The following is a 288,358-nucleotide window of genomic DNA, read 5'->3' as shown; positions in this document are numbered from 1 at the left end:
GAACTTCTTAGATCTGTGGCTTTATAACCTGCATCTATAATTTTTCAGCAATTTTCTTCAAATATTTTTTCTGTTCTTCCTTCAGAGATTCTACTCACATGTATATTAGGCTCCTCGAGGTTGTCTCACAGCTGATGTTATATATTTAATCCTTTTTTCTGTGTGTGTCCTTTTGTAGAGTTTCTGCAGCAATATCTTCAAATTCATTAATATTTTCCTCTGCAGTGTTTCATCTGCTGCTTATCCCATTCAGTGAATTTTCTACTTCACACATTTTAATTTTAATTCCTAAAAGTTTGACTTAGTCTTTTTATTATAGCATCTGTTTCTACTTAACCTTTTGAACATATGGTAGTTTTTAATAACTGCTTTGATGTCCTTGTCTGGAAATTTTATCATCTGTGTCAGTTCTCGTTTGGTTTCCATTGATTGGTTATGGATCATACTCTCCTGCTTCTTTGCATGCCTGGTAACTTTGATTGATGCCAAGTAGTCAATTTTATCTTATTATGTACTGGATGTGTTAGCAGTCCCCTGATTATTGTTGAGTTTTGTTCTGGAATGCAGTTATTCATGAACACTTTGATTATCTCAGGTCTTGCTTTTAAAGTTTATTAGTCAGGACTGAGGCAGTGTTTATTCTAGGGCTAATTATTGCCCACTATTGAGGCAAACCCTCCTGGCTGGTGTGGCTCAGTGGATTGAGCGCCAGCCTGCAAACCAAAGGTTCGCTGGTTCAGTTTCCAATCAGGGCACAAGCCTTGGGTTGTGGGCCAGGTCCCCAGTATGGGACACAAGAGAGGCAACCACACATTGAGGCAAACCTTTTTGACTACTTTACCCAATGTCCTGTAAACCATGAGGTTTCCTAGACTACATGGTGGGAATAGACACTGTTCCTGGCCCTATATGAGTAAAAGGCACAATTTCCTCTAATTCTTTCCAATGGTTCTTTCCCTGGTCTCACACATATCCACTGATTGGGACTTTGCTGAATTGTCAAGGGTAACCTCCACAGACATTCAGGATTCTGTTTCTGTGTCATTTGCCCCTTTCTAGAGAACCTGCCATGCAAACTCAAGCCACCTTGGCCTCTCCAGATTCTCAGTTCCATCTCTTCAACTCATGGAGTCTTCCAGGAGCCACCTACATTTCCCCGTTGCTGCATCATGACCCATAAATTCAAGGTAAGTCATAGGAATCACCTCATTTGTCTCCCATCTCTCAGGGATCACTCTTTTTTGTTGTCTGATATCCAGTGCCTTGAAAACCATTGGCTAAAATTTTCATCTGGTTTTTTTTCTGTCTTGTTTTGCTTGCTTAAGGATGTTATTCTGGTTACTCCATCTTAGCCTAGAGTAAAAAATTATTTACATAAAATTTAAAAGCATAAAAATACTACATAGTTTCAAAACACAAAAATAAATAAATGTATTACTAATGCATGGAAGATTATACATTTAAGTACATAGGAGCAGATGTCAGAGCAGGAAGAGAAATTGGGGATGGCAGAGGATGAGAACAGCAAAACGAGAAAATGAGCGAAGTTCTTGTCTAGTGATGATCATTTGCCCTGATCCCAGGAATATGATCAACTCTATGATGAGCACCTGAGGTCCAATCATTTAATGATTCAGCTCAAGAACCTAGATAAACAACAGAAACAACCACAATCAAACAGAAGTGAAAGAAAAAATGAAATGATATAAATACAGTGAAAGGAATATCTCCCACCACAAGGACCCAAAAAAGAGGATATCTAAGGCAAGTTTTATTGTACTTACAAAGGAACAAAGCTCTTTACCCAAAATTATTCTCAAGAAAGAAAAGCAGAGGGGAGCTACCCTATTTGTTTTATGATGCCCAAGTTATTTCAACACAGATGCTGGTGAAAAAAACTAGAAAATAAATAAAATGTCAATTTCATTTTTTAAATAGATGTGAAAAATCTTAAAGCATAAATTGAATCTAATAATGTTTAGGAAGTGATAATATATCATATCTAAGGAGGATTTAATCTTAGAAATACAATAAGATTCAACATTAAAAAAATCTCAAGAAGTATAAGAAAGAAAAAGACATCTGATTTGTAGTAATAATTGTACTTCAAAATCTACCCAAAGTAAACAACAGAGAATTCAAAAGCTTTATTCAAACAATGTTCATAGTGATATTATATATAACAGTGAAAATTAGAACTAATCTAAATGTTCAACCCTGGTTCTAATTAAGCAAATTATGATACAACCACTCAACTGAATATAATATAGCCATGCAATGTTTACAAATAATTACACAGAAAATGCTATAATAAAGAGGTTCTTAACACCTTGACATTGTCAGATTTTAAAACTTGGTCCTCACTGAGATTTACTCTCACCGCTCTATTTAATCTCACCACCTACCTCTGTCCCCAAACACACTCCTGGATCTCCGAATTTGCTCACCCAGTCCTATTTTTTTTTAATTTTTATGTAAGACCTATCAACTTCTAACAAGCTGGATATTTACATGTTTATATGTACTACTTATTAAAATATAATCTCCTATTTTTCTCCTTTAGCAATATGATCTCAACAAGAGAAGAGCTCTTTGTTTAGTTCACTGATATATCTCAAGTACTTAGAAGTGCCTAGCAGATTTATATATATGAAATTAATAAATGAACCAATGAGTGAATTTAACATTAGGGATTTTGATTATTTGTAAGTGACCTCAAATTCTGTGATTTATGAGGCAATGTCATTATGTTGAGGCATGAATTGAATTTACAGACACTCTGAATCAAAGGTACGTGAGGCATCTGACACCTGAATCTGTGCAGTTTTGTTGTACATACTATACAACAGCATACTAGTCAGTGATAAAAAGAAACTACTGGTGCACATAACAACATGGACGAGTCTCAAATGTATTAGGCTAAATAAAGAAGTGAGACCAAAAAAAAGAGTATATATTGTAGGATTCCTTTCACATAAATTCCAAAATGCACACAGTGGTATGAAATAGATCAGTGGTTGCCTAGGGAGGGATGATTGTAACAGGGCAAGATAAAACCTTTGGAGGGGATGGAAATGTCCAACATCTTGGTTGTGATGGTAGTTTCGTGTGTATACAAGTCTGTCATATCTCGTTAAATTGTCTATTTATGTATGAGAAGTTTATTGTACAGTTATACCTTAATAACCTTATAAAAAAGAAAGGTAAAAATACATACAATGAATTTAAACATGATCAAATATTTTGTTATGAATCTTGTAAATTTCAAATATATTCAACAATGTTAAATTAAAAACATCAGGAAAAAACATATATATACCATGATTACTACTACTATGTAACCATCAGAGAAAAAATTAGATGAAAATAAAATAGGCCAAATGCTGACATTATTAGCAATTCAATGATGACAACTTACGATGCTTCATTTCCTTCCTTTTTCTCATCTGAGATTTTCAAATTTCACTTAGAGTGCATTCATATTACTTTTCCCACAGAAAAAAATATTTTAAAATATATTTAATTACTGTTGTACCCATGCATTAGTTCTGATCCGTCTTTCACATCTCCACAGGATTAATCATCCTGAAGTATGCCCCTCAATTCCCTGCTTAGGAATATACAGTGTTAATTGTATAGATTTTAATGTTCTCAATACACACACATGCACACACACACAAGGTAATTATGTGAGGTGATGGGTGTGTTAACTAACCTTATTGTGGTCATCTTTTTGTACCATAAGTGTATTGAACTCACACAGTGTTATATGTCAATTATATCTCAATAAAGCTCAATTTTATCTTCCAGGGAAAGAATATACAGTAGCTTCCCATTGCCCAACATTTTAAATCCAATGGACACAGCCCTGTCATAATTTGTTTCCATTAGGTCTACTAAGTTTCAAGTGTTGGAGTAAATAGAACCATGTAGTATTTGTACACTATAAGTTAAACTTAATTTTGAAAAATTTTTAAACCTCAGATACATAAAATGGGAAACATAAAATGGGTTATTTTCCAGTATAGCAGTTGCAGCCAGGCATTAGAAAATATTTTCTCTTTTCAGATGTATCATTCAGAACAGAATTGTCTTTTTACTAGCTTTTACTTTTTTTCCCCTCACTGTAAACTTTAAGGTAAGAAATGATTGGCAGGTACTTTTAAAAGGTTGTTTATTATATATTGAAATATATTTTAAAACAATATTTAGGTTTGAAATTCCTTGTGAACAAAAGAAAAAAGATATGTTTATGGTCAGAATTTTCCACTTATGTATAAAAAATCCTATTTTTGGATTAAATGGTGAATACTGTGAAAAACAAGAGGAAGGGGGAAGGAAGGAAGGAAAGGAGAGAAGAGAAAGAAGAGAAAAGGAGGGAAGGGGAAGGGAGGGGATGGGAGGGGAGGGGTGGGGAGGGGAGGGACGGATGAAGTAGTTTAAAAAAAAGGCTCACCAGCCAATAAGGTCTCTGAACCAGGCAGTTTTCTGTACAATGGGGTATGAGCAAGGCAGGCCTTGGAAGTTTAATCCATCTAGGAGTTTAGTAACAGCTTGCCAAAGATAAGTGGAAGTGATCTCATTATGATGAATTCCCTACATTAAATTCTCCTGACATTAACAATATCAAATGAAGTGTACATAGAGTCAGATTTTTAAAAGTCAGAATCTATGAAAGTGCATTGAAAGGTACTAATTACCACACAAGCGTTATCATCAGCATTATCAAGCTATCAAAAGTTTGAATGAAATTCAAAGTTTGAATTTCATTCAAACTTTTCATTCATTCACTTAATAGGTGGTGCCTACTATGTGCCAGGCACTGCTCCATTTGCAGGGGAAAATCAGTCATCACTTTTCCAATTCCAATTACCTCAACACTTTGAATGTACATGTCTTTTTAACGCAATTAAATGATTTCACTTCTTTTCCGATGGAATCTGAATGGCTAATCACAGTTACTTATCAGCTACTAAAACCTAAATAGCAGGCATGGCCAGTCCCTGAGTGAGACTTCCAGGGAAAACACAGGGTGCTACAGGAAGTCTATTGCTAATTCAGCGGACTGGCAGACACTGCTCCGCATCAGTGCCGAGCGAATGCTCCCATGCCCGCAGACAGCATCAGGAAACCTGCTGCTGACAGCACCATATTTCAAAGACCCTCAAAACCCAACTTCGCAATTCCCTCCTGGTACCCAGATAATTCATGGCTCATATATTTGAAGTGGGAATAGGTAGGTGCTGAGAAAATCCTGTGGTGTATGTACACATTTCTGCCTTCCAGATTCTTCCTAGAGTATTAACATTGGATTTTAACTTTTGGGTTTTTTTTTTTTTTTAATCTATAGCCCTTAAATGCTGTGTAGCTATGCTGGGTAATACTGAACAGCTGCAGCAGGCTACCCAGTGGGATTGCTGAAATTTTTGGCAATCGCTGAAATGTCTCTGTGTAGACACATATTCACACACGTGGAGAGAGAAAAATTGTTTAAAAACCAGGGGACCCATCGAAATGAAAGATGCCAGCTAAGTGTTAAACATTATTATTTCATCTGAAAGAAGAACGAGGCAGAGAAAAATAATTTCTGGTAAGGCTGAAAATGCCCCAGAAGTATTATGTTATTATTATCACCAAAGTTCATCAGGAGCCTCCGAGCTCAGCACACTTGACCAGAAATCCATTTCCCTCTGACAGCCTCTCACCCTCTACTAGCATTCTCACTGCTAATTATTTCAATTAAACATGTTTTAAAATAAAATGTTGTCATTTCTCTTCCTCGGACCTTAGAACTCTGGAGATGATTTCCAAATTCTTCTTTTATACTCCCAGATGAGATTTTCTTCCCAGTACAGTGAACTGTTTCATCCTGTTTTCTACTTATAAGGACTCAAAAAAATTAGTAGCCTTTCTGAAACACCGTTTAGGGAAGGTATGCGTTTTCATGTGTTTCCTTGTTAAATAGAATGAAGACTGAGCAGAAACAGTTAATGCACAGATAAATTCTCCTTTTGCATATAGTTCTTCTATTGCCAGGGGCTGTCAAGCACACGCAAACTCACGTATCCAGCACCAGTCATCAGCATGCAGAAATCAGTTCATCAGCAGAACCAGTTTCCCCATCTCTGAGATGGACTACTTCGTCATTTCCATCACATCTGTAACATGAGTTAATGTTCAGCAGCAGGAAAACATTTGTTCTCTCAGAGAGGAACTCCGATAACAGACTTGAGTCTCAGATTCCTTGCAGAGGACATGGAATAAACTGGTAATGACAAGCACTGACTGTGGAGAAGTTGACTTGGCCAATTACCCCCTGCTACACTGAAGCCTGTATGATGCATTTTGCACACAGAGATTGCCTGGGAGTGACAGGAAAAGAGATGGACTTGTGCGTGCCAGTTTAATAGGACCTCATTCTCATTGGAGCACATTGAGATGTCACCCTATTCGCCGTCATTTCCTCCCATTAAAACAATAACACTAGCCATTTAGATGTGTTTACAAAACAACAGTTTCCACTGGAGTTACAGGTCTCTATCCCTTTTCTCTTTTCATATCAAAACAATTCTGTTCGGTGTAAAATCTCCTCCCCACAGTTCATAAGAAATAAATCACTGAACAACAGCGATGATGAATTCACCTAGAGGCTGATTACCTGTAACTTACTGAAATGATCCAGTATTATATAATCTCAGATATTGGATAGTTGAACTTTTCAATTTTTCTCCCTACATATGTTTGTAATCTTGCAGGAGTAGAGAGGTATGGTATACGGAAATTAGCATTAAATAATAAGGAAACTCACAACAGACAGAAACATCTAGTAAATCCCGTCCTCAGATTCAAGTGACTCTACTTCTGTGCGGGACTTTGGAAAGAACTGTGGGGCAATGGAGACAAAGTGGACGTAGACATCCGGCCTGGGTGTGTTCCAATCCCCGCACGTCATTTAACCTCTCGGTACCTTGTCTCCTTGTTTGTAAAGACGGTCTTACCTCACCTGAATGTTACAAGGGCTAATTACCCCTGAGATACAGTGCTCTATGGATAACAGATGCTCGAAAAATATGACTTCTTTTGGACAAAGTAATCGAATTTTACACAGACTGGTAAAATTATTCTATAGGGAAAATGCATTCTCGGCACTCTCAATCTCACATTCCTAAACGGTTTTCAGAGCCAACCTCACCTTAAATTTGGAGATACCCAGTGATTGCATGGTGTCCCCTCTCTCCTATTAAGGCTTATCCAACAGACAGGCATGAGGGACTTGATGTGCTACCATTTCCAGAGGCATTTGCATTTTTATAGAGATATTTGAAAGATTATCTGACCCAGAGGGGAAAATTAGAAATGGGCATGTGCAGGGAAAGTATCTGTGGCATTTCACGACCTCTGACTCCACACAGACACCCGGGCAACCAAGCCGTTTTCCCTCCTCCTTGCCTCTCACGGAAGCCTGATGTTGATGGAATGGGGACATACCCAGCCATAGACAATGAGTAACAATTTATAAGCCAGTCATGCCAATACTGTCACCATTTGCCAATTAAAGTTCTAAGAGTAAGGCATGTGACCCAGTTTTCACCAATGAGACATAAGGGCAGTTTCCTAGTAGTTTCTGGTGAGGGGTGAGGCGTGTGGGGAATCTCCCCTAGGAACAATTTCTTTCCTTAAAGGGACAAGTATTTTAGTTCCTGCCTCCTTTCTTCTTGCTTAGAGCTTTATCATGTAAGGACATTAGCTTACAGCTTTCGTGGCCTTTTTATTATGGTGAAGGAGACGTTGCCAACATAGACAATGGTGGAGCAGGAGGAAGAGAAGCCTGGATTGCCAGTGATACACTGACCTGCAGTCTAAATCCGGAAGTTTCTACGTATTACATGAGATTAGTAAACCATACATTTATACTTTCAACAGGTATCTGGTTATTTGCAGTCAAGCAAATCTTAATTTATAAGCTCTCTATTATTGCACTATCCTTAGAGACCTCAGGAGAAGTTAGCAAAACAGAAACGAAGTCCAAGGGATGGAGAGCTAAAATAGCATTTTTAATCCTTCTGGGATGAAGAAAGCCAGTACAGCTCCGGATCTAACAGAATCTTTCCCTGTCTTTAAGGTGGAGCCAAATAGGTCTCAATTTCACACTCGACTGGAAAATCTCTGTGAGGAAAGGAACCTTGTCCTATTTATATCGTTAGCAGCTGGCTTATAGTAGGTAGTCAATAAACAGTCGTTGAATAAGTGCGTGAACATCGTGGGATTCATCAGATTCGCTGTAGCTTCCTAATGCACAGTATGGTAGAGGCCTGCTCGCTCTCCACCCCTGGACTCGGAAAGGAAGCCAGGAAACAGGACCGGCTCAGTGCTTCATCTTGCCCTCGCACAGAGCTTTGTACCGCAGGTCCGCAACATAAACGCCGAGTCTCCCCAGTGCCCCATACAAAGCTGTGATTTTATCCTGATTCCCCATTTTTGAAAAGCCCAGGACCCTCAGTGCGATTGTTGCTTTGTGTTGACTGGAAGTTTTGATGTTGTCGCCAATCTCCTTCTCACACTGTCAGGTTTTTGTTTTATGTCCCCTTATTCTTTGAGCCATTTCAGGGGGGGAATGCTAATTACCATGGGTTTAATAGCAGCCTGAGCTGCAGCGGAACACTGGGGTTTCACAAATACCTGTCACTGCAGAAGTTTTCAATTACCATAATTCCATTCCTAATTCAAATTACCATAATTGCCCTCCATTAATGCAACTTTCTTAAAACTGAAACATCAAAGAAAAAGCTGACACATTAGCTTAGTAGACTACTTGCAAAAATAAAGTGTCTGTCCATTTTGCAAATAGGATGATATTAGTCTGAAAAAACATGTTAGTGTTGTAAGTTCCTAAGACCTATCATATTCTATCTTTACTGTTCTGTTCATGTAAAAATCTGAAAACCATATATATCTTCCTCTCTCCTCTATTCTGGATGAAGGGTAATACCGAACTGCTCTTCTGACTGTTTAAGCTTTTACCACAGTGAGAAAATTCAGCCTGTCAGCTCCGTAACTGACTTTGCTCTTACAAATCCATCTATTTGGATAGAAAGCACCCTACCGTCATCAGTTCTGCTGTTAATGAACCATCCTTGTTTTGTTCAGTAAGTCAAGCTTTGCTTTGCTCACTTCCTGGTTTGGGGTTAGACCACTTTGCAAAGATAGCTGGGTTGGAGATTAGTGCTACGCCATCACTGGTCTATCTGGCATTTATCAAGAGCCATGAGTTTGTAACTTGAAATACAGGCTATTCTTCATTCTTAAACTCAGAGAAACTGCCCAATGAGAGTAGGCAGAGCAAAAGGTCACGTTATAAGCTGGACTCTTAGATTATCTAGTTCAAAGGAAGCAAGTCCTTCAAGTCAACAAGTTAACCAGTGAAGCATTCTTCGATAAGTTTACCTAAATCAATTCATTAAATGATGCATTTCAAAAACATGTCTAAACAGGCACTATAATAATTTCATTTCAATTTTTTGGCAAATTATCCAAGCCATTGATCATTCTCAGTCCTGCAGTCTCTCTGGGTATCCGGCAGTCTAGTCAGCCATTCAAGGACCACAGTAGCTTTGCAGACTAAAAATTCTGCCTCTCCAAATGTCCCAGGAGCCTTTTTAAAGGATTCATCTCCGGGCTGCACCACCGTGGGACTCTCTGTCGGAGACAGGAAAGCAGAAGATAGTTCCACTGGAAGTTCTGAAGGGTCCACAAAGAGTGAGTTCACCTAGTTACCTGCATCCGATCAACAAAACAATTCAGTGGATGGAGTCACAGGCTTACAACTCTAACCTGGGGGTTTCTCTCACTCCCTGTGCTCCCAAGGATTCTGGCATTTATTTAGGTTATTATTGTGTTTTGTTCCTCAGAGTTGGATAGAAAATAAATAGCACTGGTATCAAAAACTTCATAATAGCAGATAAGTTTCTAGTCACAAGACACAGTTGCAGAATAATTGAAAATTATTTCTAGACAGGAAAAAACACGTTTCAAGGAAATGTGTGGGGTAGTATATGGTTGGACCATCTCATTTTTGAAAGATGGTACCAAATTTACTGTTGTACTTTCTTAAGTTTCAGAATATTTTTCTGACTAAAAAGCAATGCAGTTCAAGAATGCCTTGAAACATGACAGGATGAATTATAATAGCCACATCCCTATTTTTAGCCAGAATTTACAACGTGAGTAGCGAATATGCAAATAGGAGGTCAGTTCCAGCACCTCACTTGATTCTTTAGAGCATCAGAGTGATAGGTCCCTGAGTACATCTTTAGATCTTTAGATGTTCAAGTCCCAATTCATAGGCCTGAATCTCAGATTCCTCATCTGTCACTCAGAGAAGATGGCACCCTATGGACTGATGACATAAAAGATCAGGAAGTATTTTGTATAGGACTATACACCTGAAGTTTTCTCCCTGCTAAACTGAGAGTTCACTGAGGACCAGGACCACCTAGGGTAGTGTATGGCAAATGGGAGAGGTCTGTTGAATGAATTAATTAATCAGAGAATGAATGAAATGAGTAAATTATCAATGTTTGTACAATGTGCAAATGTCTACTATATTGGCTCCTTCTGCCTAACATATTAAGAGTAGGACTTGTAAATACTCAGGATTCAAATAAGCAAACATCTCTGAAGAATCAATATTACAAAAGCCATTTTCTTTTCATTTTCCAGGCCAAAAAAATCTTTAAATGTACTGAGCTTCCAGACAGACAGATGGATAGGGCACCAGGGTCTGTGCTAGTTTCTCTCACATACAGAATCTCATTCATCCTGCTTTCCTCCAATGGCTTTCTGTTATTCTCTCAACGTGTATTCCCTTTTGACTTGCCTCTTTTTCTTTACTTTTAATTTCTTCTTTCGCTTGCTTCTAAAACTAAAATTAATTAAAAATTGAACAATATTTTTTAGTATTTTTCACACTTATTGAATTAAATCTTAGGTTTGCAATGTTTAACTTTTTCCTGTAGGCAATGTTAACATCTTAAATGGCCTTTCCTCAGTAAAAATCTGCATTTGGTTACTCTTGCTTTTTCAAGGAATCAGAAGACATTGAGTTTAATTTTTCATAATTTTTATTGAAATATAAACATGGAGTTTAATTTTCCAAATTACAAGATTCCTACTTTCTGATTTGGAAAGTAAACAGAATTACTGTAACCCAGACTCTCGCCACGTCACTTGTGGATGTCCCCGGCCGCCTCCTGAATTATCTGCACACCCAGGGTTCTCCCATCCCGGCATTACAATGTCACCTGCCCACAGCGCATTAATGCTCGAACAATGAGGCAAAAACCCCAGTCAGACTCAGGAGCTCCGAACTCTAAACTGAGTCCAACTGCTTTGCAGTCATGTGAACTTAGAGAAACTTCATGGGATGAAAGAGGTGCATTTCAGTGGTCTCAAAAATAAAACAGGTAGAAATAAATACCCGTTTTACCGCATTACTCACAGGATTGTTATGAAACTCAAGTGAATTAATGTAGATAATAGTGCTTTGTAGTGTGTAAGAAACTATACAAATATCAGATGTTATTAAGTGTTCGGCCTAAGATGTATTATTACCTTTAAATAGTACAGCACAGCAGTGAAAGCATAGGCTTTGGAGCCAGGGTGTCACTCATTAGCTATATGACCTTGACCATCTAAGACCTGTGCCTCATTTTCCCTGCCTTCAAAAAGAAAATAATTGTGCTTCTAGGGTTATTGTGAGGATGAAACATCATAATATTATAGAAAGCACTTAAAATATTCTTTGATCCAGACAGAGTAAGTGCTATAGAAGTATTACTATTATTACCATTATTATTATCGTATTACTCTCTAGCTCAAAATTTTATTGTGATTTTCCTGCCAAGCATTCATAGCTATCTTCTGTAATACATTCTACCTTCTACTCCCAAGTGCAGACTGGTATCACTTATCTAAAATGCCCTTTTCTCTCCTATTTACCCATTCATCCAATTCAGTTCAAGCCCCCCTTCTCCAATCATTTGAACCATCCTCTTCTCCTTCTCTGAATTACAATGGCAGTTTTAATACAGAATGTTTACCTGGAATTATACTGCTACTTTTACTTAATGATCTGTAATCTTGTTCATCCACCAGGCACCTGTCCTGGGAAGGCTGGAAAGACTGGGGTCCACTTCCCTGGCCACATGAGTCTCATGGCCAGTTAGCCCTCCCTTGAAACAGTTTAAGTTTGTGAGGAGAAGAAGGGCCCTCTCCTTTCTGGCACAGAGGTGTTAGCTGTGAGCCCGAAGCTACCAAGAACCATGGCCCCAAACCCACATAAAAGGTAGTGGAAGAGAATGAAGGAAGCACAGAGAGAGGAACAGGTGAGAGGCAGAGAGTGGGATTCTGGGTGGTGTTCTACTCCCTGGTCCCAAATACCCCTGAAGCTAACTCCACCTGTCCTCTGCACCTTGGTTATCATATTATATGTATCAGTAAAGTTCCCTCTTTTGCTATTTACTCGCATAACTGTTATGAGCCTGGTGTGGATACTGGCAAATAGAATGTCTTTTCTCCTATTGATGGGCCTTTGCCCCACACCAGGCTATTTTCAGCTTTAATTACATAACTTGTCCTTGTTCATTATCCATACCATTGAAGAGCAACAAAAGTAAATGATTCATTGCTGACACATGGCATTTCTTGAGCAGCCATTAATTAGCAAAATAGCACTTGAACATAAATTGTTAAGGAGTGTCAGCAAATAAAACCATAATCGAAATTTTTCTCTCCCTCCTTGTGTGGGCACCTTTGTGAATTGCACTAGGCAATTTCCAACTTTAATTTAAAGCTTATCAGAGAATCCAAGTATTACATTAATCTTTAAGAACTGGGTCTTAGTGTGCTTCACCCTCTTCAGTCTCTCTTCCAGAAGCAAGAACTGAACTGAGCTATGGCATATTCATCTTCTCCAGCCTGCCAGGAGCCTCGGACCCTGGCATGCAAGGACTGCAGAGCTGAGCTTGGCCTCATCTTCACAGAACTCAAAACACAACAACTGAGCGCACAAGGCAGGCAGGTCAGGGGAAATACAAGAGTGAATAATATAACTCATGCTCAAGCAGCCATTGTCAGCTTCTCCCCAACACCAGTACATTTTGGACTTCACCAGTTTGGTGTGCTCCACCTTCCTTATGCTGCTATCTATGTGTATACTATAAGCCTGGAATTCTTCTAGAAAGTGGCTCTTCCAGAGCACAACAGACTAGATGTGCCAGGGAATTACCACCTCCTGTGTGTCCTCAGCTTCCCATAGCTCTGTCCCCCACACCCCTCAGCCAGTGAGTATCAGCAGAAGGTACATAGGTACCCAGCTCCTTTGATACTTAAGGAGCATACTATTGGGACACACGAGTGGCCCACTGTAACCAACTGCATGATAGACACTTTATTGGCTTCTCTTTGCTCTATCATGTTTCCACTTCCTGTCAGTGTTCTCTACCTCTTCCAAGGCAGGGGGAAGACTACTTGCATTCAAATCTTTATTCACTTCTCTGTTTCCAGGGCAACCCAAACTAAAACAGTGCCCTTAAAGAACTTACACTCTAGTGGGAAGGACCAGCCTGCAAATGATATTCCTTTAATAGAGAAGAGACTGTGGACACAGAAAAATAGCTGCTTCTCTTGTTATGACTGTAAGAACTTCCTCTCCAACCACAGGATTCACAGTAAAGGGAAATCATATAACAGGGCTTCAGGCAGGGGACGCTGTAGGCCTTGTCCTTTATTCCTGCTGCTGTTGACGCCTAGCTCCCTTCTGCCTTACTGGGCTCTTTTCCCAGTGAGCAGGTTAGGGCCTTCTCACCTAAAAAATGGGATTCTTGTAAGTGGTAGGCTTCCCCGTGAATTTATTGAAAAAGACAATTCTTTATTTTTTCAATTCTTTATTGATATTTAAGTACGATACTTCTTTAAAATAAGATATTAAAAACTAGCCCAGACATCGGTATGGTGACCAAAGACCTGTGAGCAAAGGATTTCATCTCTGCCTCCCTTACCTTTCTAATCAGGGCACTTTCTTGTTTCCTCATTAAACTTGAACTGTATTTTCAACTGGACCCTAGTGTCCACATAGTGCCTCAGACTGGGCTCTCTGGGAAGCTGACTCTGAGATAAAATTTAGTGGGTAAGTAGAGCATTTGCAAAGAGGGAAAAGGAAGAACTTGGCAGAGAAGGAAGACTCATGGAAAAGCAGGTCAATGTCAAAGAGAGATCTGAAGCTAGAGTTGTTCTGTGTTGGGCCAAAAGTCCAAGTCCTTATACCCTGCCTGGATCAGTCATTAGATAGGGCTTCCCAAGAAGGCATCCTGGGGCAAAGCCATTGGTTCTGCTGCTAAGACAATGCCTGCCGGCTGCCTGCTGGGAGTACTCTCACCAGCTAAGGCAACAAGCCCTTCCTTGAAGAGGGATCCAGACAATGCATCCCACAATTCACCACACCCTGGGCTTTGCCTGATTTCTCAGCCTTTTCTAAACATTGAAGTGTTTTCCAAACATTGTAGGTTGGAGAGTTCCACAGTGGCAGTGAGTCCCCATGGTATTCCCTTCTCTTCCACATAAACCCCCAAAGCTTTTGCCAATACATTCACTCTCTAAGTAATTTTCTTGTATCCCATGAGCTGCCTATTATCAGCTGAACTAGTTAAAGTGCAAGATTGGAATTTAACGACCTAAATAATTGGCTTCAGATTAGGGTGATGCAGGTGGCCCAGCAGGCTCAGAACCAACAATCAGGTTCAGTTCTCAAAGACAGTCTAAGTATTTGAGTATTCAATAGACCCATCAAATTAACGGCATTTCTCCGTTACCCTTCTGCCAGGTTTGGGGAAGTCCCTGGATGGCTGAGCCAGTCTGCTCTAGAGAAAGCTCCTTTGAGATGACTGAGCTCAAGCACATCACTCTCTCTCTCCTTATGCCTTACTAAAGCCCTCTATTATCTGAGGGGAGATGGGGAACCCAAACTTCCTAGCACCCGGGGTGTGGGTTAAGCATGTCCATCTACCAAAATATACCTGAGGGCTGTGAAGAGCACACTTCATACCAAGTCTCTGAGCTCTCAGTTGTGTTCATGATGCTTGAGCACCACTTCACACAGATTCCCTCTGTTTCATCATGGAGGTCCTTGCTTTAAGTGAAAATTCACAGAGGAAAAGAAATAAAAAGAAAGAGTCTGTGCATTTAGCCACACATTTTGAAATTTTAAATGATGTAAACCAAATAGTCTGTCATTATAGCTAATTATGTTTTTAGTTTGAAAATGAACTTTGACTCTAATTCAATGTAAAAAAAATGTGTGCATTTCTCATTTTCTAGGGTACTCACCCTGTACCATTTCAAATTTCACATTTTTCTCAGTCTGTTATCTCTTCATGCAAACAGTCAGACAAAGCAAATATAAAGATAATAGCATGATAACAAAGGGACATGAATAACTGGAATGTCTCTTTAGTCAAAAGTATTTTTGCTTCTAATAAGAAAATACACTATGGTAAATATCATTACCCTTAAGATCAATGGAATGAAGGAGCTGCCAAATCTAACTCAATGCCAGGAAGATCAATATTATATTTACAAATTTCAGATGGAAAGACCTAGCATTCATAGCACAAAGCATTTGTATTTTCTTTTCTCCACTCTCCTCTCAATTCCCTCACACAATAAGAACTATTTGCAATACTTATTGGCAGAAAGTTCCTCATTTATAAAGAAGATGCTGTAATCACCAAACAGAGTGTTTTAAGAATTGTTCATCCACCATTCTTAAAACCTGGACTCAAATCAGACACACTCATTTCATATCTCCTGCTTCATTCTCTTTATGTCACTCTCCCTGAAAGAGCTAAGTATTTATTGAAATATAATCATCCCACCTATATTGTGAGCAGGCAAACTGAGTAGATCAAATGGATTTGTAAACATTTATTGGCTGTTTCAGTAAAGCTGTGCGGTATAATCATGGACACTAAACTCTGCCTTCATTAGCCATGCAAAATTCCCCAGGTCAGTATTTACATGTCAGCAGCTTATTAGACTTCTAGATACTGTGATTTGATCAGCTTCACAGAACCCACTTTGGTAAGGCTATGCTGACACGGAAATGATGGAGGGCAAATAGATTCAAATTAGTCAAACTGCAGTCACACTGGCATACCATTTTACCCTTCATTTGCTTTTGAATTTGGATACATCTCATGCAGTTTTATTTGCATGCAGGAGACCCAGAATGTCTGTACCTTGAGATGAATTTAGCAGCCAGAATGAATCATGGCTATTCAGAAGAAAAAATGTGGAATCTTGTTAATAACCAAGCTGTCATCAATTCCCAGACTGATACATCCCTGCCATGTACGTGAGGGGGTTAGTGACCCAACCAACAATTCAATAAGTGGAACAAGACTTGAACTTTGGTAGAATGACTGGGTCATGATTGCAATATGTTTTGGAGAGGTAAGTACAGCCAAGAGGTAATTTTCATTTCAAAGGGATTATTCTTCACCTGATCCCAAAGGGACTAGGAGGCAGCAATTTTTAGAAATCTCTATTTATCTGCTCCCTCGGGGGCAGTAGAAAAGATAACCAGGAAAAATAAATAATGGGGACAGGAACAAACACACCACGGTGATCCAGTGCTGGACCCTTGGAGTTTCTCTCACACAGCACATTGCAGACCTCATTGTAAACATCTGCTAACTGTAACAATCAAAAGCTTGAACCAGGCACCAAGTCGTTAGCTTTGTGGTAAAAGTTCAGAGTCCCAGCAGTAGGAGAAGCTGGGAATAAGACAGTCCATATTAGTGGTTAACCAAGGAGAGGATGAAGAGTTATTATGGCAGCAATCAGAGGAGAAGATGTAAAAAGGAGCTGTAGAATTAAGTGTAATTTGAGTAACTAGTGTCTGTAGGCATTGTGCATTTTCCCATTTAATTCTCACAACAAACCTCTGATATGTATTATTATCATCCCTGTTTCCCAGACATAGGAACTGAGGCACAAGGAGATTAAGCAGCCTGCCTAAGGTCCTACAGTCTGTACCTGACACAATTATATTTTAAACCTGGGGTGAAAACAGTACAAAGACTGATTTCTTCATCACTGTGAAAAGACAGATCTACTCACTGGATTATCTGATTAATCTTTAATATATTCTAAGAAAGTAATGCTGTAAAGAACCAGTAAATATAAACACATTTATATTTTCACTATCTATAGAGAAATTCGTATGTCCAGACACTTTCCTGGGATTTCTGAAATAGTGTATCATTTCAGACCATATCTAGTGGAAAATTTATCATTGGTATTAACATTAGGATCAACATAAAAATGAGAGTGATAGGAACTGAATGTTTTTCAGAAACATTAACAGTCTTTGAATTGTTTTGAGGCTGAACTCTTAAAATATGGTAATGTAGACTTTTCTTCTGAAACAATTGTTTGGCTAGATTTAAGTCTACATAAATACTAACCTAGAAAATCAGATTTGGGTCTATATCTGCATGGAACAATTAAATTGCTTTGTCAGCCACTAAAAATTCTGCATGCTAACAGAAAAGGGAGATGCAGTAAGGCTGGCAATGATCAGATTTCCTTAGCATGTAACTGAGTAGAAACATGAAATGGTCAAAGCAACTGACAGGGAATGTGCAGAAGGGGGGAAGCTCACACCACACGTAGTTGATCCTCACCTGCTAGTTACCACATCTCAGTTCAAGAATAGAATTGGGGTGTTCCTACCTCAAGATGCTCAGTGTGAGACACTGCCATCTCAGTCACCCTCTAATATGTAACAAATATCCGAAAAATTAAAGCAGAAATAATTACTTCTCACAATTCTTTTTTTTTTTTTTTTTTTTTTTTTTACTTCTCACAATTCTGTGGGTTCCGACCAGCAGGCCCTGTGCTGGTCTCACCCGCGCTCACTCGTGCGTTCAGAGAGACTGGACTCAAACGTCTGATAGTTGGTTCTAACCGTTGGCTTGGATGCCTCAATTTGCTTTCTCATTGTTTCCCATCCTCTAGTAGACTAGACCATCTTCTTTTAATGAAGTCTCAGGAAAATGTAGAAAGAAAGAGAAGGTAAAATATGCAAAGCCATTGGAGGCCAAAGCACGAGGACTCACACAACATGACTTCTGCCAGCCGGGCCCGGATACAAGGGGGTGGAGTAAGACACTACCTCTCAATCTAGGAACTGCAAAGTCACACTGCAAAGGGGTACGTATATTGGATGGGAAGGGAAATTGTGCCATGAAGCCATTTAGTGTGCATGCGCGCACACACACACACACACACACACAAACACTCTTATCGCCCAGACTGACTGCATCAATGCCAATATCTCAGTATCCCCAGCTGTGATATCACACTATTGCTTTGCCAGAGGGTACCTTAAAAGAAACAAAGTAAAGGACACATGATATTTCTATATTATTTCTGACAAGTACTTGTGAATCTACAATTAGGTCAAAATTTAAAGATTAATGTAAAAAAGTTCAGGTGGAAAAGTCATTAGGAAGAGCATAGCAAACAAAACAGAATTCATCACTATGACATTTTACCAATCCATGGTGAGGACAGCTATAAAATAATATGTAATTTATCAAATCATTTATCTACCAAATACTCCTGAGTGCCCAGCATGGGCCTGGTGCTCATCGAGGCCCTGGATGTGTAACAATGTGCAAAGATGCTGCACCCCTCTCCTCATGGAGAGCGCTTCCTGGCATCTAACTGTGAACACCACAACAAACACAGAAAAACCCCAGGAGCTGACGGGAAAACAGTCAATGAGAAAGTGGCCCCACAAGGAAAGACTAAATATATTTCAATCCTCCTTTCTAGAACTTTAAAACTTACCAGGGAATGTGATTTGTTCCTAAAATAGTGAGGAGGCTCTCTAGCTTAGTTTTCTTTCATTACTTCCCAGACCCAATTATGCAGAACCACAAAATATTCCACTCTGTGTGTGTGTGTATGTATGTGTTTATATATCTCAACTTATCACATTGTACACTTTACACTTTTTTAAATCCTCACCCGAGGATATGTTTATTGATTTCAAAGAAAGAGGAAGGAAGAGGAAGCTAGACACCGATGTGAAAGACAAACACAGATTGGTTGCCTTCTGAACTCACTCCGACGAGGATCAAACTCGTGACATTTTGCTGTACAGGACAATGTTCCGACCAACTGAGCCACCCAACCAGGGCTGTGCACTGTAAATACATTTCAATTCTATCTGTCAATTATACCTCAGTGAAGCTGAAAAATACATTAAATTTTTTAAAGATTAAAAAGTATTGAACTGTGCAAGACAGAGCTCTTTAGTTCTCTCCACAGCTCTTTGCCCACCTGCAAACACGATCTGACCACTTAAACTTGATGAAGATGATGTAGTATTTTTTTTTAAGATTTTATATATTTATCTTTAGAGAGGGAAGGGAAGGAGAGAGAGAGAGAAATATCAAATGTATGGTTGCCTCTCCTGTGTCCACTGCTGGGAACTGGCCTGCAACCCAGGCATGTGCCCTGACTGGGAATTGAACCTCAATCGTCTGGTTCACAGGCCCGTGCTCAATCCACTGAGCTACACCAGCCAGGGCAGATGATGTAGTACATTCTATTACTTTTGTTACCTGGCATCCATTCTCTCCTTCTCTTTGAGAAAATGCCTCTTCCTGTTCTTTGTATATTGCAGGTTGATTGAGGCCAGCACTCATTTAAGTATAACATGGGAATAGGATCTGAGAGTCAGCTAATCAGCACACTCAGGGACAGACATATGACCTGAAGGGCCAATGCGAGTGAGGACCAGGGCTTTTGTTACAGCTCTTGGGAAGCACTCTTATTTCTCCCGTGGTGAAAGTGAGTAGGATGAGAGCTAGGAGCTACTGATGGCATCTTGCCAATTCCAAGGGTGAGTTAGCCTGAAAGTGGCACAAACACCTGCCAAGCCAAGCAAGAAGATGGGGAGAAACTCAGTCCTGATGACCACGTTTGAGGCGCTGAATTCACTTACTGCAAAACTCCCCTCAGACTGCATTACATAAGCAAACAAAATTTTCTTTGGGCTTACCAGCTGAAGCTGGGTTACTGCCACTCATAACTGAAAGTGTCCAATACAAGGAAAGAGGGCCTGGGGCTGTCTTAGGAAAGCAGGATGGAGGACTTGACAGCAGAGTAATTACCAGTTTTCCAGAGAAAGAGTGAAAATTGAGCTGCTCTGTGCTTGCTTTTTTGCTTTCTCTGGCGTGTAAGCCAAAAACTGGCCTCACCCTGCAACAGGCAGAGCCAGTGGCACTGGTCTCAGAGTATGACACAGAAACATCAAGATTCTATTATGAAAGGATCTCCATTACTGAGGAAGAAGCAAGAATATGAGTTTTATGGGTTTTCTTTTAGTATCAAAATAAAAGAGAAGTATCTTTGTGTTCGCAGAGCATTAGAGAGATATATAACAGTGAATGATGATGCAAAACCTCAGACAACATGCTCTGGGTACAAATATTTAAGGTCCAAATACTGGGTTAAAGAAACAAATATTTCACTAAGCATAAGTCATACTTCTCCAGAAAAACAGGAGGATGCATGAGTATTTATATGAAGAAATGTATTCCAAGGAATTGGCTCACTTAGTTATGGAGACTCAGGAGAAGCCAATATTGCAGTTCAAGCATGAAGAATTCCTTACTGCTCAGGAGGAGGAGGGTGGTTGTCAGTCTTTTGTTCTATATGGGCTACAACTGGTTGGATGAGGCCCGACCACATTATAAAAGGCACTCTGCTTCAGTCAAAGTCCACCAATGTGAATGTTACTCGCATCCAAAACGCCCTCACAGAAACATCGAGAATAATGTTTGACCATGCATCTGGCACCATGCCCAGCCAAGTTAACACATAAAATTAACCACCACGCTAAGTATAGAAACAAATCTTAGCAAATTTCTCCATGTCATCAACCAGATTTTTTCTGGCTTATAAACCCCAGATTTGTAGAAAAATAGCATACCAGCACACCATCACTGACTGAACCACGCAGGAAGCAGAGCTGGAAATACTAAGAGGACCACCATCCTAGGAGTAAGAAGGCCCTAGTTGTGGCTGCAGGTCTGGTGCTCATTTAACCAGGTCATTTCACTGACCTGAATCTCACTTTCCTTATCTCTGAGGTAAGGAGAGTAAAACTAATAACCTCCATGTTACCTTCTAACATCCCATCATGGCATGGTTCTAATTTCCTCTACCATATCATGGGGACCAACAACCTCATTCCTTCCGAGAATCTCTTCAGTCTAGGTTTATAATACTTATTTCAAATGCCAAACTGGATATTGTTCTTTTTTCCAAATCAATCGTTTTGCTATGTAAATAGCAGCAGAATGTGTGCTACCAAAAATAGCAATGAGAAGGGTCCATGGGTATTGGCAGTAGCCTCGCTGAGGAGACACTGAACTGCTATTGGCAGCCACACTAACAGGTTTTCTCAGTTCTATCGGGTGAAAGTTTTGCCTTTTCAACAAAAAATACATTGGATCCAAAAGACAGAGTTGATGACGAAAACATTTAGCCCTTCCCCAGGAGCTGATGTGTTTTTGAGAAACTTCTGTTTAGCAGAAAAAGATATTTCAAGATGATCAAACACAGGCTTGAAAGGACACTTGAGGAAAGAGGCTTTAAGTTAAAACCAAAGAGTAACTCACTTCAAATAGCATTTTCAGTGCTCCTGTCAACCCAGGAATGCTCTTTTGTCCTCTGTAATTCCTATAACAGCACATTTCTGTCTAGCAACTCAGATGTGATTTTTTTTTAAATCAAGTAAGAAAGTTATATACTATTGGTGGGAATGCAAAATGGTACAGCTGGTATGCAGAACTGTATGGAGGTTCCTTGATATATTAAAACTAGAACTACCATTTCATCCAGTTATCTTATTTCTAGGTATTTATCCAAAATAACTGAAATGAGCTCTGGCTGATGTAGCTCAGTGGATCAAATGCAGGCCTGGGAACCAAAGCATTGCTGGTTTGATTCCCAGTCAGGGCACATGCCTGGGTTGCAGGCCATATCCCCAGTATGGGGTGTGCTAGAGGCAACCATACACTGATGTTTCACTCCCTCTCTTTCTCCCTCCCTCCCCCATCTCTCTAAAATAAATAAATAAAATCTTTAAAAAAAAACTGAAATGAGGGTCACAGATTATCAACACCCTGAGGTTCATTGCAACGCTATTCACAACAGTCAAAACATGGAAACTAATTAAATTTCAATTGATGAATAAACAGATAATGAAAGTGTAGCTAATACATACAATGAAACATGTTCAGCAAAAAAAGGAAATTCTATAATATGGAACAACATGGATGAACCTGGAAAATATTACGCTAAGCAAAACAAGCCAGTCACAGAAAACAAATACTGCTTTATTCCACTTATATGAGGTTTCTAAGTAATCAAATTCATGTAATCAAAGAGTAGAATAGTGGTTACCTGGCCTAGATGGAGGGGAAAAATGGGAAATTTCTAATCAATAGACACCTTTCAATTACACAAGATGAATAACTTATAGAAATATGCTGTATAATATGCCTATAGTTAACAATATTGTATTAAAACTTAAGAAATTTTTCAAGGAGGAGTAGATCTTATCTTGTGTTTTTGCCACAAATGAAGAATTTTTTAAAAGTAAGCATTTAAGAGACATACAGGCTAAGGAACATACATTCTAAGGGAACCAAAACAATGTGTAAAATGTCAACCAGGAGTTACAGAGATGTGCCAACAGAGTACCAAGGAGGAAGTGTGGACTAGCAGAGGCTGCTCCACATTACAACTGTTTTGTGGCTGTTCTAGTGATCTCACTAAATGCAAACTCCCTATGGACCAGGGTCACATCCTCTGTTTGTCACTTCACTCAGTACATTGCCTCACACAAGACAGGTGTGTGACATGTTCCTGAGGGCCATGAGGTGTGGGAAGTAAGGGTGTATGTATGCATGTTGCCTTGAAAAGTACAGATTTTTTAAGGCACTGAAAACTTAGGACAGATAAACAGCTGAATCAACAATTGTAAGTGAGGATTTTAACATAATCATCTCAGAAAGTGCTACACCAAAGGACAAAAAAGCCAAGTAGAAAATGTGCAAATTCCAAAATAAATACGCTTGATTACATAGAACACTTTAACCAGTAACACAGATTGCATATAATTTTTGAGACCACAGGAACACTCAAACAATTCATAGTTTAGAACATTTTTCAAAACAATATATTTACTAGGTTGACATTTTGTCTGTAATTCAATATTGTAGACACCCCCTGACAATTTCATAACCTCTTTTTAAGATAGGGTCTTTTAAAATGCAGGCTAAAAGTCTATACTTGTTTACATGCAATTTTATGATTTGTCTCATTTCTTCTATCATACTTAAATTAGAGGATAACTCCTCTGAGTACACTATTTTTTTCCTGGATATGACAACTGTCTCCTTTGGAGTAGATATTACAGTTGAAAACACATTTTTTCCAATACCTCTGATAAGAGTAAATCATTTTATTTATTGTTATTGTAAGTTATTTAGGGTCATGTCTAGTAAAAAAGGCAGGTATTTTGAATCACAAATAAGTTGTGACTTTAAAAGAATTACATTGATGCCATAGCAATCAAATAAGAAAAAGGGAAAAAAATGTATCCAAAGTGTAAAGGAAGAAGTAAAACTGTCACTATTTGCAAATGACATGATATTGCACATTGGAAAACCCAAAGATTCCATAGAAATAATAAATGAATTCAATAAAGCTGCATGATACAAGATTAATATACAGAAATCTGTTGCATTTCTATATACTAGTAGTGAATTGTCAGAAAGAGAACTTAGGTAATAAATATTATATAAATAATTCCATTTATAATTGCATAAAAAAAGAATAAAATACATAGAAATAAATTTAACCAAGGAGGTAAAAGACCTATAAGACATTGATGTAATCTGATAGAACACAAGTAAATAAAAGTATATACTATGCTCATAAATTGGAACAATAAATATCATTAAAATGTCTATACTATCCAGCACAATCTACATTTTCAATGCAATCCCTGTCAAAATGCCAGTGACATTTTTCACAGAACTACAGCAAATAATCCTGAAAGTTATATGGTGCCACAGAAGAGCCTTAATGGTCAAAGTAACCTCAGAAAGAAGAACGAAGTTGAAGATATCATGTTACTTGACTTCAAACTATACTACAAATCTATAATAAGCCAAACAGTATGGTAGTGGCACAAAAATAGACACATAGATCAACAGAACAAAGCAGAGAAATCAGAAATAAACCCTTGTTAATATGGACATTAATTTATGACACAAAAGGTAAGAATATACAATGAGGAAATGAGAGTCTCTTCAATAAATGGTGTTGAAAAAACTGGTCTAATACATGAATAAAAAGTAAAATTGGACCACTTTCTTATGCAACACCCAGAAATAATTCAAAATAGATGAAAGACTAAAATGCAAGAAGTGAAACCATAAAACTTCCAGAAAAAAAAAACATAGGTAATGAACTTTTTGGCATCAATTTTAGCAATATATTCTTGAGATATATCTTCTTGGGTTGGGACTAAAAAGCAGAAATAAACATGGAACTACATCAAACCAAGAGGCTTTTGCACAGCAAAAAAAATTTTAGCAGGAAAAAAAAGGTAATATACTAAATGAGAGAAGATATTTGCAAATGATATATTTGATAAAGGGTTAATATCTAAGTTATATAAAGAACTTATACAACTCAATATTTTTAAAATATGATTTAAAAATGGACAGAGGACCTGAACAGAGATTTCTCCAAAGACACATAAACAACCAGCAAACACTCAAAAAAAATGCTCAAAATCACCAATTATAAGGGAAATGAAAACCAAAACCTCAATGAGGTATTGACTTGCATCTCTCAGAATAACTAATATGCAAAAGACAACAATAAAAAACATGTGTTGGTGAGGATATGGAGAGAAAAAGAAAACCTCATGCACTGTTGGTGAAATTGTAGATTGGTGCAGCCACAATGGAAAATACTATGGCAGTTCCTCAAAAAATTAAAAATAGAATTACTGTATGACCGAACAATTCCACTCCTGGGTATTTATCCAGAGAAAATGAAAACACTAATCTGAAAAGATGTAAGCACCCCTATGTTCACTACAGCATTACTTACAATAGCCAAGATATGGAAACAGCCTAGCTGTGCATACACACACACACACACACACACACACATTGGACTATTAGTCAAACATAAAAGAGAATGAAATCTTGCCATTTGTAGCAGCATGGATGGACCTAGAAGGTATTATGCTAAGTGAAATAACTCAAACAGAGAAAGACAAATACTGTATTATTTCAGTCATAGTAGAATCTGGAAAAACAAACTAAAAACACAGTAAATAAGCCGAAAAGTTAAAAAAACAGACTTACAGACAGAGAACAAATTGATGTTGCCAAGAAGGAAAGGTGGTAGGGGAATGGGCAAAAAAGATGGAGATTAAGAGGTGCAAACTTCCAGCTAGAAAATTGATAAGTCACAGGTATGTAATGCATGGCATGAGGAACACAGTCAATCATATCGCAGTAACTTTGTACAGTGACAGATGGTTACTAGACTTGTCATGGTAATCACTTTGTAAGGTATATAAATGTACTATATTGTATACATAAAACTAATATTATATGTCAACTATACTTAAATTTTTAAAAAATATTATTGACTGCAGAATGAGTATTCTCAGCATCCTTTTGCCGTTCTTCCAACAATAGCCTCCTATTTTCACTCTTAACCTCCTCTCTCATTCTTAATTAGTCCATGTACATTAGGGAAAACTAAGACTCCACAGTGAAACATATACCCCAGAACTAAACCAAAAACCACAGTGCACTTTCTTGGCCTAAGTGTGGTTTCACCTTGGCATACAGTCTAAGTCATGGGATTTCTCTAGGAGATACCAGAAATGATGCCCCTGCTTCTAATGGATTATGAGCCATCCTTCTAATGAGTCTGGAAGGATGCTACGGTCCTTTTGCTACCACATAGGAAAAGCCTGACTGAGAATAGAACCAACACAAAGGAAGCAGAGCTCAGGAACAAGGAGACAAACAAGGTCCTGAAGAACCTATTTTGCTTAAATCATTTAAGTGGTGTTTTCTGTAACTTTCGGCCAAAAGTTTGATCATGTAACATGCTTATATAGGTCATAAATTTGTTTAGAGGCAATTCCAGAAGTTACACAAACATATATTTTTTCAACCACAATAGTATAATTGAAATAAAACCTCCCAAAGTGATTACAATAGAAAAAATATATTCAGATGCATAGGTTCTTGCACTTGATAAAATGTCAGTCCCTGTTTCATTTTAACTCACCTTTAGCTCTTCTAGGGGCAGATATTCTTCTGGCTGCATTGTATCCCCGTCCTTATAACAGGTGATGGGACAGTTCTACCAGGAGAGAGAAAGCAACAGATATTAACTATCGTTACCTTAGCACAAGTTTAAGCAGTATGAGAAAACATTCTAATCTCTATTATTTATCAGATTAAGAAATTTTAAGAGTGCCTTGTGCCTTATGTCAAGGATGTTAATATAAAGTGCATAGAATATTGCGGAGCTCAGGTTGTGCATAAAACCCCTTACAATAAACCCAAAATTCACGTGCATGACAATATGGAGGCTTGGGGAAAGGGAATCTATGGCATTTATTAGGTTCTCAGAAGAGTTCATAATGCAAGAAAGGGTGAGAAATCACTGCCTTGTAGACTACAAGGTTCATTGAACAAATTCTAAAAGAAACATGCCCAACTTTTGAAATGATTCAAGGTAGAACATGCACAACACACCAATAGGCTAACAATGGATATCTTTGGTGATGAGAAAAGGCCTAATTTTTTTCTTTGTACCTTGTCTGCATTACCTTGATAAATATAAATTATGTCAGTGGTATAAAAGATTAAGTTAAGAAAAAAATAACTATATCCCTGGGTTACCCATAAAACTCCCAATTCCAACATAGCAATTAAGCCACTTCAATATTTAAATCAATAGACAGTACAAGCAAGAAGCATCAAAATTCAAAAGGCATAAAAACTCGTTCAGAGTAATCAGAAAACCTCATATTCTCTGAACTAAAATTTTGCAATTTTCTCTCCAACTCACTAATTGTGCAAACATTCAAAATATGAAAAAGGAAAGTAAGAAAAATATGAACAATCACTCCTAAATCAATCCCCCTGCTCTTAAATTCTGTTCTCATTCAGATGCTCCTCCAAGAGCTTTAAAACCTCAATGGTTGAGTAGTGTCCTCCAATAAAAGTGCACTACTGTGCCCCGTGCCTGAAGATTAATAAAACTTAACCAAGGTAATTACTTCCAAGTAGTCTCCATCGGGTGAGACAGAGTGGGAAAAGACTCATTCCTGCTAGTAATAATTATCCCTGGGAAAATTCTTTCCTAACTATGCTCTCCCAAAGGTACTTCTTCCAGAGAGCTCTTACAGAGAAACCAATAGTCTGCTACGATTTATTTCAAAGTCATAATCCAGTTTCTGGTCTATGTCAACTTAACAGCCTTCCTCTTCTGCCTCCTTTCTCTTTTGCAAAGCTTTCTAGAATGTATTCTTCATTCATCACCCCCAACTAAAACACAGCAACAATAACAGGTAGCACTAATGGGGTGCTTGGCATAACGTCCAGCATACAGAAAGTGCTTTATAGCCATCCATTCATTTATTTATTGTTTTATTCATTCGATAAATATTTAGAGCACCCACCACTTACCAAGCACCATACTAGGTTCTTAGTATACATCAGTGATAACTCACATGGAGTTTTTATTGCACAGGGAGAGGGTAAATAGAGAGTAAACATAATATGTGAATTATACGGTAGTAAGGAGGTGATGATGAAAAGTAAAGCAGGGTTAGGAGACTGGGAGTGCCACAGGGGGCTGGTACATGGTGCATTTCTTAATGGGGTGGGCAGCACAGGCTTCGTTGGAAAGGTATATTTGAACACAGGTTTGAAGGCAAGGAAGTCAGCCACAAAAACAACAGAAAAAAGAGCATTCTAGAAAGATAAAATTGTCAGCACAAAGGCTATAGAATGAGAGCATGTATGACCTGTTCAAGGAACAAGGAGGCTGTAGAGGCCTTTGTAAAGACTTCCATTTTCCGAGAGAAATGGAATCCACTGGACAGTGTGAGAAGAGCGATATGATCTGACTTACATTTCTAAAGCTCTCTCTAGCATTCTCAAGCTGCACTGAGGTAAGACTGCAGAGGGCAATGCTGGAAACTGTAAGAGGAGAACTCCGATCAGGATGGTGGCAGCAGATGTGAGAAGTGGCTGGGTTCCGGATCTGTGCTGTAGACAGAGACATGTGAACGTGCGCCTTGGCAGCTGGATGGAGTTGCCATCAGTGAGGTGGAAAAGCGGCAGGTAGAGCAGGTTTAAGGGATAGTTCAGGATTTCAGTTTTGAACATGTTCAGTTGAGGATACGTATTAGCCATCCAAATGGAGATGTCTAATAAGCAGGTGGATATTTGGGTCTGAAGTTTGGGAGAAAGGCCTGTATTAGATGTAAAAGTGTATGAGGCATCAGCATATGAGTGGTATTTAAAACACTGAGGCTGGCTGATAGGAAGGGAAGGGGAGGACAGGAGAAGAGTTCAAATAAAGCAGAGCAAAATCTGAGCCCTAAGACACTTAAAAAACCCAGGGAGATAAAAAAGGAAGTAAGAATGAGAGATTATGAAGTAGGAGGAAAACACCATAGCATCTGATCCATACAGCAACCAGGTAGTATTATTGTTCCCATTTTACAGATGAGAAAACCAAGGCATAGCAAAGTTATGCTGTCCAGGGTCAAACAGTTCTAGAGCCTGGATTTGACTCATTTGTCCAATTATGGAGTCCATACTCTAATTCAGAATGCTAAACTTTTATAGGCATAATATTCAAGGCATGTCTTTCCCCTAAAATTATTGCTGTCCACATACACCTCTCAAACGTTTGTTCTCCTATAACACACATACTTTAAGGCTAAAGTATTTGGATATGACTCTCCATTCCCCCACTGTTTCTTGCAGATCTTTGCTCTTTCCACCCCCACCTTTGAAAATATGCCTACACTTCTTCAAGGCACATTTGATTACTGTGTAACTCCTTGCAGCTGTCCTTATTCTAATCATCTGTTGACTTCCGAATTCTGTTTCAAGATCCACTGAGGACTTTGAAAGTTGAGTTAATTCAGTATCAGTGTGGATGACTATCCTGCAGCTCCTCTTCCACTACAGAACCAGCCTCAGCCTAAGAACTCAAGATTCTTATACTCTGTTCTACATAACTACCTCATGGACTTCCACATAGCCCACTCTCTCCTTCCCACCAAAATTAATGATCAACTTCTTGACGTCTGCCAATTCCTGGCCCTACATTTCCCCTCTTCCTTTTGGACACATTCTTAACTTCATTTTCTTCCCTCTGGAGCTGCCGCTTCCAAGGCAACGCAACCTTGCAGAGACACTGCATTCCTCCTTCTCTCCCGCTTTTACACCTCAGCCACTAAGGACTGCTACAGGAATCAACTCCAACTAATTCATCTGCATTCATACCTACTCCTCCTTGCTTTCTCCAGGCCTCGGCAGAATAAATGTAGTTTTTCTTACCTAACAGTGATCTCTCTGCCTGTCTAAATCCCACCACCTCTTACCTCTTCCCAAGTCACACTCAATTATTAACCTCTCTGGCTCCTACATCTTTGGCTTCTCTCTTCCCCATGGCTCCTACCTGTAGCAAATGAACATGCTCTAGAGTAAACAGTCAGCTTTCCTCTGACACTCTAGATCCAGAGTGCTTTCTCTCCTCTCTCCACTGGAATCCTACTGTTCCTTACAGGCTTGGCTCAAAAATTCCCTTGAGTCTGCGATCACCCCCAGCTGGAACATATCACTCTCTTTGAATCTCCATAATATTTGTTGGTACTAGATCCCATACCATGCCACACTATAGATTGTCCTTCCTTTGTTTGCGTATTTATTTTAAGAAACACTTTCACGTAGCACTTACCATGTTCTAGACACTGTGTGAAACACATCTTAAAATATTAACTCATTTACTGATATCAACAATTACAATAGTTTCTCATTTAAATATTTGTATACTATTTGCTATGTTATATTACAAAGTACTTAAAGGCAAAATCCATAGTGATCTCTCTTGGCCTCTTGCTAATATACTGTCTCAGGCTGGGTGGGCACCTTGCACATACAGGCTTTCAATATGCTTTCCAAATACACGAATTCACTGAAATAATTTGGATGTCGTCCAACCTTCATGCCAATGCCAAAAATGCCATATCCTGTCTTGTTGTATAAAGTTAAGACACACTTTACATAGTCCTTTAGTTATAATGGGAAAAATATCATATATAGTCAGATTTACCTTTGAAACTCTCTTAGGTGCCACATTGTTAAAGTCTTTCATCTTATCTTTCAATAAATCTAGAAAACCCAATGTTCCCTCCAGGGTCATGAGAGGTATCTGTTTACTCTACTGAGTGCCAAATGAGGCCATTGGTTTGCATCTTGTAAGACAATGATGTATCTTTAAATCCTAGACTCACTTTCAGCTGGTGCAATGCTCACACAATAAAAGGCAGATGGAAACTGAAAACCGAAATCAACCAACAGAACTACAGATTCCTATTTCCTAAGCCACAATCACTCACAGCATGTGTTTATCAAGTGGAATGGCAGGTGACTTGCCCTAACTTCTCATGCTACCATCTCACTGAATCTGAAGACATTAACTCTGAGACATGTACGGTAATTTTATTTACCATCCAAAGTTTTAAATGCCGCCAATTAAAGTAGGTCATGTCATCAACTCTAAGAATCCTAAATTTAGGGATGTTAAAATGTTTATCTTAGAATCAGTAAGTACAGTACTAACAATTTTTAACCAAACTGCAAGATCCTGAAGAGCAGAGAAATTCATGTGTATGCCCTACAGAGCTTGGTTTATAGTAGGCAATAATCTTTTGTTACATTTAATCAAATATATGCAAAGGACAGTTAAAACTTTCCTTATGGCTTAGGGACCCTCTCATAGTCTAGGGAGAGTCATAATGAATCCGTGTCTTATTATGCCACTGGAATAAAAAGGGTTTACAGGAAATGTCAGTCAAACACATAACAGATTCCTTTTTCATAGATATGTAAAACCCAAAGACATAAAACATCGTGACCCCCGATACCCATTTGTATAGCAGTTTGGGGGAGTAAGCAACCAGTGCCCTGAGAGTTGCATGTAAGACCAAGGAGGTGAGCAATCAATCCGATTTGTCACATTTGCTATTTACATATGATCCGCTTGGATTGGGGGCATTTCTGCCTCTCTCCTGCCCACAAGGGTAACTTCTGCCTATGCTCCCACCACTCCCTTACTAGCTAACACCCCCCACACCATTTCCAGGGCCCCAACAAAGGAGTAAGATGCTACCAGAGATTAGTCAGAGCCTGAAACAGACCCTGAATCCATTTCACAAGCAGACAGGATCACTACCGCGAACCCAGACACAGTGAGTTTCAGCTGGTGGCTGGAGGAGTCGGACTGAGTCTGCCCTGCAGTCCAGCCATCTGGTGAGAGGGAATTGGGAATAAGCCCTTAGGTTTCTGTGACTGTTACATGGGCCAGCATTTGTCAGGCAGGACCATCAGGTAACTACTCAGATATTACTTTCTGTTTAAATAGTTTTTAGTGTCTGTGTCCCTCTTTGGGAAATCCCAAAGAAAGAGAAAGAGAAGGATTCCAGCAACAACACCCTACCAAGGCCTTTAAAATGAACCTCCCCTCCCCACCCGCACAGCCACCCCTACTGCTTTGGCACTGACATACATATAGTTCTCACCATCTGGGTCCACATCCATTTGATCTCAGTCCCCAGCCCACTTCTTTTCCTCTCACACCCATTGCAATACAAAGGAAGAATGGGAACAATTCTCTGGGCTTGTTATAACATGGACCAGCCTTGAGCACCACTCAGAAAGTGAGAAACAAGCCTCATGCATGTAAGCCATCCAATGACATCAAAAGAAACTTCTGACAGATAGACAGAAAAAATAGATAGATAAATAGATGATAGATAGATATGCATTTGTGGTGAAACATGAAATAAGATTTTAAAAAACAAAGAAAAATTAGAAAGCTATTCAGAAAGTATCCACAACTTCTGTGGGTACAAATTTATGTTAAACATTGTTCTAAGTCCTCGATTTTTTTGGCAGTTTTGGTGTATATCACTAACTCTATATCATCTGATGAGATAAAATTTAAATACAGCATGTTATATCACTTCATAGCTATTCAGAAGACTTTTTTTTCACCAGGACCCTGCACTTCCAAAGGCAGAAAGGACATTACTGATTAACAAATACACTCCAAGATTTTAACAGGCGAGGAAACTAAGATTGAAGGGTTGTATGTGACTTTCCAGTGCATTTCACCACGAGTTAGGAGCTGATGCATCTGGCATATGCTTTTACTAACCAGCCTGAGCCACAGAGCCTGAGCAGAGTCAAGAAACAGAATGAGAAAGTGAATCTTTACTCTTCTGTTATCTATGCGAGGGGAGAGTGGATCAGAGGAGAATGGGGAAAAAGCATAGAATACAGACAAAGGGGATCTTGGCAGGGACACTTGAAATACTACCCCAAAAAACATTCTAGAAGACTGGCAGGCCCACGTAATCATTGTTTAATAAAACCAGCTTGTTGTTTCTTTTTTAAAAATATATTTTATTGATTATGCCATTACAGTTGTCCCATTCCCCTCCTTAGTACATGTCCATGTGTCATAAGTTCTTTAGCTTCTACATTTCCCACACTACTCTTACCCTTCCCCTGTCTATTTTCTCCCCACCATCTATGCTACTTATTCTCTGTACCTTCTCCCCCCTTCTCCTCCTCCCACTCCCCTGTTGCTAACCCTCCATGTGATCTTCATTTCTGTGGCTCCACTCCTGTTCTAGCTGTCCACTTAATTTGCTTTTGTTTTAGGTGTGGTTGTTAATAACTGTGAGTCTGCTGTCCTTTCACTGTTCATATTTTTTATCTTCCTTTTCTTAGATAAGTTCCTTTAACATTTTATATAATGAGAACTTGAGAAGCCCTTTACCTGCCCTTCCACTCTAAATGAAAGCTTTGCTGGATAGAGCAATCCTGGATGTAGGTCTTTGGATTTCATGACTTGGAATACTTCTTTCCAGCCCCTTCTTGCCTGTAAGGTCTCTTTTGAGAAATCTGCTGACAGTCTGATGGGAACTCCTTTGTAGGTGACTGTCCCCTTATCTCTTGCTGCTTCTAGAATTCTCTCCTTCATTTTAATCTTGGCTAATGTAATTATGATGTGCCTTGGTGTGTTTCTTCTTGGGTCCACCTTCTTTGGGACTCTCTGAGCTTCCTGGATTTCCTGGAAGTCTATTTCCTTTGCCAGATTGGGGAAGTTCTTTTTTATTATTTGTTCAACTAAGTTTTCCACTTGTTGCTCTTCCTCTTCCCCTTCTGGTACCCCTATAATTCAGATGTTGGAATGTTTAAAGATGCCCTGGAAATTTCTAAGCCTCTCCTCATTTTTTTGAATTCTTGTTTCTTCATTCTTTTCTGTTTGGTCATTTTTTTCTTCCTTCTAGTCCACTCCCTTGATTTGAATCCCAGTTTCCTTTCATCACTATTGGATCCCTGTGCATTTCCCTTCATTTCAATTAGTTTAGCCTTCATTTTTTCATCTAATTTGTGACCAAAATCAACCAGTTCTGTGAGCATCATGATCACCAGTGTTTTGAACTGAGCATCTGGTAGGTCGGCTATCTCTTGGTCACTTAAAAGTACTGGCTCTGGGGCTTTGATTTGTTCTTCTGTTTGAGCCATAATTTTTTTGTCTGGTCATGCCTGTTATGTATGAGTGGCAAAGCCTTAGGTGTTCGCCAGGGCAGGGAAACCCAGTGGCTGGGTTGTAATGCTGTATGTGGGGGCGGGGTCAGAGAGGGAACAATGGCACTTGCTTTGCTCTCTCACTGATTTCAGTTCCTTCTGCAGCTTTCCACAAGCAAATTGGGCCTTTCTGGTGCCGCTTTCCAGGTGGGTGGGCTTGTGTACATTCTAGGACCCTGTGAGTCTCTCTAATGAACTCTCCTGTTTGCTGCCGGTCTCCCGGTTTCCTGCCGGGACCCCTCTCTGCTGGCCGTAGACTTTACCCCTTACTGGTCTGGATGAATGGTTCGTTGTTGTCGGACTTCTGTACAGTTCAATTTTCTGTCTGTTCTGGTTGTGTTTTTGTTTCTAAATCTTTGTTGTTTTTAAATTTGGTTGTGTGAGGAGAACAATATTTCCACCTATGCCTTCATCTTGGCCAGAAGCTCTGATATTTTAATACAAAAGCAAGAATGGCTAAAAAGTGAGCAAGCATTTTATTAAAAACCACTTGTAAATTCCACTTTTCAGGCCTCATCAGAATATCAAAGGAAACAGCACACGTTTTTCATTTACAAACTAATTCTTTATATTCTTTTACATTCTTTTACAGTCATCTTTTATTTATTCTGAAAGCCCCTAAGTATTCTAAGTGGCAACTATATTGGGTCTGTAGCCATGTTTTACATCTCTTCATGCATACATTCAAACATGTAAATATACAAATGATTGTTGCAATTTTGTATTTTAAAAATGGAATAGTGTCATGATGTGAATTTTGGTGCTTTTTTATAAAAGGCTGCTGTGTTTGTATGCACATCTTTACAAATAAAATGGGCTTATCTTTCTGAAAAATAAACTTCATCTCTCAGGTACATTCTTCTTAACAGAATCAACTTAATTTCATTTGACACTGTCCTTTTCGGTACTTCAAATTCAATGAACGTAGCAGGTCCTGATCTTGGTTTTTAACAGATGGCCTCAACAATATGACAGTAATAGCATCTGACATGTGTTGTTGCAGTGATCTTTCGCTCTTGGAAAAGTACGGAGCATTAGATCCCGCGTGCTCCTTCAGATTGTTATTTCTGGCACGCGCTTCTTGGCATATGTTATGATGAACCATTCATAACAAATTAAATTTTCATTAAGGTAAAAAAAATCTTTATAATCCATAAGCCTACAATTTGTCTCAGTTCCCAAGGTAACATATTCTGTATAAAGGAGCCATTTCTACACACGATAGAGAGTGGGGCTGTTTAGACTTATTTTTTAAGTAGGTGTTTTGTTAAAAGGGGAGTGGGGAGGACGGCGGGTGGAGAAAGCCTAGCATCCCAGGAAGGGGAAAGAAAGAATGTGTCTGAAAAATGTGTGGCCTTGCTCACACAGCATTTTGCAGAGACACAAAAATCACAGGAGCTCAGGCAACACATCAACAGAGGCGAAACCACATGATACCACTTGAATGGCACCACATGGGCTGGATATGAAGACAGCTGGAGCAGGCAGAATTCCTGTACCTTTAAGGTGGATCTGAGTGTAGCCGCAATTAACAGCTTCCTCTCACTGTGCAATGGAATTATCCTGAAGGACTCAGTGGTTTGACTCACTGGCGGGTTTAGTAAAATGGGATTGCAGGCAGCACGGTGCTTTCAGCTCAAAGTAGCTAAATCTAGTTAAAGCAGAAACATCAATGATTTTCAGGGAGCATGCATCAGGAAGATGTCTGAGCCTCATAAACCACTGCTGATTGCTTCTTTCAGAAGCAAGCAGCAACTAAATGGAGACCAGAGGAGGCAAGAAAGCTCGCCTCAGCCTCGCTCTTCCCAAGCTGGCACTTCAATCCCATATCATTTTCTTCCTATAATAATATATTCATGCCTACTTGGTAACTGGTAGACTACTTTATTTTCAATATACACTAGAAATATTGGCTACCATTTCAGGGGATTTAAATTTGACTCTTTACCTTGCCTCACTTTTAACACAGCCTCCACATTGGCAATATTTCAGAAACTGCGTTCAGAGAGGCTCTCTTCTTACCTGAGCTCTTGGCTCTGATGCACTTCATTAGCCTCTATTTCCCTGTTTTCCCTCTACTGAAAGTCGAGCTCAGTGATTCATAAAGAGAATATACCCATGTGTACACAGAAGTCCAAAACAGGGTAGAACAGGCAAGCAGGCTTACTACTGAGTATGTTACTATAATAACAAGTATAAAAATATTACCTATGCTTGTGAAACAAACACTATACACTTCCCCAAGCAGTTTCAGGGAGGGACCTAAGGAGAAAGAGAAACTGAAAAACAAACAAATAAATAAATAAATAAATAAATAAATAAAACAGGTGACTACATTGTGAAATAGGACTTTGCCAAGGTGTTTCTCTGCGTGACCCCTTGTTAAAAAGGAGAGAAACGAGGCTAAACGAGCCTGTAAAAAGTGGCAGGCACAAGACTGGCCCTCCGTTGTAGAGCAGCCCCACAGTGGTCCAATGGAAAGGGAATGTCCTAAGAAATATACGTGTGTGGGATGCAGCCCTTGAGAGATGCTATCAAAGAACTCACAGAAACGAAGGTTGGGAAAGAAAAGAGGAAAGGAGAGCCTCTAAGGTAATGCTTCCGTTTCACAAGCAAGGGCAAAGCGTCTGTGATGGAAGGCGCAGCACGTCCCTGGAACCAGCAGGTTGTGCCAGGGCTGGGAGCAGGGCTGTGTTATGAGAGTGTCCCCGAGACCCTCTTAATTTGCTTGCCTTCAGGAGCTTAAATCCTTGGAAGAGGTCAAACTTCTTTAGACAAGGTCCCAAATGAAATTGCCTTTTGGCACAGTCAGATCTAAAGTAAATGGTTCTGTAGCAAATGTTTGCTGTATCTGACTGACAATGCATATGTAAAAAATGGTACGACATTACCTTCTCATGAGATTGATTTTGTATGCGGTATTTTCACTGATGGAGCAAAACAACCATTAGTTTAAATAGGACGGTAATTCTTCGTTCTTGAAGTACTCTGAATAAAAAACTCCGATTGGCCTTCCGAGGTGTTAAAACCTTAGTAAAATGCAATTGAGATAAAATAGGTACTTTTCCCAAAAGAACCAATTTTACACTAGATGTTAATACAAAGAAAATCTCAATTTAGAAAAGCAGAATTTGGACAGGCCCCACTTTCTAAAGACAATATGGAAAAAAATAAGTCAATAACAAAGCCAGACCACTTAGATATTTTTAAATATTATCCTAAACAAATTTAGATCAAAAAGGAAATTTAAAATATGATAAACTGATGCAGGGAAACCACCAAAACATAAAAGCTTGACAGGGTCAAACAGACATGCTATCAAGTTTTAAAGAAATGAGAAGGGAACAAACAGTCAATGTAAGAAATTAGAAAAAGAACTTTTCCAAAATTCAATTCTGATTCTCCTGGAACTGAATTGTTTTTTCTTGTCACCATCTCAGTAGATGGCACCACCCTCCAGCCCCTGTGTCAGCCCCATTTCTGTGTGACATCCTAGATTCTGCCCTTTCCAAGTTCTTCTTCCATGAGCACTTCACGTACCAAGGGCCACCATCTTTCCCTTGGGCCACAGCCGTAACCCCCTCCAGCTCTTGCCCCGCTAGCAGTCAACCTCCACAGTCGGGAGGTTCTTTTGGAATGTAAATTACATCACATCATGGCTACTAAAACTATTCAGTGACGTCCCATGGCATGCATATTAAAATCTCAATTTCTCAGCAAGATCTTACCTCCAAGGCTATAGACCAGGACCTGTAAACCAGAATTCGATCCACAAACACATTTTATTCGCCCTACAGAGTATGTCAAAAGATTTTAAATGCCAATATTTGAAAAGGAGGATATTGCCATTAAAAATGGACATTTCTGAATTTTCTTGAAAATGTGTAAACTGTATCTAAACCGGACCATGTGTCCACGTGGGGAGTAAGAACCACACCTTCAGACCCCAGTTTGCGCACCAGCATTTCTTATCAGCAAGTGTGTGCAGCCTCTCCTGCAGGGCAGCCAGGGGCGTCCTTCTATGAGTATCTTTGACTCCATGAGAAAATGGCATCTGGACTGAGAGCACCACGTGTTTCTGACCCCTGGGGTGTTTTGTTTGTTTATGAGACCTGCTTCAAAACTGAGCTCAGATAGAATGTCCACCTGTTTTCAGCAACACACCAAACACATCCTTTCAAGTCACAGACATTTAAGAATATTTGGATATCTGGCATCTCATAGGAAAAGAAATTATTTATGATTTTCACTTCTCATCTCAGTCAATAAATGCCTAAAGGGGAGAAATAAGAAAGAGAGGGAGGGAAGGAGAGCGGGGGAAGGAGCATAGACAGGGAGGGGGAAGGGGCAAAACATACAGCGTGACGTGCAGAACAAAAAATCTCATATGATTATTGCAAAGGTGCTTAACACAATATGCCAATATAGTGCCACCTCAGGATGTTATATGCATATTGATATGAATTCATTTTCATTTACATGTGTAGGTGCTGGGGAGAACATCATTGGCCATCTACAGATTTTACCCTCCTGGAAGATGGGGACTATATTATCACTAACCCACCTAGTCCACCTGTAGCATCTTACAAAAATCTCCCTAGACGCAAAGCAGAAAGAAACGAGGATAACAATACATTGTCTTTAGATAGGATTCTTTGTGAAATAGTTGAAAGAATCTTACAACAAAAATTACATGTATTTTTATGTCTCCATAAGGTAGGTAGATTAAAAAAGCTTTTATCTGCAATTCAGACGCAATGAATAAAGGTGTTAGGTGACTTGTCCATGCTCTGTTTCTGGCTGAATTTCAGGTGACTCTCTATAATTATTTTGCTTTTCAGGTGGCTTTGGAAATTTCTGCTCCTCTACCCCAGCAGAGCGCTTCCATTGTCTACCCCGCTCTTGCAGCAGGGCTAATAGGTCTGTGATAGTAGGCTGCAGGGGTGTCATTAGCCTCTCCCCAGGCCATCAGCTCACCTCTCATCCAAAAAGAACTTCAGAACAGTTGACTAGAAGTTTCCTATTTGATTTTTTTTTAACTTTACGTACTCTGGTTTTCCTGAACTAAGGCTATACATAGGAAAATTCATCTGGAAACTGAAAATGTAGTTTGTTCCATTTAAGCATCCCTCTGTATTTGAGGCCATTTCAAGCACAAATCAGATTTTCAACAGCCCTCAAATACAGGAAACCAGTACTTCCAGTGTAAATTATCAGTCAACCCATGTTTTCAGCTCAAGTGAGATAGGAGAGGTACTGAAATTTTAGATCCTTTCCTCTTCCGCCAATCCCTGTAAATAAAATTACAGTCATTTCTGTGATATTGGAAATAGAATAAACCTAGAAGTCAAAAAAGCTGAATTCTAGACCCAACTCTGCCACAACTTGCTATTTGATGAAGTGGAAATAGCATGTCAGCACTGCCTGACACACAGGAAATCACTTAACTTCTCTGACCCAGCTATAAAACAAAGATAATATTACTATTTAATTCATAGGATGGTTACAAGGATCAAATGGATTCACTTACAAAAAGCAATTAACAGGGAGTGTTTAATAATATTTGTCTCCTCGGTAAAAGGAAGGAATTTAATTAGGTGAGCCTCGAGATCCCTTCTGGTGCTAATTTTTTATATTTCTATTATTTTTTCCTAGGTACTATAAATTGTTTACCGGTCCGATTTCCTCTTTCTAGCCCCCAGGGTGCATATCTGCAAATATTAAACTTCTACCCATAGACTCAAAACAGCTCCAGGCTCTGAGATTCTTAGGACCAATCCTCAACATTATACCCCGCTTTCATGAACTGAGTGGCCACCTTGTGCCTTATTTCTCCAGGACTCGAATTCCTCCCGTTCCTCTCAGGCTATGGATGCCAGCCCGAGCCCTATTCCATCACATAGTCAGTACTACCTGCTATACGTCCTCCCGGCACCAAGCACTTGACCACTTGGACACTCACTGCCTGCCCGCTGCCAGCTTCAGAACCCCGACCCACCAGCCAGGACATCTGTCTGCAGACCACGGCCAGGCCTGCCAGACACCAGCTCCCCACCTGCCAGCCGGCCTCACAGTGTGTGCCGCATGGCCGCCAGCCCTCTTCTCTCCTGCCCAGCGGAGCTAACCCACTTCAGGGTCCTGCACCATCAGCCAAAGCCTGGAACTAACATCAACATGGATACTAACACGAATTCAAAGACAGAATGTTTCTTGTTGTTTTGGAAAAGAATGCATGTTCCTTACTCATTTAAGATGAACTGTCTTCACCTCTATACCTAATCTCTATTTTGCAGCCTAGTTTTTATCATCTGCTTTGTTCTTTTCATCGATTTGCATTTGTCTAGAGGTAAAACACACTCATGTAAGTGATTATGTCAATATGTCATCACAAAGCAAACATACCCATGTGACCAAAAACCAGGTCAAGAATCAAAACACCAGAACCCCAAAGGCTCTCTCACATGCCACCTCTTTTTTTTCTTTTTCCATTGAGGCTTATAGCTGTCGTTTTTATTATTTTTCTTGAGGGGGGGGAGAGGACATTTTTTTGGACCTGAAAAACATTATACTAACTGAAATAAGCCCGTCAGAAACAAAAATATCATATGATTTCACTCATATCTGGCAACGAATGAACAAATGGAACTAACAAAGGAAACAGAGATAGACTCAGAGAGAGCCGGCTGACAACTGGAAGGGAGGCGTAGTGGGGGTGGAGGGATCGGACATTGACAAAGTGTGGCAACTGTGGGGGTTGCGGTTTAGGGGGATAGATGGTAATGGGGAAGAAAACACTGTGCAAAGAAAAAGGAGTGAAGTCTGTGCTCTCGTCTAAGGAGATGCTTGGAGGAGGGGACCCAAGCACTGACCTCACTACACTGAGCTACACTGAACAGTGACCTCTCTTCTTCCCGAAGAACTTGCAATCCTGCTAACCAGGCAGCCACATTCTAAATCTGCCCCTCCCTGGCTCATGTGGATAGAGATATCTGTATACAACGAGTTGTTTTCTGGTTGTCTCCCCATGTCTCAAGGCCACGGCCTCAAAAGAGGCAGCGGTAACATGTTCTGCCATGGCTGACACTGGGTCCACACCCATCCCAAATGCCTGTGTCTCTTTTCATGGATGGACCCAGAGGTAACACAGGGTGGCCGAGAGTGGTTTTGCTCAGGCCAGGCCACCACTCCCATCCCAACTCAGCAGGCCTGTGTCCCCTATGTGCATGTGTAAAGGGGTTCAGGTGGGGAGGGTCTGCCCCAGCAGGAACAGGTTGATCGGGGTGGTCAGCAGCCTGGTAGGCTGGTCATGTTCACACCTCAGGTCAAGGCTGACTGGATGGACATGGAGTGTGGGTGGTGCCCTCTGCCTGAGGTTTATCTTGAGTCCTCAAGATGAATCTCATTCCCCCTGGGTGGAGGTCTGTGCAGACACAGTTCTGGGTGAGATCCAGGAGCAGAAGGTCCAGTGGGCTGAGGCACTAGAACCGGGCAGAGCTTGAGGCCACTGGATCAGCTGCCAGTCACTGTCATTGCAGAGCTCCACCCAGGTCATGGAGAAATGGCAGCTGGTCGACAAAGATTCCCTGCCCTGTGTCTACCAGAGAGGGGCAAGGGAGCCTCATCACTGAGGGCCAGAGCAGACCCAATGTGACTGTGGACACCTGGGGGTCTGGGGAACCAGGCCTGATGGACGGCCGAGAAGAACAGCATCCTCGAAGCTGCCCTGGCTCCACAGCCAGCTCACCACTTCCGAATGCAGCCTGGAGTGCAGTGCCCACATTAAACACACAGGACCAGATGACAGGGAGCCCAAGGAGGCAGAGCCCAAGAGTGAGAAGGTGGGGCTGGTGGGGGTGTCATGGGGGTGGAGGCACATGTGAGCTTATGGGGAGGGGTCGGGGACAGACACACAGGGAGCAGCTGCAGCGGCTGTCAGGAGCAAAGACCGGCCTCAGACCACCTGTGTGCTGGACTGCCTACAGGAAAGGATGGCTGGGGTAGGGCCTGGGCTCTGGCTGTGTTCTGTCTTTGGGGGGCATATGGAAATGTAGGTCTGTGGATGATCTTTCCTCCTCTCCTGAACCCAGCACCAGCCTGGGAGGCAGAGCTGGCTCTTGCTTCAATGTCTGTCGTACATTCCAAGGAGCCCAATGCAGAGGCAGACCAGCAGGCCGCTCCAGACCTGGAGGGCTGTCCGCCTCCAGTGGTCATGCCGCCTCCTGTGGCTGCTCCAGCTGCAGCTCTGGAGCTGGCCAGGCTGGCCTGTGCAGCACCTCCCGACCCAGCTGAGGCCCCGTCAACCCCTGCCTGAAGAGTTTGCCCTCAAACCTGTCCTGGATCCCACCACGGAGGAGGAGCTGCCTCTAGAAAATGCATCAGGACCAGATAGATCTAGAGCCAACTGTTGAACCTGCTGAATTCGTTTTACCTTCATTCTTTGACCTGTTTCTTTTATTTGCTTTCATTGTTATGTTTTTCTTTTCTAGGGCATGATTCAGTTCTCCATTTTTTAAATTTTCTTACTTGGGGTTCCTTTAGGGTTTTTTTCTTGTATTCTGTTCTTTTTTTTCTTTATCCATTGCTTTTCCATAGTGTGATTCATTTTAAATAAGTAAGAGTAATTGTTTGTGTTTTAAATTTGTGCTGTTCATGAGCATGATGTACATTCGCGATACTGTGCAAGCGTCACCACCACTATCCGGTTGCAGGAGGCTCCATCACCCCAGAGGGACACCCTGCACCAGAAGCGCTCAGTCCCCACTCCTCCTGCCCCTGGCAACCCCTGATCGGCTTCCCTTCTCTGCTCCTTTACCTATTCTGGAAGTTTCTTATCAATGGAATCTTATAATAGGTACATTTTTGTGTCCACTCACATATTTTGTTGGCTTTTATCTGAAATTGCATTTTGGTTATTTCAAAGGGAAATTCCAAATGGATTAGTGATCATAGGTTAAGGGGAAAAAAAGTCCTTTTTATGAGTATTTTGATAATCTTCGGGTAGAGACCACTGTGCTAAGTGTGACCCCAGGGCCAGAAGCCACTCAGGACTATTCCAAAAAATCCAAGAGGGAAGTCTCCCAAGCTCATTTTACCAGGCCAGCACTATCCTAATACCAAGAGCAAAAAAAGACACTAACAAAGAAAGAAAATTATAAGCAAATATTTCTCATAAGCACAGATGCAAAATCCTCAACCAAATAGGAGCAAACTGAATCTGGCAATATGTTAAAAAGGTCATACACCATGACCAAGTTGGATTTATTCCTGGGATGCAAGGTTGGTACAATATCTGCAAATCAATTAACATGATACACCACTTAAACAAAACTAAGGATAAAAATCAAATGGTCATATCAATAGATGCAGAAAAAGCATTTGACAAAATCAAGCCCCATTTATGATAAACACTCCCATCAAAGTGGGACTAGAGGGAACATACCTGCACACAATTAAGGTCATATATGATAAACTTACAGCGGACATCATACTTAATGAGCACAACCTACAAAATTTCCCTCTAGATAGGGAACAAGACAGGGATGTCCATTTTCACCACTCTTACCCAACATGGCAGTAGAAGTCCTAGCCACAGCAATCAGACAAGAAGAAGATATTAAAGACATACAAATTGGAAAAGAAAAAGTAAAACTGTCATTATTCACAGATGACATAATACTATACCGAGAGAACCCTAAACATCCCACCCAGAAACTGCTGACACTGATAAATGGATTCAGCAAAGTAGCATGATGCAAAAATAATATACAAAATTCTGTTGCATTTTACACACCAATACTGAACTACCAGAAAGGGAAACTGAGAAAACCATCCCATTTACAAATGAATCAAAAAACAAATAAAATAAAATACCTAGGAACAAAGTTAACCAAGGGTGTAAAATACCAGTTCTTAGAAAATTATAAGATATTAAAGAAAGAAATTGGGGGAAATTACAAATAAGTGAAAACATATACCACGTTTATAGATAGGAAGAATCAACATTATTGAAATGTGCATTCTACCCAAAGCAATTTACAGAGTCAATTTCCATCGAGATTCCAATGACGTATTTCACAGAACTAGAATAAATACTTCAAAAGTTTAAATGGGATTACAAAAGGCCCCACATGGCAACAGCAATCTTAAGAAAGAAGAACAAAGTTGGAGGAATCACACTACCTAGTATCAAACTATACTCTAAGGCCATAATAATCAAACAGCATGTTACTGACATGAAAACAGACACATAGATCCATGGTACACAATAGAGAGCCCAGAAATAAACCCACACCTTTATAGTCAATTAAGATTCAATATAGGAAGCAAGCACATACAATGGGCTAAAGATGGTTTATTCAATAAATGGTTTTGAGAAAATTAGACAGATACTTTCAGAAATAAGAAACTAGATCATCTTTATAGGAGTTCTTTATATATTTTGAAAAAGAGTATAAATTTTTTTGTACTGAAAATTCTCTCTGTAGCTTAACTTTTCATCTTCTTTAAGGTGTCTTTTAGTGAACAAAAATTATTAACTTTAATGTAATCTAATTTATTTTCCTTTTCAGTTGGTAATTTTGCTCTCCTGTTAATTTGAAATAAGGAAATCTTTCCTTATCTCAAGGTTATAAAGTTAGTCTCCTATAATATGCTTAGGAACCACACTGTGCATTAGTGTAGCCAGTAGCTAGCTACATGTGGCTATTTAAATTTAAATATATATCAATTAAAAATTTTAAGAAATAAAAATTCAGTTTCTCATTCACACTAGAAACATTTCAAGGGCTCCATAGGCACATGGTCTAGTGGCTACTGTAATTCACAGTACGATTGTATAATATTTCTACCATCACAGAAAGTTTCATTGAATAGCGTGCTTCTAGAAGTTTTGTTGTTTATTATTTTGCTTTTGTACATTCATGCCTGTATCTCATGTAGAATGTATTTTTATGAGATACAGGGTATTGTTTTCCTTATGGATGAATAACTGACTCAGCTTGATGCTTTTCACTCAAAAAAAATCAAATTCTAATTGATATTCCACTGAATCTATAAATCAATTGAGAAAGTTTTCATATTTTTATTATATTGAATTTTCTAATCCATAAATATGGCACATATATCAAAATATTTAGGGCCTCCTTAATTCTCTCAATAATATTTTATATTTTCGTGAAGAGATTTTACTGATTTATTAGATTTACTCTAAGGTCTTTAGAACTATTTGATGCTACTACCTTCTGTACTCTGTTTCTGTTATATAGAAACATAGTCAGTTTGAAAATATTTGATGATGTACCTAGTAACCTTGCTAAACTTACTTTTTAATTCCATACACATAACCATGTCATATGCAAATAATTTTTATACCTTTCCAATGACTTATGTTCCAATGACTTTATTGAACTGGTTAATACCTACAGTGCATGCATCTGTTGGAGATGCCCAGGAGTACCTCCACGTTTTATGACTCACAGGACTCAGCGTGTAGTCATACTGAATTACTACAGCAAAAGGATACAAAGCAAATTCAGCAAAGGGAAAAGGCACAAGGAGTAAAATGTGGAGGAAACTAGGAGCGAGTTTCCAAGAGTCCTCTCGCACTGCAGTCAGACAGGGCCTGCTCGATTCCTCCAGCACTGATTCGTGACACGCATGCGCAGTGCTGTCTCCCAGGGACGCTCCTGAGAGACTCAGCGCCCCTGGTTCTTGTTGGGAGGTGGTCACACAGGCAGTCTGCCTAGCAGTACAATTCTATATTTCTAGAAGGAAAGCAAGTGTTCAGCATAAACCATGCTGTTTGTATGAACAGCTTAGGCCCAGTGAGTCAGTCTTATCAGTTAGAAGTGGTGGAAATGATCCTGAAATCAAGTTTCCCGAGGCCAGCCAAGGACAAACCTTGCAAGCAGGCCTTTCTAAGAATAGCAATCTCAGGCTGCTGCATTAACCCTTTTGCATAATGACTGAGGATGACCAGTAATATCTCTCATTTTGTAATATTTTTGGCAGGATTTGATATTGTCATGCTAGCTTCATAAAACAACAGAAAGTATTCTCTTCCTTTCTTTTATATGAGAGAGTTTGTATAAGATTGACATTATTTGTCATTATTTTCTAGGATAAACTAATGAAGTCACCTGAGCTGGAGTTTTTTGTGTGTGAGAGTTTTATTTTTTTTAAAGATTTTATTTTTAGAGAGAGGGGAAGAAAAAGAAGAAGAGAGGGAGAGAAACATCAATGCGAAGTTGCCTCTCATGCACCTGCTATGGGGGGGGGGGGACCTGGCCCACAACCCAGGCATGTGCCCTGACTGGGAATGGAACCTGTGACCCTCTGGCTCACAGGCCAGCAATCAATACACTGAGTGACACCAGCCAGGGCTCTTTGTGGGAAAGTTTTTAATATGGATTCAATTTATTTAATAGTTGTAGGAATAATCAAAATTTTCACTTCATTTTATATTGCTTTTAGTAAGATTTGTACTAGGATTTGGGTCATTATCCCATTTATAGATGAATAAAATGAGGCAAATACTTTGCTTAAAACTGCATAGCTAGTAAGTAGTATCATTGGGATTTCAGTCTATAAAGTCTTAAGTTTAGAGGACATGTACAGAATCATCACACTGCATAGCTTCTTAAAAGCATATGGAGAAACTTCATAGAAAACCCATAACTCTAAATTTAAATAATCAGGATCTCCCAGGGTCTGGTGTTCTCTGGGCAAAAATCTGATATGTTTGAATACATATAATGATATCATTTTATGTCACTAGAAAGTGTTTTCAAACCAGTACATTCCAAATGTGGCAGAGAGTTTTAGGCATTTTGTCAAAAATACCGATCACAGGGCTCCATCACTGAAACACTAAATCAAAATTACTGGAGGTAGAATCCAGAAATCTATGCATTTTAAACTTCTCCCCATTATTATCACATGCAGCCAGACTTGTACAGCGTGAGTCCAGAACTAGAAACCTAGAAGGTCATGATCGCTTACGTCATACACCCAGAGCATTGGCCAAAATAAACATTGTTCCTGCTTCATGTCAATGGCACTACCTCAAGCCTCGGCCAATGTGTCTCCCCAAATGCTTGCTGCTCCTCACATAGAAAACCAAGTAGGAGTAGACATTACTCCATCCAAACTCATCACCCATGGAGGGCTGTCTCCAACCATTCTTACAGGGGTATCATCCCTATCCAATCTCATAACCTCATTTAACCTTAGTTACCTCCTAAAGGTCTTATCTCTAATACAATCACAGTGGGGGGGTCAGAGCTTCGACATATGAGTGTGGGTGAAAGGGGAGGACATGATTCAGTCCAAAGCAATGATAATACAGTAACAACACCACCAATTATACAAAATAACAATAGCTAATCTTTATTTTGTGCTTATGTATGCTAGTTACAGTGTTTTGTTTGCAATATCTCATCTAACCATCTGGCATTCTACCAAGTAACTACCATTATTATCCACTTTTTACATGCAAAAAAAAGACCCTGTAAAAGATTAAATAATAAAAACCAAGAAATGTCTTCTCCTGATTAAACTTTTCCAATATCTTCCTATCTTCCTTAAAATTGTACACAAACCTGGTACCACAGTGTACAAGGCCTTCCTCAATGGGCCCCTGCTCATCTCCCTTAGCTCACTGTGCTTCAGCCACACCAGGTGACCTTCTGTCCCTTAGCCGCTCTGAGAGTGTCCCCTTCAAGGCTTTCACATTTACTGTCCTCACTAACCTGATCACTTCTCACAGATGCCTGTGTGTTTGGCTGCTTTGTGATCTAATCTGAAGTGAAATAGATCTTCTCAGACCTGGTCATACTTCTTAGTGATGCCCCTCCCAATTACTCCCCAACACTGCGGCCTGCAACACCATTGTAAACTATTACTTTTTCATTTTTTGCTATACTTTTGGTGGCCTAATATCTCTTATGAAAATGTAACCATCCTATGGATAACCACCTTCTCTTTCCTCCTCATCTCTTAATCCCCAATGCCTAGACCCTCGCACATAATGGCACCAAATTACACTGAATAAATGCACAAGGAGATGAATGTGTAAGTGAATGAATGACTTGTCCATGATCATACAGTCAAGTAAATGGAGAAAACCTAGATTCTAAACTATTCATTTGCATTTTAACCCCTACAAAGTAGTATCTCAGAGAATTTATTCCAAAATTACACGTCAAACTTACAAACAAGGAATGGATTCATTTCTAGAAGAATTTGTTTCAATAATAATTATAACTACTATTTATCAAGGCCAAATCCTGTGCCATGTACTCCTCCAAGTGCTTTGTAAATACTGTATGTGTGATCTTTAAAAACACCTTACAAAGCTGCTGTTATTATCCTGATTTTGCACTGAAGAAACTGAGACTCATACAGGCTGAGTGATTATCAAAGTCACGCCTACTAGATGACCCCGGGCCTACAGTTTCAAGAATTTAAACTATCACATTCCATACCATAAAATTTGGGTTGTTTTAAAATAATGTGTCACATTGTATGTATTTCCTTATCTAAATATGTACTTGCTTGATACTTTACAGATAAACTTAAAAAGGAAAATATGTAAATTTTATCATCACTCCTACCATTGCTCTCATCCTCAATTCTTTCCCCTCTCCTAGAAAAATAAGATGTTCCTTGATGAAATTTTCTCAGCACTAAAATCTAATATGCTATATAGAAGGGAAGCAAAATAACATGCTGTTAAACAATGAGTGGGTCAACAACAAGCTCAAAGAAGAAATCAAAGATTCCTTGAAGCAAATGAGAATGAGGACACAACAATCCAAAACTTGTGTTACACTAGAAAGCAATCCTAGGAGGGAAATTCATAGCACTACAGGCCTGTCTCAAAATTTTTTTAAAAGCTCAAATAAACTATCTAACTTCACTTAAAGGATCTTGAAAAAGAACAAACAAGCCCCAGTGAGCAGAAGGAAGGAAATAATAAAGATCAGAGCAAAAATAAATGAAATAGAGTGTTAAAAAAGATACAAATGATTAATGAATCCAAGAGCTAGTTCTTTGAAAAGATAAACAAGATTGACAAACCTTTAGCCAGACTCATCAAGAAAAAAAGAGAGAGGACCCAAATAAATAAAATCAGAAATGAAAAAGGAAAAATAACAACAGACACCAAAGAAATAAAAAAGGATTGTAAGAAAATATTATGAACAACTATATGCCAACCAACTGGACAACCTGGATGAAGTGAATAACTTCCTAGAAACATGCAATCTTTCAAAACTAAATCTGGAGGAACCAAAGAATCTGAACAGACATATTACACCTAGTGAAACTGAAGCAGTAATTAAAACACTCCCAACAAACAAAAGCCCTGGACCAATGGCTTCACAGGGGAATTTTACAAAACACTTGGAGAAGAACTAACAACTCTGCTTCTCAAACTATTTCATAAAATTTAAGAGGAGGATAGGCTCTCAAATTCATTTCAAGAGGCCAGCATTGTCCTAATTCCAAAACCAGATAACTACACTACTACAAAGAAATAAAATTATAAGCCAATATCCCTGATGAACATAGATGCTAAAATCCTCAACAAAATATTAGTAAACCAAATACAGCAATGCATCAAAAAGATCATACACCATGAGCAAGCGGGATTTATTCTGGGAATACAAGGTTGGTACAATGTTCGCAAATCAATAAATGTGATTCACTGCATAAACAGAATGAAGGATAAAAACAACACTATCATATCAATAGATGCAGAGAAAGCCTTTGATAAGATCCAGGACCATTTATGATCAAAACTCTCAGCAATGTAGGATCAGAGGGAACATACTTAAACAAAATGAAGGTCACATAGGACAAACCCACTGCCAACATCATACTCAATGGGCAAAAACTACAAGTGCTCCCCTTAAGACTGGGAACAAGACACAGATGTCCACTTTCCCTTTTCTTGTTCAACATAGTACTGGAAGTCCTAGCCACAGCAATTAGACAAGAAGAAGAAATAAAAGGCATCCAACTGGAAAGGAAGAAGTAAAACTGTCATTATTTGCAGATGACATGATACTGTACAGAGAAAACCCCAAAGATTTCACCAAGAAACATAGAACTGATAAATGAATTAAGCAAAGCAGCAGGATACAAAATTAATATCCAGAAATCAGTAGCATTTTTATATTCCAATAACGAACTAACAGAAAGGGAAATTCAGAAAACAATCCAATTCACAATTGCTACAAAAAGAATAAAATACCTACGAATAGACCTAACCAAGATGTAAAAGACCTGTACTCAGAAAATTATGGTATTGAAGAAAATACAAATAAGTGAAAGTATATACCATGTTTATGGATAGGAACAATTAACATCGTTGAAATGTGCATATTACCCAAAGCAATCTACACATTCAGTGCAATTCCCATCAAGATGCCAATGATGTATTCTCAGAACTAGAACACACAGTTCAAAAAGGTATAGGGAACCACAAAAGGCCCTGCATAGCAACAACAATCCTGAGAAAGAAGAACAGAGTTGGAAGAATCACACTACCTAGTATCAAACTATACTCTCAGGCAGTAGTAATCAAAACATCAGTACTGGCAAAACACATACATGTAGATCAATGGAACAAAATAGAGAGCCCAAAAGTAAACCCACACCTCAATAGTCAATTAATATTTGACAGAAGAAGCAAGCACATACAGTGGAGTAAAGATGGTTTATTTAATAAATGGTGTTGGGAAAATTGGACAGATATGTGCAGAAAATTAAACTAATCACCTTCTTATGCCATCCACAAGAATAAATTCAAAATGTATCAAAGACTTAAATATTAGACCTAAAACCATCAAAATCGCAGAAGAAAACAGGCAGCAAAATCTCAGACATTGATTGTAGCAATATTTTATCAGATATATTTCCCCAGGCAAAGGAAACAAAAGAAAAAATAGACAAATGAGACTACATCAAACTAAAAAGATTTTGCACAACAAAGGATATCTTCAACAATATAAAAAATAACCCACAGAATGAGAGAACATATTTGCTGATACATCTGATAAGGGGTTAATATCCAAGATTTATAAAAAACTTACAAAACTCAACACACACAAAAAAGAACAAACAACCCAATCAAAATATGGGCAAAGGACTTGAATCAACACTTTCCCAAAGAGGACATACAGATGCCAAAAGATATGCAAAAACATGCTCAATGTCACTAATCATCAGAGATAATGCAAATTAAAACCACAATGAGATGTCACCTCACACTGGTCAAAATAGCTATCATCAGTAAATTAACAAGTAACAAATGCTGGTGAGGATGGAGAAAAAAGGGAATACTTTTGCACTGTTGGTGGGAATACAGTCTGGTGCAGCCACTGCAGAAAGCAGTATGGAGATACCTCAAAAAATTAAAAATGGATCTGCTGTTTGATCCAGTGATCCCACTTTTGGGAACATATATGAAGGAACCCCAACCCCAATTTGAAAGAACATAAACACCCCTATGTTCGTTGCAGCATTATTTATAATCACCCAGATATGGAAGCAGCCCAAGTGTCTATCAGTAGATGAGTGGATAAAACAACTATGGGATGCTTATACAATGGAATACTGCTTGACTGTAAAAAAAAAAAAAAAAAAAAGAAAGAAAGAAAATTTTACCCTTTTCAACAGTATGGATAGACCTGGAGAACATTATGCTAAGTGAAATAAGGCAGTCAGAGAAAGACAAATACCATATGATCTCACTCATATGTGGAATCTAATGAACAAACTGAATTCCCACAAAAAAAAAAAAAACAGAGACACACTCATAGGTGGAGAACAGATGACAGCAAGTGGGTTAGGAGGTAATGGGGTGGAAGGATTGAGCAAGAAGGAAAAAGGGACTCAAGGACATGGACAACAATGTGATTGCTGGTGGGAAGAGTATATGGGGACTAAATTGTAATGGAAAAAATACAATAAAGATTTTAACAAATAAACTAAAACATGAGATAGCATGGAGACTTGAGGTAGTGAGCACACAGTACAGTGTACAGATGATGTGTTGTGGAATTGTGCACCTGAAACCTGTATAATTTTGCTAAATAGTGCCATCCCAATAAGTTAAAACAAAAATATGTAAATTTTATCACTCCTGACATTGCTCTCATTCCCAATTCTTTCCTCCGCTAGAGAAACAAGATGTTACCTGATGAAATCGCCTCAGCACTAAAATCTATTATGCTATACAGAAGGGCAGCTCCACTGGTAGAAATTATAGATGGCAGATGTCCAGGGCTAATTCATTGTCTTTTAAATGAAATAGCAAGGATGTCTTTGAAGGGAGATTTATACAACCTAATAAGTAATCTTCCAAAGTTCAGTGTGTGGGCTATTATTAACCAGTACACACTGCTGGGGTTAATGAATAATGTTAATCTGATTCCATCTGCATAAACTCCTTCTACTCAAGATTTTCTCCTCTCGTTTTCTCTTGAGATGGCTATTCACAAACTAAAGTAGAAATTAAGACTTGCAAAAAAATATTAGACACAAACGATCTTGGAGCATCTCTGGATGCAGAATGCTGACCTAAACATGGGAAACATAGATCAGAGGGACAGTCTCTTGATTGTTTGTTATCCAAGAGTCTGTCTCCTGCAGGCTTGGAAAACCAGCTTCCAATAAAAACAGAGAAGTTATGATCTGTTAAAGGATTCTACAGGGGAAAGAAAAAAACTAAAACATATGTAACTAAAGCCACCTACCTAAGCAACTCAGAAGTAATAATAATAAAACAACTCAGTTTGAGTTTCTAAACTAGATAATATTCTGAAGCAAGTGAATAAAGATATCCACTATTTCCACTAAACAGGGGGCAAGGGGAATTTAGGAGCTTCCATCCATGGCCCAGAATAGCCTGCCATTGCATAGTCAGTGCGTAAACCCAGCGCATCCAAGTTCAAGAACATCAGAACATCAGGTGCTTCCATCAAAATGGATTTTTCTCCACATAGTTAAATTTTTCCTAAATAAAAACTAATGTTTATCATTCTATCCAGAGCTTTCACTTCTCTCCTCTAAATGGATAGTGATGGAAGGATCAAATTCAGTGATGAAGAGTCCTTTGGGTTCTTCAGAAGATATCTGCAGCTGAGATCCAAATACCACATTATTTTTCTTTAATAAATAAGCAACATGAAAATGCAGCTTTATCAAAAACAAGAGGAAGATTATGGAATACTTCTCCCAACCGTACCCTTCATTTGCACAGGTTGGGTATTTTCCTAGATGAATGAACTGGCTTCCCAGCCTCTGGTTAGTTTCCCAAAGTTCCCCATCATGCCTGCCATGGTTAAAGACGTTTATTTCCTCCTTACACTTGAAAATAAGCTATTCTTGCTACCCAAAACCTCCAGTGACACCCATTTCCTACAAAATACAGCTCAAAGTCTCCAGCATGGCCTTTCAAAACCCTCTCCCATTTGGCAGATTCCTTCCCCTTCAAGTATGTTTCAGTTACACAGTTATATTTAGTTCCCTAAATGAACACTAGAACCTTCTATTTCTAGGCCGGTGTTTCGCAAACAGCAGTGCTCCAGTGGGCTTCCTAGAAACAGATTAAGAAATGATGCTTTGCAACAGCCCAGGCTGTTCCCACTGCCCAGGACGCCCTCCTCTGCACCTCCAAAGCCCCAGCCTTCTGAGAAGCTTCCCAGGAAAGTCTCTCTGCCAACGAAACAAAATCTCTCTTGTCTCAGTACTCAGGGAATACTGAAGCTCTTTTTTTTATAAATGAACATCTACACCATGCATTATGGTTTGCAAAAAAGCTCTCGCAGATATTATTTCTAAATTTTCACAAAAGTCCTGTATTTTCAGTACTATTTTCTTGCAGAAAAAAAAAGAGCTTTCCAGAATCTCAGATAAGTTATTTCTATCTGAACCTCATTTCTATCTGTAAAATGTGAATAATAATATAATTAAAGAATCATTGAGAACATTGCTATTCCTACTAAAGCAAGGTACTTATTCCCAAGGACCTTACCCAGTTTTCACACAGAGAACGCAAACTGGTGGACTGTAAACAGAATTCAACTAGTATATATATTGAGTTGAGGCTGCAAGGAAGTTTTTTAGTTCAGCCAACATTTAAAGATTAGGAGTTCACAGAAAATCCAGATCAGCTTATCCATCTTATCTTTCAAAAGTCTGAAGGAGAAGGAGGAGGAAAGATTGAGTATTCCTGTATGACAATGTCCTGGAGTTGGGTAGCTGGTGTTTCCTTTGAAGGAGGTATTCAAATCAGTGTGCCACAGTCCCCACCAGACCCTACTGCTTCTCTGATACTAAAGCCAAGTGTTAGTCCCCATTTATCATCATGTACTGTTGTTTTTCTTAAAGTAGAGAAATAGATCTCAAATGCATCTGTATCAAAATTAGAAAAGTAAAGGATAACCCAGGAAGAAGTTATGTTTCAAGAAAACCAGAAAATAGCACACACAGTTAAAAGTGAAAACTATTTTTACATATCTACTAGTCAAAGAAAGTGAATCTGTGTCTGACACTTACGGTTACAGCATGAATGCTTGTGTACTCCCCAAATTTATATGTTAAAATCATACCCCAAAGGCAATGATACCTGAAAATGGGGCCTTTGGCCATGATTAGGTTATGAAGGTGGGGCCCTCATGAATAGGATTAATGCCCTTAGAAGAAGCCCCAGAGTCCTGGCTGGTGTGGCTTTGTGGACTGAGCACTGGCCTGAGGACCAAAAGGTTGCCAATTCAATTTCCAGTCAGGACACATGCCTGGGTTACGGGCCAGGTCCCCAACTGGGGGTGTGAAAGAGACAACCAATCACTGTTTCTGTCACACATCATGTTTCTCTCCTTCTGTTTTTCCCTCCTTTCCCCTCTCTCTAAAAATAAATAAATAAAATATGTTTTTAAAGTTCACGTTTAAAAAAGGCTCGGACAGCTTACTTGCCCCTTCTACAAGTGAGGTGATGGTGATAAGCTGTCTGTCAATGAGGAGGCTGGTTCCCACCAGACACTGAATCTGCCAGCACTGTGATCTTGGACCTTCTAGCCTCTAGAACAGTGAGAAATAAATATTTATTGTTTAGAAGCCACCTGTTCAGAGTATTTTGTTATAGCTACCTGCACAAACTAAGAAACTTGGGCTGCCTTCCTCATTTACATTACCAGCCTGGTCTCTGAAGTTATTTGGGTTTACGAACCTACATTAGACTGTGAACTCCATGGAGAAGGGAAATGAGGGAAAATATTTTGTTATTTTTTGTTGTCCTATCTTCCATGGCTGGAACAATGCCTGGCAAAAAGCAGAACTTGAACGTGTTTGTTGAGCAAACACAGTCAAAGAGTAAGGCAGACAGCTATTTAAAAATAAGAACTGCATTAACGCAGTGACAACTGCTGTTTTTAAAGAGTATACCCAGGACACAGAGGGGACACAACTGGCTTTGCCTCCTCAGCCACAAAACACATAATAAAGCTGCGCCCAAAGGTGCGGGTATCTCCTTGCCCACTCTCCCCACCGCTCCGCACACCAAACGTTAGCTTTGATAGCAGGGGTCAGTTTTCTGCAAAGGGCCAGATAGTAGATATTTCAGGCTTTTCAAACCATACTGTGTCTGTCACAACCGTGAAATCCTGTCACTGTAGCCCAAAAGCAGCCATAGTGGATATGGAGGCAAAGGAGCAGGGCTGCCTCCCAGTAAAACATCATTTACAGGCCGTGATCCACAGTCGGTCAGCCCACGGGACTCAGTCAGCCCACCCACCATCAGCTGAATCTCGGCGTAGAGAACGGAAACCATTTTAATCATCTTTGCAATTTGTTGAATTAAACTGAACTATTCGGAGAACTTTATTCTTTTGATTTTGAACTCTGATCTTTGCTGATGTATATATATGTGTGTGTGTGCATGTATATATACATATATACACATATCTAGATGTATATACATGAATACCTATATGTACATATATACACACATAAAAGAATGTCCAGAAAGTATCCAGCTGTGTAATAGGAAAAATAGAGACATTTATTGAAAAGTATACAACATGCAAGAAACACCGTACATAGGAAAATGACGCCTCAGTCCCCTTCAAAGTAGATACCCTGAGTCTGTCAAGGTAGACTCCCAGTTGCCATCAGCATACCCGTTGTATTTTCCTGAATCTCATCAACAGTCTGAAATCTCTTTCCTTTCAAAGGTGATTTTAGTTTTGGGAAAAGCCAGCAGTCATAGGGCTCCAAATCCAGTTCATTGCTAGCTATTTCAATCAAGTCATTAGCAACTGCAGCACAATGTTCCTTCTGCTCTGGTAGCAGAAGCCATAGAACAAATTTTGCCATGATATGCTTCATGCCAAGATCCTGCATGAAAATCTTAGACACAGTAGTTTTGGGAATCCCCGGATCAGTTTCCAGTTCTCACGCTGTCAGTCGCTGATCTTTGTTGATGCAGCCTGTACATGTTCAGTATTCTCAGGTGTTTTCCTTGTTGGAAGCCTTCCAAAATGTGGATCACTTCCAACAGACTTTTGACCATCTTTGAAGCATTTGTGCCATGCTTTTTATTTGCACTACACTTTTGCATCATTCCCAGAAGCCTTCTGAATCATCCAAATTGTTTCCGTGGAGAAATGTTCAAACTTAACACAAAATTTGATGCAGATTTGTTGCTCTACTCAGTCAGTCATCTTGAATGCAATAGCCACACAGTACACATGCTCACTCAATGGCATCTAGCGCCCCCACTGACTCATATAGTGAAGTCATCACTGATTATGCATGTGCATTCCAGTCCACTCTCCTTGGCTGCCAGGTTACATTGATGTCGCTCAAACTGTTCTTGATATAGTAACAATGGCTGGAATTTTTCTGGACAGACCTTGCATATGTCTGTGGTGACATGGCTAAACATGCCAAGAAGGTCAGAAACATCAGTAAATATGGGAAACACACACCCACATACATATATATATTCTTTTTTTAAATTTTATTTAGTTATTTTTCAAGTACAGTTTTTTGTCTATTTCTCCCATCCCAGCCCCCCCATCGTGTGCTCCCCACTTCCCTCCCATTTCCACCCCCCTTAGTTCTTGTCCCTGTGTCCTTCCTATTTGTTCTTTTAAATCCCTCTCCTTTTTTCCCCTTAAATTCCTTTCCCTCTCCCCTCTGGTCACTGTCCCCTTGTCCTGTATTTCAGTGTCTTTGTTTTTATTCTGCTTGCTTGTTTGTTTTGTTGTTTAGCTTCTTGTTAAAGGTGAGATAATATGGTATTTGTCTTTCAACACCTGGCCTATTTCACTCAGCATAATGCTTTCCAGTTCCATCCATGTTGTTGCAAAGGGTAGTAGCTCCTTCTTTCTCTCTGCTGCACAGAATTCCATTGTGTATATGCACCACAATTTTTTGATCCATTCATTTACTGATGGGCACCTAGGTTGCTTCCAACTCTTGGCTATTGTAAATTGTGCTGCTATGAACATTGTGGTGCATAGGTTCTTTGAAATTGATGTTTTAGGATTCTTAGGATATAATCCTAGCAGTGGAACTGCTGGGTCAAAAGGCAGGTCCATTTTTATTTTTCTGAGAAAATTCCATACTGTTTTCCACAATGGTTGTACCAGTCTACAATCCCACCAACAGTGAACTAAGGACCCTTTTTCCCCACAACCTCTCCAACATTTGCTGTTGGTTGCTTTGTTTATGATAGCCATCCTGACTGGTGTAAAGTGGTATCTCATTGTGGTTTTAATTTGCATCTCTCTGATAACTAGCGATATTGAGCATCTCTTCATGTGTCTCTGGATCCTCTGTATGTCCTCCTTGGAGAAGTGTCTGTTCAAGTCCTTTGCCCATTTTTTAATTGGGTTGGTTGTCTTCTTAGTGTGGAGTCGTGTAAGTTCTCTGTATATTTTGGAGATTAAACCTTTGTCTGAGGTATCATTGGCAAATATGTTTTCCCATACAGTTGGTTTTCTTTTTAATTTAATACTGTTACATATATATATTCACCTCAAGCAATGGTAACTGACACAGAGCACCCCCAGAAAAGGTTGCTGCAGAACTGAAAACAGAATGGGACATCAATACTACTGCTTGGTCTTAAAAAGATCTAAAGGAGTACAAGTCCAGAGAACAAAATGCTTGTTCTGGTGTAGAGAAAACTGGCCTTACTTTTCCTGATGAGAACTCGAGGAATGATATTTACTGAGATTACACTGTTTCCCTAAATTATAGTTTAGATACCACGGGACAGAAAAAAGAAGATAACAAAAGTATACCATCCTATACACATGTAATGTTCTTTTAGGGGGAAAAAAAGCAGCCCTGGCTGGTGTGGCTCAGTGAATTGAGTACTGACCTACAAATCAAGGGGTCACCAGTTCAATTCCCAATCGGGGCACATGTCTGGACTGTGGGCCATGTTCCCCTTTGGGGGTGTACAAGAGGCAACTACACATAGACGTTTCTCTCCCTTTCTTTCTCCTTCCCTTCCCCTCTCTCTAAAGACAATTTTTTTAAGGTTAAAGAATACTGCTTTAAAAAAAAGAGAAGAAAACAGTTCTTCAGATTAAAGGGGGAAAAATCCTCCATGTAGAAATTAAGTCTCTTAGTCCCGATTGTCCCCAATGAGGTGAAGGCTTAGATTAGATCAAATAGCTGGAAATAACTATTCTATAATAGAAAATTAGGGAAAGTGCAGAGAAATGGGACAGGGAAAACAGAGAGGTAAAAAAGTAATGAGAAAGTAATAGAAATAGAAATAGGAGAGGAAGAAATAATAAGGGAAAGAGAAAAGACAAACATCAATGAGCCTATAGCAGGAGTTGGCAGATTGTCAAGGATTCCTTCAAGGTCATATAAATAGTCCAGAGTCATGGATGACCAAGGCCTAGTTAACAGTAGTTTTCAAAAATCTAGTACGTAGTATTTTACAGAAATAAAGATAATTGTCCACTGGTGCGGAATCCAGCGCACGGGCCCTCCAAACCCAGGATTGGACCTAGTGAGCAGCCCACCGGGTGAGTGACTACGGAGGAGTCAGTGGGGAGGCGGTGGCAGCGAGTTGACTGTGGGTGCCCGGTTACGCGCGGGTGAGGAAGTGAGCGGGGGGACCGGGCGGCGGCGCCATTTTCCCCCGCTCTGACCACGCCCCCACATACAGCGTCACAACCCAGCGACCTGGGACTCCAAGGCACCGCTTCTCTCACTTAAAGGGCCAGAACAGACCAAAAATGTCTCAGGGGGACCTCAAAGTCCCGGAGATAAATCTAAGTGACGAAGAAATAGCAAATCTCTCAGACGCACAATTTAAAACACTGGTCGTCAGCTTCCTCACAGATCTGGTGGACTATAGCCACAAATTAGAGAAACATATGAAGGCTAAATTAAGGGAAATGAATGGAATTCCACAGGAAACCCATAGAGATGAAAAAAAAACTGGGACTCAACTCAATGGAGTAAACCAGAAGGAAGAAAAAAATGATCAATCAGAAAGGAATGAAGAAATAAGAATTCAGAAAAATGAGGAGAAGCTTAGGAACTTCCAGGACATCTATAAACGCTCCAATATCCGAATTATAGGGGTACCAGAAGGGGGAAAGACACAACCACCAGTGGAAAAACTATTTGAACAAATAATAAAAGAAAATTTCCCCAATCTGGCAAAGGAAACAGACTTCCAAGAAATCCAAGAAGCCCAGAGAGTACCAAAAAAGTTGGACTCAAGAAGGAACACACCAAGGCATATCATCATTACATTAGCCAAAATTAAAACGAAGGAGAGAATCCTGGAAGCAGCAAGAGCTAAGGGGACAATCACCTACAAAGGAGTCCCCATCAGGCTGTCAGCAGATTTCTCAAAAGAGACCTTACAGGCAAAGAAGGGGCTGGAAAGAAATATTCCAAGTCATGAAAACTAAAGACCTACAACCAAGATTGTCTACCCAGCAAAACTTTCATTTAGAACGGAAGGACAGATAAGCTGAAAGAAGTCACAGACCAAAAGGAGTAAAACAGGGAAGAAATATAAAGGAAGCAAGAAGAGGTAGCAAGAGGGGGGGGAAGGGAAAGAAAAGACCAAAAAGAGAGCAGAAAGGGGGGAGGGGAGGAGAATGAGACAAAACAAATGATGCAGGAGGGGAGGGGGTGGGGGGGGGGGGGGGGGGGGGGGAAAGGTTACAAAAAAAAAAATAAAAATAAAAAAAAAAAAAAAAAAGAAAGAAGGATAATTGCTTTAATTCTCTTCTATATGTTGGCTCACACTGTCCAAATACATGGAGGGCAAAAATAAGCCAAAGGAAAGAGCAAACTACTCATAATTGGTAGGTGACGGTTTTAATAAGCAAGGGAACACTGACGAGGTCTTTTGGGAGCATCCACAAGACATGAAGGTCTTCACATACACCCAGAATCTTAAATGTTTATGTAGAGGCCTTAACTGGGTTCAGTCATGTACACAGTCCACCTGTTCTCAACAACACTTTATTCTCTCTACATGTATCTTTTGAATGGCCCCAACTACTTGTATGGTGGGCAGAATGTACATTCCAAGGACAGGAGAAGGAGTAAGAAGCATCCAGTTGCCCAGGTCCAATGTATGGGTCAACTAGTGGTTACTTCCTCTCGATGACCTCCTCCAACTCTGTGAAACAAAATATCTAATATAACAGATTCAACATTACTTAGGTGCATTTGAATCCCTCTGATCTTCTCTGGTGTTCATTATACTTCCACCATTTGAGATCTCTCTTGTGGGAAGAATCATACTGCATTTTCCAATGGAAGAAAATGCACAGGCCATACAACAAGCCAGGAATTATTAACACTATATTGACTGCCATTTAACATCACTTGTTGATTTCAATTAGTGACTGAGAAGATGACTCTCAAAGTGTCAAAGGCATATATGAGTAACTCTAGAGAAAAATAACCCCCATGTTTCACACTCTGAAACCAACACGGTGAGATTCCTATGTCTTCTTTTTCTTATATTTTCTCTTCCCTGTTACAAATGACCAATTGGCCACAAGGTCTCCGTGTTTTCTTCTAAGGGGAATTCGTGTTGACAACCCCAAGTAGAAGTTGCCTAAAGATGATGCAAAGTTCTGGATTTTTTTTTTGTCCTTAAAAGTCTAAGCTCATTTAGGACATTATAGTAGGTCTGTCAGGGAAGAAGGGAAGGAAATAAGGTAAATGCTTGGAGGGAGAGCTTCTCCCAAAACTAGGAAAGGGGTTGAAATCTGTGGATTCTACAACAAGGAGTTTCCACAAAGTGAGGAGAGGGCAGGACCTCAAAAAGAACAACTGCTCTATGTATGTAGGAAGTCTCCACAGTAGGTACCTAGGCCTCACAAAGACCCCCACTCCAGCTTATGACTAAAGCAGCAGACAGAGAAAAGCATACCATGTGGTGGTATAACTTATTTGTGGACTCTGAATTAAAGAGTTGAACTTGCAGAAATGGAGAGTAGAATGGTGGTTGCCAGGCTGAGGGTGGGGGAGATAGGAAGATGCTCAAAGGGTACAGAGCTCCAGGTACAAGATGAATGAGCTCTGAGGAGCTAAATATATAGCCTGATGACTGTAGCTAAGAATACTGTATCATATGCTTGGAATTTGCTAAGATAGTAGTTTTTAAGGCTTCTTACCACCCTCCACCCAAAAAAGTGACTTCCTGTCAAGAGGGCAGGTTAGGCAGATATGACTTGCCCCTTCACACAACCACAACGAAATTACAACTAAACTACACAACGACCATCACTCAGAACTGACAGAAATCGAGTTAAATGGAAGTCTGAAAACTACGGAATTAAAGAAATCACATCCACCCGGACTGGTAGAAGGGGCAAAGATGCAGAACAGGCTGGTCCCATATCCATGTGTGGTGGATAAAAATTCAGGAGGAATATCTCAGGAGTAAGGAGTCCCAGCCCCTTACCAGGTCCCCCAACCCAGGGTTCCAGCACCAGGAAGATAAGTCCCCACAACTTCTGGCTGAGAAAACCAGAAGGGATTGAGTCAGTAGAAAAAAACTTCTGAAGCCCCAAGCAGTTCCTCTTAAAGAACTCACACATGGACTCACCTACTCAGACTTGCTCCTTCTAGGCTCCGGTGATGGGGTGGCAACTTGAGAGGCACCACTGTGTGCAGGGGGAGGCTGAGATGTCTAGAATCAAGGTGAGCAGAGGCCATTGTCCCTTTACTGGGCCCTCCCCCAACAGAGCTGGCAGAGAGGTTGCCAATTTTGAAGATTCCATTAACCTGGCTAACACTATTTGACCACCCTTGGAGCTTCCCACAGGCTACGACTTACAGGCCTACCCAAGCTGCTTTCCCATATGAATGGTCTTGGTTCCTGCTCCACAACTTCCTAAATCCTCTCAAACAAGCAGCAGCTGGTCTCAGTGAGCCCCAGGCCTAAAACTAGCAGCCTAGAAATCTCGAAGCCCTGCCCAAGTAGCAGCCATCTCAGAGTGCTTTATAACTCAGACAGGGTGGCCCCAGGCAACACACAGGTTGGGGCTGATCTTGGCCTGCACCACCCAGAAAACCCCAGGGGCCAACACCCGGTGGACAGCTACAAACTGTGTTGAAGCACCACCACCCTGTCCCTGTATGACTGATCCTCCACAAAGGGTGGAGGTTTGTGGTAAGGGGTCACAACAAGTTCTTGTAGCTGACTGGCCTGGATAAATCTCTCCCATTGATCCGCCAATAGCAACCAAGGCTCAACTATAAGAGGAGGGTGTACTCAGCCCACAAGAAGGGTGCACCTTAAGTACCCAGCTTGGGTGATATGTGCCACTGACCCTACAGGACACCTACTACATTAGGCCACACTACCAAGACATGGCGTCAAAGCAGCTGGACCTAAGACATAGAAACGAACATAGAAATAAAACTCATTTGCATAAATGAGGAGACACATGGCCCAAATGAAAGGACAAATCAAAACTCCAGAAAAAGAACTAAACAAAAAGGACATAAGCAATTTATCAGATGCACAGTTCAAAATACTGGTTATAAGGATGCTCAAGGGACTCAGTGAGGACTTCAACAGCATAAAACAAATCCAGTCAGAAATAAAAAATACACTAATTTAAATAAAGAACAAGTTACAGGGAAAAAACAATAGAGTGGATGAAGCTGAGAATGAAATCACTGATTTGGAACATAAGGAAGCAAAAAAACAACCAATCAGAACAAGAAGAAGAGAGAATCCAAAAAACAATGAGGATAGTGTAAGTAGCTTGTGGGACAACTTTAAGCAATCCAAAATTCACGTCATAGAAGTGCCAGTGGGGGAAGAGAAAGAGCAAGAAATTGAAAATCTATTTGAAAAACTAATGAAGTCCAGGAAGCACAGAGTTCCAAACAAGATGGATGCAAAGAGGCCCACTCCAGGACACATAATTAAAATGCAGCAAGAAGGGGCTGGAAAGAAATATTCCAAGTCATGAAATCCATAGACCTACATCCAAGATTGATCTATCCAGCAAAACTTTCATTTAGAATGGAAGGGCAGATAAAGTGCTTCTCAGATAAGATCAAATTCAAGAAGTTCATCATCACCAAGCCCTTATTATATGAAATGTTACAGGGACTTACCTAAGAAAAAGAAGATTAAAAAGATGAACAGTGAAAGGACAGCAAACTCACAGTTATTAAGAACCACACCTAAAACAAAAGCAAACTAAGAGGACAGCTAGATCAGGAACAGAACCATAGAAATGAAGATCACATGGAGGGTTAGCAACAGGAGAGTGGGAGAAGGAGAAGGGGGGAGAAGGTACAGAGAATAAGTAGTATAGGTGGTAGGTAGAAAATAGATAGGGGGAGGGCAAGAATAGTATGGGAAATAAAGAATCTAAAGAACTTGAGACACGTGGTCATAAACTAAAGGGGGGAATGGTGGGGGAGGGGTGTGCAGGGTGGAGGGGAATGAAGGGGGGAAATAGAACAACTGTAATGGCATAATTAATAAAATATATTAAAAAATAAAAACAAAAATAAATAAATAAAAATAAAAATAATAAAATGCAGAAGATTAAAGATAAAGAGATAGGAGGGTGGGTGTAGAAAAAAGGGTGAAGAGGTGACAGAATTAAGAAGTACAAATAGGTAGTTACAGAATAGCCATGGGGGTGTAGTATAGGAAAGGGAGGAGCCAAAGAACTTATATGCATGACCCATGGACACGAAAAATGGTGAGAGTATTACCTGAGGGAGTGGGAGTTGCTGAGTGGAGGGGGGCAAAGGGGAAAGAAATCAGGATGACTGTAGTAACACAATCAATAAAATATAATTTTTTTAAAAAGGTAACTATGGGAGGTGATGTGTGTATTAATTTACTTGATTGCGGCAATCATTTCACAATGTGTATGTGTGTGTATACACACACGTACATTAAATCATCACATTGTATACACTTCGTACATATATGATTTTATTTGTCGATTATACTTCAATAAAGCCTGGTTGGGCAGCAGAGCCTCTCCACAACCAGGATAGATGTGAGTTTCAGCAAAGATTCATTTGAACCAAAGACACAAGAATTACCCCCAAATATTCTCACCACAGGATTTATATCATCCCCCACCCCATTCTACCCTCACCTTTGCCCAATCTGGAAAGATAAAAAACTCCAATAATTACTGAAATGTAATTGTCAGCCAACATAATGAGATGAAAGCTTGAATAAGATCAAATTTGATTTAGAGAAGTCGAAGAAATGTTTTACACCTGAATGTTGACTGGGGCATAATAAAATTCATTGGTGCTGTCTCACTTCTTAATGAGGCACTTTCATTTTGCAGAATTCAGTCACATCTCACATTAAATGCAAAGCAGAATCATTCTTATTGTCAGCCTCCTCCAACTCCCAGCTTGTGAGCTACAATACGTCAGAACGTTGTATTCTCAGCATTCTACAGCAACTCTATGAGGGAAATACCTTTATTGCCCCCATATTACAAATGAGAAAACTGAGGCACAGAGAGGTTAGATAACTTTCTAAGGTCCCACAGCTTGTGAGCTTGAGAACCAGAACTCAAAGCCAAGTAATCGGACTACCAAGGTCAAGGTCTTCACCAGCCAGAGGCCCCTTCAGACTGGGGAAGGTGCAGGCAGGGGCAGGCTCTCCCTGTCAGGTAAGAACAGTCTAAATCATGCACAACAAGAAGTTCCATGAGTCCTTCATGTCCTGGCATAGCCATATGACAGCAGATGTGAGAACTCCGAACACTAGAACAAAATAAGCTTTAGTGAATAGCTGTTGATGAACTGAATGTTTTCCTCGACAATCTCCAAAAGCAGAAACTTAAAGTCTTTTTCTACAATAATGACTATCCCAGTGCTTTCGACTTTTAAAAACAGTGTCCCAAGTTCCAACCAGTCCCTTTCTTGAGTTTTTCATAGAAATAGAGAAAGCCTTACCAGGACCTCTCTCAGTAAATGCTTGTGTGCCTTCACACGAGGAAAACGCCATTTCTGCCCACAGCACACGGACCTGGACCCAGCAAGGAGTAAGTCCTGCAGGCTGGTGGGCCAGGAGACTGTCACAAGAAGAGAAGGGGGAAGGGGGGACGGGCAGTCACTACCTTGTCTCTGAAGTGTCACCTTCCCAGCCCTCCAGACCCAGCAAGAAGACCAGAGCTTGACTGATACTTGGGGTGGCAGGGTGAGGGGAGTGTATGAGAAGGAGCCAAGATCTGATTGAAATCTCACAGTATATCTTCAGTCCCATCTTACTTTTTCTTTCCAACACCTTTCAGCAATTATGTTTACCACTTACATGCATCCTCTTGTTCATAACTTTGATGATTCTCACGTGAGCTGTAGATAGTTTACTCTAATTGTGTTCTTATTAACATTACCATTTTTAATGGCTGAAAGTAAGACTTTGACCTTTCAAAGTGAATGCCTGTTTATTGCCCTCCCTTGGGGAGAAATTATCTTTGGAAATATCTGCAAAGTATTTGTTTCTTTAAGATAGAGTTTCCTATTTTTTCCCCAGAAAAGACATAGGTCTAGGATCACTGAGTCCCAAAGAAAATATTGCAAGTTCCTACAGGCAGGGCAGGTTTCTGCAGGAGAAACCTACAGTGACTACTGCTTCCCATCTACTGCCTTTGATTTTAGAAAGGAGATCAAATCATGAATATAACATACTTTTCTTAATATATGCCAGCCATTAAAAATAATAACGTTTCTATGCAGCAGAAATAAAAAAGAGCTCCTACCTTTTGCAACAGCATGGATGGAACTGGAAAGCATTTTGCTGAGTGAAATAAGCCAGGTGTTGAAAGACAAATACCATATGATCTCACCTTTAACAGGAAGCTAAACAACAAAACAAATAAGCAAGCAAAATATAACCAAAGACCCTGTAATAGAGAACAAGGGAACAGTGACCAGAGGGGAGAGAATTTCAGGGGAAAAAGGGGGAGGATTTACAGGAACTAGTATAAGGGACATGTAGACAACAACTAAGGGGGGTGGAAATGGGAGGGAGGTGGGGAGCATGGTGGGGGAGGGCTGGGATGGGAGTAAAAGGCAGAAAACTGTACTTGAAAAATAATTTAAAAAAATAATAATACTGTTTAAGTTCAGTTTTTTCCACATTAAGAAAAACTAGTATGTGATTATTGCTGGGGATGGAAGGGATAAGATTACGCACTACTGTGGGGGCCCTGGGGGGTCCTCCTTTGAAATGCAGAACACGGAGGAGCCAATAGTGAGGACTTTTTTCCTATTAAAAACTGAAGATTCACATTTGAGTTAAAAATTAAATATGAATTAAAACAATAAAAGATCAAAAGATTTCTTCATAAAGACTTGGAAAACCTAAGCCAACATACTCCCTTGCATTAATGAATGTGTGTGATAGGTGGTGAGTGTTCAGTGCCAAATTATAGTTCCACACATTTTATTGATAATTGTCTTCAGCCTGACATATGGAAGGAAATAATAGTTGTGGGGAATTGCAGCAATATATTTAGTTCCTTTAAACCTCTGCTTCAATCACCTTTCATACAGTACAAGAAATGAAAGGAACTTTGTAAGATATACAAAGGAAACTAAACTTATTGATATATGCTGGGAAACCCAAACCAATTTCTTTCATCCAGTCACACATAATTCTTACTGAAGGCCAAGTTCTATTTTTTGGATGAGCAGTCACCCCCTACCCCATTAGAGCTGGGGAAGAATGACTATCTCTGATCATGTATCACTATCGTTAAAACTAAGGAAATACACCCACCCAACTCCCCTGCATATGAAAGGGAAGAAAAGTAAAAAATAATCATCATCAACTCCCAAGCACTGACTTTTTATGTCTTTTATAGGGATTCATGAATCTTCCAAAATTAATGACAAAGAATCATCTTCCTCAAAGATTTTGCGGGATGCTGCTGGCACATTTCTGCAAGGTAAAGCGATTTACTTTGCCCTCTGAGAAGGGAAAATAAGGGAAGGCTTAGGAAAATAAACTAGCTTGAATGTAAAATTATAAAGCTAAAGAAATAATACATGAAAGAAACATCTCACCTATTCTCAATTTTAATCATCTCAAAATCTAGAAGAGAATTAAGTGTACTTATTTCCCCAGCTGAGGCCATTGTGCTGAAATTGCAAAGCAAGTCATTTTTGCAAAAGAAAGGGAAGAAATGATAAAGATCTTGTGCTGTCCAGAGTAAGTACTATGAATTAAACAAGGAGAAAGATGAAAATAAAGCTCAGTTAAGAAGTAATTTCAATTAATATGTACTTTACTATGTAGTTTAATAATAATCAACATTCAAATTATAAAAGTGTTCTGATGAAACAATTCCTAAATCCATAGCCAACTTCAGAGGACTAGATTAATCAACAGTATTTCAAAAGTTAAACATTTCTAAGGTAATTTTTTCTGCTCATTATGAAATAAATACTGATAAAACAGTAAAATTCACTCAATTATTCTTTGATTCAAAAAGTATTTATTTAAGGCCTACTATTTATTGAAAACTTACCGAAGGTCTAGGCTGTTTTTCTAGACATTGGAGGTCAACAAGTGAACAAGAAGGGGGAAATCTCAGCTGGAAGAGTAAGAATCGAGCTTTCATTCTAGTAAAGAAAGACAAAAAGATTGATATATATACAAATAAATTTTATACACACAAAAACATACATATGCTGGATGGTTATAAGCACTCTGGAAAACAAAGCAAAAAATGACAATGGGAAGTATGGGGGGTGGCAAGATTTGGAGGACAAAGATGGAATAATAAAGGCCTTTCTGAGAAGGTAGCATCTGTGCATCCACTGGAAGGGAGACATGTTGCTCTCTGGGACAAAAGCATTTCAGACAAAGGGAACAGCACGGGCAAGGGCCCTGGGCAGAGATACGATTGACGTTTTCAAGGGACATCAAGAAATAAAGTATCTCTGGTGCATTGGGAGGCGGGAGAAAGTAAAGATAGTATCATAGAAGTAGAGGGATGGATTCAGGGCAGCACCAGAGAGACGGGATAGAAAAGGCCTAATAAGACATAATGTGGGCTGGGACCTGATCAGTGGCAAGTAAAGTGAAGAGAAGTGATCAGATTTGACATGTATTTTGATGTAGAGTTCACTAGTTAGGTGTACAGGGCTAGTATGAGAAAGGGGAGTCTAGTATGACCAGGGATTTTGGCTGAGCGTGGTCATTTAAATTATCTATCGTGTGGACTTCCGCCAAGATGGAGGTATAGGTGGATGTGCCGTGCCTTCTCACACAACCAAGTTTAGGGACAACTAAATATTAGCAACACAAAACACAGCCAGAACACGGAAAATTGAACTTTTCGGAAGTCCGTTAACAACAAATTCTGCAGCCTGACCGGTAAGGGGCGAAACCAGTGGCTGGTGGAGCGGGATTGCACAGGAGGACTCGGCCAGAGGGGCTCAGGCGCGGAATCCAGAAGCGGAATCCAGAAGCGGAATCCAGGCGCAGGGTTGGACCTAGTGAGCGACCCAGCGAGTGACCAGGCAAGCGACCGCAGAGGAGACAGCGGGGAAGCGGTGCTGCGTGTTGACTGGGGTCGCCTATTTGTGCGCGAGCGGACAGGCGAGGAAGTGGGCGGTTTGACCGGGGCCGGCGTCCCCGCCGGCTAGCGGCAGTAGAGGGCGCCGCCATTTCCCGCTCTGACCACGCCCCCACATACAGCATCACAACCCAACGACCTGGGAGTCCAAGGCGCCGCTTCTCACACTTAAAGGGCCAGAACAGACCAAAAATGTCGCAAATTCTCAAAATCCCTGAGCCCATAGACCTAAGCGATGAAGAAATAGCAAAACTCTCAGACCCACAGTTTAAAACACTGGTCATCAGGATCCTCACAGAACTGGTTGATTATAGCCACAAATTAGAGAAACATATGAAGGCGAAACTAATTGAAATGAACGGAATTGCACAGGAAACCAATAGCGATGAAAAGGAAACTGGGACTCAAATCAATGGAGTGGACCAGAAGAAAGCAAATAATGGCCAAACAGAAAAGAGTCAGGAAGCAAGAATTCAAAGAAATGAGGAGAGTCTTAGGAACCTCCAGGACATCTTTAAACACTCCAACATCCGAATTATAGGGGTTCCAGAAGGGGGAAAGGAACAGCCACCAGTGGAAACCTTATTTGAACAAATAATAAAAGAGAACTTCCCCATTCTGGCAAAGGAAATAGACTTCCAGAAAATCCAGGAAGCTCAGAGAGTCCCAAAGAAGTTGGACCCAAGAAGGAACACACCAAGGCACATCATCATTACATTAGCCAGGATTAAAATGAAGGAGAGAATCTTAGAAGCAGCAAGAGCTAAGGGGACAGTCACCTACAAAGGAGTCCCCATCAGACTGTCAGCAGATTTCTCAAAAGAGACCTTACAGGCAAGAAGGGGCTGGAAAGAGGTATTCCAAGTCATGAAATCCAAAGACCTACAACCAAGATTGCTCTATCCAGCAAAACTTTCATTTAGAATGGAAGGACAGATAAGGTGCTTCTCAGATAAGATCAAATTCAAGGAGTTCATCATCACCAAGCCCTTATTATATGAAATGTTAAAGGGACTTATCTAAGAAAAAGTTAAAGAAACATGAACAGTGAAAGGACAACAAACTCACAGTTATTAACAACCACACCTAAAACGAAAGCAAACTAAAAGGACAGCTAGATCAGGAGTGGAAACATAGAAATGAAGATCTCAAGGAGGGTTAGCAACAGGGGAGTGGGAGGAGGAGAAGAGGGGAGAAGGTACAGAAAATAAGTAGCATAGACAGTAGAAAGAAAATAGATGGGGGGGGCAAGAATAGCATGGGAAATATAGAATCTAAAGGACTTGAGACACATGGTCATAAACTAAAGGGGGGTAATGGTGGGGATGGGGGGTAGGGTGGAGGGGAATGAAGGGGGGAATAGAACAATTGTAACAGCATAATCAATTTAAAAAATAAATAAATAAATTATCTATCGTAATTCTTCATGTTTCCCAGCATCAGTGTCCTTGTCCTGACCTCAGTGTGGGTATTATCTGTCTCCCACCCCTTGACCATGGGCTCAACCCCAGACTTAACTTTGGCCAAAGACGTGTGTGAAAGTTATTGCCAGTGGGTTCTTTAGATGCTATTTAAAGCCACAAGATTAGTTAAGATCTCCAAGGAAGTGAGTACAGGTAAAGAAGAGATGAAGTCTTATCTTTGAGACACCTCACTGTGAAGAGTGTGGGGAAATGAAGAAGAACAAACAAAGGAGATTGAGTAGGAGCAGCCAGAAGTGTAGGGGAAGGGCCTGAAAGAGGATGGTGTCCGGAAGGCTAGTGAATAAAGTAACGTACAGAGGAAGTGATCCACTGGCCCAAGTGTTTCACTGATAGGTGAAGTAAGGATGAAGATGGATACTTTACTATTGGGTCTTCAGTGTAAAGATCTGGCGACTTTACTAAGTTCTGAGAGAGCAGTAGGGGTAAAAGATGGACTGGGCCCTGGCCGGTGGGGTTCCATTGGCTAGAGCATCATCTCATAACCAAGAGGTTGTGGTTCCGTTCCTGGTCAGGGCACATACCTAGTTTGTGGTTCAGTAAGCAAGCAGACCAGAGCAACCTGGAAGCAGCATATAAACAGAACTATTATCCACAATCCATTATTCCAAATCAGTGCTAAGAAACAAATTTTCAGCCAAACCATCTCACTTCTCCAATCCCTTCCCAAACCCATTCCCTTTTTACCTTTCAGGTGTGTTTAGGCAGCCAATACCCTCACGAGAGGTGCAGAGAAATTCTCAGACTAGGAAATTCCAGTCTCACTCTCCCACACCTGAGGGGGTCCCTCTGCCAGGGGCAATTATCAGCCATGCATTAGGCACCAGGTACTGTTACAGAAAACCCCCCTGCCCCTGGGGGTCTTGCTACTGTATGGTTCTTTTTGCCCGCTGCCGATTAAGAACTGTGGCTCTGAATTCCAGAGTTTGGTGGGAAAAAAAAAAAGAACTATTTATTCAAAACTCATACAGGTTTTAGTAAAGGCAGAACATCACTGTAAAATCCCAAAGTCCCTTTAACACACTCACAAACACACACACACACACACACACACACACACACACTGCTGCCTTCCCTTGCCAAACCAGGCCAGTCAGGGGTACCTCAAGAAAAGAAAATAGCAGTTCATAACTTGGCTAGACTCCCATTCTTAAGCCCAAACCACATCCTCATCATGTGCCAAAGAACCCTTCTCCATCCTTTCACACCACGTGTCCGAGACCCCAGACTGCCGCTGCATGATCAGGAGGCTTCTTCCCCAGCCATGTGGTCAGGAGTCCGCACAGTTGCTACGTCCTGCTTATCTGCCTCTCTCTAAGCTGTGGGGTCAACAGTGCCCTCTCCATTCCCAAACCACAAGGTAAAAAAGCCCCAGCGTAGCTGTTTCTCCTGGGTTTAAATCCCAATGTGGATCTTCCTCCATAACCACCTTTCCAACTCTTCCTACACTGGGTCACACCTGCCAGTAGTCTGGCTTCTTCTGCCTTTCTCGGATGCCATTATTAGTCTAGGCAAGCATGGCACCTGACACAGAAGCTGCCTCCAAGCTGCTCTCGCGGGCTCAGGAAGCCCCTCTGGCTACATCACACCACGAGGCAGAGGCATGCCATCTCCCTGCTCTGAGCATGGGCGCAGCTTTAAACACTATTAAAACACTGGCCAAGTTCTTCAGACATGCAAAGTGTTCTCACTGGCCCTGCTCCACTTCCCTCGCCCCCCAGGCGACAGCTATGGGGGTTTTCTCCATTTGGGGGGACCTCCAGGTCAGCACCTGTTACAATTCAATCCCCAGTCTGGGTGTGTAGGATCTCCGGTCTGGGTGCGTATGGGAGGCAACCAGTCAATGTTTCTCTCTCTCCCTTCCTCTCTCTATAAAAGGACAGAGGAAAATCTTCCTCAGGTGAGAATTTTAAAAAATGTAATGCTTGATTGGAATGCATGTGAGAGAACGGGAGCAGAGGGAAAGGATCAGTATGTACAGATTATTTTTAACAAGTTTCGCTACACTGTAGAGAGGGGCAGAGAAGTGAGGAAGTAGCTAGAGGGAGAAATGGGATTTTAAAAGGAGGTTTGAGTGGATATTTACACAATAAATACTAGTTGGCCGTAAAAAAAGAAGGAAATCTCACCTTTTGTGAGAGGACAGATGAACCTGGAGATTATTATGCTAATTGAAACAAGCCAATCAGAAAAAGAAAATACTATATCTTACTTATATAGAGAATCTAATGAAGAAAATAAACTAATGGACAAAATAGAAACAGAGGCATAGACTCACTAACTGACAGATTAACTGACAACTGGCAAGGGGGAGGGCATGCGGGCTGGAAGAAAGAAGGTGAAAGGATTAAGCACAAACATGTATATGTCACACATAGACACAGAGAACACTGTGGTGATAATCAGAGGGAAACGGGGTGGGGAAGGTGGAGGTGGGCAAAGCGGGGCTAAGTGGAGACGGAAGGAGACTTTGCTTTGGGCCCTGGGTGCGCAATGCAGTGTGCAGATGACGTTTTCTTCAGTGGAACACTTGAAACCTGTGTGGGTTTGTGAACCAATGTCTCCCCAACAAATTCAATCAACCAATAAAAATTAAAGTTTGGTTTTTAATGGGGGGAGAATGGCATTTTCTTTTCATGTACCGATGAGAAAATCCAGCAGAAGAGGAAAGCTTGGTAAAAGAGAGGTGGACAGTTGGTAAACAGGAAGGAAGATGGAGTATATGGGAACTAACGTAGGAAGATGAGTAGTTGTGGATGGGAGCTTATGAAAAGTCTCTTCTGCTTGTTTATATTGTCTTAATGGACTAGGAAGCATGGTCAGCTAAGAGAGCATGGGGCAAGAGATATGGGAGCTTAAAGAGAGAGGAGAAAGTGTGAAATAATCATCTAGGAGAAAGGGAAAGCCAGTGGAATACACAAGGCCAGGCTGCATGAGGTTCACCTACCGTGAGTGACCATGAATTTGAAGTGAGACCAATCACACAGTTGTATGTTTGTTTACAACCACATTCTGTTACACCCATAGAGTAGGAAGATAGTTAGATGTAGCCAAGGTTGGGATTTTCCCAAAGAAAACTTAGAAAGCAACAGAGTGCATCAAGGGAGCTGAGGGTGTGTGCAGGGGAACAATGATGTTTGACCAGGGAACTTAAGTTGGAAAAGTAGAGCAATGCACACAAGCAGGGCTGAGGGAGAGCGAAGTGGGCACAAGGGCTTGTAGATCTGAGGTTACTGAATGTAGCTGCGAAGTTGGAGTGGTAGTTACAGAAGGCGGTTTTGGGAACAGAAGGTATGGACCGGTTGCAGTTATGGACGAAAACAACGTTAAGATGTGAGAATGAAGAGCGTGAAGTGTTGCAGGCAGGTGGGAGACAAGACGTGTGGGAGAGGGGAGGTGACGGAACTGGAACGTCCTTGTCTCACGAGATTCATCGAGGCTCAGATACTGAAGCTGCCAAGAATTACGTCAAAACAAGCGTTAGAGTGAATGAAAGGATAAAATCTTTCAGGATCTCAAATTAAAAGGTTTTGACCTTCGCAAAACACTCATTACACACATTAATAGAAATCGTAATAAATAGCATTCACATTTTCTATAAAACATTTCATAATGGGAACAATGGGACTCTTTTAACCAACCCCACTTCTCCAACTTGCCGCATTCCCAAGTGCTCCCATCTCCATACAAAGCTTTTCTGTGCACGCCTAGAGCGTGATAAAGCCTCTGGCTCCCACCAGCTGAGTTGGGGGCTTGCCAAGAGTCAGCTACGTTTGTTCTCAGCCCTGTTATGCCTCTTAAACGTGTTTTGTAATTGCATGATTTAATAAAATAACTTGTAAGACAACTGAACATGAATGCAAATGAAGAGTTGAAAACTGTATTGAATGCATTAGAAAGATTTTGAAAAGGTGAATCACTAAAAATTATGTTGTCAGATTAGATGTGAGTGAGACAAAGTATTTTTAAAGAGTCATGAACATGTAGGAGGCGTCAGCACTCAGGTGGCTGTGCCCATGTCCTTAAATTGTCATTGATCCATGGGATGAAAGCCACGCCAGGGCTCAGAGACAATGACTTGTGGCTGCGGTCGATGAAAGAAAGATGACGGCCAACTCCAGTCAGGGCACCCACACCCAGAATGAGGACAACAGGTCTACAGCAAAATACAGGTGAATGAATACAAAGTTATATGTTCTTTTTTTATTGGTTTGAGAGATAGAAAGAGAGAGAAACATCTATTTGTTGTCCCACTTACATTCACTGGTTGATTCTTGTATGTGGCCTGACAGGGGATCGAACCCATGACCGTGGCGAATTGGGACAATGCTCTAACCAACTGAGCTGCCCAGCCAAGGCTGCATATTCTTAAAGTAAATAAAATCTTTAAGGTGTCTTTTAAAAATAATTTCTGCTTTAACCAACTTCTTCAATTAAACCTTTTAACAATGGCCCCAACTGCCTTAGATTAAAGGGGTGCTGATGTGACTTTAAACAAGACTGGAATTTAAATTTAGAAAAGAAAACCACAAAGATCAAATGGTTCGTTTCTGAGGTCAGTCCTTTATAAACATGGAAAAAACGTGACCCAGTTCAACTGAGCAATGACTTTGATTTTCCTTGTTATTTGTGAAAATTTTTACCGTTACTGCAAGGGAAACAACGTTACAAGTGCATCAAGGCTGCACACTTGTCCGGAAGGCAGGCGGCTCCTGTGCTGCTAAATGAATGAGAATCTCTGCCTGGACGGTTCCCTTTGATTCCTCTTATATTGGAATGAGTTTTGATGTAGTGAGTTATGTTGTAACTTTGTATCATCTTTCACTAATGTAGGCTGCATGACTGTGGTTGTGAAGTAGGTTGAATAATTAAACTGACCTGCACATATCACAGCATGACATAGGAAATATAACAGTGATTATACTACTGTACAATTTAATCCAGTATTTCTGCCCAACTCCAGACCATTAGATGAAGCCACCACAACCAGGGAGTCCATGAACAGAGTGACGGCAGAGGACCCTAAAAACAGTGAGCGTTGCTAGGGTAGTATAATAAAGAACAGATGAGGAGGATTTAACAGCATCGTAGAAGGGGGTAGCGGTCTTTTTTTGAACACTGAGATAGGCTCTGTATTCTAAGAAGCAGAAGGAAACTAAAAATTTGCTGCAAATAGTAAGAAATGTCCTGTTCAAAGGAAATAACCTCCTAAAGTGGAACAAGAACACCAGGAGACGCACAGAAAAGGATCAAAAATCGTGGCTGGTACAAAAGAGAAAACGGGAACCAGACACTTGGCCACATTTAGCTGGGGTTTGTACTCAGTGAGGGTGAATTGAAATTCTGGTCTCATTGTCATTGAAGTTTATCGTATATGAGTATACCCAGATTCACCAAAAACTAAACTTTATATATTTTCATCTCATGGTGTGGATTCACTCAGAATTGAAGCTCCAAGTTAGAGACCCCGTCCAGGTGTTATAGGAGCCATGATTCGAGACTGAGCGGTAAAGCTTTTAACTACCGCAGGCAGAATTCTGGTGCTGGTATCATCTCTTTCAGAAAAATGTTTGTGATGTGTATCAGGTACTATGAATTCTTCAAAGCTATTCACGGACCAAAGTTACATGATTGAATTTAGTCTGAAGAAACGAAGAGAGTATGGACATGGCTACACAAAGATTCAGGAACGACCCATACTAACCACTTTAGTGGTTACCAAATTAACCACTTTAATGTGTCAATTACAGCACATTTCTATGTTACCATTGGGAGCAAAGAAGTAGCAAAACGGGCAATGGGTGTGCACGTGTATGGGTGTGCGTGAGTGTGTACAGGGAAGAATATTCATTATTTGGAAAGTTGGGCACTGAGTTCTTACCAAGACAGGGACCGTGTCCATCTACCTAGAGCGATCTCCACACACTAGAAGGCTGAGCACAGGAAGGTTATGTAACTTGTCAGAAGCCACTCTTCTCTCCCGGGTGGCGAAACTAGAATCCGACCCCAGAAGGTCTGATGGCAGAGCTGGGCGGTGGCCCGACTCGGACTTAGCTCCGCTCAGACAGCGGACCATGCGGGCAAGCGCGGGTGCTACCCGTGCATCTCCAGCGCCCGCGGACTTTCCGCGCACACAGGGCTGCACGCAGGGCGTTCGGAGACCGGGTGCTGGGGTCAGGCAGTGTATGTTTTTAAAAAATGACACCAGGTTTCTGCATGTCCTTGGGTGAATTACTTACTTTCTCTGAATTTCAGGTTATTTTATCCGGAAAAAATAGTATGATAAAGATAGCTAGGTCACAAAGTAGTTGTGAAGACTGATGAGATAAACACATTTAAAGGGCTTAGTCCAGCACCTGCATTTGATAAATAATAAACAGTGTACAATGGGGAGTTATTTTTATCTTTCTTTGCCTTTCAAAATTATTTTTTAAATGTTTCGAGACCCTGAATGTCTTCCAAATCCTTTCTCAAGTATGGTGAAAGTTTATTTAAAAAAGAATTTTTTAAAAAAATTTTTGTTACTTAAAAGTCAAAAAATATCACTGAAAGAAGTTTGACTTCCTTAAAACTCATGTAAGAAGCCGGGCTGCAATCTGGTGAGACTGGAAGTGGCAGTGGCAGCGGAAAGGAACCCAGGAAACACAGGCTTTGTGAATGTATATAGGAGTGTATTGAGGTCAGCAACCTAGAGATAACAGCCCGATGGCTGAAGGCAGTTCCACTCCCACCAGGAGATTATTATTTTTTTTGTAAATCTCCTTTCCCTTCGGGGGCAGCTCATATGACGCTAGTTCCCAGAAGCTGCTTTACCCTGACCTTCCATCAAAAAACAGTATTGAGCTCTAAGTTGTGTTTGCTTGGAACTTTGCATAAAATGAAAAGACAGAAAGCTCCACTATCAAAATGTGGTGTGGGAAGACAGGTGAGGACGACGAGAGGGCCCAAATCTCCCCAAACCGAAGGTGGACAGCTGTCCTGTTTGTGAGGGGCAGTGGCGTGGGTGCGGAACAGAGGGAAACGTTCTTGTTTGATTCCCCCTCTTTTGCATCCTTGACTCTTTTCCAATTAAAAACAAATGCACTGATGTATCAATTGTATAATAAAAAGTAAGTTCCGATGAGCAGAGACATGTGGTTAACAAAGAACAACGGACAGAATAATAATGGCCCTGATTCACTGCGTATTTACAAACGCCATGTGGCAGGCGCTGGGCCAAAGGCTTGTCACGTGTTTTCCTGCTCACAAGAACTCTGCAACACAGGTGATAGACGCTATTTTACATGCTTTAGATATATCTCCACATTGCATGTCCACAGCCGTGCTGTGAGACCACCATTATTAGTTCCCACTTTACAGGTGAGACACAGGGATTCAGCTGGCTTATCCTGGTGAGCAGCAGAACGGGGTGTGTGGCCAGGCTGTCTGACCACAGCAGCCACTGCCCTCGTGGCCACTATGACGTGGAGAAAGAAAATCTACATCTCTACTAGGCCAGAGCAAACCCCTTTCCTGGTCTACGCTTGAAGAATAGTGACTGCATGATAAGCTTTAAACCTGATTCAGGAAAAAGAACCAAAAAGAATATAAGATAAAAGGGAGACATTTTTAACTTTTTGGGTGCGTGCCTCTAAAACAGAGCAATGTGAAGCTGTGTTCAGAAAAATCCGCCATCGTGTTTCTTTGATTTCATTTTATGTGTAGCAATCATAGCAAAAACAATGGATTTAAACTAATCCTGACCAAAGAAGCTAATTAATACTAGTGCACAGTTATCTACCTTTCCCTGGATTGAGGTACAAATAAGCTATGATTAGCCAGTGAAACACTTTCATTTTAAGAAATAGTATACATCTCAAATAAGAGAGAGGAAAACTATAACTATATTAAAATATATTTAAAATTGAGTGCGCACATTTGATGATGACTTTTTTGGTGTAGGCAGAGGTTGCTACTCTCCAGCTTTAGTGAAGCTAATGAGCAGCTTCTTTCTCAGATTAAAGGAGGCATTTGACACTATATAGACCTCTTAAGCTTGAACCTCTGTCCTTATTTTTCTAGGTTATACAACCCAAATGATCACAGCCACAAGGTCATAGCACACCAAGGGGAAAAATAATCCTGGAAAAATTGGGGCCACAAAAAAAGTCGGGGCCAAATTTCCCCATAGCAGGTACCACACACCTCTCGCTTATATAGTATCTCAGTAGGCAAGTGGAAGTCGATCCATTATGTAACCCACCTTTCAGGTAGGGTCTTGATAAAAACTAAGCCACAATAAAACAAACCTCGCTTTCCAAAGAAGGGAAAACACAACCCCCAGAGCCACACAGGAATGCCAGGAGGACCCCAGAGTCCACATGCCCAGAACTTGTCTGGCAGGCTCATGATCACGTCAAGTGTACAAGCACCCCATCCGCATCCCTAGCAGCTGGAGGCTCTGTTCTTTGGAGTCCGTGGCTCCTTGACCCTTAAAGCTCTTCTCTTTTGGCTTCTGGGACCACACATTCCTGAGCCCCTGCCTTTCTTGATGCTCCTCTTGTCTGCACCATCCCTCCTCTCTGTCTGCCACTGGAAGACCCCCCGCATCACCTTTCCAGCCCACATGTGAGATGACGTCAGACACAACGGAGGGAGTGGAGAGAGGCACGAATGGACTGGCCAAAGGTGAGCTCACTTCAACCACTCCAAAAACTGGGACATTTGAATGAGAAGCTAGCAAGTCTGAGAGTGAGTGCTGAAAATGAGAAATGACAACTGTAATAGAACAATTTTTAAAAAATGAGAAACAAGGGGTAAAAGTCCACCTCAATACTGGTCATTTGGGATCTAAAGGCAAACGCCTTAAGCATTATGATTTTTTAAACTGGGACAATAGTAATAGTCTGGACTACCAAAACCTCTTTGGATCTCTGCCCAGCCCACACTCTCCTGTAAGTGCCTCCCCAGTGCTAAAAGGTCAAATGTCAACCCCACTCCTGCCACAGTCGCCCGGGCCAGGAACGGACAGCTGACCCACACTGGATCGATCAGACTCCATTTCCCCAGGACTGGAAACTTGAATTCAGAGGCAGTGCCACTTCTTTGGCTAAAATTATTGTATAAAATGTAAAAGTCAGCAATTTTCGAGTGACCGCATTCCACCATGAAGATGAGTAAGGAGAAAAATCTCCTGTGCAGAGGGGAAAAAAGGAAGATGAAAGGGAGTCCGGGTAAGGAGAATGAAACAGACGCGCAGAGAAGGCAGAGGTGAAGGCAGGGAGGGAATTCTGGGGGCTTTCCAGTTTCCACCTCCCGTCCCTTCTGGGGGCCACGTCTCTGCTCTAGGGTCCCAGTGAGTCACAGGTCACAAAGCTCCCCCTTGTCTGCCTAACTAACCCGAATAATAAAATACTATGAAAATGAAAGTCAACAAAGTAAGGAATGGAACATAAAGCTAATAATAGTTGATTGATCCCTGATTATACACTGAAATGAGCACTATTTTCAGACCACAGGTAAAATGTCAGTTCTCCGCATGCCTAACCCAGGTCCCCAGGGAAAGACAAAGCCACAGGGTAATTGCTCTGTGTCTGGGCTGGTGCTTAGAACACGGATTCGACTCCGGTTGTTTAATTGACAACCCAGATGCAAAGGGTGCAAGAATAAAGCCCAAAGTAGAACTGAATCTAGCTTCTGTTTCCCTTCCCACATTAGAATATTTTTCTCCAAGTGAATTCTTCAAAGGAGAGGACGTCACAAAGGAAACAGATGGTTATTTTAGTAGGAGCAAGTAGGAGACACTCCATGCTGCCTCTCCTCACTCCTTCCTTTAACAGGAAGGATTTAAGCAGTTATGGTTATTCCTCACATACATTTCAGCTGCCCTGTTTGTGCTGTGCCATAGATAGACAGATAAGTGTGCTATTGCACAGCAAACAAGCAGCTGACTGTGGGAGGAGATTCAGAAATGGAAACCTTGTCAGTTAGCGTTAGTGAATCATCACATGAAACAAATTGTTCACTTTTTGTTCAGTCCATTAGCTGCGGGGATGAAGAGAATTGCTCTTCCAACACATAATATTCCAATTTCCTATTTTCACTTAGCACTTCCTTTTTCTGCTCCGCGCATATAATGCATTTCTATTCTGCCCTGAATTTACTCCCTTTGACCAGGACTTCACTTTCATCAGCGACAACCCTAAGCAGCTGCTCTCTGAAACACATTCTCTCTGACATAACAGAGGCTGCTGGGGCCTGCCTTTCTATATGGCCTGCACCACTCTGCCTTCTCTTTGAGTTTTCTGAGGTACACAGTGTGGAATGGCTCAGAGCCTTCTTGGCACAATTCAATGAACTATGAATAATAGTTTGATTTGCTTAGTGTCCTTCTTCCAGAAAGTTCTAACCTTTATATTGTTTCATTAATTTAAATAGGTCTTTATTCCCACTTCATAGATATAAATTTTGATGTCCAGAGAGAAATGCAAAACATCTCTGAGGTCACTGAATCGGTTAGTATCCATTGCTTTTGAATTTCCAGGTAGCAATTTAAGGCCATCACGCAAATGGCCACAAGCTACAGATTTACATCTGAATGAGATCCAGTCAGTTCTGCGAAATCATCCAGTGAGAGTATGAAAGGTCACAGAAATAAAAACAATGACCCATAACACTGATATAGTACTTCTTTGGGCCATTAAGTTACAATGATTTCATCATCTAGGAGTGTGGGAAAAGCTGGTGATATTTAAGAGCTAACAGATTTAAAAATGAGAGAAGGAAATTAACATTTTTAAGTAATTTTATGGTTAGGCGTATATAATATTTAATTTTCATCATAATCCTGTAAACGAGGCATTCTCATACATTTACAGAAAACAAAACTGAAGCTCAGAAACAATCAGTAAGTCTATAAAGATCACTGACCTAGTAAGCAAAAAAAATGAGAATTTGTACTCCTGTTTTCCTGATTCCAAAGCCAATGTTATCTTTATTATGAGAGAGTTTTTCTTTAAAGGTACCCAATCCTAATGAAAACCAGATCCTCTTAAAAAAAAAAAAGAACAGAAAAAGCTTTATCCAGTTATCTTAAGTTTAATTTCTCTTCATTTTCTGTTTTCACAAAACTAATTGGTGGCCTCCAGGTTGAATCTCAGGTAGTCACCTAGAACCCAATTAAGCACTTCTGTGGAACACTTTTGCTGGCCCCATCTCACTGGAAGAAGTCCCACAGTTCCCAGCATGAGAGGAAGATTTACATGTCAGGGTCAGGCATCCCCTATTTCTATGGCGCAAACTAAGTCAAAAAAAGAAAGAAAGAAAGGGAGCCATCAATAGTACTCCTTTCAGGAAGCTGTGATTTCCACAACCAAGAGGAAAAATGTGAAGAAAGCAAATGTAAAATCCGCTCTCTTCTAGGGCTGTCTTCCGGGGTGTGGGCGGTCTTCAGGTGTCAGTGATAGCGGCTTGAAAATGAGAACCGGGGAGGAGGGGCTGTTTATTAGCTGCCAGATTTGGAAATCCAGAGGTGCATTCATTCGCAGCTAAATCCGTGAACTTGACAATGTCATTAAGACATTGCCCTGATCTCTTACTCTTGTCTTTGCATTCCCTACATGGTGGCCCCCAGAAATTCCAGATTCCCATATGACCACCTTCCCATCACAGAAAAAAGCAGCGTACCTCTTTCCCAAAGGTTTCAGAAAAGTCCAAAGTTTGACCAACACTGGCCACCTCACAGCGTGCCCCTGCCATAGCAATCAGTGTAGGCAGGGGCATATATCTCATTGATCAAGCTTTGCTCATCAGCCCGCTCCTGCAACTGAGAGGTGCAGTCTGCCTAGAGCAAGGCATGAACAAAAAATAGGGCGGGGGAGATCACGAAAGGAAAAGGGCAGTGTGGTTACCAGACAAAGGGTATGGATGCTGGGCAAACAGCTACCTGGGTAAGCAGAGTGCCAACCACCCTCAAAGGGGAGAAAACCTCTGCCCAGCCTAGGTAAGAGTCAGGATGACTTTTCCCTCTGTTCCCAGGCAGAAGCTCAAGAGGCAGACTCAATCTGGCAATTAGCTGTCAGCTGATCACCAATTCAAATGTGCTGGAGTGGCCCAGCTGATGAGATCTGTCCTCCACGGTATTCATTTGGCTGGGTGAACCAAATTGCACTTTCCAATGCCACTTCAAATCAGGATTGCTAGGTCTGTATTCATGTTCAGCGGTAAGTATTACCCTGCAAGTTATTTTCTTTGATATTGACTATATGTGGGCAAGGGAGAAATTTAGGCTTCTTTTTATTTTTTTATAGGTTTCTTTTAAGTTCTGCTTAACAGGAAAGACCAAAAAAGTTTGAGAGATTTGTGAGGAGGCTAATTAGGATCCATTCCAACTTAATGGCTAGGCTTTCACACTGAAATGGATACAGGAACAGAATATGTTTCGCCCTTGCAAGGTGGAGATTTTCTTCCAAGTAACCGTCTGATTTGGGAAACTCAGTCTCTCATAATGCCATGTGCCATGGTCAATCAGATGTAATGATCAAAAGAGCTTTGCCTCAATCAATCCCAATAAACAAATAACTGCTATAGTGACAAACCTTAATGTGTCCTTCACTTCAAATTCACTTGCCAATAACTGGCCTCATTAACGTCTCTGAAGTTAACTGTTCACTAAAATTGGGCAAGCTGTACATTAGATATGTTCAGTGGTTTGCAAACCTTTGGGAATAATAGACCTACTGAATCAGCATCTTACTAGTTCCACGGAAATTAACAAGCTAAAAAGTAAGGAGATTGCAAGAGATCTGGAAGGATTAAGGAGGGACCGGGAAACTCCTACCACCTTCCTATAATTAGTACTATCTTTCTTTACCTGAAAAGTGAGAACTAGTTTTGCATCTTTTTTAAAGATTTGATTATGACAGAAAATGAACTTGATTTCTTTGTGCCATCTAGCTTTCAAATTACCCTCCCACATCTGTCAGATGCTTTTTGTTGTTCAATTATAAAAACTGTATCCAGACTGGATTATGAGAATGCTGTTTGCAGGCACCATAACCACAGATGCCCTTGGGTTGAACATAAGGCTCACTACGATCTTCCCAGCGAAGGATGTGAACTTCCAGCTGCTGCACCAGACCCATCCTTCTTGGAGAGAAGGAATCACAGAGAGTGAACTGTTCGAGGGTATCTGAAATGTACATTTGGCCAGATGAGAGGCAGTGAGAAGAGTGACAAGAGACTTTAATTCACTTATATTTATGTGGCCTATTCCCACGGAAATGGCCAGGGTGAATACAACTCTTTAGTTTGCCTAGAGGTGAGGAAGCTTCTTTCTGACCTGAATTACTGTCCGAGTCTGAGCATCACCAACTCTTACCAAGGACGCCCTATTTTCTACTTCATTTTTCTTAAGGGGTCAATATCTGTGAGTCACAAAAAAAAAATGCATTTGCTTTCCAGTCTGGCTGTGTGTCCTTCACAGATGGCCAGGACAAGCATGATGTTGCTTTGTCAGAAGGAGCTTTAAGTATTTGCAAAAGACACAGGATATCATTGGATGTGCGCTTCTCCAGCGAAAACGATAACCAACCCAGCGTTCCACCTGACAGTGCTGACCCACCCATTTCACTTTGTAACCTACTGAATTACAACCATATCAGTAATGTGCACCATGAGCCGCCAGGATATGGACTTGGCAGATCCCCAGTATCACAACGGCCTCCTGCTTGGTTCTACCACTCACTCTTGTCCACACACCCTCCCTCAGGGCCCCCTACAATTCATTTCCACCCAGCACCCTGACTAACCTCATAAAAATGTAAATCAGATCAGGCTACTGCCTTGCCTACAGCCCTCTAGGACTTCCCACTAGACTTGGAGTATACATGACCCCGGTAGATCCCTGTGTCCTTCATCCTTGCCCCATGCTGCCCTCCGTTCCTGCCTCTCCAGCCCACTGGCAATCTATCACTTCCCCGAATGTATCAACCTCATTTCTGCCTTCAAGCTTCAAGCTTGCTGTCCCCTCTTCCAGGAACACTCTCTCCATAGCCCCCTTCATACCTGGCTTCTTCTCATCCTGTGGTTCTTCATCCAATACCATCTGTTCAGGAAGTTCTTTCCTCCTCATCTTACCCCCTCCCCCTTTTTCTTTATCACATTACCCTGATTATTTTCTTCATAAAATTTGCCAGGATCTCAACCTAATAATCTAGTTTTTTTGCCTGTATCTATCCCCTAGAATGTAAGTTCAAAATGGGCATAAATCTCCTCTGTCTTATGCATCACCATTTCCTCAGTATCTACTACAGTGCCTGATACAGTCCCTGACACAGTCTAAACCACTGAATGAATGTCATGACCCAAGTCACGTTATAAAGAATTCCATGCTCCAGAACTGGTTTATTCTGGACACGTGCAAATCTAATATTAGAAGGAGCTGTATCCCATCACTCCCTCCCTTGATTCTTCCCAGATCATGGCAATTGGCATAAGAATCATTTCCCCAAATAAGAGAATGTCTTTGGAAACTGAAGAAGACAAAAAAATCAGACACACTGGAAAACTCTGGGCTGCCTTCTTTTTCATTATAAGTAAGACAAGGTTCCTGAGAGTGAGCATCGGCGCTGGATTCCTTAGATGTTGAAAATTAGAGCAAATGAATTGGAGGACAACCACATCTTGTGTTAATGTTTTCCTCCTCGAAGGAAGAAAATGAGGTGATGTGAGCCATGACTACGTTTGAAAATGAAACTTTGTATTTCTATTTGCTTCCACGTTAAAGCACACTGTTTTTCATTTTAGACTTTTCATGTTGGTAAATGTTGCAATGCTTTGCATTCATTAGGCTCGGGTCCATTTACTATGCGCAAGTGAGACAAGCACAGATATGTCATCCCTATAAAGCATCATTTCTAAATTACACCGTAAATAAATACTAAGCCACAAACCCAAGTTTCACAACCCTTACCGTTAAAGTTTTAAAAAAATAACTAATTTCTTAAACTATCTTGGATCAAAGTTCCCTACTTGTAAAAGATGCAACTTATAATCAATCTATCAATATTATGTTGATCATTCAAGAATATACCAGATGCCTGCACCTACCTCACAACATACAAAAATGGTTCAAAAAGGAAGCTGGGTTGATCAGGTCTGGCTGTCTTTTGCAAAGTGTGATGGGCAAGAAAACGGGTCTTGCTAGGAACCTTGGGTTGATTTCTGATTAGCTGATGACTGAAGTCAGCAGTAAACCAAAATAAAGTGGCAATTCACAGTGAGATGACAGTGAGCAAGTATCTTTAAATTTATAATTGCCCTTGGATCTATTTAATTTAGCTTTAAGTCATGAGGCATAATTGAGATAAATGGTTACACTGAGCAGATATCAGAGATGACAAGAAACTGGCTGTGACTCCTTTCTTGTACTGTTTTCATTTGGGGACTTTTTCTGCCAACATTTTTCCTATGATGGCTATTAAATTTTATAGGATTATTCCCACCATTAGTTGTAATGGCATTTGCAAGTTAAATGCTCACAACAAATGGAAACCAGGACCCCATTGTTTCACATGGTGAAAACCATGGTAACTGCTATTCCAAATAGAGAACAAATCTAAAAAGAATGAAGCACAGTAATTCCTCCTGTTTGTGTGATACCTATATAAGCTCTGTGGGGAAGCCTGTTTGCCTCACAACCCTTCTATTTTTGAAACAACATAGATTTTGCGCATGTAAGAAAACGGAAGATGCCGCTATAAGCCAATCAGAAGACCGCTCCAATGTAATTTTTGTTGAGGGAATTTGTTTACAATTAAATATAATTCTGCCTTCAGACCATTTAACTAAGAGGCTCCCCTCTTACAGGGCTAGAAGGGAAAATCTTCTGGGCTACTTAACGGGTTTGTTTGTTTGTTTACTGGTGTCTAATGCAACACCAAATTATGGGAAAACCACAATGGGTAGACATCAAGAGTTTCTTCACCAATTTCCTCCTCTGAGAAAATTCAGCAACTAGTTCTGGAAATTTCTGGATTATTTTTCTGGATTAGTATTTATAAGTAAATAATTATTCGGAATCATCTAGATCTAGTAAAGCAAGATCTAGGAAACTATGCACTTATGGACCTGTAAAACTACTGAAAATACAGTTACTTGATCTTTCTAGATCCTTTTCATTTGATTCAGCTTGCTCATAATTTCTCTACCACCAATAATTTTTCAAGGCACTATCTCTTTCACTTAGAACAGCATTTAAGTGGCATGACTCTCACCTGCTAGCCACCAAATCCTTTCTCAAAAACTCAGTTGTTCTTAGAATCCTGCAGAAAAGAAAGATCCTCAATAGTTAAGATAACTAATATTCAAAACTCTGACTTTTCATTTTAATTTTCCCTTTCTCTGAGGTATGTTTTAACGCTTCCTCGTGTTCTTCCTGAACATGTTCAGTCTGAATATGTCTGCCTCATCATGGGCCCAGATAAGAGTAAGAAGTAGTTTGAAATCATATGTAATTTATTATTAAAGGAATAGCCTTGGAAACTGTTCTAGCAATTATTTTAGAACTGCTAACTTAAAAGTGATTTCATCATCTTTTCCTTCTGTACTTTTCCCGTCTCCCCCTGGGATTCTGCACGACCAAAGCAGAATGAGGGGAAGAGAGCTGCGTTTGTTGAAGAAATCAGAGGGTGAAATTCATTCACTTATTCTGCAGGGGGTTTTTTTATTTTTCCACTCAATCACCTGATTATGCCTCTTATGGCAAGCATGACCAGAGATCTGTGGTATTATCACTGTATCTTGCCAAAACGTGCCCCAACTTTAGACAAGTAGACAGACACCCAGTGATTTGGCTCCATGAGAGGAATCGTCTGTAGTGTTGGCAAATCTTAATCACGAACGAGGTCCCATTCAGTGATAAACATTAGTTTTGATAAGCATTAGTTTCCTTCTCTGACTATATATAAATACATGCATATATCAAGTTAAGCTTCTTAGCAACCCAAAAAGCAACATGCAATGGACTGTAAAGGTTGGAACTAACTGTGCTACTTCAACCAAATCGCTCAACCTCTCTGAGACTCAATTTCCACATCATTGAAAGCAAAGTTCTATGATTGTATTGCCCTCTAAAAGAAATAGGTTGAACACCTGCGCATGATAATTTACTTTATTCCAGCATAAAATTGATAGTCTCAAGATTTATTCCCCACTGTTTAGTCTTTCAAACAGTGCCCTTTATGGAAGTATTTCCTTCCAAAGTGCCGTGGGCAACATGCCACAGCTCAGTTTCTACAAGGTCAGTACAACCTGTATATCCCATTTCTTAAAAGCTTTCTTTTCTTCCATTGTATAAATATACAACCTAGAAGTCATTCCAACGCGTGTGTTACCTCAACAATTTTTTAACAGAATCCTGAATATTGTTAACACGATGGAAAGTTTCCTACGGTTCTGGGTTTCTCTCCAATAATGCTGTAAAAGTACTGATGCTACCGAAAGCAGAGACGGTTCCACTGCTATTTTCATTTTATCTAATGAACACAGAGAAAAGGCTCAGATCTGAGAAGGAAAAGGTCACCAGCCAGAATCGTAAGAGGGCTATTTGTTACAAATTTTAAATAGATGCAGTTTGGTGAAAGACACTAAGCAGGAATGTCAAATCAATTTAAGACACTTAAACATATTAAAATCTTTCCTACAATGAGTGGTTACCTGTCACTGGGTTCTTAATGGTGTTTCACACATCAGCACAGTAAGTTACAAGCAGGTAGAGATATACATAATTGCATGCCTGCTAGCCAAGCCATGACACAGACACAGGTATTGGTGTTATATGACATTGACTGCTAAGCCCTCAAAAAGATCACGCTGGTGACAATACTGTTCCCGGGCATCAAATCCCCAGATACTGGTTCATTTTGTTCAAGGCATCACACACTGTGTTCAGATCACTGCGGAGATCCTGCACCACGTTCTCAATACTCCTGGTGTCCTTCAGAATTTCGATACTCTGTGTGTAGGGATTGAAGTACACTGAGAAGGGACGGGTAATTGACTTTGCAAAGTCCCTGCAAAATACACAGAAACAGAAAGATATGCAATCAACCCTCATTGGTGTAAGAGATAGAACAAAGAAACAGAGCCAGAAAAATAAGTCATTTTCTCTAGATGGCCAAAAAACAAGCTTACCTCATTTTTTCTTTAGCTTCTTCAAAACTTTCTGAAACAAAGTAGGCCTCCTGGAAGGTGGTGATAAGGCATTCCTGCAAGCAAGTTGTCTTCGGGTCAAAGGCTTTCACACATGCCTTGTCAGAAAGAGCATGCTGCAAAACACACCGCAAACCCCGTTAAACTCCACAGTGAGGTTTCCAAAGTGCCATGATGGCCCATTTCTACAACATGGCTCAATAATTTCACAGAACTGTTCAGTTATTAGTCTGCCATGAACTATAGAATTCTCCCATATGTGGGGTAAATGGAGTGTTAGGGCATTTTGTTGTTATTGTTGTTGTTTTTAAGTCTGTTCGGTGCTGAAAGAAAAAAAATGAGATTATGGTATTATTTTATTTATTATCAGCCAAATTCATCCTGAAGAACCATTCAGAGCTATAACCCGACAGAAATGGAATTTTCAGTCTATGCTATGAATAGAAGCAGGGATAGCATAAATACGGTCCTATATTTATTTCTATAAGCAATGTACCGAAATTTCACTTAAATGGCAGAAGTAATAATTACCTGCGTGGAGAGGTAATTGGGACTCTGACTAAACTACGTGCAGACTCATTGAGAGACATTTTGAGGCCAGGTAACTGTTTATCAACAGTGTCTGGAGTGGACCTGCATATTTGAGGATATTTGTAAAGCATTCATTTACCTTCCACCAAGTACAGTAGAGCAATATACAGAAGACAAATATTTCCAGGTGGGGAAAAAAAAGAGCTAATATTAATAGTTACAGCTATGCCCAGAGCAGGCGTTAGGAAAACAGGAAAGCCAACCTAATTGCTCTTTGAACCATCATTAGCTCCATTCAGCTCACTGCGTGACTGGCCTGAGGAGCAGCAGGACCAATGAAGGATCGGATTCTCAAGGTAAGTTCAGCGATGCTATAAGTTAGTCCGGCATTTCCTGCCACATGCCACCTGCCTGTTTATAGACCCCGAATTGGTGATTCTCACATGGAATGTGCATTTTATCACTAAGGAGCTTGTGAAAATGCAGATACCCAGGCTTTGACTTTATTTGGTAGGTCTGGAGAAATCCCAGAAATCTGCATTTTAAGGGCATCCATGGTGACTCAGACATACGTGATTGTGAACTGTATTTTGATAAATACACTACTAGATTCTGTGTCTTTCTTAAGTTCAAGGGTGAATTAGTCAGGAGAGAAAGGAAAAGGGAAGCAGAAACTGCCTTGAAGCGGGGGTTTGGAAACGTGGCTCTGGTCCAGGGTGGCTGCTGCCTGACTGGGCTGCTCTGGCAAAGCACCCCACCTGTCTGTGCCTCCACTCCCTCAGCTGCAGCGAGAGGTTTGGGCTACGTGATTTGTATCCCAGCCTCCGGATCCCACCGAAAGCACGCTTCTACCTTCTCAATCTTTAACTGCTGAGGTTTCCTAGAGAAATGCTGACAAAACTTTCCTGTTCAGTATTCTTGGTGCATTCCTCCCACAGTGTAAAAACACATGGAATGATCTGTGGCCTCCCATGAAGAAGGCTGTGGTTCCCTACATCTGAAAATATAATCGTAAACCCAAGAACTGACATGAAATAGAAAGGGCACAAGCCCGCGCCCTGTGACGTGCTTTCTCACAAGTTCATTGTCCAGATCACTGCACGTATGAATCAGGGATGCAGAGGGCCTCTCACGGCAAACTCATTTTTTCAGCCCACAAACAGCTCCATTACAAGCAAAGGTCACTGCATCTGGGAATGCATTTGTGCTGGAGTCCATGCCGTGCAGTGGATGTCGGGGGATTTGGGTTCCACGTGACTAATAATTCTGTCCACATTCTTAAAACGACTTCAGTTTCAAGAAACGAAATGTCCTTTTATGAGAGCTGCCGTTCTTTTTCAAAGAACAGCCCTCCTGCTGGCTTGTCACTGGTTTCAGAACTAGAAAGTTGCTTTCTTTGCAGCCGTACACTCTGGAAGCATTTTACTTTAGTATGTTTCTCTTGTTGCCCATTCATCAATCAGCACATATTAGAGGAAGGAACAGACTGACAGTGCCCTTGATCTTTCTCTCAGCTCCACATTCAGGAGCACGGGCAGAGCAAAAGCAGAGCAGGCTACAGGAACATTTAAGGCACGGCTCCCCTGGGCTACCCCTGTTGAGCCACAGACCGTTCACTGGGTCTAGGCCCAGCACAAGAAGGGGTGAAACCCCTCTGCTAGGATCTGCAATGTCTTGATAGGAAATCAGCAACTGTAACTGTCACCACGTATAGAGGATGCCCCCAGAATGTGTGTATGCAGTAACAGAGACTGGAGTCAGTGTGGTTTTAGAAAAACCTGTCGTGGGAAGACTCCACTGCAGACTCAGATGAGCTTGTTTAGTCATTTTCACTGCTAAAGGGGATGAGACTAGACCAAAGAAAATCCCAGAGGCCAGGCTACTCTGCCCCAGATGTCAAGAAAAGTCAGTGGACTCGCAGCATATAATTTCAGGCAAAGACCTTTAGGCAATACATATCACACTTGCCTTGCATGATAGTCAAAGGAAAAACTGGAAGCTGATTGTTCAAAACTCTAAAAAATACAGTCTCTCCTCAGGAGCCTGCAGAGTCAATATGCTGGTTACAAATACAGGGATGATAATGGTACCCAAGGATTAGCCTGGCGAATGACAAGAGCCTGGCATTGGGGAAGCAGCCAGTGAGAAAGGCCGACCAATGAAGTTGTGATCACACCTGTCGATGATCTCATTTACCTGATGGGTATCTTCCCTGTGTGATGACTGCCAGCAACATCCATGCAGCCGGTGAGATCCCCTGTCTCTGAATACTAGGGCATGGCCCAAGTGATATAAAAAGCATGCACATTTCCATTGATTCCAAAGCCCACTGCCCACTCCAGTGAAGTCCTACTGAGTTTGCTCTTCAACTACTATCCATGTCTCCCTCTAAGCTGCTGAGTTTGGGAGAATAGCTATCATCCCCACTCCCCTGTGTCCAGAGTAGCTTTGTTGTAAGTATCCAGCCAAACGGCTAGCTGTCCCGGGGACACCGTAGTGAGTCCTTCCTGCCGTGCTCTTCAGGTATGCTGAAGTCTGCAAGAAGTAATCCAACCTTCTATAAAAAGGGGGGGCTTCGTAATGCTGAGAGGATCTGGCTGGCAGTCTTTTACTCCCAAGCCATTTTAAAAATGCAGGAAAGCTTGAGAATCACCTCCTCTCACCTAAAAGGACTGCTTTGGAGTTACCCACAATGCAACAGACTAGGGCACAGGACTGGGGAAATGCAGGCCCTGCATACTAAACGAAGCTGTCCCTGCAGCCTGCTATCATGTGGGTGAAAAACCCCCAGGTTGGAGCACAGTTTCTTCTTCAATAAACTGAAAAGATCGACCTCCGTGAATTCTCAAGTTCTTCTCACAGTACAATTTTTACAGCGCCTGCAAATACACGGCGCCCACACCACCATGCCCTCCTACCACCCCAGCCAGCAAGGACAGGCCGGAGCAGCCTTGCCCAGCCTTCCCAACCGAGATGGCCATTCCTGATTAATTGTCTATAGAGTACAAATTAAGATTCATTTGCCATTCCAGCCCTTTAAATTAAAAAGTATCTTTTCAACATCCACAATTTCCCAGAACCCAATTGTCACCTAAAGTTCCTACGTGACTTTGGACAAGTTCTTCCACTTTTGTAAGCCTGTCCCAGTGCCCATCTGGAAAACGGAAATACAAATAGTAACTGCAGCCCCGGGTTGCAGTGAGAATTAAACGAGGTAATGAATGTGAAGTACGGGCACGCAAGAAGTGCTCAATATATTTATCACTGCTAATTTAGCCTCAAGATGATATGAATTCGGCTACCACGAGGGCCGCTCCTCTCCCCCAGGGGTCTAGAACTCACAGGTAAGAAAGCATGGGCCTCGTTCTGAGGCTTCCAGGTGCTACCTGGCAACAGGGCCTGCCCTGAGTTCATCGATGTAAAATCCCCCTTCCTCCCAGCCACCCGCCTTTGCAATGACTGGGCGTTATTATCTCAACTATTCCAGATGTAAAACTCCCGTGACCCTCACCCTCTATATTAGAACTGGTTAAAGTTGGGGGAAAACTCAAGTGTGAAGACAGGTTTATACGTAGGTTTGGGCCCACGATTCTGAATAAAATAAATCTATGAGCACCTTTACACTCACGCTACAATCATTTTTCCCACATCAGAATAATAAATACATATATTTGAATATGCACATACGTATATTATATTTTTAACCTCCCTCAAACATTCCTCCTGCTCACCAAGCACGACTTGGCACCGACATCCCTATTGCCAAATTGGGGGATGACGGCGTCACTCCTGTTTATTTTTTTTTGTATCACTGACGTTGAAAGTTTCATGAGTTTGAATAAGCTACAGGGGTGAGGGAACCAACTCTCTCTTCATGCAATCCTTTCACAAAGACCAAAGACCTGCGTCCAGCTCCCAGTGTGCAGGCATTCTCTGTCCTTATCTCAAGTCATTATTTCCTTCACTGAAGGAAAGGAAAGGGGAGGAGGAAGATGGGAGGCAAGAGCCAGCAGAGCAGGGTAGAGACGTGGGGGCTGAGCAGCAGCGAGCCCTACCCCGAGTCCTCACTCCAGCCACGCCGCCGCTAAAGCAGACGACCTCAGAGGACCCCCTTCCCAGCAGCCTGGCAGCAATCCTGACTCTCACAGAGCTGCTGTAAGTGGTGGTAAATACAAATGACGGGTATAAATATAAACCTGTCCTGTGACTGCTGATTAACAGCTATTTTTTCTAAAAAGTAGCACAATAAATTCCCTGTACAAGGTAAAACCAAAGCCACAATTTTCTAAACCATCAGCTTCATCAAAACCTGCAAAGCAGAACATATATATTTATATGTAATATTCCAGCAACTGCTATGGGGTCAGTGCTAAGCCCATTTGAAAAACAAAAACAAAAAATAAAACCCTAATCTCTGCCCTTCAGGAAATAAAGTACTAGACTTTATTACCATTACCTATGGGGGGAAAAGAAGAAATGTGTCTTTCTCTTGAGACGAATTAACTTATTGAGCTAAGACTCACCAATTCATCGATTAGCAGTCATTTTCTTAATATCTAATATGAAGAGACTTCATTGTTGTTTCTACAAAAGAACCGCATTCAACAAAGACCCCTAGGAAGTGATTTCTTAGATCTGCCCTACAAGAGATCCCAACTTCCTTGAAATCTGTGACCTTTAATTTTGGGGTTTGAATAAAAGAATGAATGGGTGAATAAATAATAAAGTTTTTAAATGAAAGACATATTCCAGGTCAACTCTGCGATAGAGAGAAAAGGGCCTGAAGCAAAGATACCAGCTAGACTGTGGGTGATGGCAGCCAGTCATGCTATTTTCAACTTTTTTTCTTTCTTTTGTCTTTTATTTTTTATCTTAATTGTTGTTCAAGTACAGTTTTCTGTTTTTTCCCCCATCCCAGCCCACCACTCAGCCCTCCTCATCTCTCTCCCATTTCCATCCCTCCCTTGTTTTTGTCCATGTGTCCTTTATACTTGTTCCTGTAAATCCTTCACCCTTTTCCCCTGAAATCCCCTCCCCTCTCGCCTCTGGTCCCTGGCAGCCTGTTCTCTATGTCAGTGCCTTTGGTTATATTTTGCTTGTTTGTTTGTTTTGTTGATTAGATCCCTGTCCAAGGAGGACATACAGATGATCTAGAGACACATGAAAAAGATGCTCAGTACCACTAGCTATCAGAGAGATGCAAATTAAAACCACAATGAGATACCACTTCTCACCAGTCAGAATGTCTATCATAAATAAAGCAACAAACAAGTGTTGGAGAAGTTGTAGGGGAAAGGGAACCCTAGTGCGCTGTTGGTGGGATTGCAGACTGGTGCAGCCACTGTGGAAAACAGTATGGAATTTCCTCAGAAAACTAAAAATGGAGCTGCCTTTTGACTCATCCTTTTTTTTAAAGTCAGTTTTCCAAGTAACTTAGCTCATTATTAGCTGCTTGCCATAGTGATGAAGGGAAGGGAAGGACCTACCCAAACACACTTTTAGAATGTCTGAAAGATATTTGGAAGAAAAGAGAGATTAACCATTGCTGAAATTTTTTTTTAAAAATAGTCTTTATGGTTATCAGATTTATGTTAGCCTTTACAAGCTCTTCCATATATTTTGTTTCTGTCTTTTTAAATATAAAAATAATCATTGTCAAAATTATTTTTAAAAAGTGAAAACAATGTTCTTACTTTTACAAAATGAAAGTTTTCCTCCCAACCCTAGGTAAACTACGTGGAAATACTTGGTCAGCTCTGAAGTGAAACATCTATGCCCCCAAAAATCTAGCCTCTTAAAGCATAAATTTTAAAATATGTTCTGCTCAAGGTGAGAAGGTGATTGTGGGTGTTTATGTAAAATTTATAAAGACTACACCAAACCCTCCAACAACTTCGCTGGGACCTACATTAGGCTGCAGCTGGAACAGCAAAAAATAATTTACCACATAAGGTAACTAGATTCAAAATTGTAAGCATGTCTACACTAGAATTATTATAATGCTGTTAATAAAGTTGTCTCTGCCTAGATCAAGAACAGTCATTTGTTCATTTAAATAAAAGTTGGACGGAAGTATTCAGAAGCGCTGGGAAGGCTCAGGGTGCTGCGGCAGCTGGTCAGGGGAGGGGCTGTGGACATCACCTGCGTTGCGTTCTGCATCCTCTGTGAACAATCAGAAGATATTTGCCATAGAAAGAATTCCTGAATTGTAAAAATGGTCCAAAGCAGCAATCATAGGGATGTTAGAGTGTTGGAATTTGAGAATGGAAGAATGCTAATGACCAGAGGTGATGGACCAGAACCAGAAGATTCATGGCAGACAGTGCCCTTCGGTGTGCATATTTCTGGCTGATTTCCATCTCCAGACGATTCCACCCGCACCAACAGAAATGAAAACAACAGATTCACGCCAGTGCTGCCTACACATGCCTCATTAACCGGATCAGAGGACCCTGTCGAAAGTTGGGGCAATGAGAGAGATTTGTGTCTTTTGTTTCTGGTGTAATTTATAAACCCTCTGAGGAGAATGTAAATAGGTGTAGCTCAAGAGCTACATCATTTTCTGGCTCATTCTTTTCTCGGGGAAATGAGAAAGCACTCGCTCCAAGACTTGGGTCTTTCAGGGATATAACACCTGCCCCGTTGCTGTGGGCTCTTGCTGCCGAGCCAAGGGTCACCCCAGATGGCTCTTTGTGTTAACAGTTTAGTAAAAAACATGTCACCACACTGTATCAGTCAGGCCTTGGATACGCAGCACGGTCCAGTGGCTGGTCTGCATCACCGCATCCTCTCCCGCAGCTTGGGCGGCTGGGCCCTTGTCGGGAAGTCCTCCCACACATGGCCCCATCTGTCCGGGCACATTTGCCACATTGTATTATCTGATTGTCGTCTCTTGAACTGGAATGTAAACCCCTTAATAACAAGAATCCCAGGCAACGTGGCTCCTGGTTAAAGGCTCAGGTTCTAGAGCCCAGACTTGTTAGGGTCCAGCCCCAACCAACACTTACTAAGCTGTGGGACCTCGTGCAAGTTTCTTAACATCTTCATGCCTCCGCTTTCTCATCTGTGATGACAGTAATGCTTATCTCTTTGTGGTTTTGTGAGAATTCAATGGGTTTATATGGCGAAATCACCAAAAATAGTAAGGTCTATTTAAGTGTCCATTGAGGTAGTTGTCATTTTCTTTTAATTCTTATTCTTCATTATGATTATTTGTATTCCCAAGTGAATGGCACAGTCCATGGCACATACTAGGTGCTCAACCAAATGTTTGGGGAATGAATGAATGGGGTCACAATTGAGAGGACTTGATAAAATTATAAATTACATCTTCCAAGAACAGAAAAAAAACAAAAAGTTTCAATTACCATATATTTCCTAATTATATTATGTAACAATCAATACTCTAAGGAAACTCAAACCCTAACATAGTCCATAATCCTGATCTTAGTCTGAATAATCAAAAAAAGATAAAATTGTTTTAGTACCATTTCCAGGTTATATTTCACATTGCATTCTAAATTCATCAAAACTTGCTATCCCCAATGGTATAGATAGTAATTGCTCAGTAACCAGAATACTTAAATTATCAGAAGCCTCAGGCCCCAGCACTTCTGAATAAATGGAAACATTACCATATGTCAAGGCACCAAAATAGCATCCTTTAGGCATCGCTACTCATAGGAGGTACCTCTCAGACCATAGGTTTATTTAGATTTTTACTAAATTGTATATGTCCACATATGCTTTAATACACATTAATTTTGAAGAAGCTCAAATAATCTCAAATTCCCCTTTGGGAATTAAATGCTAGATTAGTCCCTGGGAGCCAGGGAGTGACAGAAATGAGACTAGTCAAGGCAACCTTACGAGGACATTTTAATCAGTAGAATACTGCGAGCTCATTGCCTACTGTCAGCACTGAATGTGGGACAGTCATTAGTTAGCCAACATCTGAGCATGCATTTGTCATTCCCATTGACTGCACGTACATGCTCATCCATTTGAGTCTCACCACAAACCTGAAAAGGTGTGACCCATTTTCAGAAGAGCAGAAAGTTAGGTCAGCCCCCACAGCTGAGGTGCCAACTCCTCTGTGTTAAATATTTATGGAGCATCTGCAAGTAGAAATGGGCAGACACACAAATCAATATTGCCCATGACCTTGAACCAGTTTGCTTGGGAAGGATACTTTCATTCACAGCTTCCTACCTTTAACTCTCCAATGGAAGAAAGCAGTCCTGCTCCATACGCCCGCAGTTGCCCTTCTTGCTTGCACAGGCCAAACTCAATTGTAAAGAAATAGCACTAAAAAAAAAAGCAACACGCATTCAGTAAACTGGTCAACAAGTGCTTCTATAGAATAAAACAGCACCCAAAATAAAATGGCGCACTGCCCGTAATTTCTTCAACAATGTCAATTCACATATATTTGAATCAAAATCATTTATTGACATCTATTTTCTTGCTTACTAATCCTTTCCTAGGTCAAAGGTATACAGAAAAGGTATCTAAGCACTACAAGTCTTACACTTACCACATTCAGAAACCCATGAATCAAATCAGATCCTATGCAATCATTTTAAACATAAAAAAACACAGATTTAGAAATAAATTAATATGTCACAGTAATAATGCTGTAAGAACATGCTATTATATAATATTTATTATGTTGTATTTTGGCGATATGTGAGTTCATGTATATGTGAAAAAATTAATTAGAACCTAGTAATCGCAAACTGATATTTGCAATTTGTTCATTAATTCAACAGACATTTGCTGAGTATCTCCAGGGTGCCAACCTTGGTAAAGAAATAAGAGAGAGACCAATAAAGTAAGTACATACTTACCAAATGACCAAAACCAAAAATTTAGTATGTTTTTCAGTGAGATCTTAAATGTAATCAGTGTATATACACACACACATACATATACAATGTATGTGTCTGTGTAAATACATATATAAATATATAAGTATATATATAATCATAAGAACCATTTCATTGACCTGAGTTTTATCAGCTTCAACTATTAGCTACTACAGCCCTCCCAAGATATTAAAATCTACAATTATTTCTGTTGAGTTGAGGAAATTAACCTAGACAGACAGAAACCTCTGCACAACTGAAAACTCACAATGCCCTTGAGAGAGGCTGAAATCACACCATTTTTGTTTTGAGAGAAAAGTGAGAAGCAGACAATGAGCAATAAAACTTGCATCAAATTAGCACTGTCCTGCATTAGCGATCATAGTGTGCTGAAGTGTTGAGAAAGAGGAAAATTTAAACACTGCTTAAAAGGGACAGAAATTAATAATCCTTGCCCATGGCAGTTTGCTCTATTTTTATGTGGAGGTTAACAGGCCCCTCGGTTCGGGAGGGCTTCACGTTTTTCCAGAGTGAGGGTGATCTGAGTGGAGTGGGCTGATGTCCTGCAGCAACAGGCTGGACCCGAAGGACCAATTAGTCCAGGTCACGGAGCTAAAACCCCAGAGGCAGGTTCTCTTTTGCTGGTTCACCTCTCAAGGAAGCTCAGAGTATAGCCCTTCCCACCCCCAGCACCTGCGGTGCCCGCCAGACTCCTCTGTTCTGACTTTTCTTTCTTTTCTATCACACCACTTTTGGACATGGTCTTCCACTTATTTTTGTATGGTGTAGACTATTTGTCACCTGTCTCCCCACCATAGATGATAAAATCCATGGGAACAGGTAGCAGTCTGTTCATCTTGAACAAGGTTTCCCGAGCTCAGCATTATTGACAGTGTGGGCTGAATAAGTCTCCACTGGAACGGGGTGGGGGGTCCAGCATACCATGGAATGTTTACTGGCCTCTGCTCACCAGATGCCAGTGGCACCCACTCCCCAGCCCCAACAACCACAAATGACACTACGCATTGAAAAATGTCCCCAGGGGAGCGACATCACGCCTGGTTGAGAACCACGGATACAAAACAGTGTCTGAAACATAGTGAGGGCTCCATAAACAACCGGTGAATAAATAAACAAACAAGTAGTGAATGAAAGAATGATCTCTAAGTTAGGCCTGTTGTGTGGCTGTGCAACCTGGAGGAAAGAAGCGTGAGGAGCCCTGGGCTTCATCTGGGCCCGACTCTTAATCAGCTGCATGAGCACAGCCTCTCTAGCATGCAGTTGTCCCGCCTACGATGACATTCCTTTATTTATTCTACGAGTACTCCTTGAGCACCTATTATATGCTAGACTGCTTTAGCTGCTAAGGACATGCAACAAAGAAGGCAACAAAGCCCCATTCCCGAGAAGTATATAGGCAATACTGAGATGAGACAGACAACGATAACAACATCAAAAATCAATATGCAGGATAATGTCAGGTAGAATATGCCATATAAATAAAACCATGTAACGTGTCAGACATTAAGCAAAAGACATAGCTATTTTAGTTGGAGAGGCCAGGGAAGGCCTCTCTGAAGGAGTAATATTTAAGCCGCTTGAAAAACAGCCTTTTGTGCAAAGATCTAGGGCAGTGGTTTCAACCTTCTTCATCTGTGGCACTCGCAAACTAATTACTAAAAATTTGTGGCACACCAAAAAATATATTTGTCAGTCTAACAAAATATGTTATATTTTTATCAATCTGACAAAAAATAGGTATAATTTTGATTCATTCTCACCAGACTGCTATTGTTGTGTTGGCTGTTGTCACTGTTTTATTTCACAATCTAAGGGAAAAGAGGTCAGTGCCTCTAATAGTCACTTGTTGCATGTTTTAAAAATTCTTGCAGCACAAAGGTTGAAAATTGCTGATCTAGGGGAAGGAGTGTTACCAGCAGAGGAAGTGCAAAAGCCCTGAGGCAGGAATAGATTTGCATTTCCAAGGACACTGGGAGATCACTGAAAGGTTTTAGGTGTGAAGAGACATGTGCCGATTTAGTATTCAAAAGATCATGCTGATGATGGATAAAGAATAGATTGTAGAGGCACAGGAGTGAGATCAAAGAAACCTGTCAGAAGGAGGTGGCAGCCTAGAGACAAGAGAGTTGAATGACTCAAGCAGACTTGGGCCAAAGGTAGCAGGGGATTAGGAGAAGGAATATCATAGTGGCCTCTCATAAGAAGAACCACGAGAGGGGTGAATATGTTTTGAAAAGTTCAAATATTGCCCTCAAGTCCTGCAAAAAAAAAAAAAAACTCACACAATGCTGGGCACAATGAAGAGGAGTGATTATACACTTGCAAAACAAGAAGACAAAGTCCAGCCTCCTCTTTAATCAAAAGGAAAACTCAGGTTTAAGGAGGTAAAGCAATTTACTCAGGACCAGTCTAGATGGTGACGTTGAAGAGATCTAGAGCTCAGTATTTTAAAGTTTGGAGGTAAAAGATTAATGATGCATGATTTTTCCCTTACAAACAAAAAATGGAGAAGTTAAAGTCAAACAGGAAAATTAGAACCTCATAGCATCTTCTTTGTGTGTCTTCAGCTGATTTGCCTAATTTACATCACATCTATAGCACATGTATTGAATCCTTGGAGCCTGAACATTGCATACAGAAGTGTTGGGGGAGGGGAAATGCCGTCGTGTTCTAAAGCCTGCAAAATACACACACGGAGCCGTTTACAGGAGCACTCGGATCAGCCTACTAAGAGCATTTTCCTTATGCTACACCAGTGCATACATAATGCGTAGTCACGATCATGACCCAAATCAAAACTGGCTGGGGGAGCCCTGAGAAAATTTGGTGTGCCACATAGATCTTCACAGAGATCTTCACATAGATCTGGCATCCCAACCAATTTCAGGCAGAATTAAAAGGTCTGCATCAACTGAACTCAAGGTTCAAAGCTAAGTCTATCAGTGTGTCTTTAGTCCACATGCTTCTAGAACCAGGGCAACCTCAGAGGAAAGAGTCACTGCCTTCTGCTCCTCATCCCTGGGAATATGCTTGGCCCATACCTCGCCTGAGAGTCCTTCCTGAAACTCTGACCTCACACAGCTCCATCTGCTCATTCCCTTTATTCTCATTTACCTTTCCCTTTGGTTTGTTATTATCCCCAACCACAGAAAGTGCCTAGAAGCTACTTCTGCAGCCCACACTCCCCAGGGAGTTAAGACCCGTTGTCCTGAGACTGTTTTCCATTTGCAGCTCCACACGTGAGTAACAAATAGAGAGAAAATGGTAAAATACACCTGAGTCTCAGGTGTTGGCAAAATCTGAATAACGGACTGGCTCAGAATAATTTTCCTTTTTCTGTTTTCATTGGTGGTAGAGACCTTGGAAACGCATGCTGGTCACGGTTGCTAATGGGGAGGAGAGGGCAACACACACGTCCTCTGTCTGGGGGTAACTGCAGAGCCTGCTTAAAGCTGACCTGGGTGACCCCCTGATGACCTTTCAGAATTCAGTGGTAACTGTTTCTGAATTTTTAAGAAAAATGTCATTTGTTTTCCTTAGAGGATTCTCCAGATGTTGGGGATCTATAATTCCCTAATGATTTACTAAATAAATATCCTGCTTATTATTTAAAAAGCAGACAAACAAACAAAAAACCCTGAATCTTATAAAAAACACCAGTGAAAGACAATTGCAGATTTTTGGCCACTAATATCTTTTAAATAGAAACAGATAATAATAGTAAGACTAACACCTCCCAAATTGAAGGGTACCTTTTATTAGAGCTGACGTTCATGAATTCCAAGGTTTACATACCACTAATTATATGTAATTATTTATAAATATTTTATTTGAATTATAATTACATATAATCATTAACTGAAAACCAAAACAAGAATGACAGATTGGACCTCTTCCACAGAAAAGAGCAAAGTCATTTGCATACATGCAGTCATTAAGCAGAAGAAAGTCTGAGTGACAATCTGAAATCCAAACACCACTGTGGAACAGGCTGCAGGACGTGCTCACACCGCGGTGCGGAGGAAAGTGAGATAGGTCGCCCAATGCTGCCATCGTCAGATCACTAGTGGTACTGCACCACCCGTGCATCAGTTCTGGCCCAGCCAAACCAGCGGCAGTCACAGCTTGAGCTAACACGGTCCACAGAAACTGAACAGTCCCATAAAATACACACTGGTCCCACGTGGTGATTTATAGGAGCACACGATGCAACATCTTTCTAATGTTTGGCGTTGGGCACCTGAAGCTCTTGCTAAGACACTTAATCCAATTAAAGAGATGAACAATGTTTTTTTTCAGAGCTCTTGAAGGAAAGAAAATTTTCCTCTTAAAGGGTCCTTTTGGCTCCCACTTTCCCCACTCCCTGAATCCATGAAAAACTATGTAACCTCTTCCTGAGAGTCATGCTATATTCTTAAACTGTATTAAAATGGTACACAAACTTCTAGGAGGAATCCCAGGAATCCTACTTCTTTCACCTTCTCTAAGAGAGTGGCTTCCCATGTCATTTAATAAATGCCTAAGTAAGCCCTGGCCGGTGTGGCTCAGTGGAGTGAGTGCTGGCCTGCAAACTGAATGGTCACTGGTTCGATTCCCAGTCAGGGCACGTGCCTGGGTTGCAGGCCAGGTCCCGCGGTTGGGAACATGCAAGAGGCAACTGATCCATGTCTCTCTCACACACTGATGTTTCTCTCCCTCTCTGTCTTCCTCCCTTCCCATCTCTCTAAAAACAAAAGTAAGTGCCTGAGTGAGTGATGAATTTTCTCTATCACTTTCAGTAAAAATTTGATCTTTACATACTGATAGTATATATTTTTAAATAATCGACATATCACACTACATTTAGAATTTCATTCTCCACATATCTTGAAAGCAAGGAGCTAGAAAAGAGAGTTTTGAAAAGCCCTGAGTTGCGCTAAATTTCATTTACTTTCCATATAAAAGAATCACTCAGGCCCTTACTCAGATCCGATTTATCCTTGTCTTGCACATAATTCAAAGTTTACTTATTTACCTTCCAAGTCCATACCCTAACGTAGGAGGGGAACAGGAAAAACACACAAAACGTATACTCAAAATGTACAGAAATATAATATTTGGGTAAACAGCTCTAAGCACTTCTATACTTGAAGTTATCGCCAAACAACAGACCTCAACAATGATGCTAAAACATCAAGACAATAAACTTAGCCAGAAGACTTCCAGTTTAATAAAGTGTTCTCATATATGTAGTCTTACTACTAACTTGAGATAGAGCAGTAATTATTATTTCTATTTTATAGATGGGAAAACTGAGGCTCGATGGTCAAGTAATTTGCTCAAAAATTCACAACACACAGCTGGCAGAGCTAGGATTCAAGCTCCAGTTTCCTAATTTCAAACCAAATTTTCTTTCCTCACCAGCAGGTGCGTGTATGGATACAGGCCACCAGCCGTCACCCAGGCACAGCAGTTCCTGTCACTGAAATATTGAAACACTTCCATGATTGGGGATAAATAGCTATTGCCCAGACCCACATGTGCCCCCAGCCACTCACACTAGCCCCGCCCACTTCTGGGCTCCATACCCACGCCCACCCGCACCACCACCGCCACGTCATGATGTAGCAAATAAAGTCTCGAGACCTGTAAAGCAGGGAGAACCCTGCCCCATAAAGTCTAACAAGTATCTGATGCCTTTCCCCCACTCCCCGTCACAACCAAAGGGCTGATCCCATAAGAAAAGGATGACACTCAAAGACGTTCTAACATCAGATGTCTGTACCGCTGATAAGTGCAGATAAAAACACACAAAAGGGGACTTCCGCCAAGATGGAGGCATAGGTGGAAACACTTCTCATCCTCGCACAACCAAATCTAAAATCAACAAAGTTTTAACAACAATAAATGCAACCAAACCACACAGAAAATCGACAATACGGAGTCCGAAAACAACGAAATGCTCAGCTAAACTGGTGAGACGGGTGAAGCCAGCAGCGGAACAGGTCGGGCAAAAAAGATCCCTGACCAGGGTAGTGCACAGGCAGCCAAGGGCGCGGATCCCAGGTGCGGGCTAGCTACGGGCAGAACCCAGGGAAGAGGTGTGGCTGGCTGTCTATGGGCGGTCGAGCATTTGTGCGCAGATAAACCAGTGAAGAGGCGAGCATTGAGACCGCGCGGTACAGGGCGGCGGGCTCGCACATTTGTGCTCAGATAAACAGGTGGGGGCCAGCAGTGAGGTAGAGTGGGGAGCAGAGAGGACTGCCAGTGCTCCCTCTCTGACCCCGCCACCACATAGAGCATCACGAACCAGTGACCTGGGTGGCCCCGCTCTGGTAAACAACTGGTAAGGCTCCACTCCTCATACACAGATACACAGGCACAAACAGATAAAAACATGGCTCAAGAACAACTCAGAGCCCCAGAGCCAATAAATCTAAACGATGAAGAAATAGCCAAACTTTCAGATGCACAGTTCAAAACACTGGTGACCAGGATGCTCACAGAACTGGTTGATTTTTGTCACAAATTAGAGGAACATATGAAGGCTAAACTAATTGAAATGAATGGAAATGCACAGGAAACCAATAGTAATGGAAAGGAAACTGGAACTCAAATCAAGGGAGTAGACCAGAAGGAAGGAAAAATGACCAAACAGAAAAATATGAAGAATCAAGAATTCAAAAAAAATGAGGAGAGAATTAGGAACCTTCAGGACATCTTTAAATGCTCCAACATCTGAATTATAGGGGTACCAGAAGGGGAAGAGGAACAGTCATGAGTGGAAACCTTTTATTATTTTAACAAATAATAAAAGAGAACTTCCCCATTCTGGCAAAGGAAATAGACTTCCAGGAAATCCAGGAAGCTCAGAGGGTCCCAAAGAACTTGGACTCAAGAAGGAACACACCAAGGTACATCATAATTACATTAGCCAGGATTAAAATGAAGGAGAGAATCCTAGAAGCAGCAAGAGATAAGGGGACAGTCACCTACAAAGGAGTTCCCATCAGACTGTCAGCAGATTTCTCAAAAGACACCTTACAGGCAAGAAGGGGCTGGAAAGAGGTATTCCAAGTCATGAAATCCAAAGACCTACAACCAAGATTGCTGTATCCAGCAAAGTTTTCATTTAGAATGGAAGAACAGATAAAGTGCTTCTCGGATAAGACCAAATTCAAGGAGTTCATCATCACCAAGCCCTTATTATATGAAATGTTAAAGGGAATTACCTAAGAAAACAAAGATAAAAAAAGATGAACAGTGAAAGGACAGCAAACTCACAGTTATTAACAACCACACCTAAAACAAAAGCAAACTAAGAGGACAGCTAGATCAGGAGCAGAACCATAGAAATGAAGATCACATGGAGGGTTAGCAACAGGGGAGTGGGAGAAGGAGAAGGAAATACAGAAAATAAGTAGCATAGACAGTAGATAGAAAAGAGGGGGAGGGCGAATAGTAGGGGAAATACAGAATCTAAAAGAAATTGAGACACATGGACATAAACTAAAGGGGGGAATGGTGGGGGAGGGGTGTGCACGGTGGAGGGGAATGAAGGGGGGAATAGAACAAATGTAATGGCATAATCAATAAAAAATTAATTTAAAAAATCTAAAAACACACAGAAGGAGTTCCATGCTGGAATAACCAGTAATGTCAGAGAATACAGAGAAACCACTGTTTACAAGATGGAGGCCATTCAAAGTCCCCTCCTTGCTCACCCTTCTATCAGTCAGCCCCAGACACTAGAGTTTGAATTTTAACTACATTGCAATTCAGTTTACAAGCAGCAAGTATCTTCTACCTTTGGCCAAAATTCCCTTAATCCTGATTAAATTACAAATGATACAGGGTTGGAAGAGTAAGGCTGTCGAGCTGAGCAGGAAGCTGTAGGACAGAAATATTAGGGTGATACAAATCAACAAACATTGGGAAACAAAAGTGAAAATGGAAGCTGCCTTGCTTAAGCCATCACTCAAACAGCATAAGACAGGAAACTTCCCACTAGACCTCAATTTTTGTTATTTCTTTAACTATTTAAACTGCAGATGCTCCCAAGACTCTCACACAGAGCCAGATCACATTAGGTGCAATGGCAATGACAACCTGGTGCTTTGTTTGCAGAGTGAGGACACTGACGGGGAAAGCTCCTGGGACTGGGCTTGGGCAGACAGCAGACAAGAAGATTTGCAGGCTTCGTTATTTTGCCCTGAGCTAGTCCTGTGTGATATGAGCAAAGGCAATGCTAGAAACTTACCACTGAATGACACTGGTCATCCACAGTCCCAGGGCTACAGCTGACCTGTAACCACAGACCACCCACACCACTCTTGAAGCCTCCCCTTGGCCAAAGGAAGTCACTCCTCCTGTGTTCATAAGTATGGGGGCCAGGGGCTGCGCAGATTCCAAGTCCCATTGGCTGAATGCTTCAAGCTATTGCGGCTGCCCCTAGAGGTCTAGGCTCATTTCACCATGAGCCTCTCAGTGAAAATCACCACAGCTCTTGCCAGGTCACACCATAATCAAAATCTTTTAATTTATATGTATTAAATTCCATGCTGAGCTCTAGTTGAGATTACAAAAGTACCAAAAGATATGGTTCTATACTCAAGAGAGGTGTGCCATATGGATAGGAAGACCAGACTAATAAAAAAATAATAATTAACCTCTGCTGTTTTTACCCCACCACAAACTTCTTTGTCTTGAAATTACAGTGTGCTTGTCAATCTGAGAACTCGAAGAGTATGAAGCTTGTGTTGGACTTTGAAAGGTAAATGGAATCTTGGGAGGGCTTTGGCAAGAGGGAAAGAATAACATCAGTGGGTTGGGGGAGGGGTGACTTAAGAGATCCCAGAATGTACATCATGGGAAGACAGAGTTAAGTCAAACTATGAGGTGCGCCAGGTCACAGGCTCCCCTTGAACAGGCAGAGACCGCCTCTTTGGCCAGTGACTCTGCTCAAAGCAAGACAGACAAGAACAGGCAGAGAAAAGAGGAGGGTTAAGATTTGAGTAACTTGTCTTGTCAGCCAGAAAACAATGACCTCGGTTGTGCAAACAGCATATATTGTCTTAGGTTAAGAATAGCCATAGTATGAATTAAAATGTAAAAACTTAAGCTCTGAGGAAACATTATGACGAACCTGGTGGAAAATTGATCATCAGATATAAGGGGAGCATCACAGGAGAAAAGAAGTGTCAGCAGAAAACAACTTTTATTGAAAAATGCACCGACGTGGGCGATTCCCAGCTGCACTGTTGTAGTCAGAGTTTCTCTGTGTGGTTCTTAACCCTGTTTCCTATATCTTTCAGGTTGCTTTCCAGAACAAGTGTATTTTTTAAACGCCCTCTGGCCATTTCAGTTTTATTGCCCCTTCTTCAGCTTATCTCTTATCTAAGAGCATTTTCAATTTCAAAAAAGACCACCTAACTTATCATCTAATATTTACTAGTTTTTACATCAGGCTTTATGGTATTTTTTTATTTAAAGAGAAAAAAATACCCCTCCTTTTCCTCCTCCCATTCATGCACTGGCAGCAGCGACCAGCATTCACTTACCATCGGTGCCACCCAAGCAGCAGATCCACCCCTGGAACCCTGAGAAGACCCACTGCAAGGCACTCTACGCTCAAGGCTCCATGGCATGTCACAAGGACCATATGGTAGCCCAATCACAAAACTTCCCTGTCCCCGCCGCCGTAAAGTAAAGGTCCGAACTTCTGTGGAAGGCAGAAAAGACCCCCAGGACCCAGCTCCTGCATTCCGGCCCTCCCCGTCCCTATCGCCCACCCCTCAGGGAAAGGCTTGCCCCTGTGCAGACTGACCGTACTCCCTTCAGCTTCCCATCTAGGGCCTCGCACACACCTGGCTTCTGTCTATAATGTTCCTGTCACTGCCCATCACCCACTGCTGCCCACGTGCCAGGTCAGGTGGTCCTCTTCTCACCCTCCGTCTAGCTCGTATGGAGCCACCCTGAAGTTGCCAGTCTTCTTGCCTCTCCCTCTGTCGGACTCTGAACTCCCCGAGGCCAGGGACAGGGTATAACTTGTTTGTTATTGTTTAATGCCTGGTCTATAGCACCCTGCCTGACATGTGGCCAGTACTCTACAAATATTGAAGGAAGAGAGGGAATGGTTAAACAAGAAGGTTTCCCAGTGGGCCAAGCCAACAAGGTCAGTGCCAACCTTCCGGACCAGTAACTACTACCATCAGCAAATTTTCTAATAGTACAGGCTTTGAAAAGATGAAAATCTTTCTACCATGCCCATCAAATCAGTTTTCACTTATGGCTGCTGAAATAGATGTGTTCATTGATCTTTCTCTCTGTCTCTCTGTCTCTCTCTGTCTCTCTCTCTCTCTGGCTGCCTCGACAAGAGCCAATAACCTCGAAGCCAGAGCAAGAGAGGAGCGGGCCTCCTAGCAGGCGCCAGGATGAAGGTTGATTGGCAGGTGTCTCCTGCGGAAGCTCAGCCCCCTGGTGGTTAAGTGGCTTCCGGCCTCCTTCATTACTACAAGCAGCAATTCTGAAAACCCACTGATTCTGACATCTGGATCCTCATCAGAAAATGTCAGGAGGAAAGTTTTTCAGTTTGCTGTTTCTGAAAGTTGGAGCCAACTGGAGAGTAGCCAGGGAAAATGCTAACTGTGCTTGGTCGGGGTACAGAGGAGTCTGACTGTGATAGATACAGGCCCTGAGGTGCCTCATGGCCCAGGCTGCCCAGAATTAGCAACTACGAAGAGTTTCTCTCGGCACCACTGCCCAGACCTTCATTTAGCAGATGATGACACATGAGATCAGACAGACGCTATTTCACCTGGACATGAATCTGTGAGATGACCATTTGTCCAATTCTGTTTGCCACATAGTTCCTTGGCTCTTTAAAAATGGTGTTAGGAATACAACCAGGCTTCTTTTTAACGCCTTCTGGACCTGCAGGCATTTTGAGTTGTATAAATTGAAAGCTGGTTTTATATTCATCAGTACTATTCCTTGGCTCCTAGATGTAGTACATGGACCTCAATGCAAGATCTCTGTAACAAAGTGACTCACATAGTGTGTCTCCCCTTTTAAAGCTATTCCACCCTCTTCCAAAGGACCTTTGCTGAACATATTACATAACTAGCTATCTTGAAATGGCTAGACGTCACTCTGAGGACACACATACACACACGCCCGTCATCTTTATACCAGGTGCGTAGATTAGCATCCCATTTATACATGTGCTTAATCTACTTTGCACAGAAGACCTACTTAAGCAAATGCTTAAGATTCAGAAGTGCCCAAGAACTGATTTTTATAACCTAAGCAATTCTGAGCTCCTTGAAGGAGAAGGAAACTGATGAGCACACTCCTGGCCATTCATTTTTCGGCATGCCCTAAAATGTTCTGCATCAAATCACACACTCTCCCCAGATGTGGTGATTGTAAAGGTCAGCTCTTGAATGCTGGTATGAAACATGAGGTTTTTACTGACTTCCAAGTAAGCTGTGGGTAGTCACCACTTCTTTTAGAGGGTTGTTTCATTTTTATCTCTGCATTACAAAAAGCAACACCCTCCTAGGCATTGGGACTACAGAGCTTGCACTTCCTCCCCTATTTCTTTCCAGGCAAGACCAGGAATCCTGGAGGACGCTCATATGTCTCAAAACTGACGAAAAAGGTATGTTCGGCTGAGAGAGCCATTCTCGCTACTCCACTGCACTGAGGCACCTTCTATTTTAAGTTTTTATTAATGAAGTCATGTTTCTTCTCTAGTCACTAACCATCACCACTGCCACCATCATCTCTTACACTCAGAGTTGACACTGCCATCTATATGTGTAAATGGTGCTGAAAATAGTTACCTGTGAACTGGGGTCCCTGTCACAGTGAGGGTCCGTGGGTAACTGAACCTCTAGACAGCATTTTGGCTCTGTGGAGCTCCCCTGTCTCTAACAATAATCACAGCCACTTACGGAAACCTGCACCCCAGCACAGTGCTAAGCACTTCACATCATGCTCAGACCTCGAGAGGCAGGTACCGCAAAGGTAACAGCACGTGGTACTTTGCACGCGCTGCCCTTGGAGTGAGAGAACCAGGTGCAAGGGCAGACTCTGCCTTTTACTTCACCTGAGGAAAGTTACTTAGCCAGGCTTAGGTCCCTTGTGTACCAAATAGAGAAAATAAAATGAATAACTAACATTAATGATGTTCTTACTATGTGCTGGTGCTAAATCCCCCCTTCTGCAGATGGGGTATGAGATTAGGTTGAAGAACTTGGGCAAGTTTAGGGCTGCTGGAGCCACATGGGAATTGGTTGTGCCTGACCCCCGATGTCTATGTTGTTTGTTCTCTACCACACTGTCCACCCTCTGTCCTCAGTGACTGAACACTGCAGACCCTAGAATTCATGCCATGTTCTTGACAGCTGTACCTGGTGTATACTAGGCTGGGGTCTGCCTAGCTTGCCTGCAGCTGCCCTCTGTCTCCTGCACTGGGGTGGGTGCCCTCATCTCCTTTGTGGCCTTTGGATCATCCGAGTAACACAGCACAGCCCTGTCGGTGGCCAGTAAGGACCTCACACTGAAGCCAGTCACTAAGGGAAGCCAAGCCTTCTGAGTCTTACTGGGAGGAAAACACTGCAATTAGTATAGCTTGGAAGAGCTGAGACTATGATGAATGAGCTGGGCTAGAAATCAAATACATCATGTTTATGTTAAAAAGTCATATGACAAAGCACAAAACTAAATACTACATAGCATTGCTTTATACTATAGCAATCTTCTTAACATTGATGTAAATGCATTATTTGATGGGCACAAAATAAATTTGATAGGGATTAGTGAGAATACATGAGACAGCAAAAAATGGTACAGCACGAAACATTTCTGGTATCTCATGACAAGCTGTTTTGCCAAACTTACCCTCTGGCTCTGGCATCCAAGTGGACTGGTATGTTTGCTGCTGCCTAAAACCCAATCCTTCTGTCCTCCCTCCCTTGCCCTGGTCAGAAGAGTCCCCTACTCAGTGAAGGGAAGACAGGCAGGTGACTGAAGATAAAATTTCACTTCCCAATTCAGGATCAGGCACCCCAGTGAGTGGGGACAGCAGCTCAGCGCGGCCGACTGTCTCCTTGGGTGAAGGCCCTCTGACCGCCAGAGAGGCTGATCTTCAGGGAAGCTGGAAATTTGGACGTTTATGTGATAAGCTCTGATATGTAAATGCAGCCCGTTTTTTAAATGTAAGCAAGGCGTAGGCTAAATATATCATTTTCTTGCCCACCATAGACATTAACCAGAACAGAGGGTGCTGACTTGTAACCCCTGTAGAGGGCAGCGTGACTTACAGAGTCTGAATCCCACTTCCGGATTAATAACCAGCCTCCCGGACCCCAAGCCCTTGGCCACACCTTGCCCTGGCATCCTCAACTCCTAAGAAGTGGTTTGGTGCAGCAGATCAGGGCTTAGAAAATCTAACAGCTCAGTCTCTGTCATTATTTCACTGTAGGGTCTTGGGAAAGTCTTTTCACTCATCCAAGCCTCCTTGATTCATTTATAAAATGAGGATTGCCTTCCTCGCCAAATTTTTATTGAGCACCAGCTGTGTGTACAGCACCCTACAGATACCAGGGACTGCGTTAGGGGACAATACCCTGAGTCCTGAGGGTCTCCAAGTGCCATAGTGAGACTCAAATGCTAATTCAGTATGAGAGCTATGACTTAGGAGAAGGTTCCCTGCTCTGAGGCGATTAAACCCATAGTTACCTTCATGGCTGACTCAACCCATCTCGGGGCTCAGTTTCTACAGAAAAATCCCTTCCAGGTGGGAGATTATGGGCTTATTTCCAGCTCAACAGCTCCTGAAACCCAATCTAGGGAGATTTCTGATGTGCAGACAATTCATTGAGATGCAAAATTTCCCCAAAGTATTAACATCTGCTCTATCAGTGAGCATATATAACAGCAAATTAAAAATTACCAACTCGACGGCTGAGAAAGTCTTCCTCCGGGAAACCACCTTTGGTCATTCATCCCACTCCCTGGAACTGACCTTGTAAGCTCCCTCCTCCCCCTGTCTTTGCACTTATCAAGTTATATTTAAAACCCGATTTACTTATCAGTATCCTTCACCAGACTCTAAGTCCCCAGGAAGCAGGACCATGTCTACCTGCTTCACAGCGTAATGACCAGTGCCTAAGACATAGTAGAGGCTCAGTAAATATTACTGAATCAGTGAATGAATGGGCTATAATTGATTCTATCAGACTTGTGGAAATGATATTTAGTGGGAATCCAGCAAGGTCATGCATGCATTTGCTGGATCACCATGGCAAAGAAGTAGAATCCAGTGCCCCTTTTCTTGCTGATTATAGCCTTGACTTTCACCTGGGGAGAACTAAGGCTTCTCAGTTATATTTGAGGTAAACATCCAAAACAAAGTTTTTGTCAAAGCTAAACATTTAAATGTGTCTAAAGTATGCCATTTAAAGGTATCTTTCCTTGTTTCGTCACAAGGAACTTTCAAACCTTGCTAATTAGACACCAACATAGGACTCCTGTTACCAACATGGAGACACATCCAAAAATGCATCGAAACTAGAACAAGCAACATCTTTTGGAAGTCTTCCAACAGCTTCTTTGCATACCGTTATGTTAACGCAGCCGTCTTACAGCCAAACTGCAAACACCTGGCTTGAATTCTCAGAAACTTGAACTCACAAGGAGGAGCAGCCAAGATTTGAAACCCCGAATTTCTTGCTTTCTTTAGTTATTAAGGGAGGGTTGCATGTATCAATGAACAGCATCACTCCTAATCTGCCTGAAGACTTTAGTCAGGGTTTCATATTTCATGTGCTCTCACTGGCACAAACGATATTTATTCATTTGTTTTCCCAAGCTGCTTCCTGCCACTCGCCTTTCTCTATGTTCGCTGAAGGGAGGTGTGCTAATTAACTCAGGGGGAGGCCTCCTCCACCTCCAGAGAGAAGCTTGACATCTTTTAGAGAAGGCCTTCCCTCTATTATTTATGGTTAAAACACTTCATATTGCCAGGTAGTATGCTGTCTCCATCTAAAACCCCTTTGTAATATAAACTGCATAGCCTGCATTTCAGAAGAGACAACCCCAGTTGCTGAAAGTTAGAAAACTACCCAAGGTCACACGGAAGACAGAAATTCTCTACAGGGGCCTTTCCTGTCCTTGAGTCTTACAGTGTGGCCACCTGGATATATGAGAGTACAGTCAAGTCCAATACACGAGCCAGCACTATCGGGCACTTAGCCCTGTGCTAAGCAACTTCACATTGCATCATCTCAGTGATCCTCAACAGTTCTGCAAGACTTGAGAGGATCGTTGTTCTAGTTTTGAAGATGAAAAACTAAGACGCAGAAAGGTTCATTAACTTATCCAAGGTTACCCAGCCAGGAAGTGATGGAGCCCAGATGCAAACCTAGGTCATTTGACCACAAAACCTGCGCTCTGAATCACCCACCACACTGCTGCCTCACAAGCAGGCCCTGAAGATGTATGTACATGCTCGAGGAAACCAATAGTGTTCTACACAGTAGGGTTCACTTTATCTTATTCCAGCTTTCCCCTTCACTCCCTGCAAGGATGATTATCTGAGGTCAAGTGTTATGAGGAAAGATGTTTATGATCTTACTCAAAAGGAGAACAGGAGGGTGAACACTGATTAGATAAAAGTAGTACTTGCTAATGGGAAAAAGACTAATGCAACACCTAAAGGCTGACAATTAAAATATGTATGGAAACAAATTTCTAATTTAAAAAAAGTTGTGTTGGCTAACTTCTCAAAAGAAAAAGCAAACAAAACTCATTAGCTACCTAAGACGTTCACTAAAACACTCCACAATTTATATGAACAAAAAAATCATAAATTCCTCATTTCTAGAGCACTTCCAGTTTATTCTTTCTCCTATTGATGTACAAGACAAAGCCTCTCCTGACAGCCTAAGTCTTTGATAAATGGATGAACACCTCATTGCTCCTTTCCCCAAAACCAGGGCTCCCTTTTACTTAGTTCTTACTTGACTCGGCAAAATGACTTTTCAGGAAAATTAGAAGGCCATATACCAAATGTTAACAGTATTACCACTGCCATGATGTTGCAAATGATCTTTATATTCTTTTCCTTACTGCATCCATTTTTAAAAGTTTTTTCTACAATGAATATGTGTCACTTTTGTAATAGGAAAAGACACAAAGGTTTTTGTGAAGACGTTTTAGTAAAGGACCCCCCTCAAATCTCCCTATTTCAGCCCCCAGTACTCCAGTACTCCACAAGTGATTTTTTATGGAACCTACAGAGGCAGACTGGCAGACTCTGGGAAGAAGGAGGATGCCCCCGGGGTGATTCAATGCTCCCAACCCTCCCAGCCGTCTTACTCACACCCACTTCGGATTTGAGTCCTCAAGTGACAGCATTTCATTTTCTGGGAAACCTTCCCCACTATGAAGTCCACCCATCAGAAATATCCTAGAAATGCCCATCATTACTGTGACAAGCATATAAAACTCTAAGCAACTTACAATATTTCTAAGAGGGGAGCAAAGAGATTTTTAATCACCGTGTGTTCCATCTCCTGCCGTGTTTCTTTTTTAGCTGCCATTCATTGCGGTGGCTCCCCGTGTACAGTGCTACATTTCACATTCACTAAATGCATTCTGGGTTTTTCTATCGCTGTCCAGAAGAATAGCTTTGGAAATCCTTTTGAATCCTTTATATGAAAACAACATTTGTGTAATGGGGCAATTAAATTCCTATAGTTCGATATAATATTACCTCTGCTATTCTACCTCATAAAAAAAAAAACCTCCCAGCCATCTTCTGTCTGCTTTTGTTAGAAATGGAATTACACCACAGATATTTCTGTTAATACAAGTCTACGATTTGGAGAGCCTACCCCATTTTCATTAAACCAGAAAACTCCTTCTGTACATCTTTGTGCAAATTAAAATGACTTCAGAAGTCCTCTGTGCTTGATGAATGCATGGCGGCTCACTCTGAGAAGAAAAAGTAAGACAGGCTCAGTGTCAGGGCTTTCGAACCACAGGAAGAAGTTAGCTTTGGGTGAGGAGCTAGAGAACTCCAGATCTTGAAATGACTTCAAAATTCTTTAAATCATAACACAGCTCTTTTGGGGCAGTTAGGATTTCTTACAGCACCTGGGTGTGACGTAGATAAAGGCAAACATCATGGAGGCGGCTCGCCCTATGTGCTCCCCAGTCAGCACTGGGTAGGAAAACATCACCATTCTAAGAAGACACTCGAGGCACAAGGAGATCATTTAACTTGTCCCTGAGTACAAGGTTGGGAAGTAACAAAGCTGGAACTTTTACCATCTAAAAGACAAGAGGTGGACTTCTGCCAAGATAAAGGCGTAGGTGGAAACACCTTGCATCCTCACACAACCAAACCTAAAAACAACAAAGTTTTAACAACAATAAACGCAACCAAACCACACAGAAAATCGACAATACGGAGTCCGAAAACAACAAAATGCTCAGCTAAACCAGTAAGAGGGGTGAAGACAGCAGTGGAACAGGTTGGCCAAAAACATCCCCTACTGGGGGTGGAGCGCTGGCAGCCAAGGGCGCAGATCCCAGGTGCAGGCTAGCTATGGGCAGACACAGGGAAGAGGCGCGGCTGGCTGTCTGCAGTCGGTCAAGCATTTGCATGCAGATAAACCAGTGAAGAGGCGAGCATTGAGACCGCTCGGCAAAGGGCGGCGGGCTTGCACATTTCTGCTCAGATAAACAGGTGGGGGCAAGCGGTGCGACAGACTGGGCGAGTGGAGAGGACCGCCATTGCTCCCTCTCTGACCCCGCTCCCACATACAATGTCACAAACCAGCGACCTGGGTGGCCCCGCCCTGGTGAACAACTAAGGCTCTACTCCTCATATGTAACAGGCACAAACAGATAAAAACATGGCTCAAGAACAACTCAGAGCCCCAGAGCCAATAAATCTAAGCCATGAAGAAATAGCCAAACTTTCAGATGCACAGTTCAAAACACTGCTGATCAGGATGCTCACAGAACTGGTTGATTTTAGTCAAAAATTAGAGGAACATATGAAGGCTAAACTAATTGAAATGAATGGAAATGCACAGGAAACCAATAGTAATGGAAAGGAAACTGGGACTCAAATTAAGGGAGTAGACCAGAAGGAAGGAAAAAATGACCAAACAGAAAAGAATGAAGAAACAAGAATTCAAAAAAATGAGGAGAGAATTAGGAACCTCCAGGACATATTTAAACGTTCCAACATTCGAATTATAGGGATACCGGAAGGGGAAGAGGAACAGTCACGAGCGGAAACCTTATTTGAACAAATAATAAAGGAGAACTTCCCCAATCTGGCAAAGGAAATAGACTTCCAGAAAATCCAGGAAGCTCAGAGAGTCCCAAAGAAGTTGGACCCAAGAAGGAACACACCAAGGCACATCATCATTACATTAGCCAAGATTAAAATAAAGGAGAGAATTCTAGAAGCAGCAAGAGATGAGGAGACTGTCACCTACAAAGGAGTTCCCATCAGACTGTCAGCAGATTTCTCAAAAGAGACCCTACAGGCAAGAAGGGGCTGGAAAGAGGTTTTCCAAGTCATGAAATCCAAAGACCTACACCCAAGATCGCTCTATCCAGCAGTTCTCATTTAGAATGGAAGGACAGATAAAGTGCTTCTCAGATAAGATCAAATTCAAGGAGTTCATCATCACCAAGCCCTTAATATATGAAATGTTAAAGGGACTTACCTAAGAAAAAGAAGATAAAAAAGATGAACAGTGAAAGGAAAGCAAACTCACAGTTATCAACAACCATACCTAAAACAAAAGCAAACTAAGAGGACAGCTAGATCAGGAGTGAACCATAGAAGTGAAGATCACATGGAGGGTTAGCAACAGGGGAGTGGGAGAAGGAGAAGGGGGGAGAAGGTACAGATAATAAGTAGCATAGACAGTAGATAGAAAATAGATAGGGGGAATAGTAGGGGAAATACAGAATCTAAAGAACTTGAGACACGTTTTCATGAACTAAAGGTGGGGAATGGTGGGGGAGGGATGTGCAGGGTGGAGGGGAATGAAGGGGGGAAATAGAACAAATATATTGGCATAATCAATAAAAATAAAATAAAATAAAATAAAAGACAAGAGGTAACAAATACTGACCAGGAAATGGAGAAGAGGGAACCCTTTTGCACTGTTGCTAGGAATGTAAATTGGTATGGCCACTATAGAAAACAAAATGAAGATTTCTAAAAAAAAAAAAATAGAAGTACCATATGACCCACTAATTCACTTCTGAGTATACATCCAGAAAAAATAAAAATGGGATCTCTAAGACATGACTGCACTCCCTTGTGTGTTTAGCTTTATTCAAATAGTCAAGATATGGAAACAAGCTAAGTGTCCATCAATAAATAAAGATATATGTATACATACATATATGTGTGTATACACATATATATGTATGTGTGTGTATATATGTAAATATGTACACTTTTTCCCCTATTGGAACATTATTCAGACATTATTCAGTCATGAGAAAGAAGGAAATTCTGCCAATTGTGGTAACACGAATGGACCTGGAGGGCATTATGCTGAGTGAAATAAGTCAGACAGAGAAAGACGAGTACTGTATGATATTATTGATACGTAGAATCTAGAGTGGTAATTGCACGAAAGTGAAGACTGAAACGGTGGTACCAAGGGCTAGAGGGCGGGGGTTGGGGGTGGGGACAAAGAACTGGTCAAAGTGCACAACCCTCCAGTTATAAGATGAATACGTTCTGGGGGTCTAATCCACAGCATGGCAATTATAATTAATAATATCATAGTATATACATAAAAGTACCTAAGGGAGTAGATTTTAAATGTCTCAGCGCCCCCCCAGAAAAAATAAATGGTAATTATGTGGTGTGATGCAGGTGTTAGCTAACCAATCATTTTGCCATATAGAAGTATTATATCAAGTTGTACACATTAAACTTATACATTGTCACATGTCCATTGTATCTCAACAAAGCTGGGGGTAGAAAAGCTGGCACTCCAGCCCTATCGGGCTGGCTTCAGATTCAGACTTTGTCCTCATTGCACCACTGCGTACAATGCCCACAGAAGATCCTGAACGGCAGCTGCATTGAGTGCTGAGAGATGCCCAACTGCTGACCTGTGGCATCCACGTGGGTAAAATTAGGTGGGTACAGAGTCCACTCAGCACACAGAGAATGAACAGTTACCAAAGCAGCTGTATTTTTGTGAGTTTCCCAATATCTAAAGTAGGTTTGGGGTTTGTTTTTCTTTTATCTGCAGTTGTATAAAGACTCTTGGAAGCCCCCAGGACATAGTTATAAATGATGAAGAAAGATCTGAGCTGCAAAAATATACAACTATTCCGGACTACAAATGGTTTTCTTTCTAAACATAGTGGACAATCTAGAACTTTCTTTTTAAATAAATTATTGATTGATTTTAGACAGAAGAAATGACAGGGAGAGAGAGAAACATTAATTTGTCATTTTACTTATTTATGCAGTCATTGGTTGATTCTTCTATGCACCCTGACTGGGGATAGAACCCACAATCTTGACATATGGGGATGATGCTCTAACCAAATTAGCTCCATGGCGAGGGTGAGAGCTCACTTTTCATTTCCAGACAATGGAGGTGTTCTGTTCTTATCATGATGTGAATAGATGCCAGACACCTCATAATGGCAGTGATAAACATCATACATGAAACAAAACAAACCAAGCAAAACAGCCTTAGTTTCTATATCAAAACTCTCAGAAAGGAGCCATAGCAGAAGTAGGTCTGGCCTTGAAGCACCCCAGTAGAAAAGGACCAAGGGAAGGTAATGGTGAAAACAATGAAGAAGGATGGAATGAGCTCTATGTGGCTAAAGAAAGATAGTGCTCTTTGCCAGGAATTACTACTCTTCTGTATTCATGGAAGACACAAGAGTGAAAATGAGTTGGAGTAGATATTATTGACTTTTCGTTAGATTACTCTCAGAAAAACACACAAACTCATCATCTACCCAAATACCTCAATTAAAAATATATGAAAGTGCATTCCTTTCGTTGCAGCCTTTCATCAGCTGTGTATCAGATGGTCCAAATAGTTGTACTTCAAAGGTGCTGCACAGACTAAATTAGCCTGAGGTTTATTAATTCAAGCTTTCTGTAGAGACACTAAAATGTATGTTTAATGTCATCCATCTTCAGAGAGAACTAGAGTTTTCTTTTAAAAGCATCCAAAACTTCCCAACCCCAGCCAGCTGGGCGAAGATAGGAGAGATCTGGAAACAAGCTCATGTCCCTCCACGGACAGAAAAACATGAATTGCCAATTCATAAACTAGCTTGCCTTTCGATTATACCTCTAATATGAATTCAGGTAGAGTACTAAGATGGAATGTATATTTTATTACCACTCTCAGCATGGGAAAGTACTGGTAATACCTGAAAATTCAAACACACTTGATTCATGGCCATCGAAAGCCTCGATCAATGCAAACTCTTTCACTTGGAATAAGTAAATTATTTGTTTTGATAAAGTATAAACAGAATTTTGTTATTAATTTTATGACATTTCACTCCTACAAAAAAAATAGCTGGTGATTAGGTCTCTACTCACAATGAATTCATCCCTTTCAAAACAATATTCTAGACTTGTATGCCCTAAACTGTGCTCTTTGGAGTAGCAATAGCCCAGGTGCTGATACACATTCTATAGAAATAGATTTCTGTGACCATATAAGATAGTTTCTTCACTCGCTAATTCACTTTTTTTTTCAGTTTTTAACATTAACAAAATGGAACTTCATCTTACAAACAATGCAAGAAATTTTGCTAATTCCCCCTTTTAAAAAATTCAATTAAGGGGGTGTTTTATAACCAATGGCATCTTAAAATGGAGAGAGCATGGTCAATTTGGAAAAATAATTTTGTATCCCTTGTGGAGATTCACTCTGCATCTTACCTTATCAAAGGCTCTGAGAAGTCCTACACTTTGAAAACAAAGCTGCTCACTGTATTTAACCCAGAGCTTCCCACGTGTATTTGCCCGTGGACCCTTCCTTGTGCAGAACTCACCCTGTCACCTCATGAGCCTAAGGTTCTGGGAACATTCAGAGAAGTTTGCTTATTCCTTCATTACCCTTGGCCAAGAAACTTCTTGCACCAGCTTTAGGAAGAGGACCCAGTGGCAGAACCCCTTCCACCAGAAAGTGAAGGGAAACATGTGTCAAGGTCAAGAGAACCAAATGGATGACCTAAAACTCTCAGTATTCTGGGCCAAAGGTCGATTTATCCTGCTTGGGGAACATCTGTGATGTATTCATACTGATTGCTTTCTCCTAGAAGCGATGCTCAGTTTTACCTGTTCAAATAAATGCCTTTACGATGTGAGAAATGAATAGACTGAATGGAAGTCCTCTACATCAACAGGATGGGATTTACCACCTGATGAAAGGATCCCCTTTACATTTCCTAACACTTGGGAGAAGAGGAATCAATATTTTTCCATGACTAGTTCCTAACTGTACTTTATCAGCAAGTTTCTGTTCATGCATTCCTGTAAAATTCAATAATATAAAACATATGGCAAAGTAGCAGGTGGTGGTCCCAGGAGTGCAAGAGCAGACACACAGAACAAAAGCAATGACATGGCACTCACCTGAATGAACTCCTCTCTCGCCACATGATATGGATCCAGTGTTTTGAAAAAGTATCATATATGAAAATGAGTCTAAAAGATTACCATGTGCCTTTTCAAAGACACTCTTGAGCATTGTCTAACAGGCCCACCTGTCTCACAGGCCACCTGCTTCTCTTGAACCGGTAGCATCAGCATTACCTGGGATCTTGTCAAAATGCCAAAATATCTCCGGCCCCATTCCAAACCTATGTGACCAGAATCTGCATTTTCACAAGATCTCTAGGTTATTTTATAATACAGTTTGAAAATCACTGATCTCTAGGGAGGAACAGCTGCAGTGCCAACTGGAGGGGCAGGAAGGGAAGCAGGAGCTGGGTGGGCACCACGGCTGGAATCACCATCACTGAGGCGGTGACATGCAAGATCCAAGTTCTGCAGCAACAGGCCAAAGATGCAGAGGAGAGAGCTGAGTGCCTCCAATGGGAAGTGGAGGGACAAAGGCGGCCCCGGGAACAGGCTGAGGCCAAGGTCGCCTCCTTGAATCATAGGATCCAGCTGGTTGGAGAGGAGCTAGACTGTACTCAGGAGTACCTGGCCACTGCCCTGTGAAAGCTGAAGGAAACTGAGAAAGCTGCTGATGAAAACGAGAGAGGTATGAAGGTTACTGAAAACTGAGCTTTAAGAGATGAATAAAAGATGGAACTCCAGGAAACCCAACTCAAAGAAGCTAAGGATGTTGCAGAAAAGACAGATAGGAAGTATGAACAGGTGGCCCGTAAGCTGGTAATTATTGAGGGAGACTTGGAACGCACAGAGGAACAAGCTGAGCTGGCAGAGTCCCGTCGTTGAGAGATGGATGAGCAGATCAGACTGATGGACCCGACCCTGAAGTGTCTGAGTGCCTCTGAAGAAAAGTACTCTCAAAAAGAAGACAAATATGAGGAAAAGATGAAGATTCTTACTGATAAACTCAAGGAGGCCGAGATTAGTAGCTGAGTTTGCTGAGAGATCGGTAGCCAAGCTAGAAAAGACAATTGATGACTTGGAAGATAAACTGAAATGCACCAAAGAGGAACACCCCTGTATGCAAAGGATGCTGGAGCAGACTCTGCTTGACCGGAATGAGACGTAGAGGACCCCGGTCCTGCCCTGCCACTTCTCCTCCCTCTGACCCCGACTCCGCCTGAGGCCAGCCTGCCAGTTGAAAGGATGGTGATGCCTCTCTGAGACCAAATCCTTGTCCCATCTCTAACCCCTTCTCAAACATTCACAAAATGGATCTTGTGCTTCTTATGTTGAAGTGATCAGTTATCTGCCCCCTTGAAAGAACGAAAATTATGTTTTTGTCACTGACTTAACCATACGAAATCATCTCATCCCCCTTTTCTGGGGCTGAAGTTGCTGTGTCTACAGGTGCCATCTCATTGGGCTTTGTATCAGTTAGTGCTGCAGAAATCTTGAATAGTTTACATACAAAACTGTTTTAAATTTTATATTATTTTGGAACTTTGCTTCTTTGGGGTTGGGGTGCACTGGCCACCCCATCTGGCTGTGAAAGCTCTCTACAGCCCGGGTCAGCATCATGCTGACCTTTAAGTTCCTTTCCTCGCCCACCAGCCCCTCCTGGAGAGGTTTCTGTGAGGTTTGTTAGGCTTGCATCGGGCAGCTTCCTGGCTTAAAAGGTACTCTCCTTTGGTTTGGTCTGTTTGGGGGCCGATTGAGAGAAAGAAAAAGCAATAGTGCCACTATTTCGATACTGAAAACTGACAAATGTCTTTTCAAAATAAAGAACAAGTTTCTCCAAAAAAGTAAAAGAAAAGAGAAGCACTGATCAAGGAGCTACATAACCTTCATCTGACTTCCTACTTACTGATGATTAGGGCCCACATGTTGTGAGTTAGACATTACTTTGTGAAGATTAAGTTGCATGTTATGTTTATTTCCCAGACATGTAAAATGAAGTCTGCCTCGTCAAAAAGATAACTTCCAGATTACAGATTCTTGCCCTGTAAGACAGAAACTATTCTGTGCCTTATTCCAGGATTCTTTTTTTTCAGTGACTAGATACTCTCAGTCCCCCAAACTCTTCTTCAAACCGGATTTGCCATCCTGCTTTTCTCTCATTAATGAGTTAAATAAATCTTTGACATGTGCTCAGCACACATGTGTTACGATCATGCTTGTATGTGTTTAAAATTATAATTCAAAATCAGTCACCTCTCAACAACAACGAGATACTTACTTCTAGCGAACACCATAATAGCTATCTTTGCTTAGGAAAGAACAGCCAGTTGTCCAGCAAACAGCAGTTGAGATTGTTAAATATGATATGAAGACGAATCTAAGATGGGCTGGTGGTATAGTCTAGTGGAAATCTAACCATCGATGTGAGGGCTGGCCTCTGAGAGCCTGGAGCTCTGTTTCAACTCCCAGGCATCGCTTGTAGCCAAAGAGCTTTTTGTTTTGTTTTAATTTTTGAATTGGAAGCCTTTAGGTATAATGTGTATTCTCCAGTTCTCCACGGGCTCCAATACTCCTTATTATCTTATAGCAGGCTGTTTCACACATGTTGGTTACCCATCCGGTCCCGGAAGGCATTTATGTTTAACAACCTTTAAAGAAGACACTAATCTATTAAATCCACTTAAGCCAGCACTACAGGGGGACATGGCTGGTCTCAGAATTATAGCACACTCTAAGCAGCCCTTCTTGGAAATATTTTTGCATATCTGTCACACACAGACCCTGGGCTGCTATGATGATATGAAAAGAGTGCAGCTGCCCAGACCCGTGGTCTTATTCATTACCCACCGGAGGCCAAATTATTTACATGTATAACAGTTCATTTGAAATACATTTACCAAGCAGCATCATCAATTTCTTCAGATACAAAAGAGTTTCATTTAAATGGTTCTCAGGGCATAGAAATCATTGCCCCATAAAACAGCAAAGATAGCTGCATTCTCAAAACTGAGCATTATTAAAATGTCAAAATAAATATCAGGCAGAAATATAGCAAGGGGAGGCGGTAGCTACAGGCAATAGCCAGGTCCCTCTGAAATCGGACAGAGAAGTTCAAAAGCAGCTGGGACAAGACAGAGTTTGGCGGTGCCCACCAGTCCTAGTGGAGGTTGTTTTCTTCCTTGGATAGACTTGGTGACAGCACATCACAGAAAGTTATTAAGCATCTGCTTTCACAAGGTCTGACTCTCTTTTTTATCAGTGCTTACATTCACTAAACAAGGAAAAGCAGGCACTATGTAAAGAGAGTCATTAATAATATAAATCTCACCTCGAGTAAAAGAGTAATATGGCCTGTCTCACTGGTCTATATAAAGCGATTTTTGTGGTTTTCCATTTGTCCTCTCTATGGATTTTTCTCCTTCGGTACATCTCACCTCATTTTATTCTATGATTTCTTCTTGGGACTTAATGGGAACAACTTTAAGGAAATCAGCTAATGATACCTTCGTTTCTCATCTGGACAAGCTAAGACTTGCTAACCACTGTCGCCCATCATTGGACTTTTTACCTTTCTAGTGAGACCTTAGCTCTACTCTCTTAGTCTCTGCAACAAGGTCATTAAATCAGGCTTCTAGCTTCAGTGTATGGCTTGAGGGTCATTAATATGCATGACAGCTAATAGGTTATTTATTCCAGGGTCTACTTTGAAATTGCCTGGCTGAAATCTATTTTCTTTCAAGACCATTTTTCAGCAGTTTTCCATTCACTTTGGTTTTCACTGAGGAGTGAGATGTGTTCTAAAAGTCAAAGAAAGTTTTTTAGTGTCATTTCAGGAAAAATCATCCTAACCTTCTCTTATCTTCCCCATCACACTATAAAAGCTTTCCAAATTTCTCTTTGGTCTGCAAAACACTGTTCAAAGTAAGTAGGGCAATCTATAAAGTTGGAAAGAACTAGAACTGTAAGGCTTGTGAGAGAGAAAACCAAAGAGAATTGGGGTAGGGCTCAGGCAATATTGGGGGAAAAAAACAAGGTCAGGCAAAATCATGGCGAGACTCCCCTCCTCTGCCCCAAATCACTGCTGCATTTAGAAGGGACTCAAATCTTCCAGGTAAAAGTGTTTTTGCAAGTTTACACTCTGTTCTTGTCTTAAACTGCAAGATTCCAGGCATGTCGGCTCCCTTAGAAGACTCTCGATCCCCCCTAACCTGTCCCCAGTCACTGCCTATATAGAGAGGAACATCTGTGCTGGCCCTGTTCCCATGCTGAATCCCTGCTCCAACCATGAACTCAGAGTTTATGCACACACACACACATAGATTTACCTTAAATCCATGTCTCCAAAAAAGATCCTCCTATATTGCAACAAAGGTGGACACTGACTCGAGTATTCTGTATTTTGGTGGACTAGAATGTGAGTTCTTTGAGGCAAGTACTGACCTTCAGGCTTTTCCTATCCCTACTTCCTGGAACCTAAGATTCTATAGCCACTTAAAGAATATCTGTTGGCTTGAACTGTTTTTTGTTTTTTTTTTTAGAAAAGCAGGCACATTCCAAAGAAGGGTCAATAAAAAAAGAGGGGGAGAGAGAGAGAAATGAGATTAACCACCTAATGCTCTCTAACAGATGGAAGTGGTTTTAGCCATTGGAGCTATGATAATCCACAGCCAAGGGTACTGAAATCATGCTAAGACAAGTGATCTCCAAAAGAAAACTTGATCATCCTACAGATTTACTGGTCCTAATAAAATAGTTTTCAAGGTACATGTATTTGGTTTTTTTCTTAAAAATATGAAAATAGAAATGTAAAATAATGATGCCCCAAAGGTGTTCATGCCCTAATCCCCAGATTCTGTGAAAATGTTGCCCTGGTAGATATGATTAAGGGAAAAGGAATGTGAATTACCCAGGTGGGCCCAGTGCATCTCATCAGTCTTTCAAAGTAGACCTTTCCCAGCTATTGTCAGCGAGAGAGATGTGGAAATGGAAGAAAATTCAGAAAGATGCAACGTCGCTCCTTGGAAAATGGAAGGCAAGAGCCACTAGCCAAGGAATGTGGGCAAGGAAACGATCTTCCCCTGGAGCCTCCGAAAGGAGAACAGCCCTGCCCACACCTTAGCCCAGTGAGAATGCTATTGAACTTCTAACCTTATGAAATTGTAAGATGACAAATTTGTATGGTTTTAAGTCGTGCATGATTGGTTATGGTGGCAACAGAAAATTAATACAAAAGGCAACCCTGGGCTTCAGCACGGCCCTCAATGCTGGTGAACAGACATTCCCTGCTGAGCCACAAACCAGAGAGACTTCTTATTTCAGCTGAAACCTTCCTTCTATCCCCCCTTTCCCTCTCTACTACTTGGCTGACTTTTTGTCATTTTTCAAGACTCAATACAAACTTTCTCTTCTCTGAAAAATCTTGGTTTTATCTATATAGGCTATAAATGTCTAAAATGTGGGGAACATATGTTTTTTGTACATGTTAGTTTGAATGACAATTAATTAATCATCATTTGATGGAGTATAAAAATAAGGGACAATAAAACTCCTTTCTTGTCTCTTCTTTTAAGAAGAAAGTGGGATCACTCACTCACTAGGCTCCACCTTCATTCACATTCATCAAGTCCTACCTTACTCCTTCTCCTCTTCTTGGACACACACACACCCTGGCAGAGTTAAACCCCCGTGTGTGGCTCTTTAGAGTCAGACAAGTAAGCGATACATTCATCCCTGATCAAAAGTATGAGCTTTTGGTGTCAAAGACTGAAACCAGAACATTTCAAGGGGAATTTAAAAGGCATGGAAAATGTTCTAAAATGTGGGGTTTAAACCCACATCCAAGGTTTGAGAATTAAATTATAGGACTCATGTGTGATGGATAGTTTTAAAATACATCCACAAACACTTTGACAGCCCTTTCCCCAAAAAAGTGAAGCCCAATTCCCCCCACCCTTGAGTGTGGGCTGGAGTGATCTCCTAATAGAATATGAGCAAGTCAAAAGATGAGGTAGTAAATGTTCATTGTTTAAAGCCACTAAGTTATGAGATTATTTGTTATGCAGTAAAATAGATGGTCAATATAAATGAGATATACTCCCTGGGACAAAGGTAAGAAATTGGTAAGTCAAGAACCTGATTCTGTCTACAATTATATTTTCCCCAGCTCAAAATGGTAGATTTTTTATGAGCCAAAATTTTAAAAATCATTCAATTCTATCTAGAAATCTACATGGCCAGTCTCTCAAAAGGTCATAGGTCTGGCCACACGGAGGCCTGCATTTTTGTCTAGCAGCCATGAGTGGGAAGCAAGGCCCACCCCTCTGATGAAGAAGACTGGTGCCCTCCCAAAGCCGCTGCAGGCCCCACCAGCCCCAACTCAGGGCCACTCCAACCCAATGGCTTTGCACTGCTGTTCCTCTTTTAGTAGGGAAATATTTGCAGGTTCCCATATCTCTATCGTAAGTAGGAGGTACGAAATATGTGGAAGGGCTGTATGTCTTCAGAAATATAAGAAAAAAACTTGATAATGGGAGCAAAGAGTATTCTTGCATGCCTACTATGACATCAACGTGTATCTGTGTCAAATACAACTTGAGATCTCATTTTTTCTCCCTCAGGTAGATTTGCTCATTTAGGCTACCTGACTAGCCCCAGTAGGTAAGGGAGTTTGTTAAACCAACTCTTTCTTACCCTCAGCTCTTTGAAAATAAGCTAAGACAAGTCACATGAATTTAACATATCTGGCTCTTCAGCATCTGCAAGATAACTGCCAATATTATACCTTTACTCTCATGTTGCATATTTTGAGAAGAACCTTTCTGAGACCATACCACCTATTAAATATTTTTCTGGTTTTGTATATATCATAATTGTTTAGCCTAAGCTTCTAACTGCTGATTCAAACTGGGACTGACCACAACCATAGCAACTAGTCAAAGACATAATTCCAAGCACAATCATAAATGCATAGCTTTTACTATTATTAATATTTCTAGAAAATTAACACTGAACTAAAATGAGAGTCAGCAAACTACAGCATCAGGCCAAATCTGGCCCACCACCAGCTTTTTGTAAATAAAGTTTTATTAGAACACAGCCTTATTCATTCATTTACATATTGTCTGTGGCTGCATTTGCATCACAGTCACTGAGCTGAGTAGTTGTGACAAAGACCTCATGAGCTGCAAGGCTAAAATATTTACTACTTAGCCAACCCCTGAATGAGAAGAATAAAATACAAATATTTGGATGGTTAATCAGCCAAAAAACCACACTCTTCAAAAAAACACTTCATGGGAAAAGATAAAGTCACCATGCCATATCCAGAATGTTTGCCTTAAAATTCATAATTGATGAGGCTAGAGCTTTCTCTACCTTACAAATGGACATAAGTAGAACAGTTTTTTAAGTTGAAAATAAACTGACCGTGGCTAATTTCTGCACGTCTTCATCTGATGCTCCCAGAGATGCCAGGCCTATTTCCTGGGAAAACTGAGCAAACTTAGGATCCGCAAGCAGTGGAACATGTCCCAGGAGCTCATGACATGTGTCTCTGACAAGAAAAACATCACAAAGAATGTTACACTAGAAGCTTTAAACTACCACTGGTAGAACAAGATTTAAACTCCTTAACATAAACTTGTTACTCTAATTAATTATTGTTGATTTAATCAATTCTAAGACTTTTCATCACATTTTAACAACTCTGAAATACAGATGTACCTTACAATCAATGGCATCTTAAATTATGATATGTAACATTTTAATAGAATAATAGTGACTACTGTTTTCAAGTGCTTACTTTATACCAAACACGGGATAAGTATTTTATTATATACATTATCTCTTTTTAATCCTGAAAGACACCTAGAAGATTAAAGTAACTTATTAGTGCAAGATCCTGTAGCTCAGGGGTGAGCAAACTACAGCGACAGACCAAATCTGGCCCACTGCCTGTTTTTGCAAATAAAATTATGTTAGAACATAGCCATGCCCATTCATTTCTGTACTGTCTAGGACCCCTTTTGACTCTTAGGGGGTCCCAGCAGAGTTGACTAGTTTTGAGTGAGATCAGCAGAGTTGAGTAGTTGTGAGTGAGATCATATGGCCCACAAAGCCTAACATATTTCCTGGCTGGCTCTATAGAGAAAAATTTGCTGACTCTTGCTATAGATAGTGATAAAACCAAAATTTGACTCCAGCTTTTCATGATTCCTAAACTCTTGCTCTTAACCCTTCCGTCGAAATGCATGTCATGTTACACGTTGCTAGGCACCAGGAAACATCATCATCCAAGCAGCCTTTCCCACAGACAAGTTATCTGCCTATAACACGAGCAATCCCTTGACCCTCCTACTCCTCTGCTTTGGTTAGCCAGAGCTAGGTAACAAGACAAGCTTAGAAGCTTGTTCATTTGCCTGAGTTTCAATTTGGGCTGGATGACAGGCAAAGGCAGTATGTGTCACAATTTAGCAGGGCAGATGACTTACTGAGTCATTTCCATGAATCACAAACTGTTCCCTGACACCAGGCTATCTTAGAATGATGTCCCCTATGACTCTCTGGGAATGGATCAAGAGGCAGCAATATTTTTTCTTTACAAAAACCAATTAGCCAGGCAGTAATTGAAAGATGTTTCCTGATTTCACCTGGCTGCTCTGAAGTGTATCACATCAAACAGGTGCTATAATATAAATGCCAGGTGCTACCGCCATTATTACAAGTATAAAGTAGGTTGGACAGTCATGTGGTTGAGGCAAGTGAATGGTGGTCAAAGGCACGAGACAGATGCCTCCATAAAACAGATGGCATTACTCAGTCAAAAAATCTTGTCCCACAACTGAAACCACTTCCCCAACACTGGCCAGCCACTTCACAGACACATCAAGTTGAAAGAGCGGCCAAATGAGATACGTGAACATGATACTAAAAGCAACTCCAAATTCATTTCCTGTCAACTGTGTGCTAATAGCTTCCTTCCTGCACATAAACTGAATTTGTAAAGGATGATATGTGTTGCTATTGTTGTTGTTGTTGTTTTTGTTTTCAATCATAATGCTTAAGGCAAAGAATGAGACTCGGTGATTAGGGGAACTTAAAAGGATATCCAAGCTCCTCATTGTACACATGAAGAAACTAAAGACCGAAAATTTTAAAAAGCAAACATCTACTGCACTCTTCTTGTGTGCAGGGTACTGTACTAAATGTTTTCATATCACATCATTATTTTAATCTTCACTTACAAAGAAGTATTACTATTCCCAGCTGACAAATGGGAAGCTGAAAGTCAGTAAATTTAGGCATCCTTCTCAAGGTCCCTTTGTTAATAAGAGATAGAGACAGATTAATAAGATTGGAAATCAGATTTCTCTATTATTTTCATTTGTATTGCTCTAATGTTTTAGCATGTATTTTTGGTGGTCCTTAGGTTGTGAGGAGAAGAGTTCAACTAAGTTAGTTAGTACAAGTAAAAATGTAGTCGGTATGTCTGAAGTCTCTTTATGGCCATTCAGAGACCTTCAATCCTCCACATTACTTGAGGAGCCTTTTTAAATATCAGTGAGTGGGTTCTACCTAACACCAACTCAGTCTGACTCATTGGGATAGACCTGGGCATCCGTACTTTTCAAAAAGCTCTGCGGGTGATGATACGACACAGACAGAATGGAGACCCAATTCACAGCTGATGATTCTAGGAGCTCTGGTAGCCTTGTTTAAGCAACTAGTACTTGAAGCTGACGCTGAATGTGATTATGCAATTTTTAGTGGCCCAAGTTTAATTCCACTGGAACCATATCATTCATACTGGAGAAAAATGAAAGGAGGTGATAGAAATGTCACTAGGTAAATAATTTTTCCTCCATCTGCATTCAATTCCATTGCAAGTCTAATACTCCCTCCCATACTAGGAGTGGATCCTACAGATTCACTTATGTGATCAGTTTTCTTAAAAGGTCATGCACTCTGCACCCCTGCTAGAATTAGGATGAAGTGGCCCACCATGGATCAATCTGAATATCCCCACTGTAGCCTATGATGTAAATACTAAATCATCCCACTGATTTAGGCAGAAAATGTGACAACAATAATTCCAAAATTAGACAAGATGTCAAACTCTAGGGAAATACTGAAGATGGCATTAGGTCATGGTATAAGTAAGCAAGGAGAGCAGAAACAAAAATGTTTGTGGCCAACACGTATTAAATGCTATGGATCCGGGGATTTCCGCCAAGATGGAGGCGTAGGTGGAAGAACTGTACCTTCTCGCACAACTAAGTTTAAAAACAACAAAGTTTTAGCAACAAAAATGAAGCCAAACCACAGAAAATTGAACTACATGGAAGTCTGACAACAACAAACCCTTCATCCAAACCAATAAAACAGTAAAGGAGCTAGCAGTGAGACGGACTGTGCAGGCCCCAGTGGCAGGAAGCGGCATAGCGAACCTCCATTGTCCCTCTCTGACCCCGCCCCCACATACAGCATCACAAACCAGCGACCTGGGTAGCCCTGCCCTGGTGAACAACTAAGGCTCCGCTCCTCATATGTAACAGGCACAAACAGATAAAAACATGGCTCAAGAACAACTCAGCCCCAGAGCCAATAAATCTAAGAATTGAAGAAATAGCCAAACTTTCAGATGCACAGTTCAAAATACTGGTGATCAGGATGCTCACAGAACTGGTTGATTTTAGTCACAAATTAGAGGAATATCTGAAGGCTAAACTAATTGAAATGAAGGGAAATGCACAGGAAACCAATAGTAATGGAAAGGAAACTGGGACTCAGATCAAAGGAGTGGACCAGAAGGAGGAAAAAAATGACCAAACAGAAAAGAATGAAGAAACAAGAATTCAAAAATAGGAGGAGGCTTAGGAACCTCCAGGACATCTTTAAACGTTCCAACATCTGAATTATAGGGGTACCAGAAGGGGAAGAGGCACAGTCATGAGTGGAAACCTTATTTGAACAAATAATAAAAGAGAACTTCCCTGTTCTGGCAAAGGAAATAGACTTCCAGGAAACCCAGGAAGCTCAGAGAGTCCCAAAGAAGTTGGACCCAAGAAGGAACACAGCAAGGCACATCATCATTACATTAGCCAAGATTAAAATGAAGAAGAGAATTCTAGAAGCAGCAAGAGATAAGGGGACAGTCACCTACAAAGGAGTTCCCATCAGACTGTCAGCTGATTTCTCAAAAGAGACCTTACAGGCAAGAAGGGGCTGGAAAGAAGTTTTCCAAGTCATGAAAATCAAAGACCTACAACCAAGACCACTCTATCCAGCAAAACTTTCATTTAGAATGGAAGGACAGATAAAGTGCTTCTCAGATAAGATCAAATTCAAGGAGTTCATCATCACCAAGCCCTTATTATATGAAATGTTAAAGGGAATTACCTAAGAAAAAGAACATAAAAAAGATGACCAGTGAAAGGACAGCAAACTCACAGTTATCAACAACCACACTTAAAACAAAAGCAAACTAAGAGGACAACTAGATCAGGAGCAGAACCATAGAAAAGAAGATCACATGGAGGGTTAGCAACAGGGGAATGGGAGAAGGAGAATGGGGCAGAAGGTACAGAAAATAAGTAGCATAGATGGTATGTAGAAAATAGACAGGGGGGAGGGCAAGAATAGTATGGGAAATATAGAATCTAAAGAACTTGAGACACGTGGTCATAAACTAAAGGGGGGGAATGGTGGGGGAGGGGTGTGCAGGATGGAGGAGAATAAAGGGGGGAAATAGAACAACTGTAATGGCATAATTAATAAAATATATTTTTTAAATAATAAAAAAATAATAAATGCTATGGGTTGGGCTCAGTGCTGAGTGCTTCACAATGTGAGAACAGGGAAGGCCATGGCTACTGTGGGGGTGAATTCTTGGTGCAGTACTGGATTTACTGTTGAGCTTGGAGAACATCTGAGGGAGGCTGCTGCAGAAAAAGTCATCAGGACCTGCCTAGGTCCTGATGGAGTCTAAACGTTAGAAAGGAAAGTCAAAAACTGGCAACTGAGAAGAGGAAGGGAAATACAGGAGATCTAAAGACATTAAGGAGTTGATTCTCTGTGGTAGAAAAAGAGCTGTCACCTGGATTTTAAGTTAAAGTACCATTATCAGAAACGTATACCAATTTAAGAATCTTTAATAGCATTACAATGACAAGGTAATCCAACTATACTTCAAAAAAAGAAAAGAAGAATTATAAATTTGAAAGAAAAAAAATTATACAACGTAGCATTGTTTAAATTATATTGTTTCATTAAGAATGAAGGCCTGGTCTTGGCCACCAAGGTGGCTTATTTGGTTGGAGTGTTGTCCCATGCACCAAAAGATCTCGGGTTCGATCCCAGATCAGGGCACATCACTTAGGTTGTGGGTTTACTCCCTGGTTGGGGTGTGTATGGGGGGCAACTGATGAACATCTCTCTCTCTCTCTCTCTCTCTCTCTCTCTCTCTCTCAATCTCTCCCCCTACCCTTCCTCTCTCTCTTAAAAAAAAATGAAAACATATCCTCTGGTGAGAACTAAAACAAAAGAAGAAGAATGAAACCCTGAAGCAAGATGGTCTACCAGAAGCACTAATGGCATGTGCGGGGTGCACTTTGTCCCGTTATGAGTAGAAATGGTCACTCTGTATTTCACGAGGCTGTGCCCACTTCTCAGCTCCGTCTCCCTGCAGAGAACCCAAGGAAGAGCTGCTGCAGAGACTCCTGAGCAAGTGGAGAAGCACTGCACACAGCAACTCGCTTCTCCTTGAGCCAAGGCTTGAAGCATCTAGTATTTCAAGACCAGAAAGAAGGTTACTGTCTTTTATGACATTAGTGGAAAATGCTCAGAAATACCAGATTGTTCTCCGCCCCAGTGTCTTCTACTAACACACTGGTAGTAGAAAAAGGAAACTGAAGTAGGAAGATCTTTAACGTTACTAATAAAAGCAGCTAATTAATTTTGGAAACTTGATACTTTCTTGAGTTTCTTTCAGACTGAAGGACTTAGAAACTGGGTTGACTACAACTCTCTAGGGCTAAAAGAGGTTCCACACTACAGGGAACCCAGGTGAGAAGACTAAGCCTCCTCTCCAACCTTTCTATCAATTAAGTTCTGTTGGGCTGAAATCATGTCATTTCACTTTATTTTTCAAAGTGCAATAGTTATTATGTCCGGCAGGTAAAGTAGCTCCCCTATATCAGTTATGGCATCCACAGCTGGACCCAAGCACCTAGTTATGAACAGGTTTCTGATGAGATTCCACAGCTATCCCCTTATCTCACCAGACCTCTCTTAAAAGATTCGATTATTTGGCTATAATTGCACCTGTCAGCACATGCCACCTCCAATCTCCACATCGGCAAACTTCTCTTTTTAACTCACATTTCTTTGATGCATTTTCGCCTGAATAATGCTTTTCAGAGCCCTTTTCACAAAAGCGCTCTGTTCACTAGAAATGTAAGACCTTTCAAAACCGTTAACACTGTAAAACATCATGTCTCCTTGTGGGGGGGGGGGGAAGAATGAATGAGAAGCTCAAGCTGATATCAGGCACTAAAGTGTGGCTGCTCTGAATTTGGAATCTTCTCTGATATGCGCTGTTAGGAGGACTCTAAAAAGCCTGCTGAAATGGGCCTACAAAGGGCCTGGGCAAACAGCCTCCAGGGAATTCTTAAATCATTCCAAGAAAGCCACCATCATTTTGCAGCGTGGAGGAACAAGGATCCTGGTTGTTAAATTCAAATTCAAAATGAGTCCAGCATTTTTCCCCTTCTTATCAGTTTTCAAAGCTGACTGCTTGTGTTACATGTTGGACAACTCATTTTTATTCCTGCTGAGAATTAAAGCCTTTAAGAAGCAGTGAGTGAGCATCCAACATTTGCTTCCCATCCCAAATCAGCGCATCTGTCTTTTAAACCATATTTCTGTAGGTTTTGTTTGTTCTAAATGACACAGAAGCCAACACTTTAGCTAAATCACAAAGCAAAGGAAAGGAAGATGAGTGGGCGGGGTGGAGCGTTTGCATTGATGAAAAGAAGCAGGAGGATGAGCTGGGAGCCAAAATAGGGTCTTTTTTCCGCTGTCATACATTTGGTGGGTAAGCGCAAGTCATCTGGGATAAGACACCAGGATGCACTGAAAAGGGGGTGACTCAGTTTGTCTTTCCTGCACTAAGGAGACGATACAAGGTAATGAGGCGATTTTTTTTTCAGTGCTCACTTTGGAGCTGTATGTGGAGCTTCTGCAGTTTAGATTTAAAATAGCTTTCTGTATAATCCAGCCCAGATTATAGGCAGCTCTCACCATCATTCCCTCCTATATCCCTGTCACAGGGTAGGTAAACACATCTGTGGCCCTCTTTTGATGAAGCTGAGCACCTGCATAAGGCCCTAGAGAAAGTCTTATTTTAAGGAAGGCCGCCGATGTCATTCTTCAGCACTACTGTTCTTTTGAGACTGCAGAAAATACTATAGTTATCTTTTCTGAAATTTGGTTCAAGAAGCATTCAGTGTGTGCCTATTGTGAACCAGGTACTCTGTTAGGAAGTGAGGCTTAAAAGCAAATAAGGCGTAATCTTAGTACAGCTTTTAGCAAGTCACCTATGGTTCCATAAAAGCGCAGACGGCAAGTCCTAAATTTCCTGAGCAGTGAAAAAAAAATTCCAGTTCTTGCAGGTACCACAAACAAACAAATGAAAACAAACAAACGAACAAGAACACCTGCAAAAGAAACTGTCAGTACGTCTCTAGTTCCCTACCATTCCAGGGTCTCAGATATTTCTTATTTCTTACAGAAGTAGGAGATTTTTAACTCTTTCCCTGCCCCTCCTAAATTTCACTATCAAGTGGGTAATACAACATCATGGTTAAAAGCTGACACTCTGGATTCAGACCTAAGTCCATTCTCCCATTCCTCCACAGGCAAATTACTTGGAGCAGCGCTGAGCAATAGGACTTAGTGCCAGGATGGACATCTACTATATCTGCATCATCCTTTATGGAAGCCACTTGGCAAGGGTGGCTATTGAGCACTAGGAATGTGGCCAGCACTACTGGAGAACTAAATCTATGGTTTAATTTAATTTGAAGTAATAAGTTTAAATAGTCACATCTCTACCATATTGGACAGCATAGATGTATTGTTTTCTCAGCTATAGAATGGAGATTGTAAGGGGCCTCTGTGTCATAGAGCTCCTAAACAATGTAGTAAGATAATGCATTAAGCATAAGCTCCCAACGAGTTATGTATTATTCATCATATTACATTTAATTACACCTACACCTAAGGCTATTGCACTTCCATAAGTTTTGCCCTTTGGGAAGACCTGTTATCAACTAAACAAGAAGCAGGAAGCTTTTCAGGGCAGAGGTCATGCCATGTACACCTTGGGGTGCCCAGTGCTTACAAAGGCCTGGCACCTAGGAGACACTCGATGACCGTTTTTGAACTCAGCCAAACAGAGTGGTGATGATGCGGCTCTGTTGCCCCATGTAGAGGTAAAGTGAATCCTCAGCACAGTTTTCCTGACTTCTAGTATAGGGCTTTGGACCAGATCTTCGTTTTGCTATTTCTGAGTGGTGTGATCATAGGGAAAATACCTGACTGCTTTGAACCTTGGAGTTGCCCTCTATAAAACGGTGACGATCCTGCCTGCCTCACGGAACTGAGTGGTGTGATGCTAAACAGGCACGAGTGGGTGAGAGGTGTCAGGTCCCTCTTTCCTTCCCTACGGTGGTGGCTGCTGGGCCTGCCCATGGATGTACTTCCCCTACGTGGTAGTGAAGGGTATGGACGGTGCGTGGTACCTCTTCCTTGCCTAAAAAAAATTCAATCAATTTGAATTTCTTCTTCTGAACTTGCAATTTAAAAATGCAAATATTCCTGAAAACTTCTCCCAGGTCATCTCAGTCTTCCACGCCTGAAGATATTTAACACGAACTCCCTGACACTGACGGGACATGAACTATGATTTAGGAGCGGATGCTAACACTGGATTGCAGGCACCGCAAAAGGAAGGCACACCTTGGGAATCTGGAACAGCGCCAAAAGGGAATCCTGCTTTGCATCTGCCAAAAAATTAAAATTAAAAAAATTAAATATACAATATGCTTTGTCCCAAGCCGCTACCAATAAGTGCCTAAAAGAACAAAACTAGGATTCCAGCAGGCACACAGGGCACAAGTTTGGTCTGAAAATGCACAGGTTTTAAAATGTACAAGGTTGTTTGTTTTGTTTTCATAGAATGTCTATTGTTAAAGTGCTTGGAGCACTTGAGACAGAAGTCTCCGTAAAAAGTCTTAGGGGTTATTTTTGCTTTTAGGAGCTTTGCAGAACTAGACACAATATTAGGATTGAAAACTTGGGAGTCCAGGCCTAGGAATGTGGCCTTGTAACTAGGGAGGCGCTGGAATTTTATGAGGCACATCAGCCTCCACATGAATTTAAAAGGTGCCAAGTGAGAGTGGACTCTTTGGTATCTGTATAAAGCTTTTTTCTTTCAGAGATCAAAGCGTTATTTCATCATCCCTCACACAGGGAGGTTAACTGGATTGCCACCAGTCACACTGAGAGCTCCAAAGGGGCCTGGATCTGGAGGCTTGGCATCCAAAGGCCCTTCTGCCTGAGGACAGGGACCCAGCAGGCCTCCTCTCCGCACTGCTGCAGCCGGTGAGGCTCCGCCCCGTGAAGATCAAAGGAGAGGAGGGGCTTCTGACACGCCGGTCGTTGGACTAGACCACTCAATAGGCACACGCGGTACTTATGGTTCTGTCAAGGCAGGGCCACCAAACTAAAGTGAGAAAGTATCACTTTACTGCCTTACACGAAATTTGCAATTAGAAAACCAAGAAAGAAGCTCTTCAGCTTCAGCACACATGTGTTTTGAGTTTTTCTGTCTAGGACTACCATTTCACATAAAATAATGGTTATTCCCACAGATGCTGGCACTACTTCCTGAGTTCAAATTCTGACTCCCTTGATTACCAGCCATGTGACCTTGGGCAAGTTGCTTAACTATCCTGTGCCTTGGTTTCTTCATCCATAAACAATTGTATTATCCACAATAATAACAGTAAGAATTCCAAGGGTTGTTGTGAGTACTGAGTTCATCCACATACGACACTTAAAATAGTGCCTGGCACATAACACATAATAGTTGATATATATATATATATATTATATATATATTATTAGTAGTAAATATATATTATGTGAGGTATATATATATCTATATCTCTCAACAACAGCTGCTGCTGTTGTTGAAATTATCAGTGTTGGAAGACGGAAGGAATGACAACATTTTCAGGTCATAGAGCCTTTAACATCTTAACTGGCCTTGGTTGTAGCCCCAGCCAAACCGAGGGAGAAGGTAGCTGCTACGCTGGGGTTGTGAGGTCTGGGTTAAAGCGCAGAAAACAGAGGCCAGATGGGATCGGCTTTCAGAGAACATGCCATTTTCTGAGAATCGCTGGCAGTAATGCTGCTTACAATCCTGAACAGCAAAAATGGAAATAGCACTATGGAGGAAGCCAGTTGGCTGGGCAGGAAGCTTGGCACAGGTGCTGGTGTCCTTCGGGAAGGAGCAAGTTTAAGCTGAACAGAGCTCAGAGGCATGAAGGTTAAAGTCTACAAAGCTCTGGCTTATCCTCCCGGCTCTGCAGAAAAACCTTGCCCAGACTTGACGTCAGCCAGGCCCGACACCAAAATCACCCATGACAGCAGGGCTTGAGTCAGACCCGTTCACAGACCCAGAGTCCCCCAGATGTCAGCAATCGGGAGTGTTGGGAAGGGAAAGATCCTATTCTTCCTCTCATTACAGATCCAGTGAGAGGCGTCTGGTCAGTCAAGGGAGGAGCAGCTAACCCTTCTTACGAATCTGAAAGCCTGCGTCTTTACCTGCTATTATTACTTAGCAAATGAGGACTAATGGCTTAACCACAAGAAAAGGAAGTAAATGACATCTTCTGCCAGTTTTAGAGAGAGCTCATTCTAACAAGCAAGGGCTCAGCATATAATTCACTTACCTTATTTAAGAGAGTCAAAAAATATTGCCAGAAATAATTCACTTTTATTTTTCTTATAAAACTGAAACACAGTAGCAATTATAAGAAAAAATCACCTGACTGCCCAACCTTTCCTAAACCTTAAAACAGTTATATTTTAAAATAACATTAATTGCTTCTAAAGTGCTCGCTGTGGCAAAAAAATATTTTCCTTAATACTAAGGCATTTAGTTGTATTATGGCAATAAATGTGGATGTATTCATCACTAGTGTCATGAATTATTTCCTGATAGGGAACGTTGCTCTTTGATTTGAGAGCGACACACCAGGAATAAGCAGAAGATACACCCACACCAGAGGGGCTGACCAACCAGCCGTCCCAACACAGCCCTCGGTCTGGAACGCCTCAGCGGAACAAGTTTATACCCCGTGGAGCCGAGTACCATAGCTTTTGGTTACTAGTACATTAAACACAACATCTAAAAAATAAAAATGGAATCAATATTTTAAATGTTTTCATTAAAGCATTTGTAAAAGGGATTTCTGATGCAAAAATTGCCTTATTACTTTGGCAACAGCTCCTCTGGAATGATAGATATTATACTGACTCAACTTCAAAGAATATATGTTTATATTTAAAATTCCCAGCTGCTTCTCCCTGAACAATGGACAAGGGGTAGGGTGTTGTGCTATGGATGAGTATTTCAACATTGCCCTGCGCAATGGTCTACGTTCCCATGAGCATCGATACAGAATCACCAGGCAACTGTCCACCTCCAGTCTCCAACCAGAAATCTAGAATGGGGGTGGGGGGGAGGGGGGGAGGAAGGGCGGGGTTTGACCTATACTGTAGAGAGTAAGACTAGAGTTTCTTAGTCATACCTTAGAAAATTTGGTCTTTTTGTCCTACCATTCTTCATTTCTGAGACCTCAATCAGTCTGTACAGCTTTGAAGGAAAGCATGAAATTTGGCTCTAGGAGAATATGGCTGTGTTAAATCGTGTTTCTAATTAAAGACCTCTGCATTTCTCAGATACCACTGACCATCAGGACTACAGATACCATTGTAAATAGTATACCCAAGTACACGTGCTCACAAACATGCGGTTACCAAGTACTCAACGTCCACTCTGCACACAAAGGACTGGAGACCACAGATTCCCTAGAAGGAGGTGCCCGGGGAAGCAAAGCCCAATGAACTAAAGCAAGGCTAGGGGAGAGGACAAACACATCTGAAATTTAAAGCACCCTCTGAAAACCAGAAGCCTGGTGTTAGAGACCAGACCAGTCCAAATCAGACCAGGAGTAAAGGAAAGATCCCTGTCTGCAACTTGCTTCTCCTCCTATTGTGTCCAAGACTTCCCTACACTGAATCATCGCCACCCCCCAGCAAAAAGCTTCCACAGACAAATGCAGAGAAGTTCCTTCTCTCTGATCCACGCCCCTCTGGGGGGGGGGGATCGCCCCACCCACCTCAGGCACCGAAACACACCTCCACCTGACAATCCTGGTGCTAGTGCTTGTCAGAAGCTGCCAATCTCATAGAATTACTTCTTTCTCTTTTTAAAAATTTAATCTTTATTGTATTTTTCCTATTCCCATTTAGTCACCTTTATAAACCCCTCCCCCCAGCAACCACCTCACTGTTGTCCTTGTGAATTATTTCTTAATGTAATTATTTTAAATAATTTAAATATAACTTAGAAAATGTCACTAAGTGGCATTCGTTTTACAGATAAAGCAATGAGCTTTCCTGTCTTTTTGGTGGAATAATATTCAGGATTAGTTACCCAAAAGGGAAAAAAGAATGTACATTTTTTAGCACCATATAGGATGCAAATGGGTCTCTCTCTTTTTTTTCTTTCCCTCTCTTCCTCTTCTTTTCTTTCTCTCATTTTAATAAGAGGAGGTGGGGACAACCTTCACATTGCCTTTTGCCACTGTTCTTCACCTTCACAATGAATAACCATTTTTATATTCTGAAATTATCTTTATCCCCAAAACAAACTAGGTGAGGAAAATAGGTTGCCCCTTGGTGGGTGTGATTTGAAGAGAAGTCTATTCTTCAAATGGTGGTCCAAGTGACCTAGCCTCATAGATTCAAATGGTACTTAAATTTCCATCATTAAATGTTCATAATTTTGCCCTGCCCAGGTGGCTCAGTTGGTTGGAGTATCATCCTGTACACCAAAAAGTTGCATGTTCGATCCTCGCTCAGGCCACATACCTAGGTTGTGAATACCTTATTTGTAGAGGGATATCCAGCATCAGTCCCTAAAATTAGAGTAAAGCTGTTGGGGCGAGCGGAGGACACTCACAGCCCAGGGCTGCATCTCCTCAGGAAGAGGCCCTGCTGCAGCACCACGCGTGCCCAGGGCTCTCTGTGCTCCCTCGCTCCATGGGTCTCCAGCTGGGTCTGGAAGTTTGAGTCTATCTCACACCTGGCACCATTGGTGGTGGTGCTGGTCATGGTTTTGGCCCACCTTGGACTCAGTTTTTATTCGTTTTTGTATTGCCTTTGTCGACTGGCCTTGAGTTAATGAAAGAGACTGACGCATGAACAAATAATTACCACGTAGTGCTGTGAGTGCTAAAATATTAATAGATGTAAAGCGAAGTACTACAGGAACATCAAACTCTGCCTAGAAAAGTCTTCACAGAGAAGGGTGAGGCTGAGCTTTAATCCTGGGTTATTAAAGGATTTTACCAGAGCCATTCCCTGCAGAATGAACCACCCATACAAGAGATGGAGGCATGAATCAGCAGGCTCATGGGGGCGGTGAGAAGTACAGCGTGGTTGGATTGTAAGGTTTTGGAAGGGGCAGAAAGAGAAGCAGAAGGTGTGGTTTAATGAGATTAGACTTTTTTCCTTACATTGACAAGGAACTAACAGAAGTCAAACAAGGGACTGCTCTACTCAAATTGGTGTTTTAGAAAGAAAACAAAGTCTGCAGATTGCTTCTAAGAGGAAGCAGCCCAATAATTACCAGGCAGAGAAGCAATGTTACTGTGACCTGTCAAATTTCTTCTCCTAGAACAGTGGCTCTCACAGGGGACATTTGGCAATATCTGGAAACATTTTTGTTCGTCCTATCTAACAGGAGTGGAAGGATGCTCTTAACCTCTAATGAGGAGAGCCAGGGATGCCATCAGACATCCTACAGGACAGCCCCCCACAAGAGAAAATTACCTGGCCCACAATAGCAAAAGTGCTGGGTTTGAAAAACCCTTTCCTAAGAGAAGATGAGGAGGCCAGGGGATGCACTACAACACAGCCCACAGTGGACTTCCCAGGGAGGCTAAAAGGAACCAGGAGGTAATGGGACTTCTCAAACTTTTGTTCTGCCACTACCCACATGCTGGGTGAACTTCACATGCTCGTGCAACTTGGAACTCTGCATCTTTCCCGCTCATTCCACTGAGTGAGAAGGATGCTATTACTGGAATAACCTTGAATTTGTCCCAATTGATTTTTTATTTTATTTTATTTTTTAAAGATTTTATTCATTTATTTTTTAGAGGGGAAGGAGAGAGGGAGAGAAATATCAGTGTATGGTTGCTTCCCATGTGTCCCCCACTGGGAACTGGCCTGCAACCCAGGCATGTGTCCTGACTGGGAATCAAACTATAATTGTCTGTTTTGCAGGCCCGTGCTCAATCCACTGAGCTACACCAGGCAGGGCCCAATTGATTTTTTAAAGGAAATCATTTACAAATTTCTATCCTCGAGTAGTGACAAAGGTGCCTGTGAGCACAGCTGATCAAAGCATGCAGCTACATAACAAAACAGTGCCGAATCATGGCTTCGGGCACCGCTCAAGGGGAAAAAGAGCAAGAGTATCTCCCCTCTCCCAGAAGCAGCGCCACCTTCAGTCCAGGACGCAGAGAAACACCCCCTCCTACCAAGGAGCCAGGAGTCACTGAATTCTCCAGGACTGTCTCTGTAGTCCTCCAGGCCAGATGACTTTCCACAGAAAACCAGTCCAATCTGCTATCATTTTTTAAAATTCAAGTCCCATTATCTGGCCAGGTTGAGAGAATCTGGAGCCTTTAAGTTGTAAAATGCAAGAACAAGCCAAAGACATGTTTAAAACCCAATGCGTGTTGAAAGCTGTGACATCAAAATACGTTCTACCCAGACTGAGAAGAAAAATAAAAATTTTTTTCAGATAATGCCTTCTTGCTGCTTTCATTCCCATTTCTATCCATCTTCAGGGATCAACTTTGTCTCATTAGCACCACCTCTGCTGCAACAGTTCAACAATGGAAGCCAGTGACTTGGAAACAGGTCAGAGCACTAAACACAGTGGCCAAGTTGAACTTCACAAATTGAAGAATCTGCCCTCTTGTTGGTTTGCAATTGAGAAAATGGGATTTCATTACAAAGACGATGCCTGTGGAAGTGCTCGGGCAGGGAACGGCACTCCCTGTATAGTGTTCTGTAGATTCAAACTGCGTGGCTAGGGGGGAACTTAGGCAACACGTAAGGACTAAAGGGATCTTTCCTGAGGCTTTCGTCTGCATAGCATGTTTCTGGGAGGATGCACTGAACACAGGTAGCAGTGGTCGCCTCCAGGGAGGAAGAAGTGAAGGGGGCAGAGGAAAGAAAGGAAGCCGGTGCTCTCAGTACATACCCTTTCGTAGCTTTGCATTCTGAATCATGCACATGTGTACCTTATTCATAAAATAATAATATATTTTTTTAAATGGTATCGAACCCATGAGTAGTAAAAGAGCTTGTAAAAACAGCCCTAAGTCAGTGAATCCCAAGTTTCCATCCTTTGCCTTAGTCCCCTCCTGTCTCTGTCAGAGCAGGAGTCAGGAAGAGGAAAATACTGAAATCTACAGTGAGAGATTCCATTTATCTCAATACTTCTGAATTCAACCCTTATTTCCTAAAACCAGAGGCTTCTCCATTTGAAGGTCCCAGCCGTGGGTGCCACAAAGACAACACACCCCAAACCCCCGATCCTCCTCTCCCTATTCCTGTCCTCTTCCCTCCACGTAGGACCCTCCTTCAGGATTCTCAGTCACCATTAGAAAGAACTGCCGAGTCAGCCTCCCCGTCTAAAAGCCTCAGCACCATCTTAGGGACCCTCCCCTCCCCTCACCCACAAGTTTTTCACACAGGTGCCCTCTTGTCCTCTCCCACTGACCTGTCCTAGTTCAACACCTTATAAACCACATTCCTTCCATACAATGCAAGTTCCATGTCTGCTTTTCCATCCAGTTCATTCTCCACATTTCCCTGGCCTCCAACCCCCATCATCTTTCTTGAACAAGATGATCCAATCATCCCTGACAACCCTGGATAGCTCCCTACTGCCTACAGAATTCAGCACAAAGAACCTAGTTTGACAAACGACCATTTCCACTAAGGACCGAAAAAACATTTCATCACGAATACATAACTTATGCTCTGGCCACACTGGTGTAGTAAGCCTCAGTCATTTTTGCCCCTTGCATACCTCCACAACCTGGCACTTGCTATTTCCTTGACTCGAAAGTGTTCCCTTCCCTCCACACCCCTGCCTGCCTCCTTTCCAGACCTCCACGCAGTTACACCTCCTGTGAAAAGCCTTTGGGGTCTTTTCTCTCCTCTCTGTTCCTCCAGACTTTTTACACAGCTCCATTATAGTCCTACCACAGTCCTTTACAAGTATTTATGTTTCTATCTCCCCTGCCAGAATGTGGGCTGCCTTAGAAAATACCTGCTATATTTTATTCATATTTGAATCCACTGCATCTCCCTGCTAGCACTGCACATAAATGTTTGCTGAATGAATTGGCTGAAAGTACTTTGGTAAAAATGTAACGCATTATCCCCAAATTTTATAGACTTCTGTGACTAAAATCTCATTTTTTTGCCCTTTCTCTCTGTGCACCCATTGGCGCGCTATCACAGGTCTCAGGAGGGCCAGGTATTCAAAGGGAACTAACAAAGTGCCTGCTCTTTGTAAACAGGGCCATTTGCAAGCCCTCTGGACTGGATTTAGAGATTGCCTTTCTAACTCTGACAACACTCCTTTACGCCCTGACTCCACTCTAAGAAGCATTTCTTTTCCAAATGTCTTGAGTCCTATAAGTAACCTTTGTTTACTCTAAAAACACTTTTGGGGAAGCTGGAAAGGGCTAAAAAAAAACAATGCGGTGATTCTTCAGGGACCCACCTGATCAGTGAGCCTCGTGCCCACCAAAAAGGAGGAGGGGCACTTCGGAGGCTCTGCTGCCATCTCTGCCCATTAGCTCCTTAACTGCCTAAACCTCCGAGGGCTCTCTGCTCCCAGGCAAGTCCCTGGCAGCCCATTTATCACAAAATTATTTAAGTAAAGCAGCATCATAGGCAAAGTGATAGCCCCTGTGGCCTGAAGAACAGAGGTCTTTTGAGTTCCAACAAATCCACAAACAAGGAGCAATTCTTAGACACAAGCTGGGTGTCCTACAGTTTAACTCAATTCTGACACTATCTACCCAGGGAGAGCAAAAAATCTACAGGTTAAGGGTTCAGTCCTACAAGTCCTCCCCAGTCGTAAGTCCAGGTTGTCACCTGTGCTTTGGACCTATTGGCTTTAGATTGGAGGTACCAACAATCACTGCCTTGGGTCTCAGACACCAGTTAAGCTGTAAGTCCAGATTGTTCCCTATGCTTCTGACTGACTGGCTATAAATCAGAAGTTTCCATGACTCCCTCCTCAGGTTTGGTTAATTTGATAGAATAGCTCAAAGACTCAGAGAAACATTTTACTTACCAGATTACTGGTTCATTATAAAAAGGATATAATATGGGATACAGATGAACTTCCCTTTGAAGAGATGTGTGGAACTATGTATGTGGGAAGAGTGAAGAGCTTCCCAGAAGCTCTATGAACACCATGCTTTTGAGATTTTGTGGAAGCTTCATTCCACCAGCATGATTAACTAAATCACTGGCCATTGGCAACTGGGTCAACCTCCGACCCCTCTTTGCTCTCTAGAGGCCAGGAGGGTGGGACTGAAAGTTCCAACCCTCCAATCACAGGGTTGGACCCCGTGATGACCAGCTCACTTTCTTAGATGACCTAAGGGCTTTCCAAAAGCCACCTCATTAATATATCAACATTATCTCTCTCACCAAGGGAATTTTGAAGGTTTTAGAAGCTTTTTACTAGCAATGGAGACAAAGACCAAATATGTTATTTCTTATTATAAATCACATTATTACAAACAGGTGACGAATTAGAGTAAGATTAGGATTAGACATCATTAGAATAGAGCTGGAGGAGTCTTTGCTTTTGTTCTTCTCTCTCCACCTGGAATGAACCCACCCCTCCCCAAATATAGTCTGGTCACCTTCCAAGAGGCTACCCTAATATCCACTTCTAAAAAGCATTTCACATCACTCTTCCTTTCCTCACCCTGCTGTATTCATCTTCACATCATTCTTAGCATATAATAGCGCTCGTACCTGATACCATCTTATCTATCTCTGTATCTCAGTGATTTGCAACTGGTGTGCAGCAAGAATTTGTTAAACATGCAATACTTGACTATTTAGTCAGGGGCACTGACCTCTTTTCCCTCAGATTGTTAAATAAAAAAATGACAACAACCAACACAACAATAGCTATTCAATGTGAACAAATCAAAATCACACCTTCATTTTTTTTATTGTCAAATCAGCACAAATATTTTTTTGGTGTGCCACAGAATTTAGTAATTAGTTTATATGTGCCATGGGATGAAGAATGCTGGCAATCACTAATCTGTTTATATGCTGGCCATTTTATGTCCCATTCTTCCAGCAGGGCAGTACGGTACTGTGTCTTGTTCCGAGACTATCTATGCACATAGTGTTCTAATAAACGTGTGCAATTTTTTTAAAGCACACAAAAAATATATACTTCAGACCACTCATTTATGATTTCAAGGAAGATGTAGGACACACTTTAACGTGTTAAAAGATAGCACAGTTAAATACATGGAACAGATGGAAAATAAGGAAGGCAAATGGCAGGTTTTCTGAGGAAGGAGTGATTGTGCACAGGATGGCAAGATCAAAGAAGATGAAACTCATGTACACCTAGAAGGCAGTACAAAATTCAGTAGGTTCAGAAAAGGGACCCAGGGTGTTTCACACAGAGAGACTGTACAATGCCATGTGTCATGAGAACGATCATTAACAAGAAGAGGTTCCTAGCTTGCCCTCTGTCCCCACCCAGGACAGAGCAGTCCAGCAGCATCCCTTGCTTCCCTCTGTGCTTTTATCCCACTCATTGTCCAGGGGAGGAAGGTTAAAAGTCACAAAGATGAATTCTCTTGCAGAAAGATGACAGAGCCAAAGAATAATCACAAACCCTGCCTTGACTGTGTTGCTCCATTGGTTGGAGCATCATCCCCTAAACCAGAAGGTTGCAGGTTCAGTCCCTGGTCAGGGCACATACCCTAGGTCGTGGGTTTGACCCCCATTTGGGGCATGTTCAGGAAGCAACAAATTGACATTTCTCTCTGACATTAATGTTTCTCGCTCTCTCTTTCTCTTTGTCTCTCTTTCTCTCTCTCTCTCTCTTCCTCTCTCTCTAAAATCAATAAACATATTTTCAGGTAAGGATTAAGAAGACAAAGAATCACAAACCCCAAAAGAATCTAGAGGTGGTGGGTAGGCCTGGGGAGCGTTCAAGAAACTAGGACAGCAAGGAGGTCACAGCTCAGAGCTGTGAGTTTGAGGGTGATGTAAAGATGAAGGGAGAGGAGATTGGCGATGAGAGTTGTTAGGTATGTTTAACCTGAGTAGCATGAGAGGAGCTTCCTCATGGGAGAGACACATGTGTCCACGTTTACTTTGCTCCTCTGTGCCTGCATCTCCTCATCAGTAAAGTGGAGATAATAACAGTATCTCCATCACAGCGTTGCTATGTGGATTAAATGAGTTGATGAGGGTAGAGCCTGCAGTGTAGGAATTATCCTCTCATTGGACTTTTGGTATGAGCCCTGCTTCTTTCAATGCAACACTGTCCTAGCTGTCTATAGGAATCATGGCTTTACAAAAACTATACATGGCTTAAGGAGCAATGTCATCAACAGCCTGGCCAAAGTTAAAGGCTCAGTGTTGGGATAAAGTTAGAGAGACAAGCTGGAGAAAGAATATCAGAGGCCCTGTAGACACAGCTGAGGAGTCTGGTCTTTCAGTAACTTCTTCCTTCCCTAGGTGAGGGCTTTGCCTCTCACCAGCTAGATGAGTGGATTTAGGAGGAAAAGAGGCCTAAGTCACTTTCCAGTGAAGTGAACATTAATTACTTCACAGTGTGGGGTCTCCATCCAGCCCAGGCTCCCAGTGTGGGTACTCACGGTTCTGGGGTGTAGAGGGGGTCCGAGCCATGGCGGATGTACTGGGTACAGTGGAACACCCTGTAGGCCAGTCCTGCCAGAAAGTCTCGGGGACTCAGGTACCCAGCCACTGGCCTCACGGTGAAGCCAGATCTTTCTAAAGAGACATCAGAAAGAGTCAACTAAATCATAAGCCAACAGGACTTGAGGGCCCAAGCAGGGCTTCCTATTATTTACAAGAATGTTCTAGAAACAAAGGAACGAAGGTCCTAAAACTCTTGACAATTGAATGACTTATACAGTTGACCCTTGAGCCACATGGGTGTAAATGAATGTATATATTTTCATTTATACATGGGTTTATTTCAACAAATACAGTTGGCCTGTCCTCTCTACAGTTTTCACACTGCAGATCCAACTAACTGTGGATCAGAAAAACCATTTTTCACATTCCCAGCTACATTTTCCCAAACACAGATCAAAAATACTGGTTTTTATCTGCAGATGGTTGAATCCTGGGTGGGAAGAGCCAACTGTAAAGTCCAGGTATACATGGATTTTCACTTGTGCTGGGGGCCCCTGTGGTGGACTCCAGCCAGCAGGTCCACCTGTTGTGGCTGATGACAAGAATGAATACACAGGCAACCATCCTGTGGAGAAAAAGGGAACAGGCACAGCTACTCTCTCAAGGGGAGAGCGCCTATGGTGCCTTGGCCACTCCCTCAAGAGGAGAGCACTGATCCTTGCCTAGACAGGCTTTTATTGTTTTCCTCAGGTCTTGCAACAGAGAAAGATTTATTATCTATTACACAGAATATTATTGGCTACATTCTAGGTACAATCAAGGAAAATGAAAATAACATGCAGAAGGGAATGGTGATGAACCGATTAGCTCTGTCCTTGGGCAAATTTACACAAGCTTTGAAAATTACCTTGAAGATAGACAATACACATTTGTTGTTTCAAACCAGGGTGATGGTTTTAGCAAGAACAGCCATAACAGTCTGTATGCATTTTCTAGGCCCGATTCCCACGGGAAAACTCGGTTTGAAGGCCTGGCTCCTGCCCACCACTTCGCTTCTTTAGGCTTTCCATACAGAGCTGAGTCACGTTTGCCAGGCTAAACCAGACCCCTACAGGCCCCTATGTTGTTCAAGAATCAACTCCACTGTTAACAGCTGTCACATTTGTGTCATCTGATTACAAAACTACACTGTCAAATGATGGCTTCCAGAGGAACAAGACATTTATGAAAATGAAAGAAAACATGAAAAAATACTTAAAGGATTTAAATTCAGAAAACAAACAAGAAAGCTCAACACACAGGAGAAGATGACAATCTAAAGTGATGCTTACCACGTATTAGCTGGTATCTTTCTAAAGTGTGGTCAGCGAACAGAGCTAATTCCCTCCCTTCACTAGCACCGTGGGATCACTTCCCGTTCCAGCCTTTTTTTGTCAATACCACCTAACTCCTCCACTCAGGACTGCTGTTTTCTGTGATATTATGAAAATAGTCACATCCATTACCGCAATCTGAAGAGATACACAAAAGCTCTGCGTGCTTTATTGGTTTATTGTAAGAGAGAATAAAATAAACACAATATAATAGAATCTATGAAACTGCTCTATACTGTTAACTCAGTTGGCCGTGGTTAGATAATCAGCATTCCCAGTTTAAGGGCTACACACAACTTCCTTCTCAGGAAGAAGGCCCGGGACGTTTCCAACGGGGGGCTACCATTGCCTCAGATACCTGCATACTCAAGGCTCCCCTTCCGAAATCCTCCCCTCATTAGGGGAGCACCTTAGAATGGTCAGAAATGGTTTACAAAGACAAAAAAAATGAAGCTTAGGAAACAAGTCCCCCTGGAGTTTCTGGTGTCTACATGGGAAGAACTCCACGCGCAGGCCTCCCTGGACCAGTAACTCTTAACAGTTTTATGCTTGTTCCAAAAGCTTTCATTTTTTATTGCTCTCCGTTGGATATCAAAAAAATAAACAAGTGTATTTTCTTCCTCAACTTATGTCGGTTAAGTCAGTGTACCCCACATGTAGGACACAAGTGGTGGTACACAAAGGAATATTCTTTAATAATTGTGCAATTGAGTTTTATATAAATTTTTTAAATATGTATCTATCACATCAGTTTGATTTTGCAGACACCATTGCTTAAAAAGTTTTTTTCCCAATAAATTATGTATTTTAAAAGTCAATGAGTTAAAAGCAAAAACCACACACACGGACACTGTGCTTGCTGTGTGCCAGTGCACGATGCCGGCTGCACCCCCAGCGTCCAGCTCACTGCGGGCAGGAAAACAGCACTGACGGCAGCAACAAGGACGACAGTAATGGGAACTCAGATTCCTCTGTGCCTCATCTGTGTCAGACAATAATGTTAGGGCTTCGAGTGTTATTAATTAGTTTCCCTCCCATCCCCTCATGAAGTAGATCAAAGTATTATCTTCATTTGCAGAGAAGAAACAAAGAGGCACCAAAAGGTGAAGGTAATTCATCTAAGTCACACAGCTAGGAACTGGCAGAAGGAAGAGCTGTCCAGAATCCGTACTATATTACACTACCTCTGGTAATAAAAATGTTCAGTTGGGAGACAGATGTGGCAAAAATCATGAGATGGTTTTCCAAGTACTGGGGGTTGAGAAACAATGCAGGGAAAAGCGATCCCCCACATGAGCATTCGAGTCCAAGGTAAATACATAACATGCAGATGACGCTGTGGCAGACAAGCAGGGACACGTCAGACACAGGTCTATGAGGGAAAATGTAATCTAATTAAATAATAACACAAGGTGAGTGGGGGGTAGGTGGAGCTGGCCAAAGTGGAGTAAAAGGGGGATGGAAAGAGACTTTGCTTGGGGCGGTAAACGTGCCGATGCAGTGTGTAGATGATGTTTTGTTGAGTTGTACACTTGAAACTTGTGTGATTTGGTAGACCCATGTCACCCCAATAAATTCAATTTAAAAAGCAGAAGAAGAAACCATAACACAAGGCATTATGTAAATAAATGCAGACTCTTGACCTTGTTCCCTCAATAAAAAATGTCACGGATGATGTCCACCCTCCCATTGTGCTAGGCGTGCTTCTCAGGGTATCAGCTGTCAGCCCATGTCTCTCTCTCCCCTGGTACACACATGGTCTGGAATAAACTAAATCAGAGCAGGGAGGTCATGGTGGCTGTTACGATCAGGATTCAGAGAGGAGGCAGAATGCGCTCTGAGTCTTGAAAAGTAAGTAGAAGCTGAGTAGGTGAAAATATGTTGACTCTTCTAGCAAAGGGCAGAGCCTAAGCAAAGGTGTAGCGAGCAGCTGGAACAGAGGCTAGAACCGGGCAGCAGTCAGGGCAGGAGACAAACTTGGAAAGCTGCGTCTGGGTCATGAATTGAGGCTGAGCAGTTCAGAACTTGACAGTATGAACCGGGGATCAACAAACCACCCTGTCATCCAAATCCAGCTAGTTGCCTGGTTTTGTATACCCCATGAGCTAGGAATAGTTTTTATATTCTTTAACAGTCACATTTCAATGGTATATAAGTACCTGTGTAATGGCCTCAATTTTACCTCTTAGCCCACAAATAGTATTTACCATTTACTATTCTGTAAGGCCGATAGTAAATATTTTACTATCGGGAGTAAAATATTTACTATCGGCCTTATAGAAAAAAAAAGTTTTCCAGTCCCAATAAAAACTAAGGAGAGGCCCTGATACCTTCTGAACAGAGATGTCAGAAGAAAGTAATGCTTTGGCAATTTACAGATTCAATGCAATACCTATTAAAGTACCAATGGCATATTTCACAGACATAGAACAAACACTTCAAAAATTTATATGGAACCATAAATGACCCCGAAGAGCAGCTGCACTTTTGTGAAAGAAGAACAAAGTAGGAGGGATCACAATACCTGATATCAAACTGTATTACAAAACCACTGTAACCAAAACAGCCTGGTACTGGCATAAAAACAGGCACATAGACCAATGGAACAGAACAGAGAGCCCAGAAATCAACCCAACTCTGTACAGTCAATTAATATTCAACAAAGGGGGCAGTAATATAAAATGGAATAAAGATAGCCTCTTCAACAAATGGTGTTGGGAGAACTGGACAGCTACATGCAAAAAAATGAAACCTGAGCACCGACTTACACCATACACCACAATAAATTCAAGGTGGATAAAAGACTTAATATAAGCTGTGACACCATTAAAGTCCTAGAGGAGAACATTGGCAAGAAAATCTCAGATATTTCATGCAGCAACATTTTTACTGATATGTCCCCTAGAGCAAGGAATATAAAGGAAAGAATAAACAAATGGCTTCTCATCAAAATTAAAAGCTTCTGCGTGGCTAAGGAAAACAGTATTAAATTAAAAAGACAGCCAACTGTATGGGAAAACATATTTGTCAATGATACCTAAGACAAAGGTTTAATCTCCAAAATATACAAAGAACTTACACGACTCCACTCTAAGAAGACAACTAACCCAATTAAAAAATGGGAAAAGGACTTGAACAGACACTTCTCCAAAGAGGACATACAGAATCCAGAGACACATGAAGAGATGCCCAATATCATTAGCTATCAGAGAGATGCAAATTAAAACCACAATGAGATACCACTTTACAGAGGTCAGAATAGCTATCATAAACAAAGCAACCAACAACAAATGTTGGAGAGGGTGTGGGGAAAAGGGGACCTTAGTTCACTGTTGGTAGGATTGCAGACTGGTAAAACCATTATGGAAAACAATATGGAATTTTCTCAGAAAAATAAAAATTGACCTGCCTTTTGACCCAGCAATTCCACTGCTAGGATTATATCCTGAGAATCCTAAAACATCAATTTCAAAGAACCTATGCACCACAATGTTCATAGCAGCACAATTTACAATAGCCAAGAGTTGGAAGCAACCTAGGTGCCCGTCAGTAAATGAATGAATCAAAAAATTGTGGTACATATACACAATGGAATTCTATGCAGCAGAGAGAAAGAAGGAGCTACTACCCTTTGCAATGGCATGGATGGAACTGGAAAGCATTATGTTGAGTGAAATAGGCCAGGTGTTGAAAGACAAATACCATATGATCTCACCTTTAACAGGAAGCTAAACAACAAAACAAACAAGCAAGCAAAATAAAAACAAAGACACTGAAATAGAGAACAAGGGGACAGTGACCAGAGGAGAGAGGGAAGGGAATTTAAGGGGAAAAAAGGGGAGGGATTTGGAGGAACAAATAGGAAGGACACAGGGACGAGAACTAAGGGGGGTGGAAATGGGAGGGAGGGAGGGAGCACAGGGCAGGGTGGGCTAGGATGGAAGAAATAGACAGAAAACTGTACTTGAAAAATAACTAAATAAAATTTAAAAAAAAGAAAGTAATGCTTTGGGAGCTCTATCTAGATGCAGTGGATGGCAGAGGACAGGCATCCAGGTTACAGAATGGCAGGGACCCCTATTTGGGTGATGGCATTGGAAGTGGAGGAAAAGGACAGATTCACAATAGGTCACAAAGCTAGATGTGGCAATACTTGGAGACCATGGTAAGCTGGATAATGGCCCTCGAAGGACTTCCATGTCTAAGTCCCCTGAACCTGTGAATATGTTTCCGTACGTGGCAAAATGGACTTTGCAGGTGTGATTAGGTTAAGGATCTAGAGATGAAGAGATGATCCTGGATTATTCAGGTCAGGCCGCTATAAACACAAGGGTCCTTACAGGAAGGAGGCACAAGGGTCAGAGTCAGAGAAGAGAAGAGAAGATGTGTGTCCTTGGAAGGCAAATGAGGATATTGGCCAGGAGGCAAGCCTGTGTGAAGCCTTACCTTTCAGAAACACGGAGACGTCTTCAAGCTGGGGCACGTTGTCCTCCCTGTAGCCACAGTATTTAGTCAGCAGAGGGAAGTTTTTCAAATACTCCCGACAAGCGTGCGTGGGATAGAGCTTGGAGAGCTCCCGGAATACAACACCCCAAGTTTTCGTTTCTTCCTCTGTGTACTCCACCCTGGGGATGGGCTGACCGCTGGCCAGGAGAGAAGACAAGTGAATAAAGCTAGCTCTGGGTCACTGTGTGAAGTGTATTCTCACCTTCACACCCACTGCAAGCAGGATTCTGGCAAAATAGGACACCCGAGTGTCCAGGAGGATCCCGTTAGTATTATTTTTTAAAGTAAGTTCTAACCTTCTAAAATTATGTGTATATTCAGACTCCCATAGAAATGATTCGATTAAGTTACATCTTCACACATTCGTATGGAAATGTGATCAGATTTACACTCCCACACAGAGATCAGTAACAAGCATGAGCTCTGGGCTGGAAGGAAGTTTAGGCACAGAGCTGCGCTCTGAAGGCCTTATCTGCAGTCACCCGACAGCAGTGACGAATGAATGTCGTCTTCTGAAAATAAAATTGCCCGAGGGTTCTCTTTGTCCCTTGTGGGGAGCTCACCCAATCTCCAAGTGTAATTTTAAGATTATTTGTTCAGTTTGCAGAATATCTGGGAAAGACGAAAAGGCTGTGTTAAATTTAAAACTGAGAGTTTTGCAAGCTGCAAAACAGGAACATTTATTACACATCATGCTGCGAGATGCGGGCATTAAGCCCTCCCGGTTAAGGAGAGGGTCCCAGCCTTTTTCTGTAGTCTCACAGCTGTTCAGTCCTCCCACTGGATCTGGAGAGCAGCCCTAGACAGTGTATAAACAAGTAAATGTAGCTATATGTTTTCTTTAAATATTATCCACGTGTTTTTGAATTCTGTTTTTTAATTACAATTTACATCCAATATTATTTTTTAGTAGTTTCAGGTGCATAGCTATATTATCTAATAAACGTTTCCTTATAAAAACAGGCAGTGGTGAGATCTGGCCCATAAGCAGGAGTGCATTGATGCCTGGTTTAGACCACCGAGAGGTGGCCTTGGACTGGACTGGTCAGGGAGAGCTTCCTGGAGGAAGCACAACTTCAGCTGAGCCCTGTGGGCCAGGCATGACCTGCCAGTTCCCAGACAGAAAGGAGAGAACAAAATGCTGTTCCAACAGCAGCCGGCAGCCATGAGCAGGGAGCTCAGCTCCTGAGCGGCCTGGGACCAGGAGGTGGAGTGAAGCACAGACATGAGCTTCAGCAAACAAACTTTTGCTTGAGGGACCAGAATCCGAATTTAGCCTCTGATTAAAACACCTATTTGAAAAGTGAAATTAGGGTTTGAGAAACTCTCGCACAGTATGCTCAGCAGCCCCCTGCAGCACTCCCCTCTGCCTACCCTTGCCACATGCCCACAATTCTGCCCCTGCAGCCAGAAAATATATACACACAAGATACGGAAGTCCTACTATGGACACACAAAACTGGGAATTCTGCTCCAGCAGCCTACAGAATCCAACCTGTAGCAGCAGCCACCACAAAAACCTGTGCACAGACAGCAACTACCACTCAGGGATGCCGTGGGGCACCTGCCACAGCTGGGACCAGCCCCACCCCACCCCCAGGTAAAACGGGGAAGGAGGACAAGAGGGAGAGTGAACTAGCAAACCGCCTCCTGCCCCCAACCCTCTACTTCACTGTTCTTGCCAAAATACTTTTTGTTTAAAGTTCAGGTCCAAATATGGTTCCCACTGCCCCATTTTTTGTTGTTTTTTTTGTTTGTTTGTTTGTTTGTTTTAATTAACTGCGGTACTCGAAGGATGAGGGAGTACCACTCAGGGAGAGGAGAACCAGAAATTAACATTTGTTTTTTTTCTCAGTAACAAGAGTAGGGCTTATACAAACTAAACTAGGACAAGGTTAGCACTGTTTAAATTTGGCTGTTGATAACAAATAAAAAATTACAACCTGACAAATATGTGCTGAGAAGATCAAGATTGCTAAGACGTAGCATCTGCAATAAATTTAGAATGAAAGCTTGAAATGGGCAGACAAAAATAGAAAGGACGTAAGGAAATAAATATATAAACGGTCCAGAAAATTCAACGAAATCAATTTGCGTCAGGTAAGCCGATAAAGCTAATAAGGGTTTGCACAGTGGGAAGGTTAGGAAAGCACTGAAGCTGAAACCATAAATGAAATATTGAGAAGTCATTAGGAAAGAATCGTTAAGTCAAACTTTTTCCCTCGATACCAGTCTGCAAACGTGCAGCCTTTCAAAGGGATCTGCACGCAGCCAACAGGAAGCAGCAGAAGGAAAACAAGCGTGAGTCAGGGTGGAAAGAAAGAGGTATGCAGGTCTGTGACTTGGTAATGAGTGTCCAGGCCACAGTCTGGGTAGTACAGCCGGTCATGTGCATTCTCAGTGGTGCTAGCCTGCTCTTTTGAATGAACAGCTGGTACAGAATGGCATGAATCTTGATCAGCCGCTACCCTGATCAATCGCCGGTAAATCTGGCTCCAGTCTTATCAAGAGATTTCTCACGCTACTCTAGCCCTTACCCCCAGGGAATCTTTGAGGTAAATGTTTAAAAATCAGCTTCATCACAAAGTACAGGCTAGTTTTATCCATTTAATTTCTATTTAAAATATCCGAAACATAGAAAAAAATAAGAAATTTCTCATGTTTTATCTAGTTAATACAAGTATATAACAATAGCTCATCTCTGAGAGCTAACCATAGAACCAGATACTTTTTAAGGGTGTTTTTATATGAACTACTCCATTTGATTCTCCAACAGCTCCATGAGGTAGACAGTGTTATCATCCCCACTTACAGATGAGGAAGTTGAGACTCGGAGACACTAAGCTATTTGCCTAAAATCATAGTGTCAGTTTTAACAACCAGATAGTCTGGCTCAAGACTGGCTATAGTATAGTCTTAATTGATTGGTACAATATACACCAATGAAATAAAAAATGAATTCCAGACACCAACTTATTTTCACATACCAGACTAAAATATGGCTTCTAGGTAAGCATGTTCATATGTAAAAATCTCATGTACAATTATATATAAGCATATTATTTCTATGCTAGCATGTATTGGTAGGTCACAGGATTTTGTCGATACTCTCCCATTTATTTACTGATCTAACTTTCTCGATAAGCCTGGGATACAGTTCTGGGCTCATGTGCTTGGGGAACAAGGAGTACTGGGCTCCAGCGTGTTTTTTCTACATTTGAAATTTGACCTTTGGAAAAATAAAAAGTGTACTCATGGCAAAAATTAGGATATATTGCACTTTTTGGACTTCGGGTCTGTGGGGTTTTGTGAATTGTACGTGAAGAAGATGACAGATCAGCATCCTGGCCTTCTTAGGGCCTAGGATATACACCCACATATTATTATGCATCTATCTGTGGGTACATGTTATAAAACATGTATTTCGACATCCTAAAACACTCTTTTGGTCCGAAACCAAAGTCACTTGATATCTCCACGTTCTAGAGATAGCCCCCAGCAGCTGGAGCCAACCATCTCCCTGTGGGCCTTGGTAAGAGGCAGCAGAAATGGCCCTACCACCAACCAAGTCCTCTCCGACCAACCTGCCCACCCCAGACCACACCCACCTGTCTAACAGGAAACAAGAGACGTGTAGATCATGGGGAGGCCAGAAGCTGAGAAAAAGGGCAGGTTCTTTCCCCTTCCCTGAGTGAGGAGGGCAGGCTGAGCCATGAGAATCATTTAGAGGGACTGTGGATGCCTAAGAGAAGCGGGGTCTGGACCACCGCTGAGCGACAGAAGCAGAGAGGAGCAGTAGAGATGCAGTTCTGAGAGGATGTCTGGAAGCCTTGGAGTATGACATGCTGTGGGGAGGAGAAGGGCTCCTTGCCTGTGTCTTCTGAACTTTGAGGTTCATGTGAATGTGGAGCCAGGTGCCCAGGGAAATCTAGAGATTTCCATGGGCTCCAATGTGGCATACCTGGGAGAAAGGTGGGGAAGCCGCACCCCTCCAGTGTGCTCAGTCCTCAGAAGGCAGAAGAATGTTCTGGGCTTTCTATCACCCTTGAGGAAGAAGCACAGAAGGGCAGGTGTGTGAGGAGTGCCCAAGCCACAGCCTGCCCACCCTGAAGAAGAGGTCGGCGATGTGACCACTGACAAGGCCAAGGGGAGGCAGGGCTCATATCTGCAGGCTCAGAGGTGGAGGGAATGGTCTTGCCTCAAGAAAACTATGCATAACACTATGCAGATACCACTTCAACAGAGTCCGCGCCATCAGAAAATCTGTCTGAACCAGGGTGGGTGTGGCCCAAAGCCTGCCCACCTATGACATTTTAACAATGCTATAAAAACTCCTCCATTTCCCCCTTCCCTCCTCTTAGTCCCAACTTCAGAGGAAGTAGGTCCTACAAGGAAAAAAATGTGCCTCAGAACCAGGGTGCACACACACACACACACACACACACACACACAGCCACCAGTAACTGAGGTGGAGAGAGGATGCATGTTAAATCAAGTTTGATATTAATCTTCTTTTAAATGAACAGGACTAGGTCTTAAATACCCAAATGAGACCATACTAATAATTGAAAATGACAGGAAATTCCTCGTTGCTAAGAAACTAGCTTCCCAGCAGGAGGGTAGTATCCAACACAATACAGTTGAACGCAGTGAGAGGGGAAAATAAAACCGTTTTACATAGGCATAAACCCCAACAAGATGAGACTCGTCAACAAACTAATTATATGTAAACATCATCATTAGATCTCTAGGGAGTACCTCTATTTAAATGGAATTAGTTGGGGTCCAGAATTCTCAACAACTACCAAAATTATTATTCACAGATTTTTAATTCACTGGGGAAAAACAGATGTCACTAAATGCTAAGGCATTTTAAACAGGACAAGGACCCAGGGCTCAGTGAAGACATACTAGGAAAAGGGCTAAAATGGTCATGATGGGGATTTGGCCTTGATGACGGGGAAAACTCTTTGGTGCACTGTGTTACTCAGAGATAAATAAAAACATTCTTTGAAAACCCTGGAGACTGTGGGAGGCATCTTTTTACCTGTAAGGTTAAATCCCCCTCTTCTTAGAGGCAGGGGGATGATTCTGAAAAGTCTGTCTTGTCCCTGCAGAGAGGAGAGGGTAGGAAGTACATAGACAAACCTAATTGGGGGCAGGTACATTGAGCTCATTGTAAGTCCTGAGCTCGTTAGAAGAAAGTTGTTCACCAACTGCATTTCGACACGGAAATCCCGGGACACATACCTCCTGAGGTTGAAATGCTGGGGTCTTTGTATAGCCAGATGAATAATCAACAATGCTTGCCTTTTATTTAACCGTTAGTTTGATCTTCTGCTCCAGCAGGTCCAACAGCAAGCTATTCTTCTCATACATGCTTTTTAACATTTTAAATTGGGGAGGATTGGAAAATATCTGATTATGGTGGAATGTCCTGGCTGCTGCCTGGAGTCCTTGCTGCTAGAATTCCTCACAGAAGATGCAGTTTTGCTGCCTGTGTTACCTTTAGAGAAACTCTAGTGTCGGGAAGCGATTCCCCTGTTCAGTGGAGGACGATGCAACAGGCCGCAGTTGATAATATTTACATCAAGATAATAAGACTGACTGGAACACAACATAGATTATGTTCTTCAAAAACATCTGGATTTCCTCGGTGGCAAGGACTAAGTAGAACAGCAGGTAAACAGAATTGGTTAACGGGATGTGTGACTCTGATAGAACTGATTAGGAATGAACTCATTTTCTATTTTTATTTTATTTCACGTTCCCAGGGGCAGGAGACGCCTTACTTATTCAAGGGCTGTTCATCTGCCTGGAGTAGACCTGGCCCTCTCATCTCTGCTTCATCTTTTCTCTCTTCCCCCGTGTTAGACATTTTTCTCGATTGACATTTCCACCTGGGGGTGGCAGCAGGGAAGTAAGGAGAGGTGACTGTAAAAGCCATCAACTCCACGACTCATCAGCAATTAGCAGCTCCTCTAAGGGTCTGGCTGGGGCCTTTGTAGAAAGATTACTGGGAAATGAAGGCAGGAGGTCTCTGTCTTTGTTCCTTCCTGAATTAGGAGGCCCAGGCACTGCAGCTGCAGTCCTCAGTGTGCATTCTCTAATTCTGCAGCACTCCCAAGGAGCTGTCTGCAATTCATCCTCTTCCCTTCCCATTCGAGAAAGCATGTTAAGAGTGTACGACAGTGAGACTGACATTATTCTTACGTTATTATGAAATAATCCTGACTTTGACCTACTTTGATTTTTAAAAAGAAATATTTATCATTCGTAAAATGTAGTATTCATTGCTACCAAGCATTTGTTACACTTCCCACTACTGAGGTGGCGTGACAGTGTGCAGAAATGTCAATTAGTCCTTATGACTCTTACTATGCCAGTCACCGTAATGTCATCTAGTGCTGTGCTGGTTGGTACTGTTACTGAACAAGAGGTCCGAGGGAGGGGCAATACAATATTTGGCTCACCTAGGGATGCCAAAAACTGCTACAGAACAACAGGGGCCCCTCCCAAGGACAGAATACTAATATCTACTGGGCTCTTCTGTCCGCCGCCAATTGGAAAGACATCTCTCAATGCCAGAGATTTGTGAAAGGAAACAAAATGTTTATTTAATGCTATTCAGGCCTAATGCCACCACTAAAATATCAAAGTCCTTTAGGGTATACTCCTACACCCACACAGCTCCCTTCTCCCACTGTCCCAACTCCGGGTACCGTAAATCAGGAAAAGAACACACGTCTGTGTTTCAGGCCGCTGGCACCGTCAGCTGTGTCACCGTGCAGGCAGGATCTTTCAAGTTAATCCAGTCATGTGGCACCTTCTCACGGTCCACTGGCAAGAGTTCTTTCTACGAAGTTCTAGTGAAAGTCTCTCCTGCTTTTCAGGCCCTGCGGCCTAAGGGGGCACCCCAAAGCCGCGTGGGCCTCTTCTACCAAAGCTGCAGGAGTCCGCACTCCACCAAAAGCATGTGGCTTTCTTCTTCACCTGGCTGCAGGGATCTCCATTCTGGCAAAGCTGCGTGGTTTTCCCTTTCACCTGGGAAAAAGGGGGTCCGCACCCTGCCAAAAGCACATGGCTCCCTCTTTCACCTCACCAAGAGGGCGTCCTCACTCTGCTGAAACCGCGTGGCTCTCTCTTACATGACTGCAGGGGTCCTCACTCTGCCCCAAACTGCGTGGCTCTCTCTTCATCTGGCCAAGTGGAGACCCTTCATGTCCCTGAGCCAATCTTTTCCAAGCTCCCACACAGGTGCTCTCACTCAGGAGCGCAGCCCCTCGTTACATCCTGGGTCCCAGTCACTCCCTTCTCCTTGGCTCCAAACTTGGCCACTGCTATTTAACATATCTATGAAACCAGTTAAAGGTTATAGATATGTTAAATAATCATTCCAGAGGTTAGCTGCAAAACTGTTGCTATGCAAAATAGCTCTCAATGGCCCTGGCTCTATTCATCCCTTCCCCCTTGGGGCAGGTGGTGAGGACATTCTATATGTCTCTCCAATATTCCTATACACTTTGAATTCTGGACACCATTCCAAATCTTTTTTTGGGCCCCCCCCAGCTGCACCCTGCATCAGTACCACTGTTGTGAAATAGTTGTACCTGCAGTCGGGCGTCTCTAGAGTAGAGCCATGTGGTCAGTGAGTATTCAACTGGAAGATGGCTTATGTCCCTGAGACTGGAAAAAAATGTGGCCATGAGCCAGGAAAAAAAAAAATATATATATATATATATACACACACACACACACATAAGTGTATATAATATATATCCCCTAAATGGAATGGATGGATTCCTTATAGTTACACCAGAAAGCAAATGTCATTTTTTTTCTACTAATTTCTAAGAGTCCACGGGAAAATTCTAAGGCTCCCGCATCTGATAAAATTACATTTCATAATTCAGACCATAAAGGACACTCAGTAAATTTATAATAAAATACAGACATGTAATACCTAGAGGGGAAAAAGTGAAATTTCTAAAATTATTATTCTACTGAATCTATTCCCCGTTATAACACATGTTTCTTGAAGGCAGGGATTTCATTTGCCTCGTTCGTTTTCACATCTCCACCACCCCGAGCGGAGCCTAGAATACATAGCTGCTCAGTAAATAATATTTGTTGAATCAGTAAATCAACCAATCAGGCAAAAACAAGACCCAAAGTGGAAGGTTGGAAAAATCGTATTTGTGCATCAGACAGTCTGATATGTGTTCATCTTGCCTCGCCTCTGCTTTATATATATATTTTTTAAAGATTTAATTTATTTATCTTTAGAGGAGAAGGGAAGGAGAGAGGGAGAGAAATATGAATGTGTGGTTGCCTCTCATGTGTCCCCTGCTGGGAACTGGCCTGCAACCCAGGCATGTGCCCTGACTGAGAATCGAACCGTGATTCTTTGTTTTGCAGGCCCGCGCTCAATCCACTGAACTACGCCAGCCAGGGCTGCTTTATATATTTTGATTGCTATGGAAAAAGCAGCTCAAAGATTTTGAGATTTTAATGTTTTCTGGTCGCTGCATTTATCTTTATGTATTACATAGCTTACAAATAAGACGTACTTATTTCCAATTACCTCAACTCAGGTTTCCTAGGCATTGTCACCCATCACACAGCCAGAATTTCTACCAGGAAAGAAAGCAGCACACATAATCCAAAGGCTCGTAAAAGCCAAACGTCACTACACACAGACCTGTGTCCTATGCTGGGCATCTTAATAAATGAACTTTCAAAGATATTTTCAAAGCCGTAGGGCATGATGATTGAATGTTATTTTTCAAAAAGGAAACTTACAAATCACTACAGCGACTTAACAACCAACTGAGTGTACCAAGATTTCAAATCATTCAAGTCGTCTGACAACAAGTGGCTCAGTAAGGGCTCATTTTGTGAGGAGACCGGGCGGCCCGCATCTCTGAGCTTTGCCAGCGAGCAGCCGAGGCGCATGCACACTCATTTTCAGTGGGTCCCCTAGGCCAGTCAGGTAAAGAGCATTTGTGATCACCTATTTTATTTGCTTTTGCAAATGCGTTTTGCACACATGAATTTTCCTAAATGAGTCTATGGGCCCTAAGGAACTTTCAGATGGTAGGAAGCAGAAACGTGAATTTGTTTTGTTCCCATTGTTAATATTGGTGCTGCCTTTATAACAGGCATAATGAAAATAAACTACTGCACCCAGGAAGCCTCAGGGAGAGAGAAGATTTAGCTCCTGGAAATTATTTGTTTTTATTCATCCTGTGCCTCAGGAGAGGGCTTCCCACCATTTTCTCACCTTCGAGAGGAATGATTTTCTTCTGCCAAAACTACCATGAAATTAAATACCAACAGCAACAACAGCAGGTCTAACATTCATCGAAATGTGCGTGCTCAACACGCGCAGAGAAGCGGAACTGAAAGAAGGCGATCTAGAAAAGAGTTTAACTCTGAAGCAGTCAGCAATCTCAGGCCGCTGGGATGAAGAGACCCAGGCTCTAGAGTCTCCGAGAGCCCACGTTCAAACCCTACATCTTGTATCTTGACCAAGAGGAACGGAATGTTAGCAATTACTGCGCTCCCACCTCTTTCAGGGGTGGGTGAGGGAATGCAGTTACCCCATAGTCCATGACCTAGTAATAGCATGCACTCGTCCATTCAACCATTTAACTACAACAATAATGTAACAGCACATGACATGGATTATGTCACATGCTGCTCACTGTCTACGGTGCTTAAATGACTGTTTGTATCCCTATTTTATGGTTGAGGAAACTGAGGCTTATAGACATAGTAATCCTCCCATTGTCATTCAGCTAGTAAGTGGCATAGCAGGAACTCTGATTCAGGATGCCAACCTCCAGAGACCCCACTTTAACCAACACACCTCACTGCAAGTTACTGAGTACCTACCTAATACGTATCCTGCATTGAGTTCGGTCTCTTCTCCCTCATTTGAAACTGAGCAGAATAAGACAACTGCACAGCACTGAGAGGATCACAAGACACGTCATCTGTAAAGCACCGGGGCCAATGCCTAGTGCTAGCGGTTCTCTTCTTCTGGGTGTATAGAAATGACTGAAGTTTCATCATTTCCCTGCAGGGGTGGGATTAGGTCTGGAGATCACAAAAAAGCACTTTCATATAAATCCACTCACCTCTTGGACAGGGTATGTGGAAGTTATTTTAATCTTTCATGTTAGTGAAAATCACTTTACAGGAAAAATGCTCATACCTCACTCCCTGAGAAGCACATTCGAATTTGGTGCAAATTTGCCAGGACTAGTCAGTAATACGTGGCCTTACTGTGTCAATATTTCTCACAGCTGTGGAAGTCACGCTATAACCTTACAACACCCTACTGAGGCTTTCATGCACATCTAAAAAACCCACCAAGCCCCAGAAATGAAAAGGAGAAACCTTTTCCAAATCAATTTTCCCTTTTATTTTCCTTTGCAACTGACTCTCAGGCTCCCTTCCTTTCTCCCATTAAGCTGAACTCCAGTAGCGAGACACATTTGGCGTGAAAATGATTCTCCCATAAAGCCTGTGTATACACTTATGAGAACTGTGTATTTCAGATACACTGAGAATTCTGTGCAGAGCAGGATAACTTTCTAAAAACCCAAGTCATTGAATTCTGTTGTTCTTGTTTCCAACTTAATTGATTCCACCTATGTCGCATGGCAGTCGCTCTGCAGATATTTTTTAAAAAGAATAAAAGGGTGTGCCCTCTTGGGCAGGGAAAGATATTTAGATTCTACAAGAAAGGCACTCTTAAAACCCCTAATATGACCTTCCTCAGAAGCTATTCTAGTCATTTGGGAAATGACCCTAGCACCACGAATATTTGGTTTTGTTCTACTTTTCAATTTACCGCTCCATTTCAAAGAAATTAGAGTATCAACAACCGGTGTTTACACAGGAGTCACCATGTACCCAGACAGCCACATAGATCTCAGCTTCATTCACAACCTGGGAAAGCAAATCAATGGAGGATAATGAAATGGGACAAAATTAGCTCAGTCGGGAAGAATACACATTTGCCTTCTAAAGCGACTCTTCTCAAAAAGACAGAGAAGATAAAAAATTAAAGCTGGGTCCCACAATACAATGGAGCTCATGATTCATCAAGGTGACCATCTGCCAGTGAAACTGATGAAGAAAATGTCATTAAGAATAAAAATTTGCAACCACCCAGGTAAAGTTTTTTTTCCCTGTTAAGGAAGCATAACTTTTCCCTTTCATTCTGTCTTCTATTTGTTTTGTTTCTAATTAAAATTCTCCTATCTAAAATAAGTAATATAGCATTCAGGACTCCTGTTAGTAATGTTTTTCTGTAAGCTACATTCTGAAACTGAGCAGGCCCCATAAATCATACGTCTCCTCATAAGAAATGAGAAATGCTAAGGTCAACAGAAATTTCTGGAAAAGTGGAGAAGCGGAGCCACCTCAGTTCTTTTTCTGCAAGTTGCAATAATTGCAAGTGCCTCCTGGGAACAACTCAGCAATGGGAAGTAATCCTCCAGCTCAAACTAAAGCTACATCATCACAGTTACCTGGAAGTAGGAAAATCTTCATACACACAGAGAAAAATTCTCAGATGTCCTATGTTAAATTACGGCAGGCTGGAGAGTGGGAGAAAGACGAGAATTGTTAACCAGTTTACAGCTGTGGGGCAGCTAACAAATGACTGCTCATCTTCCTGAATGTTTGTGGGAGTTTTGCATCAACTTTCAGGTGTGTAGTAGCCAACCACTAGATGCAAACACCCTGCTTTTGCATGAGTGTTCAGGACTGTGCCCCATAACCAACTGAAAATAGTAAATGTTTCTGCACAATGGAATACTACGCAGCTGAAAAAAAGAAGGATATCTTATGTTTTACAACACAATGGGTGAGCTGGAGAGCATTACCCCAAGTGAAATAAGCCAGTCGGAGAAAGACAAGTACTGTATGATCTCACTTATATGTGGAATGTCATGAACAAAATGAACAAACAAGCAAAATAGACACAGACTCACAGATAAGAGTGGGATGACAGCTGTCAGGGAAGGGGGGACTGGATCAGGGGTAGAGGGATTGAGAGAACAAGAGAAAAAATTCATGGACATGGACAAAAGTGTGGTGATTGCTGGAGGTGGTGTGAAGGAGGGTAAATGGGGGGATAAATGGTGATAGAAAGAGACTTAACTTGGGGTGGTGAACACACAATACAATGTACAGATGACGTGTTGTAGAACTGTGCATCGGAAATCTGTATAATTTTGTTAGGTACTGTCACCCCAATGAATTCAATAAGAACAGAAAAAGAGTAGTATGTGTTTTCTCTTTATAGACCATGCACCTATCCTGGAACTGCCCTGCTTCACATTTTCCCACCCGCCTTCTCTGTAGCCAATGTAAATCCTTTCAAAACAACTTACATCTTCCTCCCCCAACACATAATGTATTAAAGCACCCATCCACTCCGAGTCAGGGGATGTGTCTCCTGTTCCACAGTGCCCCGCTGTGCCCCACTCTGCCCCACTGTGTCCCGCTGTGCCCCACTGTGCCCCGCTCTGCCCCGCTCTGCCCCGCTCTGCCCCACTGTGCCCCGCTGCTGGTGGTTTAGACTTCATGCCCCAGCACCTCGTCTTTTTCTGGTTAGCAAATGCCTCAGGAAACCCTTTCTTTCAGGAAAGCTTCCAACCGTGATAGTTTTCTAACACTGGGTATCAAGAGGTAAGAGGCAGAGCAGCACAGATCTCTCCCCAGTGTCTGCCAAACACTTCCACTCAAGGGAGCCTACCTTTTTCTCTGACCGTCCATCTCTTTCCTGTTCTCTGTAAACCTATGGCCGACTCCTGCTGAGTCGTCCAGCCAGAAAGAGGGAACCAAGAACACCTCCCGAGAAGAAAGATGCTGGCTTAGGAGCCCAATACATTTATTTCAAGGCACATCCATTCCACAACCTGTGTCTACTCGACACCTTAAAATGCATGGCATGTTACTGAACTTCAGTCCCAGAGGGCTTCGTTTTAACAATATGTGGTACTTGGGGCCGTGGGGAAGTGGCAGGGAGGGGAAAGTGGCAAAAAATGCCCTTCTCTGCTTTGATGTGGAGAGGAGGTTAGACTCCCATCACCATTCCGTGCTGAATGATAGAATTCTCTCTTTAATGGAGCTGAGTAGAATATTCACAAGCTCACCCCAACTGAATGTGCCTGCTGAGCTGGTGATTGCACTTTTCAGACACACTAGTCTTCATTTGGGGCTGTTTTGTTTTAGAGTCTCTGTTTAGCTGTGTACCTACCCTCAGAGCAAATGAATCACAAACGGTACAATTTTGTAAATCAAAAAATCAAGAAATAAATAGGCTAGCAACTAGAAAAAGCCAGAGAGAGACAAATCTCTAGCAATTGTTTTTCAAGCCTCAGCCCAGCTGTGTTTATTTGCATCCGTAATATATCCCATGAGGGTCAGGCTTCCAGCGGGAAAAGAGCACGGGCCCGAGAGAGGAGAGCGCAATGACTGTGCAGGGTGAGGACATGGGACATGGGGCTGCAGGCCAGGGCCAGGTGCACGTCCCAAGCGCTCTGCGAGAGACGGCACACAGCCCTGGAGTCCGCAGGGCTGCTCTGAGTCCTGGCTCCATCAAATCTGAAGTGTACTAAATGCATTTCAAACATGCTGAGAATTCCATAAAGAGGATGGCTTTTTAAAAAATTACAAGTCACATAGTTGTGTCATTGTTATTTTCAACTTGTGAGTGGACGTGTTATGGCCACCCCAGCCCCTAAAAAAGGTGTGGCTTCTTGAGCTGAGGACACATTTAGATCTGTCAGAGAGGGTCACTGGAAACCCCCGCGAGTGGCCTTACTCGGAAACTCTTCAGGTAATCAGGGATATAAACCTCGGACTTCAAATAGTTGCTTTTGTTCTACTGTTCAACTTACTGCTCAATTTCAGAGAAATTAAAGCATTAGCAACTGGTGTTTATGCAGGTGACAATCAGCTATGGCACCTCTTAATGTCTCTGAACCTCAGTGTCTTCATCTTCAAAATGAGCCCAATAATGCCACCTACCTCTCAGGCTCATTAGGAGGTTAAACGAGAGAACAAAAGCAATGTGTTTAATATGGTGTCCAGCACAGGGCCAGAAATTAACAAAAGGAACATAAAACTACCCAAATAAGCCAGCTAAGAGGTCCACTTACGGTGAATAGTGCTACCAGCAGCAGCCATTCAGGGATGTTTCTAACACAGCCCAGTCCCAGCCTGTGCCCTGTGACCACAGCTGAGGCTCATTGACCTGGGAAGACCCCACAGAGGGTCACTTTTTCAGACTGAAGAAGCAAGATGTGCACGTGAGTTACATGAAACTAAAAGGTGTGCACACACAAACACACAGACATTTTTTGAAAAGCTCCTTTAACCCAGCCAACCATGGAGCCAAAAATTCCTTAATTCATTCACTCCTTAAAGTCCTTTATTCATTGCAAATGAACTTAACAAATGCTCATATGGAATCCAGGAACCACTAGCAACTTATTAACACGTGATCGTAATATTCACATTATCATGGACCCAACACCAGTTTATACTGGTCAGCATCTGGGCTCTGTAGACGTTGTTAATCCTCTCAGTAATACAAGTAGATATTGCGCCAATTTTAGGAGGAGAGCACTGAGACTCAGAGAGATGATGTCACTGCTCATGGCCACAGAGCTTATAAATGGAGCAGGAATTCAAATTCAGTTCTGTCCAGCTCCAATGCCTATCCATGCCACGCACGTTCTGCCACACCATGTCACCTCTGTTTTCTGTAGATGATGCATGAGCACCCACTGTGGCAGAGCAGTCACAGTGGGTTTTAAAGAAAAAATAAGTTAAAGGTATGTGTTAGCCGATTTCCAAGACAGTCCCAGTGAACCTCGCCCTCTGGTACCCATGCCCAGGTGTCGCCCCCTCACACAGCATGTTAGGTTGGGCTGTGAAACCCATCGAATTCATTAGAATTCGTGGTATGTCCGATCCTCGGTTAGGTGGACTCTGCCTTGTTCTGTTCGGATCACTTGATTTCGGGGAAGCCAGGACATATCTTGAGGGCACTCAGGCAGTCCAGTGGAGAGGCCCACACTGCAAGAAACTGTGGCCTCCAGCCAACAGCCATGTGAGTGACATTGGGACTTGTCTTCCAACCACAGTCAAGCCCTCACACGACTGCTTCCCTGGTCAACGCTTTTGACTCCGGCCTCATGAGAAACCCTGACCCAGAACTGTGCTAAGCGGCTCCCTGATTCCTGACTCTGAGAAATTTTGTGAGATAATAATTGTTTGCTGTTTTGAGCTACTCAATCTGGGAGTAATTTGTTACACAGCAATAACTAACTAATACTGTGTAAAAATCAGATGGAATCCAGGCCTCAAAGAAAGTCTTGGTCAAGGTGGGTGGAGACAGGTGTTAAGCAAAAGGTATTAAAATTCAGGGATGACCCACCTTTTGGTGTCTCTGGGCCACACTGGAAGAAGAAGAGTTGTCTTGGGCCACACATTAAATATATTGCAACACATAATCACAAAAATAAATCATGTTCTAAGCAAATTTACGATTTTGTGTTGGGCCGCATTCCCAGCCATCCTGGGCCGCATGCGGCCCGTGGGCCACGGGCTGGACACCCCCGGCAGAGCCTTGTGGTAGAGAAAAAGGAGAGATAGGTTGAAGTGAGAAAACTAGTGTTGTAAAAAGATTAGCAAATACTGAAACAGCACCTCCTAATAATTGGTCTAAGTGCTGTTAACATATTAGCTCATTTAATTCTTATAATACTCCTATAAAGCAGAAGTAGAGTTACCCCTATTTTACAGGTAAGGAAATGAAGCGTAGGAGGCACATAACTGGCAGGGATGGAATTCACCCCAGGAGGTCCAGCTCTAACTTCTTGATCTCTGCACCATTCCACACATGGCCTCTTAGAAAAGAAAAACCGGAGAAAGTAACGGAGGCTCTACGCACAGGGCGGGGTCTGCGTAAACCCCAGGCTTTTGGTCTAGACTCATTGATTACTGTTTTGATACACATAGTAGTAAAGTACTTTGTATAGCAACACTCCTTTGACTTCATTTAATCCTTAAAATATTCCCAGGGGAGACACAGTGCAGTGCTATCTATTACCTTGTATTTTACTGAGGAGAAAACTGAGGCTGAGAAATGTCAAGGAACCCCTGGAATCCCTCAGTCTGAAATCAAGTGGGTTTCTTGGCCAATTAGGAAATTTTCCCACTTTAACTGAAGAAAATTATGACATGTTGAAACTCCCTTGTTTACCTCACTCACTGACATTTGCTTTTACTTATTTGTGTTTCAGATTCCATGGACTAAAACAAATAAATAAGGAGAGAGAAAAGGAAGCAACCCCATGAGAAGAATAGGAGGTTTGTGTACAACCTTAATTTCAACCGGGAGAAAGCGCATTCGTAGCAAACCACAGAAATATTCTAAATCAATTTAAGCAAACAAGAGTGGCATATTAAAGTCAGAGCTTGGGGCCTCTTTCCAAGAGAGTAAGATGGATTGAAATAACTACCACTACGCCCACACAAGTATAATTGAATTAAATACGCATGCACATTGTTCAGGAGTGATCATTATAATGGCCCCTGGAGAAAAATCTGTTTATTCCTAGTCAATTAAAAACATATATTACTAATTTTCCCCCCCCAAAATATAGCAACTGTGAAACCCACAGAAGTGCAGGAAAGCTAATGCCAAGGTTGAAATACAAAGGTGACAGAAAACTGGAGAATACCACACAAACCTTACAGCTACAACATCACACTTCCACTAATACTAAACTGTAAGTCTATACACACTTCACCTGTTCCAATCATGAGACACTTCTTTGTTTGTTTATACTAGAATTTCTTTTATTCGGGTTGGGACAGGCTGTGATCCGCATCCCTCACCTGTGATTTTAAAACAGTACCCAGGCTTTCCAGGGCCTTCATTCTCAGGCCTTCTATGGAGAGTGATATTTGCACTAATGAATGCTTCCTCTGCTGTCATTGGTGAGGCCATTAGGTCTTCCTGACACTCATGGCCACGGAGCTCAGTCATGTCTGCAGGAGGTAGTAGGCTCAGGGTAATCAATCATGTTTCTCAGCAGCGCTGTCAATCCGAAACTCACCTGAGTGGCACCTATCGACCACTCTCAGTGTGTTGACACAGTCCTCGTTGCCACTCCTCTTTCAGGTTCATGGTCAGACAGACTTTGAGCCTGCTGTTTTCTTATCATAGAGTGGAATCATATCATTTTCTCTGCATGTGTTGATTCTTCCCCTGCTTTATCCCTTAAGACTATCACAGCATTCATTACAAATTCCCCAGAAGGCTTCCTGGACATGGTTTCAACAGATATTATGCTGTATTTCATATCTTTCCCTTCCCTTTCCCTTTAGACACCTCATATTACATCCTGCCAATACCAACAACAAGCCCAAAACATATTCTTTTCAGTGCCCTGAAAACTTGAATAAATTATTAACAGGGATTAAATTGGTCTCCTCATGTCAGAATGGTCTCTGACTTTACTACTAAATGATGTTTGCAGGGACCTCACATGCTGCATTTTTCAGGACCACCCTAATTTCAACTCATCTGCTCTTATACCAGTGGTGCAAGCTGTGGTTTGGAAATCAGATCCTAGCACACTGCCAGAAATTACTTAAATGGGTTTATTTTAGGTAATTATTGTACTGACAGCATTTCCTTTGCTCACTTAGAAAGTCATTGGCATTAGAAATAGAGCTTTTTCAACTAGAAACTGTAGCTTTATTTTTGTAAACTAAAAGCAAACCTTACTTCCTGCATGGCAAACTAGAAAAGATGACCCAGGCCCTCTGGGGACTTGTTAGGACCTGTGACACCCTGCCCAGCACCCAGACACCCCGCTCAGCTTGCAAACACACATGTATTTACACACACACAAATGGCTACCCTGTATCCACCCTCAAGCTCATACCCATAGAAGCCACAGAAGATGGCATGAAAGACATTAAGAAATTACCTTTTCCTCTCGTGTTCTACAAGTCCTGGCTTTGTGTTTTCCAGATTGAAGCACTCCTGGTAGGCACCTTCCCAACTCTGTCCATTGACAAGAAGCACCCAAGGCAGCTATCAACCTGTTACCACCAGTATTTCAGAAGCTGCCCTCCCCCACACACAAATGGAAATGTGATTACCTTCTTTGAAATCTCTCCACAAAAATATGTATTTTAGGAGCTTCCAGCCAAGATGGAGATATAAGTAGATACATTTCACTTCCTCGCACAACCAAAAGAAGGATAATAACCAACTTAAAACACAACCAGAACTGCCAGAAAATTGAACTGTATGGAAATCCAACAACCAAAGAATCGAAGAAGAAACATTCATCCAGACTGGTAGGAGGGGTGGAGACAGGAAGCTGAGATGGCTAAGAAGCCAGGGTGGCAAGGACACATGAAAAGGCAGTGGCTGGCAGACCAGGCAGTCCCCACATTTGCGTGCAGATAAGCTGGGAGAAACAACTAGGGAGTGAGACAAACCAGGCAACCCAGTGTTCCAGCGTGGAGAGAGAAAATGCTATATATGGGGGAGGGATCAAAGAGGGAACAACTTGCTTGACTCTCACCCCACTTTCCATCATGCCCCTTGCTTCCCACAAGTGGATTATGCCCTTTCAAGTGTTGATTCCCAGGTGGGTGGGCTTGTGTGTGTTCTAGGATCCCATAGACATCTCCAATGGACTCTCCTCTGAGACTGAGAGTTTCTCCCGCTGCTGCAACCCCCACAGCTTTTTACGGCCAGAGGTTTTGAGGCTTTATTTCCCCCTGTTCTAACCCTGAGTTGTGTGCTCTTTCTCACTCTCCAGTTGTTCCTCCCAGCTTATCTGCTCACGAATGTGGGAAATCCCGTCCACCAGCCACCACTTCACCTGCGAGGTCCACTGCCTTGCCATGCATCCTCTCCACCCCAGCTTTCCATCTCCACCGCAGCTTTCCATATCCACCCCTCCTACCAGTCTGGATGACTGTTCTTTAACTCCTTGGTTGTCAGACTTCCATTAACTTTTTTTTTTTGGCAGTTCTGGGTTTTGGGGGTTTTTTTGCTTTTATATTGGTTGTTATCCTTCTTTTGATTGTGTGAGGAAGCCACGTGTTTCTACCTATGCCTTATCCTGTCCAGAACTCTACAGCAAGAGGAAAGGAGTTATCTGCAAAGGACTTCCCATAAAACTATCAGCTGATTTCTCAAAAGAAAGCTTGCTGCCAAGAAGGGGCTGAAAAGAACTATTCCAAGTCATAAAAGGCAAGGACCTACATGCAAGATTACTCTATCCAGCATAGCTTTCATTTAGAATGAAAGGGCAGATAAAGTGCTTCCCAGATAAGGTAAACTGAAGGAGTTCATTGTCACCAAGCCCTTATTATATGAAATGTTAAAGAAACTTATCTGAGAAAAAGAAGATGATCAAAACTATGAACAGTAAAATGACAACAAACTTAAAACTATCAACAAATGAACCTAAAATACAAAAAGAAAAACAAAAGCAAACTAAGCAAACAACTAGAACAGAAACAGAATCACAGAAATGGAGATCACATGGAGGATTATCAGTAAGGAGGGGGAGGGGACAGAATGGGGGAAATAGGTACAGGGAATAAGAAGCATAATTGGTAAGCATAAAATAGACTGGGAGAGGTTAAGAATAGTAAAGGAAATGGAGAAGCTGAGCAATTTATATGTATGACCCATGAACATGAACTAGGAATTGGGTGAATGCTGGAGGGTAGAAGCATGCAGGGTAAAGGAGGATAAAGGGGAGGGAAAAAAACTGGACAACTGTAATATCATTATCAATAAAATATATTTTTTAAAAATCTCTCTACAGAGAAGGATGTTCTTCAGACAAAAAGCATCAGTATATACAACAGTCTTTAAGTGGGAAACTGAAGGAGTTTTATTCCAAGTATTACTTCCAGAAACATTTGAACTACAGTATTAGGTGACAGCAAAGAGAAAGTTGTACAACTGTCTTTAGTTACTGTACATAGAGAACCCCAAAGATTCCACCAAGAAACTACTAGAACTCATAAATGAAATCAGCAAAGGAGCAGGATACAAAATTAATATCGAAACATCAGTTGCATTTTTATATGCCAGTAACAAACTAACAGAAAAGGAAATTATAAAAACAATCCCATCCACGACTGCTACAAAAAGAATAAAATATCTATAAATAAGCCTAACCAAGGATATAAAAGACTTATACTCGGAAAATTGTAAGACACTGAAGAAGATACAAATAAATGGAAGTGCATACCATGTTCATGGATAGGAACAATTAACAAAATTAAATGTCCATCCTACCCAAAGCAGTCAATAGATCCAAAACAATTCCTGCCAAGACTCTAATGACATAATTCACAGAACAAGAACAAATATTTTAAAAATTTATATGGAACACAAAAGTCATGCATAGCAACAGCAATTCTGAGAAAAAAGAACAAAGTTGGAGGAATCATGCTACCTAATATCAAACTATAATATAAGACCATAGTAATCAATGCAGCATGGTACTGGCATAAAAACAGACACATAGATCAATGGAACAGAATTTAGAGTCCAGAAATAAACCGACACCTTTATAGTCAATTAATAATTGACAGAAGAAGCAAGCACAGACAATGGGCTAAAGATAGTCTATTCAATAAATGGTGCTGGGAAAGTTGAACCTGTTGAATTTGTTTTATCTTCATTCTTTGACCCTTTTATTTGCTTTTATTGCTATGTTGGTTTTTTTTTTTTACCCTATGGCATGATTCAGTGTATTGTTTTTTAAATTTTGTTATTTGAGACTCTTCAGGTGGTTTTTCTTGCATTCTATTCTTTTTTCTTTTTGAACCTTCATTTTTCCATGTTCCAATTCATTTTAAGTAATAAATAAAAGTTATTGTTTATATTTTAAATTTGTGCCATTCCTGAGCATGACATACATTCACAATGCTGTGCAAGCATCACCACCACTAACTAGTCCATCACCCCATCACCCCATCACCCAAGAGGAAAACCCTGCACCACAGGTGCTAACTCCCTACCCCCGCTGACCCTGGTGACACCTCATGTACTGTCTGTCTCTGCTCCTTTACCTATTCTGGAAGTTTCCTATCAATTGAATCTTACAATAGGTGCTTTTCTGTATCCACTCACATATTTTGTTTGTTTTTATCTGAAATACCATTTTGATTATTTCAAATGGAAATTCCAGATGAATTAGAGCTAATAAATAAATACCCTTTTAGTGTGTTCATAATCTTGGAGTACAGACCACTGTGTAGGTATGATTCCAGGGCCAGAGCTAGTCAGGATTTTCCCAAAAATGTCAAGAGAAGAGAAGACTCCCAAGCTCATTTTACCAGGTCAGCATTATCCTAAATCTAAAACCAGATAAAGACACTACAAAGAAAGAAAATTATATGCCAATATCCCCAGTGAGCATAGATGCAAAAATCCTCAACACAATATTAACCAACCAAATCTAACAATACATTAAAACATCATAGAGCATGATCAGTGGGATTTATTCCTGGGATGCAGGGTTATACAATATCTGCAACACCACGCAAACAAAATGAAGGACAAAAATCATATGATCTTATCAAACAATGCAGAAGGAGCATTTGATGAAATGTAGCACACACTTATGATAAAAACTCTCACCAAAGTGGGAATAGAGCATACATCAACATATTAAAGGCCATATATGACAAATACACAGCCAACATCATACTCAATGGGGAAAAACTAAAAGCATTTTCCTTAAGATCAGGAACAAGATAGAGTGTTTGCTTTCTTTTTTTTTTTTTAAATTTTAATTTTATTTAGTTATTTTTCAAGTACAGTTTTTTGTCTATTTTTCCCATCCCAGCCTCCCCCGCCCCTTGCTCCCCGCCTCCCTCCCATTTCCACCCCCCCACCTTAGTTCTCGTCCCTGTGTCCTTCCTATTTGTTCCTCCAAATCCCTCCCCCTTTTTCCCCTTAACTTCCCTTCCTTCTCCCCTCTGGTCACTAGAGTGTTTGCTTTCACTGCATGTTCAAGATAGTACTGGAAGTCTTAGCCATGGCAATAAGATATGAAGAAATAATAAAATACATCCAAATTGGAAAGGAACAAGTAAAACTGTTGTTAATTGCACATGACATGATAGTGTACATAGAGAAACCTAAGTATTCCACCTAGAAACTAGTAATGCTGCTAAAACAATTCAATAAAGTAGCAGGATACAAAATCAATATCTAAAAATCAGTGGCATTTTTACACACCTATAAAGAACTATTAGAAAGGGAACCTGAGAAAACTATCCCATTTACAACAGAATCAAGAAAATAAAAATAAAATACCTAGGAATATAGTTAACTAAGGATGTAAAATACCAATACTTGGAAAATTATGAGGCACTGAAGAAAGTACAAATAAGTGGGAGTATATATCATGTTTAGGGATAGGAAGAATTAACATCATTGAAATGTCCATACTACCCAAAGAAATCTACAGATTCAACACAATTCCTATCAGATTCCAATGACGTACTTCACAGAACTAGAACAAATATTTCAAAAATGTATATGGAACCACAAAAGGGCCCACCTAGCAACAGCAATCCTGAGAAAAGAAAAAACAGAGTCGGAAGAATCACTCTACCTAATATCAAACTATGCTATAAGATCCTACTAATTAAAACAACATGGTAATGGCATAAAAACAGACACATAGATTAACAGAACAGAAAAGAGAGCCCAGAAATAAACCCATACCTTTATAGTTAATAAATATTTGGCAAAGGAAGGGAGCACAATAGTTTGTTCAATAAATGATGCTGGGGAAATTGGACAGATAGGTAAGTGAAGAAAAATGTACCTAGACCACATTCTTATACCACACACAGGAATACATTCAAATGGATCAAAGACTTAAATGTTAGACCTGAAACCATAAAATCCTAAAAGAAAATGTAGGCAGTAAAATCTCGGACATTGCTCTTAGCAATATTTTACCTGCTATATTGCCTCGGGCAAGGGAAACAAAAGAAAAAATACACAAATGTAACTACATGAAACTTAAAGGTTTTTGCAGAGCAAAGAAAGCCATCAACAAAATAAAAAGACAACCCACATAATGGAAGAACATATTCACTGATGCATCTGATACAATGTTAATACCCAAAATTTATAAAGAATTTATAAAACTCAACAAACACACACAAAAAAAATCCAGTTAAAAAAATGGGCCAAGGATATAAATAGACATTTCTCTAAAGAGGACATACAGATGGCCAATAGACATATGAAAAGATGCTCAATGTCACTAATCATCAGAGAGATCAAATTAAAACCACAATGAGATATCACCTCACACTGATCAGAATAGGAATCATCAATAAAGCAATAAATAACAAGTGCTGGAAAGGGTGTGGAGAAAGGGAACCCTTTTGCACTGTTGGTGGGAATGCAGACTTGTGCAGCCACTGTGGAAAGCAGTATGGAGATACCTCACAAAATTAAAAATAGTTCTGCCTTTTGACCCACTGATCCCACATCTGGGAATATATCTGAAGAAACCTAAAATACTAATGCAAAAGAACGTAAGAACCCCTACTGTTACCCAACAAGGCACAGAGGGGGGTGGCAATATACTATTACTGAAAGGACCCCCCCCTCAATAGGTTCGACTGTTTGTTGCCATAAGAAAGACGTCTCTCAATGCCAGAGATTTGTGAAAAGGAAAGGAAAGGTTTGTTTAAAGCTGTACAGACTTAAAGTAGTAACCCAATGTCCCCATTAAAATACCGAAGTCCTTTAGGATACCCACAGATGCACACAGCACTCCCTTCTCCCCCTGACCTAATTCGGGATACCGTAACTCAGGAAAAGAAGCACACATCCGTGTTTCAGGCTGCTGGCACCATCCAGGCAGGATCTCTAATTAATCCAAAGCCATGTGGCACCTTTTCACGGCCTACTGGCAAGAGTTCTTTCACCCTTCTTCCAGGCAAAGTCTCTCCTACTTCCCAGGCCACACGGCCAAAGGGAGCACCCCAAAGCTGTGCGGTCCTCTTCTACCAAAGCCTCAGGGGTCCCCACTCTGGCCAAAACCACATGGTTCTTCTCTCCATCAGAGCTGTGGGGTTCTGCACTCTAGCCAAACCATGTGGATCTCTTTCCCTCGCAAAGCCAAGAGGGATCCTCACTCTGGCCAAAACCACGTGGCTCTCCCCCACAAGGGCTGCCATGTCTGGGTTTAAATCCCTGCGCCAATCTTCCTCTGTACCCCCATTTCCGACTCCTCCTACAATCAGCGACACCTGCCAGCATTTCTGTATGATTCCAAGTTTACTGGGCTGCCATTGTGAGTCTGGGCAGGTGTGCCTCCATATCATGGAGCCAATCTTCTCTGAGCTCTCACATAGGTGCTGTCACTTGGGGGACCTGCCCCCCAGTTACATCTTGGGGGGAAGTCACGTTCCATCCCCCTGGCTCAGAGCATGGCCACAGCTATTTCACATATCCATACAGCCAGTTAAAGATTATAGATATGTTAAATGACCAGGCCATGGATTAATTGCAAGGCTGTTGCTGTACTAAACAGCTCTGCATGTTCCTGCTCCATGTGTCCCTTCCCCCAACTCACACCTGAGGGGGGGAAGGGGTGAGAACATCTTATATGTCTCTCCAATATTTCCTAGACACCTTGAGTTCTGGACCCCATTCTAAATCCCCTTTGGGGCCCCCCTCTTGGCTGCACCCTGGCACCCTTTATCACTATGTTCATTACAGCATTATTTACAGTCACCAAGATATGGAACCAACCCCAGTGTCCATCAGTATATGAGTGAATAAAACAACTATGGGACATTTACACAATGGAAGAGAACTTGGCCTTAAAAAAGAAGAGCAGTTTACCCTTTGCAACAGCATGGATAGACCTGGAGAATGTTATGCTAAGTGAAATAAGCCAGAGAGAGAAAGAAAAATACCAGATGATTTCACTCATACGTGGAATACAGTGAACAAACCAAACTAATGAGGAAAATGGGGACAGACTATAGATAGAGAGCAAGATGACAGCTAGTCGGGGGAGGTTAGAGGGTGGAGGGATTGAGCAAAAAGGAAAAGGGACCCATGGACAACAGTGCATGGATTGCCAGGAGGGGTATAAGGGGACCAAAAGGTCATGGAAAACATACAATAAAAAATTTAATAAAATAAAATACATTTTAAAAGGCGAAAGATTTATATGATCTGAATAGAAACCATAGTAAAAAATATTTTTAAAAAAATACAGCTAAAGAACTAAACATAGGTCAGCTAGAAACCAAAGACAGTCTGTGGAAAAGGAAAAGGGGGAGGATGCAATAATGACTGATAGTTGTGATCATCAATCATGTGCCAGGCACTATGCAAAGCACTGCCATGCATTCTCTTCCACAATCCTTACTACAACCCATAGATTCCACAGGGAGGAGCTGTGAACCAAGGGGAGCTAATCTGAACACTCACAACCACTTGCCAGGGCCTGATGTGAAACAGTGAGCTGGTGCCATCAGAGTGCCACCTTCACAATTTGGCCGGGAAACACTCAAAGGCAGGGCTAGAAACAATGGTGCTGAGAGTCAAAGGGGGCATGAGGTTGGGCTTGGGCCAGCACAAGTCACCAGCACACTGACACTGTAGAAAGTCACAGTAGCCTAAAAAGAGTCAAGAAGTTGCATGGAACTGAGAGGATGAGAATGGAATAGACTCATGCAGAAACACATGTGCCAAGTAGTCCTGGTTTTCCAATTAAAACCAGCAGAGAAAAAGTGAAGGATGAGTGGGGCTTAGGAGGAGGAAAGGAAGAGAACAAAGCATCAAGGGTAATTAGAAGGGAACAAATGAGTGGCCCAATCAGAGGTGTGATAGGAAACACCCTCATTTTGCTTTAAGCACCTGTATGTCATATTCTCAAGGAAGGAAGGAAAACATTGATACATTGCATAACATATATGATGTCCTAAATTCTCACCAAAGACAAACTTGCTCCACAGGGCAGTCAAGTTTCTCACCTAGTTTCCACTAGAATAGGAAAGAATCTTTCCTACCAGTCATAGATTTATATTTTCTTCTGATGACAAGATTTATATGGCTGATCACATACCAGACAAAGTAAAAATAGCACCATGATGGTGTATAAGTTTTATTAGAGCAGAATAACTAGAGGCCTTATGCTTATGCCACTTCTTAGACATGGCGTCAACACACTACATTATTGTCCGTGGCAAACATCCTGTCACTGCTGCTTGATGCCCTGCACAATGCAGTCCTCACCCCAGACCTGAGGCTCTTCAACTTCATACCAACCCTAACTCAACCCTAATTCACCCCTAATTCGGGATTGGTATGAAACTCCTCCATGAACGCTCCAATTTTTAAGAAGTTTTGCTTCCCGCATAAAGCAAACACATTTCTTTGCATTAAGGCAGCTTCCTTGACCCCTTGTCCCATTCTTGCTGAATTCTCTACTTCCATTGGGGAAGCTAGACATTGAAGGAGGTTCTGAAAAGTCAAATCAAGAGTAGAATTAAAGCACATTTTCCGGGCCCTGCAGAGTGCACAAAAACGGCTCCTTGCCCTAGCGGGGCCGCGAACGCAATGGTGGAAATGCAGCACTTGGCACACGGCCCGCAGGTCTCATTCTCATACGATAATTGTGCCTGGGGGTCAAGCACCACTGTTGGCTGCAGAGTTGGTGAGTGTTTAAAACAGCTCCTGTCTGCCTTCAGAAAAGTGAGAGTGAAGGGAAGACAGGTGTGTTTAACACAGCATGTGTTTTTTCTAACCAGCCAGTGACAATTTGCAGAAACAGTTATACAAGTACTTACTATTTATAACTCATGGCCACATCCACAAAATACTTTCTTCTCTGTCGATAGACATTGTCCTTGAATCCCTTAAACAGAAAAGAGATTAAGTGATTTAACAGAGTGCCAAGAAATTAGCTGCAGAAGGCCTAAAAGAAAACCACTGCGGTGGTGACCATTCAGTTCAAGTGTGAATTTTCATCCTTGTGTGACCACCTTGATGGCACAGGCAGAGGTGAGCTATGCTCGTGGCAAAACCTCATTACACTGGGACTGCACTAATCTGAGTGCGGGCTACAGTCTCCCTTTCCACTATGTGGGCAGAAGGGCATAATTAAGTACATAGATACAGTGAACAATATCCTTTTTCATTTACATGTGAGATCTTCAACGCAAGTGAATCTTATCCTTTTCATTAAAACAGGTCCCTTTAGCCTGGTTATTTGGTAAGTTAACCTAAATTTAATTGCCTTTTGTAAATATCAATAAATGGGCATTTATTAAAAACTCCATCATTCACAGTAATTATCAAATCCCCACATTAGTATAACTTAAAGAGGTTTTGCTGTATTTTATGAATATAGGCACACAATGCAAAATCAACTATAAGGGACTCATGCACAGGATAGTAGGTTAGTTCCATTCTACTCTGGATTCCTATGACTCTGGGGAGCCTTTAGCAACTTCAAGACTTTTATCCAGCATCATAACACTTTGGAAATTAAATATTTTGTCTGTCATTCTTCACTAATGTGGAATCCTTCTGAGAAAACTTCTTGGTTTACTTAAGAATCTCTCCTCTTGTCAACAAGCTTTCTGTTTTCTTTTTCTTCAGGTACTTTCTTTCAGACAATCAGTTCTCTCCAGGGTTGTTTCTCCAAACTGCTGGAAGCCCAGAAGGAATTGTTTCAACTTAACTTTCTACTGCTGCATCCCCAAAAGAAAACAAGGAATTGGTGGTCACTCTGAGAAGGGGGGGTGGAGGAGGAGTCCACTGCTGGGGTCAGGGGGTCTGAGAGGAGAACGGCCGCAACCCCCCACAGGCCAGCCCACCTCTGCTGCTCCTCCTCAGACACTCCTGCAGGGCAGGTTGTCCGGCAGGAACTCAAACTCATAGGAAATTGTTCTGCCCTCTCTCCTGGCCGAAGGAGAACTGGCCTCCGGGCCAGCAGTCTTCACAGGAGTGTCTGCTGGATGGAAATGAAGAGCTTCCATTGCCAGCAGCCTTCCTCTCAGGAGGGACAAGAGATTTATTAACGGAGAGAGACAGAGTACTCTGAGATCGCCCAGACACCCTGCAGAAATGAAGTTTCCTGCCCTGGCAGCTCACACGTTCTTCCCTTTGCCAGGAACTGGGAGTTTTTAAACTGAGGCTTGCACATGAGCCTTATGAGTATTACAATGTGTATATACAAAATTTTGTGACCGTCGTTACCACATTTGCAAGTGGGCCTGTGACCTAAATAGGGGACTCGTGATGCAGAGGGTATATATGATCCAGCTACAGAGGACAAGTTTCAACGCTCACTAGAACCAAGCAACCTAGGATGGTTAAACCAAAGACATCCAAGCACCTCTATTACTCAGGAAGAAAGCAGGCCATGACAAAAGGAAAAGAGTCATGCGAAAAGCACAGCATCTGTTCCCCAGTTCCTGCCAAATCGGACACCATGGTAACGGCATCATAATCTGCTGGGCTTCCTGAAGAATCTCAACGGTCTCTCTCCTCAGTAAACACCTGCACCTTTTTCAGGCATGCGAGAGAGTGATTTACTCATCATGCCTCATTAGCCTAGCGTGGCGGTGATTACACAAACGTTGTGGGCAATCCAGTGCTTCCAGGGCTGAACCATGGACTGGCAAAATAAAACAGGGATTTTGGCTGTGCAAGCAATCACAGGCACACATACCATTTGCTCTGGACTGAAGCCAGGGATAAGGTTACCAGATAAAATACTGAACACTTGGGTAATATTTGGGGTATACTTCTAAGAAAAAAAATATTATTTGTTGTTTACCTGAAATTAAAATTTACCTTGAGCATTCTATATATTTATTTGCTAAATCTGGCAACCCTAGCACTCAGAAAGTATCTGCTAGACACCCACCTTTCCTCTCTCAGTTTAAATCAAGGGACGCTGAAGAGCAGGCCCGCACCCTGAAGTACTCAGCTAAATGTGCACTGACGCTCAAGCAGCTCTCCCAAACAAGTCAACCTGCTGGAGGAGTTTCAGAGTCACCTGGGAGCTTTAAATACTACTCCAAACCTAGCTGCATTCCCAGATGTTCTGATTCAAGCACTCTGAAATGAGATCCTGGCACCAATGTATTGTTTACTCCCCCACAGATCATTCAAATGGAAAGCTAGGCTGAGAATCACTGAGCTGTCCTAACAGCAGTTGTCAAACATTAGCGCTCATTAACAAATACCTTTTGGGTGAACCTTGAACCACCCTTTGAAAGACCCTCCCAGTCTAGATCCTTGCTACTCAATATGCGGTCTGCAGACCACTGCAGTAAGCCACAAATGGTACGCAGATCTCTAGATGCTCAGGACCCCCATCCGCATTTTAAGAAGATATTCCAGGTGATTTGTTTTTCCATTAAAGTTTGAGAGGCACTGACCTGGATAGATATTTAACCCTGCCTAAGGATGTCAGCAGCCTGACTCACATTCCAAGCTCCTTCGTTCTGAGCCGCCCCAGCACTCAGGGGCCTGGCCTCTCACAATAGCCCTTTCTCAGGCCTGAGATTATTCTGAAGCACAAAAAAGGCCCGAGACAACATTTTCATCTCCATCAAATAATGACATAAAAAACATCAACTTGCCAATATCAAATTTTGCATAATGAACATTTGCTGTGCTTTTAGGAGAAATATGTGTGGTAAAAATAAATGAGTGAGATAGGAGAGTACTAAGTACTTGCAATTATTTAAGGTGGGTGCAAAAAAAATAAAAGGTATCATAAAGTGAGTGTGATTAGGAATAATGGACAAAATTTAGCACAGGACAATGTGCATTGGGTATTGAATACATTTTTTTCACAGCAAGGTCAGTGGTTCCTGTGGTTGTTTCATTAAAAGGACTAACCCCCTTTTTCCAGGTAAGTGATTTTCAAACTAAACTAGGGTAGCACTTGGAAATAGGTAAGTGAGAAACCCTTTAGTCTCCAGGCATTGACTAGATGAGTTAATGTAGCATTTCCATTCCTGGAATTAAGTATTTACCCTCGCCAAAATGCTTTCCGCTTCCTTTATTAACTAGGCTTTGCAAATGTCCCTTTGAGGTCATTAAGAATTTTATTTCTCCTTTTTACATAAGGAATTTGAGGTGTAAGAGGTAGAGGGACTTGTCCAAGGTCATCCTGCACGTTAACAGCTTGCATCTGGGCGGTCCTCTTACTGCTAACCTCTCATACCTGACTTGTGTTCATTCTGGCTCCTTGGGAGGTGGGGAAGGGGAAGATGACAAATGGACGACTCCTGAAGTCTCTTTTGAGTGTTTTTCTAATGTTCAGGAGCCTTACATGGAAATTACTGTGAATTTTCTGAAATGTTAGACTATGATGGCAAATACAACACACCATGTCTTTGAGTACACAGGTTTTTTTAAAGTAATGCGGTTGAATTGGATGTTTAGGTATGTTTGACCATTCGTACGAATTACATGTTATGAATTAGTTTGAATGGGTATATCTTGCCAAATGGCTGGTTTGACTGAAAATGTTCCTCTTGTTGAAGTCACCACAGTTGTCTTTAAAGTACGGTTCTCCAACTCAAGGGTAGGCTCGTTAACACAAGCTCCTGGTGGCTGTTCACACAGCCGGTCTCAGGAACTCACTCAGAGAACCGCTGCCTGGAGCCCCGCTGTCCTACTTCCTCCATTTAAATAAAACGAGTATCTAGAAGCCATTACCCTCAGATCACCTCCATTTAAATAAAATGAATATCTATAAGCCATTACCCTCAGACCATAAACACTCTCGTAAGCATGACTGATCTGCTTGGGTTTGGCCTGTTTATAGACAAGGGGCACATGTGGGGGGCAGGGGAAAATGCTTGTAATGAATGAGAATGTTGCTTATTTCTCCCAGACTATTAACTATACTTCATTCTGAGCATAAAGAAGTTCCAGATCTCTTGTGTTACATAAAAACTAATGTAAAGCGGGAGGGAGGGAATAGTGGGAAATGCTTACCTATGTATCATATTTCTTTCAAGGTGGTCATTTTTTATTGAAGCAGGGGAGAGATGGTGGTAAATAGATTCCAGGTAGATGTGGGAAGAGATGCCTCTTCCGTCACAGCCTTACTCTAAAACCCTCTGCCTTTCCATCGAGACTGAAGTCCACTAGATTACTCTACTCCTAACTACCTCCACTCAAGGAAAATAGCAAGGAGAATTTTATTTTCTCACTGAGCCCCATAATGCCAATTCCTCCCTAGTTTCCCAAAAGAGTGATCAATTTCAGTTCATCGGTTTTCCAGGGGTCACCATCTGCAAGTATACTTCAGGCTGTCTAACTCTACGAAAGTATTCACCAAGGTTTAAAATCTCCGCCTCTATCCAATCCTTTCAAAAATGAATGCTTTGTGGAAATGCCATCTTTCTAACATGTTTCCAGCCAATGCATATTTACAAGGAAGCTTTACTGTTTAAAAGAGTGCTCTCTTTTACAGGGAATAAATATAAATTGCTCTACAATAAAGCATTACAGCACAGAACATGGCACAGTGCCTGGCACATCGGTGAAGCCGGAAAAGCGCATGTGGAAGGGATTGTATTGGACACTTACTGGGTGATCAGCATCAAGCTCAGAACCATACATGAGAACTCTGTGAGAGCATTTGTCTAATTCAGAGATCTTCCGGGGGAACCAGGGCACATCCTCTAGCTCTGCTGAAAACAGATCAAATATATTAGCTCACAGATTGTGTTTTCCCCTTTGCAACACTTGTCAGATTGCAAAACCACCCAACGAGCAAAAACTGGCCTTGCCTCCTTCCTCTGTCCAAACGTTCTCTGGCGGATTCAGCATCACAACTGTAGTTTGAAATTTCAGCAACTGAATGAGCTCATTGAATTCTGTTTTGCCACACTCACAGTCCACAAAGATCTCCACCTCTGAACTTCTTCGCCGGGATCTCCTGGACTCGATGTGAACCATGTTGACATGTTTTTCCTGTGGAAAGAGAAGCAACATCTCTAAATCACCTCCAGGGCACAGTGAAAGAGATGCCACAAGCTGTCCTCCTTCAAATCTTAAACAAGTTGCCAAGTGTCCACAAATGAAAAGAAGACAATCTCCTCTCCCTTTGGTTGATGAAAACATGGATATGTTTTCAAACAGTATTTTTATTGATAGGGATATTTTATTCATAGGAAATCAGTTTTCCTGTCTCATTTTTAAAAGTGGGGGGAGACATTAAAGTATATGAAGGGCCCTATAAAATGTGTCGTAATTGCAAACCTAAGCATTTCCCAACGCAGTCCACATCCCACTGGTGGAGTGCATGATTATTTTGGGGGGGGAAGGAATTAGGTTTTTATCTTATAATCCACAGATATATATCTTTATTTGTTTGTATATTTCCAAAAACATAACTAAAACTCGAACCCCTTTTATAGTGGTATAAAATTTCCACTATAAATTCAAGATTAAAAATAAATTTTAACATTTAAAAATGAAAAAATCTTTGAAAAAGTAAATAGTACAAGAGGCCAAAATGGGGACAGTGATTTGAAAATGACTGATGTTTGGGAAACACGGGCCAAAGTGTAGTCCACACCGTGGGAAAAGAGAAGGAAGAAAAGCAGCCACCGGTGGATCCCTGAAGGTCAAGGGAAACCGAAAAGCAAACAAACCAAACCCTAAACGGGACCACTTAGTGCCTGTTCTCTTTTAGCAACCTCCAGGCTAGCTTCATATGAGAATGTTTTGTTGCAATTACTACCCCATGATGGATTTCAGGGGTAAAAGTCTCCTTACAATAAGGTGCTCGAGGGATGGCAGCAATTTAATACCTAAACCTCAGGTTTCAATTTCCCCAGGGATGTAGTCTTCCTTTCCCCTGAGTTAACTGAAGACTAAGTTCTCCTCTCCACCCTAACCCACCCCCAAATAAGCTGACGCCTCTGCATCACTCTGGATGGGGCCTCTGATTATCAGCACAATTCCTAATACAGTCCCCGGCGATCTGGGAATTTTGAGCACAGGGGCAGGGCAGGTAGTTTCCAGAGCCGGAGTAAGATGAACTCAAATGGCAGGCTCCTCTGTGTAAAGAAAGCAGTCCTGTGACAAGGAAGCTAAATGCTCTGTTTCTGTTTTGATTCATCTCTGTGCAAATGCCACGTTTTCTAAACTGGCAGATAATAAAGGTAAGACTAATATTAAGTTCAAAGTTCAAGAGTCTTCACACAGATTATGTCACTTTGGACTTTTAATGTCCTCTGGTCGAAGCTGAGCAGGTCCAGACGGGTTGAGTGTTCAACTAGGACCCCACGACGAGCTGATGGCCAGGTGAAAGCAGAGGGCTGCTACTCCTTCTCCCCGGCTTTCTCCACTGCACCCAGAGGTCTAACTGAATTGAATTCAATTCAATGTCTAATTGAATCAGACTGCTGGTTTCCCCTCTACAGGCATCCAAGAGACATTATAATAATGCCTCATATCTGTGTCCTTGACCAAGCATTTTCATTTATATTATTTCATCACAACAACCTTGTTAGGTAGGAAGAATTATTAATATTTCACAAGCGAAGAAACTGAACCTAGGAAGCTGCTGGGATTTAGCCAAGCCAGGAGAACACAGGTCTGAATCCTTTGACTATAATTACAACTATCTTTTCACTGCACTAGTACCCAAGTCATCTCAAATTGCTAAGCGTCCTGTCTTAGCTGGTCAGCTGCCATTGCCCCCACACAAAATGCCTTTGCAAGGGAGGGTGCTTCCTGGAGAGTAGGGGAGCCATCAGGTCCACCCTGGCAGGGTGGCAATAGTTTTTCTGGCTTTTCCTAACCTCATTCTCAACCAGACTCTTTCTTCAGTGTTCAAATCGCCCACTCGGGCCTGGGAAAAGGCTACTACTGCCTTTCTTTAAGAGAGAGCTCATATGTAAGGAAAATGACTCATCTTTACAAATAGTGGGTTAAGTTCATGAAACAATGAGGATTAGGAGAATACCAAATGCCTACACTCCAGCATCTCATTTTATGCAATAAATGGGCTCCCAGGACATGGGCATGATTCCAATGTTAATCAAACCAGGCCGCAGGCTCTTGATATTTAAAGATACTCATACTGACCCCTTTTGTGTCTGCATTTCCAGGTGTGAGGCTCACATTTTTAAATTACTAACTGCCTCACCTGGCAACAGTCTGCAGAATTACTAATGAGCTAACTGAATTCATGAACCATAGGAACCTGAGAATCTGCTTATGTCATTGTTTGGCAGACAAACTCCCCTTGTAAAAGCCTCATGAAGTTTGGTTTCTTCGAACCCTTTATGCATTATCCAGAAACGATTCAGTGATGTTTCAGGACAGATCACAGATTTGTAAGCAGGCACACAGCCACTTGGAGAGTTACAAAGGACAGTTTACACTCACCTGGAAGAGTTTCAGCACTTTGACCAAGCCGCCGACTTCGTTTTTCAAAGAGAACATGACCGCTGTCTTGCCACTGTCAGTAGCCGTTTCCCCTTTGCTGCTTCCTCGGCTGCCTTTTTTATCATCATTTTTGCCAGAGTTAGCTTTATTTAGCTTCGAGAAGGTAGGCACACACACAAACATTAGTTAGGATTCCAATGTTCTCTTCCACTACATTTTTTTTAGATACTCCAATCATACCCTAGAAGCCCTAGCAATCATATAAACTTAAGAAGTTACTATTTCGATTCAATTCCTAACTTTTGATCATAAATATTGGTCTAATTTTCTCTGGGAAACTATTTTCCAATGCTCTTGAGACATCATCCAGTGGCTAAAATTAAAGGGCAATCAGATTTAATTCACTTTAAAAGCAACAAACATCTGACTATCATAAAGCAAAAAATCACATATATGAATAATTCCTGCCTGAGTTTATTTTATAGCATGAAATTTGGTCTGTTAGCCTCATTGACTCATATGGAAACTGTATTGTTAATTATTAAACATGACCAAACAAGGCCAAATGTATATTTTTCACAACAATAATTTTAGTTTCAATGAAAACTTAAAAACAAAACATTCATTTCATTCTGAAATGTGTCCAGAGTTGCACTGAAATTGATCACCTTACTGTCTGCAATTACACCCATGTTGCCAATGTGGATCTATCTGCAGAAGTTCAGCACAAAGGGACATATTCATATAAGGCCACCTGTGTCAGCAGATAGTATCTGAAAAATGGCTGTTAAAATTCAGCCACAAAGAAAAAGGAAGGAAAGGAAAGAAATGGTGTGGGTGGGGTGAAGGGGAGAAAGAAAGTGTAAGAGAGAGAATGAGAGAGAACTGCCTAATCATTAGGTGCACAGGCGTAGAATCTGAGAAGCCAAAAGAGACTGACATTTTATTAGCCATTCAAAATACTGTACACATGACTAAGTAATGACTGTCAGTCCTTTTGGCTAAAGATAAAAATGGCAGATCCCAGCCCTGACCAGTGTGGCTCACTTGGTTGGGCATCGTCCCTCAAAGCATTAGGCTGCTGGTTTGATTCTCAGTCAGAGCATATGCCTGGGTTGCAGGTTCGGTTCCAGGTTGGTCCCATCCCAGGTTGGGGCATGTGTTAGAGGCAATGGATCAATGTTTCTCTTACATCAGTGATACTCTCCCTCTCTTTCTTCCTCCCTTCCTCTCTCTCTAAAAATAAATAAATAAAATCTTTTTTTAAATGGTAGATGACAGGGAGGTAGGGAGGGCTGGGGAGTTGGGCTGAGGTAGGGGAAAGGCAGAAAACTGTACTTGAACAACAATAAAAAAAATTTTTTTAAGAATTCTAAATCCAGCAAAAACAAAAACAAAATTAAAACATTCACCAAAAAATGGTAGACTCCAGAAACTCAGATCACATTGTTACAACTGCAGAATAAAAGAGTTGGAAACTTTCCTTTGACAAACAAAGCAAAATTAAGGTTTACTTTTTTGTATATACAGAGAACTTTCTCACTGGCAAATAGAGATATAAGACAATCTCACCCATCTATTACCTTTTTATGAAACTGAGAAAATGTACATTAGATGTGGAACTCAACGAACAGTGATTTGCCATTGTCGTCCTTTGATTTCTCTACCGGCTTTATTTTCACATGTTAGTTATTGCTTCACTCACTAGATTTATATATCACTAAAAATATTTTATTATTTACCACTTGAGGGAGAAGTCTATGCAGATATTGGCATTTGATAGAATGTTTAGTCATTCAAAGCTCAAAGTCTTAGTACTCTCACCATCTGCCTCCTCCTCACCACACAACGCACAGATCTAATATATTCAATTAGCATAACTGAGTTCTCTCTGTTCTCCTTAGACCAGTACACTATGATTTCAAAGCTCTTCTATGTAATATCTCATCCAAATATTCATGGTATTTATATGTTAGAAAACCTATGTTTAACTTTTTGGTCTCATTTTGCAAATTGATTAAATAGTTCTACAAAACTTGCCCTGGTTACTTTTCAACATCTTTAGCAGTAATAACAAACAAGTACAATATAACCCTCTGGCCCAGAGTTGGAGTTACAACTCTATGATACAGACTGAATTATAGTGGTGATAAAGCCTGATAGTACAGTAATGAAATATTATTTAATTTTTTATTAAACTACAGTCATTTTTGTCCCTTTTCTTCTATGTTTTTAATAATTATTTTATTGTTGTTCAATTACAGTTGTCTGCATTTTCCCCCAACCACTCTCCCTCACCCCAGCCAAACCCACCTCCCTCCCTTGCTTCTATCCTCCCCCTTGCTGTTGTCCTGTGTCCTTCATAGCAGTTCCTCAAAACCCTTCCTCTCATTATCCCCTCCCCTCTGGTTACTGTCAAATTGTCCTTAATTTCTATGTCTCTGGTTTTTTCTTTTGTTCATTATGTTCCAGTTAAAGGTGAGATCGGATGGTCATTTAATATTTTTAATGACTAGCAATCTGAATATATTTCTCCTTCAGTGTCCTTTTTATCAAGTCACATGACAATAACCTCAAGTCAGAATGTAAAATCCTGCAAAATATTAACTTTTTATTCTGTTACTATTTAAACATAAACACTACCTTAAACAATAAAAAAGTAGTATATTGTTTTATTACTTCATCAATTAAACTGCAAAAAAATGGGAAAATGAGGGCTGTAGAAAAACTTTTGAAAACTCAATCTTTCTTTTATTCCAATAACAAGTACCTATAGAGAAAAGTAGGAAAGATTATTTCAGTGTTTAAAGAGCAGGCTTTGTAGGTGGGATGGGCTATAGGAGACGCAGGAATTTTGCAGGAACCCTAGAAATCTATTTCATTTCTTCTCCCTGTTCCTTCCCAGAATAAATGGCAATTCAAAATTCTGCACACTTTTTTTGGTTGTAGATATAAGACATCAGTTTATACAAACTCTTGTTGATGTTCAAGACCTTCTTTGCTTTCTCCTTATAAATTTTGAGGAAAAGAAGTTTAGCATGTAGCAATCAGTACACCTGCTTTACTTTAGGGAGAAGGAAGATTGGAGGCAGATGGGGGGAGGTAGGGTACACAGGTGAGAGAGGAAGGAGTTGAGGTGTGTGTGCTTACTCTGCACCAGGTGTCCATATGGCAATATGGCAGGATGAGACAACTGCTACCTGAAAGTGCTCTCTAGAGAGTGCCAGCTACTCAGTACTCACTGTTAAGCTGCCAAGTAGCTGATGCTCTTCGGGCACCGCTGAATCCAGGGAAAACCCTCTTCTTGCCCAGTATTTACTGGAAAACATCATCATTGCCGGCTGCATGGATCCCGATGTAATTTTCCTTCTCTGCAGCAGGGGGTACTAGAGGGGCAATAGCAGCCCTGGAGGAGATTAAGAAAGGAAGGAGCTGGAGGATGGCAGCCCGTTCGGGGCGCTGTCCAGAATCCTGGTGCTGAAGAAAGAACAATGTGAATCCTCCCCTCCCCAGGCTCCTTTATATGTGTGACTGGGGACTGATGGAAAGCTGATTAGAAAGAAACTCATTTCTGGCTGCTGATGGCTACAGTCAGATTACAGACCTGAAGCCTGGGGTTATCTGTGCTCATGGTGCGATTTCTTTCATAGGTCGAGTAGCCATTTGGGCGTGGGTGATGGAGAACAATACATAACAATGTGTTATTTGTAAAAGAAAATGTCTGTCCCCTGATGTTAGCTCTCATCCCTCAAAGCTGTTACTGGCAAGTTAACCTCCGCCTTTAGGTGACTATGAATTCAAAGGTTTCGAGCTTCTTTGAGAAAGAAGAAAAATAATTTAAGAAATATCAGCACTGTTGTATCACTAAGCCATTTGATTTTATATTGATAAAATTTTTCTGATCTGATGTGTTATGACTGTGTGTGCCCACGTGTGTGTGGCTTTTATAAAGGCACCGCTTCCCAATCGTGATGTGCTTTGTGGCGATAATCAAGCAATTTGTAAAGAAAATGTGAGGCTTTGATTTTGCCACATATACACATATTAGCCATATATTTGACTAGCCACATAGATATAGTTGAAATATTAGCCTTAGAATCTCACAAAGTGGGGAGGAAAAGGAACTTAAATGTCTAGTCATTCCTTTGATGCTATCATAGTTAGTGAACTTTTCCTCTCCTCTTAAAACTTAAATCCAATAAATTCAATGTCATAAAATTCACCATGTCACAGGAATTATTGCCAACCTCCTGAGGGATGGAATATGCTTGACCAAACGTGATTGTTTGACTGAAAAACTAATCAAAACTAAACACTGCTTACCAACCTAGAAAACAAAATTAAATTCTTGAACAAGAATGCATGAACCAATACTAACTGAATTTTAATTGTTCCTGGAATAGTCAGAGGAAATAATTATTACTAAAATTAGATCAAATAATTATTATTTGATGTAATTTTAGAAATGTTATTTGGCTTGAATTTTCTCTAAAAGTAAGTCCTCTTACCAACTTATAGGAAAGGCAAGTTTAAACACATTGACTGAAGTGATGATAATATTAGCTAACATTCCTGAGTGCTTAGCATTTGCTGATTTCTATTCTAAGCACATTTTTAGATAATTTCAGCTAGAACAGAGTTTGGGAAGATGTGTAATTCAACAAAGATTTGTTAAGCACTCACTTTGTGTTGAGCATTGCAGCTGAGTTCTGGGGAAGCAAAGTGAATGACATACAGTGCCTACCTCCAAGGATATCACAGACTGGCTAAAATAAACATACATAAAATAAATAAGTGAAACAAGAAATATTGACTTCTCCATAGAAAACATTAAAGAACAAGGGACAGAGTGGTCGATGACTATCTTAGGGGAATCAGGAGAGGCTTCTAGGAGGTGTTGCTTGAGTTGAATATTTAAAAGTCACTTTGTGCAGTCAATCAGAAGGGAGTGGTGATAGTAAGAACAATATTTCATGCATAAAAATATATTTAGAAAAATATAGAGATAAAAGTCCTTGCTCAACAGTAGTAGATATGGTTTGGAGGTAAGAGTGTCCAGTGAGACACAGGGCTGAAGAAGTAAGGAGGGTCCAAATCCTGAAAAAGCTTGAATGGCATTTGGTGGACTTTGAGCTTCACCCTGTCCTCTAAGTGAAATAAAACAATTGAAAGGGTTTTATTCAAGGCAATAACAAAACCACATTGGTATTTTTAAAAAGTAGAAGCTTGGAGGAGGACTTCAAAACTGAAGGCATAAACCATTTAGGACTCGAAATGGTCTAGCCAGAAGAAGGTGACTGCGATCAGGCAAGAGCATTAAGGATGCAATGAAAAGAACAAGAGATGTTAAGGGGTAAAACCCATCAGATGAAATCTCTACTTAGATGGGGGAGTAGGAAATAAGGTTCCAAAATGACTCCCAAATTTCTGAGTTGGGGAACTAGGTAAATGATAGTGTCATTCATTGAACTAGACCACACATAAATAGTAGCAACTTAAGAGGAAATTTGTAAAGTTTAACTTTATACATACTGCATATGAATGTTTAAATCCAATTAGTATGTCCAATTAGCACGTGGCTATATGGGGATTTTATCAAATGCTTTTTCTGCATCTATTGATATGATTATGTAATTTTTATCCTTCATTTTGTTTATATGGTATACCACATTTTGTGATTTGGTGGATATTGTACCAACCTTGTGTCACCAGAATAAATCAAATTTGATCACAGTATATGATCTTTTTAGTGTATTACTATATCCGGTTTGCTGATATTCTGTTGAGGATTTTAGCATCCATGTTCATCAGGGATATTGGCCTATAATTTTTTTCTTTATAGTGTCATTATCTGGTTTTAGAATTAGGATAATGCTGGTCTCATAAAATGAGCTTGAGCCTTCCCTCCTCTTGAATTTTACAAAATAGTTTGAGAGGGATAGATGTTAGGTCTTTCTCCGAATGTTTGGTAAAATGCACCAGTGTAGCCATTGGTCAAAAATTTTTGTTTATTGGAAGTTTTTTTATTACTGCTTCAATTTCACTAGTTGTAATCTGTCAATTCAGTGCTGATTCTTTCTAATTCAGTTTTGGAAGATTGCGTGTTTCTACAAATTTATCCATTCCATCCAGATTGTACAATTTGTTGGCATATAGTTGTTTGTAATATTTTCTTACAATCCTTTGTATTTTTCAGTGGCATTGTCACTTCTCTATCATTGCTGACTTTGTTTATTTGGGTCCTCTCTTTTTCTTATAAGTCTAATTCAAAATGCATTTGATAAAATCCAGCACTCATTTATGATAAAACCTCTTGGCAAAGTGGAAATAGAGGAACATATACCTAAACATAATAAAAGCCATATATGACAAACATCATACTCAGTGACCATACCAATGGGCAAACATCACACTCAATGGGCAAGCATCACACTCAATGGGCAAAACTACATCATACTCAATGGGCAAAACTATAAGTGTTTCCATTAAGACTGGAAATAAGACAAGGATGTTTTCTTTCACCATTCTTATTCATCATAGTACTGGATGTCCTAGCCACAGCAATCAGACAAGAAGAAATAAAAGGCATCCAAATTGAAAAGGATTAAAGGCAATAGTAATCAAAACAGCATGACACTGGCATAAAAAGCACACATATAGCATTAGATCAGTGGAACAAAAAAGAGAGCACAGAAATAAACCCACACCTTTATAGTCAATTAATATTTGATAAAGGAGACAGAAACATACAGTGGGGTAAAGAGAGTTTATTCAATAAATGGTATTGGGAATACTGAACAGATATGTGCAAAAAAGAAACTAGATCATCTTCGAACACAACACACTAGGAAAATTCAAAATGGATTAGAGACTGAAATGTTATGCTCAAAACCATAAAAACTCTAAAAGAAAACATAGGCAGCAAAATCTTGAGTGTTTCTCATAGCAATATTTTTGTGATATATCTCCTCAGGCAAGGAAAACAACAAAAAAATTTAATTTATTGGACTACATCAAACTAAAAAGCTTTTGTACAGCCAAAAAAATCCATCAACAAAATTAAAAAACAACCCACTGAATGGAAGAACATGGTCACCAATGCTGAAAAGGGGTTATTATCCAAAATTTATAAAGAACTTATACAACTCAACACCAAAAAAAAAAAAAGACACTGAAATAGAGAGCAAGGGGACAGCGACCAGAGGGGAGAGGGAAGGAAATTTAAGGGGGAAAAAGGGGAGGGATTTGGAGGAACAAATAGGAAGGACACAGGGACGAGAACTAAGGGGGGTGGAAATGGGAGGGAAGTGGGGAGCACAGGGCAGGGGGGCTGGGATGGGAGAAATAGACAAAAACTGTACTTGAAAAAATAACTAAATAAAATTTTAAAAAATAAATAAATAGAAATAAAAATTGGGCAAAGGACATGAATAGACACCTCTCCAAAGAGGACATACAGATGGCCAATAGACATATGAAAAGACACTCCATGTCACTAATCATCAGAGTAATGCAAATTATAACCACAGTGAGATATCGCCTCATACCTATCAGAATGGCTGACATCAATAAATCAATAAACAACAAGTGCTGGTGAGGTTGTAGAGAAAAGAGAACCCTCATGCACTGTTGATGGGAATGCAGATTGGTGCAGCCACTGTGGAACAGCAGTATGGAGTTACCTTAAAAAATTAAAAATCCAACTGCCATATGTATGGCCCACTGATTCCACTTCTGGGACTATATCTGAAGAAATCCAGAAAATGGATTCAAAAGAATATATGTACCCCTATGTTCATTGTAGCATTATTTACAATAGTCAAGATTGGGAAGCAGCTCAAGTACCCATCAATAGGTGAGTGGACAAGAAAGTGGTGGTACATTCACACAATGGAATATTACTTGCCATAAAAAATGCAGGAACTCTTACATTTTGTGACAAGATGGATGGATCTGGTGAGTATTATGCTAAGTGAAGTAAGTCAGTCAGAGAAAGACAACACCATATGATTTCACTTATATGCAGAATCTAATGATTGAAATATACTAACAAACAAAATAGAAACAGACTCATAGATACAGAAAACAGACTGACAGCTGTCAGAGGAAAGTGGGGTTTGGTGGAAAAGGTGAAAGAATTAGCAAAAAATTCCAAAACTCATACATACAATAGCATGGTGATTACCAGGGGGAAAAGGGGGTGGGAGGAGGAAACTTGATGTGGGGTGGTGAATGCACAATACAATTTACAGATGGTGTATTATAGAATTGTACACTTGAAACCCATATAATTTTATTAACCAGTGTCATCCCCCAAAAAATCAATAAAAATTTAAAAAATAAGACCTATGCTAGTTATAGAGATTTAGATACTGTCAAATTAATCAATCTATGTGGGTATAACTTCACTTGTGGAGAATATGTTGTTTGAGAAGAAAGCCAAGAACTGATGTTGGGGACAACAAATTTAAGAAGAAATTTAAAATAAAAAATCAAAAGAGGAAAGAAAGGAACTAGAAGTTTCCAGAAGACAAATATAAAACAAGAAAGGATAAAGGACTGATTATTTGGAAATTTAAATGCCAGGATAAAAAATTTGTATATATTTTTTAAATGTATTGGGACTATAGCCTAATGAAAATGACACTACAGTAACATTTAGTCTAGGCAGATCAACCAGTAAGAGGAAAGAAAATTGGTACAAGCTTGAACTAGGGTGGTGGCAGGTATAAACAGAAAAAGGAATGTCAAAATAAGAATCAACAAGGAATTGGTAGTTCATTGAATATTACTTTTGAAAAAAAAGGTGATGTCAAATATAAGAAAAGGACTAAACTATCAAGCTTCTATGACTGGAAATAGTGGGGTTTTCACTAGTTCTAAAGGAGAAATAAGTTTTAGGTTAAAAAATAGTAAATTTGAGTTGAGTTTGAGATATAGATTAGAGCTAGGAATAGAAATTTGAGAGTAACTCTGATGTTAGCTGCTACATGAGGTCTCCAAATTAAAGAATATATATGTACAGGGGAAAAAGAGATTGGAACCCTATTGTGCACTGTTGCAGAGAATTTAAAATGGTGCAGCCAAAGTGGAAACAATACAGTGGTTCCTCAGGAAAGTAAAAACAGAATTACCATATGATATAGAAATAACTACATATGATATACAAATTCTTCAAAAGAATTTGAAGTCAGGGTCTCAAAGAGATACTTGTACACCCATGATCATGGCAGCATTATCCACCACAGCCAACATGTGGAAGCAATGCAAGTGTCTGTCTATTGATGAATGTGTGAGTAAACAAAATGTAGTGTGTGTGGGGATATATATATATATATATGCCTAAAATGAAATATTACTCAGTCATAAAAAGGAAATCCTGGCACATGCTGCAAAATGGGCAAACCTTGAGGACACTATGCAAACTGAAATAAGTTAATCACAAAGACAAACATTGTAGGTTCCGCTCATATGAGTTATTTAGAATAGTCAAACTCATAGAAACAGAAAATAGAATAGTGGTTCCTAGGGGTGATAAGAAGGGAAAAATAGGGTACAGATTTTCTGTTTCATGAGATAAAAGGTTTAGGAGATTGGTTGCACAACAATGTGAATGTTTGACAATTAAATGTAGAAAGAAAAATAGAAGTCCTTAGGTAACAAGATGGTTAAAGGAGATGAAATATGAAAGCTTAAAAAAAGAGGTAAGACTCATGGTCAAATGTTTCAAAAACCGTAGAGAAGAGAAAGGGAATGGGGACTAAAGGAACACCACTAGATTTGGTTATAAAACTGTCATTCATAACTTTAAAGAATGCAAGTTTTGCAAAACAGGAAATAAAACTCATATTACAGGAGTTAAATAGAGTGTGGATGCTGAAGTGTAGGCAACAGGTCTAGATCATTTATAAAAGATAATGAAGGCCATTCTTAGTCAAGAAAGGAGATCTAACTATTTTTTGTTCCCTCCAGAAATCCTACTAAAGCAACAATAAAGAATTGCCTTTCTTTTTTAAGGCACAAAAGAATAGTATTGATAGCAACAAAAAAATTGGAGGCTTCACAGGAGAGGAAAGAGTGATCAAAGATTTTGCAGACATGGGACTTCTGCCAAGATGGAGGCGTAGGTAGAAACATTGTGCCTTCTCACACAACCAAGTTTAAAAACAACAAAGTTTTAGCAACATAAACACAGCCAAACCACAGGAAATTGAAATATATGGAAGTCTGACAACAATGGACCCTTCCGCAAAACCGGTAAGAGAAGCAGAGCCAGCAGCAGAGCAGGGTCGGGAAGGAAGGATCCACCAGACCGACCCAGGAATGCAACCCAGGTGCACCGGCAGCCGTGGGCAGATCCCAGGTGTGGAGTAGCAGGTGGACCCACTGAGGGTTGACCGCGGTCATACATTCGTGCGCGGATAGACAGGTGAAGGAGCAAGCAGTGAGACAGACCGAGCAGGCCCCAGCGGTGGGAAGCAGCAGAGGGGACCGCCATTGTCCCTCTCTGACCCCGCCCCCACATACAGCATCACAAACCAGCAACCTGGCTGTCCCCGCACTGGTGAACATCTAAGGCTCCATTCCTCATACATAACAGGCACAAACAGATCAAAACATGGCTCAAGAACAACTCAGAGCCCCAGAGCCGATAAATCTAAGCAATGAAGAAATAGCCAAATTTTCAGATGCACAGTTCAAAATACTGGTGATCAGGATGCTCACAGAACTGGTTGATTTTAGTCACAAATTAGATGAAACATATGGAAGCTTAACTAAGTGAAATGAAGTAAAATGCACAGGAAACCAATAGTGATGGAAAGGAAACTGTAACTCAAATCAATCGAGTGGACTAGAAGGAAGAAAGAAACAACCAAACAGGAAAGAATGAAGAAACAAGAATTCAAAAAAAGGAGGAGAGGCTTAGGAACCTCCAGGACATCTTTAAACATTCCAACATCCAAATTATAGGGGTACCAGAAGGGGAAGAGGAATAGCCACGAGTGGAAAACTTATTTGAACAAATAATAAAGGAGAACTTCCCCATACTGGCAAAGGAAATAGACTTCCAGGAAATCCAGGAAGCTCAGAGAGTCCCAAAGAAGTTGGACCCAAGAAGGAACACACCAAGGCACATCATCATTACATTAGCCAGGATTAAAATGAAGGAGAGAATCCTAGAAGCAGCAAGAGCTAAGGGGACAGTCACTTACAAAGGAGTTCCCATCAGACTGTCAGCTGATTTCTCAAAAGAGAACCTTACAGGCAAGAAGGGGCTGAAAAGAAGTATTCCAAGTCATGAAATGCAAAGACCTACAACCAAGATTGTTCTATCCAGCAAAACTTTCATTTAGAATGGAAGGGCAGATAAAGTGCTTCTCATGATAAGGTCAAGTTCAAGGAGTTCATCATCACCAAGCCCTTATTGTATAAAATGTTAAAGGAACATATCTAAGAAAAAGAAGATAAAAAATACGAACGGTAAAAGGACAGCAAACTCACAGTTATTAACAACCACACCTAAAACAAAAGCAAACTAAGAGGACAGCTAGATCAGGAGCAAAACCATAGAAATGAAGATCACATGGAGGGTTAGCAACAGGGGAGTGGGAGGAGGAGAAGGGGGGAGAAGGTACAGAAAGTAAGTAGCATAGGTGGTAGGTAGAAAACAGATAGGGAAGGGCAAGAATAGTATGGGAAACATAGAATCTAAAGAACTTGAGACACGTGGTCATAAACTAAAGGGGGGGAATGGTGGGGGAGGGGTGTGCAGGGTGGAGGGGAATGAAGGGGGAAATAGAACAACTGTAATGGCATAATCAATAAAATATATTTAAAAAAGATTTTGCAGACATAAGAAAGCTGAACCTTGCCTGACTGATGTGGTTCAGTTGATTGGAACATTGTCCCATAAACTGGAAAAATGTGAGTTTGATTCCCTCTCAGGGCACGTGGCTAGGTTGCAGGTTTGCTCCCCAGGAGGGCCTAGTATGAGAGACAACCAATTGATGTTTTTCGCATTGGTATTCTCCTCTCTCTCTCTCCTTTATCCTCTCTCTAAAATCAATGAGCATGTCATCAGGTGAGGATAAAAAATAATCATAGTAAGTAAATGAATAAATAAAAGCTGAATCTTAAGCTATTAATGAAAAAGACTGAGAAGCACCTCAATTTATACTGTAAAATCCCCTCCAGACTCAAATACACATAGAAGTTGGGGTAAATGAAGGAGGCTGGAAAAGAGCATTTCAAAGTCTGTTTAAGAAATAGTTAAATAATTTCAAAACTTAACAGAAAAGTTACAATAATCAGAACACTACAGTACCACAGGAGGACAGACATATTGGTAAACAGAATAGAATTTAGAGTTCATAACTACATCCTTACACTTAGATCAATATATTTTCAATAAAAATGCCAAGACCATTCAATGGAGAAAGAATAATATTTTTAACAAATGTTGCTGAGCAATCTTGTATATCCACATTGAAAATAATGAAGTTGAACTTCTATGCAAAAATTAACTCAAAATGGGTTATAGACCTAAATGTAAGAGATAAAACTATAAAACTCTTAAAAGAAAACATAGGAATATTTTTTGTGGTTTTAAATTAGGTGATTATTTCTTAGATGTGACACCAAAAGTATAAGCAACCAAGTTAAACATAAATAAGATTTCAACAAAATTAAAAACTTTTGTGCTTCAAAGGACACTGTCAAGAGAATAAAAAAAAACAACCCACAGGATGTGAAAAATATTTGTAAATCATGTATCTCATAACAGACATTATCTGGAATATATAAGGAACTCTTACAATGTGACAGAGAAAAACAAATAAACTGTTTTTTAAAGTATTTAAGTAAACATTTCTCCAAAGAATATATGGCCAATAAGCACATGAAAAGATGCTCAACAACATTAGTCACTAGAGAAATGCAAATCAGAGAACACACGGTACCACTTCAAAAATCAGTCAGATTGCTAAAATAATAGAGACGAATGTTGGCAGGAAGTAGAAAAATGAGATCCTCATATATTGTTCTTGGGATAGAAAAATGCTACAGTCACTTTAGAAAAGTTTGCTAGTTCCTCAAAATGTTAACCATAAAGTTAACTTATGACCCAGTGCTTTTAGTCCCATGTAAAATAGTGTAAGTCATTTTGGAAGAATGTTTGGCAGTTCCTAAAAAAATTAAACCTGGAGGTTCCATATGACTCAGCAAGTTCCCTGTTAGGTGTAGACCTTAGAAAAAGTGAAAACATACATCCACACAAAAAGTTGTGCATGAACGTTCAGAGCAGCATTATTTCTAATAGCCAAAAAGTGGTAACACGTCAAATATCAACTGATGGAAAGAGAAAATATGGCATGTACATAAATATTAATAAAGGAATAAAGTACTGATATGTTACAACATGAATGAACTTGAAAACATTATGCTAAGTGGAAAATGACAGTCACAACCCCCCCCCATGTTGCATGATTCCTTTTATATGAAATGTCTAGCAGATGCCAGAAGAAGCAGACACACAAAGGAGATGGAGATGGGCAGGAACAGATAGCACATCAGCGGTTGCCAGAGGCTGAAGGGAGCAGGGAAAGGATGACTACTAATGGCTCCAGTTTCTTTTGAGGGTGATGAAAATACAATTTGACATTGGCACTAGTTGCACAGTTCTGTGAATATACTAAAACCCACTTAGTTACATATCCTAAAGGGTAAATTTATGGCATATGAATTGTATCTTCATAGAGCTGTTATTTTAAGGAATGCAGTTAAAAACCCTTATTTCCCTCCTGTATTCCATGTAGCTAAACCACTTCCCGTCCTGCCCCCAGGCAGATGAATGGGAATTATTCTCTGTAAGGGTAAGATAGAGGGCCTCTAGACTGAAGAGCACCACACAGAGTTGAGAATAGGGGTATTATCCCGAGAAAAGGGTGATTAAATATACGTATGCAGTGGATACTGAGACTCTCATACCTCAGGAGGCTGAGAGCACATATTTAGCTTCCAGCCAGGTAAAGGGATTAAATGTTAGACTGTTTATAGTCACTACAATTTTCCATGCTGCTAAAAATGCTTAATGCAGACATGCCTTGTAGTTGTTTTCATTTTTTATTTGCTGTATTGACCAAGAGGATTGACTTGAGAATGATCAAACTTCATTAATAAGCAAAATATGATATATCTTATACTAGTGTTCCCATCGTTTTTATTAAAACTGTCCTAAGGGGAGATTGATAAAAGACTGGCACACTTAAGCCCAATTTGAAATGGATAAAACTGAAGCACAAAGAGGAGAGTGATTTATTTGGAGGTCAGTAAGGCGGTAGCTCAGATGAAACCAGAATACACAGTTCGAATTTGCAACCAAAACAACCTCAGTCAAGGGAAACGAACCAAATGGTGCCCCGAGGAATAGCACCTCCTGTTCCTGTAGGATACTGTGAGCTGGGAGGGAAAAGCAGCCACAGGGCTCTGGCCGTAGGAAAGATGGCCTGTGGCAGTGTCTGTTCAGGTGCCGAGGGACAGTAATGACCGCACGTATTCAGGCTTACTGCCAGGCCCTGTGGTAATCACTGCATTTGTACTCACTGCTTTCACTCCTCACGGTTGGGGTAGATATTATTCCCACCTACAGATGAGAACCCGAGGGCTTGGAGATTGGTTATGAGCACAAAGCTGAGAAGCACCTGAGTCAAATCCGTAACTAGCAGGCTCCAGAACCTGTGCCCTTACCCAAACAGCTAAGCTCTTCTGTGTCGCATGCGTAAGTACAGTGGACATGTTCTGAAATGAACCTTTCCATCAGTTTGACTGAATTGTTTTCCCCTGACATCTGATGCCTGGAGCTCATAGAATAAACTCTCCCTTTGTGCCAAGAACATAAAGCATAAAGTGACCCAAGCATCCACACTCAACCTCACCCCCTGGAACTCCTTGAGTAAACAATTTGGGTTGTTTTTTTTTTTTGTCCAGAAATACCACCTCTTGTCACTGGTTACTATTGTTATTACCAATTACCATTACCACTTTTCCGGAAGTGCCACCTCTTGTTATCAGTCTGATGTTTGTGTGCCTGAGACTTCAAAAGGAACATTAGAGCTCAGAGTGAGGTAAGGTTTATTGACCAAGAAGACACCAACCTAGAAGATGGGAGACACCAACCTCGAAGATGGGGCCTTGAGGAGTTCTTCAAGTCCATCTTACGAAAGAACAGAGTTCAGTCTTCTCTTCCATGGAGAGGAATGGAAATGGGAGGCACTGTTTTTGTAAAACCTCAAGCTCCAAGCCGGGGCTATTAGCCCGAGGGCCATGGGAACGAAGCAGGCTTGGACAAGACGGAGACTGAGGCACAGAGCACTCCACTCGGCTACACTATCGACACAATTCATGTCATCCGTCTTTATATAGGTATGGAGCTCCAAACTGTAATCAAGAAACTTTGAGTTAGTCATCACAGATACATAAGAAAAGGAGAAAAAAGCATGCAAAACATCTAAGATTTTTAAAAGCCTAACAAAGAATGTATAATATTTTTAGATCTATGGTGATGTCTCACTCAGACAATGTGAGAGTCTTTAAGATAAACTTAGAAAAGAGGCAAACAGGGACCCCTTAGACCTAGGCGATGCCTTCACGGGATGGAGTCGCTCTGCCCTGTGAAGCTATCACATGACTCACCCACATGCAAAAGAGTGAAACTAGACCACTATCATATACAAGACACAAAAATCAACTCGAAATGGATTAAAGACTTGAACGTAAGAAATGCACATGAATTATTTAAGCTCTCTCAAAATAAACTTTCACTCTCTAAATTTACCTTATTATTCTGATTCTGAACTCTGATTACAGAGTTGAGGAGACACATGAAAAATTCAGCAACCCAGACATGTGAAAAATATTATGAAATCAAATTTAGAGAATGACCAAACACAAAAAAATGTCGTAGTAAAGAATCTTCTTTTTTTACAGGTGTTTTGAAAGGAGAGCAGGCAGGCTCTCCTGTCTGGATGATTCCCTTGTAGCCCTGTTAGGATCAACAGAGCAGCTTAGGAAAAAGAACTCTGCTGAGGCCGAGCAATGGCTCCAGGATTCTGCCATCTGAATTCAATCCACTGGGCCTCCGTTGATGCATTTTTATTCCTTACATTTCCTCCCTAAGAAAAGATATCTCTCTGCCAAGACCAACCCGTCCATTCTATAAGTTGTAGCTTATGAATCAAGGGCTTCTTTGGTTACACTTCTATGGTATGAGATGTCAATTAAAGGTATTCTTTTCCTCTCCTTCCATCACCAATCAAAACTTCAGCACAAGTCATACTAAAGAGTAAAGGTTAAAGGCTAATTTAGAAAATACTATTAGTTCATAGGATGTGAAAGAAGCTAATGAGAACCGTAAGACTGAGTTTCTCCCCGTTTGGGAAGTCCATTAGCCTTTACACAGAATCCTTAAAAGCTCTGAAAATCAAGAGAATAAATATTTGTCCAAAGTTACTCAGAAGTTGAATTTAAATTGAACAATTTAACAAAGGTCAGTTTTCTGGCCTTTGTTACACTTTGACATGTATAAGAGAGTGTACCTTGAATTTTCCCCTTTTAGGGGAGAAAGGTGGAGAAGGGGGTTTAGAAGTATCTGTGTACTACAATAGCATGACTTCTATTAAGAGTACAAAAAGTACCAAAATAATTTGACTTAGAAAACTGAACAGTTTAAATCTTTACATTGTCTATTTGGCTTAGATGCTATTAACTGCTAATGAGTCTCTAGCTGGCAAATACTCCACTGAGAAGAGGGGTATTTAACAGTTGATTCAGGTAACAAACAGCACGTAACAAAAATTTTCTTTGGGTGCATAATACACACTGTGTCCGAAAGTAACACCAGCTTGCAGTGTAATTGCTGAACACTTAGAAGTACCTCAATGGTTTCTCCACCAGAGAGCAATTTGGTTTGCAAAGTGAGCCTGTGACCCACCATTGTTGAGATTCTAGGCCCTTGTACAACCAGGCCATGCATCTAAAGCAATGTAAAAACAGCACTATTTGTTTTTAAAGCAGTCTGCAAACCCATTGGGTCTTGTATCTCCAATAAGACTAGTGTGGTGTTGGAAAACATCTGTTATTGACTGTCACGGCAAAAGCCCATCTCTGAAGTTAATAAGTCTTTTTAATTAGAAAAGCAGAACCAGAACTGGACTGCTCATTGATCATAGCTAAGTTTCCTGGAATTTGTTCTTTTCATTCTGTCTTCTCCTGCACAGAGAGAGATATGTGAGAAGCAATATACTAATTAGGTAGTTACAAACAGAAGCATATGTAACAGTGACCTATTATATTCTCATTCTAACTTTAGGTATTGAACTACCATTAGGCAAACATGGTATTTCTGATTCCTGGTAATTCTTACAAGAAGAGATTTTGATTATAATTTTTTTAATTATATTTTATTAATTATGCCATTACAGCTGCCCCAAATTTCCCCCTTTGCTCCCCTCCACCCAGAATCCCCCCTTCTTCAGGCAATCCCCACACCATTGTTTATGTCCATGGGTCATGCATATAAGTTCTTTGGCTACTCCATTCCCTATACTATACTTTATATCCCCATGGCTATTCTGTATCTACTTATTTGTCCTTCTTAATCCCCTCACATCTTCACCCATTCCCTCACAACCCCTTCCCATCTGGCAAACATCAAAACACTCTCTGTATACATGGTTCTGTCTCTGTTCTTCATTTGCTTAGTTTGTTTTTTAGATTCAATTGTTGACAGATAATGTATTTTTGTCATTTTATTGTTCACAAGTTTGATCTTCTTTTTCTTAAATAAGCCCCCTTAACATTTCATATAATCATGGTTTGGTGATGATGAACTCCTTTAGTTTTTTCTTCTCTGGAAAGCTCTTTATCTGCTCTTCCATTGTAAATGGTAGCTTTGTTGGGTAGACCAATCTCGGCCATAGGTCCCTGCTTTTCATGACTTTGAATATTTCTTGCTAATCCTTTCTAGCCTGCAGTTTCTTTTGAGAAATCAGCTGACAGTTTTATGGGAACTCTCCTGTAGGAAACTAACTTCTCTTGCTGCATTTAAGATTCTCTCTTTATCTTTAACTTTGTGCATTTTAATTAAGATGTGTCTTGAGGTGGGCCTCCTTTTTTAAAAATACTTTATTTATTAAATTTTTTAGAGGAAAAGGGAAGGAGAGAGGGAGAGAGATATCAATGTATGGTTGCCTCTCATGCATCCCCTGCTGGGGACTGGCCTGCAACCCAGGCATGTGCCCTGAGTATCAAACCTTGATCCTTTGGTTCACAGGCCCGCACTCAATCCACTGAACTACACCAGCCATGAAATGGATCTCTTTGCATACACCTTATTTGGGACTCTCTGTGCTCCTTGGACTTACATGTCTATTTCCTTCACCAAATTAGGAAAGTTTTCTTTAATTATTTTTTCAAATAGATTTCCAATTTCTTGCTTTATTTTCTTCTGGCACCTCTATAATGCAAATGATGGAATGCTTGAAGTTGTCCAAGAGGCTGCTTACACTATCCTCATTTTTTTGGATTCTTTTTTCTTCTTGTTGTGCTGCTTTTTTTCTTATGTTCCAAATTATTGATTCGATTCTCAGCTTCATCTACTCTACTGTTGTTTCTCCTTAAGTTGTTCTTCATCTCAATTAGTGAACCCTTCATTTCTGACTGAGTCTTCGTGGTGTTGAGGTCCTCACTAAGTTCCTTGAGCATCCTTATGACCAGTGTTTTCGACTCTGAATCTGATAGATTGCTTATCTCTGCTTTGTATAGTTATTTTTCTGGAGTTTTGATCTTTCACTTAGGTCATGTTTCTTTGTCTCCTCACTTTGGCAGCCCCCATCTTTTTTATGTATTAGGTAGACAGATAGAGCTACCTGTCTTGGTAGTGTAGCCTAACATTGTAGGTGTCCTGTAGGATCCAGTGACACAGCCTAACAGCCAAGCTAGGTATTCGAGGTGCACCTTTCATGTGGGCTGACTCCATCCTCCTCTTATAGTTGAGGTGTGATTGCTGTCAGAAAGTCAATGGGAAGCCAGCCAGCTACAAGGACTGACTGCAACCACTGACCATCAACCTCTGTCCTCTGTGGAGGATCAGCTGTGCAGGGGCAGGGAAGTGGTGCTCCAACAGAGTCTGGCTGTCTACTGGGTGCTCAGGCCCTGGGGTTTCCCAGTTGGTGTAGGCCAAGGTCAGCCTCCACCTACGTTTTGCCCAGGCCACCCTGCTTGAGCTATAAAGCAACCTGAGATGGCTGCTGTGTGATCTGGGCTTAGAAATTCCCATGAAAAGCCAAGCTGTGAATCTAGGCTGGCTGTTGCTAGTGCTCTGCCTGGGGCCACTTAGCAACAGGTACAGGGGCTTAGGGATCACTGAGGCCGGCTGTTCCTTATTTGACAGAATTTAGGAAGTTGTGAAGCATGAGCCAAGACCAGCCATTCATATGGAAAAGTGTCTGTTCACAACTTGGGTAGGTCCATTAGTTGGGTGTGAAGGAGTCCCAGGGGGTTTCCAGAGAGTCTCAGGAGCCACAGGATGTAGGGTAAACAAAGTCAAGTCTGGCTCCCTCACCCAGATGTCTAAGGAACTAAAATAAGCTGTATGCTCATAGCCTTGAGTGTGGGTATGATAAACTGTGTTCCCATACTACTGAGTGGGTCTGCATGCACAAAGTCATGCTGTTACACAATATTTTGGCTCCCTGTTGGCTTTGTTTGCATTTAGTATATAAGGGAGGTAGGGGCTTCCCACTGGGGAACATGCGGTTTACAGTGTGTATGGATTGTCCACCCTGGATGAAAGGTCTACCCACAGCTCCGCAACTTTTCTTCCATCTTCCTGAATCCTGGAACCTGTCTGGCCTTGAAAGGTTGCAGCACACAGGGGATCTCCAGGATCAAACAGTGTTAGCCAGGTTGATGGAACCTCAGATATGGCCAACTGGCCAACTGGCTCTGTGGCTGTATGGGGGTAAGGTTCAGAAAAGGAACAACAGCCTCCGCCTCTCTGTCTGGGAGAAAGCTGTCTGTCAGCTCCCCTTGACCCCAGACACTTCACTTTCTCCCTGTCACTGGTGCCAGAGCTCAGAGTGAGTTTAAGTTTCTGTGCGGGTTCTTTATGAGGAACTGCTTGGGATGCTGACTCAATACCTGCTGGTTTTGCCACCAGAAGTTATAGGGATTTATGTTCATGGCACTGGAACCAACCTTTGCGTTGGGGCACCTGCTGTGCTGCTGGGACTCTGTACTGCCAAAATATGGCTCCCGAGTTTTTCCCCAGTACACATGGATGTGGGACCAGCCCAGTCCACATCTCCTCCCCACCTCCCAGTTGGGATGGATGTGGTTTCTCTAATTCCATAGTTGTCAGACTTGCATTCAACTCAGTTTCTGATGGCTGAGTGATGGCTGTTCCACATTTTAGTTGTAATTTTGACGTGGGTGTGTGAAGAAGTGAGCTGTGTTTACCTGTGCCATCTTGACTGGAGGCCTTACCAATTTTTTTTGGTTACAGTGACTTCACAAAGAGTATAATTTCCCAGAGGCTCTAACAGTGCTGTGGATATTCATAAAGAGTAGACAAGTGTGCCCGGTTTAACCGCCCTAACCAACCCCACCTTTGTATCTAAGGGCAATACGCTGTTTTTCTCTATGGCAAGATGGATAGCCTGAAAGAAAGGAGTCTAATTACAAAACACTGCAAAAAAAGATTTGTAATCAGACAATCCTCAAAAATCTGCAAATGAAAATCCCCACGTTATAAGGACCCCAGGGGAGAATAGGCCAAACATTACACTGTTCAAACAGCAGTATATCCACATTAAAAGCGGATATTTTAGTACTCAGTAATGACATGAGGTACTGAAGGAAACTTTTCAGACTCACTCAAATTAAATCATTTCATGTTTAGAAGTGACATTGAAAGTTCATCTTCAAAATGTGAGGGGAATCCACATAAAATAATGTGCTAAGATGACTGGCATCATTTTTTACCAAAAATATTAACCAGAATTAGGACAAATACACCTTATAGGGGTGTCCTACCTTTTGGTGTCTCTGGGCCACACTGGAAGAAGAGTTGCCGTGGGCTGCACATTAAACACATTGCAACATGTAATCACACACACAAATCTCGTGTTTTAAGTCAATCGCCAATTCTGTGCTGAGCTGCATGCACGGCCACCCTGGGCCACAGGGTGGACACCTCCACGTCAAAATCAAGAAACCACTTTTTTAAAATGTAGGGACTTGTGTACCTGACCACAGTCACAACGTTAACCTAAGGAGATAAAATATATATGCTAGTTCTCTAATTTCAGGAGGCTCAGAACCACTTGGATGCCTGTTAAAATGCAGATTCCTTGACCCGACTTCCAAAGATTGAGATTCCATAGTCTGAAGTATAAATGTGGACATGAATTTTGATAATACAGACCAAGAATTTGGTAATGAGCCCTCTGAAGATATTTTCATTAATATTCTCACATTCATAATTTGTAACAATGATTCTCTATTTTAAGGAATATCAGAGACTCTTAAGAAATGATGTGCTCTTCCCTCCCAAACACGCATGTATACACACAAGACTTCAAATATGGTAAGAGGTTCACATATCTGCCCAAAACCTCAAATAAAGGAATTCGAGATACAAAGATGTTACCTTGTTACATAGTTGCACACAAGTCACGTGAAATACTAGGTTCTTCAATAACCATTTTGAGTTACTTTACACAAACAATATTTAATAATGGGCATAATTACATGAATTTCCCATAAGAACTACTTGGCATCCATAAAAACCTTTGGAATATCAAGTTCAGCAAAAATCACTATCTATCCCCAAAGAATATTTTCCTTACTTAAAAACCTTCAGACATCATCACGATTCAAGTTCCTAGCATACAGAGATGAGGAATCCTGGACACAGGAAACAAACAAAATAGGGATGTTCTTAAATGCAAAACAAGTTTTCTAAAGACTCGTATCAGAAATGAAAAGCCTTTTTAGTCAAATTCAACATTACTTGCATTTTTAACAACTTTAAATCTCACACAATACCTCATATATTTTACATGTTATATTAAGGTATAACATGTAAAATATGCATCTTGTGAAAACTGGAAAACAATCTTTAAAAAGTGAGACTAACAAAGTTAGCCGAACTACCTATTTCAGCAATCTCAATAGGTCAAGTTTACACAGTATTTGCTAACTGGATTGATTTTGTGGACTCCGATTAAGACTTTATCTACTAGCATTCTCTTCAGGCAAGGACAACAAAAGCAAAAATAAACAGAATTACATCAAACTAAAATCTTTTGCGGGGTGAAAGAAACCATCAACAAAAGAAAAACACAACCTACCAAATGGAAGAAGGTATTTGCTAATGACATGTCTGATAAGGAGTTAATACCCAAAATATATGGAAAACTCACACAATTCAACATCCAAAAAAAAGTCCAATTAAAAAAATGGACAGAAGATCTGAACAGTCATTTCTCTCAAGGACACACAGATGGCCAACAGACACGTGAAAAGATGCTGGACATTACCAATCGTCAGGGAAATGCAAATCAACACCACAGTAAGATACCACCTAACACCTGTCAGATCCACTATTTTCAAACAAAACAAATAACAAAAGTTGGCAAGCATGTGGAGAAAGGGGGACCCTCATACACTGCTGGTGGAATTGCAGACTGGTGCAGCCATTTTGAAGAACAGTACAGAGGATCCTCAAAAAATTAAAACTAAGCCTACCAGATGACCCAGCAATGTCCCTTCTAGGTATCTGTCCAAAGAAAACAGTAACATTAATTCAAAAAGATGCATGCATGCCTGTGTTCGATGCAGCATTATTTGCAACAGCTAAGATATGGAAGTAACCTAGGTGTCCACTGATAGATTTGCAAATAAAGATGTATTGTATATATGTAAATATATATAATCATATATATATACACACACACACAAATGGAATATTAGCCATAAAAAACAATGAAATCTTGTCATTTGTGACAACAAAGGTGAATCCAAAAGGTGTTATACTATGTGAAGTAAGTCAGACAATGAAGGACAAATACAGTATGATTTTACTTAACATGTGGAATATAAAAAACAAAACAGACTCATAGAGAACAAACTGATGATTGCCAGAGGGGAGGGGGATGGAGGGAAAGGCCACAAAGGTGAAGGGGTGTAAGAGGAAAAAACTTGCAGTTGTAAGTCACAGGGAGGTAATGCATAGCATGGAAAACATAGTCTATAAGATCATAGTAACTTTGTACAGTGACAGGTGGGTACTAGACTTATTGAGATCATTTTGTAAGGTATATAAATGTTAGATCACTATGTTGTGCTCCTGAAACTAATAACATTTTGAATGTTGACTATACTTTAATAAAAAATATCTAGCACTGTATTATCACTTCCATATCAAAAATGTGCTACATATAAATTCAGGCGGTTCAGTAAAAATGTTTCAAAGTAGTTTTATAATAAAACTTGACAGAAGTTCAACTTATTAACTATATTAAGATTTTTTAAAGCTCTGAAGTAGGTACCACATTATGTAGTGGGAACAGGCGTCCAAAATGCCCCTGTCTACGACGAACAAGGAGGACATCAAGATGTTCTAAGCAATTTCCTGAATGGCAGGAAATGAAAGGCTGGAGACGCTGAGTTTTTGATCAGTTTACTTCTTTCTTCTGAATAAGCTTACTCATTATTAACTGATGAAAGATAATACATATGATATTAAAAACCAACATCTAACGGTTCTACTGCCATGACTGTCAGTCAATGCCTAAGAAGGAAAAAAATTTCATTTGGTTCCCTAGCTTTCTGGGGGGGAGATGTATCTATTAGACCATTAGAACTGCGTCACATTTTATATTATTAACATCAATTGTAGGAAGTTGCTTTACTGTGTCACATAATTCTGTCCTACGTGGCAATACTATGCCCAATTTCATGCCGGTGAATTTTTTTTTTCAGTTATAAAAGGAGTAATTTTTCTTTCCCCTTTCCACAACTCATTCAAACAACTGTTTTAATCATATAAAAATATGAAATTTACTGGACCCATCTTGAATTTATTTTCTCCTAATGAAGAACTAGCAGATTATATCTAAGTATAATTTAACTGAAAACACTACTTTAATTGCAAATTTATTTTAATGATATGTACAGGAATTAACAAGTTACAATTAAAATGGAATCAGTTACGCTAATTCCACATAACTTAAAATCATGCAACACTGCATGGTAAAAACAACAGTTTTGTTCATATACAAAAGAACACTGTCTTGAGACTTATGATAGAGTATACTGAGTTTTTTGACAAGCATTTTGCAGAGTATTTTATAAAAATTTAAAGACCTGATTAGTTAATACATTATTAGGAAAGATAATAAACATTATTAGTAAAGTGAGGATACAAGCAATTTCAAAATTACGCCATGTAAAGGGTTGAATGTAGTTTCATGAAATAAATGCTTAGATAAGAAAATAGTTTCGAAAAAGATCTTATATTGAAGCTATGTATTAATTTTGTCAAATCAGGTTATATAAATCAATAGTCAAGTTTATTCAGTTAAAGAAAATATGCCTGTCCTTCCTTATACTCATAAATAAGTACTTACACAGTCTTTACATACAAGAGAAGTTCAATGTAAAAAATACACTGCCAATCCGCTTACTATGGTTGAAACAGCTCTTTACACATTAAATTGCATTGATGAAAATGTCCAATTTAAACCACATTCAACCAGCATAAATATTTAAGCTGAGTACTGTTGTAAACAATGGAGAAAAACAGATTCTTTTATTTTGTTACTGGGTAGCAATCTACTTCTCCGCTTAGGATGCCATAGCAAGGCTTACCATTTCATTTAATCAAATCCAAACCCACTAAACTTTGAGTAAACAAAGTGAATGTTTTCAAAGTGCATAATTTCCAACTCATCCACTTGTAATATTTATCCAATTCCAGTTCACCAGCAAGAAAATAAAATGTACTCGGCTATAAAAATACTAAGGAATGTTATTGAAAAAGAAAGGCTATTTGGTAGAAGTAACTACAAAAATAATTAGTGTAAATCTTTGTAAAGCTTTAATGCAATAACATCAGTACACTTTCTTCCCATAAACTTTAAAGCATGATCATTACCAAGATTTTAAATTTCCATCTTTCAAGTACAGGAAAAAAGTTGCCACCAAGTGTCTCTTCAAAAATTAAACAATAAGAAGGATCATGCAGGTGTTAATCTGCTAACACTGGGGGTAACTGGGATCTGTGGGGGGCTGTCATCTCTGGCTCCACTGGCAGCACGCGCAGGCAAGGAGGTGCTCTGAAATGCAGACGGGGGGCAACTAGCCCCGCCAACATTCTCGTCTTCGCCGATGTCCGAATCTGGAGTTGTGACTTCATTGCTCTGAAGCCCCAGGATCTCACAAACTGCTTGTGGCAATTCCTGAATATGAAATATCAAACACAGAACCATTACTCACTACAGAAGGAAATTAACCACAAAGCAACACTTCTAATGCAGACTATACTGACTCCAGAATCCAAACATTTGTTCTAACAGTGTAATTGTTACTACACTCTCAAACCTTCCTTCTCCACTCCAAATGAAATCCTAACCACTTTTTTCACTAAGTCATTCCCTGATCTTCTATTTTGAATGTATTACTCTCCACCCCCCTACCACTCCTACAAACATATAGTTTACTAATATTTAGCATTTATTTAGTTCTAATTATTTTTACAATGTCTTACTTACAGAGTCCTTTCCCCTCAATAAACAAAGGTTCCTTAAAAATAAGAAGGTATTACTGACATGTTTTGAACAGAATAGCTACCAAATAAGTGTTTATAAAACTGAACCAAAGTAAGTATTTGGAACCATGAACAAATGACACAAAGACCATTGCTTAGTTAAATTCCACAGCCTCATGGTTACAGAAATGTTTTCATTACTTTTGCCATTGTGCCTAGCATAATTAATCAACTTTTCAATTATGTGCTATAAATCTATGATAAACAAAATGCTAGCCAATACTTTGTGTCTGCCTTCAACTTGCTAAAGCTGCCATTTATATTACTTCTAAGAAAAATTCTTTCCTGACCTCAAACCACCAAAAACACACAAAAAATCTTGCAGTTATTTAAAATACTGTATGTATACCTTGCATTTTACCATCTGTAGAGAAATTGCTTCTGCCTTGCATAGTATATCTTCCACATCAATTTTCATGGATAATTCATTGATATGCTAAAATGAATCAATAAAGTTAAATGATAATCAAAATTAAAAGCACTATTATGTTCTACTATATAATTTATTGTTATATTTCACTGCAAATAAAATCCTTAAAATAAAAATATTCCCATACTACAAATAAACAGAAAATTCAATATATCTTTCCTTAGCCCCTCTTAGATCGCTTCATGTTTTAAAGCTAAAAAATAAGCTTAAGGAACATTAAATCTAGCAGCTATCTCAAGTCTACCATCTCAAAGTTATAAGCAAAATACAATTTCTTTAGAAAACTAAACTGCATATAAAGCATTTGTTGAATTTTTTTCCCTAATGAGCCAGGGAAAACCAAGTGGCCAACGTGTATTTGGTGAGCTGCCGTTCTCAGTCAGGCCTCGTACTGCTACTGACACAGCTGAAGTTATTACTCGAGGGACTCAATAATGCTCCCAGAAAATGTTCTGTGTATCAGTACAACCAAACAGACAAAAGAGCTAAGTTATTAAAGTCTAAATTAAAGGAATAATAACCTTAAGTATTTCATTAAAGCCATAACGCTTTTCCATTATTTGCTGCTTTTCAGATTCCAGAATAGCACAACAGAGAAGAAGATGGAAATTTTTACATGGTAGTTCAGTCCACATTACCTATAAAACAAAAAAATCAACTATTAAAATATGTGAATTCTACAATATTTTCCTCATATACACAATGTTGAACTCTAAATGACTTCTATGCAAAGCAGAAGTTGACTAGATTGGTAGATCCACCGGTTTTCTAGTTAGCAAATGAGGTTACCTACGAAGTAACTAATGTCAAGCTTAACAATGCATGAATGTGATGAATTCCAAATGCGGCTCTTCGGGTAACTACAATAAACAAATCACTGACTCTAACCAATATGATAAATGCCATTAATTAAGGAACCACAGCAATGAGGTTAAGTTTAAGATGTCAGGGTTAGAGGCATTTTCAATATTTTTCTAAACTTTCAATTTTCTCACTTTTAAATCACCCTCAGTCCTTTAAAAAGAAGAAGAAAGCTAAATCCTATAAATAAAAAAAGATTCAGTTACATAGTACATAGAATAAAAATCACCCAGAGGTAACTCTATACTTTTAAACATCATTTTATATTTACTTTCTTATTTAATTATTTCTTTAGGGCAAGGGGAAGAGAGCGAGAGAAAGAGAGGAAGAGTATCATCGATGTGAGAGAGAAACACCCACTGGTTACCACTCGTACAAGCCCCAACCAGGGACCAAACCTGCACCCAGGCATGAGCCCCAAAAAGGAGTCAAACCAGCAACCCTTTGCTTTGCGGGATGATGCCCAAACAACTAAGCCACACAGGTCCAAGCCTAAACCTCGTATTAGAAAAGTCAGAGTATCCCTGATTATGATAAAATGTGAACCAACTACCCAAAATTTATACCCAAATGCATGAAATGTCTGATCAACAGCTGCACTTCTTCTAACTAAGCAAAGCCTCCAAATTGAAGGCCTCAACTTTTTCCTGGTTGACAGACTAACCAACTGCTGGACCCACATAACCACAGTGTTAAAGCCTGAATGAAACGTTTTTACTTTCTCTTATCAGGAGTAAATAAAGTTGTATAATTTTCAGACTAACCCAATTTTTAAATGTTTAAATGAAATTTAATTAACCTCCAACTGGGAAACACAGATAATGGAATTATTCTAGTTATATGGTAATAATTTTCTCAATTCATCCTTTTAAAAAAGTTACTGATTTGACAAAAATCTATAAACTTAAAAAAATTCCAGGTAAAAAACATGTGAGTTTTCCGTTAAACTCTTGTTTCCTCATCTGGAAAATGTAGAGTATAAAATTATCTTTCCATTTCAAGGACTGTAACATGTGGATGTTACCTACTATCAAACAGAGGAAGCGATGATCCTTCAGCACACACACTCCTCCAGGGATAACATAGTTACCGTAAGTATAGGAAACAATTTCCAGCCATAAAAGCCTCAGAGGACACTGGGGTTGTTTCTACTGCATATGAATCTATTTATCCAAATGAATTCTCTTCCCTATCCTTTCCTTGGGAAAATTTCTGTAATCTCTTATTTTTATAAAGAAAACATAGCTACCAGTCATTACACCAATATTCTATTTTGATATTAGCAGATATTTGTAAAGAAAATAATGATTTTCTGGTTTTCATCGAATCGTCCTGGATACCACATGGAATGAAAGTATACACACCAAAAACATGATCTTGAATATCCCCTAGATTCGAGGAGAGGGAAATGGGACTTGGGTGGTGATTAAAGAAGTTACTGATGATTCAGTATTTTTTCTTGGGGATAAGAAAGAAAAAAAGACATAAATATGGCAAAATGTTAAATACGGATGATAGTAGGTATGCTATATTATTCTATCTTGCTCTAACTTAAATTTCTTCTACAAAGCAAAACACACATCAGCTCTATCCCAATACCTGACACTACAAACAAATAAAGTGCCACTTCAACGGACTGACCTGTCAAACTCTACACAATCAATACCAGAATGGGGCAAGTCTCCCTAGGAAAGAACAGATGCAAATGGTCTAGAGAACTGGTTCTAGGCAACCAAATGGCCCCAAATCTCTGATAAGAATTATGGTTTCCAGAAAAAGGCTCCAAAGACCAGATACTCAGTTCAAGATCAGTAATTTTAATTTTTAATAATTTTATTTATTTATTAAAGAGAGGGGAAGGGAGGGAGAAAGAGGAGCAGAAAAACATCAATGTGTGGTTACTTCTCACGTGAACCCCACTGGGGACCCATACTGCAACCCAGGCATGTGCCCTGACTGGGAATCGAACCAGTGACCCTTTGGTTTGTAGGCTGGCACTCAATCCACTGTGCTACGCCAGCCAAGGCAAGATTATTAATTTTTAAGGAAGAGATAACAAACTAGCAGAATTTTGAACATACTTGCTTTAGAAATTTCAGTTAGACTACTACAATCCATTTATAGTCTACAGAATAGATGTTTTCCATAATCAATATTACATTTGAACAATTTAAGAACTTACCTCCCATAATCGAAGAATATCTAGAAAACTAAATTCCCTTTTAAATCTGATTAAAAGCCATCTGAAGCAAAAATAAAGGTATCCAGAGTCCTGAGATTCTACACAGAAGAAAAAATATATATATGGCTTACTCTTATGCTAATTATCTCAGAATACAGTGACCTATTCAAACTCAAACTTTTCTATGCATCTTAGGCTATTAAAAGCCCTACACAGTTAACTGTCTTGTCATTCAAGGAAACAATTCAAATTTGCAGACTAACTTCTTTAAAAGAAAACAACCAAATTACAACAAATAATTCATTTTATAAATAAACTGTTTTAAGACATAATTACACAAAGATAATTTGGTCCCACACTTTTATTCCTCAGAGGAACCCGGGCAAAAGCAGTAGAGTATGTATGTCTTTAAAAGAATCCCTTACATTTTGTCTGTGCACTACCCTGCACTTTGCTGGATATACCTCTGCTGCAGTAACCTTACCTAAGTAATTGCAAAATCCACTGTCCAACAAGCGAAGTAAGGTACTTAGTTGAATTAGCTGGGTCTTCATGCCTTGCATTTGTTCTTCAAAATTTTGATGCTTCATAGAAGAAAATGGATGTTACCACATGAGTAATATTTAGTAAATATTTTATAGTACATAATAACTAAGCCATGAGTCTAAAAACAAATGTTGGACTAACATCACACTGGTTATATTTTTTAAAATCACAACAAATTAAAAAGCTAAAAGGAACATTAAAAAGGAGGGAAAGAGAATCCTAAGAAATACTTTGTTACTCTTTAGTAACAAAAATTTTACTCAATTGATTTACTCATATACTCCCTCTACTCATTTGATTTAGATAGAGAATTTGATTTAGAGAGATTCTGCAGTAACAGCAACTGCAGAATGACCGATATACTTATTTCTGACAAAGAATAAGAGATTTGGTGAAAGAAACACACATTTGCGGAATAAGCTTTTATTAACTCACTTCCACCTTGTTAAATATTTCTTCAAATTATCACATGACATAAAACTTCAGCTTTAACATGTATCTCATTTTAAAGAGTTGACTATTTTTATATTTAATGACAGAGAAATCTATGTCAAAACCATCTTCATGACAATACTTGTTATACGCAGCTTGCAATTTAATATCTCCCACATGTGTGAAGGCCACATAATGTGTACTGATCAATGCCAAAGATAACCCAGAAGTAGATATGAAAATCCCACTGTCTTCTACTAAAATAGACACTAAAGAAAATGGAAATGTAAAACCATCTCTCTTCTCAGTAAATTTGTTTTTATTTTTAAAAACTTCCCATTTAAAAACGTTATATATGTTAAGGTATAATAGGTTTACTGTTCCTTTTAAATGAATAAGTATTTATAATTTTCTGAGTACTAATTTGTTCATATGACAAACACCAGTAAACATAACCCACATGAACAAATGCTCTTGTGGTCCTCAACATTTAAGAGTGTGAAGGGCTCCTGAGATCAAAGTTGAAGAACTACTGTGGTTTACATGCTTTCAAAAATCTTTAAAGTTGAGTAGATTCCCTACTAACACTTCAGTCAAAGGAGGGGACAACAAAATAAATAAAAGGTTTCTCAGACGATTCTGATCCCTTTAAAATGTGCCTGGACCCCTCCATGGTGACCTCTGCCCTGACCCTGTGCAAAGCCTGAGTGAGGAGCATCCCCTCTCACACTTCCTAGTTTTCGAGACAAGAGCAGTGCTGTGACTGGAGTGCATATCAGAGAAACCACCCACTCTTGGTCAAAACAAAAAAATTTAGAGGCTATTGACTCTCTATAAATAGGTTTCTCTGTAATGACTTAGAAAGAATAGTTTAGCAGACTAACATAAGCCTTTGAGATACCATTTCTTCACATTTACCACATGGACCCATACAGGAAAGGCAGGACTGACTCTCTGATTTAATAGCATGAGTTTTGTTACAGCCCAGCCAAAGTCTAGTTGGTTTGTGTGTACCAACATGGCACAGCTGCTGCTGACCACTCAGGCATAAAAAGAAGCACTCCCAAAATGACAGAAGCCAACTTTGAAAGTAGCTATTCCTGGAGAAGAAGAAATAAGATCCACATGGATATACAAAGGGCTTCAACTGTATCTATAGGTAAATGTTTGCACACATATAAATATAATGGATATATACATATACACATGCATATACATTATACGGGGGTACGGAGTGAGGAAAAGAACAGGAGGGACTAAACTTTATGGCAAAATGAATAGTGGGTATAAGAGAGTACATTAGATTGTTTTGCAAATGTTTCCATAATTTTCTGTAACAAAGTCTATGCCTAGAAAAACATTAGATGTGAGAAAATATAGACAAAAGTAAATCTACACATATTAGGATCAGCCACCACAATAAGAAATAAAATCTTACATGAAATAAAGCTGTAAAACAAAATGGAGTTGAACAGCAGCAACACCAACTTAGGACACTAAACAACAGCAATACAGTAAAAAATAGTCGTGCAAGTTATTTTGTTTCTAACATATTGCCCTTTCTTTCAAATTTTATGAGAAGGGGATGTCAGTAGACAATAGATTGAGATCTTTTTAGAATAAAGCCTAGAAAAATCCCCAGACCATCCTCAGTGAAAAAGGCAAACACAGAGAACATTTACTGTGATAGACAAAAGAACTTGAACTTTCAGACACAAAAAAAATGACAGAGAGACTGGAAGTGTGTATTACAGATGTTCAGAAAGTCATCTTTACATTTGAGACCTAAATACATGCACATGTATGTATGCAATTGGTATTATAAGCCAATATATTTGAACATGCCAGTTATTTCTTCAGTTTTATGAAAACTACTATTATAAAAAACTAAACACAGTATGTTCATGTCAATTGTTTTGGAGTATCTACTACAGAGCTCTAAACTAAGTACTGGGGAAATATTCATGTGTTTATTCTACAAAAATCTGTTGAATAAAAACCTCCTATCAGACATTAGGAAAACTCTGGAAGCATACCAGTGAACAGTTAAGAAAAGACATGTACCCTTTATCTAGGAATGTATTAGCTGTAGTGAAAAGAGGGTAAACAACACAAACACAAGGAAGGCAGAGCAGAGTTTTTATACAATTACTATCAGTTGTACAGACCTCTGTTAATAAATGCCTCTGGTTTCTAGAGCACTTGGGAGTAACTGGAACTAAGAAGGCAGGCAAAATCAATCAATTCAAAAGGTCAGGAAGACAAACTATGATATTACTAGATTACTGCAAATTAATAACCTTTCCAAATAATCCAAAAATATTAGTCTGTGGGAAAGAACTACATAATCTGAATGTTTATCAATTTAGTATTTTTAAGCCATCAAATCTTATCATGCATGTGGAAAAGCAGTGAGAAAGTGAGGATGAGTTGGAACCATGGATGAGACGTGAGGAAAGACAAAAGTGGGAAAAACTGCAGGGGAAGAAAAACTGGCAAGCAAGCGGGGAAGAACAGAAGTTATCAAAAAGGAGAAGGGTACCACTTTCAAATTCCACATTTGTGTCCCAGAAACTAAGTAAAAACCTGTATTACAGGGAAACATTTTAAATGATTACATATTCAAAATCTTTAACCCCTTGCAAGCAAATCATTTCAATATCTGACATCAAGGCTCACCACGAAGCATATTAATCTTATCTGAAACAGTACAGTGACCTATGCAGTTGAATCTTTGGATTTCACAGGCTTTATCACTCTTAGACCCTCTGCTTTTTTTTTTTAAAGATAATCTGAGAAGACTGTTCTATTTTATTTTCTTGTCATACAGTCTCTGTACTATTGTCCTAGAACTCTACTGCAAGATATACCAATGATAATAGATAAAATGTTCTTTGTAATAATATGTATACATAGAGTTCGACTCTAATAACCACATGCTTCTGAGAAAATAAGAGTAAATTACTAAGAGTTCACTGTCAGTGCTACCAACAGTTCAAATGCATCTGGAGAAAAATCAGTGACAAAATCCAAAATGTTCACAAAAGGTAAGGATATTACTTGGTATGACTAAGCTTTATCTCTGAAACAGATATGAAAGTTCAACTACTTCACAAAAACAGAATTAATCTATTTCATCAATATTCTGTAATGACTCACGGCAATTTACTAATATTAAAACCCAATTGTTCTTGTACTATGGGTACTTTTTCTATCTACTTTTTGATTTAAAAATAATGCCAGCATTTCCAAGCCTCTTGAAAAGGCTATTTAAGAAAAAAACAAACAACACGAAGCAATTTTCTAAAGCTCCATCCTAACTGGCTAAATATAAGCATCAATCTTATATAATAAGATTATACAACTTAAATTTTCAAATTAGTTTTTATTAAAGGAAGGAACCTCATTCTTACCATTTGGTCCATATAGGAGGCAAAGCACCAAAAGGCATCCACCTCATTTTCCATCACAAATAAAAGAGGGGAAAGTAAGTCACTCATTCCTTGCACATATCCTAGGAAGAAAAAAAAACCATGTCTCTGAAAACCTAAGCTTTATATATCCTTCTATGCATGTCACCACCATTTCACATAAAATTTCATCTTTTCTTTGGTTCAGAAATTGGTAGATATGATGTTCATCAAGAAAAGAAAATAAACAAGGAGGAAGTTCAGCAATCAGGTAAGAAAGATGAGTTGTTTTAGACTGAGATGTCAAGCAGATCAACACCTTCCAGTAGATGTCTTAGTGTAGCTATCACTGCCAAAGTGGGTAAGATCATCAATATTATTATGTTTATCGTCACCCAAAGACATTTTCTTTCATTGTTTTCAGAGGAAGGGGATGGAGAAAGAGGGAAACACTGACATGAAAGAGACACACTGACTAGTTGTCTTCTCCTATACACCCCAACGAGGGCTCAAACCCGCAACCTGCATATGTGCCCTAGCCAGGAATCAAACCCGCAACCCTTTGGTCTACAGGACAACACTCCAACCAAGTCACACTGGCCAGGAAGAGTGGGAAATGTTGTTAAAAAATAATGTGCACAAGCATTATGAGAAAGAAGAGAGGTGGAGAGAAAAGTCATGAGAAACATCAAATTTAAGAGTACATATTCAAAAGATTAAATAGTCAAAGGGACACGAAATCAAGGGAGAAGCTTTTTGTAAAGTCAAGGGGATGAAAGCTGCCAGGCCAGAGTAGTGAACAGTGCCAAGTTGCCTTGAATGAGCCAAGTAAACTAAACACTAAGAAGGATCCAACTGCTTTAGCAACCAGATCACTGGTAATCTAAATAAAAGGAGTCACAAAATTATGTACCTCTTTTAAACAGTCGAGTCTATGTCTTCTTTCTTTTCTTGTTATTCTATACCCACCAACAATGCTAGCAACTGAGTTTCACACAATCAATATGTTGTGCCTAAGACTACTATTTTAACCGCCTTTCTCTCAGTACTATTACAATTCCAGTCCTGGCACTAATTACAACCCTTACGTAAAAGAAAAAATGGAAAATTAAGAGTCAGGCAGCCCCCTTACTTAAACAGGACCAAAAAGTCTTTTTTGTACTTTTCACCTGAACATGTCAAGCATCCTATTTTTTAGCTCAAACTTATAAAACCCTCATTTTCTTAAGTGTTTTACAATTAGATTTTAGATAAGACATAAGATACTTGAAACAACAAAGGGACAAGAGCTTATGCTAACCCTTCTCGCATACATACTATCAACTTTGGTAAGTTTTGTACATTTGTCGAAGTTACATGGAGATTTTTTTCCAGTGGCAGCTTCGGAAAACTGTGGAAATCAGTCTTTCATGTGCATATACAAAGCTTACGTTTTTATCATTCATCAAAATCTATGTGTATTGAAGCCATTTAAAGAGCATGTATTTTTAAAAGGAAGAGGGTATTTCTGCTAGAAATGATATACAACTCTGCATCACTCTTCCTGTTTTGGATGAAAACGTCAACCAAAAAATGACCTAGGAAGTATATAAGCCAAAGTCTCTTGAAAAATCTCAGATTAAATGTATAACAGAAAGGCACTCAGGGTCACTTTTGGATCTCCTTACAAATAAACATTTAGCTCCATCTGCTCTGAGCCTCTGCCCTATCAACTACTGCACAGGTGGCAAACACAAGGCCCATGGGCCAAATCCGACCTTCCACCTGGTTTCTACCCAGCAACAGTGCCAAGCTCCTTGCCCCTAATTAAGGAGTAGTTACACTTATACAGTCCTAAACTTACTTTTGGCCCTTTGAAGGCAACTGTGAGGTTGATGTGGCCCCCAGTGAAAAGGAGTTTGACACCCCTGATCTACTGACATTGCCTAGTCTTATCAACCTATGTCTACACTATACCCAGTGGAAAAGTATATTGCTCTACTCACTTCAGCACAAAAGAACACTTGGGTTCCCAGGGTGGGCATCTGATTACTACAGTATCAAACAGACAATGCAGTTACCAAGACATTTCGAGAAAAGCACCAAAAAAATGTCATGTGACATCATACCTAAATGTAAACATTTCTACATACTTTTGCAGATGCTTTTTAAAATAATGCACAGTTGTAGTGACTAATTTTGTGTCAGCCTGAGTGCGCCGCAGGAGGACCAGATGTCTTGGTAAACATTATTTCTGGGAATGTCTATGAAGGTGTTTCTAGAGGAGATTAGCATTTGAATTGGAAAAATGATTAAAGCAGATGGCCCTCTCCAATGTCGGTGGACATAAGCAAAACCACTGAGAGAGCGTAAGCAGAATAAAAAGATGGAAGGAGGCTGAATCTGCTCTCACTGGTTGCTTGAGCTGGAACATCGATCTTCTGCTGCCCACAGTGTTCCTGGTTATCATCAGACTTGGACTGACATCTATACCGCTGCTCCTCCGCTCTCAGTTCTTCAAACTACACCACCAGCTTTCCTAGGTCTCCAGCTTGCAGAGTGCAAATTGTCAGGGCTTCTTTTTCTTTTCTCTTTTTCTGGTGTGTGTGTGTACATGCACGTGTATACATATAATCCTAACAGTTGTTTCTCTGGCAAACCCTGACTATTAGAAGGAAAGAATAAGTAGTTTGGAAGAAAGACTAAATTGTTATCATCAAATGGCCCTAACGGAGTGAAAGCAATGACAAATATAAAGATTAAATGAATTAAAGCATGAAAGAAATCTGATATGAATTCAACAAAGTGTAAAAGATTACTACTTGACTGACTCTGACTGACTGCATATGGTCTACAATAGAAATATTTCAAAGTGTGCTATTCAAAAAATGTACAAAGCACTTTTCCTCAGGAAAAAAATGTGCTTTATTACAAAGGTATAATTAATAAAAATTTATGAGAAGCTAATTTAAGCCTGAGAATTCAGCTTTCGTAAGGCATCACTACCATATTTCTTCTCCAAGTCTTAGCTAAAGCAAGTAGTCAAATTAATCTTTGTATTCTAGTTGCTTTTAATCTATTTTATTTTATACATGATGTTCGTTGGAGTATGTCATGGGTTGCCAGGGTGGAATTAATGTACAAATTCCTTTTAATTAAAGAAAGATTAAAGTTGTTTAAATTAGCATTCAGTGCCACTCAGAATCTGCACTAGGGCTGATGCACATCTTAATCAGCACTACCACAACTTCTGAAGTAGTTCCCTAAACTTATTTTCACAGCAAATTTGTTTCAGTGGAGAGGTGTGAGAAATGACCTCCTTACCACCCTAGGGTACACTCTCACACTGATAAGGAAAATTTCATCTACATGTAGCTCATTTTTCCAGGTTAACTGAACCTTAAACCCTTAAAGTATCAAATTATAAAAAATCTTAGCAGTTTGAAATCATTGTTTTTACATTAGACACTCCCTGCCTTCTTATACACAGTACTTTAAGTATAATTTCACTTTTTGTTGGTTATTCAGAACCATCATTATGAACATACACTGCAAAAAAGATACCTCCCACAGACAAATCTGGGTGTGGGGTCTTTGAACTAACTAAAAATTGTTCCTCCTTGAGTTCTTCTTTCACTTTTGGTAATTTTTATCTTCTGTCTGCTTTTGATTTTTGGCTCCTTCCTCACTAGTAATGAGATTATATTCAATATAAATATACCTGTATCTACTTAATCTATGGCCTAAGAATGTAAACAACTGAATATGGCAGAATCGCCTATAAGAGTAAACTTATAGCCCAAGGTCCTTTGCTATGAGTAAAAGGCAAGAAATTTGGTCCACTGCTTTATGCAAACTACCTTGGCTTCTTACAAGGCCAAAGTTCTTAATGGGAACCTTGACTGTGTTTCAGATAACTTAAGCATTTGACTAGAAAGAATGTGGAGTTAACAGAAACAAATTAAAACAGTAATTTGTCCAGTTAGCTGATCTGGACCTACGCCCTGAAACAACCTGAGCATTCAGAAACTCCTGCTGAGGCTATGAATGAACTCCCACCTCAAGAAGACAACCTGAGAGTTCAGGGCAACACTCCTTGCTTCCTAGGATGACGGTTGTTCTAGTCCCTCCAGTGGCAATAGAAACCAAAATGGCAAAGACCTGGGGTGCTGAGTGTATACTGGCAAGACTGCCAGCCTGAAAGACCTGGGTCTCCACCCCTCGGTCCAATATTTACTACTTGAGCAACCTTCAATCATTCTCTGAATCAATGTAACCTCATTCATAAAGTAGGCATTATTTCTCCACTTCTTCAAAAGGCTGCTATTAGAATCCAAATCAAGTACGGCAGCACTCTATAACCTGAAAAGCACTCTACCAATGTTTTCAATGATCCAATCTGAGACTCATTATAGGTATGATAAATAGGCCTGGCCAAATTTTAAAGAGAAACCTGTGGTTTTCAACTTCTGTCACCAAAGGGGCTAATGCCTTAAGATCCACAACAGAGTCTGTATCTTCCCTAACTTACATATAAGAAGCCAAGAGGAAGTCACATAGATACAAATGGTGAAGAAAATGTATTCATAATTCAAGGTTCATTTGGGTTTAATAGGCAGAACATCCAATTACCTTCTCCCAAGATGTCTCTAGCTATAGTAAAGTAATCTGGACAACACTTATTTCCACTATCCTCTACTTGAGAGTCACTCACACATGGTAGGTGACTCAGAAATTTCCCACTGCTTATACTTGTTTAAAGATTTATGCTTAGGGGATTTGTTGGTCCTTTAAAGAAACAGTTCGAGTTCTCTTGTCCCTTAAAATACTGATTCCTTAGGTTTTCTATCCCTTCGCATCTTTTCCCCATGCAATCCCCAACTCTCACTTCCAGTCCCAGTCTTTCCAACTCATTCTTGGTAGGGAACAGACTTACCAAGAAAAGAAAAGAAAGTTCTACATGCCCTATATAATCATCTGCACTGTCTAACATACCAAATCAGTATTTTCTTTAACAAGGGAGAACACTTATCAAAGATTCCAAAACATTCTCACTTCACAGAATCCTTAATGTCTCAGTAAATTTTTCCGAGGGACCCCTAGATTCAAAAAAACAATTAACTATTGGATTAACTATTTGGATCTAATTAAGTATTTAGATCCAAGTAACTTAAGTTTCTATGTCCTGTCCTATGAACTTAGCACCTGTTGAGCACTACAGTACTTCTCAAACCTTGAAATCCAACTGTGTACTACCATCCTCATTTCTGTTCCTCATCCACTTTTCACCAGTGCTTGCTTATTATCAAAGCAAAGCTAAAAATAGTGTTTTGCAAAGATACAACGTCATCAGCAAGAATGTGGTGATCTAATGTTGAAATCCTAAACTGTTTCAGCTAGTAGTTACAGCTCAAGATATTACTATATTTCCCTCAAAAATTTAAAACAGCCCACGCTGTCCCCATGACTTTACTATGACAACACAGTGCCCCTCAGTGTACAATCTGGGAACCATAGCCTTATAAATTCCCAGTGCCCTGTAGAAAAGTTCCTATAAAACCTAGGCCACAGAGCTATTACATTATGTATGTCTTACAGGTTAATAAATTGAAATTCTAAAATAAATATAAATTAAATCTTTTAAAATTAAGAGTATTAGAAGAGAACTTACCTAAATCAAAGTCATACATACAGTAGGTCATCAAAATGTCATGAAGCAAAATCAGCCCTGGATTATCTTGGCCTTCATAAAACTTGTTTGTTCGATCTGTTCTGTTAACATCTTTTTCTGAGGAGAAAAATCATCACATATTTGAAAACCTTTCAAAAATAGATTTTTATAAAGCTCGCATCTTATAAGTATAGGTTTATTTTCCTTGCTATTAATTTTACTCTCTCACCAATCCTTTACTTAATGAAAATAATTCATCAAATTTCATTTCAGATATGCGACAAAAGTAGCATTTTGGAATACTTTTCAAAAATTAGTCTACCTCCTCATGGGTATATTTTTAAATGTACTTCAGTTTTTATCTCAACAAAGAAATCCTTTAACTGAATAACTGGCAATACTTCCCACTAATTAAAAGCAATACTAAGTAATAATTCACATTAGTTAGCAATAAAAGTGCCAGTCATGAATGCTTGTGATTAGGTAATATTATTTGAAAACGGTAATGAAAAAAGCTACTATACAATCAAATATAATCAAAGAGATTTGTTTCACTCATATTTGCTTCATTCGTTATGAGAAGTATTATCAATTTCTTTGTTGTGTTCCATAATCACCTTCAGTACAAATTATTTCCTTTTCCTCATATATACATTATTCAGTTTATACATTAGTATAAGCAATTCATTTTAATTTTAAAAAAATGAAAACCTACATTTTGCTGAAAACAATTTCATGATATTAAAAAGAGATTTGACAATATCACTACAAGAGTATCCCAAGTTATACAGGCAATTCAATTTACAAACCCTGATACCTATTAAATGTATCTTGGAAAGACTTTACAACTAAAAAAAAAAGGCATTCCTCTAAATTAAATCCCTCAGTAAATTAGAATTTTTTAACTTAAATGATTAATTTACTCTATAACCAATTCTGTTTAAAAATTATAAATGACTTCCACTCCCCCTTAAACTGAATAATTTGAAAACATTCTCAACATTTGTGGCAAGATGGGAAGGTAGATGACTTAAGCTTAGGTTCCGTAAGAACATTTAAAAAATTTATTAGAACAATATTCTAGCTTTCTGTTAAAATATACTACATTAGATTTAATAAAAGGAAGTATATATCTACAGAATTGTGAATATATCTTTCAAACTAGTGATGAAAAGCAATACCAGAAAAACCATGCTATAAATGCAAAATATCATTTAAAAATGTCGAAATGTTTGTTTCGTATCAGTTAATAAAGAAGTACATAAAAGGTTTTTTTGTTAATTCAAACACAACTTACAGTCATAATGCCAATCCAGATTATCTGACTTAATAGGTGTATTAAACACAGTAAAGTTATTTGTGCCCTCACGATCTACTTTTCTCCTCTTTTATATTTCTGCCAAGCAGAAAACAAAAAGGGAACAGAAACACTATTTTACAACAGATGTATTTCTAGAAACTATTTCTAGAAAAAAAAAGGAGTACTCAAGTTAAAAAAAGTAAAACTCTCATTAAAACCCAACTCTCCATCTAACTTGATGTAGCTAAAAAGCTGAAGAAAAACATAACCATGCCAACTAATCCCGCCTTGCATTCACCACCAACCCTTTTTATCCATTCCCTCTGCATATTCATGTAACTATTTTATAACTTCTCTCTCCTCAAGCCTCCAACACATGATCTTGTCCAATGTCTGTTTCTTCTCTAACCTCATCAGTTTCCATACTGGACCCAACTTACTCCAGCCACATATCTCTGCTGTACTTCAAATATGCAGAGACCCCGGGATAGAAATAAGTGTAACACATGTTTCTTTCTGCTCGGAATGCCCTTTACCTAGATATCTACGAAGCTCACCAATCCCCCTTTTCGAGTTTCTACTCAAATACCACCTTTTCAAGAATGACCTTCTCTGGTTGCCGAAGTAAAAACAACAACACAACACATAAATTTCCTAAACACTTTCCCTGCTTTATTTTTCTCTTAAGCACTTATCACTAACATACCACATATGAGGGAGGACCCCAAAAAACATAATTTATTTATTAAAAATTGTGAGGGAGGAATAGAGCAAACAGACAACAGTACCCCAGCATATATGAAAATAAGAGATCAGAAATTGTACTGGACACTGAAAAACCAGAAGGTAAGGAGACTACTCCAGGACAATAAAGTCCCAGAGACCAGCACGGAGACATAGCTGCAGCCCTGGCCCGGCGCCCAGTACTGGGTCTACCACGGACTCTTTGGGAGCTGCGGGCCTGCCATAGAGTCCTTGGGAAAGAGGTCCGGGTCAACTGCTCCCTCCCTCCCTGGCCAAGCAAGGTTTGAGCAGCACCAGGAGACCTTGTTGCTTGAAGTTGCAGGGTGGGGAATAAGGATAAAGAGGCAAACACACAAGGGACGTGATCACCTGTGGAGTCTGTGGTCACCAGCTTGGGAGAGTTGAGAGACCCACGGTGACGAGCACTGACCTGGATAATCACCAGTCTGGCTGGAGAATTGGGATGTACTGAGCAGCAGGCTTGAGTGGGAGGAATTTCTCAAAAAGTAAATCTGTTTGGGGGATTCTCTTGCAACAGCTGCTCTGCTTACTCCGCACCCAGTCAGGCAGCAATCCGAAGGTTGCACGGAAATCCCTGAGTTTCCCCATAGCACTGGTTAGGGTTTACGCCCAAGCCCCCAGGACCCAGGCAGTCTGGACGACACACGTACCCACCTGCACCCCAGCCCACGGCAATGACCCCCAGGGAAAGAGCACTCTAAAGAAGACCAGTATCCCCTGCCTGGGGGCCTGGGGAGAGGTGCCAGACTAGCTCTTGGGAGAGTGCTTGCAGGACTGACTGAGTACACAAGAAAGGCCACACCAATCACCCCTCAGCCTGCTGCAGACAGCAAGACCAGAAAAACCGGTTTGGCAGTTTGAAACCAGTAAGAGGTGTTTTGGGGTGGTTTTTTTTTTAATACCCACAAGTGAGACAAAAAACTTGGAACTGTGTAAGGACCACACCTGAACCCAAAGAGAGGGCATCCCAACAGCTGAGACACCGAGACAAGTCTCACTTTGTTATTGCAAAGAAACAAGATACTGCATATTTGTGTTATTGTAGTTTTTCATTATTCTTACATCTTTTATTTTAATAGTATTTTTGTACTCCTTTCTGTATAGTCTTCTGAGCTTGGCTCATTATATCACTAAACAGGTTTCCCCGTTCTCTCTTCCACAGTGTATTGCTAATTTACTATCCTTCACGCACACTACTCAAAGTTCTATACCACCTATTTATGATACCCAGATCACATAGATTATGTCAGATGATTGCTGCTCTAATATTATTGTAAATAATAGCTGCTCCATACTTATAAATACATCACATCACCCCTACCAGATCTCAGCCCACTTCAGTTAACTGAATTCTGTTACTGTAGTGATTAGCTCTATTCTCTCACACACTACACCTATTTACTATCCTTTACTCTCAATTTACCTCAGAATCTGACCTCCCCCCACCTCACTGCTTCCTAAATCCAACTCACAATCCTTCCCTCCCCAACAACAGTCTTATCTTCTTTCCATCCTTTCTTAAAAGTGGCTAGTTGGGTTGAAGATCATATTTAACACTATACATAGCCAAAGGATCTCCTATCTGTTCTCTACAGCTGCTACAGTAAATATCATAGAATACTCTCCTGCTGTCATAAACCATTGTGGCTTCCCCACCAACTGATCACAAAAAAGAGTAGGTAGAAGCGGTGAACACCAGTATACCCAAAGGACAGGAAACCCAACAACACAGGAACCACCAACAGATAACAGAAGGTGAAGGAGGGAGTGGAAACCATACAAACCTCAATCCAGGACCTATCTGGAAATACAACTAAACAGTGGAGAAACTACCCAATACAAACAACTGAACAAGAGCAAAAGAGAATCCTCAAAACCTTGTACACATGGAAGAACTAGCTTCCACACAACCTGCCCTTACCAGCACAACAAAATACAAGAGGTGGTGGACAGAGTGACCCTCAGTTAAGCAACTGGAGGGAAGGACCTACCAAAGAAAGACCCCAAAATGATCAAAACCAAAAGACAAACACAGAGTGCCCTTAAACGACAGCCCAAGACCAGTGAACTTGAGAGATCAAGGAAACCACACCACTAAACACCACAGGTATTCTACCACAGAAGTTCACACCATTAACCCAGGGAGCCAGAACAAATCAGTTTAAGAAGCTGAAGCTAACAAGAAGAGTCTCACAAACAATGGGAAGACAAAGAACCAATCCCCAAATGAAAGGAAAGGAGGAAGCCTCAGAAAGAAAGCTAGATGAAATACAGGCAAGTCAGCTATCAGATAATGAATTCAAAGCACTGGTTATCAGGAAGTTCAAAGAGCTCACAATGAGCTACCAGAAACTACAGGGGAGATACAATGAACTCACTGCAGACTATATCAACATGAAAAAGGAAATAGAAACTATCAAAAAAGGCCAAGAGGAAATGAAGAATACAATTTCTGAACTGAAGAACACAGTGGAAGGAATCAAAAGCAGGATTGATGAAGCAGAAGATCAGATCAGCGAGCTAGACAACAAAGTAGAAAAAAATACCCAGGAAGAGCAAAAAAAGGAAAAGAGGCTCAGGAAAAAAATGAAGAGGGATACAGAGAAATGCAAGACAATATGAAATGTAATAATATCCGAATAATAGGGATACCAGAAGGAGAAGAGGAGCAAGGGATAAAAAGCCTATTTGAAAAAGTAGCGATGGAAAACTTCCCCAATTTGATGAGAAAAAGTGTTTTCACAAACCCAGAAAACACAGAGTCCCAATCAAGAGGAATCCAAAGGGGTCCACTTCAACACACATCATCATTAAAATGGCAAAATTCTAAGTCAAAGAGAGAATCTTAAAGGCAACAAGGGAGAAACAGAAATTAACATACAAGGGAGCCACGATAAGGTTAACTGTTGACTTCTCAATTAAAATGCTACAAGCAAGAAGAGAATGGCAAGAAATATTCCAAGTAATGAGAACCAGAGGCCTTCAACCAAGGCTATTTTACCCAGCAAGACTCTCAATCAAGATAGAAGGCCAAATAAAGAGCTTCCAAGACAAAAGAAGTCTAAAAGAATACACCTCCAACAACGAGCTCTGCAAGAGATGCTAAAAGGACTGCTTTAAGGAAAGGAAGGAAAAGACAGAGAAAGAGAGGTACACAGGCACAAAAATAGCAATGAATAAGTACCTATCAATAATAATCTTAAATGTAAATGTATTAAATGGTCCAATCAAAAGACACAGAATAGCCAAATAGATAAGAAAGCATGACCCACACATATGCTGCCTATAAGAGATCCACCTTAGGACAAAAGACCTACACAAACTAAAAGTGAAGGGCTGGAAACAAATTTTCCAAGCAAACAGCCGGGGAAAAAAAGCTAGGGTAGAAATACTCATATCAGACAAAATAGACATCAAAAAAAAGTCCATAAAGAGAGACCCAGAAGGTCACTTGATAATACTCAAGGGAAGAATCCACCAAGAAGACATAAACATTGTAAATATATATGTACCCAATGTACATAAAGAAAATCTTAGAGGACTTCAAGAAAGATATTCACAGCAACACAATTACAGTAGGAAATTTTAACACCCCACTGTCAAAAATGGACATATTTTCCAAACAAAATATCAACAAAGATACTGTGGAATTAAACAACATCCTAGATGAAATGGATTTAACTGATATGTATAAAGCCCTTCATCCCAAAAAAGCTAAATACACATTCTTTTCAAATGCACATGGAACATTTTCAAAGATAGACTATCTGATAAGACACGAAACAAGCCTCAACAAATTCAAGAAAACTGAAAACATACCAAGCATTTTCTCCAACCACAAGGGACAGAAACTGGAAACCAACCCCAAGGGAAAAAACCCCAAACACTCAAACTCATGGACATTGAATAGCATGCTATTAAACAATGAATGGGTCAAGAATGAAATTAGGAAAGAAATCAAAAAGTTTCTGGAAACGAATGAAGATGAACTCACAACAACCCAAAACTTATGGGACACAGCGAAGGCAGTCCTGAGAGGGAAGTTCATAGCAATACAGGCCTACCTAAAGAAGATAGAAACATTTCAAACACACAACCTGACCCTATGCCTACTAGAACTCAAGGAACAACAACAAAGACAGCCCACAGCAAGTAGAAGGAAGGAAATAACCAAGATCAGAGCAGAATTAAATGATATAGAGACTAAAAGCACAATTCTAAGGATCAATGAATCCAAGAGCTGGTTTTTTGACAAGATAAACAAAACAGACAAGCCTTTAAGCAGGCTCATCAAGAAAAAAAAAAGAGGGACTTCTGCCAAGATGAAGGCATAGGTGGAGACGTCTTGCTTTCTCACACAACCAAGTTTAGAGTCAACTAAATATTATCAACAGAAAACACAGCCAGAACACAGAAAACTGAAGTTTTTGGAAGTCTGATAACAACAAATTCTTCAGCCTGACCAGTAAGAGGGGCGAAGCCAGCAGCTGGCTGAGCGGGGTTGCATAAGAAAACTCAGTCAGACGGACTCAGGCGCGTGGAACCCAGGCGCAGGGTTGCAACAGGTGGACCTAGTGCGACCCAGCGAGCGACCACGGGGAACCAGTGAGGGAGCGGGGCCGAGATTTGACTGTGGTCACACATTCATGCACAGATAGACCAGCAAGGGAGTGGGCGGTTAAACAGGACCCAGCAGGACCCAGCAGGCCCCAGCGGTGGGCGGCAGCACAGGACGCCACCATTTCCCCGCTCTGACACCGCCTCCACATACAGCGTCATAACCCAGCGACCTGAGTGACCCTGCCCTGGTGAACCACCTAAGGCTCTGCTCCTCACCCAGCGGCGCAAAACAGCAGGGGGGGTCACCATTTCCCCACTCTGACCACGCCCCCACATACAGCGTCAGGACCCAGCCAAGGCTCTGCTCCTCATACTTAACAGATGCGAAACAGACCAAAAATTACTCAAGAAGATCTCAAAGCCCCAGAGCCTATAAATCTAAGTGATGAAGAAATAGCAAAACTCTCAGACACACAGTTTAAAACACTGATGATCAGGATGCTCACAGATCTGGTTGATTATAGCCACAAATTAGAGAAACATATGAAGGCGGAACTAATTGAAACGAATGGAATTGCACAGGAAACTAATAGCGATGAAAAGGAAACTGGGACTCAAATCAATGGAGTGGACCAGAAGAAAGCAAATAATGGCCAAACAGAAAAGAGTGAAGAAGCAAGAATTCAAAAACATGAGGAGAGGCTTAGGAACCTCCAGGACATCTTTAAACACTCCAACATCCGAATTATAGGGGTACCAGAAGGGGGAAAGGAACAGCCACAAGTGGAAAACTTATTTGAACAAATAATAAAGAAGAATTTCCCCAATCTGGCAAAGGAAATAGACTTCCAGGAAATCCAGGAAGCTCAGAGAGTCCCAAAGAAGTTGGACCCAAGAAAGAACACACCAAGGCACATCATAACTATATTAGCCAAGATTAAAATGAAGGAGAGAATCCTACAAGCAGCAAGAGATAAGGGGACTGTCACCTACAAAGGAGTTCCCATCAGACTGTCAGCTCATTTCTCAAAAGAGACCTTACAGGCAAGAAGGGGCTGGAAAGAGGTATTCCAAGTCATGAAATCCAAAGACCTACAACCAAGATTGCTCTATCCAGCAAAACTTTCATTTAAAATGGAAGGACAGATAAAGTGCTTCTCAGATAAGATCAAATTCAAGGAGTTCATCATCACCAAGCCCTTATTATATGAAATGTTAAAGGGACTTATCTAAGAAAAAGAAGTTAAAGAAACATGAACGGTGAAAGGACAACAAACTCAGAGATATTAACAACCACACCTAAAACGAAAGCAAACTAAAAGGACAGCTAGATCAGGAGTGGAAATATAGAAATGAAGATCTCAAGGAGGGTTAGCAACAGGGGAGTGGGAGGAGGAGAAGGGGGGAGAAGGTACAGAAAATAAGTAGCATAGACAGTAGATAGAAAATAGATGGGGGGGAGGGTAAGAGTAACATGGGAAATATAGAATCTAAAGAACTTGAGACACATGGTCATAAACTAAAGGGGGGTAATGAGGGGATAGGGTGGAGGGGAATGAAGGGGGGAGTAGAACAACTGTAATGGCATAATCAATAAAAAAACTAAAATAATTTAAAAAAAGAAAAAGAGAGGACACAAAAAAGTCGGAAATGAAAAAGGAGAGATTACAACTGACACCACAGAAATACAAAGGATTGTAAGAAATTACTATGAAGAACTATATACCAAGAAATTTGAAAACCTAGGGGAAATGGACAAATTTCTAGAAAAATAAAATCTTCTAAAACTCAATGACGAAGAAGCAGAAAGCCTGAACTACCAATAACAGCAGATGAAATTGAAGCAGTAATCAAAAGACTCCCGACCCACAAAAGCTCTGGACCAGATGGTTTCACAGGAGAATTCTACAAAGCATTTAAGGAAAAGCTAACCCCTATCCTTCACAGACTATTCCAAAAAATCCAAATTGATGGAAGAATCCCAAACTCTTTTTATGAAGCCAGCATCATCCTAATCCCAAAACCAAATAAAGATACAACACAGAAAGAAAACTTCAGGCCAATATCACTGATGATCACAGACACTACAATCCTCAACTAAATATTGCTAAACTACATCCAACAATACACTAAAAAGATCACACACCATGACCAAGTGGGATTCATCCCAGGAATGCAAGGATGGTTCAATATTCGCAAATCAGTAAATGTAATAAATCACATAAACAAAAGCAAAGACAAAAATCACATGATCATATCCACAGATGTGGAAAAAGCATTTGCTAAGGTCCAGCACCCATTTATGATAAAAACACTCAGCAAAGTGGGAATACAGGGAGCATTCCTCAACATAATAAAGGCCATATATGACAGATCTATGGCCAACGTCATACTCAATGGGCAAAAACTGAAAGCTTTTCCACTAAGATCAGGAACAAAACAAGGTTGTCCACTTTTAACACTTCTATTCAATATAGTATTGAAAGTTTTAGCCACAGAGATCAGACAAGAAAAGGAAATAAAAGGCATCCAAATCGGAAAGGAGACAAAACTGTCACTGTCTGCAGATGACATGGTAGTAATATGGAAAATCCTAGACCCCATCCAAAAACTGCTCAACCTAATAAATGAATTTGGCAAAAGAGCAGGATACAAACTCAATATCCAGAAATCAAAGGCATTTTTGTATACCAACAATGAAAAAGCAGAAGCAGAAATCAAGAATAAAAAATCCCATTCAATATACAAAAAGAAAAATAAAATATCTGGGAATAAACCTAACTGAGGAGGTAAAAGACCTGTATGCAGAAAACTACACAGCCCTGAAGAACGAAATCAAGGAAGACACGAACAAATGGAAACATATACCGTGTTCATGGACTGGAAGAATTAACATCATCAAAATGTCCATACTACCCCAAACAATTTACAGATTCAATGCAATACCTATTAAAGTACCAATGGCATATTTCACAGACATAGAACAAACACTTCAAAAATTTATATGGAACCATAAACGACACCGAATAACAGCTGCACTTTTGTGAAAGAAGAACAAAGTAGGAGGGATCACAATACCTGATATCAAACTGTATTATAAGGCCACTGTAATCAAAACAGCCTGGTACTGGCATAAAAACAGACACATGGACCAATGGAACAGAACAGAGAGCCCAGAAATAAACCCAAGTCTCTACAGTCAATTAATATTCAACAAAGGGGGCAGCAAAATAAAATGAGCTAATAATGGCCTCTTCAACAAATGGTGTTGGGAGAACTGGACAGCTACGTGCAAAAAAATAAAATTTGAGCACCAACTTAACACCATACATCAAAATAAATTCAAGGTAGATAAAAGACTTAAATATAAGCCATGACACCATTAAGTCCTAGAGGAGAACACGGGCAGAAAAATCTCTGCTATTTCATGCAACAACATTTTTATTGATATGTCCCCTAGAGCAAGAGACATAAAGGAAAGAATAAACAAATGGCTTCTCATCAAAATTAAAAGCTTTTGCACAGCTAAAGAAAACAGTATTAAAATAAAAAGAGAACCAACTGTATGGGAAAACATATTTGCCAATGATACCTCAGACAAAGGTTTAATCTCTAAAATATACAAAGAACTTACATGACTCCACTCTGAAACAAGCAACCCAATTAAAAAATGGGCAAAGGATTTGACATACAGAGGATCCAGAGACACATGAAGAGATGCTCAATATCGCTATCAGAAAGATGCAAATTAAAACCACAATGAGATATCACTTTACACTGGTCAGAATGGCCATCGTAAACAAAGCAACAAACAACAGGTGTTGGAGAGGTTGTGGAGAAGAGGGGACACTCACTAATCCATTGTTGGTGGGATTGCAGACTGGTACAACTACTGTGAAAAACAGTATGGAATTTTCTCAGAAAACTAAAAACGGACCTGCCTTCTGACCCAGCTATTCCACTGATGGGATTATATCCTAAGAACCCTAGAACACCAATCCAAAAGAACCTATGCACCCAAATGTTCATAGCAGCACAATTTACAATAGCCAAGAGCTGGAAGCAACCTAGGTGCCGGTCAGTAAATGAATGGATCAAAAAGCTAGGGTACATATACACAATGGAATTCTATGCAGCAGAAAGAAAGAAGGAGCTCCTACCCTTTGCAACAGCATGGACAGAACTGGAAAGCATGATGCTGAGTGAATTAAGCCAGGTGTTGAAAGACAAATACCATATGATCTCAGCTTTAACAGGAAGCTAAACAACAAAACAATCAAGCAAGCAAAATATAACCAAAGACCCTGTAATAGAGAACAAGGGAACAGTGACCAGAGGGGAGGGAATTTCAGGGGAAAAAGGGGGAGGATTTACAGGAACTAGTATAAGGGACATGTAGACAACAACTAAGGGGGGTGGAAATGGGAGGGAGGTGGGGAGCACTGGGGGGTGGGCTGGGATGGGAGAAAGAAAACTGTACTTGAACAATAATTAAATAAATTTTTAAAAAAGTGTTCAATATTCACATAGAATCAGTGGCTACCACTGGACAATTCAGTTAGAACATTGCAGAATGTTTTACTATATAGTACTGTTCTAGAATGCTTATCCATATCTGTAAGTATATTATCCCATTTTTTTTTGCCTTTGATTTCTCATGATTTTCCTAATGGTATGTTTGGAGAACAGGAATTTTTAATTTTAATGGACTTCAACTTATCCTTTTTTTCCCCTTTATGGTTAACATTTTCTATGTACATTTAGTAAGACTTTGCCAACTTCAAGATTATAAAGATATTCCCTAAAAAGTAAGATTTTTCTTCTTTATAATATTATGAGCTAGCATTGATCTTGATGGAAATTTAATAAATGCCAATTATAATGGTAAAAAAAAAAGGAGTCTGTTACCATTTTTCCTAGTGAAACTTAAAATAGCAGAAGGCTTCAGTGGGCAACTTCAGAAAATGGTATGCCGCAATACCCCCACCTTTTCCTTAGCAAGACATTAGAATAGTTTATTCTGGTATAATTTATTTTCAGAAAAATAAAATTCTTTTTCAATCCAAAGTACTATTGCTAAAAAGATCACTAGTCTTTCTGTGTACAAAAACTACCAAATCAGTCTATTGTGTTGGGCTTTTAGGGATTTTTTTTTTCTTCCACAGGATAGTGGTGATAACCATGGGGGTATAAAAACATCCCTCTATCTTCACTCATAAAGCTATAAATAAACAAATTCAAATAAAATAAAAGAATAAAAAAATTAATTCCACTACAACCCAAAGCTATCCTAGAAGTACCTGGAGGCAAGGTAACAAAACAGGTAAGAGCACTGAAACTGGGCATTGTCCTTACTAACCAGGTGACCTTGGATAAGTCATTATGCTCTCAGTGCTTTAGTTTTTTTACCTGTAAAATAGAGACTATGAACCAAAACTTGTCAGATAAGACATGTACAGCAATAACTATGCTTTCCTTCAATAACGTGTACCAACCTAGCCTTCACCCTAAGAGTCGGTACTCACTATTTGGAAAAAGTCTAATTTTCTTATGTAAAATTCTATCATGAATTTCTTTTTTAAGGACTAGTTATTCAATTGATAAAAACTGACAAAAATTTATTATCTATCTAGAGTCATTTATTTAATTAAAAAGTGAAATACATGCATATTTAGAGAAGGTCTTCAGGGATATAAAACAAAATCTATTTAACACAGTTATCTCCGGCCCTGGTTGGTTTGGCTCAGTAGGCTGTAGCATCCTATAACGGAAAGGCTCCAAGTTAGATACTGGTCCAAGCAGGTAAGGAAGGCAACCAATTAATGCTTCTCTCTTGCATCAGTGTTTCTTTCTCCCTTCCTCTTTCTCTAAAAGCCATTAAAAAATGTCCTTGGGTGAGAGTTTTCTTTTTACGTTATTTCTGAGTGACAAAAACAAACTAATTTTTATTTCCTTTTTGCTCATATATAGTTCCTTTTAAAATTTTTATTTATTGACTTTAGAGATAGGGAAGAAAGGAGAGAGAGCTCGAGAAACATCGATTTGCTGTTCCATTTACGGATGCAATCATTAGCTGATTCTCGTATGTGCCCTGAGCAGAGATTAAACCGACAACCTTGGCGTATCAGGATGACAATCTAACCGACTGAGATACCCAGCCAGGGCCTTAATTTTTCTATAATAAACAAGCTGTTTTTGAAATAAGGAAGCCAATTTTTAATGCAATTAATTCAGCAAGCAAATAAAGTTATTCTTTTTACTAATTTGTATTTTTAAATTAAAAATGAGATGTAGTAGTACTTATTTATAAACTGACTGAATTCATACACCTATTTGAAGAGTAACAGCCAAAAACAGTAAGCACACATTCTAATGTAATCTCAAATTCTGAGTTCTCTTTTGAGGTCCAATTCTGTAGCACATATATTCATTTCTTAAATCTTATCAGGATTTCACTGTAAAACTCTCTTGTACATTTCCAAAATTAAGAAAAAATTACCAATAAGACTTCTATAATCTCTTAATCTCGAATTTCTCTTCTCTTGTTCCTCGCTGACAGATTTCCACTGTAGTTTCATCCTGAAGTATTCATCACTACAGAAAACAATTTTACACCAAAAACAGCTTACTTTACTCTGAACATTTAAAAAATTTAATTGAGCTTTTCTACAAACAAATATCAACAAATTTACAATGCTAATGAGATTTAACTTTATAAATATGATACTAAAATCTTTAAAGTTATGAAAACAAAGGAATAATAAAACCTTATACATGTCATAAACTTAGTTTAAACTACTCATTTAGGTATGACTGTAAGGAAAAAGTTACCTTAATCCTTAATATCATACTGAAAACTATTTCAGTCATTAAATATTTTAACCATGAAAGTTTCTAAATAATTGTCAATCTACACTTTATGTTATTTTTTTAAATGTGACAAGGAGTTTACTGCAAACTTGTTAAAGGGAAAGTGTCTTAGAAGGACTGGTGAGTGTTGAAGAGAAAGAATTGTCTGAGAATTTGAATGTGCACATAATGTTAAGAGTGTCCTTTAAATGAAAAGTTAGACTGATGAGTTGAAAATAAGAAGTGTACCTGGAAAGTTGTAGTTTTTCTTCTCAAATCTGAGAAATTGTTTAAAAACAGAAACACTCTTCCAAAAAGAATGAAAGACCAGTTTATGTTACAAGAGCACAAGAAAAATTACTTAAATAACCTAAATAAGCAAATATATTTCTCATAAGCCATTTTTATCATCTCAAAAAAATTCAAAACTAAATCAAGATAAATATTTTAAAGTTTTTAATTTACTGATTTTAGAAAGAGGAATGAAGAAAGAGAGAGAGAGAAATACTGAATTATTTTTCCACTTATTCACGCATTCGTTGGTTGATTGTTGTACGTGCCCTAATGAGGAATCAAACCCGCAACCTCAGGGTATTCGGATGATGATCTAAACAACTAAGCTACCAGCTAGGACTGAATGAGATATATTTTAAAATCCAAATCTTATTAGTTATTTTTCAAATACACATGTTTTTACAAAGGGACTGAAATATATTTTTTTAAATACATTTTATTTCTTTATTTTTAGAGAGGGGACAGGAAGGAGAAAGAGTGGGAAAGAAACATCAATGTGTGCTTGCCTCTCATGTGTCCCCCACTGGGGGCCTGGCCTTCAACCCAGGCATGTGCCCTGACTGGGAATCGAACCGGCGACCCTTTGCTTCACAGGCCCGCACTCAGTCCACTGAGCTACACCAGCCAGGGCGGGACTGAAATATTTTTTACTATCTTTCTACATATTCACTAACATAACTACAATGAGGTCTAATAAACATTTCCAGTTTGAAAGAACTATGGTGCTAAATTTTTTTCTATTACAAAACTTCAGTATGAAAATGCATTCCCTGGCTAGTGTGGCTCAGTGGGTTGAGTACCAGCCTGAGAATTGAAAGGCTGCCACTTCGCTTCCTAGTCAGGGCACATGCCTGGGTTGTGGGCCAGGTCCCCAGTTGGGAACATGCTAGAGGCAACCAATTGATACACATCGATGTTTTTCTCCCTCTCTTTCCCCCTCCCTTCCCCTCTCTCTAAAAATAAATAAATAAAATCTTTTAAAAAAAAAGAACATGTATATGACTCGATTTTTATATTGTAGTAAAACAGGTGCTATGGAGAAGGGGCATGTGGAAGCAGTTGGTTTGTCTGATGAACACAGCCATTCTTTATACTCTTTCAGAAGCTTCTAACATGATGATACAATTTCCTCATATTACCACCATTCAAGTATTGTTCTGCTGCCCACTAGCTGCCATCTCCATTTTCATCTGTCACAAGATTCCTAAAGGGATCAAATCCCCTCAATATCCCTAGACACATCTGCCACCATTTACTTTCAAAGATACCTTCTTGTCCATAATATTTTTTAACTCGGGAGGGTAAACTTTACTCATGGTGTCTACCCAGCAATTTCAAAGACACCTCCAAACAGGATCTGCGGCTTCCCTGACACTGGTGCTCGTAAGTCTTCAATTAAAAGATAAAAATTATTTTCCCACCCTTTACTAATCTGTATGGGTGAGTTACCTGAATTTCTTAGATGAACATATAAAGACAATGACTTACGTTTTTTGTTTTTGTAGTTGAGTTCTTTCCTCCTTGGTACTGTCCCAAGGAAAGTAACCCAGAAGAAATTTCCATGCTTGCTTTCTCAATGCATGACTCAGTCCCTGAAGAAAACATGTATATTAAACACATTCATGAAAAAGAATACAATATTTTAAGTTCACAAAACTTTCATTTAAATAAAGAGGAAGACTAATATAGCTCAAACAATGCAGAGTATACAGTAGAATGCAGAGTGGACAGTAGGACTAAGTCTTTCAAAGCCCAATCATTACTGGGTAAGGTAACTACTACTGAGGTACATACCTGTGTCCTTCACATAACCCATAAAATATCAAGTAAGGAAAAATATCTTTCCTTATGGTCTTCCCCCACCTGATTTTAAGGCAACATTTTTCAAAAAGGATTTTGTGCCCTCACCCTCCCCACAAAAAGAAAAAGAAAACTTGAATACCAGCAGTTTAAAGTATAGTCCATTTTAAAGTATTTACCCCTCTAAATATCATCTGCTTCATATTATCTACATTTAAAATTCTTCCTTCAGAATCAATATTCTTAGTCCATTCTTCCACTGATACTGGCTCTCTCCTTTGAACAACAGGTCGTTCTCCCAAATCAATCTAAAATAGGAAGATAAGCAATAAGGAGTACACCTTTAACCAGTGAAATGGAATCAAGGCATATAAAAATTTAAACTAAAATACAATTACTCAGAAATGTTCTGCTCTGGCTGGTGTAGCTCAGTGGATTGAGCACAGGCCTGCGAACCAGACAATCGCGGTTCGATTCCCGGTCAGGGCACATTCCTGGGTTGCAGGCCAGTTCCCTGCAGGCCAGTTCCCAGCAGGGGACGCACGAAAGGCAACCATACATTGTTGTTTCTCTCCCTCTCTCCTTCCCTTTCCCTCTAAAGATAAATAAATAAAATCTTAAAAAAAAAAAAAAAAGAAAGAAATGTTCTAACATTATTAATAACTTCCCTTATTTTCCAATATTTAATTCATGAATTAAAACAGCTAGCATTCCATACATTTTCCCCTCCTACTAAACATATATATAATGAGGTTATAAATTCAGAGATGGGAAAACATTTGCTATTTTGTGTTTCCATTACATAAGCGCAGAACAGTTAACATGTAGATTCTATAAGGGACCCTTCAAACTAAATGGTATGCTATATTATTAAAAAACAGTGTTATCCCATTAATCGTATTCTAAAATTAGCTTTTCTTCCAAACTAAAATTTGTAGCTCTCAGAATTGATTCATGATCCATTAGCTCCAATGGATATTTTCTACAGTTTTTTTTATTCAATTAACAGATGTTGGTAATTTAAAAATGCCATTTACAAGATAAGCCCCTTAATTAAGTACCACAATTTAGGTATTTATAATGTTCTAACAACGTGCAGCCTAGCACTGCAGCAAATTTAAATGTGTTGTTGAGCATATACATAAAGATTTGTCGTAATTCACGGCCAAAGTCCATCTTATCTGAAAAAGAAAAGATTCCCATGAGAATAAGAGCCTTGGAGGAGTAGTGTCCTGACCGCTGCCTATGGTGTCTACTAAGAAAACACAAATTAGGAACAGAACTAGGGATAACATGCTACAGTCACTATTTACTCACTGCTATGCACTCAATGAAACAACCAACCTGTTCATCATTATCAAAAGGTAATCAGATCATTCCAATAAGAGAAACCATCTTGCAAAGAAAAATAGAATCCAAACAGGAAATGGCAGGAAACCTTTTAAAGACATATCTATGTCTCTAAGGACAAACTGCTACATCCAAAGGGATCGTTGTCCCTTTACAATACATCTCATGGCTTCTATGAGGAAGAATTAAAAACAAAACTTTAGCAGTTTCCTGGTGGATCCACTGACCTTCAGAAGCAAGACAATGACACGGGTTTTTCATACTCTCAATAATCCAAGTAAAAGGGATGACTTCTCAGCTGTTATGATGGTACAACTTTTGGGGAAAGTGATTGAATTGGAAAACTGAACAGAGGGAAAGGGTATTATTATTTGTGGGGCAAAAAATACTTTCTTCTCAGGATCTGATCTGAATGCTGTGAAAGCACTAGGAATTCCAGAGGATGGAATTCCAGTGGCCTTATGTATGTTCATTCAAAACATCTTAACAAGATTCATTGAGACTTTAAAAAGTGGTACACTGGCCCTGGCTGGCATAGCTCAGTGGATTGAGCATAGGCCTGCGAACCAAAGGATCGCAGTTCAATTCCCAGTCAGGGCACATGCCTGGGTTGCAGGCCGTTCCCAGCAGGGAACAGATGAGAGGCAGCCACACATTGATATTTCTCTCCTTCTCTTCCTCTCTGAAGAAAAATAAAATATTTTTTAAAAATTAAAAAAGAAATAAAAGTGGTGCACTGGATTAAGGTCAGGCACTGGGTGGAGGTGCAGAATTTATTACAGCACAAAATTTCAGGTTAATGACTAGAGAATTAGATCAGATTTCTTCAGAAGGAGATGGGTATGATATCAAGCTGGGGCAGTACGACCTCAATGGATGAAATTATCAGTAGTGGACAGTTCTTAAGTTTTAAGTGTGGCCCTCAAACTGGAAATTAAAACAGGCTTTAGCTTTAAACTTAGGGATGGTTAAAGAGGTCTTGCAGTCTTCAGATGAAATTGAATATCCAGAGAGGCATAAGAGGGGCTAAAGTAGTTTACCAAAGGGCCACCGGAAGTCATCAGAACTCTGAAAAGTTCTGTTTTTAGCAGTCAAAGAAGCTTTATTTCCAGGAGACTTTACAGACCAAAAGAGATCTTTTAAGAACAGTTTGGGGTGAACCCACAAGCTTAGAGGCTATTACTAGAAAAGAAAAACTTTGTAAATAGTTGTTTTTAAATATGGTGTACTATACCTCCAATGAATAATATGCAGAATAGTTAAATATTAAATATGAATGCCAGAATTACTTGGAAGGGTACTACTAGTACCTGAGTTTGTTTTTAACAATTTTTTAAATACCTAAATTCTATGGCATACTTTTCAGTACACAGCAGTCCCCCCCATATCTGTGGGGGATAGATTCCATGACCCCAGTGGATAACTAAAATCATGGATGGTACTGAACCCTACATGTACTGTTTTCCTTTACTTACATGCCAATGATGAAGTTTAATTTCTAAATTAGGCATATTAAGAATTAACAACTAATCAATTATTCACAGTAGAAAAAAGTAATCAAAGAAAATTGATCTAACATTAATGAACAGAAAGTATATGGAGTAACTGAAGAACAAACTAACAATTTGGTGTTAGTCCACCAACAGGACAAGTGTTAGTTGTTAGATGTTAGTTAGCAAAAAGTTATAAGGAAAGAGGCAAATATAACCAAAATTGAGTTTCTATTGAGATTCTATTTGTATAATATTCATAGACGTTTAAAAACATTCCTCCTGTTAAAATACAAGATTTACATTAATATAAATCTCTACTCACTCTTGTGATGACTTCAAATCCTGGTTCTTCTTGTTGATTTATCTTTAAACCTGGAATAGCATCGCTAAGAAAATCTGCCATTTCTGAAGGTGGTCGTTGATGTGTAGAGGGATCGCTGCCTCTCAAACTATCAAAAATGTAGTTTGTAACTTTCGAAAATCCTACCATAGTTGCGGTATAAGGATCCTTTTTAATTTTCTATATAGTAGGAAAAATATTAGCATTATTAATTCAAATACAGAATAAAAATACCTCATGATGGGTAAAAGGGCAAAGTTTTTTAAAAGGGGAATAATCAGAACTAAAACAGTGTGTTCTAAGATTATCTTAAAATTTTATTGTTTTCTGAGAAGAAAAATTTTAAATTTCTCAGCCAATCTTTTCATTTGGTTAAAACAGTATGTTAAATGGCAAATTAATGCTACTGATTGAGTTGCAGATAAACAAGTGATTTGCAGGCTTCATTCAATCTGCACATCCGAAACATATGCAGTGCTTACTTGCCATTGGTGAATGGCCCACAACAGCTTTCTTCTGTCTAGCAGTCCTGCCTTCACAAAAAAATATATTTCTTGAAATGTATAGCACCATACAAGTCTAACAAAAACATTTGGCAGCTAAGCTTAAAAGCTCACAATATTTAAATATTTGCTAGTATTTTCATTTTATTATATGAAAGGTAAACCATGCTAATAAGAATAATTTGTTCTGGGCAGTGCTGTCCTGGGAAACAGCAAAAGGCTTTTCTACTGCTAGAGTTACTTCTAAATCCCCAACTGCCTGATTATTCATATTTAGCAAAAACAGTTACTTCTTTAATGTTCATCTTTAAAATTATTATTTTGCACAATAGGAAAAACTATTTCCTCACTTTTTATTTTAATCAGTGTTTAGCTCTCAGCTATTTTCCTTCTCTTACTCATCTCAGAATCAAGAAGAGAGCACCTGGGAAAGAATAAGCACTCAAACATTTGATAAATAAATGAATGAATAAACCACCATTTTGTTAGTTTATATAGAAATATGAATGAAAAAATAAATTAACTTTTATTTTAATGTGTGTTAAGTGAATACTTCTAGTCAAATTCAAGAATACACTCAAATACTTTAAGGGGAATTAAATTCTACTTAAATGGAAAATAAAATTCAAACCAGATTTTGCCTAAGTTTATTATTAATGAATTCAAGTGCCTTAACACAGTGACCTTTCACCTAATCAATGAAAGCTATGATAATAAAAATCTACTAATGTCCAATTTCAGTATAAAGGAAAACACTGCCCTAAGAGTAATAACTAAGAACCAAGGAAGCTTTTGAATCTAACAAATAATAAGAAACATACTATTACTTCTATAAAATTAGAGAGGATAATTTTATAAATATTACACAGAGAAAGACATGTGCCTCATTCTGTATAATCTGAGAAAGTTGGGAGGTAGGATATATATAAAATAATGAAGACAGATCTACAAATGAACAATACAGGATAGATTTAAAAAACATACTTGTATTAAACCATATGCTGGTTCATCAAGAAGATTTTCAAAAGACTGTGAAAGACTCTTATTCTGATAATTCACAAGAAGTGTTCTTTTATCCTGTGGAGATCTGTAATAAAAAGAAGGGATGTGTTGAAAATACTAGCAACCTGCATGAATTACTCCCTGAATAACTACTCATACAGTTACTTTTCCTTAACAAAAACAAAAAAAATTCCAGTTTAAGAACTGTTTCCCATTTATGCAATAGTAACATGTACTTAGAAACTACCTTGAGTTCCAAAACTACATGAAACATGAAATATTAAATTAACAAATATGAATGGGTTGAAGTATATTTTTCTTCTAGGCAAAGCCAAGAGTACCAAATTGTAATGAACTCAAATTCTTGTTTAGAATTATAAATAGTAGAAAACCTGGGGGGCAGTAGTGGGGGGAAAACGCAGACAACTGTGATTGAACAACAATAAAGTAATTTTAAAAAAAGAAAAACCTTGCAAATATATCTTCCTTTATCATCATAAAAACTAAGTATCAAAATATATTTTAGGATTCATCAGAATATATACTATATACACTATAAGAACTGTCCTATTTTGAAATGGTTCCAATTTCATTCCACAGCTTGGTAGTATTTTATATAAGACATTAAAAATACAAGACAAAACTTCCAGATAGATGGAGGCATAGGTAGATACACTTTACCTCCTTGAACAACCAAAAGAAGACAACAACAAATTTAAAAACAAAAAATAACCAGAACTGTCAGAAAAATCAAACTGTATGGAAGTCTAACAATCAAGGAGTTAAAGAAGAAACATTCATTCAGACTTATAGGAGGGGCAGAGACAGGCAGCCAGGGCAAAGAGAACCCGGGGCAAGGAGGCAGCCGCCAGAGGACCAGGTAGTCCCACATTTGAGTGAGGATAAACCAGGAGGAATAAGAGGGACCACACAACCAGGGTTTCAGCATGGGAAAAGAAAGCCTCAAAACCTCTGTCTGTAAAATCCTGTGAGTGTGGCTGTGGGAGAAATTCCCAGCCTCATAGGAGAGATCAACACGGTCGTAGAACATACACAAACCCACCCACCCACCAAGGAATCAGCACCAAAAGGGCCCAATTTCCTTGTGGGTAGCAGAAGAAGTGACTAAAAGCCACCGAGAGCTGAGCAAGCAGCAGACCTCTCCCCCACATACAGCACCACAGCACATTGAGGTGTGTTGCCCCACCCTGGCAAATACCTAAGGCTCCCCCCTTAGAACGTAACAGATGCACAGAGACAAAGAAATATGGCCCAAATGAACAGATCAAAAACATAAAAATAGAACTAAGCAATGAAGAGATAGCCAACCTATCAGATGCAAAGTTCAAAACACTAGTAATCAGGATGCTCACAAAATGGTTGAGTATGGTCACAAAAAAGAAGTGAAGGCTATGCAAAGTGAAATAAAGGAAAATGTACAAGGATCCAACAGTGATGGGAAGGAAACCAGGACTCAAATCAACAATTTGGATCAGAAGGAAGAAATAAACATTCAACCAGAACAGAATGAAGAAACAAGAATTCAAAAAAATGAAGAGAGGCTTAGCAACCTCTAGAACAATTTTAAACATTCCAACATCCAAATCATAGGGGTGCTAGAAGGAGAAGATGAAGACCAAGAAATTGAAAACTTATTTGAAAACATAATGAAGGAGAACTTCCCCAATCTGGCAAAGGAAATAGACTTCCAAGAAGTCCAGGAAGCTCAGAGAGTCCCAAAGAAGTTGGACCCAATGAAGTACTCACCAAGGCGCATCATCATTACATTGCCCTAAACTAAAGATAAGGAGAGAATCTTAAAAGCAGCAAGAGAAAAGGAGACAGTTACCTGCAAAGGAGTTCTCATTAGACTATCAACTGATTTCTCAAAAAGAAATCGTCTAGGCAAGAAGGGGCTGGAAAGAAGTATTCCAAGTCATGAAAGGCAAGGATCTACATCCAAGATTATTCTATCCAGCAAATCTTTCATTTAGAATGGAAGGACAGATCAAGTGCTTCCCAGGTAAGGTCAAGTTAAAGGAGTTCATCAACATTAAGCCCTTATTATATGAAATGTTAAAGAAACTTATCTAAGAAAAAGATGATAACCAAAAATATGAACAGTAAAATGAAAACAAACTCAACTATCAAGAACTGAACTCAAAACAAAAACAAAATCCAACTAAGCAAACTAGAACAGGAACAGAATCACAGGAGTGGAGATCACATGGAGGGAGGATTATCAGCGGGGAGGGGGGAAAATAGGGGTAAAGGTACTGGGAATAAGAAGCATAAATGGTAGATACAAAATAGACAGGGGGAGGTTAAGAACAGTATAAGAAATGGAGAAGCCAAAGAACTTATATGTATGACCCATGGACATGAACTAAGGTGTGGGGACTGCTGGTGAGAGGGTGTATGCAGGGTGGAGGAGAATAAAGGGAAGAAATAAATGTGACAACTACAATACCATAATCAATACACTTTAAAAAAATTTAAATTCTAGTTCTGACACACAAAAAACAAGATACAATAAATTATCTGTTAAAGATCACTAATTATGCTCACCATAATTATTAAGACACACAAACATTTAAGAAAGTTGTAACATACAGTTCAGTAATATTTTTTAGTTCTTCTTTATCAAACTTTGCACACAAGTTTTTCCCCACATTTCTTAACAGCTACAGAACAAGTAAAATTTATTTCAAATAGACAGCTAATTTCAAGTAATCAGATGAAAAATCCATTTCTTCTATGCAATAAGTGTGAAAACCTACCTATAATGAACCCACAAGTTTTGTGTTTAAAATAAAAATTCAATGTTATTTTGCTGATATCTATTTCTACTTTATTATAAATGTTTGAGATAAAAACTTTAATAACAGTTATCTCCTCTCAATTCTCACATAACAGGATGCAACAGCAATGGAAGGGATGTTTGAAATCTACAGAGCCAACAGGAGCTTTAAGCCCCTTGGCTTTTTAAAAGTAGCTGAGGTTGAGTCATTTGAAGGAGAGGGAAAAGTCACTTTAAAATGTTTAACTTTCATTAAACACCATTTTTCTGAACACTTATGGGGTCTTACTTTATATGATGACCTAGAGGTTCTCAGAAGGTATTTTTATAAATGCTAGATCAACTTTTAAGTGTAGCACCAGAACAAGTCACTAATATAAACAACATAGTTTTTCCTAGCACAGTGCTGCTGGCACAGTGGTTATTCCTTTGTTTCTAACAATAACAATAAATTAAGTCCAATTAGTTCTTTAAAATCCAAATAAAAATTGATCATGAAAGTCAAAACACTGGCTATGCGTGGAGAAGGGGAACAAATACACAATCCTCAACAATCTCGACTCAGATCATTATTACAGCCACAAACCTAAAGCTGCAGCCAGGAAACTGTAGAAGGGAAGAAATGACTGCCCAACAAACAAGGAACCACGGATACTTTTTTAAAAAGAAGGCTTTTTTTAATACCCAATGCTCTATGAAAAGGGGCTGGGAGAAGCTCTAGGAGGAGGAATATAAGAAATTTAAGACTTAGTCGACCCTAAAGAAATCAACAAAGTATTTTTTTAAAGTACATGAGTCAAAACACAAGTAGTATATTGATAGGCAATTGCAGAGCTCATCAGAAAGAGGGTTAGCATTCTAAATACTGTTACATTTCTACCTGCCAGGTTATCACATTGATTTAAAGGAATATTAATATTACAGATTTATAAATATTATATTTATGTATTCTGGGACTATTATGGGTTCTAGGAAGTTCATCTCTCATGACAACATTATTCAAGACTTTCACTCATTGCAGTAGTAAGACAAAACTTTTAACGGTACTAATATTAGCAATTCTATTAGAACCTACTAAAGGGCTTTAAAAAACCATAGTCTAGTATCACAACTATTAAATCATTATCTCCTAAAAACTCACAAGTACTTCCCAGGCTTTTGAGGGAGCCTCTCCCAAATACCTCAGCATAAATTCAGATATTACAAGAATTTAAGAAAGTGTGTGCAGGGATGCAGAAGCAACTATTTTATATTGCCACTGAGAATTACCAACATGTAAAGCTAAAGCAATAAAAATTTCATTGCAAAAGTTATCAATCAGGAAGATCACTAGAAGGGTACATAATATTTACAACAAAACTATATATGTGATTTGCTCATACAAGGTGGGGTAGAAGCAGGTTTACAGTTGTGAGTACACAAGAGTTTATTCTGTATTATTATTTATTCATTGTATTTTCCATATTAACAACTCTTTCCATATAAGAGATACATATCTCTCACAGGAAATAAATGAGGGTATATAACCTAATCTTATAAACAGCTGGTACAAGGAATTTGGCTTTTAAGAATATTTTACTGCTTGGATATTTATGTATTGATATAAAAATGGCCCAATACACAATATAATTTTAAAGTGTTTTTTAAAGATTTATTTAATTTTAGAGAGAGGGGAAGGGAATAAAAAAGAGAGGAAGAGAAACATCAATGTGTGGCTGCCTCTCATGCACCTCCTCCTACTGGGGACCTGGCCCACAGCCCAGAAATGTGCCGACTTGGAGACTTGGAATCGAACCGGCGACCCTTTTGTTTGCAGGCCAGCACTCAAACCAGGGCAAATACACAACATAATTTTAGTGGAAACAATAATCTTCATTCATATCCTAACAACTAACTTGGCTCCAGAAAGGTAACGAAAATGTATTTGCAGCTCATTCTTTTACCCATATGTACAGTCATGCCTTTAAATTCATTTGGGGAAGGTGTTATAGGAAAACAATATGGCCAAAGTTGCAAGCCACATTCTTCAATTTACTTAATCAGAGAAAAAAATAACATGGCCTAACTAATTTTTCCTCTCTTGGTTTGAACTCAGAAGACGAGGAGGCAGTGTCCTTGCCCAGACTGGCTGGCATCCCAGTGGGGCTGCTTAAACCAAGGTTTTCCTAGACTATTCTTCCTCTTTTTTGGTCTCTACAATAATCTCTAACCACAGAAATGACTCTAGAAACATCATTTTCCTTAGGATAACTACCACAGTGATAGGAAATGAGAGCACATGGCTGACATCCAGTTAAAAAAAAATGGGAGGGGGGTACCTGAGGATTTTAATTTCTTCAGACTTTAACTTCATTGGGAATTCCATTTATTTGAATAATAACTAATGAACATAAAGAATAATGAACTTTAATATCTCCCTAAGTATCCAATAATGGCTTATACCAATTTGAGACTTCTTTTATACTGCTGACTGCTCATCTGGATTATCTACATTCTACCACTTGGACTCAACATATAATCTCTGGTGAACTATAAGGCTCCTTGTAATTGGTAATAATTTATGATGGGAAAGAGAACAGGGAATGCTAATTTTCAACTAATTTAAATCCAAGGAAAGAGGAGCCTAGGAGTTAAAATATCTGATGTACTATTCCTATACATATAAACCCTTCAGGGGACAAAGAGTAAACTGACCCCCACTGTCACAGAAGAATACACAATGGAGGAGTGCCTGGTATTGGAGTGTAGCTTTTGAATGACTTACTTTAAACAGCGCTCTCCTCACCCCAAAACAGCCACATCCCTGATTGACCAGATACTTAATGACAAAGCCCAATGGGAAAAGACAAGATAATGGGGAAGAGGCAAGAGGGAAAAGTGTCAGGAGGGTCGTCTCCTCTACTTTTTCTCTCTGACCAGGTCGTTAAAGACTGCAATTAATCAGATGTGCTCATACAGTGTCCCATTTGATTCTCTGCTTATTTAATCTAATTTTCTCTCAGGGCTTCAATTACTACCAACACAAAAAATTATTGTGTATGTTATCTTATTAATTATTCTATTATATGCTCTGATAATACTATATGTCTCTTATCCAACAAACTTACTACAGCTGAAAATTTACACATATTTGTATAAGCAATGTTAGTCTCTCCCACAATAGTACAAACTCCCTAAAGACAGGGTTCATATCTCTCTCTTTTTTTTTAAGATTTTATTTATTTATCTTTTAGAGGGGAAAGGAAGGAGAGAAATATCAATGTATGGTTGCCTCTCGTGAGTCCCCTGCTGGGAACCGGCCTGCAACCCAGGCATGTGCTCTGACTGGGAATCGAACCACGACTGTGTGGTTCACAGGCCCGCGCTCAATCCACTGAGCTACGCCAGCCAGGGCTTCAAATCTCTTTTTATTATTGCTCTCTTTCCAGAACTTGGCACAGTTCCTCAAAATAAATTAGTTGAATAAAAAAAGGGGGAGAAAAGGGAACACCATTCCCAAAATTTCATGTTTCCAAATGGAAATATGCACTTGTTCTAAAGAAACTCTCCTCCCAGGGACACATCTGACTGCTGGCATCAGGAAAGAGTAAGGTGGGTGCCTCCCATAATCCCACCCAGCTCTGTCCTCCGCTTTGATCTGCCTGCCAATGGAGGAAGTGGTCTCCAGTCTACTCTCACTCCCACTGTAAGTGATCCCTCACGAGGAAGACCCGCGGTCGTCCAAAAGTGACAAAAACTGGCTGACTTCAGAACAAACTCGGGGGGGGGGGGTCAGTATGATGCTGCATATCTAAGCCTAACTGATAATGGTAATATTTTTATCACCAACTGTCTGATTTTTATATTTACTTCTCAATTATTTACAAATGCAGGAAAGAAAGTTTCACTTAGAGCCTTCATTAAAAAAACATCACCAGTGCATATTCAAGCTACAAAATACATTACAACATGATTGCTGTACATCCTTGAACCCATCCAGGACAGAAAACTCCTACCTCTCAAACTAAAATCTGTTTCCTTCTATTTTTCTCTTTGGAGTCACAAAAAACAAATTTTCAATTTACTTCTTATAACAACCCTTTAAAATTATTTGTAGAAGTAACAGGCCATTTATTCATTCAACAAAGATTTACTGTGCAAATATGTGTTATACACTGTGGCTAGAACTCAAGAGACAATGTAAGTAAGACAGAAGCATCCCTGTCTTTATGGACTTACATTCTAGAGCAAAATATTAAAAAAGAGGCAGTATTATTTTATTCTGTTAAGGGCCATGGTGGAAGCTGACAAAGGACTGAGACAGTGAAAAGGAATGGGCATGGGAACCCACAGATAATGGGAGAGGAGGCGTCCAGGAAAGCCCCTCGAGGGAGCACCATTAAACTGAGACCTCCGAGATCCGACACTGAAAGAATATTCCACATAAAAGAAATGAGCCCTGGCTGCTGTAGCTCAGTGGATTGAGCAGGGGCCTGCGAACCAAAAGATTGCGGTTTGATTCCCAGTCAGGGCACATGCCTGGGTTGCAGGCCAGTTCTCAGCAGGGGATGCACCAGAAGCAACCATACATTGATATTTCTCTCCTTCCCTCCCCTTCTAAAGATAAATAAATAAAATTTTTTTAAAAAGAAAAACTTCACATTTTAAAAAAAAAAAGAAGAAACAGCACATGTAATGACCCTAAGGCAAGATAGCATTGAGTGTTTTAGGAACTGAAAGAAAACCATGTGGCCAGACTACAGAAGATAGTGTGAGATGAGGTTTAAGAGATGAACAGAACTAAGATAGGACGGGAAGTTTGGATTGTATTTAATGCTACACCAAAACTCTTCAAGTTAAATTGCCACATCTTTCTAATGTTTTTCATGATAACATTTTGCTTCTTTCATTACACTAATGATATTTTTCATGTAGTACAGTTAGTCTAACACACTTAAAATGCAGTGCTTAAAACTAACTCTCCAGAGTATGATCTCACCAGTGAAGAGTAGAGAGGTTCTACTTCATCCCTGATACTACGCTTTAATCAAAAGTCTCAGATTCAGTAAGCTCTTTCATGCCTGTTACATCACAACACTGACTAATATTGAGCTTGCTATACAGCTAAAACCCCAAGTCTTTAAGACCTGCTATTCAGACAGCCAAACCTTCTGCCTCAATCACGACAATGCCTCTCCTAAAATCTACTTAACCCCTTGGGTGGTAGCCTATTCACAACTTCTCACTTGAAGTTCAAGATCCAAACACTACCAATCGAGCCAGGCTTTCTTATGGTTAATGGTACTGATCAGCATACCTAGTGCCAGCCAGAAGTGATCAACACGATACAGGAGTAATATCATTCGAGAAAACACAGAGAACACAACATCAATGTCTTCCAACTTTTGGATCACTCCTAGCTTAAATAATCTAAATCTAGATATGATAAAGCAAGAGCATTTTTATATTTTCTATTATAAAGTGAGGACATTATTAATGAAGTTAACAATCATCCGTTCAGTTCCCCAATCTAAAAAATCTCAACTTCCTTCTTTTCACCTCCACATATCCAGTCACAAACTCCAACCCTAAACATTGTCTAACACTTCTGTCTTTCTTGTCATCCTCCTATTTCATGCCACTATAATCTCGTCTGAATGACCAGAACAACTTGCTAATGTAATTTACAAGCTCCTTCATGTTCTGGCCTTTTCCCAGCTCTTTGGTCTAATCTCTGCATTTGGTTCCCTCCCTTCCCACACTATGCAAACCTGTGATATTCAATTACTGTTCTGATATTACATCACGTTTTACATTCTTTCCTTTACCTAAAACATCTCTCCCTCTTAATATTTCCTTCCCTTTCATGCTAATGTTCACTCATTTGTCAGGTCTGAATTTAGATGTCACTTCCTCGGAAGGTATTCCCTGACTTCTACCCAATCTGCAGTCTGAATGAGGTACCCTTCCTCTCCTCCTGTGAGATCCCCAAGTACCTCGCATCTCTTCCATCTCAGGTCCTGAATTTTAATGCCCATTTAGTGGTCAGCATCCTTCACAAGGATGGAAACTCTCAGATATCCCGAATGTGCCTCTTTTGTTTACTACTAAGTATCAAGCAACTAGCACAGTGCTCCGAACATAACTGATACCCAAAATATATTTGATGACAGTGAAAGCAAGAGAGACTACGTGTATACAAAGGCACACAGATGAATAAATGTAAGATACAAGATTTCTGAAAAATGAGGAAGCCCTGTCTGCCATACTTATATAATTATAAAGGGCTTAAACTTAAGGGCCCAACTTAAAGTTTGCAACACTTCAAATAAAATTCAACGTGTAATAGAAACTATGTAATAAAAGGTAAATTTGGTAAATACATAGTCCATAAGTTATTGATAAATCATCACTCATTTAAATGTGTATAAAAATATTAGAGCATTCTTTTCTTTAAACAGTAATAAGGTGATAGGTAGCTGATACAAATTACTCTAGTGGCAAAATTTTACTCCATTATTCATCCAAAGCAGTCAAATCTCAGAAAAATAAAAAGTGCTTGTGCCCTGATACACACACAGGTTACTGATACCCAATGATAAATAAACATAGTTTGTGTTCGGAACAACGTTTCAATTTTAGTAAGCAGAAAATAATTTGATACTTACTCACACAATACCACGTATTTTTCAAGAGAGTCAATCAGTAGTTTGCTGTCTCCTTGATGAAAGTGCAGAGCGGGGAGAACGACGTCATCCTTTAGACAGAATACCAAATATGACCAGCCCATACCCTCTTTGCTTTGCTTGATTGATTTCAGGTCTGTCAAACTGAACAGGAATGACCATTTGCTTTTCCCATTTCTATGACTTGGAGTATCTTAAAAACAAGAAAGTGGGGCAAAAAAATTTTGTCACCTTTTTAAAAGGTACTGACAGTGATCTTCATGATTGCCTAATAGAAATCTGTTGACCCTAGGGTATGACTATTCCATTATCACTATGGCTTCCACCTGTATTAAAAATGGCATCATAGTTTTTAAAGGAATAATTTTTTAAATGACCCTACTGCACACAAATTTGAAAGGTTATCCATATTTAAATATAAGCTTTGCCCAAAATGAACACAGTTTTGAAAGCAGGCTGGCTGGTTTGAAATTATAGCACCACCACCTTATAAACTAAATGATCAGAGTAAATAACTGAACTTTTCTGAGCCTCCATTTCTTCATCTGTAAGATGGAGATAATTATAGTTACCTCCCAATGTTATTCTAAGAATTAAGACATACATTACTTGTCAACTAACTAGGTACAGTGCAAAATATACAGTAAATACTCAAAAAATGTTCATCTTTTCCACTCTCCCCAAATACCAATGGTATGATGCTCTTGGAAGTCATTTCAAACAAAAAGCAAAAACAAAACCTTTATTTCCCGTTCTTCCTCTCACAATTACTTCTACTACATTACACTGAAAGTGGGTAAGTATACCAGCAAAAAAGTTACATTGGAGTAAACTATTTTTTTAAACCCCAAAGAACAGTGGGGAATTACAAGTGAAAAGATCACTAAGCTGTGAATGCTTCAAAGAAAATGAGTACATTAAATCTTCCTGCTAAATCAATCTTTCAGCAAATTAAGACCTCAGTTCAAACCAAACTATAGTTATGTAAAAATAAAGCATTTTCTGAGTTTGTGGGCTGTTTACAGAAGTTTTAAACCCTAGAGGTGTGAACAATACCATAATTGATAACAAGCAACTTAAAAAAGACTACCTATTTAAATAAAAATTTAAAGAATAATGAGATGTTGTTTCTCTCATTGACACATATAATTAATTTCTAATCTATTTATAATTTCTAATCATTTTATTTTAATATTTTAACTTAGACATAAGCATGTCATATCTCTGAAACTTTAAAAAACTTTTCTCTAATGTTATTTCCTAAGAAGTGCCATACTATTCTGCTATTCAAGATCTTCATTAATTCTGTCCCAGACTATCAGTTCTACAAAGATTAACTGCACAGGTAATATATGCTTCTAGAACTTGACCAAAGCATAGGTCAATTGGTATTAACTTGCATGTATATCACCTCCTTACACAGTGAGGAACACTATAGTTGCATCACCACCAAAAGGCCTTTTAAACTGACACGAAGTAATCTATAACCTACAGAAATCTCTACCTGTAAGGAATACAGGTATCATCACTATTTCGTGGACACTCTAGCAAGTATCCTTTCAAAGGAACCCCAGAGAGGCTAAAGCAACACACCAGTTCAAACGGTGAACTCACATGTAAGGCTGGAACTAGGTTAAGTGCCATGTTCCCACTTGGCTAATACACATTACATTTTACTGGAATTTATATACAGCTTATAACACTACTACAAGCTAAAATCAAAATGAGAACAATTCTACAATTCCAATGTCCTCATGAATCATTTAAGTGTGAATATACTTGGACTACCTAGAAAGGATACATATTACTATGTGATCTGCAAAGACCAAAAATATTTTCATAGCAAAAGAGCAATGAATAATTAGATATAAACAATCCTTTGTATAAAACTCTTAAATTATGCAAAAAGTGTTTAACCCAAATTAATGTAACAAAATCATGTGGAGAATATTAAATAATAAATGCAGGGTATATGAATCATCAGGAGTGAGTTTGTACATTTTCAAAAGCAAAAATTTTACACAGATTTTCCCTCATTAATGAGAGTGACACATTACATATTAAATAAAAAAGAAAATGCTTCACACATTTCCTTGCTTAAAGTGCTGATAAATGATGAGAGAAATGTTTCAAGTCAATTCTAGACAATCCTTTAATAGAATATAAGCTTCATGAGAACAGGAACTTTATCTTGTTCACAACTTTATCTCTAGGTGCTAGAAGACTGACTACATGCAATCAGTACTCAAAATGCTTAGAATAAATAAATAATCTAATATCAAGGCAACATGACAGTAACTTTCAATCTAATCTATCACTAATAGCTAACCAGAAACAGAAATGGTTAGAAAGAAAAACTAACAGAAACCAAGAGTTAGCTAAAAGTTTCTTCTTTATCCTTTTAGAAAGGTAAACAAAACTAGTTCTAATGAACTATGTTACCAAATACATGTGAAAAACATCTCCAACACACTAAATTAACATCAATGACATGACATAAAGAAATCTAGATTCGTGTTTATGGAATCCCAGCAGCCTGTTGTTTTGGGAATATGTATTTTCAAAACATTTGATCTGGTACATAAAAACAAAGACTTAGCAGTAGAAACTCTTAAGAAATATAAAGTTAAATAAGTCCTTAATAGTCAATTTTTTAAAGGTTTATCCCAAGTTTTCTTTGTGAATCACCAAAAAGAGTTAAAAAAAAGTAAAGATTATAATTAATGAGAAATTTATTTGAAAAAATGCTATTTAAAAATATGGAAATGTTTCATAATGGCATCTTGTGAATTACAATTTACTTCTTAATTGCCACTGTTTCCAAGAAATGATACAGTTCAAAACACAACTATTATATATGAGAATTATTCCCCAGGCCATGTATAAAAATAAAATCTACTTAGTAACAATGCTGCATAAATGTAGCAAAACATATTCCAATAAATTCTGGCCAGCCTTTTTGATAAACATGGATGAATTCCTATATTCAGACCACAATCATCAAAGAGTTAAAATATATTTTTCATTATAAAATACAAACAAATCAGTAGGAAAAAACATTTTGACTCTATACAATTGTTTAATGTTTTTGAAAGAGCTCAATCACCAATAACCTGGCTACATCACAAAGGGCTAGCTAGATAGATCATACTTGGGGTAGTACATGTGTTCTACCAGGCTGCTAGCTTGGCCTTTTCTTATTGTTGTTGTTGTATACATGCAGATAATTACCTCACAGCAAGTGCAAATTTAAATATACATAGAGGAGGAGAGTCACTGAACTTGTATATAGGGGAGATTGCAATGAGCTCTGAAGATCCCACTAAACACTGAAATTAGAACAGATGGTTTAGTGGTATACACCATCTCCCCCTTGTGCTTCAGAATAAAATAACATTATTTTTTATTCTACCAGATTAAGAAAAAAGCACATGAGAGAAAGCAGAAGCAATTTTCTAAAGTGTTTCTATTTTCTGCCATTAATAACTACAAAACAGAAAAAGTTTTTGAAAGCCTTTTTTCATGAAGTCACAACCAACAAAACAACAAAAAGAGATGAAAAGAGAATATAACTAAAAAATATGAGAGTTATATGTATCAACCAAAAGCATCCTTTTTTTCTGACTGAGGAATCTGAAAGAACTGTTTTGCACTTTTGTTTACAGTATATTGCATCAAATCAGTTTAAGATTTCAAAAGATTTAATTCATACCTCCACTGGTATGTGGTTTCTTTTTAAATGAAACTGTATTAACCATGTCCCACTCTGCTTCATAACTGTTCACATGTTCCGGTCCTCGATGAGCTCTTTCTTTTGGGGCCTGGGTCCATTCTACAACTGAACTGGAGTCCTAAAATAATTACAACACATACAATATTTAGGAACTAAAAGTAGAATTTAATTTTAATCAGTAACATTTTCTCAGCATTTATATAAATTAAGTTTGTATATTGTGGCAGGTATCACCAGTGGAAACATGAAACACTATTTCCTACCATTTTCGCCCTTTCCCACCTTTACCAAAAACATACGAAAAGCTTACCCAGATTCCTTGCAGTTAGGGTTGCCAATGCTATATGAGTAGAAGTCAACTGCAGAACTTCTGGAAATGCTTTTGCTTTCCTAATGAAATTCTCATCCCTTTCCCCCTTTTCACTGCTTCCAATGCAGCTGTGTTGCTTAAAAATATAGCTGCCATCTTCTAACCATGAGGAACAAAGCAAGAGAACCACAGCAAATAGCTCTAAGTCTTCAGACTTCTGGTTGAGGAAAATAGCTAATGGGGGTATTTATGAAACCACAGGTTGCATATTTCCCTCAGTCAAAATTAGCTAAAAGCTATAAAAAATGTATCCACGTGTATAGTTCTACAGAATTTTTCATTTAAAAAAAGGATACAACCAAAAGTCTAAAATGCAATGTTAACAATTTCACTAAATCAAAAAGTTTAACTTCTATACACCAAAAGCTACCACACATACGTAAAAGAGAAGAATGGGTAAAAATATTTCCAAAATATATAGTAGATGACATAAAAACACCCAGAATACAAAAACAACTCCTACCAATTTATTTAGAAAACAAATAGAATTTATTTATTTAGAAATATCAAAAGAAAAATAAGCAAATAGTATGAACAAGTAAGTCAAAAAAGAAATATGAAGTAACTAATATACAGGAAAATGTCCAATTTCCTAAACAATAAAAGAAAAGCAAGTTAAGATGAATTTCCATTCTTTTGCCCTATTCAATTAAAAAACAAAAATACAAAAGACAGTGTGAGGAATGCTACCCCACACTGTGATGACAGTACTTACTCCCAAAAGGCAATTCACATAAACATGAAAATTCAAAATAGGCAAGTGTTTTACCACAGTAATTCTTTTCTCATCATCTACCCCACAGAAATACTAAAATGCAAACATGTGTACAAAGATACAAATATAAGAATTTTCATTACAGCACTGTTTGTAAAAGTGAAAAAAAAACTAGAAATTTTTAATATCCATCAATAAAGAAATGAGTAAATAAACTAGGGGGTTATCTGTGAAATACTAAGCAGTAGTTTAAGGACTGATGTTAATATTTATATATGTTCAATAAATAACAGTAAATAAAAGTGTTGTCACAATGTGTACAATATAACAATTGCATGTATATATGTAATTAGAAGCACAGAGAACTAAAGATAAATGGATAGAGAGGAAAACTGATAAATTCTCAAAAGTCAATACACTAAAAAACAGGGACAGATAAAGGACAGGGTTCTAATGAAGCAGAACTACTTCAACTTTCTATTATTTGAATTTTTATAAGAATGCATTCATGTAATCCTAGCATTGATCTTTTCTTTTTAAAGAGCAGAAAAAAACTGTAGGAACAAGAAGATAGTATAAAGGCACAGGAAAAAATAATAAGAATACATAGATAAAGACTGAAAAATTGGGGTGGGTGGGACTGAATGAATGAAAATATAAAGTGTAGTGTTTCCTCTTCCAGGTCCTTAATAGGGAAGCCCACCACATATCTGCCCAATTTTAAAAATGCCACCGTTACCAGTGTCACTACCAACCCTACCATCACTAGTAGAGAAAGTTAAGAAGCATCTACAGAACCCCACCTCACACAAAGGTTTGGATTAGCTTATCAGGTCCTTTCGGAAATCAGGATAAAGGTCAAGCTAAAAACAGAACTACTAACAAAAGTCCAGAAGGATAGAGGTTTACTCATTGGTAAAAGTAACACAGACTATTTCTGAATTAGGAGAAACTAAGCACACTCAGTAAAGAGATAATACTCTAAAAACAAGAGAATTGAAATTCCATCTATAAAATGAGTTGGCAAGACACGTAGTTGGCAAGACTCCAAGCTCTCTTTCCCTACTCAACTCTCAGAACACTGGAATCCAGGCTAACCCTTCCCAGGCAGGAATTTGCAAATTGTTCTGTGAAAAATCACTAGCCTAAAAGAAAGACCTAGATGTCAATACCAAGGATCCTCAAGAAAAGAACCTATCCAGGTCCCCTTGAGTCCTTACTATTACCAAGCTTACCCATACCTAGAGAGAGTATAGTCACTTTTCTGGGCATGCTGTTAAATATGAGTCCTATAAAGATCACCGAACATCAAAGGCAAATGTCGACCCAAAAGACAGTGTCCAAATGAAACAATGGAAAAGAAGGCAGTCAACCAGAGGAAGTTGACTATCTAAAGAAATAAAAGCATCTGAAAAACTATCCTTAAACTCCTTAGAAATAAGGAGGGACATTACGTCAACTAAGAACAGGATGCTGTTTTTAAAAGGGGTAGGGAGGGACACACAACACAATGTCTTAGAAATTAAAACTCTAACAAAAACAAAAAAGGCAATAAAAGATTTAGACCATGAACTTGGAGAAATTTCCTAAAAAATACTACACACACATACACATAGACAAAGAACTATAAAACAGAAAAGAAAGAAAGAATTTTTTAAAAGACAGGACCAGCCCTGGCTAGTGTGGGTCAGTGGATTGAGCACCAGCCTGAGAACCAAAGGATCACTAGTTCAATTCCCCATCAGGGCAACATGCCTGGGTTGTGGGCCAGGTGCCTGGTTGGGGGTATGTGAGAGGTAACCAATGAGATGTTTTTCTCCCTTTCTTCCCCATCCCTTCCCCTCTCTCTAAAAATAAATAAATAAAATCTTTTTAAAAAATTATAGGACTAGTCCAGAAGGTCTAAAGAATTCCATTAAGAAAATGGAGAAGAAATCATCACTGAAATAACTCAAAAACATGTCCATATTAAAGGGGTCCATAAACTACCCAGCACAAAAGATTAAAAAACTACAAAGGCACATTACCAGAACATATAAAACATTAGAAATAAAGGCCAATTCTAAAAGATTTTTAAAAGAAAATACATACAAAGGATTAGGAATTAGAATGTATTAAACCTAATACCAATCAAATCGAATAAACAAGCCAGGAATGATAACTTTCAAAAACAGGTTGGAAAACTTATCTTCAAACTGTAATTCTATACCAGCCATGAATCCAGTTCAGAATAAGAATAGAAAAGTTTACAAAAAGGAGACTTCTCATTAAGATGGAGGTGTAGGTAAACACAACTCACTTCCTCCCAAAACAACAGCAAAAATTACAACTAAACTATAAAGCAAGTTATCACCCAGAATCACCAGGAAAGGGAGCTATAGAAAAGTCCAACAACCAAGGAATCAAAGAGGTCACATTTATTAGACAGGTAGAAGGGGCAGACACATGGAGAAGCGGAATGGGAGGCCCAACAACCACAGTGGAGGATAAAAACTGGGACAGGTATCACTAAAGCAAGGGATCCCAGCCCCACACCAGGTCCCCTGGTCCACGGACCCAGTGCCAGGAATCTAAGTCTCCATAACTCTGGCTGTAAAAACCAATGGGAGGTAGGTGGTCGAAGAAACTGCAAAATTATCAGGCATCTCCTCTTAAAAGTCCACAACCAACTTATGACTTACTCGGACTCACTTCCTCTGGGCTCCAGCAGTGGGGCAGCAGCTTCAAGATAACCAATGGCATATGGTAAGAAACTGAAGTGCCTGGCATCAGAGCAAGAGTGAGAGGACAGGTCCCTCCCGGACAGAACACCAGAGGCCAGGCAGTGATCATCCTCGTCTGAGTCTTCCTCCACACAGAGCCACAGAGTGAGAACACCATAACTGAGGCTCCATCAATGAAGTTCACAAAGGTTACCCTGCCCATGCAATTAACTAAGGTTCCATCCGCCGTGCCTAATGCATGTACTTCTCCATATTAGGGCACACTACCAAGATAGAGAGTCAAAGCAACTCTATCAAATACATAGAAACAAACAGATGGAGACTGCCAAAAGGAGAGGACAAAGAAATATGGACAAAATGAAAAAAAAACAGAACAAAACTCCAGAAATAGAACTAAACAAAATGGAGATAAGCAATGTTTCAGATGAAGAGTTCAAAATACTGGTGTTTAGAATGCTCAACCAACTCAATGGGTACTTCAACAGCATAAAAATTACCCAGCCAGAAACAAAGGTTACACTAAGTAAAATAAAGAAAAACTTACAAGCAATCAACAGTAGAGTGGGTAACGCCAAGAATCAAATCAGTGAGTTGGAACAAAAGAAAAAAATTCAGTTAGAACAGCAACAAGAAAAAAGAATCCCCACCCCCCCAAAAAAGACAGACTGAGTAACATCTGAGACAACTTCAAACATACCAACATTCGAATCACAGGTGTACCAAATGAGAAGATAAAGAACAAGAAACTGAAAACTTGTTGGAAAAAATAATGAAAGCAAACTTCCATAATTTGGTGAGGGAAATAGAATATAAGCCCAGGAAGCACAGAGTCCCAAGCAAGATGAACACAAAGAGGACCACACCAAGATATATCATAATTAAAATACCACAGGTTAAAGATAAAGAGAGAATCTTAACAGCAGCAAGAGAAAAACAGATAGTTAACTACAAAGGAGTTCCCATAAGACTGTCAGCTGATTTCTCAAAAGAAACTCTGCAGGCAAGAAGGGGCTGCCAACAGTATTCAAAGTCATGAAAGGCAAGCACCTACAAGCTAGATTACTCTACCCAGCAAAGCTATCATTTAGAAGGGAAGGGCAGCTAAAGTGCTTTACAGATAAGGTAAAGCTAAAGGAGTTCATCACCAAGCCCTTATTATATGAAATGTTAAAGGGACTTACCTAAGAAAAAGAAGATTAAAAACTATAAACAGTAAAATGACAACAAACTCACAACTATCAACATCTGAACCTAAAAATAAAACTAAGCAAACAACTAGAACAGGAACAGAATCACAGAAATGGAGACAACATGGAAGGTTATCAGCAGGCAGGGAGAGGGGAGAGAATGGGGGAAAAGGTACAGGGAACAAGAAGCATAAATGGTAGGTACAAAATAGACAGGGGGAGGTTAAGAATAGTATAGGAGATGGAGAAGCCAAAGAACTTATATGCATGACCCATGGATATGAACTAAGTTGGGGGACTGCTGGTAGGTGGGGGTGCAGTGCAGGGCAGAAAAGGGATAAAGGGGAAAAAAATGGGACAACTATAATTGTATAATCAATAAAATACACTTAAAGAAAAAAGAAAAAGATCAAAACAAACATTAAAATACAAAAATTCACAACTATCAACAACTGAACCTAAAAAAAAAATTGAGCAAACAAGTGGAACAAAAACAGAATCACAGATATGGAGATCAGTTGGAGGGATACCAGTTGGGAGGGAGAAGAGGGAGAAGGGGGGAAAGGTGCAAGGATTAAAAAATACAAATTGGGCCCTGGCTGGTGTAGCTCAGTGGATTGAGCGCAGGCCTGAGAACCAAAGGATCATGGCTCGATTCCCAGTCAGGGCACATGCCTGGGTTGAGGGGCCAGTTCCCAGCAGGGGACGCAAGAAAAGCAACCTTACACTGATATTTCTCTCCCTCTCCCCTTCCCTTCCCTTCTAGAGATAAATAAAATCTTAAAAAAAAAAATAGAAGTACAAATTTGTATGCACAGAATAGGCAAGAGGAGAAATGGAGTACCCAAAGATCTTATATGCATGACCCATGGACAAGAACTAAGGGCAGGACTGCCGTAGGGAATGAAGGGTTTTGGGAGGAGGGGGGCAAAGGAGAAAAAATTGGGACCACTGTAACAGCATAATCAATAAAATATATTTTTAAAAAAGAAAAGTCTGTAAGAACTGTATTTGCTTACATATACCTTTTTTCTCAAGAAGCACTAGAACTGCACCAAAACAAGGGAGTAATCCAAAATAGGTAGATAACAGTATAGAATATAGAAAACGGGGATTAAAATATGGGAAATAGGAAAACAGAATTCCCAGGATAATTGCTGCACAAGAAACAAAAGAGCAACCAGTTCAGAGTAAAGCTAGTAAGACTCTGGTAAAAAAAAAAAAAGTCTCTATGAAAATGAAATTGGAAGATCATCTATATGATTAAATACTTTGAGAAGAAATGTGGACAGCAGAACCAGAATTTCAAGATGAAGGTGAATTAGAGATAAGATAAAGCTAAATCAACCTCCCATAGTGAGAAGTCAACATATGATACAAATGTTATAACACCAATAACCATAAAACCCAATGATTCCACTCCCAGGTTTTCCAGAGAAAACACATGTCCACACAAAAATTGTACATGACTGTTCATAGCAGCATTATTTTTATTAGCCTAAAAGTAAACACAACCCAAATGTCTATCAAGTGATAAATAAAATGTGGTACATCCATAAATGCTACATTATTCAGAAGGGAAAAAATAACAAAATACCAATAGATACTACAACATGGATGAAACTTGAAACATGCTAAATGAAAGAAGCCAGTCACAATACCACATTTTTATGATTCCATATAGATGAAATGTCTACAATGTGGTTGCCAGGGGCTGAAAGAAGAATGGATTGGGGAGTAACCAATAAAAGGTAGTTTATTTTTCAGGGATGATGAAAATGCGCTAAAATTAGATATTGGTGATAGTTGCACAAACCTATAAATATACTACAACCACTGAATTATAGACCTTAAAAGAGTTTCATGGTATGTGAATTATACCCCAATAAAGCTGTTTTTTTTTTTTTTCTTCAATGACATAAGGTTACCAGTAGACAGTCTTTCAGGAGTGTCAGGGAGTCTCACCCATTGTCCAAGACAGTAGCATGCAGAGGTTTCTTACACTGAGTGCTTGGAAAGCTAAAATATCAATGGAGAGGGTCTGAGCATGAAAAGCAAGTGAGAGAATAGGAAAAAGCCCTCCCCTCCCTGCTGGTACCACAATGTGGGAGAAGGCAGGAATATGCACCATAGAAGTCAAAATGGTGCTGGACCAAAGAGGCCTGTAAGTCTACCCTGGGGAGAGAGAGGATTGGTTAGGAGGTGGACCCACCCAATGCACAGGAAAGCTTGGTAAGCTCACTGGTCATTTTGAGAAAGCACTTGGTCTATACCACACCCAAGCTAATATAATTCCAGGAAGTAAGTTCTCTCTGGTTTATGCACACAGTGCACTGGCCTTTCTCGCCACGGGCCATGTAGCCCATGGAATACAGGAGGGAATCTTTCTCTTGCTCTTGTCTCCCTGGAGATGCACAGACCAGTTCATTCACACGTCCTCTCACCCAAGAGCATAAAACCAGGCAGCACTAACAGCTGCATGGCCCAAGGCCGAACAGGCTCCTCACGCAAGAAGCAGCCTGAAATGGCAATAGCCAGAAACAACCTAAGCTAACTATATGGGGACTACAACCACTTAACAGCCACCTATGGGCTCCAAAGAACTGTACTTTAAATTGGAGCAGGAACTCTGGACACTGGCTTTTGCATTGCTCTTGCTGAGGCGATGGGCTTTAAGAGAGGAGTCCACCAACTTCCAGGATCGTGTAGCACCTGAATAAAACCTCTTTCTTTTCACACCAACATCTGCCTCACAAGTGTGGATTTTGTGGTGACAGGCACCTGAATCTCCATTTTTTTGTTCAGTTACAATAACTTCAATCATATATCTTTTTTTTCTTAAATACCTTTCCAGCATAGAGAATACTAGAAGAATCTAACGCGTCATCCAATGGTCTCCAATCCACTATCACTTCAGCATCCTAGAGAAAAAAAATTATGAACTATATTTACTATTCAGCAATAGCTAAAATTCTTAGTCACCTATTTTTAATTCCCTGTACAAAAAATGAAATTTTAACCTCTTAATATTAGTACTTTAAATATGCAATATCATATGTAAACTATAACTAGACAACAAATGTTACATAAATTTTAAAATTCTGCTTACATTTTATCATAAAAAATTACTGCAACTTTTATATAACAAGTATTCCTTGCTATTTTACTGACTTACCTGAAAGTATATTTCTAACATTATTTGTTAAATTTATAACCACTGTTAAATTACATAATTTTATCTTACACATGAAATTCAAACTTACTGATAATGCCCCAAAGATGAGACACTACCATGAACAATTATTAAATAAAATCATTTACTGGAAACATACCTTTTCTAAAACACGTAATATTCCTGAAATCAAGCTGTCTTGATCACTGGTCTTTCCACAAGAGGAGTGAATATAGACCCCTTCCTGTTCATATATAATCTGGAAGAGTAAAAATAAGATGAATCACACCATTTTTATTCAATACTATTTCAACATCAATTAAAAAATATTAAGGGATGTTTTCCTATAATGCCTGAACCAAGTTTCTGATTATTTCATGTATCAATATATTACTATAAAAATAGCACTCAGACTTAAAACCACTTCAAACAAAGATAGACTGGATGTTTACTTTCTAGTTTTGGTTTTGTGATTATCACAATTTTAACCTACTCCATAAACAAAGATATAAGGCTAATGGCTGTGTCTTAATAAGCAAATTTTACTTAAATATATTTTTAACAAATATTAAGCAAAATATTGAACTCAAATGGAAAACACATTTGAAAATATTCAAGAATAAGAGCAAATGAAATACAGTCAGAAATCAATACTTCTAACTATTCCCATCGTAGCACTTTTAAAAAAGATTTTAATTTATTTATTTTTAGAGAGAGGGGAAGGGAAGAGAGAAGAAGAAAGAGAGAGAAAGAAACACTGATAGAAGAAAGAGAAACACTGACCAACTATCTCTCATATGCACCCTGATTAGGGACCAACCGCAAAAGCCAGGCATGTGCCCTGACTGGAAATCGAAAAAGTGACCTTTCACTTTGCAGAACAGTGCCCAACCAACTGAGCCACAGCAGTCAGGGTTATAATAGCACATTTTTTACTGTAAGATCATTCTGATGTGTTTTTTGTGGCACAATGGCATGTAAATTCAGGGAATAATATGAGAATTTCAAATAGTAATTTTGAGGATTTCTAGGAATGAGTAGATTAACTAGTTCAAGATTACAAATACTGAGTGCTTTATATGTAAAAGGAAGTAAAAGGCCACAGGCATACAAATATGATTAAAACATGGTCCCAAAGTAAAGCCTTATCTTCTATAGCAGCAATTTTCAGTTGGTGGTCCATAAAAATTGTCTAAACATGCAATACCTGAGTCAAGGGCACTGACCACTTTTCCCTTATATGATCAAATTTAAAAAATGAATGACAACAGCCAGCACAACAATAGCCATCTGGTGTGAATGAACCAAAACTATGTCTATTTTTTGGTCAGATCAGAAAAAGTATAACATTTTTTGTACATCTTATAAATTTTAGCTATTAGTTTACATGTGCCGTGAGATTAAAAAAAGGCTGAAAATTGATGTTCTATAGAATAATGTTATAAATTAACATTATATTCCTAGGATCCCTTTAAACCATTAAAATCTTTTTCATTATGAAAATAAGTAAAAGAGAAGTAAAATAGTCACTTCCAGACCTAAGAACTTTTGACATAAGTAAGTTTGGGATACAGTGTACTTACTATTTATATAGACTTTTTATTAATATAACCATATCACTATTCAGAATAGCATGAGGATCAACAATGCAAGACAAGCACCATCAGAATCCATCACCATCTCCAACTCACTGAAGAATATAAATTGGCTGTACTCTCTCCTCTTTCTACCTAACATTCATGGAACATTTATGCACTAGGGCCTCCATAAATTACAGCTTAATCTTTACAACAACCCAGGGCCATAAATTCTATAACTGTTTTCCTACTACATCATTAGGGTAGGAGCCCATATGTGTAAATGAAAAAAAACTGAACTTCCAGTTAGGATGGCAGTGAAGGTAAACACAGCTTGCTTCCTCACACAACCACATCAAAATTACAACTACACTATAGAACAGGGGTGTCAAACTAATTTTCATCAGGGGCCACATCAGCTCTCAGAACCGTCAGAAATCAAGATGAATGACAGTTCTACAACTACGGAATTAAAGAAGAAACCACATGGAGCCTGGTAGGAAGGATGGATATAAAACAGACTGGTCCTATAGCTACATGTGGCAGATAAAAATCGGGAGGGATATCTCATGTGAAGAGTCCCAGCCACACACTAGGCCCTCCAGGCAAGGGTTCCAGTGCCAGGAAGAAAAGTATCCATACCTTCTGGCTGTAAAAATATCAGAGCAGATTAAGGCTGTGGAAGACTGAAACTTCCAGAGTCCCAGACAGTTCCTCTTCAAGGGCCTGAGCCCAACTTACTGGTACTCACTCGCTCTGAGCTGCAGTGTGGGAGTAGCAGATTGAAAGGCAACAGACATATGGGGAGGCACAGAACTGTATGGCACCAAAGCAAGAGATAGGGCACAGCTTTCTTCTAGATAGAAGAGTTGGAAGAAGCCATTGCTCCTTTTCTGAGCATTCCTGGCACAAAACCACAGTGCGGCAGGTGGGTACCATACGGAGATTCCATCAACCTGGCTCACACTGTTTACCCCACCCTGGTGATTCCCTGAGGTCCTGTCCCACCCAATTTTAGGGCCCACTCATGCTGTTTCCAGTGGCTTTTCAATATGAATGGCTTTTTTTTGGCCTATATTTCGTATTTTCTTAAATTCTCTCAAACAAGCAGTATCCGGCTTCAGCAAGCCCATACCTCTCACTAAGATGCCCCCAGGCCCAGCACCAGCAGCAGCTGGCCTTGGTTAACAGCTTGGCCTCGTTTGGGCACAAGCCCAACAAAAGTAGCAGTCACTGGCTGCTACTTAATCACTTTGTAGATTATGCTGTGTGACAATGGACAGAACACAGGCAGTGGCTGATCTTGGATCAGCCAATGGCAAACAAGGCTCAACAACCACAAAAAGGTGTACACAGCCCAAACGGTGGGTACGCCCTGAGTACCCAGCTTGAGTAACAGAGGAGGCTTGTGCCACTGGACCCCACAGAACACCTACTACACTAGAACACTGCATCAAGGCCAGCTGACACAGTAGCTCTACTTAATACATAGAAACAAACACAGGGAGGCTGACAAAAATGAGCAAACTTTAAGAAATATGTCCCAAATGAAAAAACAGAACACATCTCTAGAAAAAGAACTAAACAAAATGGAAACAAGGAATCTATTACATACCGAGTTCAAAACACAGATTATAAAAATGCTTAGGGCCCTGGCTGGTGTATCTCAGTGGATTGAAAGGGTCGCCAGTTTGATTCCCAATCAGGGCACATGCCTGGGTTGCATGCCTGAGTATGGGGTATGCAAGAGGCAACCACACACTGATGTTTCTCCCCTCTCTTTCTCCCCTTTCCCCACTTTCTAAAAGTAAATAAATAAAGTCTTTAAAAAAATGCTTAGGAACTTAGTGAGAACCTCAACAGCATAAAAAAGATCCAGTCAGAAACAAAGGATACACTAATTGAAATAAAGAACAATTTGCAGGGAATCAACAGTACAGTGGATGAAGCCAAGAATCAACCTGCAATTTGGGACATAAGGAAACAAAATACAACCAATCAGAATAGCAAGATGACAAAAAAAATTTTTTTAATGAGGGTAATATAGCCTCTAGGACAACTTAAAGCATTCCAACATTTGCATCATAGGGGAAGAAGCAGAGTCAGAGAGTAAGAAATCAGAAACCTATTGCAAAAATAATAATGAGAAACTTTCCTAACTTGGTAAAGGAAATACACATACACATCCAAGAAGATCTCATCTGATCTCAAAAGCTAAGCAGGTTTGGGCCTGGTTAGTATCTGTATGGGAGACAAGTCCAAGAAGTGCAGAGTCCCAAACAAGATGAGCGCACAGAGACCCACACCAACACAAGTCATAATTAAAATGCAGAAGTTTAAAGACAAAGAGAGAATCTTAAAGCTGCAAGAGAAAAGCAGTTAGTTACTTAGAAGGGAGCACCCATAACACTGTCAGCTGATTTTTCAACAGAAACCTTACAGGCTAGAAGGGATTCACAAGAAATATTCAAAGTGATGAAAAGCAAGGACCTACAACTAAGATTACTCTATCCAGCAAAGGTATCATAGAGAATCAAAGGACAAATAAAGAGGTTCCCAGACAAGAAAAAGCATAAGGAGTTCATCACCACCAAACCAGTATTATATAAAATGTTAGTCTTCTTTAACATGAGCAACAACATGGCAATAAATACACATCAACAATTGATTCTAAAAAAAAAATAAACAAACAAGCAGAACAGAAAAAGAATCATAGATACTGTATGGAGAACATTCTGATGGTTGCCAGATGGGAGGTGGGTCAGGGATGGGCGAAAATGGTGATGGGATTAAGAAGTACAAATTGGAGCTCTGGTGGCAAGTAGTGGAAGTGATGAGGGGATATTTCTCTCTTTTTTTTTGAAGTATTGTAGTTGCAGAATAGTCATGGGGATGTAGAGTAGCCAAAGACTACATATGCAGGACCCATGGACATGAACAATGGTGCGGGCTTTGCCTGAGGGAGTGGAGGGTGCTTAGTGGAGTGGAGCAAAGGAAGAAATGTTGGGACAATTGTAACAGCATAAACAATAAAATATAATTTAAAAAACTGACAAAGTGTAAATAACTTGCCTAAGGCGATTGACACATATAATAAGAGGTAGAAAGGAGTGGTGTAGTGACTGAAACCCAGGCTGACACCAGAAAACTGCTCTAGCCACTGTCCTATAAAGTTCCCACAGTATTTTAATGCCTCTACTGTGTTACATTAGCCATTTCTTTTTTTTTAATGTGTTGGCTGATTTGAGAGAGAGAGAGAGAAACACTGATGTGAGAAACATCAATCAGTTGCCTCTCATATGTATCCAGACCAGGGATGGAACCAGTAACCTAGGAATGTGCCATGACCAGGTTTTGAATCTCCACGCTCTTAGTGTACGAGACAACACCACAACCAACTAAGCCACACTAGCCAGCGCTTGTTAGTCATTTCAGATAGGGACTTACATCATGTCCAGAAAAGAATCTTCTCGTACCCAAGATCACCAGAGAAGTTCTGATTCAAAAACTCAAGATGGCCTTCAATGAAATAGTTCTGAAGCAACAAACTAGCATTAAGCAGAAGGCAAAAGTTGGAGTGTGGTGGGAGACAGTTCTATCGTTTGTATACAGATGAAAAACGTTAAGGCGTACAGATTTACACACATGCACAAAGTTATGCATAAGAATACTCACAATAGCATTAATTATTTATAACATCAGAGAGGAAAGGGAGGAAAGGAAAAATGGAAGGTATGAATCTGAATGTCCACAAAGAAAAATGATCAACTATATCCTAGGATTCACTTTATGGTGAATGCTATTCAGAAGTTTTAAAAAATGAGAGAGATTAAATGGACAAACGTATATGGAAAAATGTCAATTATATATAGTATGATAACATTTATATTTTTTAAAAGTTTTTCTGTATCTCTGTAAAATATATAAAACAAGCCAGGAGAGGACACACTTTAAGTTATCAACAGAAGTTACATCTGGAAGAGAGAATGGGATGGGGAAAGGTTGAAAGTACAACTATAACCTTTATGTGGATTCCTCTTATTTTAGTATCTCAAAGTTGAAAATTATATATTGTTATAGGAATTAAAAAATAATTTTGATGAGTAAAGTGAAAATAAAGAGAAATTCTAAAAGCATAAACTGTAACCTTTCCAGACTTTCATTCATCAATTCATAAAACACGATAATTATATTGGGAGCCACAAAATGGACATATGAAAAAAGCTATGGAAAAAAATATCTTAAAATCTCAAACTTTAGTGACAACAGAGACATTTCCAGAAACAACACTTCAGCATATCTTCACCTAAGTCTAACATACTCAGGTATTAAAATAACCAAGAACTGCATAGTTCTCACAGAAAAGGGGGTACTCACCCGCCAAGAAAAGCATATCATTACAACACAATCTAAGGTTCTGTGATACTCTTAACACAAAGAGATTCTGGAAGCTTAATGAAGTGAAACCTGAAGAATCAAATGCAACACTTTACCTAACTGAAGCACATTATGCAACTCTTTCTTTCCCGTATATACATCAACTGTTGCCAATTATATTTTTCACTTAAGAAAAAGTTTAGTTTCCTAAGTAATCCAGCTCAGAAAATACCTTAAAAGTATTAAAATATGCCAGGCACCTTATACAAAAATCTCCCTAATTTGAGGACACAGAGTTAGGAACTGGAGAGGGCCAAGACAGACAGACTTCACAAAACATACCAGAAAAGGGAAATACTCAGAGAAAGAACACAAAAGGTCCGTAGAGGTCACTGAGTGTTCAGAAAGTGCGTATGTATCAGTTAACTAACTACCTAAGGAGAGGGGGAAAGCCATTATTAGAAATTATTAGAAAAAACAGTCTGCATGTTCACGTTCACAAAGAGCTGTTACCACTAGAGTTGGAAAACTCCTAATTTACAAGGCATTGGCTAGAGCAATCATAATAATCTTGCCTCAGCACTGTGGCAAAATTAGTTTCACATAAATGTTGTGCTGATACCATCTAACAGGTTTAAAAGCAAGAGCCAATAGTATCAAATTGTTTCCACATAACTGCCTTATAGAATAAAACTTGAAAATATTTTATAGGAATACAAAGTTCTTTAGCACCCAAGCATGCTAACAGTCAGAGAAACATGACCCATAATGAGATAATAAGAAAGTCAACCAATAAAATATGACCCAAAATGACATAAATAGTAGGATTAGTAGAGAAGAATATTAAGACGTTATTAAAACTGAACCCCGTGTATTATTCAGACACTAGAGAAAAATTAAATCTTGTTAAGAGAAGACATCAAAAATATTACAAAGACCCAACTAAACTTCTACAGATGAAACCCTACAATGTCTCAAATGAAAAAGATACCAAGTGGGATAATGGTCAATGAATTCCAAAGTACAAGAACCACAAAGAAGAATATGTAAAGGTACATCCTAATAAAATTGTGCAAAATAAGTAATCAACAGAAAATCTTAAAATCAGCCTAAGGAAAAAACATTAAGCATAATGATTATAACAGATTTCTTTTTCAGAAACACTGAAGACCAGAAGACACGGAGTAACTTTAAACCACTTTTACTGAGGTATGACTGACATACGAGTATAAGAATATATACGTATTTAATACCAAAGTACAGGGATAAGTTTGCAACTGCAAACCATCACGATCAAGCCATAAACAGAGCCGATAAAAGGTTCCTATAAAAGGTTCCTCCCACCGCCCTGGAGCAACATCTTTAAGGTACAGAAAGAAAACCACTGTTAACCTACAATTCTATACCCAGAGAAAATATCTTTCAAAAAAGAAGGTAAAATAAAGACTTTTTTAGACACATAAAAGCTAAAAAAAATTCATCACCATCAGACCTACAGTACAAAAAAAAAAAAAGTTCAAGTCTTTCAGGCAAAATAAATTAAACCAGAAGAAAACCTGGATCCATACACAGAAATAAAATTCACCCAAAATGGTAATTATGTATATAAATATATTTTATTATTTGTTAACCAATCTCTTTCTTTAAAGTATAAGTAGATAGCCAATTGATGCTTCTCACATAACAAAAGGTGTTGATGGAAAAACACACACACTGAAAAAAAGTGTCTGACTGAACTAGAATGTCATATAAACCAGAAAATCAAAGGTCATAGCAGAATGTGATGCACAGGATCCTGAATAAGATGTCAATTTCGGTTATTTCTTCAATAAATGTATAGTGAAGACCTACAATACACCAGGCAGAAAGCAAGCTTCCAGGTATAAATAAAATAAGATTCAGTGATTGCCTTCATAGCAGTTAACAAAGTAACTGGATATTAGGAAAACAGGTAATCACAACATATAAAAGAAGTACGAATAAGTTGCCACAGCAGGCCCTTATAAATGATATCTAACCTAGACCTAAGGGGCTCGGGCAAGATGAGAAATGAGGAAGACTTAATCAGAATGACATAAAAGCTGAGACCTGAAGAATAGCAATTTTAACTATTTGATAAAAGAAGATACATGTCCTATAGACACAGCAGTTCAGTGCACAGCTACAACCCAGATCAGGAAGCAGAGGCTAGTGTTGAGAAATAAGAGTAAAGATCAGATCATAAAGGGTTTTTAAGCTATGCTCAAAAATTTGAGAGTTTGGACTTATTTAGAAAATAATCTTTGCCACTAAAAAACCATTAGTTCTATCAGAGGAATGCCCACGTCAAACTTGTCTTTTTCTAACACTCTGGCACAAAGCGAAGAATAAATTTCTACAGTAATGACAGGGAGGAAAAGACTGACCTGTGTGGCTTTAACTAAGGTAGCACCAGTGGGGATGAGGAAAGTCAGATGGCTTAGAAAGTTATTTTAAAAAGTCAAAATGATAGTATTTCATGATGATCATATGTGGAGGTGAAGGGGAGAAGAGTCAAGGACAAGACTGAGTGGATACGGTTATTCATTCGAGATAAGGACAGAATACAGAAGAAGTAAACAATGAGTTTTATTTAGGACATGTCAATCAGTAATCACTATGGAACTAAAGAAATGTAGAACATCAGTGGCTTTAAGGGAAACAAACCACAGAAATTCTGAGAGAAGATATACAGACACTGAAATATTGAGGATGGTACAATTCCCGGTAAAGAACAAGGTACAGACCTATTGCTTCTTAAGGTCATTAGTGTGCCAAACAATGTCAGACAGGACAGCAGGAATAATTTAGCAGTATGGGAAGCTATGGTGAGGACTAAAAGAATGACTTCTCTTATAACAACAAATACATATACAATTACAGTATTGCAAAATGACAGACAGTTAACAGATTTCATAAGGCTTTCCTTCCATAAAAAAATAAAAAGATTGCATTATAATTTTTCATCTAGTCCCAGCAGCTATCTCCCTTCAAAGCAAAAACTTAACATTTGAATTCTTTCTCAAAAAGGCATGTTTTTACTAATTCATATATTGAAGTAACTTTTTAAAATTGCAAATCACTGTACTCTGTCTAGAAAGAAGCCTGTGTTTAACCATTCTCATATCCAAAGAACTCGCTCAGCAAACAGAAGTTACACAAATGTTTGTTAAACTAAAGAATGCCAGAAAAAAATAAAGATAATATACTAATACCGTAGCCCGTACCAAAAAGGTACTACCATGTTACAAGATCTAGTCTAGGGAAAAAAGTCTCCGGGAAAATCTACAAGATATCAAAAATATGCTTTATCTTTCTTAAGCACAAGGGTTTCATAAGACTAAGTATATCTAAAAGGAATTGAAAGGGGACAAATTTAAGCTTCAAAATATATTCTTATTAAGACTGCCACCAAAACAAACACTTAGGAAAAAAATAACAGCTGATTTCCCATTTGTTTCAAAGTATTTTCAACAAAACCAAATTCTAAAACAGTAAAAACAAACCTAGAGTGAAATGCAAGTGTACTAAAATATAGGACTTTTTAACTCCAAAACAAGAGTGCTATCATTAGTGAGCCCATCACTCACTCTAGTTCTCCTTCATTTTCTCTATCTCTTTGTTCATTGCTCGTCATCGAATACCTACTATGTGCCAGAACCTATGCTAGATTCAGGTGAAACACTGCAGGCCCTGCCTTCATGATGATTCATGTCCTGAGGTCTTCAGACTACAAATATTCACTAAAAATACACCAACTTCAAAGACTTGAAACTCATACTGCACTGCCTATTTAGACATGATAAGAGGTGGGTTTTAGTGAACGTGTTCCTTTTAAACAACTGCAGTATGTAAGTTCCAAAGTAAGAGGCTATTTAATGTATCCCCATTGCCTAATATAGTGACTGAAACAAATTAGGTGCTTAATAAATATTTGTTCAAAAATGAAAGTAAATTGTAACCATCAGGGGCATTGGGTATAAGGACAAATCTATTTCAGGCTATCTCCTTTCTCCCACCTTCTCTATGGCAGGTAAACTCAACTCATTCCACTGATTCAATTCTGTTCACCTGTTAGAAAAGACAGATGACCTTTACAGACATGTCCCTGTTTCTCTCATTATTCACAAAAGGATGTCACTCCTTCCCTGTTTGGTTGACTGTAAAAACATGGTTCTATACATGTATAGCAACAAAGAACAGCTGAATTCTAAAAACCAGCATTTATTGTCAAACTTAAACCCACTTTCGAAAAAGCTCAGCTAAGAAAAACAATATTAAAAAAGAAGAAAAAATTTCATACACACACACTGAAAAAAAAAACCAAAAAACCTTCTACCCTTTAATTTAGTCAAATCAGATAATTAAATACAACAAATTGGTACCCTGTATTCATTGAGCTACTGAGCTACCTACAGGCAAAAAACAACAGCATACTAAGAGGAAATAAGGGGTCCTTTTCTTTACCAAAAGGATACACTATGTCACATAATCACATTCATTGCATTACATTATTCATTACATTCTTCTGTAAAAAATCTACAGAAGACTTCATACTCTGGTCTAATCTTCAGAAACTAGTTTACTAGGCTTTGCTTTTGGTTTTATTTTACCACAGATCTTATTAATTCTTATGATTGATCAGGTTCCCCTCTGAACTTTGGCTTCTAGAAAACTTACAGCCAATCTACAGCTCACTAAAGAACACCATTTATTTGTTGTACTGCAGTTTCATCTACCTTCCCTACCCTTACTTACTTTCCTTTTGCCTCCTTTCTCCCTCTAGTTTATTTTACATAACTATTTACATAACTTTTACATTTGTGAAGTCTTAATCTTTGTGCAAAATAGCAGCAAAATTAAACATTAAACTATTTCCAAAACAATAATAACCTTACTATCTGAAGACAGTTTGAAAGCTCTTTCTTAACAAAAGTAATAATAGCAGTGAATCTTTATTGAGCACTTGACACCAGGCACTGTTTAAAATGCTTTGCAAACATTAATTTACTTAATTCTCTCTACAATTCCACAATGAAAATATAACTATTACCCCACATTTCACAAATGAGAAAAACAAGGCAAATAAAGTTAAGAAAGCTGCCCAAAGTAACGCAACCATAAAGCAACAGAGCAAGGACTTAAACCCAGGACATCATGTTCCATTTGCTTCAACACTGCCCTGTGACTTTTTTCATTCATCAAAACTACACAACTCCAGACTACCAATCAAGATGGCAGCATAGGTAAACATGGTCTGCCTCTTTGTACAACCGCATCAACATTACAACCAAAATATAGAACTATCACCACTCAGAACCATCAGAATTGAGTGAAATGGAAGTCTGACAACTGCAGAATTAAAGAAACCACATCCACCAAGACAGGTAGGAGGGGTAGAGAGGCAGAATGGGCTGGTCCCACATCCATGTGTAGTGAATAAAAATTCAGGAGGGGTATCTCAAGAGCAAGGAGTCCCAGCCCCAAACCAGGCCCCATCAGCCCAGAGTTCCAGTGCCAGAAATACAAGTTCCCATAATTTGTAGCTGCAAAAACCAGTGGGGACTGACCTGGTGGAAAAAACTTCTGGAGTCCCAATCAGTCCCTCTTAAAGAACCCACACACAACCTCACTCAGACTCACATGCCCTCTGAGCTCCACCACTGGGGTAACACCTTGAAAGGCACCAGTGACATACAGGGAGGAAGTGAAAAGTCTGACATCAAGGAGGGAGCTGGAGAGCAGTTTTCTCCCAGACAGAAAGGCATGCAAGTCACTGTTGCTTTTCTGAGCCCTCCCCACACAGAGCCTCAGAGGCAGTAGGTGGGTGCTGTATCTGAGACTCCACCAACCTGGCTAACACTGTCTACCCTGCCCTGGAAATCCTCTGAGACTCTGTCCCACCCAATGGGCCACCCAAATTTTTACCCTGACCTTTCCATATGAATGGCTGGTCTTGGCTCATACTTCACAATTTCTTAAATTCTACTAAAACAATCAACAGCTGGTCTCAGGGAGCCCCAGCCCCTGTACCTTTTGCTAAGTGGCCCCACGCATGGCACTAGCAGCAGTCAGCTTTGGATCAGAGTTTGGCTCCACTTGGGAATCTCCAAGTCCAGCACAAGTAGCAGGCACCTCAGATCGCTTTATAGCTCAGGCACTGCATCTTGGCCACATGCAAAACACAAGTGGGGGTTGACCTTGGCCTATACCACTGAGAAAACCCCACAGAATGAACACCCAGTGGACAGCTATCGACCACATCAGAGCACCACCACCCCACCCCTGCACAGCTGATCTTCCACGAAGGGCAAAAGGTGGTGGTCAGCGGTGGTCCTTGCAGCTAACTGGCCTGGGTAAACCTCTTCCATTGACCTGCCAAAAGCAATCAAGGCTCAACCACAAGAGGAGTATTTACTCAGCCCACATGAAGGGTGCACCTCAAGTACACAGCCTGAGTAACAGATGAGGCTGTGCCACTGGACCCTACAGGACACCTACTACACTACCAAGGCAGGGAGTCATAGCAGCTCTACCTAAGATATCAAAACAACACAGTGAGGCTACAAAAGAGCCTCCCTGAGCCTCCAATTTCTTTGGAGACATATATGGCCCAAGTGAAAAAACAGATTAAAATTCCAGAAAAAGAATTAAACAAAATACAGATAAGCAATCCATCAGATGCAGAGTACAAAACGCTAGTTATAAGGATGTTCAAGGGACTTACTGAGGACCTCAATAGCATAAAAACAATCCAATCAGAAATGAAGGATACACTAATTGAAATAAAGAACAATTTATATGAAAAAAAAAAAACAGGAGAGTGGATGAAGCTGAGACTCAAATCAATGATCTGGAACGTAAAGAAACAAAAAACAAGCAGTCAGAACAAGAAGACAGAGATACAAAAAGACAAGGATGGTGTAAGCAGCCTCTGAGACAACTTCAAAAGATCCAACGTTCACACCAGAGGGGTGCCAGAAAGAGAAGAGAAAGAGCCGGAAATTAGAAATCTATTTGAAAAATAATTAAAGAAAACGTCCCTAATTCAGTGAAGGAAATAGACATGTAAGTCCAGGAAGCACAGAGTCCCAAACAAACTGAAGAGACTAACGACAAGACACATCATAATTAAAAGGCCAAAGGTTAAAGATACAGAGAGAATCTTAAAAGCAGCAAGAGGAAAGAAATTAGTTACCTATAGGGGAGTTCCCATAAGACCATCAGCTGATTCTCAAAAGAAACTTTGCAGGCTAGAAGGGATTGGCAAGAAATACTCAAAGTCATGAAAAGCAAGGACCTACAGCCAATACTGCTCTACCCAGCAAAGATAGCATTTAGAACGAAAGGGCTGATAAAGTGCTTCCTAGACAAGAAAAAACTAAAAAATTTCACCATCACCAAGCTGTTACTATATGTAATGTTAAAGGGACCTATTTAAGAAAAAGAAAATCAAAACTACAAACAATAAAATGGCAATAAATATGTATCTATCAACAACTGAATCTAAAAACAACCTAAGCAAACAAGAGAACAGAGACAGAGTCATGGACACAGAGCATTTTGGTGGCTGTCACATGGGAAGGGGTTATGATGGACTGGGTAAAAAAGTGAAAGGATTAAGAAGTACAAATAGGTCATTACGGAATAGCCATGGGGATGTACAGCACAGTATACGGAATGGAGCAGTCAAAGAACTTACACGCATGACCCATGGACATGAACAAAGGTATGGCAATTGCCAGTGGGAGTGGGGGTATTGGCTGGAGAGGGGTAAAGGGGAAAATGTTAGGACAACTGCAACAGCATTAATCAATAAAATATAATTTAAAAAAATGCATAACTCCCAAAACAGGGTATTTTTAAATTCCCAAAATAATGAGCATTAGAGCAAGAGTTAATTTCAAAAATAAAATTCACAGCCACGGTAAAACCATATTCTTAATCTTTAAAATTCCACCATACCCGACCAATAACTTACAGGGAAATTAAGGTGATGAATAACACCTACACAGCATTTACTATGTACCAGGCTTTTTTCTAATGTATCTTATTAATTCTCCTAACCATCCCATAAAGTATGTACTATTATCATCCCCACATTACTCATGAAGTTAGTTTTCAAAACTAGCTTGACTGTAGAGTCAAACTCTTACCTCTTATCTTATACTGCTTATCCAGAGGACAGAAATTAACATCCTGCCTCCACCACTTTCTACATTCAAAGTTCAAAGCAAGGAAAGTAGGCTTCTTGGAAAAGTTACTCTACACCCTACATCTCAACACAGAAAAGATTCCAGTTCAGTAGACCGAGGCTGCAGCCACAATCTGTATTTTTTAAAGGCACCACACATGATTCCTGCGAACACTGGTTAACATCCCCTGCCCTAGGTTTCTAAAGTAGACAAGGCTTAGCTGAACCTTTTTGGGGGAATGGCAAGAGAAGGCTAAATAAATACACACACACTCTCTCTCTCAAATATATACATACACACATCATATTCTGCCGTGTACAATGTGCATTTTTTTGCCCAAATTTTTGAAGGAAAAATAAGGATGAGCATTATACATGGGTAGTACTGATTTCCATGTATAATTTGTATGATGCTCATTATGTATGGGTAGTACTTGTCCATTAGCATTACACATGGGAATTAGTAGTAAAACATGGGTTCGCATTATACACGGCAAAATATGGTATATAGTCTGTCTGGGAAAAGTCCAGCCATTGTTATTGTAACAAGAACAGTTTGTGAAACACCAATGTAACCTGGCAGCCAAGGAGAGTAGACTGGAATGCACATGTGTGAATAATGACAACTTCACTGTACCAGTCAGTGGGCATAATAGATGCCGTTAAGTGAGCATGTGTACTGTGTGGCAATCTCATTCAAAATGATTGAGAGAGTACAGCAACAAATCTGCCCCAAATTTTGCATTAAGCTTCAACGTTCCTCCTCAGAAACTATTCTGATAATTCTGAAGGCCAGTTATGGGCAACTTGTGACTGGCAGCTTCATCGTGACAACGTGCCCATTCATGCATCATGTCTCGTATAGTTTTTTTGGCAAAACATCAAATCACCCAGGTGACTCAGCCCTGCTACAGCCCAGATTTGGTGACCTCAGACTTCTGGCTGTTATCAAAACTGAAATCATTTTCAAATGGGAAGAGATTTCAGACTGATGATGAGATTCAGAAAAATACAGGGCAGCTGATGGCAATTGGGAGAACTGAGTGAGGTCCCAAGGTTCCTTCTTTGAAGGGAACTGAGGAGTCATTGTGCTATGTACAATGTTTCTTGTATCTTCTTCAATCAATTTCTGTTTTTCATATTGCATGGCTGGACACCTTCTGGACATATATACACTTTCCTTACTGCCCATTCCCCCCAAAAATAACTGCGAAGTAGGGAGGCATAACATAAAGCCAGAAAAAAGGTAACATAGGTTCTTATTCCTTGAGTAGTATTTTTAACAGTGGCAGTAACAAAAGAAAGATATTTTGTTTTTTAAAGCAACACACAATCAGATGTGTGCATTAGAAAAATAACTCCAGTGGTGGTTCTGAGAGATGACTGTGGGCAAAAAGACTGCACACAAGGGAAAAAAAACTGCCAAAGCCCTGGCTGGCGTAGCTCAGTGGATTGAGCGTGGGCCTGCGAACCAGAGTATCACGGTTTGATTCCCAGACAGGGCACATGCCTGGGTTGCAGGCCAGTTCCCACCAGGGGACACACAAGAGGCAACCATACATTGGTGTTTCTCTCCCTATCTCCTTCCCTTCCCCTCTAAAGATAAAGAAATAAAATCTTAAAAAAAAAAAAAAACAACCTGCCAAGAACTCAAAACTGAAGCAAACTAAAGGCCTGAATGAAGAAAGCATTGAGAATCAAGAAGATGCAGCAAGTTTAAGAAACATCATTAAGATAAAACTGCTAGGCCTGGGTTATTGATTAAACGTTTAATCAATAACCAGAGCCCTGGCCGCTGTGGCTCAGTAGATTGAGCACCAGCCTGTGAATCAAAGGGTCACCAGTTTGATTCCCAGCCTAGGGCACATGCCTGGACTGCAGGCCAGGTCCCCAGCGGGGGGGAGGGGACACACACACACACACACACACACACACACGCATGAGATGCAACCATACATTGATGCTTCTCTCCCTCCCTCCCTCTCTCTAAAATAAATAAAATCTTTTTTTAAAAAGTCACAGAAATGGACATTTTTTTTGTTTTACATGCACTCAGGTGAATGATGCCTTTAAACTAGATGTGGGCTTACTGAGAGAATAAGTGAAAGGTTTGTTGGATCATGATGGTATTACTTGGGAGAGGGGCAGCTTTTGGCATGAAAATATAGTTTAGATGCAGTGATGGAAATGAGTGTGAATGTGCAATAAGTGAGAATGAGGCTACCACCTCATTTTCAGAGTAGAGTTATGAAACAAAAGACTAATTTTAAGAAGCCAGATTATAAAAGGTAAGTGCCTGGGAGGAAAGAGTGAAAAAAGTCTTGTATTTCACAGTTGTTTCATCATCTCAAGAGTTCTTTCAAAACCAATCCACACCTCAAAAGGGGAAATGCAGTTCAAAAGGAATGATCCCTTCTTGGAAAATCTTAGCTCGGATCAGCACAGATGGAAAATCAAAGAGGATAACCTTCACATACAGGGCAGGGAAAAAGTGGGTTTACAGTTGTGAGTATGCAAAACACAGAGTTTATTTTTATTATTCATTAATTACTGTATTATTTTCCATATGAACAACTATAAACCTACTTTTTCCCCATCCTGTATGTAGTGAGTCAAGTAGGGCAGATGTCTTCAAGCATCTGCCCTGAAGACAAAAAGTGACAAGACAACCAAAGAGCATGAATAATCAAAAAATCAATGACCAACTTATTTAAAATGGCAAGTGTGCAGAAGTATGCAATTATTTAATTAATGTTGTTAATTTCATGTAATCCTAACAACTCCAATACAAGAAATTATGACTCAGATCACCTCTACTCTGGAGATAAGCAATAAGAAGGACAGAGAAATCATGCTTGCTCAACAGAAACCACTACTGCATGTTATTTTGGTGGCCTAGTCTAGTAATTCATATACCAAACCTCGAGTGCTGCCAAATAATTCAAAATGCGATGGGGAGGGCAACAAAGGGGAAAATTAGTGAAACGCAAGGAACAGGGGAAGGCAATAAATAGTCCTTAGTGTGGGATGAGTCATCACAAGACCCAGCTGTTCATGAAATACTCCAGCAATGGGAAATGCTGCCAGGGCATGTCATGATAGTCCTAAAAAACAAGCTAATTTTACGAAGTCAGGTGTGCTGTCGGAACGTGAATGGGCAATATACATTTCTCCTCCGCCCCCAATCTCATTTCCCAACGAACTAGGCGGGAATCAATGATCGCCTCCTTCAGAAGGCACCACAGATAATTCCAAGGTAACATAATTCAGACGTCTGGGAAATAAATACCTTAACTAACACCTCCGTAGACAAGCGTGGGATGGTGTAAATCTCCAGCTCCCTAAATGCAAATCTGCCCTTATGCTCACAACCTCCAACCAACTCAGCAGTCTGGTAAAATGGATTCAATACACTTTTCTTGTACACGCACTGCTGCATAACACCTGTTCAGAGCTCCTTTCGAAGAGCCTTCACCAGTAAAGTAGTTCGGAAGGCAGGGACAAATCAGATAAGGCCTCGAAGAGAGAGCCGCTGGAGTCAAAAAAGCACACATGAAGAACTGAAAAGGTGAGCTAGTAATAAAAAAGAAACTGGGCAACCGCCTGTCCCTTAGGAAAAGTATTACAAATAAAAGTTCCTCACCCCGGAGCAGAGCAGGGCACAACAGTGCGGAGGCCTAGGTGGCCTTGGGACAGAAGCCAGCTGTCTAATGCCCAGACTGAGCCGGCATTCTCCAGAAAACAGCTGACACCAACCAAGTCCTCTTCTCCTCTACCTGCCACAAGCTGTTCCTTATACAGAAAGGCCCTCGCGTTCCTCCCCACCAGCCTCCAGGTAGCAAAAGCATCCCCTGTCCCAGAAAAAGGGAAGATGTTCCCCGTGGCCGTTACTTACCTTCCCGCTTACAACACCCGCTGCCGCCATGTTTCCTGCGCGGGCCAGTGATGACGTAGCAGAGCCTCACGTGTCTCTTGTACTCACAACAACATCCGGCGAAACTAGGGTGATATCCGGGCGGGAAAGGGGAGGGGAGTAGCAGGAACGGCAAGAAGCGGAGGGGGAGTGGGGAGGGAGGGGCCGCCAGACGCATGCGTGCTGAGTAGGGCTCAGAGGCAGCCAGGGTGGGGCCTCTCGTGCACTGTGCGCATGCGCTAAGGTACTTTTACTAAGAGGGAGGCTGAATTCGAGTGTTGTACGTTGGCGTTTGCGGGGGTGTGAGATTCGGTGAGTCACCTGCCCCTTCAGTTGATAAAACACTGTTGGGAGTCAGCAATGGCTCCCCAGCAAGGAATCCTAGCCCTCTATCCAAGGCTCATACCTGGAGACTTTCCCCTCCGTAGGTGAAGTTTCTGAATTTGAGTCTGGTCACTACCACTCACACATGATGCTGAGGAAGTTATTTTGATAAGAACTGCAGTAATATACCACACCGTTACTGTTCTAGAATCCAATGTGCATGCCTCTTAGTAACTGTGACTTTAATCAAGTTTCTGAAATCAACCAAGCTTCAGATTGTAAAATGAGAATTACCCAAGGAGTGGTTGTAGGGATCTCGTGGAAC

General features: G+C 40.0%; 2 protein-coding genes and 3 pseudogenes across 3 annotated transcripts; 2 read left to right on the top strand and 3 right to left on the bottom strand.

Moving 5' to 3' along the window:
• Positions 1-88,241: 88,241 nt before the first annotated feature.
• On the bottom strand, positions 88,242-192,458 carry TPH2 (tryptophan hydroxylase 2). Its single transcript, XM_053661444.1, has 11 exons — positions 191,853-192,458; positions 188,611-188,763; positions 186,000-186,183; positions 185,797-185,897; positions 181,023-181,090; positions 154,038-154,234; positions 148,215-148,350; positions 128,320-128,446; positions 97,612-97,707; positions 88,852-88,985; positions 88,242-88,730 (listed from the first exon to the last, which is right to left on the bottom strand). The coding sequence occupies exons 1-11, from the start codon at positions 191,955-191,957 to the stop codon at positions 88,556-88,558; spliced, it is 1,476 nt and encodes a 491-aa protein (XP_053517419.1). The 5' UTR covers positions 191,958-192,458; the 3' UTR covers positions 88,242-88,555.
• On the top strand, positions 108,400-122,062 carry LOC119055864 (tropomyosin alpha-3 chain-like; annotated as a pseudogene).
• A 19,273-nt stretch (positions 192,459-211,731) lies between the features above and the next one.
• Positions 211,732-287,778, bottom strand: TBC1D15 (TBC1 domain family member 15). Of its 2 annotated transcripts, XM_037161169.2 has the most exons (18): positions 287,692-287,778; positions 269,791-269,889; positions 269,305-269,379; positions 261,443-261,581; positions 257,713-257,923; positions 248,248-248,350; positions 247,243-247,293; positions 246,743-246,940; positions 243,757-243,885; positions 243,266-243,369; positions 241,134-241,228; positions 228,010-228,126; positions 222,363-222,463; positions 218,456-218,555; positions 217,972-218,069; positions 215,450-215,566; positions 214,848-214,934; positions 211,732-214,130 (listed from the first exon to the last, which is right to left on the bottom strand). In XM_037161169.2, exons 1-18 carry the CDS (start codon positions 287,719-287,721, stop codon positions 213,909-213,911), a joined length of 2,076 nt encoding a protein of 691 aa, XP_037017064.1. In that variant the 5' UTR covers positions 287,722-287,778; the 3' UTR covers positions 211,732-213,908. The 2 variants fall into 2 exon arrangements, with proteins under 2 accessions (XP_037017064.1, XP_037017065.1); XM_037161170.2 differs by lacking the exon at positions 247,243-247,293.
• LOC119060862 (small nuclear ribonucleoprotein G-like) lies at positions 242,305-243,240 on the bottom strand (annotated as a pseudogene).
• On the top strand, positions 244,908-246,135 carry LOC119060857 (ethylmalonyl-CoA decarboxylase-like; annotated as a pseudogene).
• Positions 287,779-288,358: the final 580 nt, after the last annotated feature.

The sequence above is a fragment of the Artibeus jamaicensis genome, unplaced genomic scaffold (assembly GCF_021234435.1).
Source record: "Artibeus jamaicensis isolate MK-2021 breed Jamaican fruit bat unplaced genomic scaffold, CSHL_Jam_final contig_233, whole genome shotgun sequence".
NCBI classification, from domain to species: Eukaryota; Metazoa; Chordata; class Mammalia; order Chiroptera; family Phyllostomidae; genus Artibeus; species Artibeus jamaicensis.
Note: the sequence above shows the minus strand (reverse complement) of the source record. Positions and strands in the feature narration are given on the sequence as shown.

Coding starts and splice junctions, on each gene's coding strand:
- TPH2 (XM_053661444.1), bottom strand. CDS start 191,957: ATGCAGCCGGCAATGATGATGTTTTCCAGTAAATACTGGGCAAGAAGA. Junction 186,184..188,610: donor AAGTGCTGAAACTCTTCCAG/GTGAGTGTAAAC, acceptor CTCTTTCCACAG/GAAAAACATGTCAACATGGT. Junction 185,898..185,999: donor CGTTTGGACAGAGGAAGGAG/GCAAGGCCAGTT, acceptor TGTTTTCAGCAG/AGCTAGAGGATGTGCCCTGG.
- TBC1D15 (XM_037161169.2), bottom strand. CDS start 287,721: ATGGCGGCAGCGGGTGTTGTAAGCGGGAAG. Junction 269,380..269,790: donor TATTACGTGTTTTAGAAAAG/GTATGTTTCCAG, acceptor TTTTTTCTCTAG/GATGCTGAAGTGATAGTGGA. Junction 246,941..247,242: donor GGGCCATTCACCAATGGCAA/GTAAGCACTGCA, acceptor CCTACTATATAG/AAAATTAAAAAGGATCCTTA.